Raw genomic sequence first — 243,793 nt, forward strand, 5'->3', positions numbered from 1 at the left:
GCCATTGTAAAGACTGAATAAAAAGTTAAAAAGTCATCAAGTCCGCATTCAGACTTCTTCTCTGCAAAAGACAAGTAAATGTAAAAAGAGGTGAAGTGTCTGCACAGAACATTGCACAGCAGGTGGAAGGAAATGGGACAGAGTGAAAAAGAGAAACTTGCAGAATTAGGAGGAAAGAAGACCATTTTAATATGATTAATAATCTAGGTTGTCAAAAAGAAAGGAAAATGCAGAATACTTACCAATCTAGATTTCAACCTCTATACTCAATACTTTTGTCTCCTAAGATGTTTAGATAAGCAGTAGATGCATTCTGTACTAACAACTGCAATGCTGAGTTATTTATGTTTTGGAATGTGGTCTGTGGATTTGCACCAGCTATTTGCCCTAAAATAAAGAACCCAGTCCCAGACTTTCCAAATTTCATAGCCTAACTTAGGAACCAGGATCTAGAATACACAGACCATCTGGTCTGCAGATTCAAGTGCCCAACTGTCCTGGTTCTGGCAAGGATAGAGTTAATTTCACAAAGAGCCAGGACAGGTGAGCCGAGCTGGCCGGGGGCTATTCCATACCATGTGACATCATGCTCACCATAAAAGGGGGCTGGTCGGGCAGGGGCGGGTTCGGTGTGGCTCGGGACAGGTTGAGTGTCCGGGTTGGTCGGTCATGGGATGGGTAAATTGTTCTTTGTTATCACCCATTGTGAATATCTGTTATCAGTACTGTTGTTGATTGTTCCCCTCTCCCTTGCTGTCCCAGTAAACTGCCCTTATCCCAACCCTCGAGGCTTTGCCGTTGTTTTTCCGTTCTCCTCCCCAGCCCGCCGGGGGAAGGGTGAGCGAGCAGCGCGTGGCATCCAGCTGCCGGCTGGGGCTAAACCATGTCAGGTCATTTTTGACGCCCAACGTGGGGCTCGAAGGGTTGTGATAACGACAAGTCTGACCCAAGTGTGTTAAAACAAAGTTGTTATAAGCATTTATAATGTTATTGAAACAGTTGCTGGTCATAATGGTGTTCTGTTTGGTCACATGGCTCTGGTTTGTAAACCCGTGTTTACTCTATGTAATCCCTGCGGCGCTGTTTATCACCTCTGGGAGAGGGGTTCCTGTTCTCATGTTGTTGTATTGTGTGATAATGACTTATGAGAAGATATCATCGACGGTCATGAGTCTGAGCTGGTACTTGTATGTAGCATTTCTGTCAGGCCCGTACCTCGGTCAATATCTTTCAGAACTGATTAATAATTGCACCCAATCTATGGGAAAGACAGGGGGGGATACCTTCTCCCACTCTTTCACCTCCCCTTTCCCCTTTTGGTTGGTTACAACAATTTTTGAGAATTTTGAATACCCTTGGAATGTTCAGGCCAGTATATTCCTATTGCTAGGTCTCCTGAATGTCTTCCAAGTCCTGTTCAGGGTTAGCAAAAATTGTTTCAATACCACGCAGGGATCTTCCCCAAGGCTGAATGGTCAGGGCTGGCATGACATGTGGGAGAGCATGGGTGGGTATCTAGAGACCTTTTCACCCCCAATGGTTTGGAGCTTCACTCCCGAACAACTGCAAGACCCTGATAAAATGGTAGAGTATTTGAAAGGAAAATGCTGTGGGGATTCTAAGGAGACACAACTTACTGCGCTGTGCTGGGCCCTGGCCACAATCTATCAAACACTGCTTGAGAGTAGACAGCACCATCCAGAGGGAGAGAGTGGACCCACAGGCCCTGCAGCTGCCCAAGCCCCCGCAACAGGCCCTGCAGCTACCCAAACCCCCCGCAACAGGCACCGTAGCCGAGCCAAAAGATCAACCCATACCAGTATCAGTCACCCCCATACACAAAAAGAAATACTCAAGGAAATCGGTTCGCTTAGTGAAAGATGATGATGAACCGGGACCATCACGAGAACAAGAAGAAGAGCCAGAACCACAAGTGATCACCCGATCCCTGTCCCTAAGTGAGCTGCGAGATATGCGGAAAGATTTCAGCCGCCTTCCAGGGGAGCACATTATTACCTGGCTGCTCCGCTGCTGGGATAACAGGGCCAGTAGTCTGGAACTGGAGGGCAGGGAGGCCAAGCAGCTGGGATCCTTGTCTAGGGAAGGGGGCATTGACAAGGCAATTGGGAAGAAGGCACAGGCCCTCAGCCTCTGGAGGCGACTCCTGTCAAGTGTGAGGGAAAGGTATCCTTTCAGCGAAGATGTTGTATGTCGGCCAGGCAAGTGGACCACCATGGAGAGAGGTATCCAATATCTGAGGGAATTAGCTGAGCGGGACATGGTTTATTATGATCCGGACAATGCACAGTTGCCCGCAGACCCCGATGAAGTCCAGTGTACCCGACCCATGTGGCGAAAATTTGTATGAAGCGCACCATCATCATATGCCAACTCACTGGCAGTCATCGACTGGAAAAGTGAAGAGGCACCCACAGTGGACGAAGTGGCTGGCCGACTCCGGCAATATGAAGAGAGCCTTTCTTCCTCCCTCGTCTCGGCTGTGGAGAAACTGTCCCAGGACGTTCGGCAACTCAAAGAGGATATATCTTACTCCCCACCTGCACAGACCCGTATTGCAGCTGTTAGGAGTAAGCGTTTTTCTGCTCCAGAGAGGGGATATAGAGCATACACACCACGAGATATCCTGTGGTTTTATCTGCGTGACCACGGAGAAGACATGAGGAAATGGGATGGGAAGCCTACCTCAACCCTGCGGGCACGAGTACATGAGCTACAAGGCAAGACAGCTGTAAAAAGGGACTCTTCCAGAAAGAATGCCGCTCCAGTTTCCACCCGGCAGCCCCCCAGACCAAGTGAAAGGCCTGATCGTACTTATGATCCTCTTGAAGGGACTTCTAAGTCCTTTTTGCAAGAGGTGAGTAGTGACTATGATGAGCAGGATTAGAGGGGCCCTGCCTCCAGCCAGGTGGAGGAAAGGGACAATAGGGTTTATTGGACTGTGTGGATCCGATGGCCTGGCACATCGGACCCACAAGAGTACAAAGCCCTAGTGGACACTGGTGCACAGTGTACCTTACTGCCATCAAACTATGAAGGGGTGGAACCGATATCTATTTCTGGTGTGACGGGGGGATCCCAACAGTTGACTCTGTTGGAGGCTGAAGTAAGTCTAACTGGGAATGAGTGGCAAAAGCACCTCATTGTGACTGGGCCAGAGGCTCCGTGCATCCTGGGCATAGACTACCTCCAGAAAGGGTATTTCAAAGATCCAAAAGGCTACCGGTGGGCTTTTGGAATACCTGCCTTGGAAGCGGAGGAAATTGAACCATTGTCTAGTTTGCCCGGTCTCTCGGAGGAACCTTCTGTTGTAGGGTTGCTGAGGGTTGAAGAGCAACAGGTGCCGATTGCTACCACAACTGTGCACCGGCGGCAATACCGCACCAACAGAGACTCTCTGGTTCCCATCCATAAGCTAATTCGTCAACTGGAGGGTCAGGGAGTGATCAGCAGAACCCGCTCATCCTTTAACAGTCCCATATGGCCAGTGCGGAAGTCCAATGGAGAGTGGAGGCTGACGGTAGACTATCGTGGCCTGAATGAAGTCACACCACCGATGAGTGCTGCCGTGCCAGACATGCTGGAGCTTCAATATGAACTGGAGTCAAAGGCAGCCAAATGGTATGCCACAATTGATATAGCTAATGCATTTTTCTCGATCCCTTTGGCAGCAGAGTGCAGGCCACAGTTTGCCTTCACTTGGAGGGGCGTCCAGTACACCTGGAATCGACTGCCCCAGGGGTGGAAACACAGCCCCACCATTTGCCATGGACTGATCCAGACTGCACTGGAAAAGGGTGAAGCCGCAGAACACCTGCAATACATTGATGACATCATTGTATGGGGCAACTCAGCAGAGGAAGTTTCTGAGAAAGGGAAGAAAATAATCCAAATCCTGCTGCAGGCTGGCTTTGCCATAAAATGAAGTAAGGTGAAGGGGCCTGCGCAGGAAATCCAGTTTTTAGGAATAAGGTGGCATGATGGGCGACGTCAGATCCCAATGGATATTATCAACAAAATAGCAGCCATGTCTCCACCAACCAACAAAAAGGAGACACAGGCCTTCTTAGGTGTTGTGGGTTTCTGGAGAATGCACATTCCGAATTACAGTCTAATAGTAAGCCCTCTCTACTACGTAACCCGGAAGAAGAATGATTTCAAATGGGGCCCTGAGCAACGACAAGCTTTTGAACAAATTAAACAAGAAATTGTTCATGCCGTAGCTCTTGGGCCAGTCCGGGCAGGACCAGATGTAAAAAATGTGCTGTACACCGCAGCCGGGGAGAATGGCCCTACCTGGAGTCTCTGGCAGAAAGCACCAGGGGAGGCTCGAGGTCGACCCCTGGGGTTTTGGAGTCGGGGATACAGAGGATCCGAGGCCCGCTACACTCCAACGGAAAAGGAGATATTGGCAGCCTATGAAGGGGTTCGAGCTGCTTCAGAGGTGATTGGCACTGAAGCACAGCTCCTCTTGGCACCCCGACTGCCAGTGCTGGGCTGGATGTTCAAAGAGAGGGCTCCTTCTACACATCATGCAACCGATGCTACATGGAGTAAGTGGGTTGCACTGATTACACAGCAGGCTCGAATAGGAAGCCCCAATCCTCCAGGAATTCTGGAAGTGATCACAGACTGGCCAGAAGGGAAAGATTTCGGAATGTCGCCAGAGGAGGAGGTGACACGTGCTGAAGAAGCCCCACCGTATAATAAACTAACAGAAGATGAGAAACCATATGCCCTCTTCACTGATGGGTCCTGTCGCATTGTGGGAAAACATCGAAGGTGGAAGGCCGCTGTATGGAGTCCTACACGGCGAGTTGCAGAAGCTGCTGAAGGACAAGGTGAATCAAGCCAGTTTGCGGAGGTGAAAGCCATCCAGCTGGCTTTAGATATTGCTGAAAGAGAGAAGTGGCCAACACTGTACCTCTATACTGACTCATGGATGGTGGCCAATGCCCTGTGGGGGTGGTTACAGCAGTGGAAGCGGAACAACTGGCAACGCAGAGGCAAACCCATCTGGGCTGCCCCATTGTGGCAAGATTTTGCTGCCCGGCTGGAGAAGCTAGTTGTAAAGGTACGTCATGTAGATGCCCACGTACCCAAGAGTCGGGCCACTGAGGAACATCAGAACAACCAGCAGGTGGATCAGGCTGCCAAGATGGCTCAGGTGGATTTGGACTGGCAGCGTAAGGGTGAATTGTTCATAGCTCGGTGGGCCCATGACACCTCAGGCCATCAAGGAAGAGATGCGACATATAGATGATCGAGGGGTGGACTTGAGCATGGACGCCATCTCACAGGTCATCCATCAATGCGAAACATGCGCCGCCATCAAGCAAGCCAAGCGGGTAAAGCCTCTGTGGTATGGAGGCCGATAGTTGAAATATAAATATGGGGAAGCATGGCAAATTGACTACATCACGCTCCCACAAACCTGCCAAGGCAAGCGTTATGTTCTTACAATGGTGGAAGCAACCACTGGATGGCTGGAAACATATCCTGTGCCCCATGCCACTGCCCGGAACACTATTCTGGGTCTTGAAAAGCAAGTCCTGTGGCAACATGGCACCCCAGAGAGAATTGAGTCAGACAACGGGACTCATTTTCGGAACAACCTCATAGACACCTGGGCCAAAGAGCATGGTGTTGAGTGGGTGTATCACATCCCCTATCATGCACCAGCCTCTGGGAAAATTGAAAGGTACAACGGACTGCTAAAAACTACCCTGAGAACAATGGGTGGTGGGACCCTCAAACACTGGGACACCCATTTAGCAAAGGCCACCTGGTTAGTTAACACTAGGGGATCTGCCAATCAAGCTGGCCCTGCCCAATCAAAATGTCCACGCCCAGTAGAAGGGGATAAAGTTCCTGTAGTGCGCATGAAAAATATGTTGGGTAAAACAGTTTGGGTTCTCTCCGCTTCAGGCAAAGGCAAGCCCATCTGTGGGATTGCTTTTGCTCAGGGACCAGGGTGCACTTGGTGGGTGATGAGAAAAGATGGGGAAGTCCGGTGTGTACCCCAAGGGGATTTGATTTTGGGTGAAAATAGCCAATAAATTAAATTGTATGATATTAATAGCTATATATTGTATCAATGGTATGACCATAAGCATCACCCAAAACTAATGAAGGATGGACTTTGAAACTGAACAAAGTGCCATGATGATAGAACTAGAACTGACTTCAATTGGTGCCCAGGAACTTCATCAAAAATCACATCTTTGACATCCAGACTGTGATCATGGACTACACCAGATACACCGGCCGTGAAAACTCCGGATGTAGCGTGCAACAATCCAGTAGCATGCACCATTTCTCCTCCTCTGAGAGACTGTAATGGCAGATGGAACCCAAAGCCATGGACTAAATGAACTTGACAGGCATTTTAGAGTGATAGCCCGTAGAGTTAAGGGAATGAGATCTGTGAAATAATCTGGGCATGATGTAGATGGTATGGAATAAGGGGTGGATAATGTCCCGGTTCTGGCAAGGATAGAGTTAATTTCACAAAGAGCCAGGACAGGTGAGCGAGCTGGCCGGGGGCTATTCCATACCATGTGACATCATGCTCACCATAAAAGGGGGCTAGTTGGGCAGGGGCGGGTTCAGCGTGGTTCCAGGACGGATTGAGTGTCCGGTTGGTCGTGGGGTCGGTCATGGGATGGGTAAATTGTTCTTTGTTATCACCCATTGTGAATATCTGTTATCAGTACTGTTGTTGAGTGTTTCCCTCTCCCTTGCTGTCCCAGTAAACTGCCCTTATCCCAACCCTCGAGGCTTTGCCATTGTTTTTCCGTTCTCCTCCCCAGCCCGCCGGGGGAGGGGTGAGTGAGCGGCGCGTGGCACCCAGCTGCTGGCTGGGCCTAAACCATGTCACCAACATTTCCAGGTTAACAATACTCAATATCTCTTATAATGAATTATATCTGTATAAAGCCAGAAAGACAAGTTGCCACAAAGGATTTCTAATACAGCCTGAAACCTTTTATATCTAGATTTTTTAATTTTTTTTTAAATCTCAGACTAGCTACTGAATACTAGATATCTGCCTGCTGTCAACACTAATTGACACCTTTGGTACCAATCTTAATACAAAGTCCCAAAAGTAGGTGGCTATAGATCCTGACACATACTTCCACCTCTGCACCAAAAGGCAGACTAGGAAGTCTTGGCAGGAAAAAGTGTATTCTCTTTGCGCATGAAATGTCTGTGTTAAAGAAGATTTCAGGTACCTGACTTCACCATGTGGTCCTTTCACATACATTAACCTCAGCTGAAAAAAAGCAGGAAGGAAAAACTATCTTTCTCAGGTCTGTCCTCATTTAGGAGCCTCCAGTAGATGTAGCATTTCCATAAAACAAATGTAATCAAACTTTTATCTAAGGAAGTGTTCACCAAAATATTATCTGTGTCTTCATAAGCTGTCTCCCATGTGCATTGTCATTGTTAGTTATTTGATTCAATGTGAATTCATATCATAACAAAAATTCTTTTGCTTTCATTTGACACTTCTTAGTACATTGATTAGGAAAGATTTTTAAACAGCATGAGTAAAGACAAAAAATCTGAACCTTTAAAAATCAATTTTGTTTCAGATTTTCTGATAGGCTAAATTGACTGAGATTGGCTTAAGCAGACCAGTTCATACATACTAGTTCATGCTATTGAACTATGAACTAGAACATACTAGTTCAAAGGGTTTGTGGCATGCATTTTAAATGCTGTGTTTTGAGGCAATGTTTTTATGTATTTATTTTTAATATGCTGTTTTGCAGCTTAAATCAAAAAGTTATGAATCTCAACAGTTCTCAGAGTGCTTACTGTGCTAAGAAAGTTGACTTACTGCTTTGCATAACTACTATATTGACATATTACGTCACCCAACTAAACTCAAATGCACATTTCCATTTTGATGTCATGGCCACTTTTTAACTCTGCATTTAACATATTTACTTTCTTGTGTCTTGCTGTTTCCTGTCTCTTTTTTTCTACTTCTTTTTTGACTATTCAATATAGCAAAACTTAAATATAGTCTTAACCTTCCTCAGAACAGTTTACATGTAATCCATTAGCTTAGCTGTGGCTTAAGGCTTAGCTGTGTTGTGTTCCCCCCGGCTCCCAGCATCCCAAATACACTGACAAAACTTGTGGACAATTCTTCTAGCTTGCAACAAAATTGTACAGTTGGTTTTCCAGATGCCAGATGCTGTTGGAAATATGACTCCATTGAAATAATGCAAGTTATAACACTAAGGAAAGGAAAAGCAGTGTGCAATATTTAGGAAAATCTTCATTTTCCTTAAAATAATTATTTCTGGTTTTAGAATATGAGCTCAGGGTTTGACTTGAAGTGCAAATGAAACCAAAGGCCTTGGATGAACTTCATCTGGCCAAATGTAGATATTTACATTTGAGCTGCTTGTCTAGATCATAAGCACATGATTTATCTTAAAGTAGATGTTACTTTAAAATGCAATAAATTATACCCAGAAATACCCATTTTTCTCCTACAGGTGATGGAGGTGAATAGTTTATGTAGACATCTTTATTGCATAGGCTCAGATTAATAACACCCTTGTTGTCCAAAGGAAAGAGGTGTGCTAGCATGCACAGTGCCATCAATCAGAAGGGACCATGATACTTCTGGTGTGATAATGGAGATTACAAAATTTGCTGCATTCACATGTGGCTTTAGATTACATGCCTTGAGTGGAGAGATGCTTTGTGTGCATTGGCAGACTCTGAAAGAATTATCTATCCTTGTTTTAGGGAAAATAATTCAAACAGTAACAGGAAGAGAATTGCCACTATAATGGTCAGGGCACTGGTAAGTGCTGCTGGCAGCAGGTGCTTAGAGGCACCAGATTTTGTACCCTGCAAGACTGAAGGCGGAGATGACACAGTTGGTGGCTGTTAAAGCATCCTTGGATAAACACAAAAGAAGGTAAAGGAGAGAGAGTTGGTATAAAAATATTCGTTTAGTATGATGTCGTGGTTTTACCCCAGCCAGCAGCTAAGCACCACGCAGCCGCTCACTCGCTCCCCCCCCCATCGGGATGGGGGAGAGAATTGGAAAAGTTAAAGTGAGAAAACTCGTGGGTTGAGATAAAGACATTTTAATAGGTAAAGCAAAAGCCGCGCGCACAAGCAAAGCAAAGCAAGGAATTCATTCACCACTCCCCATGGGCAGGCAGGTGTTCAGCCATCTCCAGGGAAGCAGGGCCCTGTCACGCGTAATGGTTACTTGGGAAGACAAACGCCATCACTCTGAACGCCGCCGCCGCCCCCCCTTCTCTTCCCCCCAAGCTCCTTATAAACTGAGCATGACGTCATATGGTATGGAATATCCCTTTGGTCAGTTTGGGTCACCTGTCCTGTCTGTCTCCTCCCAACTTCTTGTGCACTCCCAGCCATCCCGCTGGCAGGGCAGTGCAAGAAGCAGAAAAGGCCTTGGCCCTGTGTAAACACTGCTCAACAATAAGTCCATAGAACAAAAACATCTCTATATTATCAACGCTGTCTCCAGCACAAATCCAAAACATATCCTCACACTAGCTACTATGAAGAAAATCAACCCTCTCAGCTAAAACCAGGACATATGAACACACCTACTCTGAAATTTAGAGGAATTTTTCTAATCCTCAGAGAAATAAGGTGTAAGAACATATTTCTAATGGGAATACTCTAGGTGAGGAACCTGAATGCTTTAATGATATGCCTACAAAAAGTTATGTAAAGGATCATGTAATGCCATGTCTGTTGTATGAAGTGTAGATGTCTACCATCCAGGAAATCTCACCCATGTGATGCCTCTTTCCTGCAATATAGCCCTGTGCCCCTAGCCTTTTATCTTTCATGGCTATGAAATTTTATAGATTATTCAAACACTATTTTGTAACTTGTGACTAGATATAAATGTAGAGAAATAAATTAGCCATAGATTAATTACATGACTGCTGCAAATTACAGTGCTAAGAATGGAATCCAGATTGGGAAAAAGATCAGAACTCCCCAAGGGTTTTGGATCCAAAACTGAACTCATGACTCAGCTCTTCTCATTAAGTCATATGCAAATCAAAGGCCACAAACCTTTGGACTACTGTTTTTTTCAGCTCTACAGACATTCAAAATTAAATTATTCTGCAGTGTTTTAATGTCCCATGCCACAGTGGTTGCAGTTCAACATCTTGAAAGGACATGGTGTTCACAGAGAAAGAACATTATTCTTGGTCCTCATCAAGAGTAGAACAAAATCTTCTCGTCTCTGGCTGGAAGTCAATGTATGTTTCTCACTTCACTGATAAGCAGGTGCCACCTGAGTAGGATCCTGGCCACAAACAGCTACCAGTGCTAGTATGTCCTGACTTACAGGCATAAAGGAACCACAGTCTAGTCGTGAGTTGTCTGAATCAATGGTCAAGAGCTTGTTCTTCCTCATAGCAGCACTGTTTTTGCTGCAGGCACATGTGCTCTAAATAATCTTGAACACACAGAAAGATTCCTTCTAGCCTTACTTGAGTTGCTCAGACTCCTAATTCATTTAATTGAGATGATTTGCATTACACAAAGAAACCGTAATCTCTGCAATCCCTTTTGATCACTCAAATGTGCCTAAGAAATGCCAAGGATTAGATTCCTTCTCAATCTTCCTGATTATGAGTGTTAATGCTAACACAGAAACTCTATTCCCACAGCACTGCAGCAGAAATAAAATGTTTTTAAATGAACTTATCATTAGCTCCCAACAGATATTTACTCATAAAACAGTCCCTGATTCAAGAACATCTTTGAAGCTGACTCTTCAAAAGATGCAGCACATGAAGATCCAGAGCATTTCCTAGTACAAGTAGAGCTAAAAAATTTGAATTACAAATTACTTCCTTACAAGGGCTGCAATACTGTTTCTGTTAAAGTACATTTTACTGTTGGAACTTACCCATGATTGATGGAAAGCATCTATATAAACCCTCAAAGCTATTGTGTTGAAAGCCTTGGAGAGAAGGCTAAAAGGAAGATCAAAAGAACAGAGAATGAGTTTCTGGATGTGATTACATGGGCTGATACCTGTGACAAAGAGAGGCTTGTCCAGAAGGGCCAGATCATAGAAAGGCTCTTTTTACAGAACTGCTGACTTGCACTGTGCCTAGGAGCCAGCTGTGCAGTGAGTATCAGGTTAGGGCATCTTCATGAAAAAGATCATCAAAAACATTAGAACGGCCATCACTACTCTGAAGTCTAGACACTTTTTCCTGAGCTCAGTCTGGTGGCAGACATCACTCCAGACAGCATCAGAAGAAAAGCAAGAGGCCTTGAAGCAACATACATTTTGTATGTTCACTGCCATCTGTGTTTTATACCTCTGCAAAGCATTTGGTTCACAGCTATTGCCTTTGGAGGTAGTAGTGACCAGTCACCTCCTCGCACTGCTTTTGTAATGACTCGAAGTTATGTTCAACAGTCATTTACAGCTGTTTACCATATTCTTGCAGATTGGCTTACACTGGGCTCAGAGCATTCGTACTGAGGAAAGCGTGGCGATGTTTGTGAGAGAAGCTGCAAGGAAAGGAAGACCAATTATAACATGGAACCAGAAGATAGAAGAGGACAGGCAAGAAGGAAAGCAATGATCCCTCCACTTTGTCACCTGATCTGTAGCGTGACAGCACTGGTGATGTTGGATCTTTTCTGCCAGCATAGCGTGGGATAACAGCTTTCCTTCATGGTCCAACTTTGGGTGGGCCAGATGACCAGGCATCAGGGACTTACGCCCCTTGAGGCCCTAGCCACAGCTGTCTGAAGACTGTACTTCAGTGTGGATGATCTTCAGAGAAAAAGCTTGGTAGCAAAGGACACTCCATTAGGAAAGAGCAGGACCATTAGGGTGATAGTTGAAGGATTCTTCAATTAATTACAAAGCTGCACGGGCAGCTAAGTACCACAGCTTTTAACTTAATGAAGCATTTCCCTGCACTTAGCTTCTGTGGGCATGCCAAACATTTACCAGCTGATACAAGATCAAAGCTGCAACAAGCAGCTGATCCCTATGCAGCGTCTCTACAGCTTCAGCTTTGACATTTTGCAGTTTTTAGATAGCAACCAGCCAAGTGTGAATGGCTCCTGCCTCAGAGATTACAGCCAGCCACGCAGAACATCAGCAAGCACGTTTTAAGCAATGACTACTCCCTTGTATGATCTCTTTATTCTCAGTGAGACAGAAATCAGAAAAGATGGTGTTTGCATGGGGCAGATTCAGCGTATCTGTCACAGCAGCTTGGCAGAGTGGTGGCTTTCTCATGTCAAGTCTTCCCTCAGGCTGAGAGGCTGGTTTGGCAGCAATGCTCAGACAAAGCTGCACACAGTGGGGAACTGATTAATAACCTACCTTGCTGAAAATGGCAGCTCCACTGCAAAGCCTCACATCCACATACAATCCCACCCTACAGAAAGAAACTTAATTTAGGAGAGCCAGCCCTCTCCACTCACCTGTGCCTTTAGCCCTCCAGGGCTCAGCTGCTCTCTGAAACTGGCTGGCAAAGTGCAGAGGCACAAAACAGTCTGCGCTTTTGAAAAGTATCCAGGGGTAAAGAGGGACTAAATACGTTTGGGTTCATCAAGTCTCTTGTTTACTTGCAAACTACACATAGAAACTAATCAGATAAACTACTTCCAAAAGAAAGCAATCAGTTTTATTTCTCTGTTCTTTACCTAGAGACTCCAACCTTACCTTGTTCCCTGCTACATGCAATGCACCTGCATGCCTATAGAAATAGCTACTCCCCTATACACATCTACACATTTATAGACACAACAGCATGCTTGTAGATATGAATCCCGAGAGTTCGAGTTTAATATATGAAATGCCTTTATCTCCTAAACCAAATCCTCACTGAGGATATAGCTCCTAGGATAGCACAAAGGAGGCAATAAGGTGCCACTGGGTGAGGGAGAATGCAGTACTTGGAAAATCAATGCGGAACTACACCCTGCACGTGGCTCACTGTGTCACCCCAGTCATGCTGTCACCTTAGTCTTGATACACAGCCCATCAAATTCAGCAAGTTTAAAGGTTTCTCTCTGTGTGAGAACAGTGGGTGAGTCCCTTTACAAAGAAGCACAGAATAACAGAACTTGCAAAATTACCTGAGTAAAACCAGAAAAGCTTACCTCAACAGCTTTTTTATACGCACTAACTTGAAAGTAGTTTTCGGAAATACTTCCAAAGTATTGTCTTTCACTTAGAAACTGTCTCCTCACTTTCCGTTTTGGCAACAGGAGCACTGTTCCTGTGTTGCACAGACAGAAGAGACCTGCATTATCAAATAAAGTAAAAGCTTTTCAGCTTATACCATTTTAATTCTGCTTTTATCACTGCTGTGATTTTTTGGGTCATTTGCTTTGTTAAAATTACACTAGGGCAGTACTTAAGGACAATCCCGTCTCAAAACTTCATGCCACTTTACTGCACTAAATTAGTAATACACTTGCTAGAAGTCACCATGAGTCAGATGAGTCACTTCAAGTACAATGGTTTACAATAAAGCCTAATTTACTGGTACCTACAGTTCTGGTTTGCTGATGTTTTCTCAGGTACAACGGAATAATTGGTGCTTCCAAAATTAAAAGTGAGTTTAACAAAAACAAACAAAAAGTTTGAATCACAGCTGGTCTTTCTACATACCATATGTTCAACATTGACTTTTTCAACAAGTTCCCAGAAAGACTCAGTTTGAGTCTTACAAATATTATATTACTTTTTTGGAATTAAAAAAATGTCTGTACCTGTGGTTTAATCTTAACTACTAGCATCCAGCTCTGAATACTGTTCCATCAAACTAAGATAACATTCCTGTGCCATCAAGGTCTTGTGGAGAGCAAGCTGATGTGCCTATTACACCACCAACATCGAAGTTCGTCACTCCACAAAGGATGGTTTGTACTGAGTTTCACACAGCCCAGTCATAGCTCGCTGGGACAGCTATTTGTTAACTCCCAAAGGAAGTCAGAACATAGCATTCCAGCAATGTCAGGTACATAAGCCATGGCATGCCCTGGAAAGCCATTTGATTGAGTCCCTTTTATATGAACTAAGAGACTGCCAGCTAGTTTTGATGAAAAAATCCTTAAGTTCAGACTGCAAGCATTAAGAAATGGAAGATACGCTTCTACTAGCATGTGCAAGTTACTACCAGAAGCCTCCCAGTAAATATATAGCAATTTTTACCCAACATAGCTTGTTAATAGAGCACAGGAGAGAAATATATTATTATTGCTTCTGCTTCTGCACTGCTTGTCACAGGAGACTCCCTTCTGAGGGGAACAGAAGGCCCAATATGCAGACCGGACCCACTTCTAAAGGAAGTTTACTGTCTCCCTGGGGCTCGAGTTAAAGACATGAAGAGAAATCTTCCAACCCTCGTATGGCCCTCAGGTTACTATCCATTATTGATTTTTCAGACAGGCAGAAATGTTGCAGTAACAAGTCCAAGGGCAGTCAAGAAAGACTTCAGGACCTTGGGAACACTGGTTAAGGGATCAGGAGTACAAGTAATGTTCTCCTCTATCCCTCCAGTTGCAGGGAATGATGAGGGGAAAAACAGGAAGAGACAGCATATGTGGCTCCAAGACTGGTATCACTGGCAGGATTTTGGGTTTTTTGATCATGGGTCAGTTTATATGATACCAGGCCTGCTGGTGACAGACAGGGTACATGTGCCTCAAAGAGGGAAAGTGATCTTTGCACATGAGTTAGCAAAAAAGCTTTAAACTAGATTTGAAGGAGGAAGGGGATAAAACCAGGCTCGTTAGAGATAAGCCTGGGGATCTTGTGTTAGCTAGTAAATATTTGTGGGACAGTGTGCTAGTGAGGTCCTTTGGTCTGCCATCTCAGTGGAGGCAGGAGATGGAAAGCTATGCAACAGCAAAGACATAAGGGTTATTGATGGGTTAGAAACCATGGAAGTACCTGAGAATGGTCAGGTAGGAATGAGGGCTTCTGCACTCAAGATGGTGGCATCTACACTAATGCATGCAGCATGGGCAACGAACAGGAGGAACTGGAAGCCATTGTGCAACAGAAAAACTATCATGTCTTTGCCATCATGGAGACATGATGGGATGATTCACCCAACTGGAGTGCTGCAATGGATGGCTACAAACTCTTCAGAAGAGATAGGCAAGGAAGGAGAGGTGGTGGGTTGGCCCTTTATGTTAAGGAGTGGTTTGATTGTTTAGAACTTAATGATGGTGACGACAGGGTTTGGTGTCTATGGATAAGAATCAGGGGGAAGGCCAACAAGGCAGGTATCATGGTGGGAGTCTGTTATAGACCACCTAACCAGGACAAAGAGGCAGACAAAATGTTCTATAAGCAGCTGGGAGAAGTCTCACAATCGCGAGCTCTTGTTCTAGTGGGGGACTTCAACTTGTCAGATGTCTGTTGCAAATACAATACAGCAGAGAAACAGTTTAGGAGGTTCCTGAAGTGTGTGGATGATAACTTCCTGACACAGCTGGTAAGTGAGCCAACTAGGGAAGGCGCCTCGCTGGACCTGTTGCTTGTGAACACAGAAGGACTTGTGGGTGATGTGACAGTGGGAGGCTGTCTTGTGATCATGAAATAATAAGAGTTTTCATATGATAAGTGATCATGAAATGATAAGAGTTTTCAATTCTCAGAGAAGTAAATACATTAGCAACAAAAGGAGGGCTAAGGAGAATCTCCATCCTTTATTGGATGTGGGGAGAAACATAGCAGCAAAGGATGAGGAAAAGGCTCTGTTAATCAATGCCTTCTTTGCCTCAGTCTTTAGTAGTCAGACCAGCTGTTCTCCAGGTACCCAGTCCCCTGAGCTGGAAGACAGGGATGGGGAGTAGAGTGAAGCTCCCATAATCCAATGGGAAACGGTTAGCAATGTGCTACACCACTTAGGCACACATAAATCTATGGGTCCAAGTTGGATCCACCCAAGGGTACTGGAGGGAGCTGGTGAAGTGCTCACCAAGCCGCTTTCCATCATTAGCAGTCTTGGCTAACCAGGGAGGTCCCAGTTGACTGGAGGTTAGCCAATGTGACACCCATCTACAAGAAGGGCCAGAAGGAGAATCCAGGGAACTACAGGCCTGTCAGTCTGACCTTGGTGCCAGGGAAGGTTATGGAGCAGATCATCTTAAGTGCCGTCAAGACATACATACAGGACAACCAGGCAGTCAGGCCCAGCCAACATGGATTTATGAAAGACAGGTCCTGCTTGACCAACCTAATCTCCTTCTATGACTCACTTAGTGAATGAGGGAAAGGCTGTGGATGTTGTCTACCTGCACTTTAGGAAAGCCTTTGACACCATTTCCCACAGCATTCTCCTGGAGAAAATGGCTGCTCATGGCTTGGACAGGCATACTCTTCCCTGGATAAAAAACTGGCTGGATGGCCGGGCCCACAGAATTGTGGTGAATGGAGTTACATCCAGTTGGCGGCTGGTCACAAGTGGTGTTCCCCAGGGCTCAGTACTGGGGACAGTTCTCCTTAATATCTTTATCAATGATCTGGACAAAGGCATCGAGTGCACCCTCAGTAAGTTTGCAGGTGACTCCACGTTGGGTGGGACTGTTGATCTGCTGGAGGGTAGGAAGGCTCTACAGAGGGGTCTGGACAGGCTGGATCAATGGGCTGAGGCCAACTGGATGAGGTTCAACAGGGCCAAGTGCCAAGTCCTGCACTTGGGTCACAACAACCTCACGCAATGCTACAGGCTTGGGCAAGAGTGGCTGGAAAGCTGCCTGGTGGAAAAGGACCTGGGTGTGTTGGTAAACAGCTGGCTGAATATGAGCCAGCAGTGTGTCCAGGTGGCCAAGAAGACCAACAGCATCCTGGCTTGTATCAGAAACAGTGTGGCCAGCAGGACCAGGGAAGTGATCATTCCCCTGTACTTGGCACTGGTGAAGCCGCACCTCTAGTACTGTGTTCAGTGTTGGGCCCCTCACTACAAGACAGACATTGAGGTGCTGGAGTGTGTCCAGAGAAGGGCAACGGAGATGGTGAAGGGTCTAGAGCACAAGTCTAATGAGGAGTGGCTGAGGGAACTGGGATTGTTTAGCCTGGAGAAAAGGGGGCTCAGGGGAGACTTTATCACTCTCTACAACTACCTGACAGGAGGTTGTAGCCAGATGGGTGTTGGTCTCTTCTCCCAAGTAACAAGTGAGAGGAGGAGAGGAAATAGCCTCAAGATGTGCCAGGGGAGGTTTAGACTGGATATTAGGAAAAATTTCTTCACCAAAAGGGTGGTCAGGCATTGGAGCAGGCTGCCCAGGGAAGTGGTTGAGTCACCATGCTTGGAGGTTTTTAAAAGACGTGTAGATGTGGTGCTTAGGGACATGGTTTAGTGGTGGTCTTGGCAGTGCTAGGTTAACAGTTGGACTTGATGATCTTAAAGTTCGTTTCCAATTAAAACGATTCTATGATTCTATGATATGCCTTGGCAGCTCCAAGGCTCATAAGATTCACTGCCCACATCACAATTGTTCCTCTAACACTTCAAGAGGGACTACAGACTTGTTCATTTTTCCTTTCTTTCATTTATATCTGAAACAAAAGTAACATCTGAGACTCTGCAAGTAATTTCATCTTGAGCATCAGGGTAACGTTTGCCCATTGTCTAAGCAGCATAGAATATCAGTGTGTTTAGTAAAGCACAGGTCTCCTAGGGACTTAAAAATGGCTACGCTTATACCCACAATGTTCACATCATGAGTTAAAAAAAAAGTGTCAGCAATATACTGCCAATTTTTAGAAAGGATTACCTCAAGAATGGCTTCTTTTGTGAGTGATGCACATCAGATCACTGCAAAAATTGTTACCCTCTTCCCAAATACATCAGCTCCACTCACATCTGTCCCAGGCAGCCAAAGAGTAAAACACACTTCACAGAGAAGTGAAACTTACCTGCTCATTTAAGGTGTTGTTTACAGTAATAACAAATCCACTCAAAATTTTGCTTTATTACCAGAAGGATGAGGAAAAAAATGTCAACATAAAAAAGTATATAGAATCATAGAATGGTTTGGGTTGGAAGGGACCTCAAAGATCTTCTAGTTCCACCCCCTCTGCCATGGGCAGGGACACCCTCCACTAGACCAGGTTGCCCAAAGCCCCATCCAACCTGGCCTTCAACACTTCCAGGGAGGGGGCCTCCACAACCTCTCTGGGCAACCTGTTCCAGTGCCTCACCACTCTCACAGTAAAGAATTTCTTTCTAACATCTAATCTAAATCGACCCTCCTTCAGCTTAAACCCATTACCCCTTGTCCTGTCCCTTCATGCCCTTGTAAACAGTCCCTCTCCAGCTTTCCAGTAGGTGCCCTTCAGGTACTGGAAGGCTGCTCTAAGGTCTCCCTGGAGCCTTCTCTTCTCCAGGCTGAACAACCCCAACTCTCTCAGCCTGTCCTTATAGGAGAGGTGCTCCAGCACTCTCATCATCCTCGTGTCCCTCCTCTGGACTTACTTCAACTGTTCCATGTCTCTCTTGTACTGGGGCCCCCAGAGCTGGACACAGTACTCCAGGTGGGGTCTCACAAGAGCAGAGTAGAGGGGCAGAATCACCTCCCTTGACCTGCTGGCCACACTTCTTTTGATGCAGCCCAGGACACGGTTGGCTTTCTGGGCTGCAAGTGCCCACTGCCGGCTCATGTTGAGCTTCTCATCAATCAACACCCCCAAGTCCTTGCACTTGGCCTTGTTGAACTTCATGCTGTTCACAGAGGCCCACCTCTCAAGACCTGGCATCCCTTCCCTCCAGCGTGTCGACCACTCCACACAGTTTGGTGTCATCGGGAAACTTGCTGAGGGTGCACTCGATCCACTGTCCATGTCACTGACAAAGACTTTAAACAGCACCCATTCCAGTACCGACCCCTGAGAAACACCACTTTTCACTTGTCTCCACTTGGACTTCAAGCAACTCTTTAAGTGCAACCATCCAGTCTGTTCCTTACCCATCGAGTGGTGCATCTAAGAGGTTAGAAACACAGGTGTCCACTTATCTCTATACAAACGTTGTGGTTGGAGATTTGCAAGGTTGGTATGAGAAGCAGCCAAAGGAGGGAGTCTTACAGTGGCAAGACGGCTGCGTTTCAGCTAGAGAATGTGAAATAAACAGATAGATGGTTTCTACACAGAATTTTGAAGGCCACGGTGTCCAGATTGAAACCTTTTGCTTTATTATCCACACAACTAATATTAAAGCTGACACCCTAAATATGCTAATGAGCTAAAAGGAGTACATGCTAAACATATATGACTATAGTACTTGACTCTCCAGCCAAATCATGTTAAACATCACCCCTGGGACGGAATAGCTAAGGTTGGGGTATAAAAGATATTGAGGAAGTTAGCCCCCGGCAGGGGAAAGAAGAAATTGAAGACCCCGAAGCAGCAGTCCATGGGCTGTGCTCCTTCTCCTCCACCCAAGATAGGGACACCTTCTTGGTAAACAATTGTGTTTTCACCCTTTTGGTGAGAAAACCTGGGACAATATTTTGCTAGCATTATAATTATAATCATAGTCAAGTATTAGCGCTATCACAATAACCGCATTTATCAATGGCAATTCCGAACGCCTTATATCTGACACTTTAATAAACTTTCTATTAGTTTCAACTTTGTGAAACTGAATAAGTGCAAGTCCTTTGGGGGCTCTGAGAGGCAAACGTTGACTTTGATATGTGGCTATATATACAATCCTGTAGACATAAACAGTTGACCAAGTCTGGGACCTAGCCGCATCCAGGCTCCTCTCTGAGGAGTTTAGAAAGCAAGGGTGTCATTTCTGAACTTCATGACCCAACAGGAGGGCCTCCCTCCGCCATACATCAGACTTTACCTTTTACATGACACCATCAAATCTATGCATCTCCAATTTAGAGACCAGTGTGTCATGTGGGACAGTATCAAATTCTGTCTATATAGAACAATAATAACAAAACCAATGGCACATAGCTTTGCAGGTTTCAGTCTGTCTTTCTAAATAAATTAGGTTTGTGTAATCATACCTCCTGCGTGGCTTCAGCTGACTGTCTCTTTGCTCTTTTCTGCAGGAATTGACCATTTTCAAGTTAATTTGAAAGAGTGAAAGGCAGATTTCCAAAATTATTGATTTCACATTAGTTCTGTGAAAATCAGTACCTGGATGGAAAAGAAAAACCCAAATCTGTGCTTCAGGGTGGAAAAGGGAGAAAAACAAGCAGTGGCACACTCTTGGCAATATCTGATGGCCACTCAACTAACAAGCATTGTCTGGCTCATCAGCACACCCATCCCCACACTGCCTGCAGCAAGCCTGGCTTTCCCTGGGGAAGAGATCACAGCTGTGATGGGAGCCAGGCACTGGAAAAGAAAGTGCAAGGAAAATGGAGCATACAGTTAAAAAACTAAGCTCTGCTATTTTCTTCCTTATAAAAGAAAATCAGAGACAAAAATTCTTTTTCATTGTGAAAAAGAGCAGCTTTTCACTTAAAAAAATTATTGACATGGTCATTTTTACAGCAAATTCTACCACAGACAATAGCTAATGAATGTTTATTGTTCTTAAGATAACACAGGAATGAGAAGCAACAGTATTTGTCTTTAAAAAGAATATTACTTCTAACTGTGCATGTCTACAGTTCAAGGTCTGATTATATCAATTATATTAGTGTGCATTAAACAGCAATCAAATGAAATGTCAACATCTGCTTAGATGCAGAGGTTGTCATTAAAGTATTTTTACAAATGCCTTGGAAATAATTAATAGTTTTGTTGCATTCACAGTATCTTTCTAGGTGGTATCAGAAGCACAAGTGTACCTGGAAGAATGGCAGAAAATGTAATAGCATTCACAGTGCAACCTTCCTGTTTCTTGTTTTCTTGTTGTTTTAGCATATGTACTCTATTTTCACAGATTTGATCTGTTTTGGTTTTATTTGGGCCCCTAGCCCTCAGTGGTAAAATGTAGGAAAGAACTATTTTGGCCAATTAAAGAAGTTTAAGATTGCATTAAACATCTTAGTAGGAGGAGGAGCCTATTACTCTAGTGACTAATGTTTAACTTTTTGCTTTTGATCACAGTGCAATTCACAGGTGAAGATGAGTTTTCCATAGAAAGAATACAGTTTGCTGTATAACTATATTTTTTTGGCAAAGACTTTATACCTCCACTTTTTAAAATACCTATGTCACAATATTTGCTTTTTTTAAAAAAGCACATCTATGATGCATATAGCAGATATATTTTCATACAGTAAGTAAGTGATAAGATCTGAAGCTCACTGACCTCATCACACTTTCCACTTCAACAGCAACTGTATAGATTTGCTGCTTCATTCTCCCAGATGGATGGCTTTTTCTTTCCTGTTTAACTTATTTTGCTTCATGAAAGGGGTGTTTTGATTACCTGTGCAAAATGTAACTAGGTCAAGATGTATTGAATCTCAGAAAGTGCATTTTGTTTGACCTAATGACTCTGTTTTTGTGTTGGAAAAATAAAACTGTGTAAACACCTGCAATACTTTTGCTTACGGCTTTTAAAAGTGAGATGAGCACTTGAGTTTCCTAAGACTGCCTGACTGACACAAAACCACTACCCGTCCGACATCTCCCAGAAGTAACTCTTTGGCTTCTAGAATGAACATGAAACAAGTAGGATAAAATATCCTAATGTGCTCTATTTTAATTGTACCTTTTCTTTCTTTGCCCTAGGTGATGCCAACCTCAGCTCCACAAGAAGAAAACCCAAGCAGACAGCCTTTACCCTAGCTCTCTGGTAATTCTGATCCTTGGATTCACAATTTTCATTTTAGACTTAGGTGAGACATCTAGATGCAGTGTATAATAAAATGAAAATGCAATAGGCAATCTGTCCTCTGTGTGTTTGTTGCCTTAGAGATATGCTCTTCTTTTTTATGGGTTCTGCCTAAGCAAATTCTGTAACTAAACAGTACTGCATGAATCTAGAACTTCACACTGCAATATTTTTGTTATAATTTGCTTTCAGCAAACATTGACATATTTAAGCTTAAAAAAATATACATTTTCCCAGTATTTGCACAGCAATGCTTGAGTATGCCAGCATTCTCAGAAGCAGAACACAGAAGACTGAGTCATAGATGAAGCAAAAAAACCAGTCTTGAATATGCACAGAAAGTACTTCCTAGTATTTGTTTGACTTTCATATTCTATTCTTTAGCTGAAATGCTGTCAGCAAATTTCCCATTTGTTAGTAATATTCTTAGACATTACCTGTGAACATACAGTTGTATGTTTCTACATCCAAGTAGTCCTTCATGTGAAAACTGTAACACTAGGCATAAAACTCAGAGTTTGATTGGAATTTTAAGGTGGACCTTTTTTTTTCACATGCAATATAACCTGTAAGGAAAACAGCAGAGTTTGGCTCTGTGGAACTCTGAGAAGTAAAGAGTCTGTATTGGTTTATTCCTTTCTATTTTCAGCCAAGCCTATTTTCAGCTAAGCACAGCTCAAAGCACCTGGACTATCAAACCATCTTCTTGCTGCAACCAGTGGCTAAAGAAGATTAGCAGACAATTTGAACAGTTTCCAAATACCTGCACTGGTGTCCAACTTTAACAACTTTCTAAATTGGCAGACAAATATGTCCCAAGAACTCATGACTAAAAATGATGTTTTAAAAAACCTGAATAGCAAATATAATCCAGCTCCTTAACAGTGACTGTAATGAATCATTGGAACACAAGGGAAGTGGTTCATTAGTCATCAGATTTAAATTGGATGTCCTTCTGAAAGATATGCTATAACAGCCACAAATTATTGAAGCTGATAGTTTTCAGTTACGTAGCACAGAAAATAACAACCTTCTCTGCAGGAATTACTGAGAAAAATTTGATGACATATATTGCAAGAATTCAGAAGAGATTGATCACAGTCCTTTCAAAATTTGCATTTTAGGGTTATATTTTCTGACTATATCATCAGATTGGGATTTGGCCCATAGGGAGCTGAACTGCTGAATCAGAAGTTACTACCATTTTTACATTGTGTTGTTATTATAGTCATACTTTCATGCTTAGATTGCTTGGAGTATACTTTTCATTCTTAAAAGCTTATACGCCCAACTTTTACATGTTTCACCTTCTTTTACAAAGGAAATCCTTAAAACCTAGTGTTAATCTGATAGTACTGTAATAATATACTGCCATTAAGAAGGGAAAAACACTGACCACAGTATTGTAGATGATATTCAACTATATACCTTATAAAGAAACTTGTCTTGTTTTATTTGCGTTAAATGCCTTTTTTTGTTTATGTCAAATCATATAAGCTTACTTTAATGCCTGCGAAAGGCTAGTAATTCTTCAGAACTCTGCCACTTTAATCCCTGCCTATCTTCCCTTAACATTTATTCATAAATGCTGATTTTATTTTCTACAGTCTTTTAGGATTTTCTATGAAAAATTCCAATTGACTGTAACCACCATTCTGTCTGATCCCGCCTTGGTTTGTCTTCAGGCTTGTTTGTTTGGTTGTATAAAATTTTGTTTTCGTCTATTGGCACAAGTTCTTAAGAAGTATAAATCTCTGCCAGTTTATTTGCAATGTTCAGAATAATTTATTATGTCCTCACATTTAGACCAACTATCTGGCTTTGATATATTACTACCTTCTAGCCTGGTGTCCTAAGAAAATGAGGCTTATGCAATCACTCTGTTTACCAGTCCTCTCCAACAGTTTTTTAATCTGTTGGTCAATTTAATTCAAATTTGACAGAGAGAGGTAGAGTCTCCGTGTCATTATTTTCACTGGAGTTTTATGAAGATTGGTAATCTGGGTGAAGGAAAGGGACCCTCTGAGGTACTGAAGAAGTAATGAAGTTGGGGATTGTCATGGCTTAACCTTGGCTGGCAGCTAAGCACCACACAGCCACTCACTCACTTTCCCCTGGCAGGATGGGGAAGAGAATCAGAAGAGTAAAAGAAAACTTATGATTTGAGATAAAGACAGTTTAATAAGTAAAGCAAAAGCCACGCACACAAACAAAGCAAAACAAGGAATTAATTCCCCACTTCCCATGGGCAGGCAGGTGGTCAGCCATCCCCAGGAAAGCAGGGCTCCATCGTGGGTAATGGTGACTTGGGAAGACAAACGCCGTCACTCCAAACATGTGTCCCTTGCTTCCTTCAGCTTTGCCCCGCCCCTTATATGCTGAGCATGACATCATATTGTATGGAATATCCCTATGGTCTGTTGGGGTCAGCTGTCCCGGCTGTGTCCCCTCCCAATTCCTTGTGCATCCCCAGCCCACTCACTGGTGGGATGGTGTAAGGAGCAGAAAAGGTCTTGGCTCTGTGTAAGTACTGCTCAGCAATAACAAAAACATCCCTCCATTATCAACACGGTCTTCAGCACAAATCCAAAACGTAGCCTCATACTGGCTACTCTGAGGAAAATTAACTCCATTCCAGCCAAAATCAGCACATTCTCCACCCCTTATTCCATACCATTTATGTCATGCTGAGGTCCCACACTATCCAATACAAACTCATTAACCACTACCCCCTTTCCCATCCTTTTATATAATATGCAGATATCATTCCCTTAGTCTATGGATCACGCTTGTAAAATGTCCACAAAATGTCCATTGAGTTCATTTAGCCCATGACTTTGGGATCCACCTGTTATGGTTGTCACTCAGGACAGGAGAGATGGTGTGTTGTGTGAAGTTACTGGGTACCAAAACCAGCTCGCGTTGGGACCACTGCTGCACTTGCACTGCTTCTTGTAAGGCTTGTCCTCCATCAGTTCAGGTGGTTCCTGCTACAGCAATTCCCACAACATGCAACTCAAATCCTGGGTTACAACAATTTAAAGGTATTTCCATTAAAATCTCAACTCCTGGTCCCTTTGGACCAGACCATCAGGCTTAACATTGTAATGAACTCCTCCCCTTGACCCTTCTCCAGCTTGGACTTATCCACAGGCCGCTGTCCCTTAGGGGCGTACCTGCTCCAAGTGGAGCCTTATCTATAATCCACAGTCTCTCCAGAGGTATACCTACTGTGGCATAAACTTATCCACAACCACAGTTGCTTTGAGGTGCACCTGTTCCAGTGTGGCCTTATCCATGGGCCACAATGCCTTCAGAGATACACCTGCTCCTGCATGGCCTTTCCCACAGCTACAGTTCCTTCAGAAGTAAACCCGCTCCATCATGGGCTCATCCAAGGCCACATGCTTTGAGGCACTCCAGCATGAGCTCATGCACAGCCACTGATGCTTCAAGGTGTACCTGCTGCAGCATGGACTCATCCTTGGGCCACAGTCCCTTCAGAGGTATAATTTTTGTGGCACAGACATAACCATGGCTACAGATGCTTTGAGATATACCTGCTCTGGTGTGGATGTATGGCCACAGACACTTCGGGGTGTCCTGCTCCTATGGACTCATCCAGAGGTCACAGTCCCTTCAACTCAAGTTCACACTGGAGTTCCAGCCTGTCCAGTACAGCACAGGGATGCAGAGAGAGCAAAGGAGAGCTGCAACAGAGAAGCTGGAGATGATATGCAGAGAGCTGCCATTATTGCAAGGGGGAAATCAAGGGGTAAAAAACAAAAATCTGGGGAAAATGACAGTTCATTTCATTGCTAAGCTCTATGATTTCCAGTAATTTCATTTACCTATTACCACAATATTACTATTGAGAGTAGTCCCTAAATCATCCCTAGGGAACCTGCATTTCACCATTTAAAATAATTCTCTTCTATTCAGTTCCAGCTGATACATTTACATACAGAGATTAACTTCTTACAAGTGGAGACGTAGTGATATTAACTCTGGTTCTGCCACTGGGTAACTCTTATTCCCCTCACAGGCCTTCACTCAGGAGTCTCAGTCCTTTCCCACCATAAGGTGACCAGAAAATGGTCATGTCTCCTTTCAACAGCCTTCCTCACCATCTGCCAGTTATTCTTCAAGCTGATGTGGATGTGCTGTGTGTTGTAGATCTGAGAGCTGTGTATTTACATCTGCTTTCAGAGGAGAAGCATCAAAAAATAAAATTTATAAGAATAGTGCAGAAGCTTTAACACTGAGCAATGGTGAATATATCAATAACAGAGAGTACTAGCTAAGAGGTCACATGAGGAGTAAGCAGTGTGTAGCCATAGAGTTCATGAAACAATACACACAAAAAAAATTAGGTTTTAGTCCTGGAAAACATGAAAAGCTATAAGCTGAAGAGCAAACAAAGCTTCTCATCACATTGCTTTCTACCAGAATGTTGCTGTAATATATTACATAATTATTTTGTAGGTAAATAGATCTGTGAGGAACAAAAAGCTTCATGAACAGACTTATCTTCCATGAAGACTGGGCTATGACCCAAATCCACCTGTAGTGTTGCAAGCTCTGTTGGAGTCCTCAGTAGACAACTGACACACAAGTGAACAATGCTGCAGCCTTCAGCTCAGGCCGCACTGTGCTCAGGGTAGATGTTTTGTGCTCTCAAGGCTGAAGCTAATGACTTCTTATGTTGTCAGTACTGGCTGCCGCAGCCACTTGGCAGATCTACTCAGTAAGTCTAGAAAAAAGGTATTATCAGCTCAGCCAGTGTGTTGATGTCTGATTTACAGTGTTACCTTCTGAGCACTATGAGGAGAAAAACTTAAGCTGAAGACCTTAATTTATATGCATGGCAAATCCACTACGACATTTCAGGTGCATCTCCTGCTTTGTGGGTTGTTTTTTTTGTTAATGTTTGGTGGAGGGTTTTTTTGTGTGTATGGGGTTTTTTGTTGGGTTTTTTGATAGGCAATAACGGAAGCCACGAATGGAAGCCAAAGTCTGGCTGACCTAATCTTTATAGCTTTTCCTTCTTACCCTGGCTCCTTCACCAAGATAGCTGGAAATATTTCCTCTTTGTCCTGGTAGCTGCTCCTGGTGGTACTGCATTTGTGACCAAAATGCCTGGGATAGCACCAGCAACACACTTCAGAACAGGAAAACAGGCAAATTGTGAAGATGACTCAGGATGTTTTAGAAACCTTTACACTATTGATCTAATGGGAAAGGTTTATCATAGCACATTCAGGTGTGCAGCAGTGCAGAAGAATATGACAACCTACTGGATGATTTCTCTATTTCACCAGCTCTCAGAAACTATGCTATGCAAAAGCCAATAGTATACCGTGCAAATAAAGAGATCTTGCCCTTGCAGTGATGTGTGCTGAGGCTTAGTCCCTCTGCTTAGAAAAATTGATGCTCTTAAACATACAGCCTGGAAAAAAATACACCAAAAACCAGTCTGCATGTCAGGAAGGCAAAAGACTGCATTTTGCTCTCATCATACTGTGAAAGTAGCCTACTGTTTCAGTACCCTGAAGCCTGGAGATGGGACTTGATTTAACGCCCAAGATCCAAGAAATTTCCTGAAGGCAAGAAAGGGTGCCACTGTTATTAGCAAGAAAAAATATGCATCAAGACAAGCAGCTTCCCTCCCGGTCATGGTGGGGGCTGGTGTACGGTTCACTGCTGCTGTCAGGGACAGAGGGAGCCTCAGGGGCCTTGACATAAGCTGGAGCCAGGAGGAGCCGGGCTGCAGAGAGCAGAGCAAGTGAGACTGATGGAACCAGGCTGCCCCCTAAGCAGTCCTATGCCTTACAAAAGAGGGACAGTTAGCAACTGTATGAGGTCACCCAAAGACTCATACTAACATCTTCAAACTTAGGTGCCTGAAGTCATGGTTCCTAAGCACAGAGAGACAGTGTGCACCTCCAGCAGAGAAGCAAGCTGCTTGTCACTTCAGAAAATAGACTCACTCTGCCTACATCAAGGAGGCACTTAGGCGCTTAATGTCTAGCTTGAGGGGATCTCAAGTTCTTACACACCTAAATGCCACAAAACAGGAATAGATTTTACCTCTTTGAGCACCTTTGGAAGCTCCAGCATCACGTGTGGAAATAAGAATAGCTCTTCCATTTGTACCAGTAGCAAAGCAGGCTGAATTTCTTCTCGGTTCCAGTAGAAATTGTTTAAAACCACATTTGAGAGAAATGTGCTTCAGTTACTTAGTCCAGCAAAATAATCAGCTCAGTGTCTGGGGCTAGCTTTCCAGCTGTCTGAATTAGATGAAGGTAGAACAGGGAAATTATCCAGCCAATCCCAGCATAGCATTTTAACCTGAAAGGTCCTGAGCACCTCAGCTGTCAGTTGAGCAAACCTTGGAAACAGAGTCCAGCTTTATTTCATTTGCAAGAGTGATTTCTGTGATTCTCTGCTGCATTCAGAGTAAGCAACTGCTTTTAAACTGCAGGCCATTACATTATTATGAATGAAAGAACCTTAATTGCATTAAAACCTTCCAAAAGCACAGTTACAGCAGAAGCATTGAGGTTTACTTTGAGTAAGCTGCAGCACTCCCTCCAGCAAAGGAAACACTTTAATTTTTAACATAAACGTTATTCTATTTATATTATAAACCAAAGGCACTTACTATAACATGGAGAAGCAGGATCATTACCCAAACCACTCTGACATGAATCAACTCCCAGCCTTTGCAAATTATGCTTATTTTATCAAGTAAAATTGTATCGTCTTATACCCCAGTAGAATCTGACACATACACATTACAAATTTACAACAGAAACAAGGACTCCTCTCAGCAGTGGGTATAAAAGAATCATTAAGGCCACAGCAGGCATTTTCCTGGTACCATGAGGGAAAAGCAGGTACTAACTACATCAAAGTTAGTATACGTGCAATTAAAACTCCAGTCAGGGTGAAAAAGCACAAACATATTTTCACTTCGAGCTTGTGAACAATGGCTCTACCTGCCCTGAAGGTAACAGGATAACACTGCTTACACCTTCTGAGCAGCTGTCTCTATCACCAGACTTCAAGCAGGAGAAGCTGAATGACAGCCCAGTCCTTTCCCTCTGTTTTCCCTTGTTCGCACTTGGCTCCCTGCTGGTTTGCATGTTTAAAGAAAGGCCCTTTCTCCTGCTTGTTTTGCTGGAAGGCACAGACGGCTTTTTTCTTGTCCTCAGGCTGCAAAGCAGCACTCAAAAGCTGACTAACCAACTTCTTCCCTGCATGGCAAAATGATGTTATAGGGTGGCTGCTAATAATTGAAAATCCAAGTGGTACAAATAACAGCTGCTATGTTTGTGGCTCTGCAAGTGGCTAAGACTAGCTTCACCTTGCCCATCTAACCCTCACCTTTCCCATAAAGAGATTTAAACTAGCTATGCCTGAGCTGGGACACATCAACCCTGCCCTCTGCTCGGGGTGCCTTTTTGCAACTCACCCCTCCCTCTGACCAGAGTGCAGAGCAGAAATCACTTAGTTCCTGCCCATAGGCATGCATGTGAGGCTGAAACACTGCACAAGTCTGAGAAACACTGGCAGGTCTGAACTCTTTGGCCGGAAGTTAATCTAAATCAGTCTCTTGGAGGCTCATGAGTAATTTCAGTGACAGCCTCCTCCCGAAGGCATTTGCTACTTGTATGTACTTTTTGCTGGCCTCCAGTACAACCTAACTGTTAGAAGTAATTCCTTTTGGCCTCTCTATCCCTACCTCTAACCAAAACTGAAAGGGTTTTTTGTTTGTTTTTTTTTTTTTTAGGGATTCATCAAATGCCTATTTCTTCCTGTTTCCCTCCTGAAATCTACCTGAGAGTTTCAAGCTTGTCCAGAAGTAGGACGGATTGCACCCATTCATATGACACCCCTGCATCCCTACAAAGGATTCAGCTGCCTTCGGAGAAACAGCTAGTCATCTTGCAGTTCCTCAGAGATATTGCCAAAGCTGTTTTTCTCAAATACACACATAGACAGAGCCTCACCCTGTTTCTCTCCCTTTGGTGGCAATAATAGCAGTGAGCATCCATATAGGCCTCTGGCAAGGACCCAGGCCACACCGTTATCACCTGACAGTTTGACATCCATCAGTTTCATCAGTGCTTACATGTGGCCAAGCCCAAATATTTTCAAGTTTGGCATTTTTTATTATTATTCTACTCCTAACCACTATGTGGCTAAGTTTCTGCCTGCTTAACACCCTTAACTCTCTCTTCAAGACACCCAGGTGACTTAGCTGTGGTGTCAACCAGATTTTGGCTCCACTCCTGTTACTGAGACAACAGTTCTGCAGTACTGGAGCAGATCTTTACCTTTTATGAGTCAGGGCAACTTTACCACAACTGACAGTATTACCGTGGATTTACAGAAAAACAGAATCTAGTCCTCCTTCTCCAAAGAGGCCAGGGTTCTGTTTCTTTAAATATTGTTTGCTGCTCCATCATTCATGGTTAAAAATAATAGACTAATAAAGTTTACCTATCTTAATTAATCCTACAATCTTATCATCACTGTATAAGCTGAATCACAGCTTCCCACTCTTGCAACTCTTATTCAGATTGAGTAGCCCCATGACTATTTCAATCTCAAGACAACAACGAATATGGGCAGAGACACTACTGCAAGCATAAGTGAGAGTATTTTGAGTAATAAAAGACTTATGGAATGTCAAATGAAAGCTGGAAAATAGCATCAAAAATCAGCTCAGATTCTGAGACAGAAGTTACTTTGCCTAAAGCTATAACAAAGTTTTGCATAATATATTGCTTAATCTCTTTGGAGAGTTTGGTTAGTTTTTTTGGTTTGGTTTGGTTTGGTTTTGTTTTTAAAAATACACACAAAAAAAAAACCCAAAACAAAACCCACCACACTAAAAAACTATGCAGAATATAAAATGTCATCCATTATTTCTGATGAGTTACCTTGGAGTGTGGTGCCTCAGGGTGATCTGATAGCTGAGCATATAAGTCACAGGTGGCGTCAGCTGGTTTAGAAGCTGAGAATCATGACTTTAAAGAAGCCATTTATGCTCCTTGTTTGTGACTAATGTGACCCAATCTATCCAATAGTGATAGGTTGGTCTCTGTGTTGCACAGAAACAAGATTTTAAAATGCATTTAAATCTTCATTATTCTGAGTTCACAGTATGATTCAATGAATGAAATAGGAACCCTGGAGATACATGCATAAGAGGGAATAATCTCTCCTAGACTGTGCAGTGTCTTAAACTAGCAGTGAAAGGAAATGATTGACTGTGGATAAGATCAACTAAGGACTTGTGAAGGCGTAAGACTGATCTGAAAATGTCTATGAAAAAAATCTGCTTTCCTTAAGCACATATTGCAAAAAAAACCCTTTGTCTGCAAAAGGAATTGTTAGGGGTCATAGAGCTTTCGACTATAAAAAGGTATTTACCCATTGAAAGTCAATAGCATCCACATACAGTGAAAAACTTTCAGCCAGTTCTATTTAAGGATAGTTCTGGCACAAAGTGGAGTATGCTCCACACCACAGATACCTACAGAATGAGGTGCTTGCCGATATTTGTCCTTCTCTGTGGTTTTGTTCGTAAGCAGTGCAGGGTCATGGCCCTGATTCTCCTCCCCTTTGTTTCTCATGCCCCAGTGGGAACACTGAGGTTCTTCTGCATGGATTTTGTTGGCTGCGTAGAGAGGGGGAGACACATTTCATCCCTCCGGGTTTTTATAGACAGGAAATAATCGGAGCGGTAATAATGTAGCAGGGAGTGTACTAGTCTGGTTCACTAGATGGCAATCAGGAGTAGTTTTGCTTTGAGCTAAGCAAAATGTTTTGGTATTTTCTATGGCTTCAGACTATTATGCCATGACATAACCCCCATCAGACCCACAGAAGCTCAGGGTTTGAGTTGTCTAGCCCTCCACTTAAGAGTTTCCATAACTTCCGCGTAGCAGAATTAAACAGTGTTTCTGCACAAACAAGAGAACTCAGAAAATGGGGGGGGGGGGGGGGGGGAAGTTAGTTGTGTTGTGTCTTGATTTAGTTTAAAAATAGGGCTTTTCCTGAGAGGTGGCAGCTGGAGTGGTGCAATTCTGTGAGCCTTCCCCAGGTAGGATAGCACTTCTCCACCAGAGTGGCTGACCCCATTGATTTGACTGAAACAAATGGGTATAAAGCTGCAGATCAGCCTGTGTGTTTGATGACCATTGCAGAAGACCCTCAGAATTTGGGGCTATAACACTTTGGGGCAGATACTGCTGATCTTATTACCTACATGTAAATCAGAGGAGGAGGTCTGGGCAACATTTGTCTAGTGAAAAATCACAACCTCACCAAGGTTCAAGGCTCTGAAACTGTTCTGTTTTCTCTTTTCACGTCTTTTCAATGTTAATGATCTCAGAGTTATTTTGGTAAGCATGCTTTGGCTAATACAAAAATTGTTCTACAAGAAAATTCTAAATGCTTTCCAAAATTTAAAGGCAACTTGCACTACATCAAACCAGGAATATTTAAGTACTAATCAAAATTATCCACACTTTTCTGAGTTGCAAAAGTAGACCAGAGTAACTAAGAATGCATTTTCTGTTGTGATTTACTAACAGATCTCTTCCTTCCCTCTCTTGTGTCAGCTTTCCACTGAAATACAGAATTAATTCCATTGAACTAATCGTGATCTGAAGCCGTATAAATAAAAGAGCCAGGCCCTTAAGTCTTTAGCCTGTAATATTAATTTACTGTGAGAAAAACTGATAAGTCAAAACTGATCTGTGATTTTAGAAAAATAGCATCATCAGCATAAATTCACCCAGAATACTGTTTCTAGGCCAAATCAGGAGTAGGATTCAAAAGTAATCACAGCTCTGACAAAGCATTATTCATTCTACGCATTACTTTGGTTCTATGAAACACTCTGATTCTAGTTTCCTTTGCCCTCTGCAGTGTATTATTATCCGAATAGATTTTTCCATGATGCAAAGTTCTCCAGGATACAACTAAACTCATAGAAATCACCATATCCAAAGCAAAGTAACAGAGGACTAGTGTCTAAATAGGCATCATGTAGAGTGTAAAAACATGATTTGCTTCTACAGAATGATGAATTTAGCAACCCAGCACTTTAATCAGATTCGCAACCAAAGCCTGTGCCTCCAGCACAGCACAGCCTGTGCCTCCAGCTTCAGCTAAGTCTTTTTGTAGACAGTTTTTTCAGGCAGTCAACGGTGGTTTTCTTGACTAAGGACTGCAGGTACTGGCCCAGAAATTCTTAGGAGTCCAAGAGTTTTCACTAGACATAGAAAACAGGAAGAATGTGTGATCAATGATCCATTACAGTTTGGATTCTGCTTTCATGTGTTGTGCAAAAAAACCTTCTGATCTTATGTTGAGAGATGCTAAAGAGCCACAGATGTCTATGTACTTCTAGATTCATAAGCAAAGTGTCACAGTTACTTCCAATTCAATTCAAAAACTGAAGACAATGGAAGCAGAAATAAGTCTTTATCTCCTTGGTCATTTGGATCTAGACCCATTTGGTCATTGGGTGGGGGGTGGTCACAACAGCTAACTCAAATTTTCCCACACAGCTTGAAATTTGGTTTGTTTCACTTCACACAAAGATAGGTAGCACCATTTGCACAAACAAGAAAAAACAGTTTTGATCCCAGACAGCATACAAACTGTGTCACAAAAGAATTTGGGTCAGGACTCAAGGAACCAGCAGCCCGCATAAACAAGCCACTTGGAAAATTAGTCCCTTTCCAGAGTCACAGTGCTTGTCCTAGATTTTACAGAGCCAGAACATGTTATGTATCATGCTCAGCAAGGTTTCTTAGATATTTATTGAGGCTTGACATAGATTTCTAAGGACAGGACATATCAGATAACTTGGAAACTAATACTAGAAAATTTATTTAAGGCAACACTATAAACTATTTCCTTTGATGGAAACACATCAATCTCATTGAAACTAATGGAAATTACATGCCCGCAATGATGACAGAATAAATAGAGCCCCTGTTTCAAGTGCCATATGCCATAGCTAAAATGTGTCCTTATTCATTCTAAGTCTAAAGGAAGCACTTGACTTTGAAGAACTGTAATTCCAATCAAAACAAACTTATTTTAATCTAACTTTTAAGACCTGCACCACAGAAATCTTTTCAACTTGAAGAATATTACAGGCATGAATTCCCAATATTCCCAATAGGAGCTCACCAAAAAAAAAAAAAAAAAAAAGTAAATATGCAAAAGCACTGAAAGCTTCATTAATTGAAACTATTTACTTACCACAAAGAGCATCTGTTATGTCAGAGAATTCATATGAGCTTTTCCAAAGTAACATGCTATATATTCAAAACACAGTACCGCCCAGCTATTTAGTGATCTTTTCTCAGGTGCAGCCACAACAGGAGCAGGCAGCTGTGTTCGTACAGCTGAGGGGGCTGTGCAACACGTCTTGCTCAGATAGCCCTACTGTTGTTTTGTTTGCTGTTATTTCTGCACAGCCTTTCAATAAAGCAGCTCGCAGTAAGTTCCCCATCTTAAAACCCTTCTGGGAGCACTGGTGTGAATACATGAAAACTGGCCATTATCTGACAGTATGACTTTAAGCTCTGAAAATTGCCTTTTTGACTCAAATAGAGCCGTGTTGCAAAAACCAAAGGCAAGATTCTGCTGTCAGTTGTACAGTGTTTATCTGTAAACTTCACTTTCATTTAATGGTATGAGCAATTTGAATCATCTCACTTAAGTCCTGATGTGTGGGATTTTCACTGGGGGAAGAGGCAACTCAAAGTAGGAGATGTGATACTATGTAATTGATGTAAAGGAGCAGTGTTACATAAAATCGTGCATCATGGCTTCAAAACCATTGCATTAGTTTCCAAAGAGCCTTGGCACAGATTTCAGTGGAAAACGGTATTGAAGCAAAGTTCTACATACAAAAATACACTGTATTAAATTTCTTCAGTGCAAGGAAGTGAGGCTTGGAAGCCTCATTTTTATTAAAGCTACAAACAAAATAACACAGAAGTTAACCAACAACTGGCTCATTAGATCATGAAACATAACATGGTGCTATCTTGAGGTACTGAAGGATGTTTGTTTTCAGGGTGAAAGACTGTGGTCACCAGAGTTTTGCCTTTCTAGAGCTGGGCATGTCAACTAAGTGAGCAACAGTGGAGCTCTCTATTCATAGCAATAGTGGGTTTCCGGACAGCCGTATTTCCTGAATCAAACTTTCTAACATTCTAAGAGGGATAAATAAGAAAAACTGTTGCTCCACATGCTTCCTTGAGTGACCTCTTCAGTGAAGCCTCATATTTTCAGGAGTTTTAAGAAAGTTTCATAGAGTGCCAAACCATGAGCTAAACCTTAGGGACTGACTAAATACTTTTTATTTAAAAGCAGCAGTAGAAAACTGTATGTTAAGCAGTTATGAGCATTTAGCATAAGCATGAACTTAAATGTTTCAAACAATATCTTTGGAGGATGAATTTTTGTCCCTGATGAATCAGTGGCAGATTTGTCACTGATGCATTGGAGTCATGGATGCCTCTTCAATAACACGCTAAACAGAAGCCATATCTCCTAGTGTGTTCTTCCTACACATCCTTGCATACATACCTCACTACTTAATCAAAATATAGCCATGGTTTCTAAATGCGAAAAGGTTTTTCATAAACTTTTTCAGCACTAGGATAATTCAGACAGCATCATCTCACTAATTTCTAGCACAAGCTACATGGTTGTATCTCAGGCCAGCCTTGTGCATCTGAGTGTCACATCAAATGTAGAAAGTTAGGACTTTGATCTTAAAGGGATACAATTTACCCAACTGTCTAAATTTTTTTTGTTGTTGTTTATGGACCTTAATGTAAAGTTAACTGAAAACAATGGTATTATTCTCATTGAAAATACTTGTCACAAGCAAGCCATGTCTAAGTATCCAAATGTAGTGTGCCAATAAATAACACAAATTAGAAGTTAAACAAACAGGTGTAATTTCTATGTTAACGTGACATTTTATCTTTAGTTAGTCTTTCTTCTCTATTTTTAACAGTCTTTTTTTCCTCCTGGCCTTAATACTATAAAAGCTTAAGATGATTTTATTCTTACAGTTTTACCCTTTGGCCACCCCATAACACTTTATTTTAATCCTTTAATCCTCTTTCTTAATTAAGTTCTGAGTATTTAAAATAGTTATAAACATTTGGGGGGGGGATTATTCACTTTAATTAATGTTCTATGATGAATATTTAATGTATATGATCACTGTACAGTCAGGTAAAAAAAAAATATAATCCCACATAAAATGCTGCATAAAATTGGGAAGTGTGGGAAGTGTCCTACAAAAGCAGTCATGGAAATTAAGAGTTGTAAGGGAGTCAGTAAGTTACTTTCTACTTTAAAATAATAGGTTACTACTTCTACATTACTGACAAGTTTGTCATATACCTAAGAAGCACCCAGTCTCGGTGTTAATTTTGACACATCAAGGAATGTAATGGAATAAATTCAGGCTTGCTGCAAAGCAAACTTTTTCCCACTGTAGTCAGGTATAACTGATATCAACAGATCTCTAATGACTTCTTTTTCCACAAATAAACTGTCTTCATTAACCTTGAGTTGTCACCTGCCCACAACAACAGCAGACGAGCTTCCCTGGGATCCTGTTTTTCTTTAGCACCCAATATCCGTTCTCTCCTGGTTTTCCTCCTGCCTCCCCGGTTGCTCCTGTGCCATGCCATTCAGAGGCTTCTCTTCATCTCTTTTCAGCTTTCTGTGGGAGTTCCATTCCTGTGACCCTTCTCTCCCCTGCGCTCATCTCAGAAACACTCTCATGTCAAGCACAGACAGCTTACAGAGCTACCTCTCTGCTCCTCACCCATTCCCTTCAACACAGATGAAAATCCTGGTCTGCCTCTGACACTTTTCACGGATACCCAGCTGCCAATTCAAACGGCATGCAGCTGGGGAACAGCCTTTAATATCTTTACAATTGATGCTCCAGCACAATGCTGCAGTCCTGCTTGTCCTTAAACTCTCTTCCTTGACTCAGACCTGCCTCCAAGTCTCTCATGTTTCATAGATATCCATAAGCCTTCCTTTTTTTTTTTTCAGCACATGCCTTTTCTCTTTGCCCATACAGATATAACTGGTGCAAGCAGATAGCTGGTATTAATTGCCTTTCCAGTACTGCAGCAACCTTTTCTCTGACCTTGACAGATGCACCTTTGCCTTGCTCATGTCTACACTGAACACTGTTGTGATGGTCAGTTGTCTTGACTGTGCCTTTTCTCTCTTTGAATCTCTCCATTATTCCTTTTTTTTTTTTTTTTTTGGTCACATAAATTGTGTTTCTGTTTTGTGTTCAAGTCCCTTTCTGGTTAGTTAGTCCCTTAGCCATCTCCTATTTAATATCACAACGCCAGCTCTCTCCTCATTTCTACTCAAGGGCCAAAAATGTCAGCCACTACCTGCCACTTCCTGTGTTTTCAGGATCCCTTTGTGCTTTTCTCCAAATATGCTGCACATACTTAGGAGAACCTTCTATAAATAGATGCTAACTCATTAATCTTCTTTAACCCCCCCTTTTTAGTTATTTCCACAAAAAAAACCCTTTAATGATTAGGCTATTTATCATGCTGCCTAACATTCTTTCATTGCTTCCTTGTATACCCACAACTATCTTGTCTCCATCTTTTACCTCATTTGCTATTTCAACTGCAACCTTTTGGGGTGCAACAGAATCAGAATTGCCTTCTTTGTTTGTATAGCAACAAAACAAGTTATTGGTCCAGAATGGTTGCTCAAAACCATTGCCAAAACACAGTAAACAGAAGTGGCATCTATCAAACTCTGTGAAGCTAAATGTGTGGTCTAGGTGAGAAGCAGTACCTGTTCTGAAGAAACTAGAGCTGTCTATGAGGCCAAACCTGATACTGTCTATAATCCAGTCTGGTGGTGACATGCAAATGCTGTAAAGCCAATCGGGCTTTATAGTGCTGTCAGTCTGTCCATAGTCCAGCTGGAGAAATGAATGCCATAAAACAAATCCACTGCTCTCATCTCCACTGCTCTCATCCCTTAAAAAGCAACTATATAGTGCACATGGAAATGAAACTGCTAACTCAGAAACCATAACCAGATTGTGCAACAGTCTAAACCCTGATCAGAAGATGAGCTGAACCATGGGAAGGTAAGATTATGAAAGGAGCTTGTCTTTTAATTTTGCCTTATCCAGTTTGAGGCACTGTAGAAACACCTGCCATCAGGAACCACTAAGCACTTACTGCTGAAAATCATGCTCTGGTAAAGATTTGCCCTTTGCCAGACAGGGTCCTGGCTCACCATAAAGCATGTGCATGTGCCTTGCTTTGCTCTTCTGTCAAACTACTTCTGCCTCTGGGGATGAGGCCTCAGGATGCAGAGCCCAGTAACCCCTGCACTACACAGCCTCATGCCCAAAGCTACATGCACCCAGCAAAATTGAGCTGCGATTGCACCATGTACTACTTTGCTGTGTCAGCTTAATCTCACTGGTAAAACTCACAGTGAAGGCACAGAAAACAAGGCTTTGTCTGATGTGAGCAACAGATTAGATGCATATCCAGGATTCCTTGACACTACATGTGCTGTCATGGCAAATCTGCCAGAGACTGGCTAGGACTTTCATTTTGGTGGGGAGCTACACCAAGAAGAGAGGAGGATCAAGACAAGTAGGATATCACTGCATGCATGGAACAGATGGCTGTCTGGAGGCCACTGGACAGCAGTGATTCTCCCAAAGGGAGAACTGGTGGCTGTTGAAAGTGGTGATAAAGCTCATTCCTTCCAGTAAGTCAAGGTTTCACCTGTGGGGAGAGTTATGATGTGCAGCTACTTCAAAGGCTCAGGTTTTGTTCAATTCGCTTACTTGCTTAGTTGCTGATGCTTGTGGGTTTATGTGCGATAGATAAATCTGCCATCTATCTAAACACTCTGAACATAGTGAAAGATAATAATAAAAACAATCAGTTCTCATAGCCAAAGGCATAAATGTGTTGCTTGCAGAGGACAAGAGAAGCATGTCCCTCCTACATGCTGCAGGAGAGGTGAACAGTTAAGGCCTCTTGCATATTAAAAGGCAAGATGGGATGAGGGGGCTTGGCTGATCAGAAATGGCACATGCGGTACTCTCACTTCAGGAAGGTGAACATGCAACTGCCCAAAATCAGTGATCCCAACCATAATATTTGTCCTGAAGTTCTGATGCATTCCAAAAACATGAAAGTAGAGAAGTTACGTGGGAACGTCCACGCACATTTGGAATCATGGTTGCAGAGTGGAAAAAAAAAAAAAAAAAAAAAAATCCCAAACAATACATTTAAATCAAATGGGCAGTAAAGGATCTGAAGTTCATGAAGATTAATAACCCAACTTGATAAAGACCAAAATATTGTGCTTTTTTTTAAATTAAATGTTTTAATAAGAGCAAAGAAAAATAGTCAATTGTCAGATTTTTCTTTTACTAAGGTAAAAGAAGTGAAAAAATTAACTGAGAAGATTCACTGCAAAAGCCCTGAATAAGACTTCTTCATGTCACAAATCCATTGGTCTCCCCTATAGAGAAATCACCAGTTCATTTACCCCAGGCATATGCTATTCCAGCACTTTCTACAATAAAACTTCATTCCAGCAAGCTTCATAAACTCAAATCTAAAGCTCAGGTAATAATATTTTTGTGTCAGACTTTAATTTCTTTTGCCTATTTCACAATTCTTCATAACACATAATCAATGGCAACATAAGGACATGCAGCTGTTGGCGCAAGTCCAGAGGAGGGCCACGAAGATCATGAGAGTGCTGGAGCACCTCTCCTGTTTGGACAGGCTGAGAGAGTTGGGATTGTTCAGCCTGGAGAAGAGAAGGCTCCAGGGAGACCTTACAGCAGCCTTCCAGTACCTAAAGGGGGCTTATAGAAAAGATAGGGACAGAAATTTTAGTAGGGCCTGTAATGATAGGATAAGGGGTAACGGTTTTAAGCTAAAAGACAGTAGATTTAGATAAGGAAGAAATTCTTTATTGTGAGGGTGGTGAGGCACTGGAACAGGTTGCCCAGAGAGGTTGTGGATGCCCCATCCCTGGAAGTGTTCAAGACCAGGTTGGATGAGGCTTTGGGCAACCTGGTCTAGTGGAGGGTGTCCCTGCCCATGGCAGGGGGGTTGGAACTCAACGGTCTTTGAGGTCCCTTCCAACCCAAACCATTCTATGATTTTATCTAAATACAGATCCGATTTCACACGTTTGGTATATAGCAAGTAAATATGGGGGCTTCTATGTACCACATTGACCTATTTCTGTTACCATGTTTTGATTACACTTCATAGGTCTATTTTCTCCCACACTACAGAACAGTGTTTGAGAAGAAAAATCTTGGCAAAGCTGTTCATTTGTTAGGTGACCAGCAGGCAAACTGCAGAATTTCATTGTTTTCTCCTTAATGTTTGTCCACCTATGGGAACTAGTTTTATCTCAATGATGCTGGGAGTTCTATACATAGATGGCCAAAATACACCGAGCTATTTCATGACACACAGTAAATGTGAACCACTTTCATGTATAAAGTAGTTCCTGAAGTAATCCGGTTAGAAATACAATCAGGATGGGTACATGCATCTAGAAATAGTTAATAGCCTATCAACACACACTAGGCTATTGAGCTTAACCGTGTACCCACAGAAGTTAGGAGGAACTTAGCCTTTCTGGGAGCAGCCTCTTGGGCCGAGTTACTCCTTTACACATTTGCAGTTGCAATGATGCATTCTCACCAACATTGTTCAAAACAAAGACCTCTTCCCCCTAATCCAAAGCAAATGAACTCCTCCTCTTAAAGGCTCAGCCCCCACCCCAACTCAAATTTGGAGTGAGCCATGTGCTTGCCAAAAAAAGAGTTCTGCACTTTTGGGGTGGGGAAGATTAAAACCTCAACCTCTGTGTCTACAAGGATCCCAGGCAGGCTCATGCCTACCACCAGCTCACCATGTTACCCTACCAACCTTCCTGTCCCCCGTTTCCTACCCTACACCCCTGCAATGTGCCCAAGTCACAGCAGCTGAAAATACTGTTAGGGAAGGAGCAAAGTGGTGCGGCAGAGATAACGAGCCTGGGCTCGGCCCTGCTGAGAAAGTAGTGGGGTTGTAATTGAAGTGAGCCATAAGTGGAAGGCTCAATTAAAAATGGCTTAAATTCAGTGGCACAGTTAAGCTCTGCTCTAGTTTATACATAGCTACTTTGCTACCCTCAAATTATTGTCACAGGCAAAAAAGGAAACACCAAGCCAAAAATTTATTGTTCATGTAATTTAAATCTCACCAGCTGAATAAATGACCTGAAGAATTATTAGTCTAGATCTAATTAGTACAGAAAAAGTGAAAAAGAAGCCTGGACTTGCCACTCCCCTGCTGTGCTTCCTTGGTTATCATCCTATCACCTCACCCCACACACAGAGGCCATTTCCACTGTGTCCCCACTTGCAAGGCGTTTGCTATCATACCATACCTCTACTCCTCTATATACTGTCATCATGCTACAGACGTAAATATTTCATTCTACACAGAATACTACTTCTTACTAGCTATATAAAAATTATGGTTATATCACATGATTATAAGCGAAAGTAAAAAAATAGGCAATAGCTACCTGACCATTAGAAAAAGAAATGCAAGCTCGAGCAAAGTTTCAGGCAGCCCAAGCTCACATAAAGCCAAATTCTGTGACATTACAGAGTTGGCTTGAAGCCAGCAGCCTCTTTACTAGCAATACCAATACCATGTTTACCAGGCCACAACTGGCTTAGATGCAATCATAGAATCATAGAATGGTTTGGGTTGGAAGGGATCTCAAAGATCTTCTAGTTCCAACCCCCCTGCCATGGGCAGAGACACCCTCCACTAGACCAGGTTGCCCAAAGCCTCATCCAACCTGGCCTTCAACACTTCCAGGGAGGGGGCCTCCACAACCTCTCTGGGCAACCTGTTCCAGTGCCTCACCACCCTCACAGTAAAGAATTTCTTTCTAACATCTAATCTAAATCGACCCTCCTTCAGCTTAAACCCATTACCCCTTGTCCTGTCACTACACTCCCTGATAAACAGTCCCTCACCAGCTTTCCTGTAGGCCCCTTCAGGTACTGGAGGGCCACAATTAGATCTCCCCGGAGCCTTCTCTTCTCCAGGCTGAACAATCCCAACTCTCTCAGCCTGTCCTCACAGGAGAGGTGTGCAGATGTATGTCCAGATCTGTACAGACATAATGATCCTCAGCCAGAAAGAGTGGAATCAGCTTAAATTGCCAACGTCTACAGGGTTATTACCTTTTCTGTACAGTTGTGTCCTGTGTCATACCAATGATGAAATGCCAGTCCCTTCTTAATGTTTTCAGTTGTTCCACACTGGGCTCCAAAACAGAACAGAGCTCGCCAGTTTTGTAAAAAATCACAAATGAACTCCCTAATGGAAAATATAAGTGTTTGTGCCCCCAAATTAGAACTGCCATTTTCTTTTGCTGTCATCTATCATTTCTGCTCTACCTCATTTATGACCATGTTGTACTCACACTGTTGTTTTCTACCTTAAAATCAATTCCAACCCACCTGGGAATTTCTTTGCCTGTTGTGTTTTTTTTTTTCCTAAGGGTGTCCCCTCCCTCCCCCTCTAATCAAAAGATGACATAGTTTCAGATTTGGATGCTTTGAACTATTATCTACTTCCCCAGTGTACTATGTTTTCTTTCTTCACATTTCTAAAAGGCATGCTTTCCCTGGAACTGCTTTTAATAAAACCAGCCCACAGACTTATGTTCTGAAGTACAAAGAAGCAGGCAGAATTTGGGGGGTTTTTTTCTCCAAAAATTTGAGGAGCAAATAAATTTTTTTTCAAAAGACATGCCAAGAGATATGCACCCTCCCAGACCCAGCTATTTTGAAATGGGGTACATTTTAAAGAATTGTTTGTAACAAAACTTTGTTGCTGTTACCTATTAAATTTCTATTCATGTAGTCCAAACATTACTAAAATTAACTGCTTTACTTTGGAGGTTCTCTCCACAAGAGAGGTTTCAAATGGTAACCTTCTTGCCTCTAATGTGGCTAGAAGTCAGCCATTGCCTAGAGTCCTCTCCTAATTCTACCTTAATAAAAGCTTTGTTAGGAACCAATTGAGAAACCAATTTGGTCTCCATGTGCCAGATATGACTATCATCCATCGGGAGGCTTACGTGCTTCTCCTTTTAAACAACTTCCTTTCCATTCTGTATACAAATGCATTATGTTGATGCTATCACCACTTGGCTGGGATTTTCCCCAGCTCACAGAGCTTGTTTAAAACTGGGTACAGCAGCCGAAGCAGTGGAAAAATAGCTGGGAAATACTCACTGCCACAACCAAACACCTCACTCTCATTCTGGCATAAACTAGGAGAGCTCAGTTTGATCCCAGTGAATAGACACAGGTGGAACAAATCCCCTGTGAGAAACATTGACTTCAAGGAACATGTTTTTATTGCACAGCTTATCTGAGTGCAGAAGTACCCAGAGCACTCCCATACCCATGAGACACAAGGACTTCCTTAGCTCTACTTCCACAGTGGTGTGAAGCAGAGCCCCTCTAATCCAGGTCAAACGGTGCAAGAATATCTCCATTCTTTGGCACACAGAGAAACTAAGGGAACTATGGCAGAAGAACAAAATCTAGGTTGCCCTAGCCAAGAAAATGGGCTAACTAGCACTTGAAGCTAAGTAGCTAAGAGTAAAATCTTAAACAAGCCAGCTCAACCAGGTGTAGAGTAGCATCACATTCCCATGGATTTGCATAATGGCACAGAGGGTTCCTTAGAGACACCATCGAATAAGAGAGTGAGACAACCTTACAGTGACATTAAGCCACTGCAAAAGTATATAGTTTGGTCTTGCTGGGGATCTGATAGATCCTGTGACTGAGGCAGACTGAAGCTGCCATGGAATACTAAAGCATAATCCCAGATATCATTTAGGGTATGTTAGTTTATAGCTTTCACCAATTCCTTTTCAATGCATGGTTTTATTCTGTATTTATACAAAAACTCACGCTTCATTATCTGCCTCTTCACATACCTTGAAAAGAGCTTTCCATTTCCTGAATAAGTTTTTTTGGCAGTGGCTGTGAGGCTTTTATTATTTTTCTATGTTTTCATCAATTTTTGCAGCTTTATTTATGAGGCCCCACTGCTGCACTGCCTCAGAGGTTAACAGATTACTACTATTGTAGTCAGTGAAATAGAATATTACTCTTAGAATACACACCATCCTCCCGGGAGCCCCACTTTGAAATAAGTCTTTTACTCTGAATAGATTTCCCTTATGAAGCCAGACATGCATAGCATTACTTTGAGCCTATCGAGTCATTTTCTGGAAACTGAGATAATCTGTCTTAAAAAATAATGATCTGGTTCAACAATGCTCCTCATTCTGAAAAGACTGGGGGCTACTGATTTTTCTTACATAGTGCATTATGAAAACAAAATCTGTTTTAAAAATCATGCTTACCTAACATTTTAGGAAGTGGTCTCATCATTTGTACTGTGGGTTTTTCTTTCATTTCCTCTTTTTATTCATACCCATCTAATCTTCCTTTCAGCTGGCCATATCATGTAGACAGGTTCTCAATACAGTATATTTCAAGACAGTAAATACACCACCCAACTGACTGAGAACAGAAAGAGCAGTTAGTATTTTATAAAACTCCCAATGGAGCAAAAATTGCATATCACAATTATTGGAATAAACTGGTAATGTACCAGATGCAGGGGACCATTTGCTGGGGACAAAAAAAAATCATGAATAATTTTGAATAACAAATAATTTCATGATCTGTTCATGAACTAGCTGGGAACATAACATTTGTCTGCTGGATAAATTATTCATTGCGAAATATTTCCTCAGCACCATCTGTGACATCTTCTCAGAGCATGGTACTGTCATTTCACTAAGGACTTAAAGTTATTATTTAAAGCCTGTCTATGTGTGAACATTCTAGAGTAGAGACTGCAGCAAATGTTATAGTAAATATAAAATAATCACTCCAAATACGAATAAGATAAGAAAGGTAATCACACCAACAGGCAAAATGCTCACTACCAAGTCAGTCAACACCCTCCTCTGCTCAACAGCACACAGACCAGCATGAAGGGAACATTTTGGAGGAACATCCTATGCTGGGTTGAGAAGCCACAAGAACAACTTTATTCCCTTTTCTGGGGGCTGGGAACAGCCTTTCCTTCCTGGGAAAGGCTGTCTGTCTTCATAGCATTTTGTATGCCTTAGCACATCAGCCACTTCTGCCTCCCATTCCAAGAACGCTAATGTGCAACGTGGTTGCTAGTATTTGAAGGTTACTCTAAAAACGTTCTTTGTAGTGTGTGTATATATATGGATGCACACAAACAAAAAACCAAAACAGCATTTGCATTCAAAAGGGTCAGGCTAACAGAAAATAAGTGTGACACTATTGTGAGTCAATTCCACAGAAGAAGTTGGCATTGTTCATTTTCGGTATCGATCATTTTTCTTCTATCAGAATGCATCGAATGCAAGCTAAGGTCTGCATAATGCACACACAATAAGTCCAGAGGAAAAAAAAAGTCCAGTAAAAGTACTTTTAGAGAGGGAATTGGAAAGTAGAGAGGTCTTGTATGTTCTCTGTGCCTGTAGTTCCAAAATGCCTGCTGTATGACTAACATTCCCCAATATATCTGCTGGAACATATGTCAGAAAAGTAATGCTTCCCCCCCGCCCAGTGACTGGAGGCAGGATGTCTGAAAAAAAACAAAGATTTGCAGATGTTTTAAGACCCACTGTTGTCCTGCTGTTTCCAAATGTGGTGCAGGTGCCGGAGCTACTGTTACAGAAGTTCTGCAGAGCACGCTGAGGTCCAAAATCATCCAGCCAGGGCAGTCTTGGCTTCTTAAATGCATCCAGACCTTTTGGTCTGAGAATTATTTCAGCTGAGCTCTGAATCTGTCCGGGAGTTAGCTGCAGCCCAATATAGAATTACATCAAGTACATCAATACACAGTTTTGTTTGCAGTTCTGAGTACAAGTGAGGTCCCATTTGAAGGGACTCAGGATACCTGAGACAAAGCTGAGATATGTTGCTGGCAGTAAGGATTTAGAAACATAGAATGGTTTGGGTTGGAAGGGACCTCAAAGACCATCTCATTCCAACTCCCCTGCCATTGGCAGAGACACCCTCCACTAGACCACATTGCCCAAAGCCCCAGCCAACCTGGTCTTGAACACTTCCAGGGATGGGGCTGCCACAGCTTCTCTGGGCAACCTGTTCCAGTGCCTCACCACCCTCACAGTAAAGAATTTCTTTCTAACATCTAATCTAACTCTACCTGCTTCGGCTTAAACCCATTACCCCTTGTCCTGTCACTACACTCCCTGATAAACAGTCCCTCTCCAGCTTTCCTGTAGGCCCCTTCAGGTACTGGAAGGCTGCTATAAGGTCTCTCTGGAGCCTTCTCTTCTCCAGGCTGAACAATCCCAACTCTCTCAGCCTGTCCTCACAGGAGAGGTGCTCCAGCCCTCTCATCATCTTCATGGCCCTCCTCTGGACTCTCTCCAACAGCTCCATGTCTCTCCTGTACTGGGGCCCCCAGAGCTGGACGCAGTACTCCAGGTGGGGTCTCACGAGAGCAGAGTAGAGGGGCAGGATCACCTCCCTCGACCTGCTGGTCACACTTCTTTTGATGCAGTCCAGGACATGGTTGGCTTTGTGGGCTGCAAGTGCACATTGCCGGCTCATGTTGAGCTTCTCATCAATCAATACCCCCAAGTCCTTCTCCTTGGGGCTGCTTTCAATCCATTCCTCACCCAGCCTATAGTTGTGCTTGGGATTGCGCTGACCCATGTGCAGGACCTTGCACTTGGCCTTGTTGAACTTCATGTGGTTCACACGGGCCCACCTCTCCAGCCTGTCAAGGTCCCTCTGGATGGCATCCCTTCCCTCCAGCGTGTCAACCACTCCACACAGCTTGGTGTCATCGGCAAACTTGCTGAGGGTGCACTCGATCCCACTGTCTGTGTCATCAACAAAGATGTTAAACAGTGCCCGTCCCAATACCAACCCCTGAAGAACACCACTCATCACTGTTCTCTACTTGGACATTGAGACATTGACCTCAACTCTGACTGTGACCATCCAGCCAATTCCTTATCCACCAACTGGTCCATCATCAAATCCATGTCTCTCCAATTTAGAGACAAGGATGTCGTGCGGGACAGTGTCAAATCCCTTGCACAAGTCCACGTAGGTGACATCAGCTGCCCTTCCCTTATCCACCAACGCTGCAACCCTGTCACAGAAGGCCACCAAGTTTTTCAGGCACGATTTGCCCTTAGTGAAGCCATGTTGGCTGTCACCAATCACCTCCTTATCTTCCATGTGCCTGAGCATAGTCTCCGGGAGGATCTGCTCCACGATCTTTCCAGGCACAGAGGTGAGACTGACCAGCCTGTAGTTCCCCGAATTTTTCTTTTTTTTCCCTTCTTAAAAATGGGGGTTATGTTTCCCGTTTTGCAGTCAGTGGGAACTTCACTGGACTGCCGCAACTTCTCAGATATGATGGATAGAGGCTTAGCCACTTACTCCACCATTTCTTTTCTTCACTACTCAATTTGTCCTATTAATTCATGGATTGATATACCAGCTCTTGTCATCATCACCTCTTTTCAAGATATGCAATGGCAGAAAGCAGATCTTCATCATTGCTCAGCAGGTTCATTTCATGGCAGAGTTTAAAAGCCTCCCACAAATTCCTGATCTCACAGTTAATCTGGAGAAAATGTAGCTCAACAACCCACTGGGTCTGTGATCACACCTGACAAAAATCTGTAGCAGTTTTAACATTCCTGTATATATTAATCTGAAATTCTTACATAATGCCTAAAATTTCTACCATTTAAAATATGATCTTGCTTTACTCCCTTGAATCTATTTTATTTTTCTCAAAAAAATTTTATTAAAAGCTTTTGAGGGTGCACCCATAAAACTTATTTTTGCTGAGGCAAAAAGAAACCTGTTCTCTACCTGCAGTATTGTCTGTGCAACAATCTTAGCAAACTCTTTAACTAAAACCTAGATCAAGATTAAATAAAAACGTTTTTCACTACATAGAAGAAAAAGTTTCCCTGTCCTTCATGAGAAGCCCTGCACCCAGCAGCAAAATTTAAGGTCACTGAACTGAAAAATCCTGTAGTTTAGTCCTTAAGAAAGTTTGTGAAGACTGTAGAACTACTTGTTTAATTCTTGCTGTCAGATTTTTTTGCTCTAATCAGATTCAGTTTTCCTATAGGGAAGAATAAGTTATGAAGAGGTTAGAAAGAAACAAAGATTTTTGTGGGGAAATGTATACCTGAGCATGATATTTCATTAGATTTTTCTTAGCAAGGACTTAAGAGGTTAATTTGCAGAGATGAAGATACTCTGATTATTATAATATGAACATTTAGCAGTTCCTAGATTCATATACTACTCATGAGCAAGATACTTGTGATACCCCATTTATCTGAACACAATTCATTAAAAGGTCAAGCATAATAAATCAGACCTGCATCTGGCCAAAGACTGTATTAGAGTTCATATCACTCTCTAAAAACTTTCTACCTTAAAATCAAGCGTTCATCACTAGTTATTTAGTGTACTTAACAGAAGTGTATAAGCTATACCTGTTCATGATATACGAACTGATAATGCACATGCTTCAATCAGAGGAAAGCAATCCTTTCCTAGCCTCATCATTGTAAATACATAAAGTAATTTTTTTCCTCCTAAAACATCAGCATGAGACACTGTTCAAAAGGAGGCAGGTTGTTTCATCTGGAAGTGTCTATGATGCCCTTTGAGTGACAAAAAAATTCAATGAGGCAAAAAACCCCAGCCTTTTCACATTCTCATATTTCTTAAAGGGAGATTTAAGAACTGCAAACAGTCCTTAACATTTTTCTTTGCCCCAGCTCAGTTGCAGTGCTGTCTCACAGGGCCTGATCTAGTCAGTTCCTGCTGAAATTACAGCCCTCACAACATATCCCAGCTAAAACTTAACCAAGTAGGAATTTCAGAGGCAGAGCAATATTTCTTCTGATGCTGAAATATGAAAGCTTGGCCAGTTCTTTTCTGGAGATATGTGTTTGCAGAAACAAGAGGTTTTTTTCAGAGGAAATTCCATAGCTCATCACTCAGGAAAGAAGGTCCAACACAAAGCTTCAGACAGCACAATTTTATTACAGAGGCAGCCTCAAACCTGACACTGATGGGAATTGCCAGGGATTACTTCTCCATGTTTTGAACATAAAACTTCTGAAACAAATATGCACTCTCATGACTCAAGTAAAATGTGTCTGACCTCAATGACTTCTGCAATCTGCATTCCTTGTGATCAAGTCTGTAATCACATCAAACAGTGATTTTTTCAAAGTTATTGGATGAACAGCTATCCCAAACCAACATGTAGATGCTCTCCACTTTATTATACACATAATGTTAAACTGTTAAATCTGCTGCCTTTCAGCAGTACTTTAAAAGGTAGATAAAATTTAAATTGGCACTCAGAAAAGCTGCTTCTCAAAAAGGTCCTGAGCACACTGAATTAAATGGGATCCAGCCACTACTCCACTAGTGCAAAACTGGTGTCTAAATATGCAGCTTTTTTGTGTGTCGCTTTAACCAAAAAGACATACCCATACAGAGGAGAATCCAAGGGGCTAAAACAATTACAAGTTTAGGAACACTCTTCAAGCGCACATCAAGCTGGTAGCCGGCTCCCCGTTGCAACTGAGTGCTGCCAGGGGCTTTCTCTAATGGTGGAAGCAATTTCATAGAATACAAAAAATAATTCTCTGGTTCAACAGAAAGAGAACCTGACACAGTGTGCTCTGACCTGGGAAAGCTTTGCCAGTGATTTACAAAGTATTTCCAAAATCTATTGATTTGTGGACGCCTTAAAGTTTTCCCATCAACTGGAGGCCACCATTTAGCGAGTGCCAGGAGCCCACACAGGCAGTGCCAATAGACTCTTTCCTTAATTGTTTTTCCCTGACTCATTAGCAATGCTACAGGCATGCTTCCTCTGATGGGCTCTGTGGGCCACAGGATGAAAAACCACTGAATTTTCAAGAGAAACAGGAGAAGAGCCAAAGGCAGTAGCTATCAGCAGCTGATCCCAGCCAGGTTTATTTCATTTATCTTGTCCTCACTGTGGCTCAGCAACTGCTCCTGCAGGTGCAGGAGCCAGGACAATGCCAGCAGGTATTTGTTATCCATGCTGTACCACCCTCTGGGCTGTTATCAGCCCACCTGAGGTGAGCAGGAGAGGTCTGAGGCAGCATTTTGGCCACCAAGGCCTATTAGTACAGACTGAGACAAAAAGCTATCCATATTGATGTCATTTATTACCATTAAGCATTCATAAAGCTCATGTGTGGTAAATAAAAGTTTTCAGTACTAACACTTGTTAATACCCGACATCTCTTTCCAAAGGCCTGTTTCATTGACCACTGAAAACAAGGGAAATAGTCATGTTGAATTAACAAACTTTTCAGTCTGAAAGAGTGGTTTCCACTGTAATTGAACAAGACAAATCCCAAAAGACTTACCCAAATGCCTAAACTGTAACATTTGGAAAGCAGTCCCAATGACTGGTAAGTGGCTGGTGAATTCCCATGGGATTCTTTTCCACCCTCTTAGAAATCTCAGCACCATTCATATCAATACTTGGGTTTTTTTCATAATCATCATAATCAGAATAATAATGTCCTTCAGGCATTAACACTTATGGTGTGAATTTTCCTTTCCAGTTTAAGCACTCAAAATATTGCAGAGTATTTATCCTCACAGTATGCTTCCAAAGACCAGAACCAATGAGAAACTGAAGGTGAGAAGATTGAGTGATGAAGCCCATAGCCAAACAAGGAAACAAAACTGTCTTGCAAGCACTAGACTTGCATTCCCATTGTTCTTACCCTCGATCTCTACCGCTTGAATTTTACAACCTGCAGAGATGACTGAATAATGCAAGAAGCTATTCACTAAGCTCTTCAAATAAAATGTGTGCTTTCACCTCACTGCTGCTCTTTGCTGGGGGGGGTGCACTCTGGAAGGGTTTCTTTGCAGCATACTTATAACTGTTTGTTTCTATGTCCTTTTCTCTGCCCAGTCCACAGGAAATGTCAGGCTGTTAAAAGCAAGGAGACAAAAGCAGTCTTTTTTCAAGCAACTAAAGGAAGTTCTGCACAACACAAGGCTACACGGGGCCCCACAGAGCAACTGGGCAGATGCAAGGATCATTGCTGCAGGCAGCCCCTTACCCCATGGCACATTCAGGGAGCAGGACCAGGATGACATTGGCCCTACTTATTATATGCAGTATGGTTAAACCCAGTCAGGCCCAAGACGGGGACTGCCATCAGAAAGACCGTGCTGATAATCTGTTCCTGAGCAGAGGGGGTCCTCTGACACACCCCTTGATGCATTACTAATAGCATACTCAGGCCTTGATTGGGAGAGCACAGTCAACTTGACTGCTGGGGACAGGCTGCTTAGAAGAGGTGAGAAAGTACTGCCAAGAAGAGAAGGGAAAAAGATTCGGGTCTCTACTTATGGAACAGAAAATGCAAAAGAAGCCAGAAGAGAACAGTGCATTTAATGACCCTTCTTTGTTGCACACACCTATGTTAAAGGCTAATTCTCTGGTTCAGTCACCACTGTGCCAGCAACGACAGGAACCACCACAAACAATGTGCAAACAACAAATGGCTTGTACCTCTTGTCTCACTACACACTTGCACCCCGAGCTCCCTGGCACAAGGCCTGTTACCCCATAGCGTGAGCGCTTAAAACAGTGGCACCGTCAATAGCTACAGCCATACAAATAATCTCACGAATCTTATCTCACCAATAAGGAGGGCCTGGTAGGGGACATCAAGCTCAAAGGCAGCCTTGGCTGCAGTGACCACGAAATGGTGGAATTCAAGATCCTCAGGGCAGCAAGGAGGGCGTGCAGTAAGCTCACTACCCTGGACTTCAGGAGAGCAGACTTTGGCCTCTTCAGGGACATGCTTTGTACAATACCATGGGACGAAGCCCTGGAAGGAAGAGGGGCCCAAGACAGCTGGCTAGTATTGAAGGGTCACCTCCTCCAAGCTCAGGAGTGATGCATCCCAACAAAGAGCAAGTCAAGCAAAACCACCAAGAGGCCCCTGTGGATGAACAAGGAGCTCCTGGGCAAAGTCAAACAAAAAAAGGAAGCCTGCAGAGGGTGGAAGCAAGGGCAGGTAGCCTGGGAAGAATACAGAGAAACTGTCCGAGCAGCCAGGGATCAGGTTAGGAAAGCCAAAGCCCTGATAGAAATTAGTCTGGCCAGGGATGTCAAGGACAACAAGAAAAGCTTCTATAGGTATGTCACTGATAAAAGGAGGATGAGGGAAAATGTGGGTCCCCTCTGGAATGAAATGGGTGACCTGGTTACCCAGGATATGGAGAAGGCTGAGGTACTCAACGACTTCTTTGCCTCAGTCTTCACCGGCAAATGCTTGAGCCACACTGCCCAGGTCACAGAAGGCAAAGGCAGGGACTGGGAGAATGCAGAACCGCCCACTGTAGGAGAAGATCAGATCTGAGACCATCTAAGGAACCTGAAGGTGCACAAGTCCATGGGACCTGATGAAATGCATCCGCGGGTCTTGAGGGAACTGGCGGATGAAGTGGCCAGGCCACTCACCATCATATTTGAGAAGTCCTGGCAGTCCAGCAAAGTTCCCACCGACTGAAAGAGGGGAAACATAACCCCCATTTTTAAGAAGGGAAAAAAGGAAGACCCAGGGAACTACAGGCCGGTCAGTCTCACCTCTGTGGCTGGCAAGATCATGGAGCAGACCCTCCTGGAGACTATGCTCGGGCACATGGAAGATAAGGAGGTGATTGGTGACAGCCAACATGGCTTCACTAAGGGCAAATCGTGCCTGACAAATTTGGTGGCTTTCTGTGACAGGGTTGCAGCATTGGTGGATAAGGGAAGGGCAGCTGATGTCACCTACGTGGACTTGTGCAAGGGATTTGACACTGTCCCGCATGACATCCTTGTCTCTAAATTGGAGAGACATGGATTTGATGATGGACCAGTTGGTGGATAAGGAATTGGCTGGATGGTCACAGTCAGAGTTGAGGTCAATGTCTCAATGTCCAAGTAGAGAACAGTGATGAGTGGTGTTCTTCAGGGGTTGGTATTGGGACGGGCACTGTTTAACATCTTTGTTGATGACACAGACAGTGGGATCGAGTGCACCCTCAGCAAGTTTGCCGATGACACCAAGCTGTGTGGAGTGGTTGACACGCTGGAGGGAAGGGATGCCATCCAGAGGGACCTTGACAGGCTGGAGAGGTGGGCCCGTGTGAACCACATGAAGTTCAACAAGGCCAAGTGCAAGGTCCTCCACATGGGTCAGCACAATCCCAAGCACAACTATAGGCTGGGTGAGGAATGGATTGAAAGCAGCCCCAAGGAGAAGGACTTGGGGGTATTGATTGATGAGAAGCTCAACATGAGCCGGCAATGTGCACTTGCAGCCCACAAAGCCAACCATGTCCTGGACTGCATCAAAAGAGGTGTGACCAGCAGGTCGAGGGAGGTGATCCTGCCCCTCTACTCTGCTCTCGTGAGACCCCACCTGGAGTACTGCATCCAGCTCTGGGGGCCCCAGTACAGGAGAGACATGGAGCTGTTGGAGTGAGTCCAGAGGAGGGCCACGAAGCTGATCAGAGGACTGGAGCACCTCTCCTGTGAGGACAGGCTGAGAGAGTTGGGATTGTTCAGCCTGGAGAAAAGAAGGCTCTGGGGAGATCTAATTGCGGCCCTCCAGTACCTGAAGGGGCCTACAGGAAAGCTGGTGAGGGACTGTTTATCAGGGAGTGTAGTGACAGGACAAGGGGTAATGGGTTTAAGCTAAAAGAGGATAAATTTAAATTGGATATTAGAAAGAAATTCTTTACTGTGAGGGTGGTGAGACACTGGAAGAGGTTGCCCAGAGAAGCTGTGGCAGCCCCTTCCCTGGAAGTGTTGAAGGCCAGGTTGGATGGGGCTTTGGGCAATGTGGTCTCGTGGAGGGTGTCCCTGCCCGCAGCAGGTTTGCCTTCCAACCCAAACCATTCTATGGTTCTATGATTCTATGATTCTATGAAATAAAGTATTGAGTAATTGTATGAAAGTCATAGGAACACCACACAAGAAAAATCTTAGCCTAAAAGAAGTATGCTTGAAACTTTCTCCTGTTGCACTGTGTTTACAAACAATTTAAGATAACTAAAAATATTCCAGTAAATGATTCACTGTACATAATTATGAATAGTCCAATCATCTCTAACAGAATTAGACTGTTTTGTTTTGGAAAGTTGCACTTCCCAGAAAATTATGTATTGACTCTTTAGAATCCTAATGAAAATTAATATAATCTCCCATTACTTGCATCTGACTTGTTTCAGTCCCTTGTGATTTTTTTCAGCGTACAAAAATATGTTTTTCTTTATTTCTGCTACTAAGTTTAATCTTTTTGTTTATTTTCTCTGCTAATACCTAGAACTGTTTTACCAGATATCAAGATTTAACCTCCCCTTTTTTTAAAAACACACCATTACAAAATCAGACGTGTTCGAATATTAAAAATAGGTACCAAAAGTTGCTGTTAATTTTATTGGCAACATCAGTCTCTGATAAAGTACAATAATAAACTTATTAAGCAGTACTCCAATCTGTTATGACATTTTTCTGTCTGTTTAGATCCTGACAAAAATTCTCCCTAGTTGTTCTTCTGTATATTCCCAATAGCAACACTTTACTGACCCGTTTGATTAAAGGATAATAGAAAATAAGCATGCAGTATGTTATTAAAATAAGCAAAACACAGCTCCCAAAAAGCACAATATATAGCACACGCAATAATTGTAATATTGTTTTCACCTTCAATCTGTACTTTTTTATAAAGAAAAAATGTTGTAATGCCTTTCAACTTTCAGGAAGGTGTTCTGTTCTCTTAAGAGTGTTGACAATTACCTTGTCCTTCTGAACTAATGAGTGGAAGGAATCCAATAACTAATATATATTGACCTATGTATCCTTTCAATGGAGTTATAGTCTTTGATAAAAGAAAGAGCATGAATACACATTTCAGCACTGATAATATAAACATCTGGTGACAAAACTCTGTAGCTAACAGTATGGGTTGCATTCCCTGGTAGCTCCTTAGACATCTTCATTAAAGCAGCAGCCAATTCAAATTATGAACTATGCAGATTGACATCTGCCCTCAGATTTGCCTCTCATAACACTTTTCACTCGTCTTTTCCCTTTGTACAATACGAATAGAAAACCTGTGGCTGTCTGAGTGGGAGATGAAGCAAATCAATCACTCGTCACTCAACAGAAGCAAAGTAGTCACAACTGAGTGAAGACTTGTTGATTTCTCCCCACCCCTTCGCAAGGCAGCAATTCGAAGTATACAAAGGTGAGAAGGCAGAGGGAGGACTTCTCTCAGGCACTTGGTGCCTTACAGGCACCACAGGCAATGACACCACAGCAGAAATTAGACTACTGATTAGAGACCACAACTGGTCACTGCTAACCATAGCATGGGGCAAAACTAGCCTCAGGCTGTCTTGAGACACCATCTTTCTGCAGGAAAGTGCATTTTTCTCAGCAGTAAAACTCCTATTGATATAAAAAGCTCAACAATAGGCACCACGGAGGTTGATATGCAGCACTGTCCTTTGCAACAGACAGCAAGGAACAGATATTGTTATTAACTCTTGGAATAATAACTAGATTCATTTGAACACTGAAAAGACTGACTGAATAAATAATACTCTGACAGATAAAAAAAATTCCCAAACCAGAACATTTGTAAAATGTGCTATACAACCATCTGCAAAAGCAGTCAAATCACTACACATGCTTTGTCAATTGGTGAGCAAGAAATATTGACAGATCTCCCAAATGTTATTCAGCTAATTATGGTAATGATATCAACATTGTATCACATAATTACTGAGGAGAAACCCATGGGAACTCAAGTGTGATTGCTCTGATGAGGGAGACTATCAGGTCCCATGTACTGGGTTCACCACCAGCCAGGAGTATTTCAGATTACTTTCTTCTTGTTCCCATCCCAGCTGGGAGGCTGGGGACAGCTGGATGTGGATTAGCTTGCATCGAGACTTCCGAATCACAGGAAAATAAAAATTTGTGATAGTAAGCTGTAACTTGGAGTCCTGAGCTTTGTTCTGAATGAGAGCTAGAGCGCTGGACACGCACGCAGGTCTCCGATGTCAGCAGGGTATGGCTCTTGCTCTTTTGCAACAAAGATGATCTTCAGAGTTCAGTTTTCTCTCTCTTCCCCAGAGTTTTTCTGAACTTTGGATCAGAATGAGATTATGTCAGCTCCTGGCTGCATGCTGAATCAACAGTTTCAGAAGGAAACAGATATTTTCTATTCTCTCTCTGATCACCAGGATGGCTGAACTACCATGGTATCAACAGTACAGAGACATCTGCCAAGGAAGTCCTTTCAGGACTGCTTTCTGGATGTCCTAGAAAACACTTTGCACAACTGGACATAAGGAAATATTCTTTAAAGTCTCCATAAAGCTAAAGGGACAGGTAAGTGGAACCAGTACTTCTCCCTCTGGCCTTCTTGGCTCTTCTTTGGGTTATTACAGCCCAATCTCATCTGGCTTGCAAAGATTTTGGGTCAAGCCAGGACAGGGTATAAGGGAAGTTAGATTACAGGATGCCACATTCTCTCTGGTATAATAGAGAAGACAAGAATGTTGCAGTTTCCTCCCGGTTAAGCAAGTCTTATCATACATAGATTTCTATCTTCAGGAAGGCAAGCTGCCCATGGAAAACCTCCCAAAACTTTTATATAAATCCTTTACAGCCCACGCCTACCAAGTTTAAAAAAAATATATCATTGAAAGGAGGAAAGAGAAAGGCTATGAGCAATTCTATCTCTGTTGAACCTGAAATGAAAGCCAATAATAATCCAAATGATTTCAGGAGCTTTCAAGAGCATTTCTCTATTTTTTTCAGCTAAATTAAAATGAACCCACGTGCTCCATTGCCTAAGCAAAAATAGTTACCATGGTTACAGGGGAGTTCTTCTAAATGTAGTACATTATATAGAATAATCAGCCAAAATTACTATGTATAAACTGAAGGCAGGCAGGCAAGCCATTTAAATATACCAAGTAAACAGAATACCTCAGTAAAATAATTCTTCAAGATTTATGCCATTACCTTTATTACATTGTGAATAAGAACATGGCAATGGGGGGAGAGAGGGTGAAAGCAAATAATTGAAAAATCATCCTTTTAGCATTTGTAATACTTGCTACAAAGGAGCTAACTACAACATAATATACTAATACAGGTAAGCAGATTAATATATGCTCTAAGACATAACTCAGTGGAACTACTCTTTACAGAGAGTGCTGTTTGAGACATATAAAGACATTATTAATCAAAGAAGGTATATTGATTCACAGACAAAGAAAAGAAAATGCAAACCAGACAGAATATATTTTACAGGCAAGACCCTCTGTACAGTAGAGACTTGACACTTTGGCTTACAGATGACCCTTTCCTTCTCCACAAGGAGAAAGCAACATCAGCATCCATAACGAAAGAATAGCTGTTATTCACAGGAATAAAACTTGGTTAACAAGACTGACTTACTTAAGAGGATCTTTCTCTCCCCTCTCACCTTTTGTCTTTTTCTTTGTTTACATCTTAGGTCAAATTTTGTTTTTTTGTGAAGGATTTCTATACATAACGGCACCATTTGCCTGAAAAGGACCTAACAATTGATGGAAAACAAGCATATTGAGAAACAAGCCTCCTACTATCTTGTTCAGCACTATGACATTATAGAATAATGAGAGTAAAAAGGGTTAATAGCTTGCCTTGGAAAAAGAAGGTAGAAAGCAGTCTTACTCTGTCTACCTTGGGGAGACATGTGGAGCCTGGCAGAACCCCCCCTCATCTGTAGCAATCAGAAAAAGACAAGCTAGTAGGGGGAAAAGCCTCTTTCTTCCCCTGACCCTCCTAATAAATAGGCATAATAAATACTCACAGGTAACAGATGTAATGTTGAGAAGCAGCTGATGAAAAGGGAGGGATGGATGGGTGGGTGAGGGCTTGAGAAGAACAGAGAATTTCCAACAGACCACCTGACTGTCATGAATGAGTAGGAAAACCTACCCCTTGACAGCTTCCCTGAGGAACAACTGTCTGGTGTGTGTTCTTCCTTGCTCACATGAGTTGGAGCAGGAGCACAGTGGGGGACTGGCCTCTTCTGTGTCAAGAGGTTGAGTTTGAGAGGGGTCTTGGCCAGCAGAGAAGGCTAACCATACTTAAGGGCCAGTGCTGGGACAACTTTATGCTCTCCTTCCTTAGAACACTCAGTGGGAGCTGACTTGTGCTTTCTGGTTTATCTGCCTGGTACTCCCCTTGGTGCATAACATGAAGTGTACCTCTGTGAGCTGGGCTCAACTCCTGCTATGCTGCAGAAGAAAACTAGAGACCTCTAATTTGTAAGGCAATTCAAGGAATGCATAGGTTTAGAATTCGAGAGGACCTCGCTCACTCAGTACTCGCTGTCATGATCTGAAATACTATAGGGTCTTCTAGCAGTAGTGATAGTGCCTGTTCACTCACTGGGTCACATTCTGCTGGTAGTATGAAGTCTCTCACTTTGGAAATCCTTGTTTTTAAGGCCATAGTCTAAAAAGTTACTCTGAAAAAAGAAAAAAATAAAGCCCAAAGTTTGACTGACTGACCAGGAAATCCATTGTAATTAGTTAAAAGACAGTACAAAGACAAGGATACTATATAAGAGTGCACAATGTCCATAAATTAGATAGGCTCAATTAACTTTGAGTAATAATATATTGTAACAGAATAATAAACATTCCCTAGTGTTACATAATTGCCTTTATCAAATATAGAGATGCTATCTCAGCTATACTTCTGTTAAGTCCCTTTGTAGAAGAAGCAGGGAGAGGGTACAAATCAGTGAGATTTTGCTACTTTAGAACTGGAACTAGCTAAGACTGTAGGAAAGACAGACAATCACTGAAGGAAACTCTCCATCCAAAGCTCTGGACCAATAACTGAAACCAGGATTAGGCAAAATGCAGTAAGAAAACCTAGACATAGGGACTTTCAGAGCCTCGACTTACCTATCATACTACACAAATTTTGTGAGATTGAATTTTATAATCCAGGGAACAGAGAATTATTCTAATATCTTCAAAATATCTGTTTAAAAAGTGGGAGAAAAACCTGAATACTATGCGGTAGTAGAACAGAGCAGCTCTGGTTACTAGATGAACACTTAAAATAAAACTTTTCATACAAAAATGTAAGTTAAAGAGGACAGTCTCTAGTTGTTCCAGGGACATTAAAAGTAGTAGAACTGTAGAGCTGTTAATTATTTTTGGTACAATGATAAGGAAGGAGATGATACTAATACTGTTACTTATTCCCTGATTCTTTTGAAAGCAACATTGAATAATAATTGGCTACCAGTTTTTCACGTATCTGGTCTTTGAGCTCTGGAAAGGGTCAATGGACTGAGGACAGAGAACAGTCGATTTACAGTGTTAATTCCCTTTTCAGGGTAAAAGAGACCTATTTTTCCTTTGCAGGTAAGAAGTTCAAGTTTTTTGTCCTATTAAAAACAAACAAACAAACAAAAAAAAAAAACAACCCACAAAAACACCAACCCCAACAACCCAACCAAAAAGACCCCCAAAACCTACAATGAAAAAAACCCAAAGGCAGGGAAATCTGGATGCAGGTTTTGAAGGGTGATTTACCAAAGAGATGCTAAAGGAAGATTTCTTCTAAATGAAACTATTGTAGCATATTTGGAAACCACTTTTATACTTAATGCAGTAGGACTCCATATAAAAGGATGCATTTTTCACTTGAAGGTCACATTATAAGACCAGACATATATATCTTTATATGTGGTAATTACAGTGACAGTATTTTCATTAGAGTTCAGACTCACATTTTTTCCTTACCATTTTTTTATTGTAACAATGGTGCTACCGGCAACACCAAAAGTGTTGATTGTTACCATATTGATCATAGCTGTTTTCCCTGTCTGTGTTGGTTCCTGTGCAGTTTGAAATATCTTACGTACTTCTGGCAATACAACATGCTTCCCCTTGGAAATCCTTACCTTAAAAAAATGAAGGCCACAGTCCAACCAGTTGGTCAGAATGCCCTGAGGCTACACATGATGTTACTCCCACACAAAGCTGTCATTTCCATATCACAGATAAAATTCTTTAAAGCAATTTACAGTTTGAAGCTGCAATCCCCTGATGTGGTCTTGATAGCTTTTAGTAATACCTTATGATCTGATTTCTAACAGCAAATCTTACATTTTGCTCCTTGGGTAGTTTTTCATAACTCTCTGGCCTCACAAATGTGTGATTTAGGCAAATACTTAATTTGTCTTCCAACATTGCTCGGCATTGCCTTATTTACAGTGGTGTATGAATTGCTCAAATAGCAAAAATGCAGTATACTCTAAAACATAAACTGGCTTAGGCTGGTCAGCAAATTAGGCAGAAAAGCTGACTTATACCAAGCAATAATATGAATTTCTGTAGTCCATGGATGGTGATAACATCCTGTTCATTTTGCAAGGAGAACTGTTGGACCATAAAACATAAGAACCCATTAGCCCATCCGGAAATGAGCCTAAGTGACAAACAAAATTATGAGTATGACTTATTGCTACCACAGCCCAGAGCTCAGCTTCAGTATCTGGAAGAAGGGAGAGCAGGATGGAGCAAGATTTCTCAATCCCACTCTCTTCTAGGATGCTGAAATCCATTCAGTGCCCCAGGGCCTTCACCCTCATGATCTTGACCAAACCAAGTCAGAATGTAGGCTTCACTTAATATTGCTCCCACCTCTGGAACCAACATAAATAATATTTAAAATGTGAGACTTTTATTCCTCACTTTTTTTTCCTTTCCCACTTTTTATTTCTTCTCTCCTGTTGTTTAATAACAGCCTTGCTCCGGCAGCGCCGCGTGCTCTGCAGCAACGCTGTGAGTTGCTGGCCAGAAAGACAAAAAGAAACCCTTTAAGCAGCCTGATATTGAAAAGGGTTTGACAAATCTTTGAGTAGCTTGGTTTGCATGTTGTGCCAGTCTTTCTCCAGCGGCGTTGCTGCCAGTGGGACACTGAAAGAGAAGCCTTTGCTATTCTTCCTATCAAGGTTTAAGATATTACCACCCCCGACTGCTCATCTTGCGTCTTTACCAGAGGTTACTTCCCACACAGCGGGGATAGTTGAAGAAACGTATATATGTATCTTAGCCGGCCTTCTTAGCTTCAACTGATGATAAAAGTGAGTCAGAGCTGGAACAACAGGACTGTGATTTGGGGAGGGGGTAAGATGTGAGTGCACATTTTCTTCTGCCTCAGACAGAGGGACGGGGGGACAACCAAGGAGGAAAACACCTTTGATTGCCACAGCAAATAGTAGAGCTAATCTGAGAGAGTCTGCCGGTAAAGGCACTTTTCCTCTGCACTTTGTGGGTGATTTTCTTGTTCTGTTTTCAAGGATGCAGTTCATCTCAGTCAACTTTCTCTTTTCTACCCAAAAGCCTAGTTATTTTTATTTTAATACTCTATAAAAACCTGACCAATGGCTGGGGTTTTTTTCCATATTAAAATTGTTTACAACTAAATGAAAATAAAATAAAAGCATTGTTAAATAGGAAGGCCTGCTGAAAAATTTGCATTGGAATGCAAATTTTTTTTTATCAGTATTTTTTTCCTCTTTTTACTGGAAAGGTAAAAAAAACTGTAGTAGTGGTTGTTTGCTGTGAAACCACAGAAATTTAGGTTTCAGCATTTAATTATGCAAGCCTTACCGAACTCTTTAATGGAGTATAGTTAACAGATACCACGTTACGACTTTCACACCCGTGTCCATGTTGAGCATGTTTCAAAACTTCACAAGTTTCACAAATATCTATTAGCTTCACAGTTAGCAATATAACTCTGATCATCCCATTTCCACAGAAACTGAGTCACAGTGACTTAAAAACAAAAATACAAGTAATGATGTGGAATGCAATAAATGAGTAAGAGAGAGAGGCATTGGAGCTTGTAGCATAGCTTTTTGTAGTCAAGAGAAGATGCTTTCTTGTCGGACAAATTATTTCCAGAAAAATATATCCTTGTTTCTTATTAGGAGGCAAATGGAAGTTTTCTATGATAGAAAGGGCTTTCTCTTCTCCTAAATATTTCTTTCTTTGTAATTGCTATTCAAAAGGTGCTTGTTTGGTCCTTTAAGGGATCACGTTTAAAGGCAAACTCCTTCAGGGGTGTGTGTGCAGCGTTATGCAAGTTGTTACCTCACTTATTTGGGAAAATAAAAATCTACGATGTACTGCTTGTGTGGTTATTGGCCTACAGAGACCAGTGTCAGGCATCCCAGAGCAGCATCCTGCTAGCCTGGCCTGCCTAAACTCTTGAAATTATTTTCAGTAGGATCTTGCCATTTTAATACAATAGCAAACTTTTATCTAGCCCACAAAAAACAGCTAATTAGCACATTCTGCAACACAATATTTTGACAGGAGTTCAAGGCAAGGGGTGGAGCAAGGATTTCTATACAGATTACACAAGTCTGAAAATACAGGTAGTGGTATCACTGTGCTGAATCTTCCTCCCATGAACAATCAGGTTTGCTCATTCTGAAAGAGGACACTGTAACATCTCTATTACATTTAAGCAGCATTGATGGGTGGAAAGCTGATGACTGTGGTGTTGATTGGCATTCTTCTTGCATAAATTTCAACAGATTCCCATGCATGGTACTTTATACATAAATTTACTGCCTTGGCCCTAGATTGGTAGCCCAGAAATAGAAAAGAAAGCAACTGAAAATTCGTTCATTTCAAAATTTTCTTTAGGATTATGACAATGCAAATGTGGGTCATGCAGTCATAAAATCAATGATGGGCTGAACATCACAGTAATTAGGAGCTCATCAAAACTATGATGTTTTAACATAAAGGACCATGATTTTTCCTGACAAAGTATAAGTAGAACTATTTTTTAATTCTCTTTGAGGCCTGAAAAATATGCCCTGAAAACTTTAATACCAAGAAATAATTTACAATGAGGGACTAAAATTTGGCTTTGTCATGTCTACTCCTCCTTCTGGCCAATTTCCTCTCCTTTCCAAAATGCTTTCACTCACCTTTCCCTCTCCTGACCCATGGGACACACTTTCAAGAATTTGGGGCTCTATGGTATCAATCTGGAGTGGCTTTGTTCAGCTAAGAGGAAGGAACTGGCTGCACAGAGTGACCACTCGCATGGAACACAGCAAAGGTGAATTTGAGCAGAATACCTCCAAGCTCTCATCTGTCTTCTCATTTCTCAACAGGAGGGTGTTATGGGACATGGCAATGGGTGAGGCTCTACAACAGATTTAACAGCAGTGCTTTCCAGCCCTTTCATATAATTTTAAATATGTATGCTTGGCTTCTTCTGGTCTCTAAGATAACAGTCTGCAGAAGAAAATATTCACTTGAGATAAAATGTTTGTTTATTGAGGCACATAATAGTTTCAGTATGCATAAGCTTTAAATAATGTGTAGCTTCATTGGAAGTGTTCTGTAGAATTAGAATGTCTCTATTCTTTTTTATTAAATTGTTTGACTTGATGCTTCTTGTACAGAAAAAATAGATAATGAACACAAATGAAATAATCTGCTGGATGTGATAATCACTTTATATTACTTCCTCTCACTTGTTTTTGGTTCTGTTATCAATGCATATTGAACTCCCCTTTGGATGTGATTATGGTCTTACATCAGTTCCATGCCCTTTTCAGACTCAAGGATATTACTATTCTACTGGAATAAGCAAGACTGCAATCAGGTTTTCCATCTTTTTGTGCAGTACAACTGTCATAGAGGATTTGTTTTCTTTGTACCTCATAATTTTCTTCCTTGGCCAATATGCAGTGTGATTGGTGCCTTTACACTCTGTTCTTCTTGGTTGATCTCTGCTGATTATTTTACAATTACATGACAAAACCATAATTTTCTATTAAAATGGGTACTAAAATTAGGCAAAATGAACAGAAGACTGCATTGAAATGCTTGCTAACATGGCTACAGTTGATGTTTTCGTAACTTACAGGTAAAATCACTGCTGAACTTTTAAGACTCTACTAAGTGAAATAATAAACGTTAAAGCTACTTCTGTAATAAAGGAGAAAATGTTTCAAATGCTGGTAAACAGAAAGAAATTTTAATAATCTGCTATCCTACCAGGAAAATTACAAGAATTGTGGAGGCAGACCAGGTGAATCACACACAACTAGCAAGCAGGTTAAACTGATTGGAGAGACATTATAAAAGTATGTAGCATATGGACTTAAATTTCCCTGACTGCTATGGAAAACATGCTATACTTTATACCTATAAACATTTCTAATATAGAGCTTGATTGAGAGCTCTGATCTGTATGTAGGACATTAATTTTTCTTGACCTGCCACTGCACCTATATATAATTTACAGGAGAGAATACAGGAGAGATTTAAGAGACTTATTCAAATTTAAAAATGGAATAGCTATTTAATACAAAAAGTATTTGTAAAGTGGATACGTGTCCCTATTTCTCAGTAGTACTGTGAGGCAGTCATATATTAAGATGAAGTATGAAATAAATTGAAGACACCAATTCAAAATCATGCAGGTTGACATTTACATAAATCCTACTGCCTTCCCCATTTTCTTTTTTAGTAATCTGAATTTAGGCTCAAATTTTGTTCTAATCTTACTGCATTTACAGTAGACCAAGGCATTTAAGAAGGGACAAAAGCTGCATGTGAGAGAGCAGGATCCAGAGTGCCACCTCTGCTACACCTGGTCCTCACCTCCTCCCATGGGCCCAGGCCATGGAGGAGGGCGGACCTGAGCCCAGAGCCGCCCTGTCAAAGCCTGTCCTCCTAGCATGGGGAATCTCTGTCCCAAAACAGAAGACAGATGGGAAGCTCTGAAACATTTCCATCTCCAGAGATTCCCACAGAACAAACAAGCTGGGTCTTTCCCATAGTGGTGGCATTGAGCTTTCTCAGAGTTTGGGGGTTTTTTTCCCACCAGAAAATCTACCAAAAATGGTCATGAAGTTGTCTTATTTCCCTAATGTATTGCACTGAACTTCTGTGCTTATGTGGTTTTTCCATCTTGCAGGGATTTTTTCTGGAAGAAGTATGCTAAGGGCATTTGTTTCGCTATGGGTTTTTTTTCCTGGATTTCAGAGAGAGTTTTCAAATATCATCCAATACTACAGTTAAGAGCTGATTCATTTGCTTTAGGCTATCATGATGTGTCCCTGGGACCTGCCTGAAAAATGCATAAAATCTGGTGACTTCTTTGCTAGAAACTTATTCTTTGACAATCTGCTCTTTTACGCTGCTGCTGTAATCAACTTTTCCCTTTAGCACTCGTTTAGTGAAAATATTTTTAAAATGCTTATCTTGTCACAGTATGGCTACTTAAGTTCTAGATGACTGTTTCAAGTGCTCCTATTTATTCTTTTAACTGCCCTTCTGTTTGTTTATAAGCAAAACCATACTGCTTTTCCTTCTCTGTCCACCCTGGTGAGAGATGTAAATTCTCTTCTGAAATATGGAGGCTTTAGAGTCTCTTTCTCCCATATACTAAAATTGAAGTAAACCAATCCCTCTGAGCAGTTTTTAGCATGCAAGTACTATTTACTACAAAGTTGGCAAAAACTATTGAATTACTTGGCACTCTGTGTCTTTCTGTGCACTTTTTGTATTTCTCATTATTTTTTGAAAATATTTTTAAGCAAAATCCTTTGGCAGTTTTTTGCCTTCAGCTGTCTGAAAGTCAAGACTGTACATTTATCTCTGCTGGCACTTTCTCTATTGTCCTACTCAGTGCCCTGAACATCAGACAGATCTTATTTTGATAGGGAATTTGAGATTTTTAGAAAACATTCTTGGTCCAGGGAGGGCTTTAAATAAAACAATTAGAGAAATGGAGAGAAAGAGTTGCTAAACAGAGGAGTTTTTATTCCAGGTTTATAAAAGTCTTTTTCTTCCCTCGTTTCCCTAAGGGACAGCTAAAACATAAACCAAGTGAATCAAAGAGCAGCCAGCTTGCAGGTTTGCTTTTCATCCTCATGCAGATGGGCAAGTCTGCAGGCATTTTGAAGGAAGCCTGAGGGACATATGCCAAAGCTCCTATCTCTACCAAAAGCTTACTCCACTTGCGCACAATGTTGCATCCCTCACAGAAGTGCTGGGGTATTTCTGCAGCAAATGTCTGCCAGGTCTCGTAACTGGCTGTAGGTTACTGATTTCAGCCCTGATGACACAGTAACGTTGTCTCTGTGACTTCCACTTTTAACAAATCCTTTGCAAAGTGTATTCTTCTGGATTTAAAGCCAGCAAGACACTCTTTTCACCTGTTTCACCTTTCTCCTAAATGCTGAGTGACCCCTGAGAAGTGAGGCCACAAACTGTTTTTTAACACTTCAGAAAAGCTGGTCAGCAGGAGCAGTGGAAGTGCCTTTTTCCAGCACAAAGCCTGTCACCTCTGGATGGGAATGATGCAGAGAAGCCGGTGTAATGGCTCAGGCCACAGGCTATCAGCTGCCAGTGGCCTGCCTTGCGCTGCCTCATTCCTAGTTTTAAAAATCTTTCATTTTAGACTGTACTATTCATGAGTTATGCCCCGATGCTGCTCTCACTGAAGTTCAGGACAGGTTTATAATTGATTTAATACAAGTAGAATGAGGTTCTCAATCTTATCAATCAATTGTAAATTCTGTTAGGCAGACAAAAAGTTTTATGGTGTATGAATTATCCATCCAAATACACATTGGTTCCTCAAAACAGTCTTAATCCATTAAGCCATGTTTAGTTACAAAGTTAATATAATAAGGTTCACCTCACTTGAATTTTGAATTCACTCTATACTCTAATCTTGAGAAGTGGAAGAAAACATGCAGGATAGAAGATTGACTTTGGCTAGATGGATTAACCTCCCTGAAAATCTAATTTGAACTGTTTAGTGCTTATGTACATAACCTCCCTCTGTTCCTTCTGTGCTATACTGCTTTCTCATTTTCCAAAGCTTTACCCAAATTGCCTTCACATGAGTAGCTGGAGGAAAAACTTGTAATGACTCTCATCTTAGAATAATCCTACCCTTTAAAGCAAATCTCAACAGTTACGTCACTCCTCTGTGTCTTGAGTTAATGACATGGGAGAATATACTCAAGAATTCTCCAGCAGTAGTGGCTGTGGCATAGCTGCACCCCACCAGTTAGACATCTCTATTGGGTTCGGGCTCCTAAACGTTTACCAGCACAACATCACACCCTAGTCCTTGAGCAAATTATTATTCAGCAGGTACCTGGATAGGAGTACTTAGACCTCCTCTTTTGTAAAACAGGGAGCACCTATGGTTAGACTCCCCAGATGAAGCAATGGGAACTGCCCACCGAGTAATGCCCTTTCATGATTCCCAATAGTCCTCCACATCTCCCTGCAAGTCCCCTGGATGGTCCAGCTCCTCCCCATCAGATCCCTGTTTACACAAAGTTTTAAGAACTGAATTCTGCAACGTTCACATAATTTGAAAGAAGCTGTCTGGTCTGAATGGTCTTAAGATCCATGCAGTCCTGCTGGTAAATAACAAGTACTCCTCAATGTGGTAATGGAGAGCAGCTTCCAGTCTACACAATAAACTAGAAAGAAAAAAAAAGAAAAATCAGCTATTTCATTAGAGACCCAAGCTGGACTCAGCAATCAGTGAGTAACAGGCTACAGGTATGAAAGATGGCACAGAACTAATGTGTCTCTTTAGGAAAAGCAGTGCATTTCTTTCACGGGCCAGTGCAGCAGGAACAACCACCCTCTTTTTCCAATGGGAAGAAGCCGCCAGTACGGCTGCACAGTAGCCATGCTGCACATGGACTAATTACAAGTTCAGCCCTTCGTAAGCTCCCTCTGCTGTCCTGCTACTGAGGAAGCAATAAGCAGTTCTTTCAAGGTGGCAGAAGCTCAGCGAGGGTGCAGTGAGCCTGGTCTAGGTTTGTAAGGAGCAGAGAGGTTCCTGGGCAGCCTTGCCTACCTGGCCCTGGGCTGCACTCAGTGCCCCACCCCCGACTTCCAGGGCACCAGGCTGAGGTGACCCTCACTGTATTTCAAACAGCATTTGGCATTCTTTGTTACAGAGGCGTTCCCTACAGAAATCTAACAGCACACATGTTCCTTCATTGAACTGTGACTCACTGGTCATGTTTGAAATTTATAGAAGGACTGACTTTCATTACCTTTGTGTAATTCAGCTCCACTGAAATCAGCGATGTTCCCTTTTAACAGAACCAAAATAATGAAAATTAGCATTTGTTTCCTCAAGTCTCCCTGCAACAAAAGATCCCATCCTAATAAAGCATCATCCATACGGAAGATAGACCGAGCCTTCTTAAATTTATCATGTGATGTTTCCCAGCAAGAACTTTACAAGTGTTTCAGGATGAAAGGTTTTCTATAAATACAAAAATTGCCACATTCTCCAAGGGAACAACCTGAACCTAAGTTTGGGGACATGCCTCAGGATTCTGATTTAGTCTACTGTTTGTCAATACTACTGTGCTGTTAGAAGTTCTTGCATCAATAAAGAGTTGGGGGGGGGGGGAAGCAATTTCATCTGGAAAAGACATTTGATACATTTTGATGCTAGCCAGCATGCTGCATTATATATGTTGCATATATGACATCTCAACTTTGTGTTCGGGTTTTCCCTTGCAACCTGCATGTTTTTACAACAAGCAAGCAAAAATCCAGAGCAATTTGGTAACAATGCAGAGGATGTACTTTTTATTATTTTACTTGTTTTCTTGATCTCACTGAAACTCTAAAATAAAACTAACAATTCACTCTCTATTACAGTTTAATTAACATGGACACTAGAGTAACCACACACTTCAACTAGACTAATCTCTTCATCACCTCACTGTAGTCAGATCCTACGAGAAGAGAGGACCTCTCAATGCATATTCCAGACACGCTGACTCCAGTGGACTGCCTTCAGGCTAGGGCCAGAACTCAAGCAGGTTTCCTGCTCCAAGCACACTGCAGATGCTGCATGTACTCCAACCTTCTCAAAGGATCTTTTTTTAACAATTGAGGGGTGGAGAAAAGGAGAAAGATATTTTTTAATTTGCATTCTGGTATCTTCAGAACAGCCCTCAAGACTATGCTAAATAAATACATAAACACTACACTAACAGTAAAAGATGTTCCCATCTCAAGCAGCTTGTGAACTATGTAGCTTAGGCTGAGTATTGGAGGAAGGGGGTACAGCAGATAAACAGGGTGTTAGCCCTGCAGATCACCCGCATCACTTTTTTTCCTGCCATTCTTTCTTTTTGGTCCCCAAACAGGCCTCTGAGCACACACAAGTGTCTGAACGCAGAGCTGACTCCGACTTTTTAGCACTTCTTGTTTGGCTGTTATTCAAATGGAGGAGGAAGATGGGAAGGCCGCTGCTTGCTTTCTCAACTTTTCTCCTCTGCTATTAGCACTGTTTCCTTCATTGGAAATTGCCTGGAGGGCACATCCAAACAACTGGTAGCCCACCAGCTGAGGGACATAAACATAATCTGTTTGCAAATAGAAAGGAGAAAGATGCATATTAGAAGAGAGGTGGAAAACTGTCCAGCAAAGTGTTTGCAAGAAATACCGAGTAGGAAATGAGTGAGAATAACTAGAAAATACAAGGTCATTATAGACCTCAGCTGAGAGCGTAGATCTGCTAATGAAAAGTACAGATGATATAATTTTAGGTGCCATTATCAATGCAGGAAGATTGAAATATCATGCAGAAATTACTACATGACCTCAAGGTCAGAGATAATAGAGATTGATTAAATGAATTCATACAAGGTGCAAAATAACGTGAATGCAAGAATGCCTAGAACTTCTCCTATAAGCTAACAGAAGATCAACTTGGAAATTACAAAGGCGTGTTAGCTGATGCCAGACTCTCTATTATACCATCAGTGTAACGCAGCCATGAAACAAAGCAAATGCTCTCCTTGGACACATCAGGAAATATATTTCCTGAGAGAATTATTAATGTCACTGTGGCAGACATTGGCTACAGCACTTCTTGAATTCTGTCTACAGTATTATCATGAACATGAAGATTAACTCATGCTAGGAAAGGTACCATGAAAGGTCACTGGTATGCAGATAGGACTAAATGAGGCAGGACCACTTGATCTACTAGACTAAAGGCTGAGAGAAAAAAAGTGACTGTTGTCTATAAGTACATTGACTGGATAAACACAAGTGAAAGAGAAGAGCTGTTTGAGAGGGAAGATAAAGCTTGCATTAAGAAATAGGTAAAATTGTCATGGATAAGTGCAATTTCACCACAGAAGGGAGGTTGCAAAACTGTGCTGAGTGCTTTGTATAAGCAAGCTGCCAGCAGAAAAAGTATGACATGAGAAGTGAGAGGGAGACAGCTGGGATGGTGCAGGAAAGATGACTGAAGAGATGTAGAAAATTCTTTTCAAAACAGTGTTATAGCAGAATATCATAGAAACATTAAGGAAGGGCCTCTGAAGGTCACCTAGGCCAGTTGCTACTGAAACACTTGCCTCTCAAAGCAGTGTAATAGTGTAATAATTCTTCAGTACTAAAGTACAGTATGGATAAGAAACACATTTCCAATTATTATCTTCCTTTTCTATACCATGTCACTGTTTCTTAGCCTTATTACTCTGTAGGCACCAGTGTTAGTCTCAGGCTTTTACAGGGCTGAAGACTAGATGTTCCTACCTAACTGGTTTGCAATCAATGGCCTAGCCATAGTCAGTACCTTTCCAAGAGTCAAGAGAGGTGATTTAACATCATCTTTACCCTGATTTGGTGCCCCAGTTGCCTCTCCAAAAAACAGAAGATTTATAAATCCTTCAAATTATATCAAAATAAAAGGGAGGGGGGGTGAATCTTGCTTGAATAAAATCAATATGTGCTATGTCAAGGGAATTTTCTCTCCACAAAATAAACAGAAAGGAGTGAGCAGATTACTGCAGAATACTTGTCCCTTCCTGTTGACTTGCTTCAGCATTGTTCTGAGTTATCTTACAAACAGGAGGCTAGCTGGTGAACAAAAAATGCCTGGTAAAAACAAATGAAAGAATGTGTGAAAGCTATAATACCTCATCAGTGGTGATTATTCTTGCTTCATGAATACTTTGAAATCAAGCTCTGAAGGTTTATAAATTGGATTTTCCCAGTTCGCCCCTCATTCCTGCAATGCAACTGTCAGTGATGGGTTGAGCCAGGATAAAAAGATTAAAAGAACTAACATTTGCTCCAAATTTTCCAAATCTAGCTGTTTAAAATAACAGTCTGTCACTAGACACCTAAGCAGAATTGCTCTTCAGTGGTACATCTAGGTATATTGGTTTTCTGAGACAAATGGACTTGTTGGATTCAGTCTCAGGAAGCTGGTGAATTGCAGGCAAACTCAGAGCATGTGGATTTTAATTATTTATTAACATTTTTGCCCATTATTTGTTATCAGGATGAATGGTTTACAAGGACATTCAGAAACAGTTGCCCAAGTTTGTCTGATCAGCTGTTGGTTTCATGCACCTGCAAAGGATGATCCCTGTGTAGGGGATGCAGCCAAACTATTTGCCTTCAGCCAGACAAGGTGGGGCTGTCCTTCGAAGGCAGTCCAGGTGCTGGGCCATAGGGCTGCAGCAGGCAACCTCATCAGAGTGGGGAATGGGGGAACTCCACTCACAAGAGGACAGAGGAAGCCAAGAAACACTGAGAAAAAGCCGTGTAAATTTGGCAGCCTAGAGCCCTGCTGCAGCAAGACGGAGGCTGCGATGGGAATGGGGGTTACAGACTAAGCCCAAATTGTGATCTTCTACACAGCAAACTATTCTGACTCAGATCAGACATTTCTCAAAACTGAGCTTTGTTTCAACATTTTATAACAGAAAGTTGAAACTGTTGACAGAACTGAAATTTTCCAGGCTGGAAGCTGACAGAGGAAAAAATATGGTTAGAAACTTAATTTTCTGTCACAAAAGCATGTGGACAGAGAAAGTTCCAAACATTCAATGTATTTCTTGAAGGCAATTAATTTGTTCTCAAACCTCCTTCAGTTATTGAAATACTGAATGCTCAAACACTGTCATGTGAGGGTGCCAAGGAACTGCAGAGAATGTCACTTTAGCCTGAAATTAGGTAAAACACTTACTAAGTCAAAGAAAACAGTTTTATTCCTATAGGTCTTTATATAATTTCCATCTAGAGCCCTTCCTTGCTCTGTTTTGGTTTTCAAAATTTAAAGAGACAATTCCCATGCTGTCTACCACCCGCTGTGGTGCAATCTCTTAATGTGCATGAATAAATCCTGACACAGTCTGAAGCCCACGACTGTCTAAGCAGCAGACAAGCTCATTCTGTTTATGAGAAGCTTTTCAGTTCAAATAGCTCAGCTGATTGTAATAGTGCCTGCTGATTGCAAATATCAGAGTACCGCCATGGGAGAGAGGTAGAGCCTGTGTACTGCGGGGACTACAGCTAATACACTAAGCCTTGCAGTGTTTTCCAACATAGAAGTGACAACAGGATGAAGTACTGCAGGGAGAAAAAAGTCACTACTGAAAGGGAGTATTCCACCTTCCACATTGAGCAGAGACAACAGACCTGGCCATCTCCACCGTTCAGGCCTCAAGGACATTGGCAAATCTCCTGCAGACTACTGAATGTTGCATACGACAGCCAGTTATTGGCACATTCAAATGGCTGGCTTATTTCTAACTGGCTGTTTGAATAGCCAAAATATATTTTACCTATGCTATCAGACCAGCTGTGTATGCAAACTCAGGATATATGCTACACTTACAATGTATACAAAGCTTTGAAGCCACATGGCAAGGAGCAGCGAGGGCTGCTGCTCCCTAAGTGCAGGCAAGGGCAACCCCAGCACAGGACATAGCTTCACCCATGGGGCACAGTCCCACAGGGGTTGTGCACACCATGCAGAGCTGGGTGCTAGTGACTGGGTCCCTCAACAGTCCCAGACACAGGAGGGAGCTCAGCAGCAAAAGGAGATGATGCCACAGATAGGACTGAAGGCAAGGCTACAACATGGGTCCAAAGTCCATCCTCCCAAGAGGGACAAAGGCAGGACTGGAGACAAGCTACAATATATGCCTGGGATCCATCCAGGAAACACACTACCCACCAGCATGTCCAAGACTCATGCAGGCGACAGAGCTGGAGACAGGGACATCCCTAGCACAACTCAGTCACAGACCAGGTTCCCAGGCCAGAGCAGAAATGGGGCTCCCAGACCCAAAGCACAAAGCTCCTCAGGGCCATAAGCACATATTGGAGCCCTCGGGTACCAGGCGCTGGAGCCTGCCTTACCTTTTTGCTCATATGGAGCTTTAAAAGGCCACTAGGTTTTGTACTGTACTTCTTTTTTTTTTCAAGCAAATGGCTTGAGAACCCTGGTATTGGGCTAAAAAAGCACTCCGGGCTTCTCTAACTTTGAAACTTACCCAGAGGTATTAAATGGATAGATTTCTTATGACATCTATGCAGATTACTGTGGGCCTATCAGATCTCCTGTACATGATTTTGTCTTAATTACTTGGTACCCTGCTAGGGCATCTCTCAGACCTTTATTGCAGTGCAGTAGCCTACATCTAGGATCTCGCAAGCCATCTCCAGTTCTCTTGCTTCACTGAGGACCTACCAGAGGCTACGCCCAGTGCACAGGGCCAGAGCAGGACTGGGGCTAACGCGTGATGCTTCCACTGGGGAGGCGAGGAGCACAGCACACAGCCGAGCCTTGGGCGTAGAGAAGCCCCCGTAGGCAATACAGCCCCCACCCATAGCCACACACAGTCGCTCCTCCTCCAAAGAGTAGGACCAAGGGAATTTGTCAGGGCTTGAAGGTCAGCGGCATGAGTGCTGTTTTTTGTACAGGTCCTCCATTCCTTTTGCAGTGACTGCCCCAATTTCGATAAGATACCGAGGCACTTCTAGCAGCAAAATTGTCTAACCTTCTCAGTCACGGGCAGCATTAAACTCTGGCAGACACTTGTGCATCACCACAGTCTGTATTTTATCAGTTGCACTTAACAAGCTATTTGCAGCTTCCTAGTTTCCTCCAGCACGTTGCACATTCCTTCAAATTAGAGCAGTGAGAGCCAGAATTGCTGACAGGTTTGTTTCACTGCTCTTACCAACAATTTGCAGAGATTATAAGCCTGTCAGAAAGATATCGTTGGAGATTTAAGGGCTTGCTTTCTAGAGTCATTCTAAAATGACAGTTAATGTGCAGATAGCTTTCCATCACACTCTCCTACCCAAAAAAAGCTTCTTATGTACAGTAAAAGTATGCTGTATTTACAGGGAAAAAAAAGCAGAATATTATGAAACATGTTTGTGAAGAAATATTTACATTTCATAAAATTCTGCTAATACTTATATTCATTTTGGAGTTACAACTTTTCTTGTCATTCCCTTCCCATCATGAGTGGTATAGGAAAGGATCACCCACCAGATTGGGAAAGCATCATACATATTAGAGTAACAGGCTCGTGGATCTAGCTTACACTGGCTATAGCAAGTAAAATCAGACATAAATCTCAGAAACTGTAGTTTGTTGTGCTGCATTTCTGTTATGCAGAAACATGAGCATGACCCACGAATGATGGGCTAGAGGCTTCTTTGATGACAAGGTTCAACAGCAGGAAATATGTGCAGACCAAATACTGGTTTCAGCTAAGCAGTGTAGTGAGAACATAACTGACATCTAGGTGGACTTAAGTTTTAATGGTGACTTCCTCTATGGTGGTATGTACCTAACAGCCTCTCCTATTTAGAAGTTAAAAGTAAAAAACTAGTTAAATAATAGAGGAAATGATAACTCAAGTTTTACCAAATGGAAAATCACTATATAAAAATGGCTTGTTTTTCTGGCATTGTCCATATACCAAAAAGCTCTACCTCAAAGTCGGGTTTCTATAACAAGAAAAGTGAGAAGAACTCAAAATTCTTTTTGCTGTTGTCAATCTATTTTAGACCACAATTCTGGCAGCTGCACAATATATTTTAAATGAAGGGGTATGAGGCATTAAATAACAGTGGTATCATTTTTTCATAAGCTGACACTGGTTGAAAGAAATTCCGCTGTAGATGTGTGACTCTCTTGATCTATTGTTCCACCACAGCAAAGGGCAGTCAGCCACCGAGAAGCAGCTGGATTAAAACAGGAATTAATTCCTTAATGCCCAACTGGATAAGAGTCTTAAACAGCAAGGTTCCTCACGTCCTTTGTATGAAAACACAGTGCTCACAATTCATTGTAAGAACGATAAATAAGATCAACTTCTTGGAGCAGAACATATATTCACAGAGCTAAATGATACTTTTGGAAAGAAAGAGCATCAGGGCAAGGGAGGGGCTGCTCAGAAGGCTGCAGGTTCGGGCTGAATGGATCTGAAGCGTGTCGTGAGGAGAGGCTAGGTTTTATCCGTACACCTGGCCTTCTGAGATATACGCTTATTCACTTTCCTGCCTAGAGAGAAGCGGTGATTTTAATCTTGCTTTGTTGGCTGTACAGGTAATTTTGTTTAATTAGTGTTGTGTTTTCTCCTCAATAGCTGTGCTGCTTTGGGAGGTAGTCTTAATATTATGCACATAACTCTCAGCACCACTACCTTCTGCAGGCACCAAGTATGCCCAGTCTTTCTCTTTATCCCTCTTTCCACATTTTTCTTTCATCATACACTGGAGAAGTGATGTGGCAGCTACATCTTTATATCCCTTTTTATTGCTCTATATTTTGTCTAAACAAAGAATTGATGAGAAGTATGATTATTTTTTTTTGTCCTAGGTTTTTTGTGTGTGTGTGTGGTAAATCCTTGGGTGTTTTCATATAAGGATATTTTGAAGTGGGTAAATATATATGTTTTCTGCTGAAGTTAGTGAGAACTTCAGAGGTGATGAGGTCAGCCTGGGCAAGCCTGCTGCTTGATCTCCCATAGAGCTACTGATAGTAAAAATGAGCATTTTAATTGCTTCTGGTTTTCCTGCCCCTACATGTATCCTTATCAGAATTATTCCTACTCAGAAGATAGCATTATCAGGTGTTAATTATTGGGAGAGCAGCCCAGGGACAACCAGGCAGACTTGAAGGGCCAAACAGTCATATGCATGTACAAATGACTTTGAACTACAGATGTATATTTTTTATTCTTGACTTAATGTTCATGTTTGAACTATCGTATGCTTTTTAACATGCACATCTTAGCAAGTATAACAATAGGAGCTTGCAAATTTTAAGAAAAAAAATTTTCCTATCAAATCTTCATTGCGAGAGAATGTTGTTGAACTGTAAATTTTCTCCGTATCAAATATCTCAAGAGAATAGTTTGATCTGTCTGATTTCTAAAATACAAAAGAGGAGGCAAGCATCCAGCGCTCCTTCTGTCTTCTCCCATTCCCTCCCTCCAGGCATATTAGTGATCTTAACCATTAGGCAGATCATATGCTATTCAGTGTCTGTAAATATTTATTCAGTTTTCTTTCAAGATATCTAAATGCATTATTAATACTAAACCCGACACTTATCAAGAGAAGGAATCTAAGTCCATCTCTTCCAGCTTGCTTCCATCTTTGAATAAAATCTACACATTATTGTACACTATAACGTGACATTTATTAGAATAGAGCAAGCTGATTAACCATATAGATCACCCCTCCAGCTCTAATCATATACCTCCTCTTCAAAATGCATGTTTTTATGACTCAGCCTCAAGTCTAAGTGAACAATACACACAATACCAAGTTTCTAAAATTCTTTGTGCTCCTGCAGCTAATGGAAGTTCAAGTATTATCTGCTATGCATAAGGATGTGAATAAATTGCCAGAGCTCAACCTCTTCTCACTGAGCTTGAGTAATTACTTTCCCAATTAGTCATTATAAAACATTGCCAAAGAAAACTGTGTTACATGGTATTTATGGGCAACATAAGCACACATGATGTTTTGCTGTAGAGAACGGTAGGCAAATACAGTAAGCCTCTCCCTTTGATTTAAGGATAAATCTTGTATAATACAGTCTCCCTAATAACAGGCTGAGCAAGAAAGTACAGTGGTTAATGATAATGGGTTTCTTTACAGAACAGATGGATTTTCGCAAGTGTTTCTGATGGAACAGCAGGGTATTTTACATGGCAGGAAGTCCCAACCACGAGAAAGGCATGAGTGAAGCAGTTACAAGTTCATAAGAGGTTTAATGCAAAGCTATGTGAAGTAAAAAGAAATAGTGCTGCAGGTTTACCAGATATTGGAATGGGCTCAAAAAGAGCAAATAAAGGAGAGTGAGGAGGAAACAGGAGACATGGTGCCATCCAACCATATCTATGGGGAGAGACAGATTCTTTGGGAATTCTTGATGGAACAATGGCACAATAAAGTTGTTACAATCAAAACTTAATTTCAACCTGGACCCTCTGCAGATCAGGACATTTTACAAAACTAGTATCCAAGACCCTCTGCAGATCAGGTGAACCAACAGGAAGAGTAATGTTAATAAAGCAATATACAAAAAAAGGACAGTAAAAATTAAATTGCTATATTACTTCTTAGGAATTGAAAAGTAGCAAGACAGAGCTTGAGCTCAGCTGCAGCCTCCAAAGGTGTAGAAAAAGATCCCCACAATTACTTCTTTTGATAGTGCCAGTGCACCCTGCTGTGTGTTCTGAGACTAATGTCACTTGTCTCTCCTATCTTCAACATGTTGGTTTTCATGTTGACAGAAGAGCTGGTTAGCTCAGAAGAGGATTTCAGAATTCCAGGACTGGACGTCATGGGTCTTTGTGTACTTTCCAATGGGGTTTAAGACATCATAAAATCTGTTCAGTCATGTTTCACTTCCAAAGAACGCAAGTGCTGTTCTCATGTTACAGCATGAGAGTGAAGACACAGCTATGAAACATGAAAAGAAAGTTAAGCACTTGCAGTCACACCTCGGGTTCAAGAGTCTGGGGAGAGCGGGCTGTGTAACCAGAGCAGGACCACAGCAGATGGAGCTCAGCATCGGTGCGGACTTCCTTAGTGGCCTGCATGGTTCTGCCTCCCCTGTTAACTGCATTGCTCCCCCATGACTGCTGTCACCCAGCCGGCAAGTCGTGCTGGTGTTGTGCCCAGTAACCTGCCCAGTGCCACCCTCAGGCACTGCGAGCTTCTGTAAGGACCTTCCTGAAACCCCAGCAGCTCTCCAGCCCTGGCTCAAAGCCTAGCATTGACTGGGACGGGGTAGAGCTGAAATTCCACATCAGCCTTTAAACTGGGATGGGAGCAAAGGCCAGGAGCAAACCCAATGCAAAGCTTGTGTTTTTACTGCTTATTTGCTTCAGCTGTATTTGCATGGTACGAGAAGCCTATGCAGAGCTGCTTGGTATGCCTTGACAGTGGGAGACATGGTTGTGAAGGATCCTTCTATCGGTGGTGTCGGAGAACTTTGGGATAGCATTTGCACAAGAGATTGGAAAAATAATCAAATAAGTGGCACTGATTAGATGATGATCTGCTGCTGAATCCCTATTTAAAATGCTGGTCCACCTTTCAAATGCTTCCCTCGTGTGCTGCATCCCATTTTGCTTAGTAAATGAGAATTGTTTCAAGATACTACTCAAGTGCTTTTTCTCAGCAAGCTAAATGCATTTTGCTGGTGATTGAGAAAGCTTATTCCAGCCTCTGACAGGAAATGACCAGGGCTGTCAGGTCAGACTGGGTAGAAAAGAATGAAAGTCTCCTCATATTCAATCAGCCCCCAATTACAGTTTATCAGCAAGAGAGCAGATCAGAAATGAGTTTCTTTTCAATTGGAGCTCTCTGCATACAGACATATGAGCCTAGGTGCTCCACACCTAATAAATAACCTTCAGTATTTGGTTCCTTATCTGATCTATCTGCTTCTTCTTATGATCACAGGTTTCTTTAAATGGGAAAAATATCAAAATATCCAGCCAGTGAGAAATCTTCTGCTTGTTTGTTTAAAGTTTCAAGCAAAAATTGCAGCTTTATTCTTTTACCTTTATTCAAGGATTTACCTAGCTTATTTCCCTTGACAGATCAGTTTAGTCTGTAATGAATCCATCATATTTTGAAACCTAAACCTATCCAGACTTGGCTAAATCTATGAAACTTGACACAGCAAATCTTTTCTTCTGAATACATTGTGAACTCAGATATTGTGGTGTGTCTGTCTACTTTGCTGAATATTTGTCAAAAAATGTTTTGCTGCTGTCAATAAGCTACACTCCTTTTCCCCCTTCCTAAAATAATTTTCAAACCTACAAGGTAAGAATAGGTTATGTATTCGGATAAATGTCCCTATTTCTTTAGAAATAAAACTGAAAAAAGTAGTGAAATCTCTACTATTCAGATGCAGAAAAGCCTTTTTTTGTCTGTTAATCTCACATCAGCCAAAGCCTTCCTCAGTAATCCAAAAAACATATATTTCAGCTGCTGACAGAAAAATGCCCAGTGCTAGCAAATATTTTACTCTTTGCTTTATGCTGTGCTCATCCAGAGATTCACATAACTGACAGGAACACACACCAAAAAGAATACAACAGTGTACAAGAAAGACTATGGTATTTGATTTAGAGACTTCAGTAACAAGTTGGTTTTTTTCTCTTGATGCACATCTCATAGCTCTGGACTACCTACGTAAAATTAATGAAGTAAAGGCCCAAAAAAAAGAACTCTATTTACTCGCTAACTGATGCTTACAGGCATGCTTCGCATGGGTATATGCATACATGTGGTCCTTATTCAAATATGCGTATTCAAAAAAAGGAAAACACTTTCTGGTTCATATAAATCTATCCCATAGCCACATGCATATAACACATTGAAATGTATACTTGCAGAATATAATTTACTGTGAATTATTCTGTAAATTTATATGTTCTAAAATATAGTATTATTTTAAGCTCTCCTTTCTGCACAGTTTGCAAGTATCCAAGAAAAAAAAGAAAAAGTCTTTCAGGAAAGGAATGAATTCATTGACTAAAATTTTACATCGGCATCTGTTTTTCTTTGTGTGCAAGAGAGAAACTGCTTCTAATGATTAATAATGCCAGCCTTCCCAACCTTGACCATTCTGTGATTCTGTGACCACAAGGGCAGCAATTTTTCTAGAAACGGAGAACATCTGGAATAGAAGTTAAAAACTCCCAGCAGAAATGTTCACCGATAGGCAGTCTTGTGAAAGCAGCAATCAAAATACTGGATGCCAAGGGCTACCAGTTCTCAGGCAGAAGCCGGGATCTCAGGAAGGCTGCTGGTACATACCTTTTTTGAGCTCAGCAGTGTTCAGCATCCGATAGGCCAAGAGGAAGCTGTGACATTCAGATCCTGCAGCAATGATAACAGCATTCATTAGTCCTGAGAGCAGGTCTTCCTCTGGCATGAACTGTCAAAGCGCCACTGAAATTAATGGAGCTGTGCCAAATTCTACCAGCCAAAGTATCTCTTTTGGGTTTTGGTGTAGGGAAGATGAGGAGCTAAACAGCCAAATACTAGCAAGTCTCAGTTAAAGGACTGTGTCAAGTCTGTATTTTATACTTTTTCTGAAAGAACTGTAGGTGTGGTTACACAAATAGATTTTTTTTTCTCTAGTAATTTTTAATCCTTTGGGATTAAAATAGTGCCGACTATGCTCACTGACCATTAATCTGCACTTACCTACTCCGTATATATTCCTCCCCATCCCTCAGGCTGAGGAAGGAAACAACTGCTGTGTTTTCCTCAACACAGGGATTTCCTAACCCTTCCTCTGGTTGCAAAGGGTGGAGGAGACTCCTTCCAGCACTCTGAAGCTCCCAGCTGTGTAGGGCCACATGGATGTGATTCAGATGAATTGCAGAAGGTGGAAGCCAGGGAGTGCTCTGGGTTTTCTTCTTAGCATAAAACCACTGCCAATGCAGCGACTGACGTGAGTCCTTGTGCTGCTGCATCTGAAAGGGGGCGGTGGTCCCCATGCTGAATGGTGGAGGGCTGAGACAGCTGAAATGATAGTAATTTCCTTTCTTCTTCTTTTTTTTTTTTCCTATTTTTCATTATTGTGGCAAAGAACAAATGGGGTTTCATTCCTCCTGCAGTATTCAGCAATACTAAGACTGAGTATTTGGAATTTTCTGTGTAAATGTTCATGCTAACTGCTGACCTCGGTTGGTTTTTAGGAAAAAGAAGAGGTTTTTATTCCCCTGGACTGTAGAGTGAATGCAGCTGGAGTATTTCAAAGGTGCCATTAGCAGGGATTGGACACCTCCATTTTTAAATCAAATCTTGGTCTGAATGTCAGAGAAAGATGCAAAGCTCCATTATTCAAAGCTGTGCAGTTGTCCTTTGATGTATCACTGGTAATTTAATATAGGGCTTTGCTGGCTCTGGTCAATTATTTTCCACTGCTGTTTCTGTTCCTGCTTTTGAGTGTTTCACGCATTTTGGTACAGCTTTCCCTTAAACTATAGGGCTGGAGAGAGCAAATTCAATGAGAGAAGAGAGCCTATTTGCTAACATAATGTTCACAGCTGCAGTTAAACTAAAGCCGCCATAGCAATGTGCTCCCTCTGCCCACAATGCAGCAGCAATACTTCATTGATCACTTTCCAAAGAAGACAGAAAACAAAAACGTGACTAATTTCGAGCTGGATGCTTGTCACTTCTGACTGGGGAAAAAGCATCCACCAAAATGTAGAAAAGGCATTTAAAAGGTTTAAAACATTCCTCGGCAATGGCGCTGGGGAGGAACGTGCACTGCTCACTGCACGGCAAGCAAAAAAAGCAGCTCCCTGATAGCACCTGCCCGTGCCTTGTTTCACAACACATTTGCACATGGCACAGAAGCCACGCACATCATGGATCCTCATGGCAGGTGTGCCCCTGACTTCTGGAAGAGCAGACTGCATTATTCATGCTTTCTGACCCTTCACAGTTCATGAGAATTTTACTTAGAGAAGGTCCTAGAGAGGTCTCAAATCAGACCAGGCTCAGGTGCATTTGTCCCAGTACATGCCCACTCAGGTAATGGACAGGCTGCAGGACAACGTGCCAGGCTGGGGCCAGATACCTTGTGGGGCACTGCTTTCTCCTTGGGCACCAACAGTGTCAATGACTGCCCCAACTCGCTGCTGCACAGCTGGGCTATGCCTTTCCTTCTCCACGTTTCTCCTCCACCTGCTTTCAAATCCTTCCTCTTCTTCTACCGAAAAAAAATTAATATCTGAAGTGAGGGTGGGAAGAAGAGGCAGAGGAGCGCCAGCCTGGAAAGCAGTAGGGAATCACTGTTAGTTATCCAAGCTGAAGGACTGCCATATGAGCAGGCACCGGTTTAAAATACAAAAAATGCAGATGAACCAGGGATGAAAGTTAGGCTTCTGCTGGGTAAGTGTTGATGTAGAAAATGAACCTCGCACTTAGTGTTAGTAATGTTTTTGTCAGCAGGTTCAGCCAAGGCTGGAAGAAGCCAAGAACAGCTCTGAGGCCTAGGAATATTCTGCTTTTGAGGAACCTAAAAACATAACTGCTTCCTGCTGTGTTAATTAGAAAAAGTATTAAAAATAGCAGATATGAGCTCTTTATAAAAACAAGTGTGCTGTGGGGTGATTGCTCTGGTGGGGAAGGAAGGGATTCTCTCCTGGGAAGCCCCTTGGGCTCAGGGGGATGCATCCAGGAGAACCAGGGGGCTTCAGGAACCTTCCCCCTTGCCATCTCCCAAGACACAGTAAGTGATTTACTCTTTTCCAGGAGATGGTGGCTCCGTGTATTAGCACGAGGCTGCGGAAGATGCAGTGCAGGCTGTAAAGGACTCTGTGGCAGTCACAGACAGCGCAGAGCTGGGCGGTCAGGTGTGGCCCAAAAATCATACATTTAAAAAAAAAAATCTTCCTGTTCATAAGCAAAGTGTAAGCAATAGTCAGACATTGCCACTTGTGAGACACAATAAGGCACCAGCAGAAATACACAGACCTTGGAAGGGACAAAAGTTTGGCTGTTTGAGAAAAACACCACCCTAGAATGAACCCCTTTCAGCCTGCTGGGACGGGAAAGCCAGGTGCATGGAGCTCCTGCTTCTTCCACTTTTTGCCTGCTTAGTTGCCAGCCGGGGCTAAACCACGATATCACCCCTTCCCTTGGTCTCATGTGGAGAACACCTTGTATAATTTGAATTTCTTATGTGTATATCCACGTCTTCCTTGAAGTCCCCTTCATTCCCTTGCCTGTATGACCTCTCTGATTCCTTATTTACTCTGTGTCCCTGTTCAGGTTTACAGCCTCCAAAGACCTTGAGGTATTTTGGTTTGGGTATCCCACAAGCAATACAGATGGATATGACATTATAACTAGAATAGCAGTATTTCCATTGTTTCCTCATTTTGCCTTGAATGGGACAACTTTTTTATTTACAGATTTTCAGTGTCATCTTCCAGACTAACCACTGAGTACTTCCATAAGACATTCCAGTAACAGTCCCTTGCCAGCTTTACAAAAGTCAGTCCCTGCACCCTATTCATATCTTAAATTAAAAATATTGATCACCTACTATGAGACCTAAACCACCTACTTCTTATTAAACCTAATTAAAAAACATTATCAAAGAAGACTTGAAGAATTCAATCTTATTGGACTGATGGAAATTTCTTGTCAACAGCCTACAGCCACCACTTGCTAAAGTGCTAAATCCCGTGGTTTTGGGGGCATCAACACCTAGATCTACAAGTTCAAAGCAGATATTTTCTTGATTTTAGTTGATTTTAAAGTCCATCTCAACAGCAAGGTCATTTAAAATTGAGAACTTACTAGGAGCTAAGGGAAGAAAATAGAGCACATTTACCTCCTATGCTGCATGAATGAAATGACAGGGAAGTATACTTTCCAGTCTAAAATCCTGAAGGATGTGATGACTGCAATTGATTCACACATGTAATTTTCCTTGTAGAATAAGCTGATTATTTTTAAAACCAAAATATTTTTGTTACTTAAGAAGTGTCAAACTGCATATAAATTATATGCAGCTATGTTTTAAAAGGATTATTTTCACAAAATTATTAATTTGTTTATAAATTAAATAATAAATTATTTAAATAAATTTTTAAAAGATGAAAATTATTATACCAATTTTAGGGATTATACATGTTGATTTTCAGTCATGGTTTAAGTAAGTGATTTGAAATCAATTGAATTGAATGGAGTCACCTTGAATGTCCCACTCATTTACCCTTAACTAGCTCATAACTGAACCTAGACTTACGAAACCTATACACACATCAAAAGCGAATCAATTATGATAGACAGAACTTTCCAAATGTACCTTCTTCAACCCCTTTTCTCCCAGAAAAGTCACACTTAGTGGAATCATTCATGACTGGATCTGTCGATTTTTTTTTTCTTTTGAACATGTCTCCACTTAAAAAATTGCTATTATTTCCCCTTCATTTCTGTCTTTTCATTCATGGATAACCCACCCAATATTCAGAGAAAGGATACCAAATCTCCACCTCATCCCTAAATTTTCTAAGAGGTTCTTTATTTTTTCATCAGCCAAAAAGGTTTTGGCTATGCTAAATTTGGAACATACAGTGGATTGTTAAGAATCTGATTTTAAAAAGGGAAAATGAGGTCATGTATCAATATTCTGCTTCATTTTTTTAGTCTTATCTCAAAAGCTACTGTACTATGTCCTTAATCTTCTGGGAATGGATGGTTGTTAACCATAAATGGTCCTTATATTTGTAAGCTTTGCACTAAATATGAATTGTCTTCCTTTTTTTTGGCATGATCTCTGCCTCCTTGAATTAATTTTTTCAAAACAAACCCAAAATTACCTAAGTATTCACATCTTTTACCTGATTCATTATCCATCTACTGCTAAGGTCTTTTCTAAATGGGTTCGATGGTATTAAAGAATCCATAGGTATTTAAGAGAGATACAATTGGAGGTGTCAGTTATGGTCACTTAATAATATGCATGTCCACCTTTTTGTAGATAAAGAAATGAAAGCTGCTAGCCTAAATTAAGATTTGCTTCTATCTAGTCCCACTCCTGCAGGTACAATCACACTTTATAGCTGGCTTGCTAAAACCTATCACAGAACGTCCTGCCACAGCATTATAACTGTTTAACCAGGGAGACCTTTCAATTAATGTATAATTTGTAGAGATTCAATGGAGGTGGGGGAAGCCAACCTTTATTTTCTTAAAGAAAAAGAATTAGGTGTCTGTTAGATAGCCACATCCAAAATATAGCTAAAATTTACGATGTTGTTCAGAAGCCTCTCTTTCTATTAAAACCTGTAACTGATGAAGTCCAGGCTGCTGATGAAAGGGAGGGAGGCAAGCGTATGAGACAACCTTGCTTTTATTTGTTAATCCGGCAGAGTATTTTGGCTGTGTAAAGAATGCCCAGCTGGAGAGCAAACACGTGCCCATTCTTCCTGAGGGGTATGTCAGATGGTACCTGTTAAATGCTTTGCACAATTCTCTTTAACTTGGTCTGTTGGCCTGCAGCCAAACAGACCTACTATGGATTTGGGCGCGAGAAAAAGGAGTAGCAAAGGGATAAGAGAATGAGGCTAATTATTCCATAGAAAGTATTGAAGGAGACAAGCAGCAGTAGCTGTAAGTAATAACATTTCAGATAGAACATTTTAAAATTAGGCATTTGTCTCTTTTAAATATCAAATGTGTAGATTGCAGCTCTCTGCTTTACTTCCGTAAGGTGTGTTTTCCGTAAACACCAAGAGCAATTATAGTACAAAGACTCGAGTGGAAAATTCGTTCCATTTTGGGGCCACAAAGCCTGGGAAAATGTTCCTACTTCCCCCATTGAACTCATGCAAGGCTTGCTGATTTTTTTACTATATCAGGTACCTGAAAATACGAATGCTAGTGGGTCTAAATAACAGGCATGGATGGAAATGGCCATTTATAGTGCTGCTTTGGCTCAAGCAGGTTAACATGTGGCTCACAGCAGTGACCTGACCATTTCTAACCAGCTACAGGAAAGTCTAACTCATCTGGACAACATAAGGCTCACTTTTTTGTTTCTATTTAAAAGAAAAAAACAATATAAAAATAACCCATCCCAACCGAAGAAAAGACAAACATCTACCTCTAAATCTGTTTTGCCATTCACAACACTGTTTTAATGCTGACTCCTCATGTTTGATGAGTTACAGCAATGCATATCAATGCAATTGGCAAAAGCCAGGTAAAATCCCTGGCATGCCAGACCACCTGCCTTGCCCCAAAAAAGCCCCTTCTCTGACCCATGCAGCCGCAGGAGGGATCATTGGCTGCTGGGGGACAGCCAGCAGGAGCCTGGGGTCACACATAGCCGGCCCACAGACAGCTGTCATTGCACAAAGCTCTTCTAAAAGGGAAATAGGCAAGAAGGAGGGGGAACAAAAGGTCAATTTTCTTCAGCACAAATCACCTTGGTCACCAATTTTATAGCAACTGCACCAGTGCATGAAGCTAATATGTTTGTTCAACTCACCATATACCTGCAGCGTGAGAATTACATGCTTTGCACTGGTTAATTTTTGTCACATTTTTTCCTGACAATGGCCTATTCTATTTGTATTATGTAAAGTGAGTAGGCTTCCACACCGTATATAACCTTCTTGCAACAAAATGAAAGTAAACCAACATCATTAAACAAGCCTCATCGTCTTCATATTACCAACAATCTCATCTGACATCAGGGACTGTAACTATGCTGCTAGATGAGTTTCTCCTGCTATATTAAACACCACTGATTTTCCTATTTGTTCTATGCTTTTTTTCACAGAAGAGAAATTGCTTCATTTTGTCAGTTAATGCTCATGGCAGAAAGCAGTTGGATTTGTTCAGGAAAAACAAGTCAAAATACCTCTATATTCTGTATTCAGAAATCTACAGAGAGAGTAGAGGCTATTACTTTTTTAATAATTAATTCTGATGGTCACACATTTCTGAAAGCCAAAGTAATATATTCACAAGACTACAAAAAAACAAGACGGAATGTGCCCTGCATTGTCCCTGTCTAGCAATTTATCGATCTGTGTGCAGTGAATCACTGGTGGGCCATAAATTATGAAATGCTAAAACTGCAGAACATTATGAAAACACACAAACCTCCCTGTGAATGGGAAAGGAATAAAATTGGGAAAGATTAAAAGTAATAAACATTGAAAGTGTGCCAGCTTATATTTGGTTGAAAATGAATACTACAGTGTGAGCATTGGAAAAAATATATGTGGATTATTTTAAAAATAATTAGACCATCTTGGCTGATTTTTTAAAAGTCTTACGTGGTGCTTCGATTGATAAAGGTTGTGGAGTGACAGTAGATATCACAGGCTTGACGTGAGCAGCCCAAACACAAAGGCACAGGGTGACTCTGCCCAGGTGTGCTCAGGTGTTTGCTCCATTCAGACATTGCTGCGCCTGCCACAGAGGCTCAATGTTGGGGTGAGAGGTGTACATTAAAGGACAGACTTAAAGACAGAGCTGCTTAATTTACTTGTTCTCTGTACTGGTCTGCCCTCATTATGGCACAGTTCATTTTAGCTGACTGAAATGGCCATTAACAACCTTCAGCAATACCCACAGAAAGGGATGGAGTGGTTGAGCAAACATACTGTGTATCTGAAATATATGATGGAAACAAAACCCCAACATTTTCATAACCAAGAGTAAGAGAAGGATTTGCTCCCTTTTCTTATTTAGTTTTATTTATATATTTCTAATAAGATCTTGTTAATAAGAATGTTCAGAGAAAGTTTGTACATTTTTATACCAGTGGTAACAGTTGTCCTTGCTCCCATTCTGAAAGCTCTTAAAATTTTTACAGTGCAACCCACAAGGCCTTGCAAACAGGAAAAGAGACTAAATTAAGAGAAATAGTTGTTTGCTCATGTGCATTTCATTAAGGGAAATCGTTAACAGGTTGTTAAACATCACATGAAGTAAGGTATCAAGTACGTATAGATAACATACCTATAAACAATAATCAAGCATGACTAAATCCTTTGTTTGTTCTTTTGGTTTTGCTTATACAGAAAATGTAACATTCATTTTAGGCATGTTTTATATAGCAAAAAGATGACATAAATAAGGACTCATATGAAACACAGAGCTGGTTAATTCTGAAAAAAAAAAAAAATTTTTTTTACAAACAGTCATACTCTGGACTGTGGCTGTTACACCAGTCTTAACAAGCTCTGGTGAACACCTGCATCAGTGGAGCTTTTGCGCGACTGTTTGGCAAAACACAATTCCTCGAACAACAGTAAGCGCTGCATCTGAGGAAAGTGGCTATCCATCCACAACTGCCCATCTGCTGCTGCCACCCCCCAAAACCAGAATGTGTTCATTGAAAGCTTAGGAGAAAGTACCCAAATATGACTTTTGAAAGCCAGTGGCAGTGCTAAGGCACCAGGAAGATGCGGGTGTCAAAATGGCATGAAGTATGTTCAATAATAGCCTGTGAGCAGAAAAAAAGAATTGAAAAATTCTCAATAATTCCCAGTAATACATGTTTCTCCACTTGCTGTATGAAAGTGCATAAGGAAGGCAAGTACTGCAAGTGCTCAGTTTCCATACCATCCTGCTCTAGAAAGTGCCCTTCCACCCCAAGGCTGCAAGTATTAAAACACAGATGAAGAGACCTGTGCTTTGACCAGCTTTCACTGCAGTGGCCCATTTTAACTGACCTCTCTTAGATTTGTATAGGAGGGCACTTTTGATACACCACTAGCTCAGAGAGCTCAGATTTGACAAAGTGTTCCTGGAGGAAATACTGTCGAGCCATTTACCACCTTTCCTTGTATAATGAATACTGTTTGCAAATCACTCCTCATTACATGGCACTGCAAATCCCATACAAAGAAACTTCACTGAACTGTATAGCAGCCTTACCAAGGATTAAAACTGAGGGACATGGAGGTTTAAACGAATGTTAAACCTTTAAATTACACAGCTGCAAGACACTAGAGTAAGCCTGGATACAGCAATGTGAAGCAGCTACTTGATTGTGGTGACTTGACTTGAAGTGATAAAATACAACCTAGTGAGGTCTACGTTCAGCCGCCATTCTAGGTGGAAAAAAATTCCCCTGGGTTGATTCTTTTTGAGACACCTCCGTTAGATTCAGCTTCTGACTTGTGCAATTCACAGCTGCAGCAGTTTCATACTAAAAACGTAAGATTTCAAAGCTGGGCAGCATAGCACGTTCATCAGAGTTCGCGTCTGCTGGCATACAGATAGCCATGCAGTTCAGCCAAACTTATATTGAACCCATTTGAATTAATATGGTCTGACTGCCTGTCTGCCAAGTCTTGCCGTCATAAGCCTTTATCCAAACTGTAATAAGTGGAAAAGACTACCTGGATCCGGCTCCAGATACAAGAGGGGGATGTATTCCAACCGGCAGGATATTGCACCCATGGAGAACTGAAGTGTGAGCATCTATAACAATTGCTATATAAAAAGCTGAAATGCATATATATGTGTGTGTGAGTGTGTGTGTGTATATATATATATACACACATACATATAATTTTACAGTGCTTCCTCTTCACCAACGCAGCAATTGAAGGATAGCTCAGGTCTGTCAGTAGAAATAGCTGTTGTAAAACTGAGGTTATCAGGCTCCTGGTTCAGTGCAGGCAGATAGCCCAACTCTCGGTTTTTATTTGGCATTTAACTAAACTACGTGATTCTCTCTTGCCTTAAAATTGGGCACTGCATATAAATAGTTCCTTTCCTACCATTTAGCAACAGAATAAGAATAGCCTTCCTCCTGGTATTTTAAATCTTCTGCCACTCATGATGGCCATAAATGTTAAAATGAAAGATCTGGCCATGGCGAAAGGATTTGGTGCTTTTTAACAGCATGTCCAGCTCCATCTTGCCCCCTGAGACTTCTCACCAAAAAATCTTGTATATGCAAATTTGTATATCTACAAGTGGACTGAGCCACAGGCATTTTGCCTCACATATCACTATCGAGACCTGTTTTATGCACGCTATGATTAACTTCCCAATATTTATTATGTTATATCATTAACATATAAAACCAATATAGAAGGACACTGTCAAAATGTTTTTAAAAAATGAATTCTATCTGATTTTTAAAAATGCCAGCATGAATCATGTGTCTGATAACTGATGCTTACTTCATCTAATGCTAGTGGTGAGTGCAATAGGGGAGTTCCCTACATCTCTTCATTGTTCCTTCTTCCAGAGACTGACTGTATCCCAGGCTTGTTTCATGTTTGAATGTCATCATCCTGCTGCAATACATTTTTTATTAAACTTCTGTCTGGTTGGGGACAGGGATTAAGTGCTGATATTCTCCTTCATTCCTTTCTGCTGCTCTTGTATGCACTGGAAGAAAAAGAAAAAAAAAACAACACAAAAATAACCCTCAAAAACCACCCCAAAAAAACCCCAAAACAACCAACCCCCAAAAAACCCAAACAAAACAAACCAGCAACAGAGGAATTGTGATCCCTGCCAATTTTCCTATTTTGATGGGGAAATAGAAGGAAAGGAAGAAGGCTGCATGGACTGTCTTGGCCGTTACCAGTATCAAAGGATTAAATATGACTTGCTTGCTGTGCCTTGTGATTCTGATCACAAGAATATCTTCAAGCTTCAGGAACAACACTCCCTTTATCAGTATTTTAGGCTTTCAAGGAAGTTCAAGCCAAAATCCATTTTCTACTGGAACTGCTGCAGGTTTCTACCCCCTCTGACTGCCTTCTTATGAGGGTCTAACCAGCCTTACAGCACAAACACCCTTCATCAACAGGGGTCCAAAGTGCCACCATGCTTGTAATGAAGTAATATCTCCATTAGAACTAGCTGACACTGGTTCTGGGGGTTTTTTTGTAATGCAAATTTTTTTTCAACAAAATCACCTGAATTACATGCATATTTTTAAATTTCAAATTACAATTTTGCTATACAACAAAAGTAGCTACTTTCAGATTTTGAACTCAGGCTTCCTCTGACATGATCCTTTTTTTGCTTTTTTACCTGCTTCCTCAGGAAAAGAAGGATAAAGTTGCAAGGAAGAAGAAACATTTTGTTTTCTCCCTTCCTCTGCCATTAAAAGGCACATAGTAGGTACACCTTAATATTGATCTTTGCAGTCTTCAATGCCAGTGGTACTTCAGCTGTCATACCTATGTCTTAACCTGAACAACTCTTACAGTCTGGTTTTATTTAAAATTTACTTTGCAGGAGAATGGCAGCCAGCTGTGCAGTAATCAGTGCCTTGAACTCAAGAGCAGGACACTCTGACCCAGGATGTAGCAACCACTAGTATAATGACAAGCTGTACTCTCTGTGTGACACTCTGGGAGGAATCCAATGGGCTTGGTTTTGGATGCAAACCCTTTAAATTTAAGTGATTTCTCTGAGGCTGTAATACAATGAAGAAAAGCTTACATCCTTTGAGATGCTGGCTCATTTGTGCACACTTTCCCAGGGAATAACATCCAGAAGTAGATATAATCAGTTAAGTTTACAATAAGCAGCATGTGGTATGGATCCGCTCTACAATCTTACTGACAAATTTTCATTACAGCAACTACTATCCCTATTCATAAGCAGTGACGCCAAAACTGAGTAGCCTTCCAGAATAATAATTGTTAATAACTAGCTTTAGAACTGTAGATTTATTAGGCTGCTAAGACTGGTGTCGTGGTTTAACCCAGCAGGCAGCTAAAACAACCACACAGCCGTTCGCTCACTCCTTGCCTCCCCCCACCCAGTGGAATGGGGGAGAGAATCCAAAATGAAAAAAAAGTAAAACTTGTGGGTTGAGATAAAGGCAGTTTAATAGTAGAGAAAAGGAAGATCACCACCACCACCACAACACCACAATAATAATAATAATAATAATAATAACAACAACAACAACCACCACCATAATAATAAACACCAAGTGATGCACAGCACAATTTCTCACCACCCAAAGTCAATGCTCAGCAAGACCCTGAGCTGCCCCACCTCCCAGTCCACTCCCCAGTCTTATATAGAGCATGACATCATATGGTATGGAATACCCCTTTGGCCAGTTTGGGTCAGCTCTCCTGGCTGCGTCCCCTCCCAGCTTCTTGGGTGCCCCCGCCTTCTCATTAGCAGGGCAGTGTGAGAAGCTGAAAAGTCCTTGACTGCTCGGCAACAACTAAAACATCAGTGTGTTATCAACAGTATTCTCATCCTAAACCCAAAACACAGCTCTAACCAGCTGCTAGGAAGAAAACTAATTCTATCCCTGCCAAGACCAGGACAAATGGTAAAACTCTTCAAGTACATTTTACAAATGCAACAGAAGAAAAAAATGCAGATTTTTATTCTGGCTGTAAAGACTTCTCCTGGAGATTATATATACGAATTATTTTGCTCTCTCTCATAATCTGCTCTGTATTACATTATTTCACATTACTATTACTGCCACTAATCTTCTGTATACAATAAATCCTAAAATCCACCAAGGAAAGGCGAGGCAAAGGCGAGGCAAGGCGAGGCGAGGGCAAGGGCTAGGCAAGGCAAGGAAAGGAAAGGGAAAGGAAATGGAAAGGTTCAGTTGCTTAAGAAATAGGAAGCTTTCCCTACAAGGAGAATGCTGACCATAACCAACCTTACTTGTAACACAGCAGTAAAAGTTCACATTCATAATTATGAATGAAATTACATCACTTTATTTTTCTCTCTTTATTTAGCAAAATATGAAGGAAGTCCTTAGAATGAAATGTAATTGTTTCTCCTTCTAAGGCATATATCACTATCTTTTGCTGCTTCTTTTTCTTTTTTGGTAAAATACAGCTACTGAAAATTAGAATGTTTCCGAACTGGCAAGGTGAGTGATGAGTGGGACTTTCGGTGTTTGAGTAAAATAAAAAGAGGTCTGTGTGACATATCAGAATGCCATTGAAGTTCTCTGCTTGTTGCCATGCAGATGCATTACTGATTACCCCATAATCAACTGTCAGTTTTTTCTCTTAGCAAGTTATCACCTTTGTCTTCAGCAACCTAGTAATGTTTCATAGGGCAGTGCTAGACTGATTTGGAAGTTGCAAGTAAATAAAAAGCTTATAAAAACAAGTCTTACTCATTTTTTATTTACAAAGGACTTTAATTCCAAATGTAATTTATCTATTTATTCTGCACACAGTTTTCATAAATACTGTCACTTATTACAATTACATGTTCACATATGTAAATCTCTTAGTCCACAGGAGAAGTGATGCAGTTTTCTGTGGACAGCATCACATCAGCAATGCTTAGCAGTGGGTAAGTACTGCAGTATTCTACTGGCAGCTGGGAACTGCACAAGAAATTGTGCTCTCAAAGCAGGTCCCTTACACAGCTGCCTAAGGTGATATCCCTGCAAAAGGTATTGCAGGGGGCGAGGGGTGGACAGGCACATCTAGAAGGGCTCATCTCTCCTGTAAATAGCACTGCTGCCTCAAAAGCTCTTGTGCCCAGGCAGTAATTCGATAGGGAGAAAATAGTTTAGCCAAAACACCATTTTTGTATAAAATACATGACATTTTTAATGAGATAATGTAAAATTCTATAACATTGGTAAATTATTTCAATTCTGAATGTGGCTAGTGCCTTTTACATGACAATTTTCACATGATTTCATTATGTCAATATTAGCAATGTAGTATAGGACATAAACTGTGTCTATATCATGTCACTAAACACAGCTGCTACTTTGTATTGCTTGAAACATTTTTCTCCACTGCATGGCTCATAAAAGAGATGATTAAATCTAGGTAAGACATGATGTTACCTGTCTTTCATTTTAATAACTTAAACATTCTTTTTATATTGTTACAGTGACCTTTTACAACAGATCACATTCTGTTGTGATGCTGTGAAAACGTTTAACATTCTCAAAAACATTCCACACACATTTACTTAAATTCCATAGGGAAGCATTGTTTTGCCTGTCTCTACTAAAAAAGTCACAGCTATGTAAGGCAGTTGATGGAAAGACAGGAAGTGCTTGTCACCCTCTGTTTCCCTTGCTGAAGCCAGACTAGAATTTGTGCAAATCTAGGGGTTTTTTTAAAGTTTTATGGAAATGCAGAAGAAAATGAGGCTTCAAAGACAGATCTCACCATAATTTCCCAGCAATTTTGAGCTATTGGTTGACTTGCCTACAGGAAAGGGGGGAAATCAATTCTGAGGGCTACTGAAAATGGCATTTTAAGGCACCTAACCCAAGGATTTTCACAATAGGTGTCTGTAAATGAAGTACAGTGGGGAAAAACTGCCTCTTTGACCTGTATGGTGTTTTGATTAAATGCACAGCACTGATCTATGACAAAATAAGGTAGCGTATCAGCTGACTCAAGACATAATAAACTAAATTCATGCCTTCTGCAATTCTTCTGAAGACAGCAGTATTCTTCAAGGGACAGACTTGATCCAATGAATTTCTTGCCTTTTTTTTTTTTTTTTTCTATCTGGATGTTTCTTCCTTTGCACATAAAATGACTAAAACAGGGTATTAGAACTTTGAACCTGGGAGTTCCCAATTTTATCTGCAAGTCTGCTGCCATCTAATCACAAATGTGCATTATAGGAACAAAAATAAATATGATATTAAAGAAAATATCTGTATATCCTAAATATAACTCCTATCAAAAAGGATAATCTCCTCATCTGTTTTATAGTTAGATGGACTTTGCTGATTTGTTACAGATAGTTTCCCCTCTTAAAGGGTAAGAAAAAGCCAGAGTCTATAAACATTGCACACTCTTGGACATCAAAAGTAGTGAATCAAGCCCAACCCAAAAGTGTGTTACTGTCCCACCTACATTGGCTCTCCTGAAAGCATGAATGACATTGGTGGATACAACAAGCAGTTTTCAACTCTTCTTGGCTAGAACCACAGGCACTCCAGGGAGCTCAGGCAGTAGAGGCTGTTTGGGACAAAGACACAACCTCTCACACATGTGTGCCACTTACTCAGTCGTATCAGTTCCAACGCTCAAGCCGGAGGCTGAGAGAGAGCACGTGGATGAGCATTCAAAGGCAGGAGGAAAAGCCACCTGCCTGGCTTGCACAAAACTGGCAGTAGCTCTTAGGACTGGGTACAATAAAGACAAAGAGTAAAGTGTGCTGGAGGAAATTGTCGATGGGCAGTTTAAGCTGATCAGACCCTCTGGCTCAGCACTGGCCTGGCCTGAAGTTTACAATAATCTACCCAGTGTGGTGAGAGCAGTTGTCTCCATTTCAGGAGCAGAAATTTCTGAGATTGCTCTTGAGTGTCAAGCCTCCTCTCCAAAAGCAGGCTGAGCTGATTCTTTGGCCTGAATGCTCTCACTTTCTGACTGCTCCTTTCCTGCCTTCAAGAGACTGCAATGCCAAAACACTCCTCCAGGGCAAACCCCCAAAGACTATCATGGGCAGCTCTTCCCCAGGGACTTTACCGGCGTAGTCCCACATGAATTGCCCATGTTATTCACCACATATTGGAAGCTAGAGAAAGAGGCTGGAAGGAGATGGAAGCCAAAGGGCCACCAATTAGAAGGCAACACCCAGCCTAGAATTTCATCTGGCCTAGACATGAGTTTTCCACAATCTCTGCCTGAGATCAGTGTCTGGATGACAGGCAGCAGCCAAACCTGAGTCCAGGAAACACCTCTGAGCAGGGTTCAGTTGCTGTATCTGATGGTTCGTGTGTCTCTCTTCAAATCCAAGCCACCTTCACTTCATCTGGTAGCATTTTTCCAAAGCCTGCCTAGAAATAAATGTCTACTGAGATCTTGACTTCAAAGACATAATGTTTACATGTCAAATTTAATAACTTCCCAAATATTTCACAACTCACTTTGGTTCAAAAGACTTATGCTTCGACCATAGCAGTTCAAGCAGAGGACCATTATATCTATTTTCTTTTGTCACTGGCTAGTTTAAAATCACAACCAGCCATTTAGATAACAAACTGAAAAATAACATTTTCCTTCTGAGCCACTTGAACAAAAGACTACGGTATAAGCCAACTCCGTCCTACCAAGCAGATTTCAGTTTAAAGATCAGATTGTGCATGACATTCCCCAGTGAGGATATGTGTGAAATGGTATAGCGTATACTGTATAATATTCCCTCCAGTCCGTTCTGTACAGAATGCTTTTAGGCCTACGTCCGCCCACCAAACCAACCGCAGTGGGAATGCCAAGAAGTAGGAACAAGGTACAAGTTAAAATAGGCCACAGATAACACCTTTAGCTTACATCATCCTCATTGCTTCTGTGTGTAAGTTACGGTTCAGTAGAGTGGGTGTAAATAGCTCTGAAATGTGAAAGTCAGTTTGGAAGGATTATATTGACTCTGCCTAATAGCAAAAGATGTTTCAAGTACTGTTTAATACAAACAACAAAACAAAATGTTGTTACAGCAGGAGCAGATACTGACCTCTGCTTGCGCTGACCAGCATTTTCATCGCAAGACGCTTGTGCCTTTTTCATTTGTCTGTCAATTTGTTTGTTTGTAAGAATATTTTATTTTCCTTTCGAGGACCCTCAGTATTTTCAACAGGTCTGTGAAGCTTGCAAGAACCATCTGGATGGTCATGTGCCTTTTTCTCATTTTTTGTAGTCCTATCAGATTTTGTTCAGGTTTAGTAATTTTTAAAATATTTTGTAATCCATCTGTTTCCTGTCCTTCATCTACATTCTGCAGGACAACGCTGACAGCCTGCCAAACTAAATTGGCACAGACATCTGCAAGGCTGGGATTTGTGGCCACATGTAAGCGTTTGTAAGGGTTGAGTCTCCAGTCCTTTGCATGCCTGAGCATTTGCCTTTTCTCTTAATTGAGCAAGGTATGAAAACACCAACAAATCTTCTGTCACTCACTGCCCAAGTCTAGAAGCCACCCCATTAAATCAAATCATTTAGACTACATTCTTGCTATGGAAAGTATGATGCACCAAAAGTTTTTTGCTTCCAGTCCAACAGAAAGAATTTCATGCTGCAGAGTTGCTCCTCTTTGTGGCTGGAAGTCACACTGGCTACTCAGAGAGAACCCGAGCTCAGCTGTAGGCAGCAAGATAAGGTGAGGATCACAGCAACATATATCCAAGCAGGGTGACCTGGGCTGAGATCCAGAAATACAGAAGATACAGTATTTTTCTGAAAGTATGAGAGGTGTGATCGGTTTCAGATTTCGCAGAGCCCTGCGAGGACTGTTTGCATGCTACATGATAGCCATTTTGGATTTTCTCCAGCCATATCCGAAGAGGTAATAGTCACCCATACTGTCAAAAATGCTTCTCTGAGCAGCTATGAAATAGAAATTCACTCCTGACATCCTTTTCTGTTTCTTCTCTCTGAGGGATGAATTTCTTGGTTATGTGTTTTAATGTAAGATTCACAATGTTGCCCTTAGCAATGTTTGCAACTGCAGATTCTAAAGACCAGAGTTATAACTATGAGGAGATTGGGGGACATTTGTTTGGGGGATGCTGTTGGTTTTTTTCTACCAGACCTACAGCATGTTTCTGTCAGGATGGGAATGTCAGGGAAAAGTAGGTAGTCTTAAACATTTTATGGGGAAGATTTCTACTTAGATAGATGAAATTGCATGGTCACAAAATCCATTTTGCAGTTTGATCCAATATAGATTCTGCCAGCACGTCTTCCCCTTTTTTCTACCCCTTTGTCTCCCCAGCCCCAACCGCAAGTACAGTTGGCCAGTGTAAGTGTACTCTGCTAATACTTCTCGTCAGATGTGGATTCAGACCCAAATTCAGCCTGGACTAGAGCCACAGAGCAGAGAAAATTCAAAGTTATGCAACTTTCTTCTCATTTTACAGCAGTCTAAAGAAGCATTTTGAAAGGAAGAAAAGGTTAAAGCCTTTATATCTATGCCCATCTTTGGTATTGCACAACCGACTCAAGTTGTTAAAACTCAGTTTTCTGCGGCTCTGTTTAAAACATAAAACCTTTTGCTTTCTGTTTGGATTTTTCTTTATTCATTGCTGCAGCTTTCATAGGTCTTTTAAAACTGAAATGAAGCTCTCTAAACTGTGAGGAGGTTGCTTGTTAATGAAGCAAATACAATACTGCAACTAACCACAAATATTGATTTAATATAGTATTGATTTCTCCTTTAAAAACAGTAAATCGTCTGTTTGGTTGTTTTGTGGGTGTTTTCCTTTCTTTTTTAATCTTAGAGCAAATCAAATTAGGAATTTGAAAACTACAGCACAGAAACAAAAAAAGTCCCATCTTTTAAAGCAGGCCGTTTCCCCCACATAATAGAATTTAATACAAGGAAGGAAAAAAAAGAAAAGACACAGCAGAGAGAGTGAGAAATGTAAAACTGTTCAGAGAAATACTGTCCCCACTGAAGTCAGGGGCGGTATTTCCGTCGCGGCTGGTGCAGCGCCGCGGGGCCGGGGAGCAGCCCGGGAGGGGGATGCGGTGAGAGCCACCCGGGGCGCCGCGGCTGCCCGGGGGACCGGCCGGAGAGCCGCCGGAGAGCTCTTCTACCAGCCGAGAAGAGGCAGAGAGGCTGGCGGTGGCTGGCACCGAAGTGCCAGTGCTACGCGCCGCTTCCGCGGACCCTCCGACCGGGGGAGTGAGCAGGGGTCCGGGGCCGCTCCCCAGCGTCCTGTCCCTGCAAGGAGAGGGCGCCCGCACGGGGAGACAGGAGGCAAAGCTAGACGGGGAAAGCCGCGTCTCGCCTCGCTGTGCCAGCCGGAGGGATTTGCCCTCCCGAGGGCCGAAGTTCCCCCTGCTCCCGCCCCAGCCGGGAGGCACGCAGGGCGGCTGGGGCATCTCGCAGCCACAGGTGCGGGTTCGGGGGCTGTGCCCGTGCTCGCGCCATCCCTCGCCCTGCAGTGTGGGGGTGGGAAGCAGATAAAGGGAGCGCAGGAGCTGCACCCCTCTTGCCACCCTGCCTGATGCGGCTACGGGTGGGCCCTGCCTCAAGGTGCCGGCGGAGTCGGGATGGCCCCGGTTCGGAACCAGGCGCCAGTCCCCGCGGCGCACGGAGGGATCCTGCGTGGCCTGTCGTGCGGGGCCACGCTTTGCCAGCTGGGACCGTTGCCGAGGAGTTTGCAGGAAGGTTTGCAAATAAAAAAAAAAAAAGGACAAAACATGCAGAAACGCACTTGCAGGAGTCGGCGGGACTCTGGGGAAGCGGCGGCGAGAGGAGCAAACCCCGCTGCGCGGCAGTTCTCCCGCCACACCGAGGTGCGTTGTCCCCCGCGGCCGTGCGCTCCCTTCCCCGCTCCCGCCCCTGCCCTGGGATGTCCGGCGGCTCTGCCCAGCTCGCACCCCCAGCGGGTGAGGCTCCCAAAGTCACAGGATAAGCAAGTACTCAGGAGAAGTTTCGGCTCTCTAATCGCTGCAGGCTGACTCTTCTGCCACTCCGGCACTTAAGGAATATCGAGGACACACGTGGTTAGGCGTGATCAAAGAGGAGATAAGATCAAAGATCACTTTAATTGCGAAAATGAGGTCAAATAAGATTTTCAGAAAATCAGGTATGTGTCTGAGGCTGTTAAAAGCACTATTGTCATTTAATGTAAGCGGTTGAAGTTCAGAAATCACTGGGCACTTACATTCACGTGACGCACAGATTCAACATTCCCTTTTACCTACAGGTAACACAGATTGCACAAAAATAAACAGTAAAATATATATATATATATATATTTGGTCAAGCATTCATTTCAGGCAGCTTGTCGCAGAGGTACGCGACAGCCGTCGCAGTGCCAGTACCCAACCCGGTGCCATCTCTCCGCGCCCCCCCCCCCCCCCCGCCCCGCCCCGAGAGCGGCCCCAGGTCCCGGCCGCAGCCGGCGGGAGAGCCAGGGGCACGGCAGGAAAGGGGCAGGGTGGCAGGCAGAGGGACTGTGGGGTGGGCAAGGCTGTCCTGCTGTCCTGCTCCAACCCCGGGCCAGGCGGGGAAGGGGAAGCACCCCGGGTTTCCTGGGGCCAAGTAATTGGGATTGACGGGAGAGGGGGGACCGTCTGCGAGGAGAGGCTTGCGGAGCCGCCGCGGGGACCGGTCAGGCCAGGCTTGGCTCTCTCTGCCCTTGGTATCGCAGTGGCACTGCCTGCTTCTGGTCGTACCTCTCAGCTTGTGGGGATGGTCGTGCTTACCCCCGCCGGTGCCGGCCCGGGGAAGGAGAGAGCTTGCCCCTTTCCAGGCTGCGCCGAGATGCCGCTTTCGCCACCTGCCGCTGCCGCCGGCAGATGCTCTCGGCCCCTCCCCTACTGCCACGGAGCACATGGCAATGTTTTGGTTGATCGGTTTGGTTCGGTTTGTTGTTTGTGGTTGCTTTTTTTTTTTTTTTCCCCGAGCAAAATGTGCGGCAGCTGGCTGCCTCCGAAGCATCCCCAAAGTCTCCAAATAATTTTTCAAGCGACTTAAAAAGGAAAAAAAAAAAGAAAAAAGAAACGCTACTTCACAGGCTGCTTAAACTCCCTGCACCGCTGCGTGCGCGGTGAACTCAGGGACAGTCGCAGAGCGCCGAGCATTTTCTTGGCGGGAAACACTCGGCCAAAGGCATTTGAAAAAAAATATCTCCATATAATGAGGCGTGCGGTTGGGTTTAAGCCCCATCACCTCCCCGCGCTGTAACGAAGGGAAGCTCGATGAACTGGAAGGTCCTAGCATAGCAGGAGAGCGGTCAGATACACGCAACGCAGAGGGGTATGTTGCTAGAAGTACCTTGTAAGGTCACAAAACACGGTCGCTTTTCCCCGAATGAAAATCCCCTTGGTGGTTTCACAGCCCGGGAAGCAACGAGCCCAAAACCCCTTCCTCCGCTCAGAGAGTCGCCTTGAGCCTCCGTACTCACACCGCCAGACCGAGATCGGACTCTGAGCCCCCGCCGTCTCCTCATAAATCCAAGAAAATCGCCCAACACGGCGATTTTCTGCATAGGGTGGGGTTTTTTACCGATGCTACTCGGGCAGACACCGTGGTTTATAGCGACCACAAGCAAGGACCTGCAAACCCTAAGTCTACACAGAATGATGGAGAGGAGGGAGGGAGGCGGGAGCGCCGGCGCCCGGCAGCAGAGCCCCGGCGAGGCCAGGCGAGGCGAGGCTGGCCGCGCAGCTCTCCCGGCCCGAGCATCCCCCCGCCGCCCCCGGTGGAGCCCAGCCCTGCCCTGCCCCGCGGGGCTTGTCCGACGGGCGGAGGAGCGAGGGACTCGGGCGCACTGCCGGAGCCCCCCGCCCTCATGTCGGCGCTGGAGAGGGGCTGGGCGGGGGCCACACGGCGGCGGGCGCCAGGCGGATAGAGCGAGTGGCAGGAGACCCCGCTGCCCCGTCCCGGAGCGGCGGGCTTCACTGCCTGCAAAATTTGCACTTGATAATTTTCTTAAAAGCACTTTGGAAGTCTTTGTTGAAATAGGCATAGATGATGGGGTTGAGAAGGGAGTTGGAGTAGCCCAGCCAGTTGATGACTGCCCCCAGCCACTCGGGCATGTAGCACTTACTGTCACAAAAGGGCAGGACCAGCGCCACGATGAAGAACGGCAGCCAGCAGAGGATGAAGGTGCCCATAATGATGCCCAGGGTCTTGACAGTCTTCCTCTCCCGGGACAGAGCCATCCTCCGCTTGGCCTCCGTGTTTTTCTCGTTGCGCCTCTCGAAGGAGGGGGGCGGCGGGGAGCCGCACGCCTCGCTGGGCAGTGGCAGGTGAGTCTTGGAGGAGCTGTTGCAGCGCTGGACCTCGATGATCTCCAGGGTGGCCCCGTCTTCGCCTTGCCGCACCGCGCCGTTGACACAGGCACCGGGCTTGGGCTCCACAGTCCGCCGCCATCCCTTGCCAGGCTCCCCGTTGCTTTTCTTCTGCACGGCGGCCGGGGAGAGGGTGAGGCAGGTGTCGGCGACTTTTTTCTTCTCCACTTTCTTGACGGTCTTGCGGATCCTGAAGCGGGCTGCCTTGAAGATGCGGCCGTAGAGCACCAGCATGAGGAGCAGAGGGATGTAGAAAGCGCCGAAGGTAGAGTAGATAGTGTATCCGTGGTCCTTGCTGATGGTGCAGGCGTCGGGGTTCGAGCGGTCCTCGGGCGTCCTCCAGCCCAGCATGGGCGGGATGGATATCAAGAAGCCGATAAGCCAGGTCAGGCTGATAAGCACGGCGGCCCGCCGGGGAGTTCGCTTGTTGACATAGTCGATGGGGTCCGTGATGGCCCAGTACCTGTCCAAGGCGATGGCGCACAGGTGCAGGATGGATGAGGTGCAGCACAGCACGTCCAGCGAGATGAAGATGTCGCAGGTGACTTGCCCCAGCGTCCACTTGTTCAGCACCTGGTAGAGGGCCGCCATGGGCAGCACTAGCACGGACACCATGAGGTCGGTGACGGCCAGCGAGCCGATGAGATAGTTGGCCACGGTTTGCAGGGAGCGCTCCAGGGCGATGGCCGCGATCACGCAGGCGTTGCCGCTCACGGCGCACAGGATGAGGGTGCCCAAGAGCATAGAGGTGACCAGCTGGTAGCCCAGGGACACTTCGGCGAAGCCGGGGCCGTCTGCCCCCTCGGGAGAGCGCTCTGGGGAGGTAGTGTTGTTGGCCACATCCATGCCGGACGGGGGTGTCGCTTCAGGAGACGGCATGGGAAGAGGCGCCGGTCACTTGTGCGCTCCTCTGGCAGGAGGCATCGCCGCACCGTGCGCTTTGGCCACGCCGGGCACCCACCCTCCGCCGCCCCTCTTTCCCCTATATAGCTCGGCAGGAGGCGGCCGAAGCTCGGAGGACGGCGGCTGGCGGAGCCGCCCCGCGCCCGCCCATCCCCGCCGCCTCTGCCCAGCGCGCAGCCCCGGGTGGCGGGGGCGGCCCTCCCGCCGCCGCTCGCCGAGCTTCTGCCCCTCGCTCCGCCGCTCTCCCGCGCCGCTCCTCCCTGCTCTGCCTCTCCGCTCTCCCCTCGCTTTCTCCCTCCCTCCTTCCCCTCCCCTTCCGTCCCCCCCTCCATCCCGCCCTTCCGCGGGGGGGGTCTCGCTGGGTCGCCATCGTCCCCCGGAGCCGCCGGTGGACCGGGCGGGTGGGCGCGGGTCTCCATCACTCCCTGCCGCCCCCTCCCCGCTGGAGGGACACCGCAAAGAAACCCACCGCGACTCCCCCCACGACCACCGCCCCCTCCAAATCTCCTGCCCGCAGCTCCGCCCCGCGCAGTGAAGGCTCTGGGCTTCCCCTCTGGAGCGGCGCCGGGCCTTGTGCGGGGTGTGCGAGGCGGGAGGAGGCTTTCTGTGGCCAGGCACTGCCCGCTTGGATCGGGAGGCACCGCACACCCCTAGAGCTGCCTGCGGACGGGGGGGGGGGGGGGGTGTGCCAGGGCGGATGGCGCCGGGGGTGCTTATCGCCACCTGCAGGCAAGCGGCGGCGGCCCGAGGGCGCAGCGCCCGGGGGGGGGGGGGGGGGGGCTCGGCCGCGCACCCCCGGCCAGGGGGGCCAATGGGTCTTTCGGCGGTCTGCACCGCTTCGGCCGGGGCGGGCACGGTGCTACCGAGGTTGCCTGGGGAGCAGCATCAGCAGTGCCGCCGCGGGTGCAGGGAGAGAGGGATGACGGACAGCAGTGTCGAATGGCTGTCTCGGGAGGGATTGATGTACAGCCCAGTACCGGGCAGGGCTCCTGCTCAGTCGCTTACGAGCGCTGTTTCGGTGAAAGTCCCATTCGTGATGATTCATGCCCTCGCCACAGCGTCCTGCCGCGGGGACGGCGGTCGCTGCCGTCGGGGTCTCCGCGCCAGTGCGCGGCTCCCCGCCGTCGAGTTCCCTGCAGAAAGACAGCATTGCCCCCCGGCCCTCCGGAGATGGGAATTAGTGCAACACACTATTGAGATCACCGTCCTCTCAAGACAACAGCCGCACCAAAAAAAAAAAAAAAAAAAAAGCCAAACCCCCCCAAAAAACCCAAACGTTACTGTTCCTTCCGATAGGAGCGGGAAAGGCTGAGTCTGAAAGTGAAATGAGAAAAATATCTCTGGGAACAATCTTGAATAAAAAAAGAACGTCAGATTGACACATCATAAGCAAATCGGTTAATATCCAGTAAATAGAACAATCAATCACAAACGTGGGAAACATCTGTCATTTAAAGAAAAAAAAAACTGGTGTTATTGACAAGCTTAACTCTAGCCGTCCGTGAAAGGTAAAATAAAGTCGTCTGATATAACTTCTATGTCAGGCTTTCTACTATCTTGCAGCTCAGTATTTTTAACATTGTGAGTGAGAATTTCCAGTCTGCTTTGTAATTGTGCCATGCAAGCTCAGAAAATGCAGAAAGCCAAGTAAGTAATTGCTTAACATGAAAATTTGCCAGATTCTGACTTAATCAAACTGGAGATGACGGTCACAGAGCCTGGCTTGAACACATTCAGGTTTCCTCATCTTCTCTCGGTCAGCACTTAAAAATAAGGCTGAGTTCACAACTTCACAACATTTGGACAGAATTCGGGCAGTTCCCCTTTACGAGGAGACCAGGCTACCTTTCTCCACTCTGGGCTTGCGATCTTTATTATAAATGATCAAGGCGCAGAGATGCTCTGGATAAGCGGAGCAAAGCTGCATCCCTGCACGCCCGTGGTGTCAGCCGATCGTACTAACATTTATGTGCTCTGTGTGCCCCATTGAAGACTTACATTGTTGAGACACAGACAAAACAAAACGTCATCGATATTTAAATATGCTTTGCTCCTTCACCTATTTTCTTTGTAATGTCTCCTCAAATGCAAGCCACGGTTGGCTTCTAAGCAGCCGCCTATTTAAAGACCCTTTCCCGTCAGTGAAATCAAAGTTTGTGCTTCTTGCTGTTTAGAGCCAGCCTGATGCAACGAAGAAAGTGCAAGTCTGGGAGGCAGGAAAATCTCAAGGAGATTGTCCCAGCTTTCTTGCATGGTGGTGGGCAAGTCATTAGCCTAATTGGATTAGGCTGAAATTAGCGTTTCAAAGTCACGGGTAATGTGGGTTTTAGGAATGCACGAAGGGTTCTTGGAGAGACTTTTTCAAGGGGTGTTTTGCGCTGACGCAGCCAAGGGAAGTCAATCCCAGACACGTTTTGTCGAGAAATTCCGATGGGAAAAGTCGACAGGGTCCTTTTTCAATTTAAATCTTTACTTTTTGAAATTTTTTTTGTTGTTCAGAGACTGGAAGTCATTTCAATCTGAATTAAATTGAGAACCAATTTAGGCAACCATGGAGAAAGGGGAGGGAGTAGGAGGTGGAACGTGTAGACGAAGGGAAAACTCACTCTTTTGATGTGATATTGTCTTTAATCCTACTACACATTTAAACAACGAAATGTCGGTTAAACTTTCAGGCAACTAAATGATATGCTAATGTCTTTAGATAACCTAGGTGAAGCACCTAGGGAAATTCTTTAAGGAAAGCCATAGCCTCATAAATTCCAAGCTGACTTGAGAGCAGATGAAACCTTAACACAGCACAACCTTAAAAAGTCCAATTAAAATATTAATGTTATTCAGTTATGACACAGCTGCAGTAAATAGAGGTTTCTCAGTAAGTACGAAAAAAAAGCATTAACAACTGTGGCAGAAGATGCTTTCCCGAGCAATTTCATTCTACACATTTCAAAAAAAGGGAGAGCTACATATTTTTGATGGTCTCGGATTATGACTATATTATCTGTATGGCAAAGTAAAACTGAAATGCTACAATTTGATCACAGCATTTTGTTCATGTGGTTGTATATTACACTTTGGTTTGAAAAGGATTTGGGTCTTGGGTGTTTTTTAATATTCACCAGGATAAAATGCAATATTTGTGTTACTGAAGAAATTATATTTCAGTGATGGTTTCAAAATGAATGGGCTTTACTAGGAAGCTAAGGAAATTAATGATTTTGATTCACTGAAACTGATCCAGTATGTACAGTTTTCTGTGAGAGAAGTTCCAAACAGGTGGAAGGAAAACTATGCCAGGAGACAACCTCCCAACTACAGCGTTCTTGAATTTTCTCATTAGGCATCTTGAAAATACAGCCAACAGGAATTAGCACTACTCCACACTGTCTGAAACCCTCTGAAGAACAGCTATAACTTTAAAACACAGGAAAGCAAACAATTCCATGGCTGAAGTGACTGTATCATTGAAACCCATCCCTTTCACACAAGCACATGCATTTCACTAAGAGATACACTTTGGGATACCTGCTCCCACCTTTCATAAAGCACAAAATGTTTCACAGTATTTTAACAAATTTAAGCTTTATACTGTAAAAGACCAAAAGCGATAAGAAGATGACAGAAAAGTTTAAGGTCATTGCTAGCAGTGTAGCTGCATAGCTCTCAGCCAAACTGCTCTGGATCAAAATGAGTACAAATTCAACAGTCTGTTTAATCCTGACTTTGTGGACAAGATGAACCAACCAGGAACATAAGTGACTTTCAGTACTAGTAGCAGAACTGTTCCCTGTGTCCTATCTCTAGTTATGGCCAGTTTGTGAAGCCCTGCACATCCAACTCATGGGGCGGGGGGGGAGCGGAGGAATTCCTCTTGAACCCTACAATTAGTCTACTCAGAATCAAAACACTGTAAGTTCAGTGCAATAGCACAATAAGAAAGCTTAAATTTCCAACTTCTAGACCACCTTTGTGCGGTCCCAGTATCTTCTCCCTTTTGGGACATGGAGGTGGGCTGGCTAGTTCTCCATGTGGTCCTTTCCAGCCCGCTCAGAGCTGTCTAGCTGTTGTCTGCTAGGAGCTGTGCAGCTCTCAGAAATTCCAGTAGCTCTGCAAGAATCATCTCAGGTCTAACAGAGGTAACAGCATCAGCACAGCATTCAGCTTCAGGGCCAAGTTAGGTCTTGCAAGGTACTGAGGTGTCTCTCAACCTGTTCCTTAACACTCCCAGTTCTGCAAACACACAGCAGTGACACCCAAGGTCAGGCCTGGAAAGATCTGCTAGCTCTGGTGCTAGTCATGCCAAAGCAGCAGTGCTGCTTCATGGCTTTAACAGGTGTTGGGAGTGGTACAACTGCGTTCACATGCCACTAATTCAGCTTCTGCTGGCTCTGCACTGAATCCAATCAGATTTTTGTTCCCTTTCCATTGCATAGCTAGAACTATGATTTGGGCCCAATAACCCAGAGGAATAACCCGGAAGATGCAGGAATAACCATCATCTCAGAATGCTGCAGTGCCTGTCTATTATGCTTCCCATGTCATTAACCACGTTTTCCATTGCCTGAGCTATCCCAGTTGCCACTATCATCCTAGACGATGTTGAGCTGACTGCAAGTTCCACTGCCCTATTCTCATTCCATTCAGCTGGCTTACCACAGCTCTAATGTTCATCATTTTTATTAAGGCCAGAAACGAATTATTTAGATGCGCAAGTATTTGCTACTTCTGCCTTTCTCTGCCAAAAGCTTACAGTAGTAACTAAAATTATACAATAACTCAGCATAACCCACAAAAAGGGATAATTCATTCCACCTCACAGTCTTAGAAGTAATAGAAGAGTAGGTAAACATTTCATCCAAAATGAATGTTATGTATATTCAAGCAGCATCACTGAAGGGAAACTGTTACTAGTGATGACTGCTATTAAAATCATGGGGCAGCTTTTATGCGTTCAAGTTTAAGATGAATTTTGAAAGATGTTCACTTTAATAACATTCCTCTGTGAAGGAAAGAGACTTTTGAGCATGTTTTTTCAAACATAAGTTTTCATAGAATTTTGACATTCTGGGAAAACTCTACTTTAGGCTAAATTTTCTGTGTTGCCCCTTCTGTATGCAGTGCAGCTGTGATGAAGAAAGAGCTGGACGATTGTCTCTTAACCACTTGTGCATTTTCTTGATACTTAAGCTGCTAAGCACGGATTTGATCCCAGAGAAACTCTGGTAAAATCTACTTAGTCTACTCTAATCATGCTGTGGAGAACAAAGCAATGTTCCAGCTACGCTGAGATTTTTATCAGCACATCTCCTGTGTCAGAGACAAGGGAGAGCAATACATAGAGCTGGTGCATTAGGAGCTGGTCTCTGAAGAAAGATTTTGTAGCTGGTTAAGCATCACCTGTGTGGTGCAATGCAGTCCCAAAAACCCAGAATATGGCTAAATGGTTTCTTAAAAACTATAATCTTATATTTGTAATTTAATTAAAAATACTAGCTCACAAGTAATTTTTTCTCTACTGAAGTCTGCAAAATAAATCATCCTAATAACATCCACTGTACAATTCTAAAATTGCTGACTAGCACTGAGCAGATTCTTGGTTAAATCAGGCTTTTTCCTGTAGCTAATTAAGATTATTCCATCTATTTACTTAACATTCACATTCTTCTTATAGCAAAACATACAACTGGCTTACAGCATTTGCTGACAATACATACCAGATTCCAGTAGTATTCTAGATCTTAAGCATTTTTTTTTCCAGGTATTAGACAATATTTGCATGATTGTTTAAACACGGACTGTCAGTATATTACAAGCTTTGTCAGCATTTTTATTTTTTCATGTCTTAGTTACTTTATTTACAGATACATTTTAGTGAACATATTCAAGTTTGTTTATTTTGTTCTCTCCCCTTCCAAAAAAAATAACTAAGGACTAGCTTCTAGATTAAAAGGAATTTTATACAATGAGCATTAAATGACTTACAAATAAATTTTAACTTAAGGAGATTTATGGTCCAAAGGGCCATTTTTGCCACTTTTATATACATATATTATTTCACTTCAGAGGATGCAAAGTAGGAGACAAATTATTCTCAAATAATGAAAAAACATCTCATTTCTGTAGCTAAACTTCTACAGGCCTCAGCTTTAAATATCAGGCCAATCTAAATGTGTTTATCAATATTTTCCAAAATACAGCTAAGGTACTTGAATCTTACAGTTGAGTTACAGGTGGAGCAACTGATGACTTCCTCTGCTCTTATCATGTCAGAGCTTCAATAGTACACTAGAGATTAAAAGTAAATTATGTAGCATCATTGTCTCCTTAATCAATAAAGACGGCAGCTAGAGTTTCAACATCATTGCTTATAAGGGATATAAACTCTTCTATTTGATGCACACTGCAAGACTGGAGCTCAAGAGTATTGACTGCAGTTCAATAGTATATTAACCCAAGTGCATTTTTTAAAAAGATGTTATGATTTAATTTTAATTTCCTTACAATACAATGAATATAATGCTATTATTTAAAAAAAAATAAATTTGGAAAAAGCAAGGCTAATGTGTAGACATTAAATTTTAGGAAGGGTTTGCTTTACAGACTAACTTTACCCTTTTAAATGAAAAAAAAATTATTTAATCTACACAGGGACAAGTCACATCTCATCATAGAGGCCCACACAGACCCATCTTTTAGAGTGACCTTGACAAAGGCCATGAGGATATTGTACTTCCTGATCTATTAATCCCCTTTACCCAACGCATTAGCTGACACAGTACTAACCCAGCACGTTTTCCCAGGAACCTGGGACCTTGTTCATGAAGGAAGACCATATTTTCTTGCTGGAAGTAAATGTGCTCTTGAAGAACTATTCAGCTGCAAAGCCCTTCTTCTTTATGAGTTTTCCTAGTACCATACACAAATGCTAGTGCTTAAGGCAGCTGGAGTACGTGGCCAAGGATACAGTGTAAGGCAGAAACACCCCTTTTTAGGGTATGGCAGCCTGTACTTGATGTCAGTTTATAAGAGTTGACTCATTGCTGCTCATTAACTTTTAAGCACCCTCCTAACTAGCAGGGTCCAGGTTAAGTTAATCACCCAGGATTCCTATCTAACAAATGAAGTTCAGAGATCCCCAAAAACCAGATCCACAAAAGTTGGTACATTGAGCATACAGTGTCTTAATCCTGTCAATAGAAAATGCTATGCAGAAGAGTGTTACTCAGCCTATTCTCACCAAAGTAGTTTGGATACCTAATTCCATCAGCAGAGCTAGAAACCTCAGGAAATTTCTGTCTATTTTAAAATAGTTTTTTAAATCCTGAGGTTTTGGGTATAAGGTGATGGGAAGCACCACTACTACCCTCTCTTGGATATGTTTGTATGGGATTAGGCCAGTTCAAAATAAATGTGCTGGACAGAGGTCACAGTCTGTGAATCCATCTAGAGCACAGGGGTGAGCTTAGAGTTGCCAGGAAATAATCAGTTCTGTGTATTCATCACAGCAACAATGTAGGCTCTCTTAGGTTGACCAGAGAAGTCATCAGTGGAAAACAGACCAGTGGAAAAGTCCAGAGTACTGATGAGAAGTGCAGGCTACCGCCCCCACCTCACCTTCAGTCCATTCACCAGATGATTCTTAAAGGGAAAACATACAATGAGGGCAAATAGGTATTTTGGCTAACTGCAGCACTTAGAAACACAAAAAGAGTAATACATGGGTGAGTTTATAATCAAGATAAAACAAACAGACTTTGTCTACTACAAAGAAACAGACCTAACGAAGTTAAGTGAGATTTGATCAGATCTTAAACATGACCTTAAGACTATGTGGGTTTTGTTCTTGGGTGCTGCTCCTGTTCCTTGATGACATTAGTTCTTCCTCAATGTTTTTTTTCTTCTCTGCTCTCCTTTAGGCTCCTAAGTGCTAGGCAAAATTTCTGTACTCTCAGAAATTTCTCTCAGCTTCATCACATCTGCCACAGACACTCAACATTCCCTTTCTAGTTGTAATGGTTTTCTGAACTCCCTCTTTGTAGTTTCTGTTATCATTCAATTAGGTTCAAAATAAGTAAAAAAGGGAGGAGTTTTTTGGCCTAAGATCACCTAGTTATCAGTTACTCATTTTTAATCTCATCTGACCAGATGGGATCAGATTTTGAGGCCCTCAAAACTATTTGAATGGCACATTACAACCATGGAAATGGTAAAGTGCAATTGTAGTGCAATTGCACTACAAAATAGTTCTAACAAACTAGACGCTTCCTCTCCAATCTCTCCCATAATTTTATTATTCATGACTGTTCATATAAAAGAGTCACAATGTGTTTTATGTACCCAGCACATCATGTATCCCTCAAGGTCTTCACAGTTTTTCTTGCTAAGACACATTTTATGTTAGTCATGAAAGGCTAGATAAGCTTTCTTTCACCCGTACTCTGGTGCAATATATAATTGCATTACTGCAAAGAAGCATAGAATTATACCTCTGCGAGGAGCGATTCATTTCCTCCTTTCCACTTGTCCAGCGGAGAGAGCAAGCAGCCAGCTGTTACCTGTTTCTGTCCATCTGCTTTAGAAGAAAAAGGAGTACGGCAAAACCCTCTTTCTTCCTTGTCTGAATACCTGTGGGGCATTCTCCTTTCCCCATCCAATGCTCTGATTTTGTGAACAAAGAAACAATGTAGTTTATTCACTAAATACTAAACAAAGTTATGAGATTTTTCTAAAGACAGTTCCATAAAAATTAACACTGCAACCATACGTATAGTTCATGTGTCTATTCACTTTGTATCAGTCCTCTTCTGCATCGTATTCCATTTTTAGTAAGAAATCAATATTATGATATCACCCTTGAATTCAGTTGCATTTTGCTTATTCTCCATTTCTGTTTCTGCACGACTTTGCTAAGTAATTATGCTGACTAAGGCTTTTCAAAAGAAAAAGGGAGTGAATTGTTTTCTGCATTAATGCACATATCTGGTTTTGTTTATCTTGATGTCAGAGTAACATTGCCATCATGGGGATAAATTTACTTGTATTTGATTATTACAAGACAATGAGAGACTAGAGCTGAGGAAGATGGTATTTATGACTCTCTGTGTCTGCAATATCGTTCAAGTTAATAATCTATCTGGCTTTAAAACACGCAACAGAGGATCACAGGAAAAAAATAATTACCCATTCTATTTCTTACACAGATCAAATCCTGGATGTTCATTCAGGGATTCATATTGTAAGCTGTGGCTACATCCTCCTCTGTGGGGACTTCTATCTGATCACTCACTAAGTGGTAGGTAATTACATAAGGTTTAAAAAGGGAGAAATGCCTGTCCTTCATTTCTGTCACTAGAAATCCTGCCATTTAAGTCTTGTGGGGTCAGGACACGGTGTCTGGCTCTTCCCAATACTTAAGTGCATTTTTTTTCTATTAATCTACAAAAAATCAATTCGATTGAACTGAAATTACTGAAGTCCAAGGGACTTTATCAGGATAACTCAGAGGGAGATTTGGCTTCATCCCTTTTATTCTGAAGTCCATGCAGGCTAAGTGCAAGCTGCAGCTGGGAAAAGCTCCACTCATTGAGACAAGTTATGCATCTTTCTCCATCAGTGGCCACAAACTGCGGTTTCAGAGGAAAGTATAAACCCCCAGTGGACAATTATGCACAATATACCTATTGGAGACATTACTGAAAGATTTTGCAGTCCCACACAGTTAATGATTAATGTATATTCAAAAACAAGAGAACATCTATTCATATCTCTTTACATACATTTCTACCCTAATGTAATTAAGGTAATAAAAATGTCAGGTTCAAAAAGAAAGCATATTTTGCTCTTGGCCCTTATTTCACATTTGGCAATAAGTTGAGTAGTTTAATCATATGTTGTGTAAAGGATTATAAATGGTTTTTTACATTTTCATTAGCAAGCCTTCTACTTGTGTATTAAGAAAAGCCTGAAATACCTTCCATATCCTTATTTTATCTACCTCTTATATATCTTTCTAATAAGTTTCTGTCTGAACGGAATTACTTCAGTCTCTTCACATTACAGGGAAGCTTTTCTAGCTCTCTAAGCTCTTCTCAAAACTGGAGTGCCTGTTGTGTGTCTTGGAAATATTGTCCTAGGAGAAGAGAGCCTGTAAAGTTCTCTTTCCTGAGAGGATTCACTTCAGCAAATGTGAAATTAATTTAGTTATTGCTTCTAGTCTCAATTTTCAGAAGAGCATTATCAGTAACTACTTCTATAAACAGTTCTTCTCTCACCTTGAACTACCTTACTCAATGCACATATAGTTCGTATCAAATTCCTACTTCTGTATAATAGTTTCTCTCACATCCATCTTTCTGAAAGTTAGACAGAGAAATAGATTTCAAGCCTTTTCAATAAGTAATAGCATTGGCCATATTATTAATCATGAGTGTAGATAGAAATTAATAATCAGTATTTAAATTAAAAAGTCTAAAGAAAGTTCCTGGATTAAGAACAGTGGAAATTGGTTAGAATAAATGTCATTATTAAGAGATGTGGTATCGGTTTCCCAGCTGCTGCAAATCAGGATAGTTAAATCAAAATGTAATTATCAATGACCACAAATTATAACAAAAACTGAGAACATAGTAAGATTCAAAGAAGTCTGTGCCAGCTAAAATAGAATACCCTTGGTCACATGAGCACAGACAAAAATGTAACACTGGTTTCCATTGCACTTGGTCACCGAGTGTAGGTTAAAGATCTTTTTGGCTGTAAATAATATTCCATTAGTCCATATTTTTTAAGATAGTTGAATGGAGGAAAGAAGGTGGGCTGAAAAATTTGCTGTTGAAAGGAAATTATTTCTTGGTTACTCTGTACCACAATAATAATTGCATTTTTTTCATCTAATAAAACATGTCCCACCATTCTTAATGAGATGCAAATGCGGGTGATATCATCAGACACAAGAAACTGGATGCAAATATGTCTTTCCTTTAAAATAGAGGCAGTACAGAGACACATACATCCAAGACCGTGAAAATAACTGCAAAATGTTCTATGAGACAATGCTGGAATATTTGCTCTGCTGCACAATGGCTGTAACCCTCCACCAATCAGTCTTCATCCACAGGATCATCGCTGTTAGGGCTACATTCCTGACTTTGGGTATCTGCCAATTTTTGCTGTAACACTTATCATGTCATTCTGATCAGTCTTTAACTAATGCTTTCTCTATAGTAATTGTTACTTCTACAGTAACTCCATTTGCCTGTGGTATTGTGGGTCATGGTAATGAAGAGCACCTTAAGAAAAGTTCTGGTATGTACATGTCACTTTTTCTAACTCATTTTTCTGTTTCTTATTTGTCTTCTGTCGAAGTTCACTGAAGATTGATCTTTATCAGTTTCTTTCTTCAATGGTTATACTAGGTTCCTGGTTCCTTCATACCTGAGGTGGATGCTTCAATCCTCCATAGGATGATGTTCACACAATGGACACATGATGAAGACAGTCATAAGTTGAAACAACTCTTGCCTCAGGAAAATCCCCACTAATTTTAATGAAAGTTCTGCAATCATAAGGACTACAGGTTTACCAAGTATATATAGACAGCTTCACAATATCATTTTTCTTTAGAACTACATGAAAATAAAGATTGTGGCGCAGAAAAATCCATCCATAAATGGACTCTTGGAATAAGAGTCTTTGTTCAAACAACAGATTATTTTCTTCTGTTCACAACTTGAATTAATTTCAGTCACAGGGAGCTGAGGGTGCAGGTTTTACAAAGTATTTTAAGCACATACATAATGCTCAGCAAACATACAGGTCTGTTTGCGTGGGTACATCCCACTGACATGTATGGGCAATCCAACTACCCCACAAATATTCAGAACTCAGGGGAATACAATGGATGAAGCTCTGGCCATGTTAAAAGCAAGAGGAGGTGGGTTGCATTGAAGTTCTTTCCATTGTCTTCAGTGATGAGAGGCTTTCTTTCACTTTTTTTTTTTGGTGTGTGTGTTTATCATCTGTTGGAACAGGGTCACTTTTATTTTCCCAGAACATCAAAATCCCCAATTCAAAAATACTTAATAAAAATTAATATTTATGACTCATATTAACAGCAAATAACACCCTCGAATAAATCTATAAGAAGATGAGAGCCAGTACTCAACCTAATTCAAATAATGATGCTTCTATCAATGTATTGTTGATACTAGCTGATTTTTCATTTCCTAAATGGTCAAAGGATAGCAAGGGAAAGTTGGTATACGTTTCTCTAATTCTCCTCCAGCGTCACATTCTTTGGTCTTGGTGTCTGGGGGAGTTTACTGAAGACTACAGTTAGACTGTCATGGAAATCTAACTCCTTTAAATTCTAACCCTAACAAGTTCTAGCCTAACAGCAAGACAGGTAGATATGTAACATTTTTCAAGCTGAATAAATCAGTAGTTATCACAGATAATTGCTATTTATATTAGCCATGGGTAGTGACTACTATGGTTTTCTCCTTAGAGATCTCCCACATCTTCAAGGCAGTTTATCTGACTATCAAGCAGTACAACATCTTTCAAGGCCAGACTGTTAGCTGCTGAACTGAGCTGGCAGTCTCTTTTCAGGCTCTGGATTCAGTCAGTCAATTGCTTTTTCACACCAGGAGGGAGTTTTCCCAAAAAGCTAGGATAACTCAGGCTAGACAGGTATTTCCTTCCTGGCAGCCTCAGATTCGGTTCCATATTTGGTAATTCAACATCTCTTTCTGAATTTGTCACAGTAACAGCCTGTTTGCAAAGGCCAAGGACGAGCCATTGTCTCCACATTCATGATTTTAATCTGGTACATCATGAGCTGTGTAAGAGACCAGAAGCTTTGGATACCTGCAGGCTGAATCTTCTTTCACAATGGAATCCTTAATTGGACCAAATGGCTAATACTCGTTAAGTGTAGGTGTGTGGTCATGGCTCTTTGTCTGTGCATTAGATGCTAACTGCACCTCGATACGTATTTTTCAAAAAATCAAGCTGCAGCCCATGACTTGTCCTATAAATTCTCAGTTCCAAAAATGAATTCGTAGGAGCACAATCTCTGTCAAGTCTCTAGAGGCTTTCAGCCATAGATAGCCTAACAGTGACTTGGCATTTGCTTCTTTCCCATGCACAAGATTTACTCCAGTGTAATTCAATGCACTTTCTCCTAGATTACAACAAGGTGATGAAAACCAAGCTCGCAGCATGCTGCAGAGATCTAAGACATCTCTATACATGATTCAGCAGTTGCAAACCTGCAGCTGAGATAATGTTTCCATTTTCATTAAGCCCCCACTTTTCCAATTACAAATGGCAGGACAACGATCTCATACTGGAATAAATCAGAAATAATTCAATTAGAACCACATTGGTTTAAAATTGAAATAAGTAAAAGCAAAATCAGCTGTATGATCATCTGCATACTACTCTGCCATCCAGCTAGGATTCTGTCTTAGAGCAGTTGTCTCCAAATATTTTTGATTGCACACCCCCAATATATGTATATTTATTTATTTATTTATAAAGTATATGCATGAGCTACTGTACTAATACATTATGCACATTATAAAATGCACATAAAAATAGAAAATAAAAAAGGATACAATAAAGAAAAAATACAGATATGTTAAAATATTGTTTTATTTTATTTATTAATGGTACAAAAACATTTTCTTCCCATATCCCAACAGATTGTCTTGTGCATTCCCTGGGATGCACACGCTCCACTTTGAAGATCACTGTCCCAGATTAAAGTTCTGTCATTGCTGTTTCTTTTCCTAAGCAAAGACTGTCCCCATGTAATTTAGAAGTCACTATCAATGACAACGGATTTCTGCATTGATGGTTTAACTGTCAGGAAGTATTCAGCAGTTTAAAATGTACAACAATAATGTAGCAAGCCCTGCTAGCTCTGCCATCATAGTTTCTATATCTAAAACTAAATGTTTTATTTGTTGCCCAGGACCACAACATTGAACTATTTTTTCTGCAAAGGCATCATATGTCCATTGCCAACACACAATTGCATATGAAAATGTAGATGACACTGTTTTGAACACTTGATAAGAACTCTCTGGAAAAGTCACACAAAGAAAACAAAAAAGGCCTTAGAAGCATGAAAAGAAAAGAAATCTCATAGATAAGAGTATGAATCTTGTGAATAAAATCCTGGTTACACCAAAACGCAAAGTTCCCTTCCACTTTCTCTAGATGAAAATTCTGCACCAAATACAGACGTGAGCAGCTCTCCTAGACAGACCCAGGCTGGATTTCAAGCAGGAACACTTTAAGTTCAATCAATGCATATCTTTAAAAAGATAAAATATATTTTATTTGCTGAAAAGAAATTGGGCTGGTGGAACACATTAGGTAACAACCTGGAAGAAAAAAAATCCATATTTTGAAATTTAATGAAAATGTGCTTAAATGTATTTTAGCTGGCAATCAGAAAGTGCCAGTCTGACTAATTTTTGAATATAACTCAGCTGCAAGAAAGCAATCCAAATTTTGAGAATTCCATTCCGAAGTCAGCTAATAGCTATGAAAAAGACCAGAGAAGCAGTGAAAGCTATACTGGTTCTCATAAAAACCAGATAATATGCAGATTAAAGTGGACTGGTAAATGTTCTGCTTTTGGCAAGTCTTTTTGTGAGGAGTTTAAAGCCCACAACAACAGTAGCAAGGCACATCCTTTAGTTTCTAGTGATTCCAGGGACCTCAGTGGGACTATTTGTATGCTTAGAGATAATTCCTGATTCAGCAAAATTCTTGAAATAATGTTGAAACTAGCAAGCATTTATATTTTTCAGTGCTGCTGAATGAAATCACATAGCTGCATGTTTTCTTTAGGACACAGGTCAGTACTCTTTACTCATTTTAGTGGTGTTTCTTCCTCAGGGAAGCAGATAAATCTGTCAAATCTCTAAATCAGATCAACACATTAAATGGTGATATAGACACAAGAGGGAATTACTAGAGCATGCAGTTTTAAACCATGGGTAGGTGAGAATGCCCTTTAAATATACGTGTAAAGCAGTGGTCAGAATGAACCAGCATGTGATGGTACTCCAGACAGGTATCTCTACATTTTTCTTTTGGCCACCTGTGATTAGGAATCAGTTAATAGGTAAAATGCAAGAAGCCTTAGAGTATGTCATACATAATCCTCAGCAGTTCCAGGATTAAACCACTCAGTTTTGAGCCTGGCAAATAGCATTTTATAAGCTTCCTACAGAGCTTGCTGGCTCTTAGTCGTCATTCCAGTTCAGGTTAGCAATCCTAAGATTAAACCAGATCTCAGCTGCTGCCTGGGCTGCAGTGAGGCATACGGAATTGCCACAAATGCTGCCAATACCTTCATGTGCACCTGAAAACACTGAAAGGGTTTGCAATTGATGTGGGAAATTTCACACACTGCTTCAATTTTAACAAAAGTGATCTAAGCAATGCAGTACCTGTGAAATACATTGCAATGGCTCTAAACATCAGATTAGCTTGATTTTTATCATATTCTCCAGGGATATTTTGTTGTTTGAGGCTTTGGTGGGGGTGGGGTGGGGGGGTGGTTCTGGTGAAGAAGTAACAAATATATTTGGGAGTAATGCATATGGGACTAGGGGAATATAGCTTAGTAAAAATATACAGAGGAACCTAACCTAATGGTTACAGACCACGAGAAGCCAATTTTGCAAAGACAACAGAAAGAACAAGAACAGTTTTCACGTTGGAGAAGAAACAATTCATCAGCACCTGAATGAAACAAGTCAGTGTCCTGGCTGAGTCCAGCTGCTAAAAGTCATCATCTTGCTGGGAACCTGCCAAATGTTCCTCATACATAGGGTGGAAATGCTGAAAAAAATGAATGAACAAATATAAGCTATTATGATATGAATCTCTTATGCAAAGAAGTCTTTGTAGCATAACAGAATGAAGCTGGGGAGAACTTTGTCACTAAATTATTGGTAGCTCAACTTTTAATACCTTGGTCAAGGTTTTATGTCATATGCTTTTTATAGCTAGAGTTGAAAGAAGTACAATAAAAATTATTGGCTGGAATGAATATAATCCACCATCAAAGAAAGTGGTAGTTTAAAGAACAATCCTGACTTTAAAAGGGAAATGATGGAATGACTCTATCTAGGTTATAGCAGTCACATGGTATATATGCAAGTATTGGAGCTTCTGAGGAAAAAGTAGACAAACCATAGCCATTTAGCAATCTCTCCTCCAGAAACTCTTTCTGCTCACACTTAGTACATTTCTCATTCCCATAGGCACACAAGTCAAACACTGTAGAGTCTGGCTATGTGGAGGGAACAAGGGACAGTGGGCTCACATGTATGTGTACTCTCCAGGATCATCTTCCTTCAGCAAGCCAGACTGGTTTTGATAAATGGCCAGAAATTGGACAGAAATATGATCAATTTTTAGCTACACCTATCCACTATTTATTACTCTGAAATATGGGGTCATGCTTGATATAAAGTAAACCACACATTTTTCTAAATGCTGCATATTTATGGTCTGGGAATTTAATGAACATCAGGGGAAAAAAATTAGGCTAACGTGGAGTACATTTGAAAATGTTTATCTAATGGAAAGAAAGTAGTAACAGAACAAGTAGGATTTTAACATATTTAATTACTGCTGCAGTTCTTATTTTCTATTAATAATTTAAACTGTTTGGAGAGCATCAGCCATTGACAGCATCCAGTTCTGCAATCACATACAGTAAAGACCAAGGCAGGCAGCTCACACTGTTTGTTCTACTTTAATTAAATGGGAATGCTCTGGGGCATTGAAGCGAAATGAGTGGAAAGGTCCACGGCTATGCTAACAAACTCTCTTAGCACCTGGAAGATGGTAGTTGCACCCAATATGTCTTTCAGTCACAGTCCCAGAGAAGGCACAGGAATTGGCTGGAAGTGGCAAATGGCTGGAGCTGAAGGCATCCCAGGGAAAGCTCACGCAGTTGCAAGGGAAGATATTTCGGTGCATGGGCATGCTTGGGCTACTGCTTAGCGATTTGGGAAGCTGTAAACTGCAGTAGTAGATGTAGTCGCAGAATTCAGGTGTATTGGTACACTTATAATTTGATGTCTGATATCACACACACACACACAAATCTGAACAACCACAATTGTACAGTTCAAGAATCTTCTGTGATAAACTGCCCAGCCTCTAGAAGAGGAAGGACTGCTTCTTTATCTAAACAGGTACACATTTCATATAATTCTAAATTTTGGTAATCTACTTGGCTTCCACACCCACATTCTCTTATTGTTCATTTTGTTTGACGTTGGCACCAAACTACACTGCAGTTACTAGCCTTTGGCGTAGGATTGTTGATATGGGATATTGCTGAAATTAGCAATATCCATAAAATGAGAAAATGTGCAACAGCTGGTTATGCAGGATCTTCAGTTTGTGAAAGGGCAGGTTTGGCAGTAGCAAAGAAATAATTTTTCCACAGATTGATAAAATTAAGTCCTAAAGGAATTTCTGATCATTTAGCTTGGTCTTCTATATTGCACAGGCCATTTTATTTCTGCCAGTTACTCCTATACTGATCCAAATAATTTATTATCCCATCTTGATTTGAAGGTATTCAATCATTTTAAAAAAAAAAAAAAAGACTTTGATACTTTCTTCCAACATTTTACACCTTCATTGTTAAAGCCCTGGCGCAGTCAGCTGGATGGCAGATTCGATCACTGACTATTTATGGAGGCATGGAATTAGCCCTTCTCCAAGATTTTCTGAGAATTGGGTGTGTGAAAATTGGGATAATTGGAGTAAGATGGAGGAATAGTTCACCTCACAAGAGGGAAAGTGAAAAATGGTAAAGAAAAGGGAATAATATGCAAGATGTTGGGAACGTGTTTGGAAGCAGCATATCAGTATAAAAAGTGCAAAGAAAAGGAAATGAGAATGCTACAAGATGAGGTTGAACAAACAAAGTGACAAGAAATGCTGTTATCTCTGCAAATAGAACAATATCACAAATAACTGGGGGAGGAAAAGGAAAAGTGAGAAAGAGTAGAGGACAAATTAGAACTCATGATAACTCAGGCCCCCTATCCCCCAGACCCTGTAAAGATCCATAAGCTAATTGTACCCCCAGAAAATTAGGATGGAGATATATGAGGGAAACCTGATCAGGAATTTAGCGATGAGAGTAGTGAAGAGAGTGATTTAGATGAATTGGAGTTTAATGTGGCCTCTATTATTAAACCTGAAGTGTCTGTAGGGCGCCAGGAGGGTAACCAAAGAAATACTACAAGAACCATTCTGTTGGACTCCCTTCAGCTGGCTAATCCACAAGAAGAATAAGGGTGGAAGCCTGGCGAGAGTGAAACTGACTATCTGTGGCACGTCTCCTTAACTGGAGGAGAAAGTATTATGTTAAATCAAGATGAAGTGGGTCACTTTTGGGGACCAGGGGTATTTTTAACATGGGGACCAGACCCTAACAATGAACTGCATTCTATCATGTGCCAAACAGCTCATTGGGCAGGGGGCACAGATCCTCGGGAACAAGGAGAACCCACTGCTATCCCTATATAATCATTAAGCGAACTTTCTACTGCCGTTACAAAGGCAGCCTGCATTCAAGCTACGAACGATGGGGGGTGAACATGGCAGCTGCCTGTCTCAGCTCCTGTAGACCCTCAGGCCGTGAAGCTGCTAATACAAGGACCCCCCGCTGTTTTAATACCATAATTAATTACAAAAAGAGACAAAACAAAAGACAACAGAGGAGCTAAACATTGTATTAGCACTAGGTGGATACATCCAAGCCACTCACTAGAAGGGGTAACCAGTCCAGTGTCTCCTTGCTGAGACTTGTGTTTCTTCTCTTTCCAGGAACAGTACCGGGGACAACACCAAAACACTTCCCCTGGAGATTGGGTCAACTACCGGAAGAATATTTATCCTTCTTGCAGAAGTAATCATCTCCAATGTGAACCAGATCTGGTTTATACGTTGACAAGACTGATGCACACTTCTTTATTTGTATTAATCAGTATGTTGACAGTTGTAACCGCGCTTAAGCCCAAGTTCATTACAATGACAATCACTAACAAAGGAAGCTATACTTGTACAAATTTAGGAATCCCACATATTAAAAAGAATTTGGCAGAGGGAAATATGAACATAACATGTGAAACACAACCCCCAAACAATGAAGAGGAAATTTACTTAACTTAGTGTTCAATGTAGTTCCTTCGAAAAGTGGCATAGATGTAACAAGGCTAGTAGCTGTTCAATGAGTGTTACATTAAAAGAAAATATGGAAAGAGATGCATGTGGAGATATAATATATCCACAACTGAAACAGAGGTAATTTATATTGGCACAGCAAAAACTATCTTAACCCCCACAACGCATCCTACTACCTTCAAGACACCTGATAAGACTGTTGAAACCTTATCCCTACAGATTCCTGAAAGTGGACCCTATGCTATTAAATATAAAGGCCAGCAACAAGTGCTATTTAATCCATCATGGTCCCTCAAGCGAGTGGAACTATCAATGCAGGTTACTATCTCCGCAATTAAACCTACCTGCTCACCTTTCCTAAATCCATCCTATACAGGATGGTTAGCATGGTTACACAGGTCAGCCCTCACCTCTCCAAAATGAGCAAGGAGAGATGTGACTGGCATCCTGGGAACAGGATTAGGAGTATTAAACAGCATAGATGCTGAAGTTTTGACAAACAAATTAAGCTCAGCAACAAGTGATTTTTATAAACCAGAACATCCATTAAGATCTTCTTTGCTGGCACTAGGAATTAGTCAATGGCTTTTAGCTGATATGTTGCCTAAATGGGAAAGAATTAATGAAAAGGACCACCAACTAATTGTAGATGCACTTTGCACTGCCCAGAAAAATGTTTAGCTCTTAGCTGTATTCAAGCTCAGTTATGGGTGCAATTCACTACAGCAGTAATTATAAGGGAAGGCGATGAGGGCACTTTGCCCACTGGAATTCAAAAGGTAATTTAGGAAAATGCAACTCAGTTAGAAGAAGATTTCCAATCTTTGTGGTATCTAGTCAAATTCACTTATGACGCTACCACAGCTTTTTTTTTAACAACATAAAATTCTTTGGTATCCACCATGTACCCAATTGTTGCACTGGGATTAAATTGCCATGAAGGTGTCCTCTATCCATTAGATCATGGAGCACGGGCCTAACAGAATGGGAACAAATGGCAGACGGTTGATGTTGACATGTGTGGTACAGAAACAACAAGGACTTCTTTAGGAAAGTAATACCATCAAGGCCCAAGACATCTGTCCTGACACTAAACAAAGTGATTTTCATTTTGAAATACATCCCAATAAAACCCCTGAAACTGTACTTGTATATGTTGGAAATGGATGTGTTTGCATGAGAACCCTTTGTGATTCTGTATGTATAGACAACACCACTGTAGATATACACAATCATTCAAACAGTTGTATTTGTAATTTTACTAAGATTATAGGGATGTGACTTTAACTATTCAGTTCCTGTCACAACACAGCAATTGCTACAATCTAATTACACACTGTATCAACATTTATTGCCTACCCTCATTGGAATGAATCTCACATTGGTAAGAACACTGTTGCAACATGATGACCTTGGTCAATTGCTGAAACAAATTCAAAACAATGGACAAAGGACCTAATTACTGTCCATCATGGCACGGATGAGATACACCGTGTGCTAGAAAGAGTGAAGAACGATGGAGAGCATCGCTGGTGGGAAACTCTGGTTGAATGGTCACCAACAGCAATTGGAGCTTTGAATTTGATGTTATACCCTATTGTAGTCTTGTTAATCTTTGTAGTTTTGTGTTTATTGTTAACCTTTTATTCATATACGAAATTATGGTGCTTATCCCAACATATACTAGCTACGAGTGTTCAATATTAAAGAATCAGTAAATCTGATATATTATTTACCAGCCTATCAAAAAGATGATTTCTTTACCACCCTATATTTATGGCACAGAGGCAAGGGATGACCATACTACCACTCTGTGAGGTAAAATGGATAGACTTTAGTAGGGGTGGAGAACATGATGCACTCCTCCTGTTTGAACTAACTGAACTTTGGTCCAGGCAGATGCTCAGCAAGTAGGCCTAATCAAAGTTAATCCTATTGTGTGATGAGAACACAACACCAAACCTCCAAAAACCAGTCTGGCTGGAGGCTGGGCTGATAAGTGGCTGAAACCGCATTAACACAGCAGAAAATCTGGCTACACATCAACCACTATAAATATCTGCAGCCATCAGGGCCTTATGAGATCTCCCTCCATAGCATCCGGCTGTGTGACGGTGATCTCCCCTTGGGTAGGGACATGTCCCAAGGTTACCCCTTGAGGCTGAGAGATCCCTTATCTGGTAGCAGACATCAATGGCTTGGTAAGTGACATTTTCTGCATGCATTTAAGATATGTATAGTAAGCTTAAGCAATAGGCTTTGTATCCCACTCTAACTTTAAGAGTAGTAACTATTATTGACAGCCAATCCATCTGTACTTGTTAAATATTTAACATACCTAATTTTACTGATTAAAACTCAATAAACTACTAGATCAGATCTGAGTGATGCCTTATTCTTCTGCAACAAGCCCATGCTTAACATCCAGTTTGAATGTCTCATTCCAGCTTCCAGTTCTAATTTACAGCAATTACACTTAATATTTTTTTTCTTTACTGTCTCAGAAGATAGTTTTTAGTCGTAGTATATTTCAAAGAAAAAAAAAAACCAAGGGCTTGTAACTTTCAGACTAATTATCTGTCCCAGTTTTGAAAAAACTCTTTAGAAGTTTGTGATACTTTTTTCACTAGACTTCTCCCTTTAAGAGTCATATTCACTAAGAAGTATTCCTACATCTGTTCATAAGTACTCAGCTGCTTCCCCTGATTCATTGTTTGAACACTAAAGAACTCGCTCATTTTTAAAATAAAAACATTCAAAATCACTTTTTCTTTTTAAGGAAAATCGAGACCTAACAGATTTTCAACCTTGACAAAGCCTTTTCCAGTCTGTGATGCTATCATCACTTGTAAATTATATTTACACTGACTGGGTATGATAAATACATATTTAATACACAGCACTTCTCCAAATATTTCTTAAAGTTCTGTAATGTTCAGTAATTCAGTTATGCTGATTCCACTGCGAAGCAGAGGTTTTTGGGTCATGCGCTGGTTTTGCCTGCGATAGAATTAATTTTCTTTGTAGTAGCTATTATAGGGCTATGTTTTGAATTTGTGCTGAAAACAGTGTTGATAATGTACGGATGGTTTTGTTATATAGAGGTGGTGGTGTTGTTGAGCAGTGCTTACAGGGAGCCAAGGCCTTTTCTGCTCCTCACACCACCCCACCAGCGAGTGGGCTGGGGGTGCACAAGGAGTTGGGAGGGGACACAGCCGGGACAGCTGACCCCAACTGACCAAAGGGATATTCCATACCATATGACATCATGTTCAGCTTATCAGGGGCTGGGGGAAGAGGAAGGATAGGGGGGCAGCAGGGTTCAGAGTGATGGCATTTGTCTTTCCAAGTCACCGTTACACATGATGGAGCCCTGCTTTCCTGGGGATGGCTGAACACCTGCCTGCCCGTGGGCAGTGGTGAATGAATTCCTTGTTTTGCTTTGCTTGTGCACACGGCTTTTGCTTTATCTATTAAACTCTCTTTATTTCAACCGATGAGTTTTCTCACTTTTGCTCTTCCAATTCTCTCCCCCACCCCACTGTGGGGGGAGTTAGCGAGCAGCTGTGTTGTGCTGAGCTGCCGGCTGGAGTTAAACCATGACAGGTCATACGCAGAGTACTGGCCATTTCAGACAATCTGAGAACTGGTAGGGTGAGGGCAAAGCCAAGGATTTGGCTGCAGTTAGACTCAGTAGTATGTTACATTGCCACTTTCTTTTTTCTTTACATGGTGATTTTAGCTGTAATATATGGTTTTGCCCCCTCCTCTCAGGTGAAACCTTTATTTTTGTCCAAAAGACCTTCTTAGTTTTATTGTGGGTGATGCTCTATGCACATTTCCCTAAGTGACAAAACTAACCTAAATGACTCCTGTTTCTGACTACTCATTCCTACCTCATACCACAAGCCATCATTCCTCAGCTGTGTTTGCACAACTTGGTGCAGTCCCACTGCAAAGTGAATCACTGAGATCACCCAGTCTAAAAAAAGAATAAACAACCAACAATATTTCTGGGGGAACTTCCCTCCCATGGCCCAGGGTGCAGCTCAGCTCACGCACTCTGGCACTGCCAAAAGTGAGGTGGTGACAAATTGCAATGTAGAAATAAGAACACGCATCCACAAGCAAAGTAGAGGGAAAATTTTTATACCAGCTGGGATATACTTGGGAAAATAACTACAACTATGTCCTCAGTCTGTAGTTTCATGACAGTGAGTCTGGCTTTAGGGGTCCCAGTACCAGATCAAAATCACTACCATCACATGACACAAAAGCACTGACCCAGCACAAATTCATTGCAGCTTGAGATGTTTTCACAGGTGTTTTGATGGGCTGACTTTGTACTATGAACCAAGTATCATCTCATCTCCCACATCTGGCTTTTGGCATAAAAGCAGTCATGAATTTCACAGTGCACTCCAGCTAAAGCAACATAAACACAGTCATAACCTGCATGCTTGATTTGGATCAATTTCTTATAAATGATTCAGTAATGTGGTAATTTGGTGTTGATGACTGTGAAACTATGGCCTCACTCTGGAGGGAGACAGTTTAAAACAACAGTCATTAAAGGCATGTCAGTGGTACAATTGTCTCACTATTTTGCCAACTCTGATGTGAATTTCCCACAAAAGCTGGAGTGTAGGACTGCACAGTGATGGTCGAGTCAAATATCACATTTTTTCCTGTATGCACATACTGTACTTTGAATATCCACTCTTCTGCTTCCTGAAGGACAGGTTGGGTGTAATAAACTGGAACCTTTCTTTGAGTTAGGGATTGACAAGACAATTGGCAAGACAATGTTCTGCTCCACCCCTTTCGCCCTCTCGGAGTGCTAATTTAAATAACAGATTCTTTGCAATCAGTGATAAAGAATTCTGTAATCTTTTTTCTGATAACTATCATTCACATTATCCACGAAAGGATTGTTTTGCATTGTTGAAGGAAGGTTTCTGGCCACACAGCTTTCCTGGTCTCAAAACACTCTTTTCACAGCCTTCATAGGAAGACTGAACCAAGGATTCTACTAATCTAATGACTTACAATAAGGAAAGTATGTAAGGTTCCACCAGTATCCCGTCCCTTCAACCCAGGAAACAAAACAAACAAACAAAAAATTAGAAATATTAAAGGGATACCCCCATCCCCATTTATTATAATGAAAAACTCTGGAGTAACATCTGATGAAACACCACTGCAGACTGTACTCCTCCATTTCACAGCAAACTGCAGATGGTCAGACATGCCAAAGTCTCTGCTGATGGATTTCCAAAAAACTAGTGCAGCTCCACTGGGGGAGCACAAAAGGAGCCAGCAGCCTGCAGTACCAAACACAGCTGGGGAAAAGTTCACAGTCCGTTTCAGGAGTCCTCTTCCACAGAGAGAAAACACAAAGGAAAAACAGATATCAGGAATATCTTGTTTTGCTGTGACGAAATTATTCCTCATATGTACAAATTGGTGTTGCCAGTTTAGACAGCCTGATGGTGTGTTTATGGATCTTCTCCATGTTAACAATATGGCCTGTTGTGTACAATATGACATTAGCCATTCTTTTAAATTTGTTTTTTCACAGTAGTTCTTTAATAATGGATTCTATCAGGTCTGTTTACCTCCCATCATGTTCCATTGATATGTCCCCTCAGAATACCCAGTTCCATGAATTTTCCACATGTGTCTTATATGTGATTATGCTTGACTGCTTGATCCTAAATGTTCACCACAGTTTATTTCATCTACCTGGCCTGGTTTGTTTCTCTGGGTTAAGTAAAAATAGCTTCTAATTGCATTGGTCACTCAATGCATTATGAAAAGCTTACTCATGTATTCCTCGGAAAATATGTACACTTCCTCCGTCATTTTGTGGGTTTTAGTGCAGTGAATTCCAGTGTCACTCAAATCTGTGAAGATCAGTGAATGCTTATTAAGATATTTTTCCTCTAGTGTCTATACAGTCCTGTTATGACTTTAAAGAAAAAGCTAACCTTTAAAAATACAATATATACAAATAAAGGGAATATTATTTGCATTTGGTTTATGGATGTGATTCACAAAAGCAATGCTCTTTTGAGTTTGGACTTTTATTATAGTAAGTGCACTCTGAATTCCAGTTCTCCTGACTTTCCTCCGAATAGTTAAAACCCGCTGTAGTCCAGCAACATCTGCAGACTTTCTCAATATGTTCTTTATTTCACCATCCAAGCCATTAATGAAATTCTTGAACAGAAGCACGCCCTAGACAGACTTATGCAGTACTCCTGAAATGACCTCCCAGGCTGAGAGCACATCATTGAGAATCACGTTGCGTTTCCCTACTGGATGGCTACTTTATTTCATCTGGACCATATTTCTTTAGTTTGCAAATGAGAATGTCATGCAGGACAGTGACAAAAGTCTTACTGAAGCCAGTATATCATATACACTGCTTTCTCATTTACTAGACTGGTTCTCATACCAGAAGAGGAAATTACATTGGCTTCCACTATTTGATCTTGACCAATCTACATTGAACACTTTAATCTGCATAGTTATCCCACAGATGCTCATAAAATTGGTTGCTCTAGCATTTTAAGCAACACTGACACTAGGTCAACACACCTATACCTCCCCAAGTCCTTCCCTGTTCCTTTCAAGGTATGTGCCATATTTGCCTTATCCTTTCTAGATTCAAACTGATAATCCCTTCTGATTCCAAGGTTGTTCAGGATTTCTTCAATAAACCAAACTGAGTTTCACCAGCCCTTGCAACCTGTAGTCATACAACATATACACAAACTTTATTTATTCTGGTCTGTTTATTAACTGAGTGGTGATAAATGGCTCTTTGAGATGATGTTACATCCTTTTCTGCATCCATGATTATTTAACCATCACTCCCTTTTACAGAATAGGCCTATGTGTTCCTTTCTCTTAAAGAAAGATGTATCTTCATTTGTTTTGTGTCATTTACCCTCAAGTTTAGTCTTTTTAATTTTGTCCTTAAATATCTGTGCTTGCTTGTCCATTAAAGAATGGCAGATGCAGCCATATTAGTACCTTTTTGTGTCACACTTTTTTTTTCTCCACAGCAGGTCAGTTTGCCATCCTGATTTCAATAAAGTTTCTTTCATTAATTACTTTCTCTCACATATTCCTTGAAATTATCACTCTAAGACCCCACTGACCAGTTCTATCCATTCATTTAGGTCTCCTTTCAGGAACATAAGAACAGGTGAATTCTGTTCTATATTAATGTACTCCCAATTTCCAAAATAGTAGAGGCCTGCCTTGGTACTCTTACTTCTTCATGCATGGTTATGACTACTAAATATGCAAATCTAAACAGTTTCTACTTGCTATTTGGTAATTTTTGTTCTCTAAGGCATTTTCATTTTCTTTAATAGTGTTGTTATTCTCACTAGTTCTCTAATATAACATATTAGCAAACACCTCCTACTAGTTTTTTTCTAATTTGGTTCCTCCTAGATAAGACTCCAGCCACCAATTCAGAATAGCATCACATTCATTCAGGATTGTGCATTGGAAGAAAACAAATTAAGAGAAGAAATTATTATCCCCTATCTCAAGCAGTCACAGGTGATTCCAGCCAAGAGGTAATAGATCTGTAGTCTGTGGGTTACTTATGTATTATGCTAGAAATTAGGTGAACAATCACGATTAATAGGTAAGTGTTCTGGTGTAGTGTCTGACAGGCAATATTTCTCATGCCCATCTGCTTGCATTTATGTGAAATGAGGCTTAATTTGGTAGGATGAGTGAAAACTGAGCTGATTCATGAGTGATCAGGTGGGTTTGCTTCAGAGGAGGCAGTGCTATCAAGGCAGTGAGGTTAGGGCAATAAGCTTTCTGATTTTGCTCTGACAACACACATCTCGTAATGCCCAAAGGAAGTTAACTGTGGCAACTTGCTCAGGACTACTACACATTTCAGCTATACGGAGACATTACGTTAGTACTTCGGTTAGCAGTGGATTTCCTGAAGAAAAGATATATATATATATTTATCTATATATATTTTAATATATAGATAAAAATATATAGATAAATATATATATATATGGCAAACTAGATTGAACATTAGCAGCACCCAAGTTTTACCTCACCTCCAAGACAGGCCAGTTGGTGAAAGCTTAAAAGACTACTTATCTCTAAGGACTTCTGTGCTCTGCTAATGCTAAAAGGATGAATGCAAGTTTTTATACCTTTACGTTTTGTCTTTACGCTACATAAATCATACATGCCCAGTGTAACAGGGAAGAATGTACAGACTTGTTCTCAAATATTACAAAGGTAAACATATAATCTTAACCACCTCATACACATAAGTTTGTACTACACAGAACCTGTTTCTCTTCTTGTGGGTGATGCCTCCTTTATTACCTATAAAATTCTTTACTTTACAATAATACATAGCAAATGCTAAAATGCTGCCAAGATCAAATAACAGTATTTTATGTTCCTTTTGCTTTGATGCATACCACATCATTCAGGGTAGTAGAGAATTACACTTCTAAGGACCTAATCTCCATATAAAATGTAACAATAAAGAAGAATATTTCAGCATTTCCTAAATGTGAATAGAAAAATGACACTCAAGAGTTTGTAACTTCTGTCTGCCTAAGGGCTGTCAATCATTCCTGCTATGCAACACTTAAAGGCTGTCAGCAATGTCTTTTAGAGACATCAAATTTTTAAGAAGTCTCCCTGCAGTATTTACTGATTATAAAAATAATATACAACTGCATGCCATGCATCACACGCGGGGGAGTGTGTATTCTTTAAAACAGATTTATTCAGCTATTGTACAATAGTCTTTGCAATGGAAATCATGTTCAGTGATGAATCACTTTCTACCGGTACCATCTGTATCTTCATGAATTCACTAAAACAATAAAAGAATTAGTCAAGATTGAAACTTTAGGCAAATAATCTATCAGGTACAATACCAAAGATTTATTTGTGTCATTGTTTCTCCATATTTTTCTAACTCAACAGGATACCGAAAAAATAAGGCAGGTACAGGTTCTCAAAATGTAATAGACTTTATACAGCCAGAGACAAAGCAAACACACAGCCAGACACACAACATAGAAACAAACCTCCCTTTCCATTTGTGATCTTCAAGCTTGTTAGAAATCAATTCCATTAACAGTGGAGGAGAAACTCCTTACAATGTTCCTCTTTCCTTCTCAGTACATCTGTACCATATGCAGTTTGTTGTCCTTCAAAACAGGGCAGCCATTCTGTTTCTGTAGGCATCATCCCAATGATCATGCTGATGCCACAGGTGGCTTGTAGTTCCTTTGGGAGTGTTGGACCCAAACGTCTGGCAGGCCTTATTCATTCACTGGCCTCCACTTGTGTTATTAGCATGTTCCCAAGGCCTATTCCCATGTGCCCTAGATAATCCGCATGGTACAGTGAGCTGGCAGTAGCTTTGGCCTGTGGGAGGAATCCTCCCCGGCCATTAACATTTGTCAGGTATAAATTCAGAAGGAATGTGCTAACTCTGGCATATCTTTATGAGACAGTCTGAGTATGAATCTTACAAGTCATACCCACTCCTGTTGAACAGCTATTTTTTCCTTCCAGTACTCAAGAGTGTGTCTCTCATCAAGAGAGACATCAAGGGCGTGGGGATTTTAGGTGGGTTAAGTAACTCTTGGAGATGTCATCTTGTGTGTCTTCTCCTTAGTATCTGTTCTGAGGAGCAGACACATGTGACATGGCCCTTTCAAAAAAAATCCTGTCATCACACGTGCTAATTCCATGTTTAATCAAACTTGCTCAAATTAAATTATTTGAACTGTTGAAAGATACTTGCCCTCTCTCCCCTTTCCACCCCTGGACTGCTATGTTCTTTCAGCCTTCTCCCTGTGTCCTTGACTTTGGCATTTACTGCAGTCATATGGTCAACTTTATACAATTATAACTCAAGAAATGTAACTCACTTTGAAAGCTCAAACATGCTTGTTAGTTTTCTCATTCGCAATGACCTACATAAGCACATTTGTGGCATGGCCTTGTACGAACAAGACTTTCAGTATTATCTGTGATCTGAGAAGCAAGTTAATGCCTGCATGCTAATGTTTTTCATCTACTCTTCCCATGAGAACTTCAGGGTCTGTTTTTCTTTCAGTCGAGAGACCTCCCTCTCAATGTTTGACACTGAATAAGGTAGACTCTGTAACATCAGCAAAGGCTAACAGGTAAATTCTTATGCCACGTAAGAGGGCAAGGGTCTGGCACGAAGTAGAACAGAGATCTCAGTGAAATATCTATCAGAAATATTTTACTAAAGCCTGGAAGAGCAGAGAGAAAACACAGTAAACTGCACTGAAGCTTGGACAGTTAAGCATAGATAAAATTAGAGAACGAAAGATTAAAAGGACATTAAAAAAATGAACAGTTGCATTTTCTCTGTAAACAGTTCTCAGCAGTGAAAATAATCAAGTACTTTCTGCTCAAAGTAGGACTTGCTTATAGTCCTAGAAATGAAAATATTGGCTATTTTCACATTTTTATCTGTATCCACAGTACCAAATTTTATTTTCTTTAAATCACATCCGAGTAAACTTTCCCATCATTGCAGAATTCTTATATCCATTAACACAAATGTGATTCTGCACTTTTTTCCTTTATTTGATTGAAATTCATGGCTCGTATACGTTGATGTTTTCTTCTCTATTTTATCCAACCTGATCTCTCCTATGCTGTTCACTGGCAGAGATTCATAAAATTACAGAGCAAGATTGGGTTGTCCTTTGAAAACAGATCTTTCTTTTGATTTTCTTCTGCTTTGCTACTACAACTGTGGAAGCTCCTCCCCAGTGTTTTTGTTTTAAACATTTACCTCAGTTTGGTTATCTTCAAAATCCAGTCACCTTTGGACAACTACAATTTGGTAAATCTAAATCAATTTATTCCTCAAAAGGTATTGGTCCATTTTCTTGCTCATAAAGCCCCATAACAAACATACTGTAGCACAGTCCTGTATGAAGAGAGTTTTCTGTGTATCTGTAACCTGACTATGTAGACAGTTAGAAAATACAGAGTCCACAATGTCTCAAAAAAAGTTACGTATTTTCTGTTTTGGCTTAAGGAAAAGAGAAGAAAATCCTGACCTTAGTATTAAGCCTGGGTAAAGTTGCACAGTCTTCTAGATCCAACATACTCTTATCTCTTGTAATAAAAAATATTTTTTCAATATACAGATGTCTGTTATGATTCATGATGCCAGGAGTTGCTTAGAGTAATAGCAAGCTTCCTGGGAAAGTCCTATGGAATGCAAAAATGAAGATATCAAGGAAGAAATTAGAAAATCAGATTGCAGAAATTACTCAAACAAGCTATGGTTTGTACTCAAGAAAGAAATCCCTCCAAAAGGATTTTATTCGAATAGTTGTACTCTCTCGGATGATTATTAAAAACTTCTAAGGTGTAATCACTTTTCTGTCAAGTTCTGTTAATATTTCCCCCACAAATGTTACTTCTGAAAGAGCAAATAGAATCTGACATTAGGCTAAGTTAACTTGACATAAACTTTAAAAAAAAAAAAAAAAAAGAAAGAAAGAAAGAGAAGAGAAGAGAAGTTTAAATGCACCTGGACGGTTGAAAACATAAGAAATGCTAGCAGAAAGATAACTGTCTTTGATAACACCAGGAAATAAAATCAAATTATATTGCAAGATTTTATTCTTTTTTTCACATGTACTAGAAAACAGGTTCTCAGTTTTGGACTTGTGAGCAGATTGAGGGGTATTAAGAATACCTTTTTTTAATAGCTAGATGAAACTCAAGGACCAAGTATACTTGAGAACAAATCACATCACAGTGTGAGGATAACAGCTCTAACATATTTTCCTTGGCCAGACTTTCAGAGATTTTATATTTCTTTCCCTTCCCTTCCCTTCCCTTCCCTTCCCTTCCCTTCCCTTCCCTTCCTTTTCCTTTTCCTTTTCCTTTTCCTTTTCCTTTTCCTTTTCCTTTTCCTTTTCCTTTTCCTTTTCCTTTCCTTCCTTTCCTTTTCTCTTTCCTTTTCTCTTTTCTTCCCTGCCCTGCCCTTGCCCTGCTCTTGCTCTTGCCCTTGCCCTTGCCCTTCCCTCCCCTTCCCTTCCCCTCCTTGCCTTGCCTCACCTTGCCTCGCCTTTTGCCTTTTCCATCCCAAAAGCTCCACTGCAATCCATTGCTCAAGATACCTGTTTTAAAAGAAAACACATCTGAAGTCTTATCTACCAATGGCAAATCTATCTTGCAAAAAAACTGAATCTGGAAAAAGTGTTTCACAGAAAGCCTCCGGAGAGATGCTAACTTTTACTGGAAGGACCAAAGCTCTATTTGCTAATTGACCAATATTCCTAGTGGTTACAACTTCTAATGATGTAAAAAACTACTGTAACACAAAGGTTGCACCAGGGTGCCATTTTTGATAATTTCACCTCCAAGGGGAGATGGGAATAAGTCAGGAAAAGCAGATGCAATCTTTCTAAAAGCTTTTCTACTCAGTATGGCAATGATTCCTTTCAGAATCAGTGCATGGCGTTTATATTGGACAACTACATCAAACACATCTGGCAAGGCTGAATCATCTATGTCATATTCCATAATTTTGTAAAAAAAGTAATAGAAACGATGCAGACCCAGTGCTGGAAAAAAAGCAGAAAACGGGGAGGGGAAGCTGAGTAGCCAAAGAAAAAAATCACCTCCTTTTATGGACAAATCCACTTTTGTCACATTATATAATGCTGATGTGATTTGCAGACTCTGGTGACATGTCTCATACCATATGTAGTACACACGAAAGCTTTGGGCTGGTCCTGCTTCTTGTCAAGCAGGTCCCAAAATGCCAAGAAAGCCTGAAATGTCAATGAAACAGCAAACCCAATGTGATTTTTTTAAGTGCTAAACACAGCATTTGGTGATTTTACCATACAGCTCTTGCACACAGCATTTAAAACAAACAAACAAAAAAAAGACGAAGAAGAAGAATTTGCTCAATTAATTTTAAATATAAAGTAGTCTTTTTTCTGAGGAGAAATAAAGTCTGGCAAATTTTCTCATAAAAGCTTATAACCAACAACCCACTGCCCACCCAGATCTTGTCCATGCAGCTAATGGGCAGGGACTGCCTCTGAGCGTAGGATCTGATACATTTGCACCAGTTGCACCTGCCTAAATCCAGGTTTAGACTTAGGTAGTAAGGAGCAAGCCTCAAACCACTACAGCAAATTAAGTTTGAATTAAGCTGTGTCTAATTAAAGCACAGATTTAGGAAGACAAGAAAGGTGGTTTGTTTTGGGGTTTGGTTTTTTTTTGTAACCACCCAAATCTGTCTAGTATGGTAAATATGATCTTGAGGGTAGCTCATACTCAGTAGCTGATACTCAGTAGAATACAAATTCCATCAGCAGCTTTTGAATGACTGTGTAAGTTTGAATAACTTCATTTTCTGTATTTCAGATTTTCTTGTCTATGGAAGAAATGGAATTATTACCTTTCCAACACTGATAGATTCCCTCCCCCTCCCCCCAATAAATACAAGTTGGTGTAGAAAAATTGTTAATAATTAATACCAAAATCTCAAATTCATCATGAAATGCAAAGAATTCCTTCTTTCACCTGGTTATGCAGACTGAACAACTCTTCAGATATCATGATGTAGAAATTCTAACTGGATTTTTTCTGAAGCTAGGTAGAAGGCATGCTTCAAATGACTATTAGCATTTGTTCACAAGAAAACCCAAAAACCAGAAGAATAAATATTGTTCAGGACTGCCACACTTAAAATTTGTCCCTGTCTATGACAAACGAAGTCTTTAAAAATTACTATGCATAGCCATACATAGCATTTTCAGTATCTCTTACTGCTTATTCTCAGATCCTGGTTTTCTTTCCTGAGTATCTTTTGAGCTCAGCAACTGCAATGCAGTTGTTATCATTCTGTGAAAACTTTGCTGTGACTGGATATGATGTGATGGATTTGCTTAAGACATTATCATTTTAGCCCTGCTGAACAATCTTGAAAGTATTACAAGATGCAACTAGGATCACTTCTAAAAAATTGTCAGTGGAAGCAGATGTCCGTCATTGCTGGCTAAGAGCATTGCTGGGTACATTTAGAATGTGGTTTTGTATTACTTTAATCCCAACATAAATGCAGGTTGCTACTGAAGGAGGTGATTAACATCATCCACATAACCCTTGTCAGCACTTTCACAGCACACATGAACATTCGTTTGGTCACTTAGTGAATCAAAACAGGAAACTGATCCAGCTGAAAATGAATCTTTTAAGCTATTTGTTTATTTTGCTGTTTCCAGCAGGATTACTTCCCAGCTCAATCACCTCAGCACTAAGATCTGCACAAGAGAGAGACTAGGAACAAGTGGCTGCAGGTAGAGAAAAGGGCATTTAGGTCAGATTAAAGCAACAACAAAAACAATGACCTCAGAGCATAATAGTCAGTGGTTGTGCGTCTTTATTAGGGTGCTGGCTAGCACTTCTTAAATCATCACTTTTTAAAGGCAAATTGTAATTTAACATATTAGATTTTGTCAAAAGTAACTCTGGACAAATCAAATTCTTCAGATAAGAGTTTATCTTGATTACCTAATATATTCAAAATACAATATGTCTGAGCTAGATTTTAAAATGCTATTTTGAAGATATTACTTAATGTGTATAAAAAACAAGCAAAAAAATCCCAGTTTTACCTGGAGGTAGATGTACACAGAGAAGAGAACCAATATAAAAATACCCTGTGATCCTATTCTATCAAAGACCATTATAATAATAAAATAGTTTGCAACAGTTTTAGATGAATTGCACAGAATTTAAGTGGTAATCCCTAAGTGTTAAGACAAGCTGTGATTTATATGGTTTATCAGAGTGCAGCCTATGATATCGGCACGGGGAAATCTTAATTTTAGCTATAAATTTTAAACATAACCATGTAATCTCTAGGTATCGGATTGCAAAATAACAAGGACAACATTTTTCATTGGAAAATATTTTACTCTTATGTACTACTGCCAAGTAGCCCAGATAAGATTGCATTTCTAAGTAAAAATCATGTTTACTGGCCTTCTGTTTTCTGAGCCTTTGAGGACGAGCATTTTTTAATTTTCTGCTACTGCTCACCAAACTGTAAAAAGGCCCTCATTGCAGAGACACTTAAATTAATTGAACTCTTGTTTATGTCTATTTTGCACAGGTAACTTACTGACTAAAGTTAATTCAGTTAAACAACAATTAAAAATAGATCAAGCATATTTTCGTTAGGCCTTTGAACCGCCCTATGTAAACTGCTTTGATTTACCCTACTGCAACATTTTACATATGCAGGCAATCCAAAGGGATCTCAGTTTGTAAAGGCTGCCTCCTGTTCAACACAAAAGGACAAAATGGGGGAATTTTGTAACTGGAAGAATCAAGATTACTGCAGTTTGAGCTAAGGAATTGTGATTCAATGGATTGAAGGGATAGGCATGAAGAGAAAATTGAAATACATATGCAAGCATATAGACTAGACTATGCAATGTTGTATAACTGACTTGGCAGGAAAGGTCATTGTTTTTACAGGAAAATTATAGAGGTTATAATTTTCAGGAGACAGCCTCTTGTATATGATGTCCACTGAATACATCCAGCCAGGGACATCTATTGCTAAATGCTCTCCCATATGTGGAAACTCCCCTGTTTATGGAATTAAGAAATATTCTCAACTGCAGAACTTTGGATGCTGGCTGTCTCTCTTGGGCACTTTTTGCATCTTCTTGAAGAGAACTGTGCAAAGACAGAATGACCAGTTCAGTAACAGGAAATTCTATCAGAATCTATTCTAATAAATTTTATTGAGTAGAACAGGTTGACACATCAAAAAGAGGAAAATCCCTCAAAATGATTTGTAAGGAGTGGAAACTAGAATAGATGACATGACATGACAATCCTCTCATATCTATTTCATAATCATTTTAGTGGAAGAGACAAATTCAGCAATTTTTATTTTGCTCATGCCTCTTGCCAAAGAGACAGTGTAAATATGTAATCATCGTTTCCAATATTCAGTAAAGATCCTCACAAGAGCCTTCTTCAACAGTTTTTTCATGCAGATAGCTCAGTCTGGCTGTAGCCTGACCCCATCTCAGTTGGAAAAAATTCTCTTCTCTTAATTTGGATATTTCTTTATGGCTTTTAATGAAGTGTGTCTTAAGTACAGGACTGTTAAAGTAGCAACATGTGAGCTTAAAGCATGTTACTACTTTTTAAAAGTAAAAAAAAAATTATTCTTTAAAAATTAACGTTGTATATATTTGAAATTCTGTGTAGAAGCAGGATGACTATGTTCTAATGTGTCTCCTGTTCCCACGAGACATATTCTTTAGTTCAGATGACCTATACACACTGTAAAACTATTTTTTGTTTCTTAGTCCTCAAATCAGGTTTTCAGTGGGGGTTTTTTTCTCATTTCACACATATGCAGATTAAAGAAAGTGTCTCCATGCAGCCTCTACTCAGCACTTTTGGATGTAGAATCAATCCTCAATGCCTTAAATAGGCTCCATGCAAGCGCCTGGTGGAGCATGGTACCAATACAACTGAAACCTTCAAAAGCTAAGTCTTCTTTCAGGGCAGCTTTGTAGAAAGATGCTGGAACAAAACTACTGTAATGGGCCACAGACTCCAGTCTTTTACCATTTCATATTGTTTCAATACTGATAAAAGAACATAGCTGCTTCAGTGCCTGATGTGTACGATCCACCAATTTTATTCGTCTGAGATCTAAATTCTGCCCTCATTATACAGGGTTGTGGTCACTGAAGCATAAGAAAATCTGACATAAAGAAAAGACTAGTAAGTCTCTCCTGTGCCTATTAGTGCAACAGAGCTGCTCAGCTATAGAGGAGAAAGAAGGATTTAACTCCTTATCAGTCAAATGTGACCTATGAAGAACTACACTTTACTGAATACTGGAAGAAAATACACTTTGATTTTCTGATCTCAAGTTGTGTTTGTACATAAAAATGGTGGTGGTGGGAAGTAAAATAAACAGATTTGATAAAGAAATAACAATGATATTTGTATAGACATTTCCCTGATTAAGAACTCATTGTGATGTTTCAAATAACAGTGTATTGAACGCAGTGGACTCTACCAACAAAAATAATGTATTTCACAATTGCTCTCAGATTTTTGTATGACAATGTGAACTTTTGCAAAGCAGACTGAAAAAGTATGTAATTCTCTACACACTTGAACTGGCATGCACAGGCTGTCTAACTCAAAAAATTACCTCAGCCAGTGGGTTTTGTTGAATTATGATATTGAGCAGGTCTCACACTACATATTTCAGGACTCAAGAGCATCTTAAATCAGATGGCTTTTTTTTTATTATTATTTTGAGATCAATCACATTGTTGCAAGGAAAATTCTAAAGAAAGAGAAAATAATCACAATTTTTTTTTTTATTGTGATAGGTGCAAATTTTATTCTGTAATTTTTTGAAAAGGAAAAGATTGTTTGTCATAACTCACATTGAAATCAGTAGAAAGCAGATTAATCAATGCTGTCAAAAATCCCACACATAAATGTCTTCTCCAAAAACTTACACCCCTCTAATTAAAGCCACCATAAGAAAACAATTTTCAGAAAACAGCAAAGGTGAAAAATACTTATTTGTATGACATGCCCTCATGATCCTAAGTGTGTGATTGCTTACAATGACAGTGGGACTGTTCAGCCTGGAGAGGAGAAGGCTCAGGGGGGATCTTACCAATGTCTGTAAATATCAGAAGGGAGGGTGCAAAGAGGATGGAACCAGGCTCTTTCCAGCAGTGTGCCCAGTGACGGGACAAGAGGGAATGGGCACAAACAGAAACACAGGAGAATTCCTCTGAACATCAGGAGGGTGACTGTGCACTTGCACAGGTTGCCCATAGAGACTGTGGAGTCTACCTCCTCACAGATACTGAGACTGCACCTCGAGGGCTTTGTTCAGTGTTGGGCCCCTCACTACAAGGAAGACATTGAGGTGCTGGAGCGTGTCCAGAGAAGAGCAGCGAAGCTGGTGAAGGGCCTGGAGCACAAGTCTTATGAAGAGCAGCTGACGGAACTGGGGTTGTTTAGCCTGGAGAAAAGGAGGCTGAGGGAGACCTTATCACTCTCTACAACTGCCTGACAGGAGGCTGTAGCCAGGTGGGTGTTGGTCTCTTCTCCCAAGTAACAAGTGAGAGGACAAGAAGAAATGCTCTCAAGTTGTGCCAGGGGAGGTTTAGATCGGATATTAGGAAAAATTTCTTCACCGAAAGGGTTGTCAAGCACTGGAACAGGCTGCCCAGGGAAGTGGTTGAGTCACCATCCCTGGAGGTATTTATAAGATGTGTATACATGGCGCTTAGACACATGGTTTAGTGATGGACTTGGCAGAGCTAGGTTAATGGTTGGACTCAATGATCTAAAGGGTCTTTTCCAACCCAAATGATTCTCTGATTCTATTCAAAAGCTGTCTGGACATGTTCCAGGGCAACTAGCTCTAGGTGACCCTGCTTGAGCAGTGGGGTTGGACAGGGTGAATTCCAGAGGTCCCTTCTGACCTCAGCCATTCTGCAATTCTGTGACTCTGTGACAACTAATACACTACGGAAACAGATTTTTCATGCATTAAATCATAAGTATTAATTGTATAATTATGCTTACTATACTTACAGGAACTTGATATTAAAATAGTATGAAGAAACCATGTGGATTCAAAGTCTTCAGCTCAGCTAGAAGAAATAAATGACGTTCAAAGTCCAAAAGGGCTGCTCACTTTATTGTCTACAGCTCTTTACCATCAGACCAGGTGAAATCTGCAGAAACAGAATATCTTATAGCTAAGGTTGCATAAATGGAGGTCATAGATGATGCAGAAGGAGGAGATGTGTAGGTACTGAAAGAACACTCAATAGAGTGCAGGTAGGATGCAGGTCAAGTTTGAATTAAAAACGATAGCTTGTTTAGCTGATGGTTGCAGAGAAAAGAGTTTATAGGCTTCAGTGCAAGCTGACCATTGCTACTGTCAGCAGCCTACAGAAATCTTCACTATTGTTATCCAAGCCAGCTCATTTAAAGCTAGCTTGGATATATCTATCCAGGTTGTAATTACCATATCTCCTGTCAGATGCAGAAGCTTATACAAAAATCCTACTGGTTCTGCAAAAGATCATGTGCATTAATGACACAGAGTATCATTACATTAGACTATAACCACTTAAAAGAATTGAATCCTGCGTGCCTTCTTAACAGAAGGAATTCTACTGAAGTAATGAAGACTACTCTCCTGAACAAGTGAGGGAGGATTTGCCTTTATTTGCAAGTATACTTTTCCAAAATTGATAGATTTACACTTTGCTTACAGTTTTCTTACATACTATTTTTCAAATTGAACAAATGGAAGAAATACAGCTTTTGAAATTGTTTTTATATCAAAAAGGAGCAAAACTCCATCAGATGAGGATAAAGAAGAGAAATATGAATGTGTCTAACAATAAAGCAACTACCTCTTACTTTTCCTAATAAAAATAAGTTGGGATTGATACAGAGAAGCATTTATAATTAAGTGATATAAACTGACAGATTGTTGATAGTTTCTCACACCATTTTTCATTTTGGATGGTTGGCATTTTTGCCAGTTACATCACCTAGAGATTATTCTTCAAATTATTTGTTTCATTCTATAATACTTATCTATGTCCTTCACAGTTACTTTGTCAGAAATTAGCAACATTGATGGAACATTTTGAAAATATGAACTCTGGTCCTCACAGATAATCTCTTAAATGGAATAACAAAAATGGGTACTTCAATGCCAATGCACTGGGACTGTAAGCAAACTGTTGAGAAGGGTTTTCTTTTTTACCTGTGACTTCCAAAGAGTTATCTGTTAACTCACCTGTTATTCCAAAGAGTGTCCTCATGAGAATGTTTTGCCTGTATGTCTATTGCTTGGCTTGTTTTGTGGCCATAATGTAGTGCCCAGATTTAAATGCCTGAAAGGTCCTCTCTGGAAATCAGAAATAAAAAAAATCAAAAATATCAGAATTCATATACAAAATCACAGCTCAACTCCAAGAGAGTCATCAAAATAGTACTGTTGTTAAAGGCCTGCGCTTGTTGCTGCTCTGTATGAGAGTGGAGTATACAATTATTAGGATTCTGCTAAGCTAGTGTTTCTTTATTTAAAAAGCAAGGAAGGATTTTTTTTTTTTTTTAATTAGACTTCAGAGACTGTATATGCAGTCTGGCTCCCGTGGATGTCAGTAACAAAAAAAGCCATAACGACCAAGCTCAGCTGTCAAGGCTTCTGTGAAAATCAGCAGTGAGACAAATTTGCTAGCCGCCTTATTATAATTCATAATCCATACAGCCACATACAGAAATTAGCAAGTCTGACTACATAGTGGGTTCCCTTTCCTCATCCACTGTCTTCTCTGTACATTCAGACTAAAAGTTCTTAGTCTGGGGATTCTCACATTTCTTACTAATGCTTTCAACCTGCAGTGATCAGTCAGCTTCCTGCACACTTTACATGAGGAGAAGGAGCAATGGACCTCCCCTTATGCTCCAAATCTCAAGTGTCTTTTCTGTCTGTGACTCCAATTGCTTTTGCTCATAGCTTCTATTCAGGGTACACTAGCCTGGGAATGGTGGAAAGACATAACTGAGAAAAGATTGCAAGGGCAGCTGTGGAAAAAATCAAGTCTGTTTAACAAAAGTGGCTGTACACTTTTTCTGAGGTGTTTCTTATAATTTGTAGAGTACATGACTTGCAGTCAGAAGAATTGCAGCATTTTTGCCTCCCATTCTGTCAAAACCACAGGCAATTAATTGTATTGCACAGCTATTTTTAATATCTCATCCTTGTGCAATTTTAGCATGACTTATAAGGTTATAAGGTACGTGAAGAAAAATATGCCCAGCTTTAAAAATAATAAGCAGCTTAAAAGCTAACAAAGATATTGTCAATAGACAGACACTACACTAATACGCAATCCCCACTGGATTTACTTATACCTTATATTAATGACCTTTAGAAGGAAGGAAAGAGAACTTTGCAACTGAAATCTTCAAACAGATAATCCTTGAAATTACTGAAGTCTTCAAAACTGGTTTCCAGACAAGAGTAAGAAATACTGTTCAGAAATACTTCCAGATCTTCCCACATTTGTGGCAATAAACTTTCAGCTACTCTTGATTCTGTACCTTCATTATTTGGCTCTTTGATTCTTTCAGCTAGAATCTGCAGCTCCACAGATGTAGTGTGTGACAAGCAGAATACTGTGTTATCCAGGAAGAAGAATGAGACTGCTCCAGAACGTAGGAAGACATCAGTATAATGGATAAAGGATGCCTTTACAATTAGAAATTACGATATGAAACTCAAGACTTCAGTCAGTGCTTCGGTGCTATTTAGGATTTGAGGCAAAATAGATTTCAATTGGTCTTAAAGAGGGAATTCCATTTCCATCACTAGTGAGGACATGAAATGTCTGACTATTTATCTCAGACTTCTGCAAAATCTATTTAACTTAGACAGATGTGATTAACAATTAAATCTCTTGCTTTCTATGTGTTCAAGAGTCTCTTTGATATCTTTATATTTAAACAACTAGGAAATTGCCCTTGAGAATATGAGTTAATCATTTTCATTCAGCTACATCACACTATTAGCAATTGTTTTCAAGTAAAGATAAATTATCTTCTCAGAGTACAGTAAGTCAGAGTAGTCTGTACTTTTAGCATCTGTACTAGCTGGCCTAAACTGGATGGGTACACACAGAGCAGGTACCTATTTAAGAGTGATATTCAGAAACATAGCTTGTACTCTGCCTGGTTTATGTCTGGAATTTCTCTCTCATAACGCCTAATGAAGCGATACCCTGTGATAATGAATATTTTCTGTGATTTTTAGTGTGCATTTGCACTTTTAGGTTGTTTCTTATTGCCTAGTTTGAGTGAGAAAATGCACTCACAGATGCATTTTAAGAAACAGGATCAATGCTTTCACACTGGTAAATCCTGTGACTGAGAGCTGGCAACGCTTTCTGTGCATTAGTATGCAAAGATTTTGTTACAGTGAGCATCGTCACTTCTGGTTGAGACTTGAGGATAGGAGGTAAGTGGATTTGTGTAGCAGCTGGTCTTAGGATGCTCAGCCAGATGTCAAGGAGCCAAGGTCATTCTGGATGGCTACTCTGAAAGGGGGAATAAGTGAACCTTACAAAGTGAGATTGTTATTAGGCTTCATTACGCCACTGAACAAAATTATGTAGCCTCTCTTGTGTCACTTGATATACCATAAGTTTATTTAAGTGTGCCTGTGACCAGTTGCTGACGTCAACCAAGAGAGAACAGCTCACTTCCACACTACTAAATTATCTTAGCCTCTACAGCAGCATAGGCACATGCAAACTGCCTAGTGGAAATGATCCATAGTATATCACAAACTGGCCTTGGAAATTGTTTGGAACCATGCAAGCTTACATGGGCCAGAAATATACTAGGAACCACACTGAAAATTTCACAGCATGTACAAATGAATTTCAGTGCTCAGGAGTGTTCCTTTGCGCTGTTCAATTTACTTGTGGGTTTCAAAAAGACAACTGATGATAACAGTGAGGTTCTTTTGCCCCTTAGAACTCTTTGAGGTAGTTTGCTTGGTTAAGTATTGGTATAATCTAGACAGTGATGCAAGTGTCTGTGTAGATGAAGTGTAATGGCTACATCTACTTCCTATAACAGAATGACAATCATTAAGACAAGAGATGTATTAGGTAGTTATTACACTGAAAGAAAAATGGAATTGCTTATTGTTTTTCTCTGCAAGAAAGTGATATATATAATTTCAACCCTCGCATGAGCAATTCCTGATCATTTCTGTGCAACAATAATAACAGCTACATGGTAAATAGTATCAAGAGGTTTTTTCCAACATTCCTATTCACACTTGTCAAGAGTTTCAGAGAGCCATCCAGACTCTGATGCAGCAAAAGTTCTCCAGAGTTTCATCAAAATTTGCAGAAAACAGAAAAGGAAAAAAACCTAATCTGAAGCATCCTGAATTTCCAAAGAAATTCTGACCAAAAGAAAATGGCTGTTTTTAGAGAAGGCTAACTGACTTAGGTATGTCTTTATGATCCATGCCCTTGTTGCTTATCTAAAAGTTAAAACCATTTGAGGCATTACTGCCAAAGCTGCATTTAAAAAAGAAGTATCTTAGAGATGAAAAGGATGTACTCAGAATGGAAAATTTTTATTCCCATCCACCTTCTACTTTCATATAAGCCTGAAAATTCTCAAACAAGGAAAAAGTAGAACAAATGAGCTTTCTAGCAGAAACCTTCAAGGAAGCAGAACAAATAAAATACTGTCTTACTTAAGATGCTTTGAGTTTGAAAGTGTACAAGACTGCTCAACCAATGAGAACACTCTAAGAAAGGTAAGATGCTATACATTATATGTTATTTATGAATAACGGTTCAACCAAACAGGTTAATGCTCTACCTGTGCATTTTTAATATCTCTTAAGATTTTGCCTAGTACCTAAACCTTATCTCTCTCTCTCTTTTTCATTTTGTTTTGGTGTTTTGTTTTTTTCTGTTGTTTTCTTACTGAAGATGAACAATTTTTCCTGTGTTTTCTGAGTTTTAAAGATTTCTATCAGGACTTGCTTAAATTTTGTGTGCTTAGCAGTTTTGCAGATCAGGCCTTTCAGATTCTAATTCCTCTATCTGCAGCTGTGGCTCTGTGCTTGAAGCCTATGTGTGATCCAAATGAGAATGCAGATCAGTGATGTGGAACAAGAGGTCAGAGAAAAGTGTTGAAGTGCCTCGCTTAGTCTGAGGTCTTAACTCTGGAGTCAAATGTAGACTTTTGACATACCAATACTGTCAATTATGCTATATTCAGAGGTGAAAAATTAATCTGAAAGGACATTCCAGGGGGACAACAAAGCCTCATTAAGAACACAATCGCTGGTTCCAGAACTCGAGGCAGTGTAGATGTGACACCATTGTACTTGATTACCACTGAGGACTCCTGTCCTCCAGTTAATTGATCACAATTAGCAAAGGGTAGAAACAGAAGAGTTAAGCTTCGGAGATACTGATTCAGATTCCTCCTACAGAGACTGAAATTCTTCCACATGTTTCCAGTAGTCCTTTCAGCAAATGCATGGGCGTGGAGCAGGCATCTGTGAAAGGCACGCAAATCACTGCCACTTCTGAAGAGGTGGAAAATAGCTTCCTTTCAGTCTTGCTCTGCTGCATGAAACTCCAGCTTGAAAGTAAGGACTTTTAAGTGAAGTTTTGGAAACTACAAAGCACTGAATTGACCTCTTTTTGCAGAGAGGTAAATCCTACTTATATGTAGAAGCAACTAAGTTAGGTTGCTGGGTAATACTCGGAACAAGAGGGTTCCACTGTGCAGACGTCCCAGTTGCAAAAAATAGCTATGGCAAGGTGAGGCATTGAGCTAAAGAAAACAGTGCTGTGCTCTCATGCTGTTGCCTTTTTAAATCATAGAATCATAGAATGGTTTGGGTTGGAAGGGACAGCAAAGACCATCTAGTTCCAACCCCCCTGCCATGGGCAGGGACACCCTCCACTAGACCACGTTGCCCAAAGCCCCATCCAACCTGGCCTTCAACACTTCCAGGGATGGGGCATCCACAACCTCTCTGGGCAACCTGTTCCAGTGCCTCACCACCCTCACAGTAAAGAATTTCTTCCTAACATCTAATCTAAATCGACCCTCCTTCAGCTTAAACCCATTACCCCTTGTCCTGTCACTCCATTGCCCTTGTAAACAGTCCCTCTCCAGCTTTCCTGTAGGCCCCTTCAGGTACTGGAAGGCTGCTATGAGGTCTCCCCAGAGCCGTCTTTTCTCCAGGCTGAACAACCCTAACTGTCTCAGCCTGTCCTCATAGCAGAGGTGCTCCAGCCCTCCAATCAACTTCATGGCCCTCCTCTGGACTCTCTCCAACAGCTCCATGTCCTTCTTGTACTGGGGGTCCCAGAGCTGGACGCAGTACTCCACGTAGGGTCTCATGAGAGCAGAGTAGAGGGGCAGGATCACCTCCCTCGACCTGCTGGTCACACCTCTTTTGATGCAGCCCAAGACACAGTTGGCTTTCTGGGCTGCAAGCGCACACTGCCGGCTCATGTTGAGCTTCTCATCAATCAACACCCCCAAGTCCTTCTCCTTGGGGCTGCTCTCAATCGATTCCTCACCCAGCCTACAGTTGTGCATGGGATTGCGCTGACCCACGTGCAGGACCTTGCACTTGGCCTTGTTGAACTTCATGCGGTACGCATGGGCCCACCTCTCCAGCCTGTCAAGGTCCCTCTGGATGGCATCCCTTCCCTCCAGCGGGTCGACCACACCACACAGCTTGGTGTTGTTGGCAAACTTGTTGAGGGTGCACTCGATCCCGCTGTCCGTGTCACCGACAAAGATGTTAAGCAGTGCCGGTCCCAGTACCGACCCCTGAGGAACGCCACTCGTCACTGTTCTCTACTTGGACATTGAGCCGTTGACCACAACTCTTTGAGTGTGACCATCCAGCTGCTTCCTTATCCACTGAGTGGTCCATCTGTCATATCCATGTCTCTCCAATTTTGAGACAAGGATGTTGTGCAGGACAGTGTCAAATGCCTTGCGCAAGCCCAGGTAGATGATAATCTTCCTTAAGCTGAAGGAGGGTCGATTTAGATTAGATGTTAGGAAGAAATTCTTTAGAGTGGTGAGGTACTGGAACAGGTTGCCCAGAGAGGTTGTGGAGGCCCCATCCCTGGAAGTGTTGAAGGCCAGGTTGGATGGGGCTTTGGGCAACGTGGTCTAGTGGAGGGTGTCCCTGCCCATGGCAGGGGGGTTGGAACTAGATGATCTTTGAGGTCCCTTCCAACCCAAACCATTCTATGATTTTATGATTCTATGTCTGTTGCTCTTCCCTTGTCCACCAGTCCTGTAACTCCATCATAGAAGGCCACCAAATTTGTCAGGCACGTTTTGCCCTTAGTAAAGCCATGTTGGCCGTCACCAATCACCTCCTTATTTTCCATGTGCCTAAGCATAGTCTCCGGGAGGATCTGCTCCATGATCTTGCCAGGCACGGAGGTGAGACTGACAGGCCTGTAGTTCCCTGGGTCTTCCTTTTTCCCCTTCTTAAAAATGGGGGTTATGTTTCCCCTGTTCCAGTCAGTGGGAACTTTGCTGGACTGCCAGGACTTCTCAAATATGATGGAGAGTGGCCTGGACACTTTATCCACCAGTTCCCTCAGGACACGTGGATGTGTCTCATCAGGCCCCATGGCCTTGTGCACCTTCAGGTTCCTTAGATATTCTGGAACCTGATCTTCTACAGTGGGCGGTCCTTCATTCTCCCAGTCCCTGCCTTCTGTGACCTGGGCAGTGTGGCTCGAGCACTTGCCAGTGAAGACTGAGGCAATGTGGGTTTACAGCTGATTTGCCATATTAGTAGAAATGTTTGCCCCTTCCTTTCACCATGCTTTGAGAAACCACCGGCTGTTACAGTGCCTCTTGAGTAACACTGCTGTTTGGGGGAGGGGAGAACTGACATCTTAGACTTCTTCCACACACTGAGGAGGTTCACACAGGCAAACCTAGGTACGAGGCAAATTTTAGCCCAGCTAATTGTTTTACTAGGCAGTGGAAAAATCCCTTTTAGTGTGGGCTAAAGGGTAAGTAATCTATCTGTTTGTCATCTAGTAAGCAAAAAGGGAGTCTGTAAATCTTAGAGCAGATGGTAGATTTATGCTACAGTCTGTGTTCTTTTCATGGGATTTATTACCATATGTGCTGCTTCTATTTTACTATCCTTATGTTTTGATTACTGATACAACTTTATTTGAATGCAAGAAGGATTAGGAGTCAATGTAATGAATCCAAGTCAGGTTCTAAAAGAGCATTAAGCACTACACTCATCCTTAATGTAAAGATGGTACCAGATAAAAAGTTAAAACTATATAAAAGAAATTATCAAATTGATTTAGTTACCCAGCTTTTGATATGCTGTACTCTGGGATTTGAGTTCTCCGAAGAAGGGGTTAAAAGGCCACCATAAGCTTTTAAGAACATTAATGCTAAATTAGCATTAATTAGCATTAGCACTAGCATTTACCTACACAATGAAATCCATAAGACAGCTGGCAACTTCTAGAAGCCTTCTTGGGTGGACTGCTGGGTGGACAGGTGTGTCCTCTATGTTTATGCATTCCACACTGCAGTATTATTATTCCTATTCTTCCTCCAGCCCCTCATCCCCTTCTTGTCTGTCTCTTCCTTCATTTCAGGTAGCTGACTTCAACAGATGGGAGAGGAGCAGTCAAAAGGTAAAAACATTCAGCCAAAGATTAAGTCATATGTACCTTTATTTCTCTGAAGAAGTAAGAGCCTGTCACTAGATTGCAGAATAAGAAAGAGAATCATTATATCTCAATGAAAGCTGGAAATATTTTTGCAATAAAAGCAGCCCAGAGGAGATGTGCGATTCCAGTATCAATTCTAGAAGGTCAAGAAGAGGGTCTGTTTGACATCCTATGATTCTGCTGCATATCTTTGTAACAAGGAAAAGGATGGCCAGTATCCAGCCCTTAAAAAACAACTATAGTTGTGGTACTACCTGTGTTGAGCTATAAAGCGTCCTAGGCTGACCCATAAAAATCATCATCTTTCCTGTTTTTTATTTGGTTTCGTTTGGTTGAGAAAAAGGAGAATCCACGTTTTCAAGGATCTGTTTTAGTTTTTTCTTCTCATCAATATTCTGGAATTAAAGAAGTTCATTGGGTGTTATTGATGTCTCATCATGGTCTTTTTCTATTCAGGGAAAAATCTGTGACTTCTGGACAGCCTAGGACAGCTAATAATCAGAATTGTGTATTTATTTGTTCTGTTTGTTTAGCGTGATATAAACACTAAAGTTATGGCAGACATGCTGGAGAGGGCAATCACAGCCCACTCAAATCTGTATACACTTTATACAAGAAACCTGGCAGTGCCAGTAAGAGTCAGTAAATCCCCACTCAGACCATCCATTACTGACACACATTACAGTTTGTGTTTAAAATAGACACACTAGATACCAAGACATGCCAAATGAAGGTCTATTTTTCAAATTTCTTATATTTTTTTTGGTATAACACCTGAAAGCACTTGCCATGGCACTGGGTAAATTCTGACAAAAATCAGTCAGAAACACAAGGCCTCACCTAAAGTTCAGTTATCTCCTATCAAGGCACTTTATAAATAAAAGTAACTTTTAAACAAATTACAATAACAGAAATGGAAACCAGATTTCATAGTGAAAACCTGCTGCAATGATGCTTGAGATATACCCTCAAGTATACATGTCTGCTCATACACAGCACCATTCAGCACCAGTACTAGCGATCATCATGCTAACTTTAAAGACTTTTTGACAATCTAGGCACAGTCACACAGCTCCGCAGAAACTAAATTTAGCCTGGTAAATACTGGTTCTTAACTCAGTGCTGCTTTGAGTAGACAGCACTTGATTCTCAGGCTAGGTTTGGTATATCTCTATAGTTTAGAGCAAGACAATTTTTAATAGCCTGTAGAAAAGCACCCCAGTATGACCTGGAGAATATGAGTGAAATACCCTGCCTGATGAAGGAGAAAGGACAAATGACTTTCTGAAGCAGTTATGAAAAGGAGAAACCTGACTGCCAGTCCTTATCACATCTTTGCATTGGAATGTAAGATTTTTCTTTAACGGATATGTGCATGTGCAAATGTTTATTAAGCAGATATTCATGCACTTATTATTTCTCTCAAATGTTGGACCTCCCTTTCTTAACCATTGGTCCCTTAAAGATTTTAGAAACTATACAATTAGTGTAATTTGGCAAACACATTGGTACCACATGACATTCCTACTAACAGCGGATTGCTGGGTGAAAAATAAAGTTTTAAAGTTGACATACAAGTCAACATACAAAACAAGCAATAACATCCACCTTGATCTTTTTAACCTACTACAAGTTCTTTTCAAGGTAAATACTACCGGTAGTGTGCTGACAGCTAATTATACCAAATATAAAATGGCGACTACAGAAACAGTAACAACGAATGCACCAAAGACACTTTAGGTGAATGTCTACAATGGAAACCAGAGCAAGGAAGGCTCTTTGGGGAGGAGGAATGGGGAAATAACACCTCTGCCAAAGGAAAATATTTTTAATAGTAGTAGTTGCTCTTGGGAAGATCTAATTATAAATACTGTTTCACCATTCCTTTCAGTAGGTTCCAATCTCTTTTGAAGCCTGCCAAAAGCATCTACCAAATGATGTTATTAATTCCCAGAAAAAGCAGAGAAAAAACATTGTGCCAGTCATTTTGACTGTTCTGTTATCACAAACCTGATGTCCTTCGAAAACATACAAAAAGTTGAACATGTTGGTTTTAGTCAATTTGCATTAGTGGTCTCTTCCGCTGTGCAGTATTTTCTTTGGAAAAAATATCTTCAGAATACAAATGATGTCAGGTGAACTCTGTATTTTGGAGACAGTTTTATGGTGAGACAATGGTGGGAGTTAACATACATGATTAAAGTGTCATTGATATACCTCACATAAAAAGGAGATTTCATTAGACAATTATCTTAACGTTAATTGACCTTGGGGTGGCACATATAGAAGATGCTTTTTGATGCCCAAAAATCAGTGAAAATTCCTATTGTTGAAGAAAATACTGCTGTGGGTGAAGATGAAGGAAGTATAGCAACATGTCTGAATAAAGTCTCTGTCTCAGTCTCGTTCTTGCAAATACTTAAGCCATTTATATCATGATATTGGGATGTTGTCTGCAGTCTGATGATGTTTCTTTTTAAAGAAGGTCAGCCTTCTGAAACACTGCTTGATTTTTTTTCTGATCATATCAGTCAGTATAAGGTAAGCTATTAACCCTCCCTAGAAAACTGTTCCCCCCAAATAGAAGGAACTGTCTTAAATTTTAAAAAAGTCCTAGAAATGACACTTGCTGGCAAAACACTTCCAAATACTCAGTCTGTCACAAATACTCCTTCAGACATTTAATATCATATTATGTCTTTCAAACCCCATATCTATTTAAACAATTCACAAGAATGACAGGGCAAAGGATAATGGGTTTAAGCTGAAGGAGGGTCGATTTAGATTAGATGTTAGGAAGAAATTCTTTACTGTGAGGGTGGTGAGGCACTGGAACAGGTTGCCCAGAGAAGCTGTGGATGCCCCATCCCTGGAAGTGTTCAAGGCCAGGTTGGATGGGGCTTTGGGCAACCTGGTCTAGTGGAGGGTGTCCCTGCCCATGGCAGGGGGGTTGGAACTAGATGATCTTTGAGGTCCCTTCCAACCCAAACCACTCTATGATTCTATGAAGAATTGCCTTCCTTAATTCTATATCAAAATAATTACAGCATCTAAAGCAAAAAACAGTTAGTGGGTCACCCATCAATTATCTCCCTGCCAATATTTAAGTTTGCTCTTGTGGATGTACATGTTGACCAGACTCAATGACATAACATAGAAATCTTTATGTTCATCTTTGTGTTCTTTTGACAGTGACAGTGCCTACAGTCTTTGCCATCCCTTAATACTTCAGTTTTAATGTTTTTCACTGCTAACAATTTCAATCTCCTTTATCTTTTGAAATTTTAATTTTCTGTTAAGATCTGAATTACATGTATTCTAGTCAAGAAAAGAAATTAAGATGAAAACATTACCTCCCGTTCTCAGGAGAAAACAAATTTGGCTAATGTTATCAAACTGCTAATTCTGAGCCTTATTTTCAGACTGCAACAGACTGTTAAAATAAGAGTCACAGGTGTCCATCATTTGATTTAACATTTCCATTATATTAGATGACAATATCTGTAGGATTTTGATCATTGATGGTTTCCAGCTTGAGATGGGATTTTTAGGAAAAGCATTCTGTCTCAATATGGTACCAAGCACAATAGGCCTCCCTCCCTCAGCTGCAGCTACTCTGAAATTACTATAATATTTTGCATTAATTATGGTAAGCAAGATGTTTGTGTATTCTCTCTTTGAATGTTATTACTAGATATCCTTAAAGTAGCTCCTAATGACCAAAGCCATGCTGAGTTATATTGTGGCAGGTCCTGAATAAATATATAGTACATAAGCAATGTTGATAATTTTCAGATGGATTTGCTGGGTGGTTCCATCTTCTTTGTATTGAATTCTAGAAATATTTCCATGCATTTCGTGAGTAATTTATGTGCATAGTGAGAAAATGCTATCAAAACAAAGTAAACCCCTCTCAACAAAGAAAAATATCCTTTCACTACCCATCCCAGTAGCAACAATCTAGGTAAATATTACTTTGCATTTGGCATAACCTAAAGATCAACAACAGCAAGCCTCCTTTCTTCACCCAAGTTTCAATGTATTGTACGTATTACAGATTGGATTACTTACCCAGAAGTCCATTGGGTGTGTTTTAGGTTGTGATTTAGTATTGCCTATTGTTAATAAACTTTGTTACAATATGCTTTCTGAAAACTACACACTATTCTATAATTTCATCTTGTCTTGTGCTTTGATCTAAAATGGCATCCTAAAACAGTGCCAATCTATAAATTAAAATATTATTTGAATCATTAACAAGGCACATTGAAGGGTATTGTTCCTAATATTGACTTTTTGTTGAATCCTGACACCTCCCCACAATTAGTTTGAGTAATTATTCTTTAGCTCATAATAAGCAAGCCCATTAATTTGGTTTCTAATCTAGAGGCACAAGAGGGTTGTTCCCCAGCAGGCCTATTTTTAATAGAACCAAAAATTAATTTCAGTAAACTGTGGAAGGAAAGGAGGATACCAAACGTAATTGCAAGCTGGTTTGGTTCAGTTTAATTGCTGGGCTGTTTTTCAGGTCAGTCTACTTTGTCTGTATCTCATCTTTATTTGCCCTTTTCTGTTTCCAGTAAAAAGTGGAGAATCCAATAGCTAAATACTTCAGCACAGTCCACACCTTTCTTAGAGCTCATTACACCTAAGGATTAATGACTACTTGCAAAATGCTGATGGCCCATGGATAAGTCAACCTGCCTTTCCCATTCATTCCCAGGAATGTACTTCAGGAAAAGCTTTAGAATCATTAACAGCAAACATTCTGCAAAAAACATCTAGAGATTCTTACCCTGTTACTTGCTCAGAACATACTGATCAAAATGAGATTCATAATGTTTGAGGCACTACCAGTGAATTAATTACTCATTAGATAGGTCGGCTTCTATGAGTTGTTTGTTTTTATCATTTGTTTACATCATTTCCATAGTTAGTGGTGACATTTTTGTTAACCAATAGGCATTTCAGCAAGATGTATCATTTCAGTTCACATGCTAATGAAGTGATATGAAAAATTACAGTAATGAAATAAATTTCCCTATTAAAGATTTAATATCACTTCATCAATATTTGATTTGTAGCAATCATGAAGATAAATGTCACCACCATTAATTAAAATTATCTCCTCATTAATGTCTCACACTTCTGGTCAGCTAACCATTATTTCTGTATTCTTACATCTTAAATTCCCCAAACTTTTTACAAGTTAAATAAAAATTGCAGCCGTTTCAAGAGAGTGCTTTCTATTTAGGTACTTTACATATTTTGCTTTAGCCATCTCTTTTTGTTACACATCTCCTCACAAGCTTTATGCTTCTGCCTCTGCCGGCACTCTGATGCTTGCTCTTCAAGGCTGGAGCCAGAGCATCCTTAACAGAGGGGCAATGACTGTGGAAATCACTCCCTCTGCTGATCATTCGTGCTTTTACAGTCCTACAATCGCGACGCGGCATTTACCAGATGGATCTGATCTACGGTTTTATGTTTTCCTATCTGTTTGGTGGCCCACTGTCTGGAAGAACAGTCAGTACTTTTGCTTTACATAAAGCAATCTCATACGTATTTTTATAGTGAGCAAGAGATGCTGTCCGCGTGTTTCTGTTGAGCTCAGAAAATTAAGACAGAGAAAGAGAGACATTTAATGGAAAGAGATACTTGGTAAACAAATAAAAGAAGAAAAGCAGTGCTAGATTAAAAACAAATACTGAAAGCAACTAAGAAAACGTAGACAGAAACCATAACACAAGAGTATTAGTACCTTGTCAAAGTAAGAGATACAAAAGATTGCAGAATAGACAATGTTTTAAAACTATTACTACGGGAAAAATACACAGATTAAGCAGGTATCAAAAAGGGCATAACAAAATGCAGTTAGGAGAGACATGGGACATACAAAAAACCAGACACAGATTCTGTGGTTATCCCAAGCATGCTCTTTCTACAGGGCAGTGTGAGAAATGTTTGTATCCTGTGTAGTGTAGGACCATAGCTGTGCAGAACCATCAGTTTATCTCAGGGCAGTACTACTCCTGATCAGTGACAGTTCAACTTCTTGGAAGATTATGGATAGCTGAAAGTACAATTTTCCGGACATTTCTACTTTATTTAAAAAAGATATCAAAGCACACATCTGATTTCTCAGATTAGAAGACATGTGAACATGGTTATGGGCACAAGTCTGCTAATGACATCTAGTTGTTCCTTCCCTCGGATGCAAAAATAGTATCTTTAGCTCTTTTGGTCAGTGACGACACTTTAATGCCACACCATAGGTGGGTTGCTTCAGGAGATGTGTGTGTCCCAGGACATTCAGAAGCATTCAGAGCACTGACAGATGTGCTGCCTACACACAGTGACTAATCAGGAACAGAAAACTGAAGGGCAAGTGTGTGCCTAGGAGAGAGAACTGCAGTCCACAAATCTCGCCAGCTGTTTTCCTGGAGCTCTCCAAGCACTAGCCCAAGTAGGCTCTCACTGCCAACCTGACACAGGCAATAATCCAGGTGGGGAATGTGATTCTTTGACCCATCACTTATCTTCTCCCTGGCACATTGCCTGGCTGTGAGAACATGCAGAGCACAAAGGACTTTCTGACATTATTTAGGTTCTTTTAGCCATATGTTTAGACACTTTAAAGACATAATTTTTCCCAATGTTTGAAATTAATCCGTTTTCGATATAATACCAAAACACTTTTTTTCTCTTTTCTATTAACGCAGAATTATACTTTTCAGAATTCAGCTTTAAAGAACAGTAAAATGTTACTGTGTGCATTTCTATAGCCCCATTAACTGGACAGAGACTAGTGTGCAAACTAAATTTGCTTGCAAAGTACTAACAGCTCTTATCACTTCACCTCCCCATACAACAGGTAAGAAGAATTAAATGTTTTTGTGGAAGTATGGAAGGATTTTACTACTAATTATAAAAATTAAAGAAAAGCTTCTCATAATCCTTATTATTTACACTGCATATTAATTTACAGCAATTTTGCTGTGTTGCACTCAGCATGAGGCACCACAGGCTCCCTTGTAACGTACAACACAATACAGAAACAACAAATAGTTTCTCATATGTCACTAATATTAATAATCCAATCAAATGGAAAAAAATTGCATCAAAACAAAAACCTGAAACATACATAATCACAGATCTTAGGTTCCTGCAGCAGAGAAAAAGAAATTGCTGTAGCAAGTATTTGGCACATTCTGAACCAGTGGTATCATGGACCAAAGGACAAAGCATTGGCTGAAGACTGCCATTTAATATAAAATTATGATTACATGCCAACTGTATATTGCATTGTTATACACTAGCATCATTTAAGAGTTCCAGTCACAAATCCATTGTCTGTCGTGCTCATTCCTGAAGATACACCCCCAAAAAAATCACTGCACCTGCCCTGAGGATTCTCTGAGTAATGTGAGTGGACCATGTGAGTGGATGTGGGAAGTGGTAGTTGCATGTACTATTATGTTATAAAGAGTGTACAGATCATGTTGATTGTAAAGATAATGTTGTTTCATGTTATTTTTGCTATGTCTTGACTGACTGGACATCTACTGTGACAAAGGAAAATCTATCATTTTTAGTTTGGTTAAAATAAGACAATTCAACAGCAAATTTATTAAGAGGGAAAAACTATGGGAACAATTGAAAGGAAGAAAATCTCCTTTTAATTAACTGGCTAACTACCAATGCTTTATGTGTGAATGAAAAATTCTTCTTTTAAGCTTGATAGTTTTAATAAATTAAAATTCTTAATGAGAAAAGACTTAGTTTCCCAACTTTTATTTGTACCTGGTATTTATGAACGCAAATATTTCTGAAGGCATTTAATCTGTCTAAGATGTGCTAACACATGTTTCCCTGACGGGTTTGTTTTCCATTGTAGAATTCAGTAAGGAGTTTGACTGATTACTGTGAAAAGAAAAATCTATTTTAGAAATATAGATTTGTCACAAACAAGGCTCTGAGTTTAAATTCTCTTTTTTTTCAGTAGAAAATCCAAATGTAAAAGCCAATTCTATTATTTTAAATAATTTGTTATTAAGGTTTGAGAAATACAGTAACTTGTTAGGGAAGCTAGAGTGCCTGGATATTTTGTACCAAAGTTCATCCCTCTGTAGCAGTTATTCAGCAGGGCACTGGTGAAGACACCAGGAGAAATTCCAATGTGAGAGAACCACCTTCAAAAGCATTCTTTTTGAGCAGTGCACCTTGCACCCCACTCCCTGTTCAGAACTGTACCTACAGTTGCCTGTGCATTTTAATCAGCAAGGATGTTCTAAGTCATACTGAACTAAGCAAAGTTTTCAAAGGGATAAAGCTTCATCATAAGTCTCAAGCCAATCCCTCGCAGAAATTCTGATGATCAATGCATAGGAATGAAGATACTTTCATTTTTGGTAATTCTTATGCCTTCAGGCCCTGCCTGGAGCTACACTCTGCAGGAATATGGGGCTTTCTCACCATGATGGACAAGACCATCACAACCTTTTTTACACCAATTACAGAGAGGTGGAGAATTCTAAGGTAGCTTAATTACAGTGAGGTATTTCCTCATAATGTGTAAGGATAAGACAAGTCCCAGCAACTAGTATAGGAAATCTCAAAATAACTATTTCACAATTTTTCAGTTTTCAAACAGTAAAGCATAAAGTGGGGTTTCTTGAAGGAACACTCTTTGTATTAAGGAAAATCTAAAATGCTAGGCTTATGTCTAGCTCCTGCACTACCTACCTAGCGACATCCTACAGAACTACTGAGAAGTGGCTCTCAAAGAGTGCCGAGTACAACATGATGTTACCGTATTTTTCAGTTCATGCATAAGGCTAGACACCAAATGCCATAAGGTACGTCAAGGCAAATGAAAAAGGCAATCATTCCCATATTCCTTGAACTTAGAATCTAGCAACTTTTCTATGGCTTGAATACATTTGATTGCAAGCATAAGTTGTCTAAAGATGACATAGCTGAAACATGATGGATGAGAAGAAGCAATCAGTAATCTTTACTGCCTAAGAAGTCACACTAGGAAACTCAAAAGCAAAGGCATAGTTTGCACAGAAAATGCCCTGAATAGGGCACAAGCAGAAATCTCACTTTCAGAGATTTGCAGAGAGTTGTTCACTACAGGAAACTGATGCCCGAAAAGGATTTCTCTTTCTTTTCCTACTCATCATCCTTAAAAACTTAAACACTTGGGCAAATAAGAACAGCAAATTTTTGGGCTTCTCAGATACAGTTCAATGGAATATTAGAACTCCATTCAGCTGCCAGTAAGCTTGCTCCTAGAGATATTTGAGATGCCTTCAGGTATTGAACCTGGACTTCAGCTGCTGCTCCAGAAGGTCATGTCATATCTGCCAGTATCATAAATATGTGAGCATATTAAATAGAAGACATACATGTGGGTATCTCAACCTAGTCTTGTATCAAAATCATTTAAAAAGACTCAGAATACCAGCTTTCCATGGTCAAGCAGCTCTTAAAGTGATACAGCTTATAATGTCCACATTATGAATTACAAAATTTTCTAAATGTTTAAGCCTATTGTCTTGCTCAGAAACTGTGGGCACAGTTTGTCCTTGTGTTTGCTGTGGCTTAAGCCTGAAATGAGGATGTGGCTAAATCATCTCAAAGGCCAGAAAAGCAACTGCTCTATCAGTGCTTCTATCTGAAGAGAGTTCAGCGTCATGATTTCATGGGTGTACGTTCTTACTCACTAGCTCTGGTGGCATCCTGCTCAGTGCTGGAACAGAGAATCACCCCTTAAGGAATCTCACTCTTCACTGACTACAATGCACACAGCTGCCCTGAGTCACCTCACTAAAGGGAGTTTCCTTTCAGACCATGAGTACTTAGTTTTGGCAACCGAAATGGTCACTTTAACAGGTCCCTTTGCCGCGATAAACCAAAATTTACATTTGAGGATTACAGAAGGGCTTCCATGGCAAAAGCAGTGAGGTAACACGCAATTTAGATAGAATCTGGTAACAGATAAATAACTAAAGTGAAAACATTGTTTACTGTAGTATCTTATTATATTACACATTTTAGATGACTATATGACAAGAAGAGAATTTTGTGATCTCTGTGAGATCTGGCAGGACAATTCATAGGCATATTTCAGTAACAGTAAAAATATTATGCCTCCTCAGGCATGAATGTAGGAGGTTCTTTCGACTAAAACAAAAGCATATTTGAACACAGTATCATGTCAGAAAAATAAGGCTTTAAAGTCCTGTCTCTGTTTTGCTTTTTTATGTCATCAAATTGTAAATCCCAAGCACACCATAGCATTTGTCAGACCACAACTCTCCACTCAGAAACTGTGAAATATAAATAATTCACATAATTTTCCAAAAAGTAAAGCTAGAAATTACCTCAAAATTAATTATGTCCTCAATTGAAATTGACATCTGAATGAGGACATCATCCTCTGAGCATAAGACAAGTAACTTTTTCATAATTGAACATTTTAATTACGTAACTTAAACTGGAACATGTACATAAACAAGCTAATTCCAAAGTAATTCAGAGATTAATTTATTGCCCATTGATTTACTATATGCCAAGTTTTTTAGTTGATAAATTCCAGCAATTTAACAGGATAAAAAGAGTTCAGAATGTCATTAATAGCAACTGCAAAATCTGTGTAAATCATTATTTATGCAAAAATACCTTGTTCACAGCATATGTCTACTTAAACAGGTCTTATAAAATTAGTATTTTGATCTCTTCTCAAGGAGAATGAGATACCTTAACGTAGGGTGTCTTCTAAAATGAAAGACAGATGACATTGTTTTCTTCAGCAGTCAGACAAGTTGCTTATTCTCCCTACTTCCTCTCTGTTTAATATTTGTCAGATATAAGATTAAATATATCAGGCATACATACATTTATATAAAAGAAAAACACAGCTTAAAAGCTAAACTGCTTTAATGATCCTATACACTAAAAACAATTTTCAGTTTAACAGGATAATTAATGTATTTGTATCTCAGCCCAAGAACAAGCCTGTTGCATGCAGGCATTAGCACTAAGGGGTGAAAGAAACTTTCACTGCTTTCTACCAATTCCTACTGAAAAAGTGAAATTGATAATTCTAGAAAAGGAATGAATTTCAGGCTGTTCTCATAAACTATATAACACTGGAATAAAAAAATATTTGCAAAGATTTAATTTTGACAATGGTAAAACAGTAGATGATGCTGGAGTCTTACGAAAGCTAAAACTTCACCAAACAGAAATTACTGTGCAGAGCTGTTCAGAATGTTTGAATGACAGCAGCACTGGAAAAAACCAAACTCCTTCATATCCCTTCTGAAGGATATAAAAGATATTTTTACATTTCTTAGGAAATTTTATTTTTATATACATATTAAGCACTGACAAGGTAGTGCCTCTCATGGCACAGGAAAATCAGGGCTAAGCACACAAAGACACACTCAGTCACAAGGTAGCAAATTACCAAGGATAATCTCCTTTTCCCAGACAGTGTAAGATTTATAAAAAACCAAAACCAGCTGGGAGTGTAGTAAGAGATGACTGGAAAGAACCTTCCAGATCTTCAAGTCCCACCACTAACTGCTGTAAGGCTCATATCATACAGCTGTACTTCATCTTCAAGTTCATTGATGTTTTTCTCTGATACTTTTCCTAGGAAGCTCTTCTGGAAATCTCCCTGGTGGAACAACTACAACTTTTCAATTTCAATTCAGCTTTGATTTAAACAGTTTTTATTTCTGCTCTACATTCTAAGAAAACTTTATTTGCTGATTAGTATTTTTTAATTTCTGTCTGTTCTTTTCTATTGCTTGTAGGTGTTCATGTATTTCTAAAATCCTTCTTTAAGTAACTACCCGTTTAGGTCTGGCATTATTTCTGAAAGTCTTTTCCTTGCTTAGTTATAACTTCTTGGTATTTTAAATAAATTTATCTTCAATTTCAGATATCCTGTCCATTCAAATTCCTGAGCAGTTCAGACTGGCAGAGTTATCACTGAAGTTTCTTTAGCTTATCTAAGCTCACTATTCAAGTCAAGCACTTCACCTGAAGATATACTTTTGTTTGTCTTTCCCTTTAATCAAAACTGAAACAACTTAATCGAAAGCCCTGATAAAAATTTACAATGACTGGCTTAACTATACTGTCCTTATTATTTACCCAAACTAAATATAAAATAGTACGAAACCCTCTTCAAAGGGTTGTTAACATATTTTTTCTGCTTAGTGTAAAACACTTAAGTTGGTCCTTGAAGGTCCCTGAAATTCCCTTTCCTATGTGAGCACTACAATTCTTTGAGCACAGGCATGTTCTCTTCCATCCCTTATAGCCCCTCAGGTCATAAATTCCTTAAAGCTGTGCCACCATGGAGAAAAAGAGAATGTGCTTTTATCTTTACCTGGGTAAGCAGTATGTTTTCCCAAGTTATGGGAAATGTGGGATGAATAAGCAAGTTGAGAAGTGACCTTAGGTCTCTTTTCCGTAAGAGTACTTTCCCTTCTAGGAACTAGTTCCCAACAGGTGATAAATAGAACACATCTAACAAACTTCACTGACCTTACTCATTTACAGAACATGTCTTGTTTATGGCATTTTCTTTTATCATACCTCAAGATAGCAGTATTCCTTCATCAGCAGGATTCTGAAGTGCAGAGAGGATCCCTGCATTTAATATAGTTCTGTATTCCATTCCAGGGAACAAGCAACCACAAGCTAAGAAAATGGTGTTAAGAATTACTTTATTAAACCTAGTCCTAAGTGACTTAAAAATGGTTACCATAGCTCTAACACAGCCTATGACCATACATAGCAATTTTAGACCAATCTGATTGTTTTTCAAAAAGAAGCAAAGGGAAAGCAAATGGTTTGTTAAATGATGGATATTCTGTGTAGGCTTCAGATTTCTTACAGAAGTATGAAAAGCTTTACAAATCAGATTTGGAACCTTAACTGCAAGTATAGACCATTATCTTCAAGGGAAAGGGGAAGAAATGTAGTTTCCTTACAATTTACTTTGTAATAGGAAAAGCTCTTGAATGGTCAGTTAAATTGAAAACCAGGGTGTATTTTTGAAAGGACAATAAAATGCAAAAGGATGATCATCTCCATATAGTGAAATGTTATGCTTTATGGGTATTGCAATGCCCAGTGTTACCAAAGTTCTTCCAACAATGAATCCTATAGTGAAGGGTGAAACAGACCAATTGTTGCTCATTGGGCTTCCCCTAATACATTGCTGTTCAAATATGCAAGCTGCTTAGAAAAAAAAAAAAAAACAACCAACAACCCAAAAACCAAACCAAAACCAAACAGGTAATGACAACATTAAATTTCCTATTGTGCTTAGTATCAAGTCCTGAAAGTTCTACCCAACAGCTTCCATTTCTTCATTCATTTCTCCTAATGCTCCCTCTCTGGCCATTTTCTAAGATATTTTCCTTCAGCACATATGATCAAATAAAAGATGTGCAGGTCTTGGAGATCACCCCAGCTGATGGGGACAGCCTAATGAGTCAAAAGACTAGGGATTACAGAACTGGGTTAATGCCTAGGGTAGTCATTACTACACTACTGAGTATCTGGAGAAAATGCAATTTCTTCTGTTGAAGAAGATGTCTTTTGGTAAAGAAAGGAGCTCTCCAGGAATGAAAGTCAGGTCATCCATTTTCCTAGGCATCTAAGGATATTTTTTTTCCCAGCTTCATCAACACTATTGGCAAAGAAAACGATGTATCCCTGCTGTGGCTATTGGAATACACAAATATGCACAAATCAGTACACCACTACAGTGTGTTTCAGTGTTCACTGATGCACTGCATTCAGCCTTCACTATAGTCTTCCTGCTATACCATTCTTCCCTCAGAACAGCAACTCAAAAATACTCTCTGGTTTCTGATTTAATGTGTATCAGTTTGGCACTGATCCTTGGACTGCTCACCATAAATTCAAGGGGCTATCCCAGTAAAAAGCACTTTATATCTGCCTCGGAATTAACTTCTGTATGTATCTCAAAGCCACAGCACAAGCAATATCCATTAACCTTCTTAGTGATCACTTTACTCACTCTTAACCTTGCACAGACCAACTGCCCTGTCCTCATCCTGTGACAAACCCTCTCTGTAAGACAATAAATACAGCTAACCACAGAGCTGAACGACACATTCCCCTAGCTCAATAAAATCAAATATGATGAACAAAATTAGCAAAGTATAATCTTACAGCCAGTAGCAAGGCTTTATTTTTCCTCATTCTATTTGCTCTTTCCGTGACATAAGCCATACGGTACCTTTCATTTCTTTTCCCCAGTGCCATCTTCATTGCTCTTTCTCCTTAAGCAAGGGATGCCATTAAATTCAATTAGTCCAACCCTACATCTTACTTAAGTGGAAGCAAATGAGATGACAAAATTTTAAAAGAGTAAAAGCCCTCTGACCTAATAGTTTCAATATTCTTTCACGCCAGAAGGTGAAGCCTTAAATTAGAGGCTAGTCATTTTAACCTGTATTTTATTTCATGGAATCATAGAATCATTTTAGTTGGAAAAGACCTCGAAGATCATCAAGTCCAACCATTTCCTCCATTCATCACTGTTTTGCTTGTTTCTATATGCCTTTACCAATTAAGTTTGCTAGAAAATGCCTTATAACCTGCAACTCTTTATCACTGATAAATAGTGCTTTTTCTAAATAGTTCTTTCAGTTAAATTTGAGAACATTGTACTACACTAGAAATTATTTGAAAGTAACAGTGTGTCTCTTCTACATAAAATTACTGTACAATCATGGCAGAACAAAACACAATTTAATTATTGTGGGCATCCTACTTGTGAACTTCTTTATGTAGACCTTCTTAATGGGTCTACATTAAGCAAGAGAAAGTAGCAACTAGCACAACATCTCGCCAAATGTAATAATCACTAACATGACCCTAATAATCCTCTCCTCAAAAATAAAACCAACAGCTTTTCTAACCATGGCATGAGAAAATGGTAAGACAGGAAAATGGTTGATCATAGCATAGGGTAATTTGTTGTGGGTTTTTTTTTTTAAAAAAAAACCCACAACACGACATCCAATTACAGTGTTTAAGCACAAACAAGTATAAAGTAATTTAGTTAGCTGTAATTACTGAAAAACCTAAGGCTTTCTGAATGAATGTTGTTATTTAAAATATTTGTATCGCACTGCTGTTCGAAAACTTTTCCTATGAATAGGACTCTAAATAGCAGGAACTGAATAAACCTATACTCTCTCCCAAGAAAAAACAGACTAAATAATTCTATTGTTACAAGGCAGTCTGTTAGAATAATAACAGGATAGCAAAGAGCAAAAAATAGCAAAAAAATTTAGGTAAATGAGAAAAAATTGGGAAAAAAATATTATGGTAATGCACTTCTGCATACATGAAAGCCCACATCTTATAGTGAGTCTTACATCACCCAAAATAGCTACCTGATAACAAAACCTTGTCTTGGCGTACAGGGCATGTACACTGAAATGCAAGAAAAATCACAGAAATTAGATATCACAAATGTAGGAGAAACAATAAAATGGAGGTTTCAGTGTTTCAAACCACCTCCACAGCCCAAAAAGTGGGCAGACTCTAAACTTTTTTTTTCCTCAGCAGTCTTTCAGCCTTTCTTACATCCACACTGCTCTAAATAACTCTGGTCCCTTCCTGTGTTTGAAGCGGAGAACTATTATTAGCAGCACGTTAGCTCCTGATCAAGTCAGAGTATCATCCCAAAAAGCCAAACTACTATTGAGCTGGAAACACAGCTCATCTAGTTCACCAGCTTTTATTCACTACCGAGGTACAGACGCTCACCGGCGAGGGGCCCCTGACGCTGCTCTGTTGCCCACAGTCTTCAGAGCAGCGTGCCTGCCTTTTCTCCCGTGCAGCCCTGCAGGACTTGCAGTAAATCCCTACAAACGTTCACAAGTTTAATTCTCCCCCCCCCCCGATATTTAATTTAAAGCTTTCCCTTTGCTCTTGCTGCTTATTAAGTTAGTCAGGAGCTACGGATGACACCCTGCTTGTGCGTGACTGTGATGTGACTGCTTGCTGGCACTTCTCGGTCTCTCTGATGTCCGCTCTTAGACTGTAAGCTCTCTGGGTCTGGGCTTGTTCCTCGGACCAGGAGGAACATATTGTTTTGTCCCAATTTTTATTGGAAAGTTTTCGTTTAGTTCCCCGTAATTCAGTACCGCGCCTCTTCACCCTTGTCACAGCCTGCGGCCGCGGCTGACCCCACCCCGGCTCCATCTCTGCCAGTCAGGACACGAGCGGACGTGCCACCCTCAGGCCTCCGGCACAGCGCAGGCTGCTGCGGTCGCTGTCCTCTTCCCCGGAGACAGTAGGGCTGGCTCCGCAGCCGGCGATGGGCCCGGTCTCTCGCGGGGACGAGGGTCGCAGCAGCCGCCCAAGAGGACCAGCCTGCCCCACCGTGACTTCCACGGCCAGCCGGCCTGGGCAGGCGCCGCGCTAGCGGAGCGCTTTCCGCCGCCGTTTGTCTCCCATCTCTTCCCGTTCGCAGGAGCAGCTGCTGCTGCGCAACCCCTTCCCCGCCCGCCCGTTCGCCCCAGTGGCGTCGCCTCCTCCTCTCAGCCTCGTACAGCGCGGCCCGGTAAGCTGAGCGGGGCCGGGGCGGAGGGAGGTGCCGCCGCCGCTGCCGGCTGGGCCGAGCGGGGTCCTGGGCGGGAGGCGGCCGCCAGGCAGCGGGGCGCTGGCGGCGCGGGCTGAGCGCTGAGGTGCGGATACCTGCCTGGAGCTGGGGGCGCGGTGGGGCTGCCCGTCCCGGGGCCAGCCCAGCGCCTGCCTGAGGGGGCGCCGACGCGCCGGGGACAGCCTCGACTTCTCGGAGTTAACTTAGCAGTGTCGCCGCCGGCTGTCAGCACCCGAAACGCCCCGGGTGCCCGCCGGCGTGCGTGGCAGCGCGGGGTTGGCAGCCCAGCCTTGCCTGCGCCGCTCTGGGGACGGCTGCCGGGCCCGCCGCGGCCCCCTCCCGCCCAGCTGAAGGCGCGGCCAGGAATCTGGCCGCCGAGGGGACTCGCACCGGCGCCGCCGCTCCGCGGCGGGGCCTGGGCGGGCGCAGGAGGTGTCCGGGCATCAGTGGGGCGGCCGAGGGCAGCTGCTGCGGCTGTGCTGCCTGGTGACTTGCGGTCAGGAGCTCATGTTACGCGGGGACGTGGGCACCATATTCCTGGTTATTTAGACCTTTATTTTGTACAACAGCTAACGTTTGTACGTGCAAGAGCATGAAACAGGCAGTACTGGTCTGCAGGATCTCATTACGTGCGATCCGTGGTTTTCCTTCGAAAGGTTAGGTCTGCTCCCTGTCAAAGCGATTTTAACGCTTCACTTTCTCTTGCTGTATCTGGTAGACCTGTTGAAGTAGTAGTAGGAGGATTTTTTAGCAAGTTGAGCAAAACGTTGCAAGTAACATTCTTTGCCATTTTTATGTTAACCGCCTTTCAATTACATGGGCTGCTCTTGCTGCAAGAGGAAAAGTATCACACACTGTCCACCATCTCTCATCAACCAGTGGACCATGATATAGAAGCTGATCACACCACAATAGCTGAACTGGTGCAACAGTTCATAATCGAGCAGGAGCTGGCACAGGAGCAGATGGCACAGCTTTTCATGCATCTTGCTGCTTTGTTTCTTTGGCAGTCTGGAGGCAGTTCTTGAAACTTTTGTGTCTTCCCATCCAAGTGCTACTTTATTGAGAAACACTGGTTAAGTATACTTTTTAATAGTGCCTTTGAGCAGAAATACTTTGGAGATCGGAAGCTAGCAGCAAATTTTTACGTGTACCTGAATAACTTCATGATTGTTTCTCTGTCCAGAGAAGTGTCAGTTGCTTCTTTCCTGGGAGCAGGAACTTCTGGTATGGACACTTGTTGGCTAGGACAGCTCATCTAGCTTCTCTCTGTCATTCTCCTTCAAAGCTGCCAGTCATCTACTATTTTTTTCAAGACTCCAGGTAACTAATGCTCAAGTTTCTGTGCCCTAATTTCTTGCTGCAACCTAACTGTTACTGTAATCTTCATGGCTGCAGTGTTCTGAAGGGATCACAGGTGTCTTTTGAACAAAAAGGCGTTGAGAACTACTTGTCCTGCTGTACTCATTTTCTTGTTTTTATGTATTTAGGGATGAGGAGCAAGCTAGCTGAAGAGAAATTCTAGACCAGGTCTTCAACAGAAATTTAGGGGTTTGTGTTTAGTTCTTCACTTAGAATATTTGAGAACTTTTTCTTGGTGTTTTACTTCCTGTTTTCTAGCAATCTTTTTGAAGAAGAAATGGCCAAAGCTTAACACATTATAGAATTCAGATTGTATAAGAAACTTAGATATAAATATCAAAGGGAACTTCCTACTCGTGAGAGGATGCCAGAAGGGAAAGCGTCCCATTCAAGAAGTGACCAATAAACAGGAAGCTGATCAGCTCTGTACCATTTTTCTGGCTGCTCTGCCTGCCGCTTGATCCTTCACCTATTTTGTTTTCTTTGTGAATAAGTCCACTGGCTTTCTGTGGTGTTGCCCATAGATTTTCCAGACAGAGTGGGAGGAAAGAAAAATACAAGTCCTCTTTCCTCTTCCGTTAGCATATTGATGAGCATGTATGAATCTGAAAATCTTAAGGATCTCATGTTGAAATTACTTAGAAAATTGTTTGCTGCTGGGGAGTTGTTATTTGATCTTCTCATGCTTCCCACCCTTATAAATGTAAGAAACAATATTTTCAAGTCCATCTAAATGAATTTTGGTTTAGTTTCCACTCTGCTGAGGCATTCTCCATTCTTTTTTTCCCTTGAGAATTTATATAATCTGTCTAGTCTACTCAGTGCAGGTAAAACTTCATTTTGAGCTCTGCATCCAGATTTGAATACTGCTGTGCAAGAATAGGTCACCCATTTGAAAGAGTTCACAAAGTAGCAGTGACAGCTGGAGATCAAGAAAGCATGATCTGTGGGGGAAGAGGGAAAGAACTGGATTTATTTAACCGAAAGACAAGTTTGAAGGGGGGCTAATATATAATAAGTGTTTAAAGTTGTGAAAGATTCTTTCGTGGAAGAAAAGGAGACGACTTGTTCTCTGTATTCACAGCGAATAAGGGAAATTGCAAGAAAATTCAGGTTAGATGTTAGGGGAAAAGTTACAGTAATGGAGGATAAGAAGGTAATTAAATAGTTTGGAAAGACTGTGAAATCTCCATCAAAGATCTGTAAGAGAAGGTTAGACAAATGGTTTTCAAGAAAGAGAACTGAGACTCTGACTTGGGAAGGAAGTCTTAACCCTCTGCTCCTGGCTTTTCTGGGGCTGAGTCACAGAAAAACATTTGAGGGACATAAAACAAGAGCCGTGGAGGAGCACAGGCTTTTTAGCACTTGGATATGTCTACATGCTATTTTGGAGGCAAACATGAGCTCACACAAAGCAACTGATCTGAAAGCAGTACAGCCACAACAAACATGCTTCAGTGCCAAGCTGAAAAGGCCCACTGAGAGTGACACTGTCTAGTTTCTGAGTGCCAAATTGGAATGTTTTATCTTTATGTTGGCATTTTTTGCTGAAAGGCAAAGCAAGGTGAGAACAAGATGACTTTTTGTAGTTTTAGATGCAAAACAAGACAAATAAAAACTTACTAAAATATATCCAGAACACTATGGTTAAACTGCATTTAACTATAAAAACACTTCAAATTCCGGTGTTTGTATGCTTTTTTTTGAGTTCCAGTTGAAGTTATGTGCAAATCAAAATAAAAATGAAAGCTCATGTGACAAATCAGAAACGTCTCCTTTGCTGTTTTCTGGAATGATGCATGTAGAAACATCTGCAATGTGTTAGTGTGCATTTGTAGCATTTCTTCTGTCCTCTCTAAGAAATGCAAAAGGCACATACATGCAGAAGTTCAATGGACATACAGGAATTTTCCTTGTGAAGAATAAATTGATTAGAACAGCTTTAAGTTGTTTGAATGATATAAATTTGTAACTGCTTATCAGTCCTTCAATACCATGTGAAGTCCAATGCTGCATTTATCACAGCAGTGATACACACTGCTTGTAGAAATCTTTCAGAGCCTGATTTTATTTTTTTTTTTTTATTAAAATGGTCATTCATAGAGAGGTCCAGCATTTTTATACATTCCACTTTCAAAATGTGTCTGCTACAGAAAGTAGCAGCACTGACATAGTGAGGTTAATAAAAACCTCAGAGTTGGAGAACCTTTGGAAGGAAGCATGGTGAAAAGGGAAGGATTTGGAAACAGATTAGTGAGACCAGAGAGACATTAATACACAGCAAGGCACAAAGAGAGAAAAATACTTGTCTTGCCCTTCTGGTTGTCTTAATTTAGGTCTCTGTTTTACAGAGATGTTGATTCAGGTCTGTGACAAGCTCTGTTGCACCAGTAGCACTGATCCTCCCACACAAAATAATTTAAGGGAGCAATTGATGAAAGGGCACATTGAGAAAACAGTCTTTGTTTTCTTTTTTTAGGTGGCATCACGTATATGTGTGCATGTATTTAATGTGTAGGATAAAAATGACTTATTTTTATGGACATATTCTGGGAAAACTGGAGTTCTCTTGTCTTTGGTCTAAATGTCGAGGAAGTTGGTTTATTTTTGTTTATTTGTTGTTGTTGTTGCTTTCTAGTTCTGTGTGCAACCTGGAAATAAAACCAGCTATTTCGCTTTGCTATTTAAAACGTCTAGGTGGCATGCTATACAAGATCAGAGAACGTTTGTAAATAAAGTCTTAGTCTCTTCTATAGTGAAGTGACTACTGATACGCTTCTGTATTGCAAGAGGAAAGCACGTGTGGTCTCAACAGGTGACTGCATTGTATGGTTTTGTGGCCTTTAGAGATAGATATACAGAGCTGAAGAATTTTAAGTTGAAATGAGTAACCAAGAGGCCGATGTGCTACATTGCTGGAGATGTAGAAAATATAAACAAATTCTGTTGGGATAGTTCTTTTCCATGACATTTTGCAAGGCAAAGTTAAGTATAGCATCTGAAGGGGGGTTGTAACTTTTTCCAGTGCCATTGGTTTTAAGTAAAGGAGAAGTATTAGACTTGACCTCAGTAATTAATCTTCTGTGGAGATAAGTACTAAAATATGCATAATTCTATTGAGTCTAACGTAAGCAGTACTGCTACTGAAGCTGAGCAGGCAGTGATCACCTTTATGTTCTGCAACATGAAGGCTAGTATTCATGACACGTTTGACTACTAGCTTGTGTAGAGTATATAGTGTTACTATTTTTCATATAAAAATGGGTTCTGTTTTTGACAGGTTTAATGCAGTCATTTTTTGTTTTCTCTCTTAACAGAGAACTCTTTGCTTCTAAGGTGTGTTTTAAATACCAACACTAATTTCCACTTCAGTTGTTAACTGTATGTCAAATATTCCTACATCAGAAACTTTTGCTCTTCATTTTGAAAAAGTGGGGGATAATCTATGCACAAAAATAGTTCAGAAGATTAGCTTGCCCTGAGGGGGGCGATGCCCTGCCAGGCTAAAATACCACTTAGTAATTTACATCATCTTTATTAAAATAAACGGAAAAATAATCATACGGAATAAAACAATGACAGAGTATTTCCTGCTGCTTTATAATGGCAGTTAGTAATCATAAAGAGTTAGAGTCTTTCCAAATATGCCAAGAAGACTGTGCTTACATCCTATGATCTCGAATCAAAGTGAAAAAGCAAATAGAAGGGAAGTTGTTGAACTTTTTTATTAACGCACTAGAAATGCAACAACATTCTTTTTTGCATTGGTGAAGGGTATAACCAATAGAGGTAGAAAAAACATTATTACTTTTTAAGATCCTGATATAATTCATATTATTAATGAATCTCATTTTAATCACTCTGCTTACAGAGCTTCAGGTTCTGGAATATTTTTCATGCTTTATACTTAAATAGTTTTTATTTTGTGCATGGTTTGAGGTGGGTTTTGGGGTGGGGGTGTGGGGAAATTTCAATTCCTTTCATGGAAAAAATGTAGTGAAAAGAAGGAGGTAACTTTGTCCGTGCCCCATGGTGGAGCTTTTAATTGCTAGTGGAGATCTTCCTCCTTCTCTAATTCTGTAGATAGCAGATAAAAAAACCTAATTTAATGCTGCTTCTTGAGCCATTGGGAGACAAAGATTGTACTATGATGAGAAGAGTAGTTTTTTCAGTATATCACCTTTCCCTGATGAACTTTAGACCTTCAGTCAAAGACATAGCTGAAATCTGAGTAAAAGAAAAATCTTAGAACAAATCTTAAAACCAAATGTTGAAGTTATGAATGTTGTATAAACACTTTAAATCAGAATTAATATCCAAGTACAGGTACTCTCCACAGATAAGAGGAAGACGATAGCATAGACATGGCAAATGATCTATCTGTCTGCTGTCATTACTTGGAGAATTTCTAAAACTTGTCTTCTGTGTATAGCCCCACGTTCAATTTTCAGCATAATGAAACTTTTATTCCCATGAGTTTCATAACATAAGAATCAGTAATTTTCCATATTAATGAATTTTAACAACCGGTTTTAAGACTTTAACACTTACCAGACATTCCTTATATTTTTAGCCATCTTTATAACTTTACTGACATTCTAAACCACATTAAAAGATTTAATTACATTTGTATCACTTCTGTGTTAAAAGATAGTTAGGTAATTATTTTATTGAATTAGTGAAATGCTACAGTTTTTTAGATTTTATCTCCTCTTCAGTTGGTCACATAATTTCAGTAAAAACTGAAAAGTTGCTAAGAGTCCCTGGTTTCTCTGCTAGTTATTCTAACAAACATTAAAAAATGAATTTAAAACTAGTTGTGGCATAGTTGTGCAGTACTGACCACCGTCTTCATATAAACTAGAACTTAAATTTTCCTGTCTTAACTTGAAAATTATGCCAGCTGATAGTGCTTCTGAAATCGATTTCCGAATATACTTGGAAGATCAGCAATTGCATACTTTCTGTTCTTGTACGCAAAATAAAACCACCTCCAAACGCCTCCATATCCACAGTGGAGTCTGTCCAATGTCCTTGGATTCAGAAACAGAGAATTAATGACAGCATCTACCTGGTTTTTAGCTTAAAGAATGCAGCAACATCTTTGAGTTTTATCATTTGTTAATAAAATATTTACTGAATTTGGAAAGCTGACTTCTGGCTATATTCAAACAAAAAAACGCTTACATGAATGTTGAATGTCAATACAATAATTTTTTTTTAACAGACTTCATAACCTTCAGCTGCTGCTCAGGAGTCTTGCAACGTATGGCATGTGAACTTAGAAGGCATTCCAGAATGGGTGAAATGTCTCATTGAAAAGGTAGATTTGGTCTTGCTTGCATCTTTATCATTCAACAAAATGTGAAATAAGTAAGGGGAACAAACCTCAAAGGCAAAAAACTTTTCTGCCAAGGTCAACGTATTTTATGGAGACCTTCTAACTGAGGGAATTTTTCTAAGTAACTTCTGTCATTACCATTTACAGAAACTTTTTTCCCTCTTAAATGTTGTTTTATGTATGTACAAAACCTGCAAGTAACAAATTCTGTTCCTGCCCATTTATAGATGATTGTATTTATGTTTGGCCAAATAACTGTCATGGGCACCTCTGCATATTTTGCCAATGCTTAAAATTCTGTAAATTATCTAGGCTTTGGGTTTTGGTTTATCTTGATCATCATATCTTGCAGTACTAACACATATGTTGATAGTAACAATAAGAGCATGTTTCTCCATAAAACTGGCCTGGGTGTTTGTTAAGAGATCACTTGTTCAAATATAATGGGATGTCTTTTTTATTTAATGTGCTGTTATGTCATATGAATAGAAAGTAGTTACCTTCCTGTATATTCAAAGGTCTGATGACAAGCCAATATCACTGCTTTTGAGTTTTAACTGCCCAATTGAAATTACAAACCATTTCATAACTTTCCTGTTGTACTGATTGCTGCAGTTGAGTATTTTCTTTAAGTTATTTTAGGTCTAGAAGTTAATGTTGTTGCATAGATATAATAAGCAGAAACAGTGGTTTTCTTTGCCCTACAGTTTTTCTCTGATGAGTCTTTTGATTTTGAGAGGCAAATGATATCTGCATTCCTTTCTCCTTTGACTTCAGCATCTAAGTTTTACTATATTGCAAGTAACTTATAATCTAAGCAAATTGACCCTGAAAATGATATACAAAGAAAAAAATTATGACTGTAAAACCAAGCATTCAAAAAATAACAAAGTTTGTTTCATCTTCCTTCATTGTTTTGCTCTATGTTTTGTTAAGCATTAATGAAACTCTTTTTAAAATTCATGATCTCTTATACTTCAGTAGTGCATGACAGAATAGTGCATCTGTTTCAGAAACATGAATCTTGGGGGAGTGTGTGAAAATTAGGAGTGATTAGGTATTTCCTCTCTTTACAGAATTGCCTAATCTGGAATGCCTGATCATAAGGATGCAGTTTTTTACAGTAGTTTGCGTGGTATATTATTTCAGTAAAATTGGATTCAATACTGATACTAATATTAATTCTTTTCACTTCTAGTGATAAATGGCCAGCCTTCTGTATTTGAAAGCCTAGAGGGTCTGGTTGGAGACCTGGGAAATACAAAACCCATAAGCTGCTCAGAAAAGGCTTAACATATTTGCTCAAGATTGTAGAGGAGCAGTGCCCCTCTGGTGGCTGAGAATGCAGTTCTCTATGAACACCTTCAATATCTTAGTGTTCGTTTTGTCCTTTAATATCCTGGGAACTCTTGCCTCATTCACTTCAGACTTCTTTGGAAAGATCCTGTGGATTTATGAATAAATGTATGGGTTTTTTAAAAAAAATCTGACTTATCCCCAGATCCTCCTGGGTTCTGAATAATTTTGTGATCATGTGTTATTTTCTCCTGTATGACTCCTGAATCAAAGGCTAAATCATTTTACATAAGCACAAAGTCTATTTGCAGGCTGTAAAAACCCACTGCTTTCCAGCCAGTTCTTTTTTGCCATCTGTCCCTGTTCTTAACCAATCTCAATGGGTTTTCATGCACACATTAGTGTACAGATAATTTTCAATAATTATAAATGTCTAGCTGGTGCTGCTAGTGACCTTTATTGACTTGCATTTCCTTTTCCCCATCACTAATCACTTGTTTTAGCTTCTTTGGCTAAACCTTCACAGTTTTTCCTCTTTATGCAGTCCATCATTAAATCTCTGTACCCTCAGCTCCTTTTCAGATCTTGCTGATTTTCCCCCTACCACCTCCTCCACTAGTAGGCTGTTACTTCTTTTACTGAGTCAATGCTTCCCCAGTCCGTTGCCAAACTCAAGCTAAATCAGTCCTGGACTCTCTTGTAGTGCACCTCATCTCCCTGTCTCTGTGTACATAGGACACAGGGATGTCCTTTTTCTTCCCTACTGTCTCTTGCATTCCCATTTTTGCCAGACTCCTACCCTTCTTCCCTAACCTTCGTGAATCGCTCTTCCTCTCCATTTGGAGATCCAGGTTACTGTTCCATAGTGCCTGAATGCCAGAAAGACTCACTAAAGGCACTAGAAAGTACTTTTCCCTGAATTTTAGTGCCTAGCCCATGGCATCTGGGAAATGGAGTGTGGGAGACGAGTAAATCTCTGAACCAGTTTAGTTCTTCTTTGGGAATGGCATATGCATAAGTTGGCTAGAGAGAAACTGCATGTTCAAGGAATTTTCAGGGATTTGAAAGCCTTTGGGCATATGTAAACTGAGAATTTTGTTTTCTCTAAATTAAAAGCATGTCCACATTTAAACAGATTCTCGTAAGTGCAGTGAAAGCCACAACTTTGTTACTTTGTGAAATTTTGAAGTTTTAACCCACAAGGCAGGAGTAAATTTCTCAAATACGTGTTTCCAGAACTTTTTCTCTCATTGTGTCTGAAAAATAACCTTTTTTTCTGCACAAGGGTGTTTTTTTTCTGAAACTGCAAAATTTATTTTACTGAAACTTTCTGAAGCTTTCAACATAAAAGCATCAGTCATGGAATCATTTTCCCAAACTACCTTGCAAAGACATTTGCAACTGAAAGCAATGCTTAACTAGAAATGTTGGGCAGCTTCTGTATTCATGGCTCAACCCTACTTTAGGCACACTAGTGAGTAATATGTGACTGGAGTTGGTAATGTTGTTTGTCATTTGGGCTTTGATCCTACAAACACTTGCATAACTTTAATCCTCAAAAATGTTTTTGCTGACAGATGAGTAGATTTACTGAAGACACTAACAGTTGTGCAAGTCTGTAAGAGTTTATAGATCTTTGATACATGTTTTCTTTTGAAAAAGTGCCTTTAGGATTTAAATGAAATCCATAGAATTGCAAATAATAAAAATAACTGTCTCATAGATAGAGTATTAAGGATTTGTCATGGTATCTGCACACAGATTATGTTGTAATACTACATACGCCAAAATACAAGTACCGTTTCAAGCTTTTGTGGGGTAAGCAAAGTGAAAAGCTATATTCTCCTTGTAAGAAATCTCCTTCCACTGTACTTAGTATGCAAGAAATGTATCAGCACTCAGAAGACTTGTGCTTGCCAATTCCAGATTAACATGGTAAATTGATTTCACTGCTTTCACTGCTTTAAAGCATCTAATGTTTTCATCAGTATTACAGCATTATTCTTTCTATGGACAAATTTTAAACAAATTTCAAAGCCCCTACATTTTGAAATGTGTGTTCTAGATTTCTTAGAATTAGTTATCACTGCAGCAAGCAGAGTTTTGATCAGAACATTATTTATGGTGGATTTTCTTTCTGCTGTGAAGTCTTTTTTATTGTGTTTGAAAAACAAAAAGTAAACCCTTTTATTAAAGGAGAAAAGTAACTCTATTAATGATTTCTTAATCATTTATTTACAATAAATGTGTTGGGTGCTTTTTGTCTTTTCTTGTCAATAGGCGCAGTGGACAATTGGAAAACTGCACTGTCTGTTCTGTGAAGCCTGGTTAGGGGGCTTTAACTTTATTTGCAACACAAAATGTTCCCATGGACAGTTAATAAATATACATTTCTGAAAAAGTCGGACTGACTATCAGCCACCTTTCTCTGTTAAATTGGCAAAATCATCAGGAAAACACCTCTCCTCAAAATTCAGTCTGGTTTTAGCAAGGATACCTGCCATGAAGTGGTAACTGCAACTTTGGAAATCAAAAATCAAAGGCTTTCATATATGGCCAGAAATAATAATGGTACTGGAAGATTAACAGAAGCACTTTCTCTAGAAGTAAGAGCTAACAGATTTGAGATGAAAAGTAAAAAACTTCCCTCAAAGGCATTAAATAAAAAAAGAAATCTTTCTGCTTCCTATTCAGTGAATGATGCATGCACTGTAAAACCTTTTCACAAAAGATCACGTAGTTTGGATTTAAATATCGGAGAGAGATTTGTTTTGTCCCCTGCATTGTATGAAATTTGCAGTATGGGAACAATTTACCATGGCCAAAGTGAAAATCCACCTCCTTACACGCGAAGTGGCTTGCAATTAGAGTCCAATAGGAAAGATGGTAGTTCTTTTCAGGACCAATATAGTTCCAGTGATGAAAAACTACAAAAAAGGTTTCGAGTTACTTCCTTTACCACATTAGTACATAAAGAAACAGAAAATAAGTGTGATTTTGAAGCTACTGGACAATCTTCTGAGAGCACCATTGCTGGTGGGTCGCCTTTTGTGATGAACCTTTCTTCACCTACAAGTGCTATAGAAGAGGAACAGTACATCACACCTGTTGGTCTTGTGCAGCCTACAAGTACTTCCTTCAACCAAAGGCTGAATAAGAGAGAAAGAAACAAGCTGAAAAGCTTGAGGAGAAAACAAAGAAGGCAAGAACGGTGGCTACAGAAGCAAGTAGGTGTTTAACATTAATTATGCTACTTTTTTTGTAAGGTTTGGCTTGCTTTTATAAGTCATTCTGACTCATTTTTGATGGTGTCTCTTAATACTGGTTTAACACAGAACTGCCTAGATTCAAGTATCCTGCAAACAAGAATTTATGACCTCTTCCTACAGGCAGTTTTTCTAATTCAACCCAATAATTTTTTTCTGTGTAGAATCAAATCTGGGTGGGTATACATAACTAGTTGGCCTTCTTATTGTTTTGTGATGTAATAATAAATTTGAAGTGAGAAAAAATAGAGTAAAATTTGATCAGTGTAATTAAAGGAAAACTAAACATTCAAATCTTCTAAATTTCAAGAGCATTTCAAGATCTTCTAACTCTTAAGTAATGGCATTTTGGGTTAACTGTACAGTTAAGAAAAATATATGGTTTAGAAGATGTTTGCATTTATTATTTATTGTAACACAAATATTTTTCTTTGAGTGAAGAATTGATTGTTGATATTTAAAATATAAGTCTTTAGTAAGTAAATATTTTGTCTACAAATCTTACAGAAATGTTACATATTCTTATCAATTACACAACCATGGTTTCCTTCTTCAAACCATCTAAAACAGAACAGAACTAGCGACCATAGATGGTCATGCAATTTTTATTTTTTTGAGGGTGGGAGATGAGAAAAACCAGGAATGTATCTTAAAATGAATAAAACAGTTTTTGTTTACTTTGAAATTCAGTAAAACAACTAATGATATGTATGCCTTTAAAAGAAAATTTCTCATCATAAAATTCTGCTATAAAATACTGTGTGGCCAGCAAGAGCAAACATACTAACTCTCATCAGAGGAGTAGTATGTACTCAAGAAATCATTCACATGTAAAGTAGATATGTCATTGTGATAGTCTTAGAATATTCCATAGCTGACGTGCAGTGACATGTAAAGCTCATGTAAACCTCTTTTAATTTTTTTTTTGTGTGATTGCTTTACCTTTTATAGAAGTCAAGTTAAATTTAATGTTTATGCCTTACTGAGAAATACTAAGCTTATTTGAATGGAATATGCTTAGGTTAGATATTAAATTGTTTTCATTGGTTTTCATTTAATGCAATAGGATATATAGGACCAATAGTTCATGTATGCATCTTTCATTAGGCCTTTGTACCTAAATGATTTTCACCCTTAATATTCTGCTGTCCATGTACAGTTCCACTCCACTCAGGCACTTTGAGCTCTTTCCTACATACAGTCAACAGAGCCTATAGAATATAGTACAGAACTGAAGCAGAGCAATGAATTCAGGATCGAGACAGAGATACATTTCTCAATTAAATGTAAGAACCAGCTTGAAAATCAGATGAGTCTGGGACATATTGTGAGACTTTTCAGTATGGTGTGCATATATTCTTTCATCTGTGGAATGGTTTTTTGTTTTGTTTAAGGAATTTTGTTTAAATTAGCATTGTAATATTTTGAAAACTTGTTCTTATTTTGTAAAATGCTTCTCTGAAATTCAGAGTGAAGAACCTTTCCAAGTTCTGGATGTCTTAATATTGAATACTTGTTTTCTAATAAGTCTATAGATTCTTAGGTGTCCAAATGGCTTTAAAAATTCCAGGTCTCATTGTTTCTGTTAAATCATGATGCAAAATCACAGCAATGATGATGCATTTGCACAGTCATGTAATCTGCAGTCTCTCCAGTCACTTTACTTTTTTGTTAAATGTTACTTCCAAGAATGAAATATTGCACAAATTTTCCAAATTTGTGATAGCCGAGAAAGAAAAATACACTTTCAGATCTTTTTCTTGTTAACCAATTCCTACATTATTTTTACGTTTCATATAGCAAATGATGTAGAGTTGTTAAATCTGGTATGTCTAATCAGTAAGCATATGGTTTACAAAGTACAAAAAGTTAAAAAATAAGTACGTAAAATAAATAATCTGGTTTCGAATAGTAGTTTTGAGGGGAAGGTATTTTGGGTTTGCATTGATTTCTTTAACCTTGGCGAAAGTCTGTGATAGTGGCATGGAGTGTTTAAATAGGCCTACTTCTCAGACTCTGTGTCAAGCAGTACCTGTGGCCAGTGCTAGTGCAGTTGTGTTTCGCATTACTGTGGTATCTTCCCAGGAGAACGTGTATCTAGAAAATCACATCCTCTGTACAGTCTGACATGTTGCAAAAAGGGGATGCTCTTCCGCCATGCAGTTCTTTTCATGGCTGCTCCCCTCTTGTGTGCCAGTCTATGTTTCCTCCCTTTTCTTGCAGGTTTCACTTGACATCCTTTTTCTTCAGCGTTCTTACACCCCTCCTTGTAAAAAAGCGCATTTTGTTAACAGTAGTACTTACAATAGGAAGCTGCTCTGTGGTAATTTTAAGCATGATTTCCAGCATACTTACCATGTATGCTTAAGCAATCAGATAGTAAAACTTCACAAAGAGAAAAAAGCATAAACCTCTGAGTGGGTGGAGTGAAAGTTTTGATAAATGGCAATGGAAAGTATTTAATTTAATCTTTAATTAAAGCTTTTCTGGAGAGCAGTCCAAGAGAACGGACCTGTTCAGACTTCAAACTTTCTTTGTAAATGCATAGGCTGCTTCTCTTAAATTTATTTTGTAATGTGATAACTTTATCTGTGAAGCGTTTTTTCTGTGTTGCAGTAAGCCAAAATCTGTTGTGGCAGAATGCACTCTATTATTAAGTTGAAGTATATAAACCTAGGATTGTAAATAGGAGCGATTCTGGGAGCTTCTGACCTGCACTGGCCCCTGGAGGCGTGCACTGGTGCAGGCTCTGTGGTGTAGGTGCAGGGCTGAGCCTGCCTGCCAACAGCAGAGGGAACCAAGCTTCTTCTGTCTGCCCTGCGAGGGAAAGCTCTTAACGCCTGTGAGGGGGACACCTGCATTTTGTATGTTTGTTTGCGTTCATGGGGGATTTTTAGGTTTTTGGTATATTGCTAAGGTATGATAATAACTACTTAAGTCTAGGAATTGCCACTATTAATAATCGTTCTTGTTATTGTTGATATAGATAAGAAGATGAAGTATATCTGTTATAAATTCCTTTTTTTTTGTGTATCTTGTTATATGTTTGCATTGTTTGCTAATGTCTGAAGCTTTTAATAATTTTCTGAAAGATCTCAGACAGAAATACTATTTGTGGCTCCATCAGTTTTATTTCATCTTTCTTCATAATCATTTTACATAGAGGAAGACTATGTAGCCAGCTTCAAAACTGCACTATCCTCTTGGAAATGATCCTGATCCATCAGAAAAAATATTATTGGCCTTTTTGCTTCATTTTACAACTTCACACATCACCAATTCTTTTGTACCTTTTTTTAAAACATAAAAATTTTGTCTTACAGAAGTGACTAGTGGTCAGTTTCCATGAAGTGAGTCCTTTCACGCTCCCACTGGTAATCTGAACTCCGGATAAACAAGCGGATGAGATACTGCATTGTTTATCCACACTGTCAGGTGCTGTTATCTTGCCCTGCAACCCTGAGTTTTCAAGTCCATACTGATGTTCTCTAGCAACTGACGGTCTTGTAGTCAAGGCACTAGGATTCAAAGGTTTAACTTGTGACCTTAGTTCACTCAATCTTTGCTTGTCTCTTTTTCTTGTGTACATTGGTTTATAATTCTGTGTCTTGCACTGTCATGTTTGTATTTAAACTGTAAATGCTTCAGGTGTCTCACCATGCATTTAGGTACTTGGATTTTGGTCACTCTTTCTATGATGATACTTAGAACAAGAATTATCCTCAGACTGCGTATAGATTCCTCAACTGGCTGTTGGAGGGCTAAAAGCATTATTTAGTGTTGAAACCAAAGTAAATCAGGAAGCAAACCAAGAAGAGAAGAAATGAAATCACAGCTGGAGAGGCAAGCAGTAACTACAAGGTCTCAATTGTGACCTTTGTTAGGGAAATATGAGGCCCTGGAGAAGTTGCTTAACGTAAGGAAAGAGGAAACACAGGGGAAAAGGGGGAGTACTAATCCCATACCATGGATTTAATATGAAGTAATATTCAGTTACAGTGACTGGCTAGCTGTGAATCCCCAGAAGTAAGACTGAGGAATGCAATAGTGGGAGAGCATTTTGACTCTGAGCAGCTCGTACTGTATCCACACCAGCTTTCTCATTCACTTCCTCAAGTGACTCTAAAGGAAATGAAGATCAAATATTGATATAAACCTTTCCAACTTGGGAAAGGTGAAAACTCTGATTTCAGTGTTCAAAATCACTCCTGCTCTGCCTAAGTTCTCAAAATAACATAACAATTTTTAAGTTCTATACTTAACTGGTTGAATTTATGTTGAAAGCACAATAAACTTTGATGTAAAGAAGACTGAAGCGCTTCTGTGTTAATATGCAGTTGCAGAGTTCACAGTCCCTGGCCTGATACATTTATGACTTGCTATTTCTGAAATAGTATTGCAGTGATGGTACTGTAGCATTAATGGTTTAAAAGCTGTTGAGCAGCAAGGCTGCAGGGTGTTGCACTCATATCTTGTTTATGGACAAAGAAGCAGCACACATTATTTACATAAAGCCAAGAATTTATTCTTCATATAAGTGAAATCTTAAGAGTGTGATTATTGTTAGTCCAGATTTAATTGTTAAAGAAAAAAGAAAGAATAATATTGCTGTTGAGACTGTTATATGCACTCACTTGTTCCTCCCCAGTTCTTGTGGTTCTGCCCATGGCGCTGTGCCTGGGGGTCTGCAGGCTGGCAGCAGACCTTGGTGTCTGGTGGGGGGGGTGTTACTGCAGCTTGCCAGCATCTGGAGTTCTTCGCTGGGAGCAATGTGATGGTCATGTTGACCATTTCTTTTTCTTTACCCCAGAATCCACTTAAGGTCATTTTTCTGTGTTTGGTAGCACACTTTTATACCTTTGCTCTTTCTTCACTGGTCTGCAGCTTCATGCTATATCCAAATTACCTTATGTAATTACCTTTTATGTATGTAAGATCCAATTTCTTTGTTCTGTTTGTTAAACCTTAAAACCAATTCTCTCCAGGCCCAAGTCTGCATTTCTTTAACAGATCCATGGGAAGTTGCGCATAGCTGTTGTGGTCTCCAGTACCAACCCAGTGCCCCATCTCCTGTGATCCCATGCCTGTATTCCTTGTTGCGTCCTGGGTCTCCATTTCTCAAGGCCTCTGCTACCTTTAGCAGGCCTGTATTTCTTTACACTAAATTATTATATTAGAGTTGTAAATATCTCATTCTACATGGAATAACCGGTGTCAGTGGTTGTACCATACAAAGATAACAAAAGTAAAACAAATTAGCCACAGACATCTGGTCAGTTAGAGAAATTGCTGTGACAGCTAAACCACGTAAAACCAAGCAAAACCAAGCAGCAGGCAGGGCAAGGGAAGTTCAGCCAGAGCAAGCACGGCCAGCCTCAGCCCTGAGGCCTTGCAAGTTCAGTACAAAGCTTGTGGCTGTTGCTAGCAGGGGCAATACTGCATGACAGGGCTACGTGGCTACAAGAAAGATGCAGTATCTTTTTTAACCCGTTGATACAAGAAGGGGAGAAATGTCGGGCTTGTGAAGCTTCTGAGCCAAAGTTTGTCTGTCTTTGCTTATGCTTTGGTTGTAACTGTTGTTACTACAAGGTGACTTTTGTGATTAGTAGAGTAATTCTATCACTGATTATGTACTGGATTAACAAGAAGGTATTAAGAATAATGGATTCATGCCCAAATGCATGACTTACCTTTGTTAAATTGCAGTTATGGTTTCTGTGAAGTTGCATGTGAGGGAAATAGCACGCTAAAGCTACTGGTTTCAGAGGTGCATGTGGAGCTGCTGTTGCAAGCCTTTAAACCCCAACACTTCAGAGTTTAATTACTTTTCACTGCAGTCTTTTCATGTCATTTGTGATTACAGCTTTTGAGGGTGTTGTCTGAACTGACCTCTTCTACTGTTTGATATGTCTTTTACACAACTGGGTGTTAATAATAACTAGTGGGATAAACAGCCTTGCAAATTTGCCAGGGGTTTGTCAGGAAGAAACTCTGCTTGCCTTCTGTCATGGATTGTATTGTAAACCACTTAACACTTCACTCATATGTTGGAAAGGAGGGAAAATTACTCAGGGAGCTACTGGATAAATACCGTGTATCAGGATTGTCCCAGTGTATCTGTATATACTGTAAAATTTTTCATGGGCATCTTGAAGCTAGAATGATATAGCCTAGAATATAGCAGAGCTACATTGTCTTAATATAGCTTTACTGAAGGCCAAAATAGCTGGTTGTGCTGTGAATATACTCCTTCATTTAAGTGAAATATGTGTGAATAAGCAGGTTGTCTATAAAATACTTTCAGAATGTACAGATACTATAGAATAATCTCAGCATAGCAGGCATTCATGGGCATTAAGTGCCCATCTTGCAAAAGGTCATTATCTGCTACTTCATGTCAGGCTACCTTTGGTAGTCAGTATGCTAAGAAGCAGCAATGGTTTTCACTGACATTTTTGTGCTTTTCCAGCAAATGTGTAGTTTTTCTAGAGAGACACACAAAGTCTCCAAATGCAGCCACCTCTACCTGAAATAATAATGTTGTACTTGTAGTGCTACAACCCTAAGGATCAACAGCTGTGGTAATGTGCCGTGCCATGGATAAGATCCTGATCAATCCTTGCAGAAATTGTATCTTACTGGACAAAAGCAACACCGGAAAGAAACTAAGCCCAGTGAAGTGAGTTACATATTTTATTGTTGACTGTCTGCCAAAAAAATGGGTTTTTTTAATAAATAACATACAGATCACTGCTGCTGTTCCAAGGTTATATAGATTGCTATTCCAAGAAAATATTGATGAACAGCCTGGAACTATAGAAATACTATGTACTTTTTCCTTGTATAAACTGTAAGTATTAGAAACTATTATTTTAGTTTCTCTAGAAGCCCACAGACAACTTAGGTCATAACAATTTATGAGACTTGCTGTCCCTTAGCTAAGAAAGACAATTACCTGTTCATGGAGGTAGGTTGCAATGGCATGCAGTTAGGTGCATCCCATAATTTCAGCATGGATTGTTATTACACAGATAGAGTGAAAAGCAGACTAAATTGCAGTTATATAAGATGACTCATGGCAGATAAAAATCAAAGTTCAACAATGGTATGAACAAGAGTACAAGAGTATTTTCATATTTATGAGATTTACTGTGTATTACCAGAAGGACCAGATCAAATACACAGTAAGGAGAAAGTTTAAGATGAGACTTTACATAAGAAAAGAATGTATTGTTATAAATTTTATAGAATTTTGTGGCCCAGTACGCTGGTTTGGGCTGAGATATTTTCCTTCATAGTAGCTAGTATGGGGATGTGCTTTGTATTTGTGCTGGAAACATTGTTGATCACATAGGGAAGTTTTAGTTACTGCTGAGCAGTGCTTACAGAGAGCCAAGGCCTTTTCTGCCTCTCACACCACCCCACCAGCGAGTGGGCTGGGGGTGCACAAGAAGTTGGGAGGTGACACAGCCGGGGCAGCTGACCCCAGCTGACCAAAGGGATATCCCATACCATATGATGTCATGCTCAGCATATAAAGCTGAGGGAAGAAGAAGGAAGGGGGCAGCATTCGGAGTGATGGTGTTTGTCTTCCCAAGTCACCGTTACGCATGATGGAGCCCTGCTTTCCTGGGGATGGCTGAACACCTGCCTGCCCATGGGAAGTGGGGAACGAGTTCATTGTTTTGCTTTGCTTGCATGTGTGGCTTTTGCTTTACCTGTTAAACTGTCTTTATCTCAACCCATGAGTTTTCTCACTTTCACTCTTCCAATTCTGTCACCCATCCCACTAGTGAGAGTGTGGTGCTTAGCTGCCAACTGGGGTTAAACCATGACACCCAGGCCTGTTGTCCTTCACTTCTACAAATTGTTACTGACACAATGACTAGGAATTTGAGTAAGTTTTATCTTTCTAATTGGTTTTCATGGTACTAAACTCTCTGAATACATATAAACTGAGGTAAATTAAATACTGCTTACATTGAGATTCAAGGTTCTTCAAATTAAAAAAAAAAATTTTCAGGAAAAAAGAAGATCCTAACATCTGGGAGAATTGAAGCTCCCCACCTTTTTTTTTTTTTTTAAAGAACCATTTCTTCATGCTTTGTAGCGGTAATCTATCTATGAATGTTTCTCATCCATGACCCGCCCCTTTAAATTTTTTGGTGTCCAACTTCTAAGCATTTTTTTCCTCATGTCTGCATTTGGGAGGAAATAATGTTACCTGAAAAGAATTTTTTTTTTTTTTACATTTCTTCAACTATTTTGGGTAAAACTACAGGGAGTCACTGAGAAGTCACTGTACGCATCAAAAAGATGTCACACAAACAGAATAGAACAGATTTCATACAAACTTAGTGTTTCTGAAGTTGATAGGCAATCAATATTTGTTGTAGGAAATGGAAGAATTAAAGTAGCAAATTAGTAAAATGAATTATTATATACAGTTCTGCAAAATAATGAAGAGATGTTGTATGGTAGCTGCATTTCAGAATTAAATGTAAGGAAAGATAGCATCTACTGTTACAGCTGAAGAAGTTGGCAGTCTTTTGGGCATATGAACATCTTTTTCACAGCCAAAGTACAAGCTTATACCAATAAGTTAAATAAAACAAAAGTTTTTTGTGTTATGATCTAACACCCTTATGGCTGTAAAGCTGTGAAAATACTTTTTTTTTTTTTAAGCTAGCTATTGCTAAGATTTTATTTGGTACACTGCTTTATTTTGATACCACATGCTTCCCTAATGCTTTATATCAACACCTAAATTAAAATGATTACACATCAGAAGAGAAAGGTTTCCTTAATAGATGACAGCTAAAAGCATGGTTCACATTTATTCCAATTTAGAATTACGGGAGACAGAATGTGTGGGGTTGTTTTCTTTTTTGATTTTCTTTCAAGAGTATATCTGCTTTTTGTGAAGATGCTAGAAGTCTGTCAGCTCCCATTATTAGTAATTTGCAAACAAGTTTCTAATTAAAATTATTTCATCTCGCATTTGAGCATTAGGAGATTTGATGTGTTGTTTCTAAAGACTGGATATTGGAGTATGAAAAAGAAAATGTTTAGACATAGTGAACATGAAGAAAAGAAGTATTCCGATTCAGTAATGATCTCATATTTTTGAAAATGCCATCAGTTAGAAAGAAACATACTCATCTTCATTAAGTAAGGTTTCTTCCTCATAGTCTTTATAAAAGAAATCCAACAGTTTGACAAAAGGTTAATCAAATGTAGCTCAAAAAGTTGAAAAATTTTAAGTGACCTTATTTTCGTATTTTGTAGGTACATTTTCTTCTATGTATGGAGTGAGGAGAGCTTGCACTACTAAACAATTTTGTATGACTAGTAGAAGTATGTAGAATCAAATAAATATTTGACAGTATAAACACTCAAAGAAATAAATCATTTGATGCTTCTCCCAACTTTTAATGACATTACCTATTTCATTTATATTTTGTTCAATAGCTTTTAAAAGCCATTTTGAATTTTGATTGTGATTTAGACTTTTTGCTAAAGTGCACTGCTAATAAAAATTCTGAAGCAAACTGCAAACAGTTAGCTATCAGCTTTATAACTAATATGTGATCTTAGCTAAGGGAGGCTGAGAGGAAGCAACTGCTGAAGGAATTTCTTCCATAAATACAAAAAATTTAATTCATGGTTTGGTAAAATCTGTATAGAAAATGAAGAAATGTCTAACAAAAAAAAATGGGTAAGAAAAAACAATTCCATTGATTTTTTTAAAAAGTAAAATTAGAAGATCCAAATAAATAGATCTAATTTAGAATATATCAGTTTCCATTTACAGATTAAAAATAGTATATCTCAGGAAGAGGAGAGCTGGAATTACAGTGCAACTCTGAAATGCACTTTACTGGAAAAACAAAACTCCAACTGTGTGCTTACTCCACTATTATTCGTGTCATATTAGTTTTCATGCAAAGCAATCCATGGGTTAAGAAAATAATTCATAGAAAGCTATTAAAATCATAAGAAACAGAGGAAAGAACATTCATTAAAACATGAAAAAATGGCTTGACTGCAGACATGGTGAAGGAAGAAAAAGTGTTAAATAGTGAAAGAAACTGTGCAGTGTGGCATGTTACATTCAGTAGGCTTCCTGAATTGGAAAGAGTAGATGATTTTGGAGCATTCTGACTTTTCCAGTTGGATATGGTAAAAGGTTTGTTGTTTAAAAAAAGGCATGTATGATTAGAACGCAACATTACACCTGAGATTCTGGAAGAAGGTGAAAACTGCGTGCCAGTCATCCATATGGAAACAAACTTATATTCTTCCTTTTCGTGTGTTTCCTCAATCTTTTTTACCCTCTTTGTTCATTTCAGACACAATTTATGGTATGGTAAGTTTTACCTTCAGGTAACTGCTCATATTTAGGAAATGTTAGGAAGGTAGGTAAACGTAGGAGACTCTTAAGTGCTCTAACATGGGAGATGCTGTACATGAGCAAAAGGGAAAAATACCAGTCATAAACAAAAGTCTGTAGAAACCAAGCCCCATGGTAGCAGACCTGCCAGCACTGGTGCATCCAGAAGCAATGTGTCCTAGATAGGACCTGCTGTTCTTCAGTTGGATTAATTTGCTTATATTCTTCAAGTCTGATGCATACCAAATATACTTAACTTACCATAACTGTTAAGATCACAGAGACTTAATCTTGCGCTTCATACAAGCAGATACTATTAAGTATGTCTGCCAAGTTAGCAGCAGAGTTGGCAGATTTTATATGGTTTGGAGAGCAACTTGTTTCTTTTATTGACAACATTGGAAAAGCAGGATTCTAGAAGAGCAAAGAGAAAATGTAGTATTGCATATAGACAGTTGTATATGGGTTTTATTATTTGCATTTTTTCCAGGTGTTAAGTTAGTTCAGTGCTCAATCTTACTTGCTACAAAACAGGCAATGTTGTACGAAAAGATACATAAAGAGATTGTTTGAAGATTAGATACGGGCAGACCTGGTAGTTCCTCTTGGCTGCATAATGACAGAGCTTGTACTGTTAAGTAGTGCTCCCATTGAGAAGGGTCCAAAATCCAGACTGAAATGAGAACGTTAATGATGTTACAGTAAAGAGGAATACTGATCTTGGTGTACTAGCAAACTGAATTTTGGTTTTATGCATTATAAAAAATGCTGAACAGAAACAGATTTCTTCTGGATGATCATATCTCTTCTACAGGGAACTACTAAACTGAAAAGCAGAATACCATTTTTATAGTTGCTGTGGCAATATGCCGTTGTTTCCCTCAGCAGCACAGCACAACAGACCAATCTGTTTTCTACAAGTAAGCTGGTTTAGAAGGATATAAATAATACAGTAGAATTACTACTAGATGAATCTTTCTGGATTGAAATCTGTTAATCTATGGAATATACCCGTATTTAGAATGGTATTAACCACTGTGTGGATGTCTGTCTTTGGGATTTCTTTTGTTCTGAAAGTATCCCAATTCCCTGTAACTTAGGTATAAATGTATCATTGACTAGTGCACTGAAAGTATTTTTATACAAATATGTGAGCAGTACTGAATTTTAGAGGCATATGCTGAAAAGTAAAATATGTGACCCACCACAGTGGGGACAGAATGTGATGAGAATCTCCTGGGATTAACTTGATCCACTATTAGTAAAATATAATCTCACTTTTTAATGGAGAGCCATGGTAGGATGTGGATGCTTAGCCAGAGTGCTGAGATAGGCTCCCAGTTGTTCTCTGCATGTTATCTAGATGGAACTTCTGTAAAACCTGTCTTGGGCAATAGCAGTGCAAGATCTTACTAAATTTTATCTCTAGCAGCACATTATATGAATTACCTGTTTCACTTTATCTATACCCCTATTTCCAGCTACAAAGATAGATTTTTCTCTTGCTTCTAACACGGATTTTGTTCAGCATTTTGAGTCTCAACAAATGCAGAGATATGGTTAGATGAGATGCAGAGTATCTGTTTATCTGTCCTAAATTTCTCTACCTAATCTTCTTTCTGTGCTCTTGGCAGCAGTTTATCTCTTTTTGCCCTTCTATGCACTACACATGGTACCATATCAAAAGGTTTTGGACCTCTGCAGTTGCTTTTTTGAAGTTTCATGTGCATTTTCTCATCATCTTATCTTCAATTTCTTATTTGCAATTTGAGACAAGTTTTTTTCCTACTTGTCTTCCATCAGTCTTCTGTCATTTTTCAAATATGGGTGTGCATGTTTTGTGGGAACAGACTCACTGTATTTTTGCATACACTATGCTTTTTATCATCATTTATTGCAGGTAGAGTTTTCAGTTGTTCAAGTAATTCTTCATGAAAAGCAGCCAGAAAGTGGGATTTTGAGCACAGTGGAAGAAAACAATTCTTACACCTCAAAACAGATACTGTAAAAAAATGTTTGTCAGTATTTTCCTAGCCATATAAATGATGTACGGAATGTGATATTGAAACCTTTGCAGTAAGACCACTCAACTAGTGAACTATGGCCCGAATGTAGCTCACATGTCACCTTCTGCAGTCATTTGTGCTCCGGATACTAGTTTGTAAGGGGTCCTTTGTATGTGGAGAGGGAAGAGACCTGGCACAGAGTGAGCTAACTGAAAATTCGTTGACAAACTCTGAATCTTGAGTCCATGCGTGAGACCACTTAGCCTAAGAAAATAGAGGAAGTAGAGGGCTTTTTCTTCAACTGCCATTTGTCATGCTCCTGCTGTCTTGGATAGGACTGCAGCTGGAGGCGGAAGAACAGCAAAAGGTAGTGGAGCTCAAGTGCCAGTGCATGCACCTTCCCTGCTTCTACTGTGCTTTGTTTTGATGCTGGACTGTAAAGAAAGGGGAGTGGGGTGAAGCAGAGCAGGCTCTCCAGAGGCTATGAATCCTTACATACACGCAAGTGAAATCTAAGTAGGAAATGGAGACAGAGTGCTGCACGTCAACTCACGCTTATATTTGGATGTTGAAGAAAGAGGCCAGGAACTTGTGGAGGGATTTAGAATACACAAAATGGAGAGCATCTTTTATTCATTTGGGTCTGTGTTTATACTTCTAAGAAAGAGGTAAGTTAAGACATGTTAGTAAAAAGCAAATTGTGGCCATTTCCATGGTTTATCCAAGAACATCCTCTGTATTTTCCTATGATCTTAGGACTTTCTCTAAGGAATCTCCCCCTAGTTTAGTGTACAGCAATACCATTGAACTTTTTTGTGTTTATGAAATTTTTGTGTTTAGTGTGAAATTTGTTGAGAAAAAAACAGTGCTTTGTTGAAATTTTGTTTCAGAAAAAGTGCAAACTTCTTATCAATGCCAGTAGCTCACCTTTCGTGATTTAGAGCTTGTTGGTGCAAGATGCATCTTCTATGGGACATTCTTCTGGAAGCTTACTGGGAGTTCAAGGTACCAGCTACTTTACAGAATGGTCCTTTTGACAAACTTACTAACCAAGCTAGATTTTTTGCACAAGACAGAGCAAAAAGTATGAATCTTGTGCCCTTCTGCAGGGTTCCTACTAGTGAGTTTGTTTAGGCAGTCCGAAGAGCAGCGGCCTGTCAGAATGGTGGTCTGGCACAGTGGATTTGTGACTGAATCAGAACTTTTCAGGAATTACGTTTTGGTTTTGCCAGGCATGAGCAGCATGGAAGGTATGTGACTCACCACGTCAGAGATATGCTATTGCAACATAGTTTTATATATGATTTTATGGGCAATTTGCACAGTTCTTTGTTCAAAATACCAACATAGTCAGAACCATGGTTTTGGCAGTGCCAAAATATGCCATTTTCTAGTTATCTTTTCAGTTTAAATGATAGTGTGAGTGGGCAACGTAGGCAGTGGTTTTGTGTTACAGTGGGTGAAAAGGAATCCCCATACAACTGTGGCCACAACTGTCTACTTCTCTTGTATGACTCCACAGTGCCCCAATTCAGAGAGGAGAAGGCAAAAACTAAATAGTCATCTATTGATTTTTCTGCCACATCAGCTCATGCTGGGTTCAGTACTTTGCTGCAGCCAGCATAAGGGTATAGTTGGAACTGTGTGGTTTGAGGTGAAGAAATGTTAGCTGGTAGATCATGTGAGCTATAACATGAAACCATGGCTTTATACTTACTATTTTTGCTAACTATTCATTTACTTAATATTCTAGCAGTCCTGCTAGTAGATATGCTGATGTTAGAGTTCTGATCGTTTGCGGTCATAGTGTCATACTGTTTCCTATCAGCAAATCATTTTCTCTTGATGGATGTTTCTTATGATGGCTATAACAATGTAATTATTCTCAGTGGAAATGTATGAGACATTACCCAGAACTGATTTGCTGTGAATGGAATTAAGTTGAGGGCTAGTGCATAATCACAGTCTATTGATACCCTGGCTTTACAATGTGAATATAAAAACTGATCCATCTTTTATCTTCATAAATTTTTAAGATGAACTTTTGTATCTACTTCGGAGCTTTTATAGCCTTACATATTTACTCTAATTAATAATCCATACTTAAGTCAGGAATTATTCTAACCTAACAAGTCCACTTACACATGGCTTTACAGTATAATGAGGGAGTTTGTGTTTTGGCTCTATAGCATTTTTATACTATTGAAATTACTGGGTTTAGCGGGTGTTTTTGAGAAGGACTGCTTTTTCAGCAGCAGAATCTGAAACATTATTCAAAAAATTAAGAACTCTGAAAGTAAATGTTCTCCTATGGGATATAAGAGATCTTAAAAGATTGGGGGGGGCCTGGGATGGGGAGAACTAGTATCATGGAAAGAAGCATGTATTGATTCTTATTTAATGAAGGTCAGCTTTGGTAACCATACAGTACTATTTATGTGAGAGAATTTTAAGAGATATTAATACAAATATTTATTTAGTTCTGAATGGGTAAATCTGAGACTCCAGTTCCAGCCGTCTGTTTCACTTCTGTAATGAAAGGTAATTGACAACAATCACTTTACAGAGCTCTTCTTAGGCACTAAGAACAGCCTGCCCATCTAGTTATGCACAACCCTCTTTCGACAAGGCACTGAGCATATTCTTGGGTTAAAAAATGGGCACGGTAACAAATCGCAAAGGTACATTGCAAACTTTGTATCTAGTGATTTCAGTGTTTCCTAAGAATCTAACATACCTAATTCTGTAATGTACATTTTAATTTCTACTCAGTAATGCAAGAACAATGAATAGGAGCATCCTAGCTCATAATTGTACCTGGGTGACCTGCGTGCTGGTAACATTGCATAACCAAAGTCTGAAGATGTACCCTGAGATTGAACTTAGTCCTCAGTTGATTCTGGGAAAGACAGATTTTTCACTCTCATGTTTGGCTTCTTACTTTTGTGCTAAATTTAGCCTTAGTGGATATGGCAGTATGTCATAAACATAGTTACAATTAACTACTCTGTTCAAGTATTTTCAAAACTATTCTGAAATTACAGGAGTTATTGTATTTTTTATCATTCGATAGCAAAAAAAAAAAGCCTAGCCATGTTTTAGAGAACTTTAGTCAGTGGCATTTTAATTTTATCTCTGTAGAAAAATTTTACTGCCATGTCAGAATTTCTGAAAATGAAAAATAATGCTTTGAAGAACACAGTGTATTCTGGGAATACTAGCATAGCTTTAGCTATTGCACTGCCTCATTAATAACAATTACATCACATAGTAGTATGCTGTACTCTTGTATTCTATCGAGCAATGAGTGTCTTTCCTGCTGTCCTTTTTTCCTTAGGAATAAAAGATATCTGAAACACGGTCCACTGCAGTAAGCACACTGATAAATCAGCAAAAGTTATATAGTAAACTTATTTCAATGTTGCAAGGTTGCTATAGAATATTGCTCTAGCAATAATGCCAAATTATAATGATGTTGGTGTGGATACCAAAAAATACACAATTGAAAGTAAAAGTTTTACCAGTTATTAAGGCTAATTCTTGTGCTTGCTTCATTCTCTCCATAAGGAGGACTTGGTTTAGCTTAGCTTCATCATACTGCATTAGACATTCCTTCCAAAGCCTATAAAAATTATTTCATATTTTTTTTGGTAGTGTTGTTTTGGAAAAGACTGCTCTATATCTAAATGATAACCATTATCACAGATGATTTGTAGCCTGCAAATTATATTACTTCTTGAGGTACATAAGCTTGCTTGTGCTAGTCACAAATTTGAAGAAAGGACATAGCATTCTGGAACAACAGAAATGAAGTTAAATGTAGAAATGCACCAGTGTACGATGTGCGGTCACACTAAATACACAGTGATGGTGCCTAAGAGCATAAGAACTGTAAGAGCTCCCCATAAAAACTGCTATACTGTTTATTTTTTTAAAATATTGCTAATTTCATACTAATCCATTTGGTTTGTAAGTGACATTTTGTTTAGTGTGCAGCTTTTTTGTAGAAGTGATTTGTAGCATTTGCAATGAAAGCTTTATGAGGTAGAGGATCCTAGGATCTTTATTTGTTTCAGAGAACTTCAGAAGTGTTAGATGCTTTTCAGTGTAGGTAAACTCAATAATCCCTGCCTCAAGGGCGTGCAGTTTACTTTCAGTAATGATTCAGTGGAAGAAAACAGCAAACTAGAAGAGGGAACATCAGCTGAAGTAAAGGATAAAATTTGGAGAAATAAAATTAAATGCTCAACAACACCTTGTGTATGAAGAAGGATATCATCAACTGAATTTAGTTAACAAAATTAGAAATAAATAGTGAATTCTTTACTCACTGTGGCTGAAATAGATGCTATGGAGACTAATGGTTAGACAGTTCAGGGAGATTACAGTGGGAAAAACAGTTTTTAGACACTTATGGGAGAAAAGACATACTATGGTGAGGCTAGAAACACTGACAGATCAGGGGCTGTGAGATAAGATAGATTAGGCATGCTAATTCAAATTTAAATTTGTTCTGACGCAAACTAAGCATGTCACATTTTCCAGGTAGAGGTTTTTCTTTAAGAATATTGAGCACAGCATAGGTACTTCATCTGGAGCACTAGGAATCCTGGGGTATGTCAAGGGGTAGAAATGATGAAAAACCCCAGTAAAATGGATTCTCTAACCATGCTGAAAAGGCACTTTGATTGTTGCACGTATAATCATTCTGGATCAGGCCTGGCCACTACTGAACTTGTGTCCTGTAAGCCTGTCGTGGGGAACAAGCTGAATTCTGCAGGTGTTCCTGAGTTCCTTTGCTGTCCTCTCCAGCATCACAGGACGATTAGCGTGAACGCACTGAGGGCTACATAGAAGTTGAGTCCATAGTTTGCACCGTCAAGAAAGAGCATGATGCAGGACCATCTGAGAGTTTCTTTATGAATCAGCCTGAATCCAGGCAAGGTCACTCAGGTGACCATCCATTCCTGTTTCTGGGTTTGTAATGGAGAAGTATTTGAGCTAACATTGCACAGAAGAATCTCTGATGTGCTAAATTTATTTCTTCGCACCATATGAAAGTGGCTAGACTGCTCATTTTTCTAACTGGTGCTGAAAGCTTAAGATCAGCTTTCATGTGAATCTGTCCTATGAGACCTGCTAGATATAAATTACTGTGCAACGAGCCAGTTGTCTTTGCATTGATGACAGTTAATCACAACCCATCAGACGTCCCAGAAACAGTTGCCCGGGCAGAATGCAAGATAGTCCATATCAGAATGGCAGCAGACAGTGGCTAGTGATTTTTCACAAGATATTTCCAGCGTTATGGTGCTACAAAAGATTAAATTTCAAGAAGCAATGATATGTTTGCTTTGTAAGGCATTTGGGGTATTCTTGTTTTCTTAGATGACCATCTTACCCCCTTTCAAGAACTTCCTTTTATATATATAAATATCTATTTATATATGTAAGTATATACCTGGTGCAGACCACAAATCATCTCTGATTTGAAAGATCATAATTTTATGAAGTTTTTTTCTCAGTTGGGTTAAAAGCTGTTGCATTGATTGTGGTATTATGGAACAGTCTGAATTATTAATTTAGTTTCATTTGGCAGTTAAAATAGTTTTTAATTGATTATGTTATAAAAGATGATATATGCTTTCACACAGCTGTTACCTGCATTTTAAAAATGTTCATGAATATTTAATGTTGAGTATGCATAAATTAGTATGCTCAGAAACAAAGCATAATTTGAAACTAAAAAATCATACTTCACAAAAGGACAGTTCTGTGAAAACAGTTTCTTATAAAAAGCAGAAGTACTTAAGAGGCTGTAGTTCAGCTAATAAATTTCAAGTTTTAAGAGATTAGTTGTTTGCTGACTAACTGTTGCAAATTGCTTTGGAATAAGTAGTTTTGTTGGAAGCTTTAACTAATTGGCAAATAACCTTTGTCAGTGTGGGTAAAACAGATTCAGACTTTACAGTAGCTGTCTAGAAACACAGTTTCTTGCCATACTGAAAACTGAAGTTAAAACAGGTATGCTCAAACGTGAGGTAATTATTGTGTTCTGTGAAGACTTTTCCTGTATTTTTGACCAGAATATCATGATGCCTTGTAAAAATTGTTCCATTTTTAAACTGAAATAAATTGGATTATAGTTGTTTTAAGAATCATGTTATCTTTTGGATTCTGAAAAGAATTTCAGCTCTATTACAAGGAACTATATTAGATTGCCATATGGCAATTGCAATGTGTACAGCTACACAATTTGTGAAATCAATAGTTGCGGGGGGGGGGTGTCCATTATAAAGTTCAAGATCTTGACCTGTAATCTCATGTGATACAAGTGTAGAGCTAAATGGTGGCATCTGTTCTGTAAATGAGTTTAAGGAGAAAAATGAGATACCAGGATCTATTTCAAGTTGGTGTGTGTGCCTTTTAAACCTCTGGAAAATTGTCCTTTTGAAATACAGACCTAGAAAAGTGTATCATTCAGATTGTCAGATTATGTGTTTTTCTTGTAAACACATAAAATTAAGGGTTCTTTTTTTGTGTGTGAAAAAATAAGAGCAAAGTCATATTCTAAAGAAAACTTTTGTCAAAGGCAACGTCTGATGTCCTTTCTTTTCAAAGTATCATTCCTACCATGGCAGAGGTAGGAAAAACTTTTTTTTATACCATTGGACTTGAGTTTTTGTTTGTACCGCACTTAGGCACTTAGCCACCAAGCATTGGAAATCTACCACACCTAGAAATGAGGTAGGCAGAATGTTTTGGCATTAATTTCTCAGACTCTGGTTGATGGGTCATCTTTGCACTCTCAGTAGTAATGTAATGACTAGATTTGATGCCAGGAAGACATTTTTCACACAGGTTGAACTGGTTAAAGCAGGTGTGTAGTACAGACCTCTGGACAAGTTCATAGTTTCCTTCCCAATATTATCTGTCATTGATTTTCTTCTTAGATTGCTAGGTTGTTGCTTTGGCTTTTGTCTTTTGGTATAAATCTTAAACTTGTTTCAGGATGTTGGAATGGGGTTTATGATTTGTGGCTGTGGAGAAGGCAGTCTGTGGACCTCCTGTCTTATTACTCACAATTTTAGAATACTGGACTTAGTGATCCAGGGAGTCTTTCAATCCTATTTTGTGTAATTCTAAGACCTTTTAGCCACTGCAGATTGTATTTCCACCCTGCACTAGTTCAAATAGATCTAGGTCAGGCACTTAGACACACTGGATACATTTGTCATTGCTGAAAGAGGGGCAAGGAGTCATCCTCTGACCTGAAGCCTGGTGGTCCTGGTCCTGTCACTCGACTTACAGCTCACTCGCCTCAGAGCATACTCGTTGTGTCCATCCTGCAAATCACTTGGCTCTGGGTCAGAGCCCCATGTGGTGCCCTGCAGTCTGAAGATGTAATCAGTTCTTGGATGTCTCCTTTGTCAGGTCAAAGTGGCTATATATGCTACAGCATACCAGTGTACTGATTTTTACAGCATCAAACTGTGAGTAGGTATTGCATGTCTAAGAGTATGGCCTGAGCATATGGGATGATACTTGAGATGCAAAACATGAAGTTGTATAAAGGGAGATGTGTCATTCTCACCTTTCCCATATAACACAGTTCCCCCTGCAAAATTTTTTTTTTGTTAATTATTCTTGATTACTATCTGTTCCCCTTCTGTAAGCTGATTCTGGCATAATTAATATATGTAATCAGAATGCAGTGCTTCTAAGCACTTGTCACATGTGTAAGATACAGTATCATTTCATAGACTCATGGAAGTTGGAAGGGACCTCAAAGACCATCTAGTTCCAACCCCCCTGCTATGGACAGGGACACCCTCCACTAGACCACGTTGCCCAAAGCCCCATCCAACCTGGCCTTGAACACTTCCAGGGAGGGGGCATCCACAGCCTCTCTGGGCAACCTGTTTCACTGCCTCACCACCAAAGAAGTTCTTCCTAATATCTAATCTAAATCTACCCTCTTTTAGTTTAAAACCATTGCTCCTCATCTTATCACTAAAGCGCTTAATACGAAGTGTTCTTTTCTGGCAATTAAAAAAATAGTTGTTAAAACTCAGAAGTTTACATACAGTAATATAAGGAGCAATATGAGCGCACTGTGATTGCAGGCTGAAGAACAATTAAAAACTTGTGTACATCATTTACTTTAGTACACAGAGCAAAATTTATAAATGCTTTCTTTTTCTTTGATTGTTAATTATCCTCCACAATTATGCAACAGGTGACTTGGGTTTTGTTTTTTGTTTGGGTTTTTTTTTTCCTTTTTTAAAGAAAATTATTTTGTGATCTGTATGCCCTTCTATTCTGACAAGATACAATCTTTGGAAGAATCACCTATTTAGTAGTATCTGCTCAGTACCTTCAGGGCTGTGGTGGGCTGACCCCGGCCAGCAGCCAAACACCCACCCACCCTCTTGGTCACTCCTCTCTCCCAAGGGTGGGAAAGGAAATGGAAGGCAAGAAGACTCATGGATCGAGACAGTAACAGTTTAATAGGGAAAGTAAAAGCTGTATGCACAAGCAAAGCCAAAAGAGGAGTTTATTCACTCCTTCCTGGGAAGCAGGGCCTCAGCACATGTAATGGTTGCTTGCACAGAGAAATATAACCACAAACATCCCACTTTCCTCCTCATCTCCCTGAGGATTTATTGCTGAGTGTGACATCCTGCGGTATGGGTCAGCTGTCTTGGTTATATCCACAGCCAACCTTGAGCCCACCCTCAGCCTACTTGCAGTGGCAGGGAGAAAGGAAGCACTGACACTGCACGAGCACTGTTCAGCAATAGCCAAAAGACTGGTGTGTTACCAGCACTGTTTGGCCACAGCCACAAAGCACAGTCACACAGGGACTGCTATGAAGAAATCTTCTTGTTTTTCTCATTGGTAGTTGTTTTTTGACACACCTTTGTGCTTTTCTCTGCATTGTCTTCCCAGCAGCATCTCCAGTTCCCAGCTGAGTCTGTTTCATTGCCATTTCATACCCCATGTATCCACTAAATGATCTGTGATTAAGTGACTAAAGTTGACAGTGATGGACTTCATAGCTAAGACTGCACTCAGGCTTAAGAAGGGCAGAGTTCGCATCACTGAGTTTTTCTTTCAGGTTGTCTCCACCAGTTAATTTTTATTACTTTTGAAGGTTTATCTGCAGAATGTGGGCTAAGAACTTCTTTTCAGTAACAAAATGTTGGGTGCTAGAGGATTCGAACTTGTCATGTGCACTCTAAGTATTTATGCTGGTTGTACCCTTCACAAAGGCTTTATATTGGATCTTCTGCTTGAGGGCTTTAGCTTGCATCCTTTAAGACACAAAATAAAAGTCCCAGCCTCCCATTGAATGCACTGTGAAAGCCATAAAACGAAAAGTATGTAGCCTAACTAGTTTTATTCTTTTTAAAATAGACAGGTCTTTGAACAATATAAAAGTGAGCTTTGTTGCTCCAAACATGCCCTGCTTTTGCCTGAAGAACTGACATAAATAATACATCTAAAAATGATGACAGTTTATCAGCTACAAACTTACATTAAGGAGGCAACCAACCCAGCACAATCAAACTAAGTGGCATTGGTTTGCTTTGTGTGCTTCACTGTATTGGGGTCTTTTGTCTTTGCCTGTTATGTTTCCTCATAAGAAAATACTTTCCATTCTGCTAAACTAGGACATAGGATGCTGCCCACATTAAGTAAATTAAAATTCTTAGCTATCATCAGAAGGTTTCCAAGACCTCACCTGAGAGTCCTGAATTATGTGGGATGCTCTTGTGCGAGGTCTGTCCTCTGCTGAAGTCTAGTTAAGATTATTTTGATAGTTTCTTCTTTTTTTCCCCACACTGTTTTACTACATGCAAAGTAGGAAGTAGTGTCCTGTCTTACTGTCAGTATAGAAAATTGAAAACAAAACCATCTTTAACGAACATGTTAATAATAATGGGCAGTATTAGAGATCTATTGATTATTTTCCAAAAAGGGGATATATATTCTGATGTCAAACGAGAATACAGTGCTTTGCCACAAAAATAATTTGCAGTCCATTATGCATCATTTAGAACAAGGAGTCTGAAATAAGCCTTTCTGATGTTCTTTTTTTTCTTTTTGTATATAATATACATGAACTTTATCCACATGAAAATGTTGTAATCTTTGTGTTCCAGTTCTGTTTATATTTCTACAATTTCCCAACTCTTTTATACCTTCTTAGTGTCAAACTTGCAAGGACTTTCAGGCTGTCAGCAGTGAAATTTTGGAGATGCCTTATCTACTGATGATGAATTGTTTTGTATGTTGGCTACCATAGTCAGATCTGAGTATTCATTTTGTCATGTATCTAAGTCGGGTCAAATGCATGAAGTATAGGGCAGTGTATTCACTTTTGTAAATCCAGGTATCTCGGGACTTTTAATGAATGTATATGGCGGTTTTGCTGCACGAGCAGTTAAGCTTTTTAGATAAGGTGTACCAGTGCTAACTCAAAAGCTTGAGATCCATTTTAGATAAGAGAAGATGATCATGTTTAAGGGTTTTTTTCTGGACTGCTATTTGAAAAATTTTAACCCTTAAACAAGAATCTTGCCTGCATTAAGGATCACAAATAACATTGCTTTTGTTGAAAGACAAATGACTGCTAAGACTTACTGTATGCCTCCGTTTACATCATAAAATTAGTAGCTACAACATGTACATTTATAAATATAATTTTCTTGTGTGGTAGTTCTAAATGAATGCATGCTATACTGTTGTAATAAACTCCTACTAGCCTGCTTAGTCTTATTAGCTAATGCTGCAGAAGAAAATCCTAGACCTGTCCAGATGACTTTAATGGGACATCATTTCATCCTATTGTTTACCAAAGTGCCAAAAGCACTGTGGCTTTAAAATGCATTGTTAGAATTACAGAAGATTTTGTGCATTTTATAAATTTATACTTGCTGTTTGGTGGAGTTAAATTGTTTTGTTTCCTGTAGTCTCATCCTATATTGCATTTCAGTTTTTCAATAAAATAAATTAATTCTGTTCTATTAACTTACTTCCTTCATATCTTCCTGGGTCTTGAAAGATAGGGCCCAGAAAGCATTTGGAGTTGGTCAAGAATCCCCGTGAACATTGTCTCTGCTTCTTAACTCTGACAATGTTCATATGTAACATGGCTTTGAAGTGGATTCTTCCTGTAAAAGATTGTCCTAGCATCTGAATATGATTTTTTTTTTTTTTTTGATTGACCCTAAAATGTACTGTTTGACTGAAGCAGTATATTCCCGGTAAATTCTGTAACCAAAAAACCCAACCAAGCATGAAAACTTATTTCATTATTCCAAGTATACGCTTTTCTTAACTTAGTCTTTATTTGGCTGTTGGTTCTGCTTGACTACTGAATTCTCCAGATACTGGCTAATTGGTTAATTGAATATCAAAATTAGTTGCTTTAATTCTCTGTGTACTCAGTGTTGCAGCCAGAGGTATGAACATTGTTTTCAAATTCTATTTTTTATTATTTTGCATCAGATGCATTTTCCTGGCATGCTAAAATAATGTTTTAATATTTCGTTCTTACTCGTTGTCCAGACACTACAGCTGCGCTTGACAATTTGTTGCTTTCTTTATTCTTAATTAGAAAATTGTGTCCCTGTATGTTCGAGTTGACCATAATTTTCTGTACCCTTAGGGAGATCAGTAAATTAAATGGGTCCTTGTTAAAGGACCTTCAGGAAGACTGACCCAGCCGATCTCAATGATAGCTTCAACAAAAGCCGATGAAGATTTCTATGGCAATTTAGTTAGCTATAGAGATTGTCACTATTTTAGGATTGAATTTGTCAATTGAAATTTTTCTAACCTTTTCTTAGGTGATCTTTTATTACTCACTGTCATTTACCAAGGTATTTTTGTTCTTTTTGTAAGGAAGCTTTATCATTTTAATTATTCGTGCATGTAAGCAAAATGGGAAGGAAGAAAGTTGGAGCTCTGTTTGGAGATGAACGTAAATGAAATGTATTCATCACATAAAATTACCAAGAAATTGGAATTTTTCAATTATAACAGAATGTGTTGGAGTAGCTTCAGTTTCCAGAAATGATGTGATTAAAATACTGTAATAAAGTTTCTGTTACAGTGTAATCAATTCACAAGGTTTGAAGCACATTTTCTTCTTACGAAGACATTATTTTAACAAAAGAATAACTTGTAGGTGAAAATGAGAACACAAAGAGCATTTCTGTATAGATCCCTTCATTAATGAAATACATTGCTGTTTTATATTTTTCTAATAATGGAAAGATAAATTCCAGATTACTGTGCAGTATGAATGTAAATGCTACAAGACAGACACAAAATACACCTGAATGAAAGAATACCCGTGGTAGCAGGATCATAACTTATTACTAGGCACATTTTCTCACAAATGAGAAACATTTGTTTCCACTGTCCTACACAGCTAATCAGAACATGAATTAATTCCGTTGTTAGAGCAAGAAGACCAATTCAGCTCCACCTTCCCACCAAAAAAGTAACTTTTTTTGTTGAACATTGCAACAGCAGTGCTCCATGGTAGCCCTTCCCCTCACTTGCCTTTGCATCTCACACCCCTCTGAAGAGAGAGATGTGGGAGCCTGTCTTGAGGCAGGTTCCTTGTCTCATACCCTCTGAGTCACAGAAGACAAATTATGTTTGGTCGACATCAGCTTGTAGCAGTGGATCTTGTCAAGAGTGAAATGGTAAAGAATGGAGCACAGCTTAGTAACTGGCAGTGACACTTCCTCTAGAAGATTGTTGTCTGAGATGTTCTAAGCAAGGAGAAGTCTAATTCTACCTCCTAAATATCGCCTGTATCAGACCACCCTGAAATGCTGAGCAACAAATAGGTTTTGTTATTTCCTCATATAACTCATTCTTTGAAAAACTTTTTCTGCGACTTCTACATCATCTACAGGGCTATATTCCCTTTACACAAAGACCAGAGAAATTTTGAATTAAATTCCTGTGCAAATGTAGTCAAGTGCTTGTTTCTTTTGCTAATAAAATTTCATCAGCAATGCAAGTAGAAAAGAAAATCTTCTAGCATCGCTGTTCTTTGGGGTTTTTAAATGCAAAAGTCTAGTCTCATAGCAATGTGTTGTTTAAACAGAAATTTATGGCATAATAATTAGCAGAGTAGCATGTATCATAAATATAACTGTGTATAAGAACTTTACGCCAGTTAAAGAGGTGCCACATATCATGCCTAGCTCACTGCTAAGAGGTGAAGAGATGTCTGTACAAGAGAAGGGGACAGCTTGCAGGGCTTGTCAAAATATCTTGTCATCAGTCTGCTGATTAAAATTCAGAAGGCTTCAATTTGTGCACCGTCTAGATCCTTTGTAAGGTTTATGTTTTAAACAAGTTATTGCAAAGGAAATGGTGTTTGATAAGCAATGGTCAAGGGTAATTGGTCTGGGATTTTTTTATTCGTATGCTCTCTTTTTCGCAGTTATTGATTACTTTGAGGTTGCTTTCTTTTTTGCTATTAATCCTGTTTATAGTCAGTTATAGACTTTAGCACAGTAATTCTTAAATCTTGAGTATGTTGCACCAACGTTAATAGTTGCATCCTGCTTTTTTAATCCAGGCAGAGAAATATGAAATAGCAGATGTTCAACTCAGTTTTTCTATTTTGGCATCCTGTCATTCCGAAGAAAAGCTTTAAACTCTCTAATACTTTTTTTGGTGGGGGGGATTTTCATATTTGGTTTCTGAGAAGCTCTGTGAGAGACTTCACTAGAAGGAAAATCTGAAGTATTAAACTATTGCAGAGAGAAAAGATTGAAATCGTCAGAGGTTGTTATTCAGACTCCTCAAGACTTTTGTAGGAAGACTCACAAGAAATGTTACCACCCTACAATTTAAAATGGCCCTTACCATCTTCATAAATAACTTCTGGGGAAAATGAAATAGGATGCAATATGCTGCTTATACAGCACAGAAAATTCATGTGTTGCATAAAATAAACTCTCAATGTTGTAATACCTGTTCAGGGAATGTAGTTTGCTCTGTATGAAAGGAAATATTTATGGAAGTGTATATGAAATTACTGATCATTAGAGAAACATGTATGGATGCATACAGGATTTTTCACTTATACTGAGAAATAAAAAAGAAGCAATAATTTCTGCTCTGTTTATCAGACAGAAGAGATTTGGATAACAGCAGCTTAAACCAAGTATTTGGAAAGAGGATTTATTTAGATATCACTATATGACAGCTGACCCTTTTGAAGCTATCCATGGTCAGCACTTTTAGACTGAGGCATCTAATGGTTAAATTTGAGGAAAATAAGCTTTTGCACAGTTTGGATGACTCTGGATATGACTGAATAAAATACCAAGGAAAGAATGTAGTGCTTGTTGCTGACAGCTGCCATCACAGAATCCTAATTTATGATAAAATTTCTGATAAATTTTCTGATAAAATAACATAAAGAATAAGAATTGAGGAGAGATTGGTTAATCAAATTGAGCATCTAGATATTATTACTCATAAAAGCAATATATGGAACAGTTGGATTGCAATTTTTACTGCAGATCCACTTGGATTTTTTTTTTTAAACAGTGCAGGATCAAAATTCAATGTCACTCTCCAAAGGTGGCTTGAAAAGAAGAAACAAACTTTTTTTTCTATTGCTACATGAAGACATCTGAAACACTTTTGTATTTTGGTGGTTTATTCTTTTAATTTTGCATTAAAATGTCTACTACAGATGGATTACAAACTGCAAGTTTTACTGAGTCAGAGTAACTATATAATCAAAATAGAGAAAAGATCTTGCTTCTTGTTGTTGATGTCTCCTAAAGTCTTACGCTTAAATATTTTTGTTCTTTTCAAAGTGTCATTTACAACTTAGAGAAAATCTCCAGAAAGGCCGTACAGGTTCTGAGGAGTTCAAACAGATTAAGACTTCTTGCAAATTTGTAGTAATGGAAAATCTACCATCATTTTGCTGATTTTTGGAAGTAAAAACATATATTTAAGCATTTTAGTGATTTGTTCATTTGCATTTTAAGGAAAAACTGTGTATGATTTTTTCAAGTAATCCCAGAACTGCATAAGAAGTGAATTCAAAGATTCAATTCTGATGAAGTTAGGATTATTCAGTGATTTTACTAGGTGTAAAAAATTAAGCAACAGTGATGAAATCTGATTACCTTTCCCCTAACTTTCTCAGATATATATTCTTCTTTGAAACCCTTTACTTGTCTTTATTTTCCTTCAGTGTAAGTGAATGTTGTACTTCATACACTGTTTCAAGATGGAGTCTATTTATGTAATCAATAATTAAATTGAGTATAAGAAACTTGGCCAAAATGTTTTAAATAGGTGGCATGATTGTTCTGAGCAATATGATCGCTCAGTTGCTCCATCCAGATAAGGAAACTGGAAAACTGGGACAATGATTTACTTGTCCAAATATAGTTGTAGGTTCCTAATTTTAGGGTGACTTATTTTAAAGCAATTAATCTCACTAGGTGAATCCTTCTTTTACCATAATATGTCACTATGTATCGATTGTGGAAACAGAAGGTACTTGCAGATTCATAAATCTAGAGTCTCCTGTTTGTATCTTGCTTTTGGGGTGAGAGGTGGGCATGTCCCAGCTGGATGGAAGGGACACTGTGGACACCTAGCCCAGAGAAAGGATGTCACATTTGACAGGTGCCCAGCTAAAGGATCAGGGTTGGGCATACAGTAATGTGTATCCAGGTAAATACAGATAGAGGCACAGTTAAATACCTCTTTTAAGTCCTCATTGTGATGGTTTTTACCTAAATTCTCTTTTATTTGATGAATAAAAGGCAAGAACTTTCTCACTTCTACCCCAGCTTGTGTTATTATCACATTAATAAAATTTGAGTAATCATGTAGCCACCACAGTTAATGACTGAAAACAAGGTCATGTTTACCTGATACTAATAAGGTATTTGTATAAAATTTATTTAAAGACATTTTTTTAAAAGCCTATGGCAAGAGTTAAGTTTAGCAAACCCATCTTTCTGTGCAGCACAGTAGTAAGTCTCCTATAACCATATCTAGCAGCCAGAAGCAGTGTAACTCTCATCATATTGATCTTTTGATAACTGATAGCAGACAAAGCTATGCAGTTGCTGTAGACTATACGTACAGAGACAACTGTAACTTGGAGCTGGCAAATCCCAGGAACAGTGAGGCTTTGGTAGGAAACTTAAACTCTGTAGAATCATGTTGTTATTTATAAAGCTGCATTCCAGAAGTGGAGATACATTGAGTTATAAACAGTTTGTAAATGCTGTTCAGAACAGGAGAGGACCTCCATCTATGACTAGCACTCTTCCGATGTCATCTACTCTGCTCTCTGCAGTATGGTGCTGGGGAAGAGACCTATTTTAATGGTAAGAGTAGGTGTTCTGCATGAAGGGGTCTTTGGTATACTATCTGTTAACTTGGATTGTGTCATGCATCATTGTAATGTGCTTTAGATTTGCGCTTAATGACAAGAAGAATTTCAGATGTGTTATTAGATATACTATGACTATATTTATGCAAAGCTGCCAAAATATAGCAGCACTGTTCCAGACATTCTTTTACAGACATTTTGTTATAAGTATTTTCCCTAACAGAGTAATAGTACATATATACCTTCACACAAAGCCTAGAAGTAGAATGGAAAACTAAATGCATACAATTGTCTGTTATTTCAGTGCTGCAAATGTCTTTGTTAAAATTAAAAGATATGTTGTTTTTACAGATACAACATTAATATTTCAACAGAAATATTTTATTGATTCTCTAGCTCTTTATGTATGTGAATTGACAGGAAACTGTCTTTTTACCATGTACAAGAACAACTAATAGGTTGTACTAGAGAGCAGTTGTACTCTTGTTGTACTGCAGAGGAGGACTCTTCAGATGTTGATAGCAACTGCTTTGATCTAACTGACAGAAGGCAATCTTTGTGCTTGCAGCTTGTGTACTTCTTCAGGACTATAATTTAACCTTCCAGTCCAAATATGTCTGTAAACCTCAGCAGCATGTTTAGCACACGTATTACTGCCAGTTCTACATTGTTTCAGTTTCCAAAATGCAAAGGAGATCTGTCATACCAAAAGGAGGAACAGTACTCTCCTTTTTTTCCCTACAACTTTTGTTAAAAAAAAAAGTTGTAAAAAAAGATGTTTTCTCTGCATGGAATTCACACCACAAGGGCCAACACAACCTTTTATATTGCATCAAGGCTCTAGGAGATTCACAGAAGGTTCTGCAGGCATCTGCAAATGAATTTTCCTCCTCTTTTTGTTTGAAATACTGGTTACAATAAACATGAATGATTATTAATATTTGCTTTCTTGTTGAGTGTAGTGACTCTAATAGCTGTGCCTGGGTGCTCTATTCTGCATATTTATTTTTGGCGTGAAGCTTCATTTGCCAACTTAACTATAATGCTCACATCGTTCTCTTAAATGCGTGAATAAATAATGTGTGCTTTATGAAATGCAAAATCAAAATAAAAGTTAAGATAGGCTTGTGACGTGGCACTTATTTCTTATATACTAGTTTAGAGGTGGGTATAAATATTAAAGCATTAAGATGATTGTGGTTCAAGTACTTTGGGTAATATTTATTCCAGTGGCCTTTCTCTGAATTCATTTTGATAATTACATTATTTTAATAATACTGTATAAAAAGTCAATGAAGTAGTTGCCATGATCTTCAAGAGATCTTCATAAAAGCTATGTTTACAGATGTTTCTTAAACAATAAATATGATACTCCTAAGAGAAATATACAAGAGGGTAATAATATCTAGAGCCGCCAGTTTAGGTGTGTATTCCAAAAGCTTAAAGGCTCAATTATTCCATAGAAGGAACTGCAGAGATTAACCAAATTGCATAACAAAAAATGCTTAAATAATATCAAATCTGCCGTAACTAGAAACTGAAATGTATAAGATGCATGAAAACAAAAGGGATGTGTGCATAATACCCATCTACAACATCTGGCACAAGGGATATTCAATTCTGTGTGGCCTGTTTCAACCTGATTAAAATGGTATGAATCAGTAATACAATTAAATAGTCATTATTCTAGTGCTGTAAAGTGTGTACAGGAATAAAAAGAAAAGATATTAGATTGTTTTCTTCTCCTTTATCTGTTTTTCTGAGTTTTGTTTTTCACTACTTCTACAAAATAGGCCTTTATCTCCTGACATCAATAAGATTAAAGATCTGCTGAAATAAAAATATTTCAGTGAGACAAATTGGTTAACTTGCAATGCATCAAGGCATTTTATAAATTTATTTTTCTTAAGGTATTCTAGTTATATCCTCAAATTTTCTTTATTCATATTAACAATGCAGTCATATGAAATCATATTAACAATGCATTTACTAATATTTAATGATGTTTGTCATTAACAGGCTACTGAGGTTATTACAGTTCTTTAATTCTCAATGAATCTCTAACTGAAAGTTTAAAAAATGTTCTAAGTATGTTCATTAATTAATTTGGTAATTAATGAAGTGTGTAGAAAAGACATGGTCCCTTGCACAATCAGATTAAATAAATATATCCTGTAAATCTTAAATTCATTCTAAGTAAGTCATGTTTTCTATTGTTTCTTTTAAATAGTTTTAAGTCTATAAAAGTCAGATATTGTCAGATTGCCTTGATATTTTTTGAATGTAACTGCCTCTCCAGAGAAGAAAAATGCAGGCTGGACCTACTTAGACTCCAGTGAAGTGCCTGTGTACAAGGATCAGCTTTATGTTCCATAGAGTGCTGAATTAATCCAGCCATTTCAGTGCTAGTGCTGTCTCTTAGTTAACTTCTGTCTGCAGTGGGGCTGTAATAGTTATACACTGATAAATAGCCTCCTGTAGACTTTGCGCTGCCTTACACCTACTCTGTTAATTTACAGGCCATGAGATTAGCAATTTTGGAAAAAATAGTCCACATATGTAGCCTGTAAGTGGTGGAGAGTTTATCACATTGATAATCCATTTAAATTGTTATTGTTTTCAGTTCAAATTTATGACTTATTTTCAGTTTGAAGTGTTAATTGCATCTGTAAGATGTGGAATCTTATTACTTTTTATGGTAGATTTTTAAAAACTGAGTTGATTAAATTATTTTGCCTTCTGTTTTAGGATGTGTTTTAGGATGTATTTTAGGTTTTTATATGTTTTTGTTGTGCCCTTTCTGGTTTTCAATGTCAATTTTAAATTGTAGATGTTCAAACTTGGATATGTTATTCTAGAGGTGATCTCAGTAACGTGTACTGAATTTCTGCAGAGCCTTTGAAAGCAGTCTACGTAGGCAGCAAGAGAAGAAATTCCTTTTGGGCAAGCACAAGCTGTAGTCTTCCGGTGGTTTTCTATAGCGACATTTACCCTGTGGTTATGAAGGTGTCCTGGCATTCAATACTTGAAGAATTTTTTTGCCTTACAAGGCTCCATAGAACTGGCAGGTTTTTCATTTCCCTACATCTTCCATTGGTGAGTCCTCTGCTCTGCTGACCTGAATGGCCTCATCAAAGGGGCAACATCACATGGGTTAAAAGAAATGCATAATTCCTTGGCTCTGGACACTTGACTTCTTGCTTAGTAGTCATAAGGAGTAGTTTCCAGTACAGCTGCACCAGATGATGTTTGTAAGCACTGAAGGAAAGTCCTGTGTCCATGCATATCAGTTGCTCAGCTCCTAGTTCCCAGTTATCCCGAGTGTTTCCATCTGGGCCCAAAAAATTTGTCTCCTTTCCCATCTCCTTCTTTATGCTTCAACAATATCTTCAAGCTAATTTTTCCAGGCCAGCATATGAGAAGACTCATGTATGTTTCAGGGTGCACAACGCAACGTCTTTTGAGAAGAGTAGTGAACTCAGAGCAGTTCTCAAAGATTCACTGACTACATGAGGCCTTGTTAGCACATTTGGTCCTTCCTCTGATCTGTGTCTTATTGCACCTGAACAAGAGAAAACACTACTAGTGCCAGCTCACACATTAGTGTTCATAACTAGCAAGCATCATTTGCTCTCTATGCACATCTCATATTCAGGCTATTGGCTCACTGTTTCAATCTCTAGTATCTTTTCTGTATGCTATCCAATTTTAATACATGCATTTTAATTTGTGGCTTACAGACTTGGACCTTCTAATGACTCACCAATGATTTGTGCAGAGGCAGTCACCTAATCAAGTCCAAACGGCACTGTGCAGAACTTCATGAGTTCATCATAGCTGAGTAGGTTGGCAATAGTACAGAGTAGGCAAGTACAAGAAATTTTAATGCATGTTAGAGAAAATAAATTCAGCTAACCAGACTAGTTGTGATGAGTTGCACTCATGAAGTGCTCAGATACTAAAATAATAGACTGGATAATTATCTTAGAAAGGAGTATGATAAACTCATAGAGTTATTGACCTGGCTCTGTAGCATGTGTAATGTTTGGATACAGTAAATGTTAAAAACCTGATACTTAACTTTCTCAACTATGGCCTATGCATAATAATCCAGTAAACTTTAACTAGATAAGAAATTTAACTTGCCTGTGTTGTTCACTATGAGATCATTCAGGATTAAAGAAAAGCTTGTAGTAATACTATGGTAGCCATTGTTACCTAAAGACAGAAACAATTCAAGACTGATAGAAGTTAGTATGTGTACATATATTTGATTAAACAAATCAAATAAAGCATATTTGATTAGGCAAACTGCTAGACTGTGGAAAAAACCAAAGTTTGGAGGGTCAAAAAGTCTTTTCATGTCTGAAAAGCAGTAGCCCTCATGAAAAAAATTACCTTGGAACAACCTTTGATAACTTAAATAGAGAGGGAGGGGAATTAGAGTGTTAAAGAGCCTATCTTCTCTGAGAAGCAGAAAGATAGGTAATATGTTTTCTCTTTGACATGGAAGAGGCCAACTAGAGGTTAGAGTGCAAATATCTGTTGAGAACATTCAGATTTTCACTTTCATTGTTTATTATATTCATTTATTGTTGTCTCTTCAGAGCCTCATATACAAAAAGTATAGGTGTCCTATCAGTAGTTGCCTTAGAAGCCTTGGTCTGCAAAGCATTTAATCACAGGAGATGAATAACTCCACTGCCTAAAGCTACTTCTAAAGGATACAGAATTAAAAAAGAAAAAAAATCACTGTTACCTTTAAACACAAGTTATCTAGAAGAAGAACGAAGAGAATGTCCTTCATTTTTTTCTCCTTGAGCAATTTATCCAACCTAAATGCAGCAGAGAGGATCTGAACAGAGTACATGGCAGTAGCTCCAGGGAGTGGCTTAGGCTGCTTTGCTCTGCTTTGAAGTTTTTGGCTTGCCTTTGTTTTTTTCTGAATGTTGTATGGGGAGAGATTTAGAGTGCAGGGAGTTCAGACTGAATTATTGATTTGTGCAGATATTTAAGCCATGGGCATTGGCACCTCTGCCCTATTATGATTTATGTGTTTCAAGCTTATGTTTGCCAGACACCTAAAATACCCTTTTGCATTCATCATACCAGTCAACCAAAACAGAGTGCTCAAAGGCATACAAACCCCGGTGGACCTTATGGCTTGATTTGGAAGAACTTCTGCTAGTTTAGCTAGTAAAGATTTTTAGTAGGGTTTTTCCTACATTTTAAAATTGGACTTGAACTTGTTTTCTGAGTTTGTTTTTGAAACCCCATAAAAAGTCACCAATTTAGTCTGCAGAAATTAGGCTAGATAAATTCTGTACAAAGCAACAAAGCACCCACAGACTTTTCCATAGTGATGGCACTCATTTCAGTCTCTCTGCTCAATCTAGCTGTCAATTTTTATGAAATTTTCAGGAAGCCAATATACCTGAGGTCACAACCCTTGTATCAGATTTGGTTACAATTGACTAATGGGTTCAAAAGCTGTTGTGGGACAACCTGACAGATGGATAGACATGGCACTCCCATAAGGTGCATTTCTGTTGGAAATCAGGCTAAACTTGCTGATTATTTTTTTCCAGCAGCAACCAAGAAGTATTTATTTCTTTTTGATCCATTCCTGTACAAAACAAGATCTATATTCATTCTTTCAAACTTTTTCAGACCTAGGGTGTATGATTCTGATTATATATTATATCTGAAGGTTTAAAGTTTATTTTAGAGCTGCAAATTATTATAGATTTATTTATGTACAGCTTACAAATAGCATGGAACAGATTACTGAGAGGCAGCTTCCAAGAGAACAAAGGAAAATAAGCACACTGCGCTCTTTCAAAATGTGAGTTATGTGATTGTGCAGCAAATCACGTCTTCCTTCTGGTTTTTGAAGGTGAAAATATGGCTTCTTGAGCCTCCCACAACACTGTTCCCCTTTTGAGATAGTTTGGGGTACTATTCATCTAAGAGAACAGTGAAGGAGTTGCCTCCACAAAGAGACTACAGTTTTTTTCACCTTTAAGCATACAAAGGCAGAATTTTTTCCCCCTCCTAACCAGTCTGTGTAACATCTAATGGAATATATATTCTGATCACCACATATGTCAGTATCTTTCACTAAGGAATTACTGAAAAAGATTATCATTGTCCAGTGGAGCATGTAGTCACTGTTATGTTACAAATGCAGTCTGGAATGGGATCTCCACAGTTTTATGGCAAGGATGAATAATCTTTCTCAGTTTAAGAGAAAACTTTTGGATGTATTTGGTGGGCCACACACTAATAATGCACCTGTCTTGTTTCTCCAGTCTCCATTCCACAGGGCTCTCTATAACTCTTGCACAATTTTCTGCATGATGTTGTGCTATTTAATGCCCAGCCATTTCACAGTGCACATGATCATTCAGGCCACCACCTCACACTGCTAGGTGTTTCTCTAGTCCTCCGTACTGCACAGCACTGTTGTGCTTAGCATATCCCATTCCCAGACTATACAGATTATTTCTCATTCTTAGTACCACAACACTGCCAAGCGCTCCCCTGAAAATGGCATGTCCATGCTGAATGGTTTATCCCTGACTCTGCTTTCACATCCAGTTTCATTTAGGTGGGGAAGGAGACTCCATGGCTTTCTCCTATTTTAACTCTTGGTTAGTAGAAGAATGTAGCCCTATGAGACATTTAGATTCTTCTTCTGCTGTCATTTCAGGGCAATTTATTGGCACAATTATTATGCACTAATAGTAAGTCAACTAGCTACTCATTAATTTGGAGTTGTGTTTGCATTGACAAAGCGTACACAGGTATCTTTAAGCTTTCATTCTTCTGTTTAAAAAGTGAAATATATGGGAAACTTTCTCTAATGTTTACTTAACCTCAAGGCCTTTTAAAATATTCCACCTTTGATCATTAATCTTTACTGGGCTAATATTTCTATGAAATACAGTTTAATGTATTTTTCCAAAGTTTTATTTCAGGCAGTTATCTTTGCAAGATAATCATGTGAAGTATAGAACTGATTTTTTTCTTGGTCATCATTCCCTTTAAGTGTGGACATTTTTGAGCTTACAAAGCATTCTAAATTGGTCAGTTTAAAATGAAGGGGTTTGCAAGTTTTTTTTTCTTAGTTTGGCATCTTGGGGCAAATGTTATATGTGCTTTATTTAGTTTTATCACTGTTCTGATCATACTCCCAAATTTTACTGTGAACCTCCTTTTACTGTTAGCATACATATAGCATTTTTTCCTGTTAGTGCCTACGTCCATTAGTTCTAGGTCTTTCACATGATTACATGCAAATCTTACATTAAGTATGTTATTCATTGGTGTATGTGTTCTCTCTGAATGTGGGACTGAGGCAAATACTTTGATGTAGTCAATCCAAACTATGTTAGACTCCTTGTTAATTAACGTTCTTGATAGGTTTTTCAAGCAGAAAATCCTCTGTTCCTCTCTCTTTTTTTTTTTTTTTTTTTTTGTTAACATCCTTCTGCCATCCAACCAGTGAAATATCAGGGGTTACCATCAGGTGATACAGTCAGTATTAGCAGTTCCCAAGTGACTTGGGAGGATGGAAACTTTTGAAGGCTCTTGCCTCTCCTTCATTTCTTAGGAATAACAGTTTTGCTTTTAGGGTTTTCCTGTTAGTATTTGGCAATCTTTTACTCCCATCACTGTCCTTGATGTCCACATGGCCTTTATCAGTTTTGTCTGTACTATAATTCTGCAAGAACATTCTGGTTTAAGCCTGTAAAGCTCTTAAACACCAAAGCTCTGGCTGTAGTTAGACCATATAGGCACCACTTAATTGCAAAGAAAAAAAGAATGCCTGTTTAAATTATTGTTCATTAGCTTCTTGGATAAGGAAGTTGCTCTGATTTTAGCTTTGCAGTAGTAAATGATGCCCTGTGCCTAGATAGGTCTTTTGACAAGGGGCACAAAGTTGTAGAAAAGACAGCTTTTCCTCTGATCCACTAAGCAAACTAGAGTCTAGTTTGCACATTAGAGTAATTTTGATCTTCTTTCTAATTGCAGCTGGCTCTGAGATTCTCCTGTCTGTGCATCTTATAGTGATTGCAAACCTATCTCAGAACCAAGACTCATTACTCACTACCCTTGAGTCCTCAGCCATTTTGCATCTAGCTCCCTCATTTACTTAATTGGCTCATGCAAGATGTTTAACTTGCAGCCAATGAGACAGGCAGCTCCCCTGTACACACTGTGTATTTCATTTCCAATCAGCGCTCATGAAAAACAGGCAGCAAAAGCTTGCTTCCCCCCCGTCTTGTTTGGTTTTGTGCTAGCTATTATTTATGATTTTATCCTTACATAGAGTCATAGAATTGTAGAATCATTTAGGTTGGAAAAGACTTTTAAGATCGAGACCAACCGTTAACCTAGCGCTGCCAAGTCCACATGACTAGGATGGAGAGGGTTGTTATTGTCACAATGTATTAGTGTTTCCTAATTTCTGCCAAAGTCATCTCTGTCATGTATTAAGCTCAGACCACTTTCCTCACTTTCTGTGCAATTTATTTTCCACTTTTTGTCAAATAAACGGTATTATGAGGCTTCCTTTATTCTAAAATTACCTAGCCGTAATCAGCTCTCAATTACCTTTTGCCATTCTGTTCTGGTGCAGGTTGTCTGTGCTGTAAGTGTAGAGACAGTCTGGGATAAACAGTGTTATTGATCAGTTCTAATACAGTGCTGCTCCAAGCACAGCACGGAACTAGAATAGTCCCAGTTGTTACTGTGTGGGACCAGCTTCTGTAGATGCTAGGGAAGCTAGAAGCTAGTTCCAGCCAGACCTACACTGATTGCTTGTCAGTACAGCTTCGTTGCCTCTGCAGTAAATTTCAGTACGCACTGAAGTTTTCTGGGCCCATCTCAAGTCTGGCATGGAGGAATCAAGCTGGAGTGATAAGTGCTGAGGTAAGCACTACAAGAGCCACACAGTTATTGATGCTTAGGGTTGCACAAGAGCTTACATTTGGACACAGTGCTAAGCCCAGACTGTTTGTGTCATAGCAAACCATAATTTGTAAGCCTCCTTGGCAACTGGTATTCTGGAAAGTGCGATGCAAAGGCTGAGATGGACTGGCAGGATGAGTGCTTCTCCAGAACTGATAAATTCTGGCTAAATACTTTTGCTCTGTATTTTTAAATGTATTCCACATTGCCCATACTTTTAAGGCTTACTCATTATTTGCAGTGTTCAGTATCCCAGGTAGAAGAGGACTGACTATGACGAGAAACAACAGAAGTCCAAACCACTGAGCCGTATGTGTAATCATCTCTGAAACAGATCTAGAGACTCCCATTTCTGCAGTAGGCACAAAATAACAATTGTCATTAGTACTTGGTATACCAGTATCAGGCAGTGCTTGTCTGCCATGACCTATAAATGTCAAAAGTGGCCTGCGTAATATACAGCTGGTGGGTATGCAAATCAAGCAGCTGCTCTAGCACAGAGTGCTATTTATTAGGTAGAAATGCATCAACAGGTGTGCTTAATGTCAATAATAGGTGTCTGGAAGGACTTTCAGGACTAGCATTGGAGGACTAGAAAAGATGTAGGTACAGAGCAGTGGTTGAGCAAGGGGCATGAGGGTATTAAGTGTGGATACTGGAGCTGGCAAGAAGTCACTGATACTACAAGGCAGTTGCATATTGGGCTACTGTGGTGGGTTGACCCTGGCTGAAGGCCAGGTGCCCACCAGACCCGCTCTCTCACTCCCCTCATTCACTAAACAGGGGAGAAAAGGCATAACGAAATGCTTGTAGGTCAAGATAAGGACAGGGAGAGATCACTCACTAATTATCATCACGAGCAAAACAGACCAAACTTAGAGAGGAAATTAATCTAATTTATTACTAGGCAAAACAGAGTAGAGGAATGAGAAAATAAAATCAACTCTTAAAACACTTCCCCCCACCCCTCCCATCTTCCCGGGCTCAACTTCACTCCCGGCTTCAAACCTTACCGCCCCTCAGCGGCACAGGGGGACGGGGAATGGGGGTTACGGTCAGTTCATCACACGGTGTTTCTGCCACTTCTTCATCCTCAGGGGGAGGACTTCTCTCATCGTTCCCCTGCTCCAGCATGGAGTCCCTCTCATGGGGTGCAGACCTTCAGGAGCAAACTGCTCCAGCGTGGGGTCCCCCACGGGGTCACAAGTCCTGCCAGCAAACCTGCCCTGGCGTGGGCTCCCCTCTTCACGGGTCCACCGGTCTGGCCAGGAACTTGCTCCAACGTGGGCTTCCCACGGGCCGCAGCCTCCTTCAGGTGCCTCCACCTGCTCCAGTGTGGGGTCCTCCACGGGCTGCAGGTGGAATCTCTACACCCCCTCATCCTTCCTCCATGGGCTGCAGGGGACAGCCTGCTTCACCATGGCCTTCACCACGGGCTGCAGGGGGATCTCTGCTCCGGCGCCTGGAGCTCCTCCTCCCCCTCCATCTGCACTGACCTTGGTGTCTGCAGAGTTTCTTACATCTTCTCACTCCTCTCTCTGGTTGCAAAAGCTCTCTCTCTAAGTGTTTTTCTACTTCTTAAATATGTTATCACAGAGGCGCTGATTGGCTTGGCCTTGGCCAGCGGCGGGCCCGTCTTGGAGCCGGCTGGCATTGGCTCTATCAGACACAGGGGAAGCTTCTAGCAACTTCTCACAGAAGCCACCCCTGTAGCCCCCCCGCTACCAAAACCCTGCCACGCAAACCCAACACAGCTACGTTGGGTTCTGTTACCTGTGAAACAGAGAGGGTGGATAGAGGAGCTAGAGCAAAGTCAGTGTCTCTTGTATGGCTCCCATAGCAATGAAAAAAAAATATTTTTTTCTTTAAGCCAAATACCCTAGGTGCCATTAGTGTAATATCTTCAGATTACATGGAAAGATTCAGTCATCTTACAAGAGCAAAGCAGGACAAATACACATTGCTACACTCATGTGGCATGTACCCCTTTTGGGAAGTCCAGCTATGTCCCCCTACAAATACATCAATGCAAAGAAATTCAGAGTATATGTGCTGGCAAAAAAAAGCAGTTGCTGAAGATGTTAGTGGTTCCCAGACTTTCTTCTCTAAGGTTTAGATTCTGCAGATTGTAGTAATAAAGTTGTGGCTTGTTTCAAACTGTTATTCATTATTCTTGCTGAAGCATGCTGTGTTGGGTTTACATGGCAAGGTTTTGGTAGCAGGTGGGTCTACAGGGGTGGCTTCTGTGAGAAGCTGCTAGAAGCTTCCTCTGTGTCTGATAGAGCCAATGCCAGCCGGCTCCAAGATGGACCCGCCGCTGGCCAAGGCCAAGCCTATCAGTGTCTCTGTGATAACATATTTAAGAAGGAAAAAAAAACAGTTGGAGAGAGCTTTTGCAGCTGGAGAGAGGAGTGAGAAGATGTAAGAAACTCTGCAGACACCAATGTCAGTGCAGATGGAGGGGGAGGAGGTGCTCCAGGCGCCGGAGCAGAGATCCCCCTGCAGCCCGTGGTGAAGACCATGATGAAGCAGGCTGTCCCCCTGCAGCCCATGGAGGAAGGATGAGGGGGTGTAGAGATTCCACCTGCAGCCCGTGGAGGACCCCACGCCGGAGCAGGTGGAGACACCTGAAGGAGGCTGCGGCCCATGGGAAGCCCGTGCTGGAGCAAGCTCCTGGCAGGACCTGTGGCCCTGTGGAGAGAGGAGCCCACGCCAGGGCAGGTTTGCTGGCAGGACTTGTGACCCCGTGGGGGACCCACGCTGGAGCAGTCTGCTCCTGAAGGTCTGCACCCCGTGGAAGAGACCATACTGGAGCAGTTGGTGAAGGACTGTAGCCCATGGGAGAGACTCACGTTAGAGAAGTTCATGAAGGACTGTCTCCCGTGAGAGGGACTCCATGCTGGAGCAGGGGAACGATGATAGTAGTCCTCCCCCTGAGGATGAAGAGGCGGCAGAGACACCGTGTGATGAACTGACCGTAACCCCCATTCCCCGTCCCCCTGTGCTGCTGGGGGAAGGCAGAGGTTGAAGCCGGGAGTGAAGTTGAGCCCAGGAAGATGGGAGGGGTGGGGGGAGGTGTTTTAAGATTTGATTTTATTTCTCATTCCTCTACTCTGTTTTGCTTAGTAATAAATTAGATTAATTTCCTCTCTAAGTTCAGTCTGTTTTGCTCGTGACAACAATTAGTGAGTGATCTCTCCCTGTCCTTATCTCGACCCACAAGCTTTTTGTTATACTTTTTCTCCCGTCTAGTGAATGAGGGGAGTGAGAGAGCGGGTCTGGTGGGCACCTGGCCCCCAGCCAGGGTCTAACCCACCACACATGCCCTTCACAAATTTCCTTTCAATGGCAGAACAATCCATGGGTTATTTGTAGAGATTTTTGGTTTGTTTTGCCTTTCTTGGCAAAGTAACCAGGTATCTTGGTAATAAAGTTACAAATAAATTGTTAAAATTCATTTTAAAGGAAGAAATGTGATGATAGTATGGTTTTACTCAGCCTTTTTGGTTTTGTTATTTCCTTTTTTTACTGTCTCATATGATTTCTGTTCTTTCCCACGGAGTGCTTTTTGTGACATTTCTGTCTTATCACTACATTTCATCATCTTGTTAAAAGTAACCTTTATTAAAAATTAAGAATATCACCAATGTATACCAACTTCTTAAGCGTTATTTAAAGTCACCGTCCTGCCGATTGGTTTATCCAAACCAGTTATGAGCTGAGCTGTGAAAAGATGTTTTCTTTTTCTTTTTCTTCCTGCAGACTGCAAATGATAACCTGCATACAGACAATGAACATGAACTCAGAGGAGATAAAGAAAGCTATCTCTGTGCAGTGTGCCTGGATGTTTATTTCAATCCTTACATGTGCTATCCATGCCATCACATCTTTTGTGAACCTTGCTTAAGGATGCTTGCCAAAGACAATCCAGCCAGCACCCCATGTCCACTGTGTCGCACTACAATTGCCAGAGTCTTTTTCCAAACAGGTATAAAAATGAAAGTATTTACAATACAGAAAAATATTTGTAGCTTTCTTTCCTGTATTTCTGGACTGAATAAATATGTAGTTAAAAGTATAGTAAACTCCTGCTAACCAAATATAGTAATAAAAATGAAAGAGAGAAAGATATAAAGGGAGAGAGGAAAGGGAGGGAGGGAGGGAGGAAGGAAGGGGAGAGAGAGGGGAGAGGGAAGGGAAGGCAGAAAGGGAGAGAGAGAGAGAAGAGAAGAGAAGAGAGAAAGAAGAGAAAGAAAGAAAAAGAAAAAGAAAAAAAGAAAAAGAAAAAGAAAAAGAAAAAAAAAGAAAAAGAAAAGATGCAATGGACCACATTAAAAACGCATGCAGAGCAAAATTTGGTCATGTTAATCCACTGTGAGGTTTTCTTTGCATTTAATGCTTCCTAGGACTATTCCATGCAGGCTTTCTTCAGTGGCAAGAAACTATTCTGGATGCATATTTTAAAACTTTTTGATTTTTGAAGTGAAGTTCTGGTATTTTGCATTTCTTTGGTTTCCTCTTGCTTAATAATCACTAACTCCAGACATAATAAACATTTCTCAAAATATCGTACCAGAAAAGCATTTTTAAAATTACTAACTTAATGACACAAAAAAATGCTCTTTTCTTGGTTTATGGCTTTAATTTAGTTAGAAGTGAAAATAAAGGCTGGCAGAACTATCAAATCCTCCTAACTAATTCTGGCCCCTTACACTTTCATCTCTAGTGTTCCTGACTTTTAACAGTAGGAAGACATAGTGGATAAGGGGTGTCTGATGTCAGAGTGGGTACAGGGATAGAAGAGGATAAGTAGTGCTGTAGATGAGATACCTGGAACAGCATGAGTCAGTGTTTTATGCCTAGAGCTTTAAAAGGTAAATTCAAGCACCATTGATAAAATTGCACTATGGTATCTGAAGCTAGGCCCTTTACAGCACTTAAAACTGTGCATAGACAGGTCACAAAGTAATGGAAATGACTCAGCCATGCAGGAGTGTTTGTTTATTTTTGCATGGTGCAGAGATCTTGCAGTGATCCTCTTTAAACTGGGAGAGTGCTGTGATGATGACAGGTTGGGGATGTAGATTAAAGTATAATTTCACATTGATCGTCAGAGCTCCCCAGCTTCTTTTCCTGGTTGTGCACAGACTTTTCCTCAGCACAGGCACAACTTTGTATAATTTGAAGGCAGACCTGTTCAAGGAACTGACTGGACTAAATAGGAACTCGTTTGGGTGGGAAGGAGAGGCATTTTTCAGACCAACTAATTGCCCCAGGATGGTTCACTGGGGAGCTGCTGGTGGCCAAGGATAGGGACTGACTATGTCAGCACTGCAGCAGAGAAAATGGATGGAAAGCTGCAGCCTGAGCACTCTCAGCACCCTGCCTGGCTGGTGTATAGATGTTTCAAGCTGTTCTCATTTCATTTGCTTAATGTTTGATGCTCCTTTGGATTTGATGTACAGATGAAGTGAGTTTCACCAATAGAGAATTACTTTTAGTTGGTTTAGCACTATTTAAATTTTAAAAAAGCTATTTAACAGATTTGCTGCAGTAAAATACTAATGGGAAGGCACAAAGAGAGAATATAGATGCTTGCTAAAATGTATTTGCAAAACTTTTCAACACATCTAAAATACTGTCATTTAAGTGAAATATTACCAGGATTATTTGTAGCCTTTGAATACTTAATATACAATGTGTAAAAATAACTGATGGGAGGGAATGAAGAAGAGGGAGCTGGGCTCTTCTCAGTGGTGCCCACTGACAGGACGAGAGGCAGCGGGCACAAATTGAAACACATGATATCCCATCTGAACACAAGAAAACATTTTTTCACTGTGAGAGTGGTCAAACAAGTTGCTCAGAGAGGCTGTGGAGTCTCCATCTGTGGAGACACTGAAAACCCAGCCAGATGTGGTTCTGGGCAACCTGCTGTAGCTCACTCTGCTTGAGCACATTGGGCTAGTTGATCTCAAAACATCCCTTACAACCTAACCCATTCTGTGTAAATATTAAAAAAGATATGTAATTTTTTTTAGGAAAAGGATTTGTGTGGCTAAAGTGTCATAAATAGAGAATCTACTTTAAGTAGAGAGCCGTAACAGTATATGAGATGTGGTTAGTGTTAACAACTTCAGATGAGAGAAATCCATATTGCCTTATAGCAGCTGTTTATATTGCTATTCAGTATATAGCAATATATGCTTGACTTACATTATATTTGAAAACAGATACATAAAAATTACTTTGTTTTATTGTACGTACCTTAAGAAAAAATATTTTGTAATTTCCCAGTGCGTAACATATTGAGCAGCTTTTAAATCAACAAAGAAATACTGATGATGATACCATAAACACATTAATCAGCACATTAAGGAAGATGGATGGTGCCAGACCAATGTAAAGGGTAGTAAATATTTTTTTTTTTTCCTCAGGACACTTACTAAGCCTTTTAAAAGTTAATGCTAAAGTCACTGCTGCTGTAGGTTTGTGCAGCCACTAATCAAAGTTTCTTTACATATTTCTCTAATAGTACAACTGGGATGTCTTATTTCCCTCAATAATTTATTCTGGATACTTTCTGCACCTTTCTTTTTGTATAGCTGCATTTTATTTTACAAAGATATCTCAAAAAGAAAACATTTAAGCATATATTCAGAATCATAGAATCATAGAATGATTTGGCTTGGAAGGGACTTCAAAGACCATCTAGTTCCAACCCCCCTGCCATGGGCAGGGACACCCTCCACTAGACCAGGTTGCCCAAAGCCCCATCCAACCTGCCCTTGAACTCTTCCAAGGAGGGGGCATCCACAGCTTCTCTGGGCAACCTGTTCCACTGTCTCACTACTGTCACAGTAAAGAATTTCTTACTTATATCTAACCTAAATCGACCCTCCTTCAGTTTAAAGCCATCACCCCATGTCCTGTCACTACACTCCCTGATAAACAGTCCTTCACCATCTTTTCTGTAGGCCCCTTCAGGTACTGGAAGGCTGCTGTAAGGTCTCCCCAGAGCCTTCTCTTCTCCAGGCTGAACAACCCCAACTTTCTCAGCCTGTCTCCATAGAAGAGGTGCTCCAGCCCTGTCATCATCTTTGTGGCCCTCCTCTGGACTCAATCCAACAGCTCCATGTCCTTCTTATGGTGGGGCCCCAGAGCTGGATGCAGTACTCCAGGTGGGGTCTCACGAGAGCAGAGTAGAGGGGCAGAATCCCCTCTCTTAAACTGCTGGCCATGTTTATTTTGATACAGTCCAGGATACGGTTGGCTTTCTGGGCTGCAAGCACACATTGCCACGTCATGTTTAGTTTCTTGTCCACCAACATCCCCAAGTCCTTCTCCACAGGACTGCTCTCAATCCATTCTCTGCCCAGCCTGTAGATGTGCTTGGGATTGCCCCAACCCATGTGCAGGACCTTGCACTTGGCCTTTTTGAACTTCATGTGGTTCTCACAGGCCCACCTCTCCAGCCTGTCAAGGTCCCTTTGGATGGCATCCCTTCCCTCCAGCGTGTCGACTGTACCATACAGTTTGGTGGTGTTCACTTTTTAGCTTGTACAGTTTTGCAAACTGAACATAACTGCAACAGAAGTTTACATGTAACGTCAAAAAAAGGTGAAGGCTAAGGCTAACAGGTCAATTATCCACCAATTACGAAGAAAAAGAGTGCTTAACCCAGAGCCACAAAGCCAGATGTGACCCATGAGGACACTTCTCTTGCCCGTTGCCTTGATCAAGTGAGCCTTTTCCACCGATTCCCTTGAGAGTGAGTTTCAGTCCAGATAGGTTGCGCTGCTGGTGTCTGCCGTGGATTCCCATCTTTCTTAAAGGCTTTCTTAAAAGCCCTTCTCCCATCTGGACAAACTCACATCTGGTCTGATGATAGGATGCCCAGGATACACCTAAGACAACAGCTTTTGATCTGATTGCAGCAACCCACTTCCAAGTGTCTTTTAAACACCTCTCCTATCAGGGGAAAGAGTGAGCCAGGGACTGGCTTCCACACTTCCATTCATATAAAGTTTCATTTCTGTTAAGCATTTCCAAGAAGGGCCAGATCTGGCACTTATGTACAATAAATCCACCACTTTGGAGAGACACAGATTCAGGCTAGTGGTTGTGCACGAGAGGTCCAGGCACACAGACAAGGGAAAGATTCACATACATACAGAAAGGCAGGTGGCCTGGCCGGCCTGAAAGGATCTTTAGCTAAAAGCCAAACCAAGCAACCTTCTAAAGGCCAGTAAGAGTTCTCACCACTGCCTTTTCTGAAAAACAGGAATTAGATGCCTCAGCAGAGGCATTCAGTATTTAAATCTGGACAATAAAGTTGAAAGAACTGAGTCGATTTTTATGGCCTGTAGAAGGAAACTAAAATATTCTCTGTAGATGCTGTGTGAGGCAAGCAGAGTCTCATCAGAGGCTATTTCTCTGAATCCGAATAGCACTTAATTCAAATATGTTCAGAAGCATATAAAGCTCTTAAATAAAAATTAAAAACCGCTAGCTTGTTCCTTTTACATTTAGGAGAGAAAATGGCCTCTTTCCCTTCACTGACAGAGGTTTATGGATACAGTAGCGCTGTTCTAATATGAGAGAGGGGGATTTGGAAATTTCTGCACTCTGCATGTGTTGTGTAGCCTCATTCCACCTGTGTTCTGACATGGTAAAATACAGGATAATTTTTAGAATAGGACCAGTATATTTTTTTTTTGCTTCAAATCTGCTAATGCCTTCCTCTTATGTAGAAAAAGTTACTGCAACCAAAGGGCATTTGGAATTTTTTCTTCTTTCTGGAGCCTGGCTACAAAAAACTTAGCTTTCTCAAATTTACTAGAGAAAAAGATTTGATCCTTTCATAAAATACTGATTATGGAAAAAATACGTACGATTGCAATGACTCAGGTAAAGTAATAATACATAAGCCTTTCAAAGATCTGTGAAGGGCCCGTTCTTTATTTTAAGGTACAGACGGAATTATAATAGCAGCTGCTGTTATTAGTATGTCTCTGGAGCCATGGTGGTTTGAAAGGCCAAAATACAGGGTTTTCAAGTTTTCCCTATAGTTAACCTATTTTCCCTAATAGTTAACCTATTATATTGGCAACTCTGTCTATTATCAGCAGATCACTTCTTTTCTGTGGTAGGAAAATATGGTTATTTTAAAAAATTTTTCCATTGTTGTATTGGTACCGATAGGTTAGTTTTGACAGTTTTGAGTTGCAGTCCACATAGATACTTCCTCAAATTATATCCCGAGAAGCTGATAATTTCTTGAGATTAATAAATTATGTCAGCTCTTGCAATGTGTCATTAATCATTTCACAAATGTTTTCTTAATTCCTGTTAATCCCCAATGTCTAAAAAATCTCCAATAAAATTTTCAGACTCTTCCTCTCTCCTTGCATTACTGATTGTTACTGAGTGATGGTGTTAAACAAAAAACACTACCACACGCAGTTTGATAGATGTTATTTTCATTCATAGAGGACATCATAGTTTGGTAAGTTAAATAGCCTGTACTTCATTTTGCTAGAATTAGACATCTTTCCTTAATGTTTTTTTGCAGAGGAACAGAATCAAAACAGCATGTTTAAGACTTGTTCTTGGGTTTATATGAATTTAAAACAATTTAAGAGATGTTATAATCAGAAAAAGGATTACACAGTAGATAAGGCATTTTTATAGTATAAACATATGCAAATTATTGGTATATTTACAGCACTAATGTATACATTCTTCTCATTAATTATTGTAGAACTGAACAACTCTACCAAATCTTTTTTCCCTATGGAATATTTGAAGTTAAAAGAAAATTTTCAAAAATCAAATTCTGCAAAATGGCCTCTACCAAGCTGCAAGAAAGCCTTCAGAGTTTTTGAAGGTAAGTTTTTTAATATTTCCCTAAACTTCACTCAGTCTTGAGTATAATATTTGAAAATACATCTCTAGCTAATGCATGCCATAGGAAATCAGAGATGGATGATTATTAAAGTAGAGCTGAGTTAAATTCTCCTGGGTGACTCATACACAGTGCTCTGAATCTAAACTACAAATTGTAAAAAGACAATTTCTATGTGTACCTTTTCATTCATTCTTAAATCTTTAATTTTGTGCACATTACCACAATAATTGTATGTAGTTTACTGTTTGGAAAAATTTGCATCTGCATAGTGGAATAAAGAAAATTACTCTGGGAAAATGTTACTGGTTCTGAGTGTGGTCAAGAAAGACCTGTCAAAAAAAAAAATCAGAATCAGTCTTTTATGAAAGAAGTCATATAAAAAAGTTGGAATAATATCATATATATTATTCTGTATTGCTTGTTTTATACATACAAAATGGAGTAAATGGTGTGGGTGTTTTAGCTTTGTTTTCTGCTTATTATATGAAGAAAGCTGAGTCCTCTTGTTACTACTTCAACGCTTAAACATTTTCATGGTTATTAACTGGTTTTTAACTGAAAAACATGTAAGTTAGACCACTGAAATGTGGGATCCACTTTTTACCCATGTTTCCCTATTTTCAGTCTAAAAGCCTTTCTTCACCAGGCCTCATCTACATTTACTTATATAGTTACTTTCTGTAGTGCTGAGTCTTCCTAGCAGATATATTTTTCCTGTTTGCAAGAACAATATAGATTACTTCTGAAAGTAGGTGGAAAAAGTAAAACAGTACATCCTTTTATGAGTCTACCCAGGCCTTTCTACAGGTCAAATTTGATAAATTCTGGTCCTCCACTTACAAAGCTGTGTCATACCAGTTCACAATTTGATACTGAAAATAACAAGAAACGCTCCTAGCTATCAAAAGTAAGCAGACTTGAGAAGTTTGAAGGCTGGTAGATCATCTTTGGTATTACTCAGAGGGGAGGCTGTTGGCAGGAAAAACAAAGATAAGTGTTTCTTCTCTCTAAGCGCACTTAATGTAGTGTGGATGCTGATGCTGAGCTAATTGGTTTATTGTATTACATTACTTTGTGTATGTGACATAGTTCATATATGTTCCATAGTGTCCTATGAATTAGGTCTCACATAAATATGAAAAGCTACCATCCTGAGCTTTTTACAAAACACAGATAATTAAAAATAAAAGGAAGATCTAGAGAGGTCATACAGCTTCAGTGTTGTGCTGTCTGAAAATTGGGTGTGTCGTTCCACAGGGGTAATTCAGAAAAAAAAAATAAAAAGAAACCTCAGCACTGAAGCACTTTTGTGCTTTCATGCTGATGAAAATTGCTCCAGGGTAGTTTTTCCTTATACTGCACTGTATTTTTTTCCAATTAAAATCAATAACAGAATTCCCATTTGTTTCATAAACCTTACTTATGGCATTGCTCTGTAAATGGTATGCTCTATTTGGTCAAGGATAGGTTAATGAGAAAATGGAAATGCTATTCAAGAATGAAAGCCAATCTTCTTTTACCATTCAGATTTTTAAGATATGTGCAAGTTAACAAGCTAATTTTAAACACTCCTCTAAAATATCTTGAGGTAAACAAAGATAATACATTAGTTATTGTTTTGAGTATTGGTAACTTTTTTCAAATGTAAATGCACAATATAAATAACATCTCAAATAATGGTTTCCTCAAGTAGATTTAAAAATAAATAGTGTAGTTTCAATAGGATAGTTACTAGCAAATATGCTCAATTAGATCCTGTTATCATATATTTATAGTTTAATAACATCCTAAGTGTAGCCTTTGCATGCCATTAAATTGTAGTTGCAGTCTATAAACACTGTACAGTCACAGAAAGTTCACAAACTAATGGTAAGTCTCCAAAAGTAACTTGATACCAGAAATACGGACTAAAAGAAATGATAATTTAAATTGAAAATATGATGTTTAATTTGACATGACTTTGGTGTAGTCAAGGGCAGAAATTAAAAAAAAAAACCCGGACTGAGACAGTTAGTGCACTGGGCCTAAAACAGTTATTTCAAAAGTTTTTGCATAAATCTGAGGTAGAAATACACTGAAGAGACCAGAGATACAGGATAGAGTAGTCAAGATAGTGATGGTAACATTGTAAAAGGGTGCTGGCTGTCTGCATATAGAGAATGATTGTAGGTGTGCTTGAAGATAATACATAGCTAGAAGTTCAGAATGAGAGGGAGGGATTGTGAAACCTGTGAGTTACAGCCCTTGGTGACTATTTCAAGATATAATTATTGCTAGGCTAATAGGAAATTCCCTCCAACTGTTTTTAAGCTAATGTTTTTATTTAAAATATGATGATTAAATTGAAAATGGGAAAGCCTATTTAGAAATAGAGTAATTCTTTTTATCTTTTTTTTTTCTAAAATACTTAATCTAGAAAACATTCCCCCAGTGTTGCATACAATGAAATCTGTGCTAGTTCTTTACTGATCTCATCTGTTTAGTGACTTAATAAAAAGCTATTGGCTTCTGCATCAGTCAAGGATTGCAAGATACGGAGTTTTCAACGCCTGCTAATACCAGTGGACATTCCCACCACCTCAGTAGGTCACATCTGCCATGTTCTTTTATGTAATCATTCTCTGGAGAAAAGGATGTGCAATTTCTCACATATTTTAAAAAAAAAAGTTGTGAAAGCTTTTAGTAATACCTGTTGATACATTTGTTGATACATCTCTCTGTCTTTAAAATTGGGGTACAACACCTTAAAATTTACTTTCTTGATTTAAGATTCTTGGTATCGTGATTTCGGTTAGGCAATAAAGGAAAGGTGTTATCAGCTGTGAAAAATTACAGCTATAGAATTGCCTCGACTAAGTTTTAAGTTCATACTTCTCTGTTTAAAAAGAAGAAAAAAGTGGTACTGGTATTCAAGTTTCTGACACTGTGATCTACAGAACAAAGAAACAAGATGGTGTTACTGAAAATAGAAGGAGCAGCATTGATTTTAGCTATAAGGAGCAATGCTGGAGAATAAGAAGTGTCTCAGAATAATCCTTATATTGAGCTATTTTTCCCAAGTCCTAATATTCCATCCTTCCTTACTGCACTTTTTTCTTTCAGTTAATTTCCTTACTTCCTTATTTCTTTTTTTAAGTTGTTTTTTCTTTTGTCATACTACTCAAGACTGCAGTTGTGGGACCGTGCAATGCTTCTTCATCAGAAGGCTTTCCTTTTTTATCCAGGATCCATCAGATTCTTCAGTATAGCTTGTGGAATCACAAAAAGCTAATTTGCGCACATGCATTTCTCACAAGATGCATTTACAGTCTACAGTCTTCACTGTAAGTGAATTTTCTGCCTCAAGGAGACACACATTACTGGGAAGTGTTGTCTTTGAGCATCTGTTATGCCTATAGTACACTAAGACAGGAAATACAGAACCCAAGCACTGCTAGTTAAGTGTGTCTTAGGTCAGCGGCGCTGATGGCAACTACATAATTTTGCTGATTTGTCAGCACTTGGACCCTAACGCTTGTGCCTGTTTCCTTGCCCACAAGTTTTTTCAGTTCCAACAGGTCACTGGTAAGAAACACAAGACTGATTCTTTGATTCCAGGGTCCCACTTGGGTCCCACGGAGCAGCTGTGCTCCGACTAGCCTTCAAGCTTTCACTTCTGCACCTCACCAAGCAGAAGTGAATCTGAAAGAAGAACAAAATAAAATGGAAGGGGAAAGTTAAGGTACAAAGGTCAGTGCCACAGAGATGACTGAAAGCTTCAGCCCTGTTAGCACTGCTACTTTCTGTCCCTGCTGTTTTGCCAGCAGTGTTAGTACAAAGCATTGTGTAAGTATCAATAGCCTTGTTTATCTTTTAAGCTGTTTTGCAGAGGCTGTTCTTTAGAGACTTCTTCAGAGCCACAGTCCCATTGGAAATGATACTTCGTAGCCTTTTCCCAGTCCTGAATAATGCATCCAGAGCTAGCCTGTGTAGGAGAGTCATATACCTCTCAGAAATAATGGCTGCTCAGTCGTCTCTGTTAGTTCATCCATGTATTGAAGGGAGTCAAATTCTAGCTAATATGTATGCATCATCAGGATTGCTTGTTTCCATTTAACTGTGATATTATAAGACTGCATTACCAGAAATATTGATAGCTATAACTCTGCAACACCAAGGATTGTGATAGAATGGCCATGGTAAAAAAGCATGCTGTAGCCTTTCCCTGCATATTTCTTGACATGTCTCTGAATGGATATTAGATTGGCATTGTAGTTCTGCTTAGGGAACCATGTGTTCGTACTGGTTGGTAAGACAAATTAAGAAGCTTTTAGACCTCTTACACAGCTGTGGTCCCACAGCTGTACCAGAGGGACCCAAATGAACTTGTAGGGGAGTTAGAGGTATCATGCTTTTCACCCTGAAGCTTATGAAGTTCAAAAAAACATTCTTTTTTGAAGATGCTTGAAAAAACATAGCTGTGTTCAAGATAACAGGGAAAGTCTTCTCATCCATTAATAGCTAGTTAAAAGATAACAAACAAAGGATGGAAATAAATGATTCATTTTTCTCCCTGGAGGGACTCTAGCAGTCTGGTCCTGGATGGGAATATGGTACAGTTTGTACTATCCAGCATCATTTGTTGCTATCTAACATACCCATGATTTCTGTTTCATACATCTGTACCAGTGACACGGATAGATCCATGCCATTCCAAAATCTGCATTCCAAACTGAACACAAGTTCAGTTTGATCCTAGAGCACTTATTGGGTAGAAAACTGCTAAGATTTCTGGAGGAATCTGGTACTTGCATAGCATAACTACAAAAAGTGAAGCAATATTTTTTGGGCAAGGCAGAGTTTTGGAGACCCCTAAAAGTGAAAACAAAAGCTGAAACTTGAATTTGGTGAAGGACAGAAGAGGAAGCATGAAAGCACTCAAGGTGACCTGTGAGAACAATAAGCAAGGAAAGGTGAAGGCGATTGTATTTTTATTAGATCAGAGCCAGATTAATCATACCTTCTCAAAGAAGCCAGAGATGAGCAAACAGCACAGTAAAGTCAGGAGACTTTGCTAAGTATCCTAGCTGAGTAGATAAAGATAGATGTTTGAAATGGCGTCAGAAAAAGTCAGAGATAACAACCTTTACACATTTAATGAAGGATTAAAGGAAGGATTTTTTAATAGTTTGTAAATTTTTTTTACTTATTTTAAATAGCTTCTTTCTTGATAACCTTTTAGGTAACTTTTCTTTGTGAAAGAATATTTTTAATTTTCTCTTGAACATATATGTAGGCTTTTCAGACAGTTCTTTCCGTAAAACCTTGGTCAGTTGCCTAAAAACTGGTTAAGTACTGTCACCATCAGAAAACTTTCCGTTCAGAAGAACTATGCCAGCTTTCTCAAGATATGCTTTTGTGTTTTGGGGTTTTTTTCATTCTCTGGAGAAATTAATATTTCTTTTGTTTCCTCAGATGGGAAGTAGGAATTTTTGGGGTTGACATTAGCTAAAGCTGAACATGAATTTGTTCAAAGACAACGGCATGGCTCCAAGATAGGTCATTCACCAGTTTCTCTGAAGGAAATAAGGGAGGCATGTTGCCAGACAGCTAGATTTACAAATAAACTAAATGCTTTGTGTAGATATACACAGCCTTGTGTTACAGAAGGGTGTGGTGAGGCCCTGGCATGCCTATCTTGTGTATTCCCTCTGATCGTCGCTGTCAGACTGACCCTGTCTTAAGACAAGTAGAGCAAATTCATGAATTCATTTTTAAGAAAGTATTTGCATTACTGTTATCTTATGGTGTTCTGTTAAAATTGGCTTAAAACATTAAAGCCTTAAGCACTGAAAGGCTTGTGGACAGCAGTGTATAACAAAACTCTGCAAAGTTTTTGTTAAATGATCTTTAGTATTAAATTAATATTATTTTTAACAAAATATAGTAATCATACAAGTCAAGAAATAAGCACCTACAAAGAAGTGAGCAGTATGCCACATACCATTCACACTAGAAATAAGCATCAGTATGGGATCCTTTTAAATGCTATTTTACACTTATTCAGTCATCTTGAGCTATTATATTAAGCCTACTTATAAATAGCAATAGCTTTTGGCTCTACATATTTTTCACAGTAGCAGTCCCAACAAATGGAGCCTGAAGCGATGTAAGTAGTTAGGGAGGAGTTGCAGGGAAGAATGAAACTAGAGGGAGGTGATGCCTTTACAGCGATATAACACAAAAAGGTGAAGGCTCTTATGATAATAATTTAGCAGGAGTTGCTGACAGCTGAAATACAGTATTTGATCAGCTGGGGAAATGGCTGTCCTGTTTTCAGCTGAGACAGAGTTAATTTTCTTTCTAGTAGCCACTATAGTGCTGTGTTTTGGATTTAGTGTGAGAATAATGTTGATAACACACTGATGTTTTCAGTTGTTGCTGGGTAGTTGTAGTGCCTACACTAAGTCAAGGACTTTTCAGCTTCTCACCCCCTGCTGGGTGCACAAGAAGCTGGGAGAGCACAGCCAGGACAGCTGGCCCAGACTGACCGAAGAGATATTCCCTGCCATAGAACTTCATGCTCCGTATGTAACTGGGGAAGCCAGCCGGGAGGTGGGATTGCTGCTCAGAAACAGACCGGGCATCAGGTTGGGTTTTTTCCCTTCTGCATGTGGTGAGCAATTGTATTTGTGCATCACTTGTTTTATTATTGTTGTTGTTATTATTGTCATCATTATTATTAATCTTCCTTTGTTATCCTATTAAACTGTCTTTATCTCAACCCACAAGGTTTTTTTTCCATTCTCCTCGCCATCTCCTTTATGGGGGAGGGGTGAGTGAGCGGCTGCGTGGTGCTCAGTTACCGGCTGGGGTTAAACCAGGACAATGACAAATGTAAAGAAAACATAAAATACGATTTTTAGAAATGTTCAGTGATAAAAAGTAGGAACAACAGAAAAGGATGTTGATGATGAATGGAGTTCAAGACCATGATGAGTAAGAGATTTAGTGAAAAGACAGTAGAAGAGAAATGGAAAATAAATTTAAAAATAATAAGAAAATTAATAGTCTCAGAATATTCTGAATAATTTTTTAAATTAATTTTTCATATAGATAATTGGTGCACATACTACAGAAAGTTAAATACTTCAGGCTGCTCTTTGAGATTCCCTGTTTTTTTGTTGTTGCATTGTCATGACAAGCAGAGAAATTGTCCACAAGTTGAATTCAGTGTTAAGATGCAATTTATCTACATGCAAACATGAACAAAAGTGATTCCAAAACCCCATCTTAAAGGCAAATGTATGAAAATTACCATGACTATAATATGTATTTCATCAATATACATGTAGAAATTTTACCTTTAAAATTAAAGGAAGACATTTTATGGTCTAGAATGTATGCAAATTGTGCATATAGATCCATGACATGATCTCATAGGGAGACCATGCAGCTTCATTTCTTGGTATCAGTCATCAAGACTGTAAGGATTGCAGTCAGAACAGGTATGGTGAAGTGGAGGGCAGTTAAAGAAGCCAATGTTTCATTTATTAACAGAGCTAGTTTCCACCCTGAAAAACAAGGACATGCATTTCAATTACTGTATATTATTTTTATTTCATCACCCTTAACTGAATTTTGAAATAAAGTGGGTTTTAAATAGGAGAGTAGGTTTTGCTGTAAATCATTTTAAAAAGCTGTTGTATGATGTCTTGCCTGTTTGATACTAAGTGTATTATAGTTTAGTGGAAGAAAGGAAAAGCAAACAAATAATTCACTTGGTTACTTAAGAAAAAAAAATCTGCTTGGAGATTGGCTATCAGAATTCCTTCATGGCTTCCACAGTCACATGACTTTTGCATTGTGAAATGTGATATTAATTAGTCCTGGTTTGGTATGCATCCTAGCACTTAAACTAGTCAATTAGCTTGTATTTGTGAGCATTGATAACTATAGAATAATCACAGATGTTTGGACGGATTATATTTTCTAAGCTCATTCTGCCCTCCCACAGTCCTCTTGCTTCTCGATTCTTTTACTTCCAGGGAAATAAACATCCCAAGATAGAAAACATGAGTTTTTCTCGTTTTGCTTTGAATTTATGAGAGGGACTGGGCACAGTAGTTGTTGAATATTTCTCATAAAATTGGTAAATAGATTTCATATTTTATAAATTAGTGAAAATGTTAGTCATGCAAAATATTCAATGTAAAATGTGTATACGTGCATTTAATGTGGCTTTATGGATTTTGAAATTCATTTTTAAAGCTTTCTCTTGGTTTTTTTTCCAGTAACCTGATTCTTTGGTAAGATACACTAGCTAGCTTTATGGTTGGTGTTTTAATCAGTAAAAGCTGAATTATTAGTCTATAAAATAGCAAGAGGTAGCTGTCTTCACACATTTTTATTTAGTTTTTTCTTAATATTCAGAATGTCATTGTTAATTTATGGCAGATGCACTATATTTATGTCTTATGTCTATTCAAACTAATGGTAGGAACATGCAAAACACTGCAATTATAAATAATCCTCACTGAAATGCAATGAGCTGTGTTTGAATGGGAAAAAATCTCATCTTCATTTCCTATCCACAGTAAAACTGTCAGATCTCTTTGTCAGTTGTAAATATTTGTGATTTTGATTGAATGAACTTTACAGTATTTCACAGAGGAAAAAAACTTCAGATGAGAAGTTGCTCCTCTCTGTCCTGAAAGCCTGAGAGGTGTTCACTGCAGTGATTAACAATAAATAGTCCAAATAAATGCTGAATTCAGGTTCAGCTTTTATGCATTGGCTTCAAATCTCTGTAGAAAAAGTCAGAGAATAGCTACAAAAGAAAAGGAATAGGTGATCATATTTACAGTCTTGAAAACAATATGGAAAGTTAGAGCAGTATGAAATAAATATTTGTAAGAACTGTAACTACTACAAGATTTTCTATGAATTATTTTAGGGGTTTTTTCCTTCTTTTAATTGCTAACTGATTTCTGATTCATTTGTGTATGTTCTCTTCCCAGATCCATGTAGGATTTATAAAGTTTTAAGAGAGTAGAGTTGATTCTCAGATATAAGTGCCTGTAGTTATGCTGATACTGATTAGCAAGAAGCATTACTTGCTTGGTGGTTGATTCTGTAGGACTGCAGTTTTTATAAGCTTCTTGCTTTGACAGATGAAATGTATGTCAGTTAGTGGCATTTCCACGTTTGAGGATTTCTGCATAGTTTTGTCTGTAGCATGATGTTCCTTTTGTTATGTCAAATCCCTTATGGAAGTCACAAAACAAAAAGCTGGTTGTAACAGAGGAGAACAGCAGTTCCTAACCACTCTGTCTTATAAAAAGGCATGCCCCTTACACAATCTAATCTTGTGTCCCATATGAAAGCCTTCAGGACATGTCTTTTTCCGATTGTCACAGTAATCAGTTGCTTTTCTAGACCCTTTGCAGACAACATTCTTTAACATCTTGAAAAGCAGTTACTGTGTATTCCCTGCTAAACTGCCTGCACGCTGCCAATTTGTTCATGTACAGAAGGACTCTATGGTATGCACATTGAGTTCTGTAAATCACATTTTATGCATGTGCAAATAACTGCTTACACAGTACCTCTCTGGGACTGCCGCCCATTTCAACACTTAAGCCAAAAGCCCTGCAAAAGTGCTATAGCTAGTAAGACAGACGTCATAGTGAATACAAAAATGGTTTCACATAAGGATTATGTCCAACTTACATACTTTTTACATCCAAGTTTTCTAAAGCCCAACTGCTAGCAGAAAGTAGGAATTGGATTTTGGGGATGGAAAAGGAATGGAGAGATGTTTAGACCATCACGTAAGTTTAGTCACACATGGTTATAAGGTGCTGGCAGCCAGTGAGAGCCCTCGGGTGAAATCAGAAGGGCAAGAGCAGAGAAATATTCAAAGAGAGCAGAGAGAAAGAGGGAGAAAGGTAGCAGTAGGATAACAAGGGAGGTTTGGGAAGATGATTGGACTTTGCAGTGAGAAAGGCCTTGAAGGCTGATAGTAGAAGTTTCAGCATAGGAAAGCTGGAGGTTCTGATGTGCATCCTGGGCAAGAAGAGTTTGGAATTTGAGGGCTGTCTCTAGAAAAAAATGAAATTTTGACTTCTGAGACAGTAAGTGTATGGAGCTGAAATATCTGAAACAGGAGGGTAGGGAGGTTCAAGCTTTTCATGCAGGAGGATGAGAAAAGGTAGAACTTGGGTTCCGAGAAGGATGGTGATAGGATTGAGTGGCCTTAGTTTGGGAAAGGAACTGGATGCTTTGGGGACTTGAGTTTGGTGGAGGGATGGAGACTCAGTTAGAGCTTGGGAAGTGAGATCAGGAGTCAATGCAACATGCTTGTAGGCATTCACACAGGGTAAGTGTCATCCTCTCATAAACCTCTCTAGGAATATATGCTTTTTTATTGGAAATACAGATCTCATAGTTCATTTTAATTAACAAATCTTGCAATTTAGTTATTATATTAGCATAACCAGAATATGATGCCACATGATGTGCATATGGGAGAAGGCTGGTGTTTATGCAAGAAGTTGGGGATGATACCTTGTTTGTGAAAGTACTATAAAAACACTATATCCTTGAAAAAAGTACAGAATGCTGGGAAGTTTTGGCCCATTTCCCCATGCTGTCATCAGGTCTGCAGATGACAACAAATTGGAGGACCGGTTGGTAGACTCAGTGGTAGGGCTGCTATTCGGAGACACCATCACAGGCTGGAGAAACGGGCTGAAACAGTAAAGCAGCTGCTTCAGGAGATGAAGTCCCTTTCAGGGGCACGTGAAAATAAAACCAGACCAAGGCAGAACATGGAAAATATGATGTAAAAGAGCATCTAGCAAACTACATTGGATTGTTATTGGAATCCCACAGCAGTCTCTGTAGTTCAGAACATTCATATGTGATTTGGAAAAGTGATATATATACAGCTGATAAAGTTCATTAGTGATACTAAATTGTTCAGTTCACTGATGATAGTAAATCTGAGCTTGACAGCTAACAGTTCTATTGATCAGCCACCTTGAGGAGGCAACAGAATGCACTCTCATCAGGTCTGCAGAGGACAAAAAATTGGAGGGCAGATTGATAGACTGAGCAGCAGGGCTGCCATTCAGAGACACTGCACAGGCTGGAGAAATGTGCTGAAAGGAACCTTGTGAAATTCAGCAAGGACAAATGCTGAGTCCTGCACCTGGGAAGGAAGAGCCCCTGGCAATGAGACAGGCTGGGCACTGACAGCCTGGGGAGCAGCTCTCTGGAAAGGACCTGGGCATCCTGATGGAGAGCAAGCTGCGCATGAGCTGGCAGCATGCTCTGGCAACGAAGGAGGCCAGCAGCATCCTGGGCTTTGTGAACAGGAGCATGATGTATGAACAGCAGCAGATGAGGGAAGTTTTTATCCCCTGCTACTCAGCAGACCACATCTAAAATACTGCAGTTTCACCCCTCACCAATACAGGAAAGATGGCCGTAAATTGGAGCAGGTTTAGCAGCAGGACACCAGGATGCTCAGGGGCCTGCAGAACTTGACCTGTGAGGAGGGGCTGAGGGAATGGCTTGTTCAGCCAGGGGAAGGGTAGGCTTTGGGGAGGATCTCCAGGCAGCCTTACCATACCTATTAGGAGACCACCAAGAGAACAGACCAGCTGTTCACAGTGGTGCATCGCAGGAGGATGAACAATAATGGGTATGAGAGTGTTACACTGCAAGTAAGAAAAACACTTTCACTGTGAGGACAGTCAGGTGCCCACAGAGGCTATGCAATCTCCATAATACATAATATTCACTATGATGAGCTGTAAATTAGCTATTGCCACTTAAGAAAAAGAGATCTGGGTAATACTGTGATTAGTTTTCTGAAAACATTCAAAGCACAGCCATAGTCAAAAGACAAGCAGGAATTACCCGGATTGTAACAAAATGGAAAACATTATGTCATTGTCTAGATTTGTGGTGATCCCACATGTCCAACTTTGCATGTAATTTTAGATCACATCATCTCAACGAAGGATAAAGCAGGGTGAAGCATAATGTGGAAAGAATGATCTGAAGTATGGAAGCTTTTCCATACAAAGGATATTTACAAGTTTTTTGTTTGGAAAGGATATTACAGAAGACAAACACAAGAGATCTATGAAATTATGAATGGCATAAAGATGTTTTAGGAAAGATTGTTCACTGCATCTCAGAGGCATTCTTGCATTAGCAATTTTATCAGCTGTAATAGGTAGGGCAAAACATTTGGTGCTGAGGGCCAGATGTCCACATTTACATTTTAGAGAAAAGGGGCAACTTATTTCCAATCCCAAGGGCTGAATGCACGTTTATGGTTGAAGCATATTACTGGAACACGTCAGAGCTCTTAGAGTTCATCTTCTAGTTTAGTTTCACCTGAAAGGAAATCAATTTATTTGCTCTAAGACTATTCCACCAAGGGACACAAAGCACGGTAAGTGGAGGCAATATGAGATCTGTTTCAAAAGTATGCACAGACACGTGTAAGGAAAGAAAATCCTATCAGTGCTGTTTTCACATACTGTTCTGAGCGCAGCTTCCAAAACACTGGGGTCCTAAGCTGCTGTTTGCTGCAAGGGCGCATATGGAAAGGGGTCTGTCTGTACTTGCCTTTTTTCTTAGAGTCTTTCAGTAGCTCTATCTGCTGCAGCTCATAATCAGAAAGAAGATACTGAGTCAAAATGACCTTGGTACATCTGATTACCTAAGAACACTTGTTCTTAGGTAATTTCATTTTACGTGAGCACTTACAATGTAAATGGTTGTAATGGCTTGCATGTTATTCATTTGGGCACATTTTTAGAGTAAAATTTTCCATCTCATGTCTTATATACTTTAGTCATAGCAAATGAGGTCAGTCAATTTATAAAATACGGAGAATATTTTAAATTCTTTGTAGTCTTAGTTTAAGCATTGCTTGTACCTCAGCAGGAGGTTGCAAAAACTTTGGCAGGGACACATGCAACAGATGTGCCTACTGACACTGTGGTGAAATCCTTTTTGATTTACACACTTTGGTGGCTATAAAAGTGTGATTTGCACACAACATTGTTTTTGTTATCTAGTAACAGGTTTCCACTAGCAGTCTGACAGACTCCACTGACACTGTGCATGCATATTCATGTGATTTGAGCAACACAGACATGCACAAAAAAGTTAAGTAAAATATATGCTTTAACAGATACATGCCTGTGTGGAAATTATTTAGGGACTGTATTCATAAAATAAGATAGGGTTTCTAAAAAAGCAGCAAATACATTAGAAGTGATTTGAAGCTCCCTCAGCTCTTCTGTTTTATAATTCAAAACCCTGCTCCATGTTGCTGTACAGTTTTTGAGGAACTCTACAGTTTTTATCTGCAGATGGCTAGAGTCAGACGTAGAGACATGACTTATTTCACTCTAGCTGGAGGGACAGACAGCTGAAGGTATTTTTCATGTCAGAATTTATTAAAGACAGTAGTCACAGTATGGGTCACAGAGTCTGCAGTAACCTTTGTGCATGATCATTCAGGGTTTCTGAATCTGCTCCTTGGTTTCAGTACTGTACACAAGTTTATTTAGTAAGACACTTCAGGGAAAAGACAGAGTTATGTGTCTTTGTTAAACTCTGTTAAGTCCTAGAATTCTTTTTACATTATAGTTGTACAGTTGACATTTTCAGCTGAAGCTTAGTCAATTTACAGGTGGTAAAAAAGAGACTATTTCAGCAATGGAATTGAAATCTATTTCACATAACTGACTGTCAACTTTCAGTAGCTTTACTCACACTCAGGGAAGCCACAGGGATTGCACATGGTGTATAGTAAGCAGTTCCTGATTGTATACATACGTTTAATACAGCACCAACAATTCTTCTGTGGCTTTCTATAGGAAGAGCAATTAGGGAATAGCCAATTTCATATACTGAAACTGCTGTTCTTGAATGTGGAATGATTACATTACAAAGTCTAATCTGTGATAAATTCAATGCAGGTTTGCTTAAGGTGCGTTGCACAGCCAAACAAATCAAGGATAGTATTTGTCCAAATCCTATAGAAGGCAAGGACTACCAAGTCAAAACTGATGTAGATACATATTTGCATAATTCTCCGATTATCCTTGTTGATCCAAAAGCAGCCTCTAGCACATATATATTTACTTTAAGCATAGAAATAAATAAAAAGAAAGCACAGGTAGCAGTCTTGATTAAGACCCTCCAGAGAAGATAACACACTAAAATTGATGTGTAAAAGGCAAACTGAATGATACAGCATTAATGATAAAATTTAATGCCATTTGCAAATTGCATTTAAAATGTAGAACATAACATAAATCTAAGTATCTATTTCACAATAATGTTTTAAAAGCATTAGAAAAGAAATTAAGAAAAATACAGGTTTGAAATGAGGTAAGTTTTTAAAAGAGCATTTTTCAAATAAATTACATCTTGGTGGACAGATATTTAAAGAAGACTAACATTTTTCAGAATTTTTGTACTGAATTACTAATGTTATTTTTCAGTAATCAAAAATAGTGTTTTAAATTAACATAATTTTAAATTAACATAGTCAAAAGCATAACATAAATAACAAGGAGGTCCATATCATACTTTAAACAAATCTTCAGCATCTTTAAGCAGACATTTAGCTCAGGTACTTGCATAATTTTTTGTGGTTTTATAATCTAAAACTCTTTAAAACTAAATCCCTGTAAATTTTTATTTATTTTTTTTTCCTAGAGTCAGTATAGCATACTTAGCTGTGGGACAAATCTTAGCCCACTTGGAGTCACTGAAAACCATCATGAAACATCATCGCTCTCTTGACTAGCATGAAGATTTCATGTATAGCCTCCAAAATAAGATAAATAATGTTAGAGAGATTCTGATGTATACAGATCTAGAAACTTAGTATCTCTACATAACAAACTGATCTAAACTGTCATTCAAAATAAAAAATAAAAATAGAGGCAATAATATCATGATGTCTAACTATGAGTGATTCACCAAAGGAAGAATTTCTGTGTCATAGTAGTCTAGTCAAATTTCTAAATAAAGCAGTCATTAAACAAATACAGGAGGACCAGTTTATCTATGTAATTTGGAGTTAAAAGGTCTCTGATGAACTATCTTAAAAAGGATGCCGAAGAGAGAAAATACTTTTCTTTGGAAGGCGTGGAGACAATTTTGCTATAAAAGTTCTGGGCAAAATATTAATTCAGAAAAAAAAAATACAAAGAAACAGTCAATATCCACCACTGCAAAGGAAAAATATTGAAATTCCAGCAAAGTTCTTTATTAGGACACTTTTTAAAAATATACTTCACAGTTATCTTGAATAGAGTCTGAGAATGTTAAAATTAATAGCATGTGAAGACCAGTTATACACAATTACTTATATTAGTCAAAAACACAAGACTGAGGAACTTCAAGGAGCCTTAATTAAGCAGGACTAGAAGGCAGCACGGTAGTAGATTAAAAGTGAGGAACACACGCTGAGGCTCACTGGTGTGCAGTGGTGCACACTGATGGGGACACTTCATACCCACCTTGAGACTCAAAAAGCCATGATGTTAGTGCAGAGAAGAAGAGTCTGGGCAGCTCAGCAAAGACTTGCTTTCCAAAATCATAAAGATTGAGAGATACCTGAAAACAGAACAAAAATCCAGACCAGTACCACTGCATTCCCTCCTTGACCTTCATCAGAATGGGACAGATCTTCTGCCTTTGCAGCATAGCTCCCAGCCTCTTCCCTGTGCCACAACCTGCTGTCTAACACAGCCACACAGACTCTTCTCCAACCTCATATCCTGATGTCTGCAAGAACTATGCTTCTGTAGTACTTCTCTTACTACATGGAGGAGTCAGGGGAGAAATAAAGAGGAAGGACCTTTTGGCAGGACCCCCCACTCAGGCCATTCTTGGAGTCACTGGATTTTTTACTTCCACTTGAAAGACTGTCTTTACATCTGCCTATATATTTTTAAGGTATTATCAGCATACAAACAGTAGTTTAAATATTGAATTGTAAACTGGTATGTATCATATAGAGATGTAATATTAAAGCAAGCAATTTATTTAGAAGAATGTTTTGAAAAAAAATAATCAAATACTAGAAATAGGAATTCAGATGTATTTGCACTGTTTTACTATGTGTGTACACATATGGATGTGTCTCAGTTACTGAAGAATTCATATAAGTAGACTTAGGGAATCCAGAGATTACTTACTCAAGAGATTAATGACAGTCTATGGAGCCTTTCACTTCAAACTCAGTGGAAGAGGGCACCGAAAGAGAAGTGTTCGTAGGTCTGGGTAACGTAGCAGATCCCATTACTTTAGTAGAGAGTGCTAAACCCAAACAAACAAATGTATTCTTTTCCAGACATGGAAGACAAACTTACTTTTTAAATCTTTCAAAACAAAGCCCACAGAGAGCTTCTTGTCAAACAAAGTGAGGAAATCTAGCAGTGAGGTGTGAGATTTCCTGCTTCCATTTGTCCTGTAAATAACCGGGGGAAGGAGGGTTAATTTTTTTTTTTCTTTTTCTCAGTCTGGTTCCTTTTACAAAGATTTTTATCTCCTACTCTGTTTTTTCAGCAGGTTTTCAAAGACGCTCAGATACTGTAACAAGGAGGCATTTCCCACATGCTGCTCACAGGATGGACTACATGGACTTTGAGGATGATAGCCGTGGATGGCGGTTTGATATGGACATGGTGATAATCTACATTTATTCAGTCAACTGGGTAATAGGATTTATTGTGTTTTGCTTTCTTTGTTATTTCTTTTTCCCTTTTTAGTCTGTAGTAATCACAGTTAAGGAAAACAGCAGTCATGTGGACCACAATAATGTGAATAGAAAAAACATGAAGAAGGCAAAAAGTTTGTTTGATACTGCGTTTTTATCATTCAGAATTGTAATAGACTGCATCAAGCATGCTGTGAGGCTATTTGATACTTCTGCTGTGTGTGACAAAGTACTTTAGTTTGGTTCCAAATATAATGTGAAATCCAGATCATACTTCATTCAGTGGGAGTTTTGCCTTGATTTTAGTGGAAACAGGATTTACCCCTAATTTATAAAAATAATTACTCTGTAGAAGTATAGAATGCTGCTTGTTCTTAGGGGAGTTCTGTGTACTACAACAGAATATGATCCATAGAGTCATTTTGGAGTTCAACTCTGCATTTACACACTTTGCTCACTCATTGGTGCTTCAATTCCTCATACATAAAAGCAATAAAGATGCTTCCCATTTATAGTCAGATCTTTTGGGAACAGGAGATTATAAGCACTGCAGTGCTGCACCATGCATTATACAGACATTCATCAGTGCTATTTCAATGGTATAATCCAAATCCTGGAAAATTTTGACAATTGATCGACCTGTCAGCATTCAGCTGGAGATGTGCTGTACTCAGTGCCTGAAATTGTGAACCTATTAACCAAAAAGAGAAATGATACTGCACAGTGTCCTCACAATTCATCTTTTCAGCAAATGGCAATCAGAAGGAATCAACTAACAGCCCCAAGTTCTGCACATTAAAGGGACCGTTTTTGTGCAGATTCCCTGAGTAGCACTGCACCTTTTTTTACCCATCCAGATGAGCATGTTTCTATCCAGCAAGATGGCTAATGGAAGGCAAGCAGCAGGCCTGCTGGCTATGATGCCGTGAGATACTAACCCCAGTAAATATTGGAGAAAGAAGCATTCTTCAGTGTCAGAAACCAGCATCATTATTAAATTGCTGTAACAATACTCTTGAGTGTGGGCTCACCAGGACTATGTGTCTCCAAGAAGATCACGTAAAAGGACACAGTGTTTATTTGCACCTTTCATGTGAAACAATTCTAAAGCACTTTATAGTAATTCTATATATAGATAGCTGAGTTACAGTATCAAACTGCAGCTAGTTCAGCAATCATTCCGTACTTGCTGCTTTACGCAGTATTTTCAAATGAAAGTGAAAGAGCATCTATTAAATTATAAAAAGGATATTAGAAACTATTGTGCGAGTCGGGTGCTGAGGAGTGGTACAACATAGTTCAGGGGCTTACTTTTCAGGAAGGTGCAAGGAAGTTTTTATTTCTAAGGGCATGACCCTGCAAAGTACCCTGTGGTTTCATCTAGTAAAGCATGTGAGTATATGTATGTAGTCCCTCTGGTATCAGGATTTGTGTGGGAGACCTGTGTTTTTTCAGTAGGTGGTGTACTCCCCTGTTCTAGCAGAGAACAAGGAGAAATATGTTGTGGAAGGTGCCATCTGCCAAATGTGATGGAATGGAATGGAATGAATTCAGGGGGTTTTATTAAGCCTATGCTTATGCTTCTTTACTGGAGCAGGGCCAGCATGGTCAGTCTCCTATAGGCTATAAAATGATCAGGACCAGATACTTTCACTTAACCTGAATAACAGCAGTAAACCAGCTACTAATATTTAGTTTTCTTACAGGCAGCATAAGATAATCTCTCTGAGAATATATATGTAGAATTTAAAATTACGAGTCTAACTACACTGATTGGACTAAATAACTTTTGCCATCTTTTTTTTAATATATGCACATTTAAGGAGATATAATAATTGAAATTCACCATCACCATGTAGTCATGGTTGTGACAGAAATGCATTTTCTGTAATTACAGTATATCTAGTTACTTTGTCTCTACCTAAAGGTGCTGTGGTCTATTACTGGTGACATAAGGCATAATGTTTTAA

The 243,793-nt window shown here is 40.1% G+C and overlaps 2 protein-coding genes across 2 annotated transcripts; one reads left to right on the top strand and one right to left on the bottom strand.

The window, feature by feature from the left end:
* Nucleotides 1-99,663: 99,663 nt before the first annotated feature.
* HTR1A (5-hydroxytryptamine receptor 1A) lies at nt 99,664-102,993 on the bottom strand. The gene has a single exon (XM_054809138.1). It carries the CDS (start codon nt 102,744-102,746, stop codon nt 101,472-101,474), a length of 1,275 nt encoding a protein of 424 aa, XP_054665113.1. The 5' UTR covers nt 102,747-102,993; the 3' UTR covers nt 99,664-101,471.
* Nucleotides 102,994-103,581: 588 nt separating this feature from the next.
* RNF180 (ring finger protein 180) lies at nt 103,582-242,474 on the top strand. The gene is given in 13 exon segments (XM_054809652.1): nt 103,582-103,876; nt 120,462-120,624; nt 121,650-121,731; nt 122,226-122,404; nt 165,984-166,026; nt 166,029-166,073; nt 167,165-167,339; nt 172,718-172,797; nt 176,392-176,566; nt 176,569-177,338; nt 218,929-219,154; nt 224,930-225,055; nt 241,673-242,474. Coding segments are annotated over 13 exon segments (2,562 nt in total). The 3' UTR covers nt 241,876-242,474.
* The last annotated feature ends 1,319 nt before the right edge of the window (nt 242,475-243,793 follow it).

This window comes from Grus americana, chromosome Z (genome assembly GCF_028858705.1).
Source record: "Grus americana isolate bGruAme1 chromosome Z, bGruAme1.mat, whole genome shotgun sequence".
NCBI lineage: Eukaryota > Metazoa > Chordata > Aves > Gruiformes > Gruidae > Grus > Grus americana.

Coding starts and splice junctions, on each gene's coding strand:
- HTR1A (XM_054809138.1), bottom strand. CDS start 102,746: ATGCCGTCTCCTGAAGCGACACCCCCGTCCGGCATGGATGTGGCCAAC.